This window comes from Antechinus flavipes, chromosome 4, assembly GCF_016432865.1.
Source record: "Antechinus flavipes isolate AdamAnt ecotype Samford, QLD, Australia chromosome 4, AdamAnt_v2, whole genome shotgun sequence".
Lineage (NCBI taxonomy): Eukaryota > Metazoa > Chordata > Mammalia > Dasyuromorphia > Dasyuridae > Antechinus > Antechinus flavipes.
Window position 1 is genome coordinate 80,980,764 of NC_067401.1, and position 243,793 is coordinate 81,224,556.

The following is a 243,793-nucleotide window of genomic DNA, read 5'->3' on the forward strand; positions in this document are numbered from 1 at the left end:
ACTTTGGACTTGCTGTACATCATTGATCAGAGAATTCAAAATACTTAGGAAAGGCTGTACTTATAACAGGGAACTAATACCATTTTATTGCGAAGTTCATGGAGTTACATAGAAATAAAGGCACGGATTAGTCCAAGATCACTGAACACATTATTGGGTGAAGAGGGAAGAGTTGAGGAAAACTGGGATTCCAGATTCTCAGCCCATCAAAAAGGGGAGCATTGAATAGCATTAAATGTGATCATGGAGACTCATTTCAGTGTTTACCTTTACTCTAGCAAATGAGCACTAAGCTCCTTCCTGTTTGTAGTAGGTGGGCTTTTGTAGGTTTGAGAGCCATTTCTAAAAAAGCATATGATAATCCTGCTGTTAAAGCTATTCTCTGGTTCTCTCAAGAGGAGAGGTCCCCTGGTGTGGGGTGGGTTGCTGTGTGGGTGTCCCTGCTGAGCATGGCCATTCATTTCAATCCCATTAGCTCATACATTATTATAAAGTAGCTGTGGTTATTTGGAACTGAGCTAGGGAAGAGTTTCTATGCATTGTACTTCTGTTAGGCCTGTTCTAGCTAATAAGAGCTATTAAAGTTTTGAGAAAGGTATGAGAGCATTTTAAAAGTTGATAGATGGCTATTTTTATTCCTCATTTTGTTAGTTTTTATGCCTGCAGAGAACTTTACAATAATAGTAAAATAATAATACCAAGAGCTTGCTTTTACTCTCAAAGCATTTTGACATCTCTTATCTCATATTAGTCTGCAGCATTGTCCCCTATACTTGATCTAGGACATTACTACTTGTTTCAGTTTCCAAAAGATTAAGGCTTTGGTGGGACAGAATTTGTCCCATAACACATAGAGGTAATTGGGATTAATTAAAATTAAAATTATTATCTTTAAATTGACTAAAGATCAAAGCAGTAGAGAGGCAAGAGAAGGCATCTGAAAGATATTAAATACATCAAAATCAATATACACTTTTCTATATTTTCAATGAAATCCTTCAATATAGAGGTGATTTTTTTTTTAAAATCTTCCTACCTATCTGACTGGTCCCTATCAATCTCCTTTGTTGTATGCTCATCCAGATTATACATAATGTATAAAGTGTGGCCACTGGACAAAATATAATCTGAGTAACTTTCTCCCTTTCCATATTTTAACCTTGTTCAAATTTTGGGAAGTGAGCTCAGCCAGCATATAGACAGACTGCAGATTAGTCCCATCGGATTAAGATCTGAGAACTAATTTTATATCCCAATGATGGTGCAATGCTAAGGAATTGAGATGATACTTATCTACCAATTGAAATTATCTTGCACTTATATTTAAGTTGTTTTACTACAATCTATAAAAACTGGTTGAAGCGTGGATTTGGTGACCGATCCCCATTTCTTGATGCCTTGGGATGCCAATGAACTTCTTTTGTCCTATTTCCTGAGTTTTCTTTTAATTAACCAGGGCAAAGCCTGAACCAGATTTTTTTCTTTTCTTTTTTTTTCCCCCCAGAATTTTTCTTTAAACAATTTTGGTGAACACAAAGGGACTTTTTGCTTGCATGCCTCTCTCACTGAGTGAGCCCACCAGTGGGCACATAGCTTTTTGTCTGATTGTGGGTCTGCATGGGCTCTCTCAGAGGTTATTTAGCCATGAAGTGACTGGAGGATTTAACTCCTCAAACTAAAGAAGGATAAGGAGAAATAGATCCCAAATCTAAAATTGATTCTTTCTCATTTGTGCATGAAGAAAAGGAAAGATATGAAGGAAGAAGGCAAAGGTGAGTAGCTCCTAGTCTTGCTTGATACCAGCTTACCAACAGAAAAACAAGGACTATTGGATGTTATTATGGGATTGGGGCAGAATAAGCATCTTGCTAACTTCTCATTAGATAAGCTGTTAAAAGCTGATCTACTATGAGGAATTTTCTTTAATTCTTCCCTAAGAATGAGACCTATTCCAGAATGTCCAAGAGAAGATATTTTACTACAGGGGACATCTGGGACTCATGATGAAATGTGCTGATTAAATGAACTGGAGTCAGTCCCTATATGAGAGGATGAGGTTCCTTTTAAAATAATCCCATCACCTGTGAAGGACTATTCCTACCTCCCAGTGATATTGTAAGGGGGAGGAGCTGAAATCATTAAAATTTCTATCAATTGGGATTAATTTCTTTACATATAAATTGCTCTATTTTTGCCTATAAAAGTATGTTGGAACTTGGATTTGGTGTCTAAGGCTCTACTCTAATTGCTTGATATTTTCTTCTTTTGTCTTATTTCCCGAGTTTGCCTTTAATTGACTAGTGTGAGACCAAAATCTAATAATAGTTGGGGTTCTACAAGGTTCTTTTCTCTGTCCTGTGTTCTCCTTTCATCTCCCTCTATACTATTTCACTTGGTCATCTCATTAGCGCTCATGGTTTCAATTATTATCCTTATACAGATGACTTTCAGATCTATTTGTCCAGCCTTATACCCTTTTCTGATCTCCAGGCTCACATTTCCAATTATTTTTTAGGTTTTGTATCTTCCATAGACATCTTAAATTCAACATGTCAAAAATAGAATTAATTATCTTTTTCAGACAATGAGGTGGCTCAGTGGATAGACTATCAGAGCTGGAGTCAGGAAATGTGGTCTCAGACACTTTCTAGTTGTGTGACCCTCAGTAAGGGACTTAACTTTGTTTGTCTCAGTTTCCTATCTGTGAAGTGAACTAGAGAAAGAAATGGCAAACCACTCCACTGTATTTGCCAAGAAAACCCCAAAAGAGATTATTAAGAGTTGGACATGACTGAAAAATGACTAAACAACAACAAAGCTTTCCCCCTAACTCTCCTCTCTTAACTTTCCTTTGGCTGTTGTGAGTACCATTATACTCCCAGTTGCCCAGGCTAACAAACTAGTTATCATCCTTGATTCTTAACTCTCTCTTTCTTTCATTCCTTCATATTGAACAATAGTCAAGGAGTCTCTTTGACTCCTCTCTTTCTCCATCACTCCATTCCTTCTACTCACATGTCCATCTGATTTTTCTAAAATGTAGATCTGATCCCTTCCTCATTATGTAAACTCCAGGATCAACGTGAATCCTCTATTTTCTATTCAAAGCCTTTCATAAACTTGCTCCCCTGTTATGCTTTCAGGTTTACATCTTACTCCCCACTATGTAATCTGCAATCCAATGACACTGTTCTCCTTGCTGTTCCTTAAACATAGCACTCCCATCTCTAATGGTTGTTTCCCATACCTGGAATACTCTCTCTCCTATACCTTCCTTTTGGCTTTTCTGGCTTTTTTCAAGTCTCAGATAAAGTCTCACCTTCTACAAGAAACTTTTTTCCATCCTCCTTAATCTTAGTACCTTTCCTCTAAGATTACACTCAATTTATTCAGTATTCATCTTTGTTTGAAGATTGTCCTCTCTTTGTTTTTCTTTGTATCCCTAGTGCTCAGCATAGTGTCTGGAATATAGTAAGCACTTGATAAATGCTCAGTGATTTACTGGTTATTCAGCCATTTCTGAATGTGAGAAATAGATGACCATTTTGGGTTTCCACAATTATGAAAATTAAATTAGAAAAATGAAACCCACAAGGACATCAAGGAATAATCAAGGGTAGAGGTTTATCTTCCTCCAAAAGAATGTAAGCTCCTTGGGGGCAGGGACTGACTTTTGTATTAAAGGATGGTCCACTGAGATTTGAAAAGCCATCTTTTATTCTTTATCTAACCCTCCAGGCAACAGGGACTGGCCATATAATGAGAGGTGGAAATTCATGTCATATAACTTCTGTAAGAGCCAATTAATGGGAAATCAGGGGAGGGATACTCCTTTTTTTTTTTTTTTTCTTTTTAATAACTTAATTTCCACATTCTTTTCTAACCCCTTAAATTTGGCTGATTTTTACATCTCACTTCATAAAAGTCTATTAACCTCTGCACAGATCTCCTTACACAGGATGGATAATCATTCCCTGAATTCTCTGCTAATTCTTCTGATAAGGCTGTATTAGGAATGAAACTGTCAATTATGACACATATTCTTCCTCTTCCTGCCAATAACCTTTCTAGAGTCATTCTAATTCCCCAAGCCATTCTGCTAGTGGCATCTAATTATTTTGCTATTCCCTTCATTTCTTCTCTGGTACAACTTATTCAATAATATTTACTCATCATTGTGGGAATGACTCAAATCCAGAACTAGATTTCTAGCCTTGAATTCATCAATTACTATCCTTGACATAATTCTTCCTGATTCAGTCTTTCCTACTTCATCAAATGCCAAGGTAAATGCCCACTCAGTTCCTGGGCAAAACAGGTTTGAGAGTGCTGTCTCCACAATACCCCCCAAGGTTGGGATATGCTCATCCCTGAGAAATTGCCAGAACTATCCTCATACATGCCATTATAGTCCCTAATTTTTGGAATCTTCCGCCCTGCCATAAGAGGCAAGCTCATTAATCTCTAGAGTAAAGGGGCTAGTATAGTCTGATTTATTCCCTTACAGAAGGGAAAAGTAGAACATAGCACTGAAATTCTCTCCAGGAATGTTATTTTGGGAACAGGAGGAATTCACTCTCATGTTTTTTCCATACTCAAAGGAGTAACCTATAGTACAGATATAGAAATTGCTTTTTATTCAGACTCTTTACAGAATACATTATGAATTCTACTCAAGTACTGGTGTCTATCACTTGCCTTAAGTCCTTAACTTGATTCCAAAGCTTTCTAAGAGCTCTATACCTATTACCAAATTACTCTTTGATCTGCATTTTCTAAATGCCCAGCCCTTGTAGCAAACCAAATATTATTCCAAATTGGACAGTTCCATAAATCCTCTTTTTCTCTATCTGGACACAAATATTTATTGTCCCTACTTATCTATGGCTAGTCAAGCCTCTATAATTCAACAAATCTCAAACTGAATTGTTTGGGGGGTATCTTTCTCAGTAATATTAACCCAAATCTTAATCTGATGTCTCCATCCTAAGGGCCAAATACTACTGCAGTAGGGGAGTAGCATTAATAACCTTCCCCCGTCACAGGATTGATGGACCCCTTACAAAGAACCCACTCAGACATTGGGTAATTTGGGGTCCATTCACCAACCAGTTCCAGTTCCTTCCCAAACAAATGGAGCTCAAAGTCCTTTGGGGTATGGGGCAATGATCTCATCTTCTGAAACTACTTCCTGCTGAGAAATGGGCATTGAGCTGGTTCATCCCACAGAGTCCCATTTGGAGGGGCTTGAGCTGACTGAAAATCTAGTGAGTTGAGTCAGATCTCTGAAGTTGGCAATATAGCATCTAGTGCTAGTCATTTGAAAGTGAATTGCTCAGAGCCTAGAGGAAAACAAACCTAGGAGTAACTAGAGAGAAAGAGCAAGTACAGAGAGCAGAACCCTCATCTTGAGAGGTATGCTTATACTTTCCCTGAAGATTCTGCAAATAGGTAGTTAAGCATCATCTTTTTTAATAGGGATTGCATTATAAACCAAAAGCAATTCTGAGAAAAGGGGGAATCCCTCAGAATAACAGAGATGTTCACAAAATCCTTCATTAATAGGTCTCATTTACCTATCAAAAGCAGGATATTAAGATAGAGAGATTAACCCAAACTTCTACAAGAGAATGTAGAAGGCATATGTGTAAAGCCAACTCTGCTTTTTATTTTTTTAAAAATAAAGATATTCCCCCTCTTTCCAAGATCTGTTGTTGGATGGACTGGGAAAGGCTAATAGATTGGCCTGTAGCTTTTCAATATAAATTATGCAAACCCCCCTCACTATACACACTATACAAACAGATGTATACATTACAAAAATATATATGTACATACAAATCCCACATTAGTAACAAACTTAAATGAAAGTGACTTTCCCATTGATATAACAAAATATTCTTTAAGTTGTATCCTTCTAAGAAAACTTGAGTACTCTAAAAACCTCTTTAAACCACAGAAAAGATATTTCAGCTTTAATTTCAATAATCAATAAAATAACAGGTCCATAGACCCTCTTTTAAGGACCTTATTTCATACAGACATATACATCTAGCAACAGATAGATGACGAAGCCAAATATTCATTTATCTAATTATAAGATATTTTCAGATCAAAAATAGCAAGATATTACATAGTTGAACTGTGCTTATGGCTTCTATTGACCACTTTCTCTAATGACAGAAATTTGCGATAAGAGGAAAAAGCAGGAGCCTGATTATTATAGCTAAAATTCCCACCTTATAGCCAACTCAGGAATGCATTTGTGTAATTTAATGCTATTTCTCTCAAATGGTGGGTTACCAACTTAATTCATATAATCATTCCCAAATTCAAAACTCAACATAGTATAATTCCAAGAGATTTCACCTCCATAGCAAGTTTCACTAATCAGAGATTTTAGATCCTAATTCTATGTGCCTGCAGATCACAGCCAAAACCAGACTGTCAGGTTGAAATTCTGTTCTATTATATTCATTAAACAATGAGACCATGATGCACTTAATAACTAAAATATATCAGACTCCTAAATATAGGAAATACAGGAAAGAACCAGGGTGAAAGGATCCTTCTTAGGATCAGAGAATTTGCAGTTAACCAGAAATCTTAAAAACTTCCTTAGAAGTTCTTTAACTTGCTAAGTGATAAATCTTTGATACATCACAAATGACTTTGCCTTAAAACAACCACAGTCTTGAAAAATAAAAACAAACATCCAATTATGAACACTGTGTAAATGTAAGCTATTCCTTTAAACAACAGAAGCAATTAATGTTAAAATAATTTCATTTACTTTAAACATTAATGTTTCCAATTCTTATTAGCCCTTCTTGCTCTGACTTTTTAAAAAATCTACTTCAAAGATCATTCCACTTGACCATGAAAATGAAACCTGCCTTCTTTCTTTCATTGGTCGTTGGTTTTCCTCATCTCATGTGCCTTCAGTAACATTCACATCTTTTCTCTCCATCTTCCCCCTGTCCCATTCCAATCCCACAGTGATTTTTAACTTCTTTACATGAGCTAACTGATTGTCTTGCACTACTTCCTCTCATCACTATTTGTTTATTGATAGTAAATCTATGGTAAGAGAAACAGGCCAGACATAGAAAGAAACTCTTCCAATTAGCACATGACTTTCTTCCCCAGAGAGATTTTTAAATTTTTGATATGAGTATTTACACCTTGGAAATCAACAAACTATAAATCAGGGCCTGTTTTACTGTCTTGGTGATTGTCTAGATTTAATAAAATGAGAAAAATGCAAATTAGACTTAAAAAGTTTGTCTTGTATTTGCATATCCAGTAAACATCCTGGATGAATTAGTATTTCAGGCTTTTTTTTTTTTTTTTTTCCCAGTGATGTCTAATTTTTTGTGATCTTATTTGGGACTTTTTTTTTTTTCTTTTAGCAAAGATACTGGAGTGTTTGTCATTTCCTTCCCCAGTTCATTTTACAGGTGAGGAAATTGAGGCAAATTGGGTTAAATGACTTGCCTAGAGTCATACAGCTACTAAAATGCCTGAGGTCAAATTTGAACCCAGGGAGATGAGTCTTCCTGACTCCAGGCCCAGCACTCTATGGACACTATGGCGGAATCTAGCTGCTCTAGGAACGTATTAGACTATAAGTCACTGTAATCAGCTGTAGCTACTTTAAAAAAGTTTTTCTTGATGCTCCTTTTTCTCTTTTGCATTAGTATAAATTGCCCTTACTCCCCAAGCCACAAAGAACTCTCTTTGTAATTAATAAACATAATTAAGCAAAACAAATCAACACGTTGGTCATTTCTAAAAATGTTTGCCTTATTCCATGTCTTCTAGTCCACCATCTTTCTGATGAAATGTATGAAAATGTCTCAGCATCTGTCTTCTGAAGTCCTAATTAGATATTCCATTAAACTGGGTTCTGAAGTTGTTCAGATTTGTTTTCCCTGGGCAAATTATTTAATATCACTGGGTCCTAATTTCATCACTTATAAAATATAGTTGGAGTAGATGGCCTCTGAAGTTTTTTCTAACTCTACTCGATGACTCCATGATCCCTAATGTAACTTCCACCTCTAAAAAGCTAATGATTCCATAATGATTTTAGGAAGCTAAGTGAAAGGAGGTGTGTCCATTTCTACCATCACTGTAACTATTCGTAGAAGTAAGAAAAAATACTGCTGGAAAAACAGAGATGACTCAATGCCCTTCAGTAAACTCTGGGGGGAAACAACAGAAAAGTCAGAGGAACAAGTTCAATTAAAAAGAGCTGAGAAAATCGATGAATAAAATGAGAAATTCTTTAAGTGCATTTCAGAACAGATAACTGTAGGCAGCCAGGGAGTCAAGTGAGTGGGAAGAAAGTGACAGGTTTAAATGAGGCTAATCTGAGTAATAGCGAAAATTCTTTCTTGAGGTTCACTAAAGAATCTGCCAGACATGTGGTGGGGACACATGCATGCATTTCCTGAGTGATAAGAAAGGACAGGAGCTAGAGGGAAAAAACAAAAATCACCTATTTACAATTGGAGCAGGAATAGGCAAATGTTACATAAATAATATGCAAATGACCCAGCTGTTTTCTTATATTTTACACATATTTGGCCTTGGGGAAAATCCTAGACAAGATTTATAGATCAGTGTGAGCACAGAACAGCACAGAAGGTTGAGAATGTATATGTGTAAGCAGCAGGTTTTTGTGGAAAATACTGGATGAAATATCAAAAGACAAGTTCAATATCAGTATCTTGAAAGAAGTAAAGGATTCTACAGGGCAGAGGGGAAGAGGGAGTTCATTCTAGTAGTGCAGAAGCTGGGAGAAAAGAGATGGAATGAGGAACAGAAAGGAAGCCAGCTGGACCATGGAGTTTAGGAAGTAATGCATAATATTCTGAACAAGTAACTTTTGAAAGGCTTTTTTTTTTTTCATAATCCCTTTCACTAGAGCCTAACATATACTGTAGATAAGATAGGCTCTTACTGTGTACATAGGTTTTATTTATTTTTGACTTTGGAATGTTTTATTTGCCTGTCACATCGTATTTAAGAATTATTTATCATTTGGTGACATAATGTGCAAAGCTTAAAGACTCATTAATAGGAATTGGCAACATCATCATCATCATTATCATCATCCATCATCATCAATCACCTTTGTAAAAGAAAGAGAGTCTTCTTTGAATCAGCAACTGTGTTCAAGTCTCACTTCTTTACATCTACTACTTATATTCCTCTGGTCCAGTCATTTAACCTCCTTTTGCCCATAATCAAGTCTTCTAATTCTGTAAGTTGCAGGATAGCTTCCAGTCTGTATGGTCAGAGAAAATTTCCTTATTTGAAATTCCCAATGCTAATGAAATAATAATAGAAACAATAACAACAGGGATAATAATAATAGCAGTTTGCATTTTAAAAAAATCAATATTTTCTTATTTTTCCAGCTACATGTAAAGATAGTTTTCAACATTCACTTGTGTAAGAGTTTGAGTTCCAAATTTTTTTTTTCTCTCTCTTTTTTATCTCTCCCCTCCCCAAGATAGCAAGCAATCTGATATAGGTTACACATATACAATCATTTAAAACATATTTCCATATCAGTCAGCACATGGACTTTAAAAAGCCTTTTCATACTCCCTTCCCTAGAGTCTAATATGTATATTGTGCACATAGTAGGCACTGATTATAGAAAGTATATTATGCACATAGTAGGCATTAATTGTAAATGATAGATTTTAAAGAGGAGAGCCTGAAGGCAGAGACACCAGTTTAAAAGTCTATTAAGATCATTCAGGTAAGAAACAATGAGTCCTTCGCTATTATGGTAGCAGTGGGAATAGAAATGAAGAATTTGAAAGATACTTAGGAGGTAGGATTGACAGGACACATCAACTGATTGGATTTGGAGGCCGAGGGAAAGGCAAGAGGCAATTACCAAATTGACTCTGAAATTTCCAGTCTGACAGTACCATAAGTGAGGAAGGACATTGAGAACAGACTGAAACAATTTCTGAAAGATTTCCTCACTTGTGCTTTTGACTCAATTTGCATTGTACTATATATTGATTTACACATATTTTATTTTATTGTTTTTGCTTTTCCTTGTAAAAAGGTCCTTCAATTGAAATATTGGTGGATATTCCTTCTCCCTCCTTCCTTTAACTAGTCTATAAACTCCTTCAGGGTAAACATTATTCCTTTCATTTCTTGTTTTCTCCAATGGGGACCACTTAATTGGATGCTGTGCAGGTAGAGAAGGCAGAGTGAACATGCCCATAGCAGCAATCTGTCTTGCTAAAATCTGAGGCTTATCTACTATGGTCAAAATATAGATAACTTGGAATGCTGAGACTTCTCTTTCCCATTCTTTCTTTCACACTCTCCAAATTATTAACTGGCCTAAAACCAAGCCTAAAATGGTTTGATAATTATGGGCTTTCCAGGGCTCTTCTCTCTGAATCCTAGTCCTATTATATTGCTCCAGGGGCAGAATATGATCCAGGTCATAAGAATCCTTGTAGCATGGAATGTGGAACTCCATTGAGGAATAGGATAGCCCTTCATAACCACTTTCCTGGTTTTCCAGTTTTTTAGACTATTCCTCTCTGTATCCTATTTGTTATTCTTCACACAGGATATTGTCTCTGGATGCTATGCTTTTTCACTGAATGTCCCCCATGATAGGAATGCTCTCTCTTTTTCTTCTCCTCCGCTTCTTGGCTTTTTGCAAGACATTGCTCAGATCTCACCTTCTGCAGGAAGCTTTTCTTGGTCCTCCATTGCTATAGCCTCCACCTTCAATTCTCACTCTATATATTTTTGAAATTTTTACAGTTTCATTAAACTATTTAAAACATTTTTGTTATCCATAGCATCTTCTTCAGAATTTCTTCAATATTGCATTTTTTGCTGATTAATTCATCAACTATATATGTATATATACATAAATACAGACACGTGTCTGTATTGATTTGTGTGTGTGAGAGAGATATCCACATATATAACCATGTGTATATATGTAAGTATGTATATGCCTACAAATATACTATTGTTTTCTTTGAGGTAAATCTTTAATTTTTAAAATTAATTAATTAATTTTAAAGCCCCCCTCCCCCCCAGTATTTTATTTTTTTTCCAATTACATGCAAAGTTAGGCTTAACATTCACTTTTATAAGATTTTAAATTCCAATTTTTCTACCCTCTCCCTTTTCTCCCCAAGACAGCAACCAATTTGATATAGGTTATACATAGACAATCCTATTAAATATATTTCCACATTACTTTGTTGTAAAAGAAGAATAAAAGGGAATAACCACATGAAGGAAAAAACAGCAGTCAAAAAGTAGAAAAGGTATGCTTTAATCTTATTTAAGACTCCATATTTCTTTCTCTGGATGTGGATATCATTTTGCATCATGAATTTTTTTTTTTAATTGTCTTAGATCACTGTATTGCTGAGAAGGGCTAAGTCTATGATAGCTGATTATCATACAATGTTACTATTACTGTCTATAATGTTCTCCTGGTTCTGCTCACTTTACTCAGTATCAGTTCAAGTAAGTCTTCCAGGTTTTTCTGAAATCTACCTGTTTACTATTTCTTATAGCACAAGAGTATTCCATTACAGTCATATACCAAATTTAGTAACCATTGCCCAATTGATAGACTTCCTCTCAATTTCCCTTTTTTTTTGCTGCCATAAAAAAAGAGCTGCTAAAAGTATTTTTGTACTTGTGGATTTTTTCTCCCATTGTATGATCTCTTTGAGATACAGACCCAGTGATGGTATTTCTGAATCAAAGAGTATGCACAGTTTTATAGCCTTTTGGGTATAGTTCCAAACTGTTCTCCAGAATGACTGGATCAATTTATAACTCCATCAACAATGTCTTAGTGTTCCAATTTTTCCACATTTTCCTTCAACATTTATAATTTTCTTTTCTGTCATATTAGCCAGTCTGATGGATGTGACCTTGTTTTAATTTGCATTTCTCTAATCAATCTATTGTGTCTCTCTCCTTCCTCCCTCTCTCCCTCCTTTCCTTCCTTCCATCCAGCTTTCTCTCCATCTATCTCTTCCTTCCTCCTTTTTCTTTTTCCTTCCTCATTCTAGATAATTTTCCAAAATGGTTGGCTTTACAGTTCCTTGCCAACCATTTTCAGTGACTAGGAAAATGGACATGTGAAGGTCCTTTGCTACTTGGGACCCTGAATAGCCAATTTCCAGCTAAAAGACTGTGGCCACTTGTGTCAGGTCCCCTTCCAGCTGCCTCATCAGCCTTGTGTTCTTCGGCATCTAAGCTGAGTCTCCAGACTATCTGTGGCACATCCTGAGAGAGTGGGAGGTGGGTTTATCAGTTCCTGTTATTCACTGTCTGATGGTTTTGAAGAAAGATCCAAAAGACACACACTTCTTGGGGGGCGGGGGAGAAAGCCAGCTATTTAATGCCATTCTGAGGTAATTTGAACTTCTCCAGGGAGTAACATGTCTAAAGGAGGATAAGAAAGTATGATGAGGGATCTCAAAACCGTATTCTAGGAGATTCTACTGAAGGAACTAGGAGTGCTTATCCTGAATAAAGGATTTGGTGAAATGGGATACGATATCCATTGTCAGAGATTTAAAGGGCAATCAAAGGGCAATAAGTAGTAGTATACTTATTCTGCTTGATGCAGAATTAAGAACTTATTTGTAATACAGAATAAGTACAGGAAAGGAGATTTTAATCCGAAATATGAGATAGATTCCTAATGATTACAGTTATCCCAAATGAAATGAACTTTACCATTGATGGGGATGAATTTCCTGTTCCCTTCCCCTTCCACTTTCTCTTCCCTTTTCTCTTCCCCTTCCCCTTCCTCTTTTCCTTTCCTTTCCCCTATCCCTTTCCCTTTTGCTATCATTTTCCCTTTTCCTTTTCCCTTCCCCTTTCTCCTATCTTCTTCCTCTTTTCCTTCCCCTTCCTCTGTCATTTTCCTCTTTTTCTTCCCCTTCCTCTTCTCCTTTTTGTTTCTTCCCCTTCTCCTGTTTCCCCATCTTCTTCCCCTTTCCCTATTCCTTCTCATTCTCCTATCATCTTCCCCTTTCTCTTCTCCTTTCCCTTCCCCTTTACCTTCTCATTCCCCTATCCTCTTCCCAGCAGAAGTCAGATGACCACTTTTCAGCACAGTACCTTTCTTGGACTATTATACCAGCCTGCTAATTGATCCCACTATCTCCAGTTTCTATCCTTTCCAATCCTTGCTCCACCTAACTGTCAAAATCATCTTCCTTGAGCACAGGTCTGAGCATGTCATCAATCTCTCAAGAACCTCCAGCAGTTTGCAATTGCCTCTCAGATGAAAAAACAACTCCTCTTTGCTACTGAAAGCTTTTCCAGTCTGACTCCAACCTATCTTTCTAGGCTTTAGATTATTAAAGAGCAGGAACCATTTCATTCTTTGTACTTTTATCTTCAGTACCTAAGATAGTGCCTTCTACATAGTAGGTTCTTAATAAATGCTTGTTGATTGTGAATTGCTTATTGTGCATTAACTCCTTCTAGTCAAAATGGCTCTCTCCATATGAAACTTTTAATCTCCATCTTCCTTATTCAGCTTGTTTTTTATGCCTGGAATGTATCATCTACCTTGGAGAGAATCCCAAGCTTTCTTCAAATTTCAGCTCAAAAGCCCCCTTTCAGCAGGAAGATTATGCTGAAGCCTCTAGTTTTTAGTACCCTCACACACTCCTGGAAGTGGCTTTATATTTCCTTTGTATAAATTGTGTTCTGGCTTGTCTGTTTATGTTATTCCCTCCTTGAGAGCAAGGACTAATTTGGTTTTCTTTTTATATCTCCAGTGCCTAGTATAGTGCTTAGAAACATAGTAGTAACCTAATAAATCTTTGTTGAATGAATGAAGGATGATGGGCTAATCACAATCTCTCTGTAGCTCTATTTCTTCATCTTTAAAATGAGATAATACTACCTTTAGTGAATTCTTCATAGGACAATTGCAAGGATCAATAAATATACATGCATATAGAATTTATATGTAATATATATTTATGCATATTTATATACATATAATTACGAATATCAAATGATATGCATGAATAATCTTTTAAGCACTATTTGGAAGTCAATTATTATTATTATTTATAGTAAACATAACAAATGGACCATAGAACTAAATGACTCAAGAAATTATGGATGATACATGGAAGACCCAGAGTAATGGAAACTAGAGTCAGGTAAAGTCAGGAAATTTAAAAGAGTAGAAAGAGCATCCAGATCTAAAAAACTAGTGCTGCTGTTGCTGATGATGGTGGGGTACATAGGGGACCCAGAAAAGGCATCTGTAAAAGTTTGCTTATCAAATAAGAAATTTATATAATCCTTCTAGTTTGTTAATAATGGGAAAAATAATTGGAGCAAGACCTAGTAGATTTGGGGTCCATCTTGGCTTTGTTACTAATTAGCCATGTGAGCTTGAGCATTCCTATAATCTCTCTGAGAAATATTTTTCCTCATATATCAAATGGACCTGCTTTGCTTACTTACCTCACATGCCTGCTATGATGCAGGCAGTATAATATAATGTATAAAGCATGATATAATGGATGTGGAGTCAGTGGTCCTGAGTTCAAATTCTGGCATTGTGTTTCTGAAGTCCCTAGAAGCTCAAAATGTATAACTCTAGATTTGATGAGATAATCAATATGAAGACCCTTAGAAAACTATAAAGTTTCATTAAAAAGGAAGGTATTATAATATAGGAATGTTTGCTTTAAGAAAATCCAGAATGTGAAAATCCCAAGTTAGAAAACTGATATATTAATTGCAGAGTATTTACATTATAAAGGAATTATTCACTTTACAAAAGATTTAATCAAAGGTCTCATTTGAATAATAAGCTCCACTAGTGCATGTAAAATATCATTTGTTTTATAAAAATTCAGTTTAGTCATAACTTTTCAATAGTATACCAGCTGATATGGTTAGGTGCCCAGGTTTGGGCCATTATGGTTATTGATATAATTTTTTATCTTTGTGTTCAGTCCAATATGATATTTATATCTTCCACATTTCAACTTTTCTCATAAAGTATATAATGAGTTGGCATAAGAAATTAAATGGGAATTTTGATGGAAGTTTTGTAGAAGCTTCAGACAACATGCAAAGGTCAGTAGATGACACAGAGTCTCTGACCAAGTACTTAACCCACATTTTACAGTAAGGTATTTTAAACACTCCATAAAAGAAAAAGACAAAATTCAGAATTCTTCTCAGAAAAATTTACCCATGCTTTCCAGATCATGTGGGCGTCAAGTCCTTTTACCTTCATAATGTGGAAGAGATAATTGTATATATAACCTTGATCTGATTTCCCTCACTGCAGAGGAAGTGGAGACCAGGATCAGAAAAAAAAAATGAAACAAGCTGGTTGTACAGAGGACATATGGCTAGCTACAAAACAAACCTTTAAGGAATAAGTGTGAGACAGATAGGACCAATGAGGGCCAAGGATCTGGCTATTTCAGCTCACAACCATAAGGATGTGGCACAGTGTGAGAGAGGATTTTTTTTTTTCTTATTCAATCTCATTTATAAATTCTACTCAAGCAGGCCATTAAATATCCCTGAGCACTAGGTACCTGGGGATTAGAGCATAAAGAAGAAAGGCAGATTACTGGCTTGATGTCAGGTATTTTTACTACTGGTGTGATTTGAGAAATTCCAGGAATGTTCATCAGTTAAATAAAATATATATATTCAATGGGACAATAAACACCCAGGATGAGTTATTGCTAGGGAATCCATACCCTGTCTAGAGCATTCTTATCTTGTCCAAGAGATGGTAGAAAGGAAGAGGGACATACCTGGCTCCTTTTGGTACATACCTGGGTGATATACTATATATACCTGGAAATTCATTTTTTTTCTTGAGGCAATTAAAGTGACTTGCCCAGGCTCACAAACTAGAATGTGTTAAGTATGGCTGGATTTGAATTCAGAAACTCCTGACTTTGGGGCCAGTGCTTTATCTGGCTTTAAAACAGCTAATATTCCTGAGAGGGCTGAGGCAAGATTCAGTGATATGTGACTGGAAAGGATCCTTAATTTCATTTTTATAGATGAGAACCTGAATCCCTGAAAGGAAAGAACTTGCTCAAAGTTCCATAACTATTAAAGCTCTCTGACTCTAAATAAAGTATTCTTTCCAGTGGATGGATCTGTGATCTCAGTGATTGATGTACTAGTATTGAAAATTAGGCTAACTCAGTGACCCTTTGTTCCCAAACCTGATTTTCATTCAGTGAAGGGAAAAGGTATCAGTCTGCAGCTTTGTATTACCAAATATTCCTCATGTAATAAGTCAGTTCCCTACTTGTTTGTACTTGGAAATTGTCACTTACTTCTACATTGAGGAGGAACTGAGATTCAACACCTTTTGCTGACATGGACTTATCTGAATTGTCTTTATCTCATTATGAAAGTTATCAATAAAAGCTCGTCCCATCTTGAAGCCATTGCTGATCCCCAGTGATCAGCCTATCAATGTGTTGCTACCTTGACATACTTTAGTAAATTCTTTTAAATCTCTTTGTCCTGTTCCATCTTCTTAATCAAAGTAAATGTCCAAACAAAGAATTTTCCTTTCAAATATTCTATAGTATATTGGAACGAGGACAGATATTAGAACTAGGGGAGCTGGATATGTAGGACAAATATATATATGTATATATATATATATATATATATATATTGACATATATATTGCAGTCACTGGAGAGACAAAGATGAAACTAGATTACAACTAGTAAATATGATATATCTAAGAGTTAACTGTCAGGGGAGTAATGCTAAACATCAAGTTCAAGGGTACAGAAAGAGGAAGAAAGAGATGGTTACCTAGATCATACCAGGTTCTCATTTTTTTCCTAGTTCAGATTAGATAAATTGAGTTTCATCCCTCATAAAAGGTCAACTGATCAATGAGGAAAAGGGCCAATGACTTTATAGGGAGGGATCAAATCTTTCTCAGGAACATCTGATTTATTTCCCATTTCTGCTGATGCAGGAAGGAAGAAGCCAAGAATTAGTACGTAATGGGTCAATGGTCTCTCTCAGTGACCAAAAACTTCGAGTAAGGACTGACAGCATCTTTTATCACAATAAGAAAGGTGACAGCGGGGCAGCTAAGTGGTGCAGTGAATAGAGCACCTGCCCTGAAGTCAGGAGGACCTGAGTTCAAATTTGGCTCAGACACTTAACATTTCCTAGCTGTGTGACCCTGGGCAAGTCACTTAACCCCAATTGCCTCAGCCAAAAACAAAATGACAGCAAAATCTTAAGCAACATAGAGTGGTGTCTTCTAATTGGCTATTGATGACATAGAACTGAGATTACATCATTTGAACCTCCCCTTCTAAATCCCCTTAACCACAGCGAGGACATTATGATTGGAGTCCCAGACAAAGGTTCCCAGGTCATGGATACAGTAATTTAAATTGATGAGATCTAATCTTTTTTTGGTTAATTAAATTTTTCTGGAAAGTAGATGTGGGTGAAGTTACAAAGGTGGAGGTAATTACAAGACAAAAGCTTTGTGGGTGATGGATGATGTTTATAAGGGGAAGAATCAGGAAAAGAAATATTAAATCAAGCTCAAGTTTTAGCAAAATAGAATTAAAATCAATTTTTAATTTTATATTATATAGTTTGTATATATATTATTGTTTCCCCCATTAGATTGTGAGCTTTTTTAGGACTGTGATTGTCTTTTGCCTTTCTTTATAGCTGTAGCACTTTAGCACAGGGCATGGCACATGTTCAGTCATTTCACTTGTGTTTGACTTTCTGTGATAATTTTTGGGGTTTACTAGGCAAAGATGCTGAATTTCCTTGTTTAGTCCATTTTTTAGATGAGAAATTGAGGATTTATTAACTTGCCCAGGATTACACAGCTAGTAAGTATCTGAGGTTGAATTTGAACTTAGGTCTTTCATAACTTCTAGCGCAGCACTCTATTGCAACACATAACTGCCTGGAACATAGTAGGTGTTTAAATATTTAATTGACTGACCCTTCATAGCTTGGTGATCCTATTTTTTCTTTTCTTTTCTTTTTTTAAATTATAACTTTTTGTTGACAGAACATATGCATGGGTAATTTTTTACATTATCCCTTGCACACACTTCTGTTCCGACTTTTCCCTTCCCTCCCTCCACTCCCTCCCCTAGATGGCAAGCAGTCTTATACATGTTAAATACGCCACAGTATATCCTAGATACCATATATGTGTGCAGAACTGAACAGTTCTCTTGTTGCACAGGGAGAATTGGATACAGAAGGTAAAAATAACCAGGGAAGAAAAACAGAAATGCAAGTAGTCCACACTCATTTCCCAGTGTTCTTTCTTTGGGTGTAGCTGCTTCTGAGCAATCCATCATTGCTCAATTGGAATTGAATTAGATCTTCTCTTTATCGGAGAGATCCACTTCCATCAGAATACATCTTCATACAGTATCGTTGTTGAGGTATATAATGATCTCTTGGTTCTGCTCATTTCACTTAGCATCAGTTCATGTAAGTCTCTCCAAACCTCTCTGTCTTCATTCTGCTGGTCATTTCTTATCGAACAATAATATTCCATAACATTCATATACTACAATTTACCCAACCATTCTCCAATTGATGGGCATCCATTCATTTTCCAGTTTCTAGCCACTACATACAGGGCTGCCACAAACATTTTGGCACATACAGGTCCCTTTCCCTTCTTTAAGATCTCTTTGGGATATAAGCCCAGTAGTAACACTGCTGGATCAATGCGTATGCATAACTTTTTGGGCATAATTCCAGATTGTTCTTCAGAATGGTTGGATGTATTCACAATTCCACCAACAATGTATCAGTGTCCCAGTTTTCCCGCATCCCCTCCAAGGATGAATGCATCATTATTTTTTCCTGTCATCTTAGCCAATCTGACAGGTATGTAGTGGTATTTCAGAGTTGTCTTAATTTGCATTTCTCTGATCAATAGTGATTTGAAACACTCTTTCATATGAGTAGAAATAGTTTCAATTTCATAATCTGAAAGTTGTCTGTTCTTATCCTTTGACCATTTATCAATTGGTCCTGTTTTTTTTTTTTTTTGCATAATATGGGTATAATAATAGTTGTTCTATTTACTGGTTTATTGTATTATGCATTAAATCACTATATAATTATGAGTTATCATTATTATTATTGATTTAGGTCTATTTCCTCCTCTACCATCATTACAAAAAAATCATTTTTCCTTTCAAATCAATTCTCATGACTAAGGATTTCCTTAGCCCTGACAAAAAACTAGAAATAGACACCTCTTTGTTTCTCCCTCTCTCTTTCTTCTTCTCCTTCGTCTTCTTCTTTTTCATCTTCCTCTTCTTCTTTTTCTTCTTTCCTTTATTTCTTTTCTTCTTTTTCATATTCTACTCTTCTACTTTTCTTCTACTCGTTCTTCTTTCTCTTTTTTCTTCTCTCATTTTCTTTTCTTTTTCTCTTTTCTCTCTGTCTCTCTGTCTCTGCCTCTTACTGTTTGTCTATCTTTCTCCCTCTCTCCAATTGTGAATTGTATGTATGTTTGTGATTTATGGTTCATTTTAACAGTGGAGTATCTCTAGAATATCATAGACATTGCATGATCCATTGTTCTTGGATAGGACTTAACTTGCTTTGGCCTTGGGTTGGTCACCACTTTCCTAGTTAAGCCTCAGATTTCTTATCAATTAAATAGAGGGATCAGAATAGGTACTCTGTTACAATTTTCACCTTTGTTGATGATAATAATCAGAATGATTAAAAAACAAAAATGAAAACAAAAGAAGCTCCTAGCTGACAGGGGATTAAAACAAGATGGCCATTTTAGAATTTGAATCTGAGAAATTCCATGCTGCCTCAGCAGTGGTTGGCCCAGTCTTAATTTTGAATAGTGAGAGTTTTAAAATAAATTTTAGTAGTTCAGTGACTCTGGGATCTCATTGATATATACATTCTTTTCATTATTCAGGTTGTAATTCATCCACAAGTACTTATCCTGTTTGGTTCCCTTTCTAGGTCCTCCCATAAATGCACAATAAGGGGAAACTATCTAATATACTATGGGCCTTTTTCATATGATCTTGAATTTTTTTGGACCAACAGCATATTGTTAAGCATAAAGAGTTAAGGATCTTGGGATGCATTTTAATAGTGTCTTTAACATTCCAGTACAGCTACTAGTGTGCTGGTAAGTATTTAACAACTGGTTCTCTCTCCTCCTCTCCCTCCCCCCCCAAAAAAAATATGCATATAAATTGGGACAGATTTGTTGTAAATTTTACTTATGTAAAAGATGTGTAGTACACAATTTACAAATAGTAATAAAATATATTATTGTCAATTCCATATAGCTGATTGATTTTCACAGAATGCTTTCATTCATTTTTGCTAAACTCTTGTATCTGTGGTCAATTTATGGTTATAATTCAATCATGAGTTCACAAATAGAGTTGTATTCCAATCTACTAACTCTTCTCAATGAATTTATTATCATTAAATTTGACATATGATCAACTTTTAAACTACATCTCATCTCTATATAAATTATATTCATCATACTGAAACTTTTTGCTTCAGCATTATAAATGGCAATATATTTTTAGTTTTCTGTATAATTTCAGGGAATAGAACATTGTCTGATTCTACATTATTATTTATAAGATCCTAAAAATTATTCAAATCAATTTCATGTTTTAAAATTTCATTTAAATGATATGATTTTTAAAAATCACCAATCATATTGTCATTTTTATAATGCCAAGAAATAATACAAACAAATCAAAATAAGGTAAAATACTTTCATTGTTACATCTGTCTAATAAAAGATGTAAAGTTCATATGTTGACTATTTTCTAGTAAGATATCCCAGGAAAAAGATTATATTTATTACTTTTATTAAATGAAATGTCTTCAAACTTATTTGATTTAATCAAATTTTCATCTTGAGCTTCATACTTTGCAGGACAAATCTTTAAATTTTCCAAAGCTCTTGTTGTGCTTTTGATTAATTTTTATGCTTTCTGAATGTTAGTAATGTTGACTGGAAGGCAGTTGAAAATAATAAATAATCTTCAAGAATGTTAATCATTAAAGCTATGCCTTGTAAGAAATAAATGCTAGCTGATTAATCTCTTTTCTAATCAGAACAAGAAGAATGAGGAAAATGCATCTATAATTCAGCATGTATATGCTTATACATCAGTTACAGTCACTACAAGCTGTTCTCCTCAGTCCCAGTACTTGACCAATTTTAATAATTTCAGTTTCAAGTTCTTTAGCTGTAATTTCTATCTCATTTTGGTTTTTATTAAATTGTATTAAGTAGAATACATTTTATCTAGAAATATTTTAAACTATTAACTTGTTTTATTTTATATTGAATTGTTTAGTAATTATTGCAAATTGATGATTTAAACAATGCCAAGTGATGATTTTAGGAAAATTTTCTAACAACCCTATCTACCCTAAATTTTCTTCACAGTATTATAATATCACCATCAGAATAATATTCAGGATAGAGTGTATTAAGGGATGTAAAATGGATAATTTAGATTACAATTAAATTTTTTTTTTGCATATACAAAACAAATGCAACCAAGATTAGGAGGAAAGTAAAAAACTGGGGGGAAATTTTTTGCAGCAAGCTTTTCTGATAAAGTCCTTATTTATCAAATATATGGAGAATCGAGTCAAATTTATAAGATTATGAGTCATTCCCCAATTGACAAATGGTCAAAGAATATGAATTGGCAATTTTCAGATGAAGAAATCAAAGCTATCTATAGTTACATGAAAAAATGCTCTAAATCACTACTGATTACAGAAATGCAAATTAAAACAACTTTGAGGTATCAGTTCACATCTATCAGATTGGCTAATAAGGTAGAAAAGGAAAATGACAAATGTTGGAGGGGATGTGGGAAAATTGAGACATAATTCACTGTTGATAGAGGTATGAACTGATCCAACTATTCTGGAGAACAATCTAGAACCATGCCCAAAGGGCTATAAAACTTTGTATTCCCTTTGACCCAGAAATACAACTATTATGTCTGTGTCCCAAAGAGATTTTTTGAAAAAGAGGAAATGCATACAAAAATATTCATAGCAGATATTTTTGTGGTATTCAAAATCAGAGATTAAAGGGATGTCCATCAATTGTGGAATGATTGAACAAGATGTGATATATAATTGCAACTGAATGTTATTGTGCTATAAGAAATAATGAGCAGGATGCTTTCATAAAAACCCAGAAAGATTTATAAGAAATGATGTAAAATGAAGTGAGCAGAACTGGACAACAGTAAGAACAATATTGTAATGATGATCAATTGTGAGTGACTTAACTATTTTCAACAATACCATGATACATGAAAATTCCGAAGGACTTATGGTGAAAAAATGCTAGACACCTCCAAAGAAAGAACTAATGAAGTCTGAAGGCAGATCAAAGCATACTTTAAGATTTTTTCTTTATTTTTTTTGTTCTGTGTTTTCTTTTACAACATGACTAATATGAAACTGTGTTTTGTGGCACATATATAACCTATGTAAAATTGCTTCTGAATGAGGTGGGGAAAGAGGGAGGGAGAGAATTTAGAATTCAAAATTTAGAAAAAAAGAAAGCTAAAAATTGTTTTTATATGTAATTGGAAAATAAATAAAATATTAAAAAGCATAAATTCACAATTATGTTCACTATCAAATATTCATTATTTAAGCCATGGTCATTTAAATTAGACAATAATGTATGAGAATACATTATTCTCTTAATGTATTGACATTATGACTGACACAAATTCCTTTAAAACAATAAATATCATTATTGGTGTAGAAGCTGACTCAATTGCTCAGTGGTTGTGTTTAACACCTAACTTGCAAAAATTCTTGAAAATTTAACAATCAGCTATTGTGAGTCTCTAATGAGCTGTTCTCAGCATACCACAACACTAAATAGCATGACTAGCACTTTCTTCTTGTTCTTGTTCTTGTTCTTGTTCTTCTCTTCCTCTTTCTCCTCCTCCTCCTCCTCTTCTTCCTCTTTCTCCTCCTCTTCCTCTTTCTCCTCCTCCTCCTCTTTCTCTTCCTTCTCTTCCTCTTTCTCTTCCTCCTCCTTTTCTTCTTCCTCTTCCTCCTCCTCCTCCTCTTCCTCCTTCTCCTCCTTCCTTTGATATCAGATTTGAACTCAGGAAGATGAGTATTCCTGGTATATATATATATATATATATTCAGAACATCCTGAGCTACCTAGCTGTCCAAATAGGTACTTAATAAGTGCTTATTATTTAATAATTAAGGTTCTAAGAACCTTATCACCTTATTGACAATGAGGTGATAGTAAGCTCCTTGAATTTTTGCTTCTTTCTGTATTCCCTGTACTTAGCACAGTATCTGATAAATAGTACATTTTTAATAAGTGTTAATTGATTGATTGATTTGGGGCTAATGGCACTTTTAGAAACCAGTCACTAAGTTATAAAATAGTTACAATAATATACAATAATAAAAACTTACATTTCTGTATCATTTTAAAGTGATTTTTATGTAGCAACTTGATAAGAATTATTGAAATCAATGAGATGTTATAAGGGAACCACTTTGTATATTTGAAAGCACTTTAGAAATGTTTAATATATTTGGAAGTGGATGAGGCTGGACAGGGCCACCTTCTCTCACCTTACTTTCTTTCAGTGCTGGAATCTGGTATGAAGGGAGACCTCATCCCTTGGTATATCCACTGAATTATAGCCAAAGAGAACATGTGTTCTTACCACTCAGTAGGAACACTTGAATGGCCATGATTGAGAGGAATCACAATATATTTGCATGAACCTGCTCTGAAACGTTGAGGGAATTGCCCCTTCATCACACAAGATGGAATTATCCTATACTTTTGAGTTTCTCTGGACTTTGTAGCCACTGAAGTGGCTGCCTTCCCATTCTGGAACATCCTTCCACCATGTCGTGACCCTTTCTCCCACTGATGAATTCCTTCTTGTATTTCCATTGGAGATGGACCCAGCTGGCCATTTCCCTCCTGGTTGTACTTCTGACTCTGGTCTTCTTCCTTCGAAGCTTTCTGCTTTCCTACTCCCTTTTTAGTTTATTTTACCTCAGCAACTTAAGACTTGGACTGTCTATTTTGTGTTTGTTTTGTATTTATATCTCCAAACTCACGTTAGAGTCAGTAATTTTATTTCTTTATTTCAGTAGTTAGGGTTAAATGACACACAGCTTAGTAAGTGTTTAAGATCTCATTTGAACTTGGGTCTTCATGACTCCAGAATCAGTGCACTATCCATTTTACGGCCTAGATGTCTCAACCTATAATTATTTTAGTATAAGGGAAAAAAAGTCAAAAATCATTAGTCAGTCAGTAAGCCAGTATTAAGTACCTACTACATGTCAGGTACTGTGCTAAATACTGGGACTACAAGAAAAAAAGATTAAAAAGAAAGATAGTTCCTGCCCTGGAGGAGCTTACAATATAAAGAGGGGAAAATAGCATTTAAAAGGAAGTTGAAAAGGGGAGAGGTGCTCATCTTGGGGATAGGAGGGAATGATATGATGGTAAAGTAGAAGTCCAGTGGTAGGTAGCCAGGTGGGAAATGAAGAGATAGCTGGCTTGGGTGAGCTATTTAAGCAGAGATTCTAAGTGGATCTTTCCATCCCTACTCTCTCCAAATAGAGATAAGGGTCTCAGGGGCCAGGGAGTACTGCTGAGGTGTGAGTTCCAGGACAGAAATGATTTTGCAAGCATTTTGATTGTAGGTATTGAAAAGGGTAGGGAGTATCAAAGAATAGGAAGGCATTCTGGTCTTGGGATTGTGAAAGAACTGTAACATTTTCAGCCAAAATTCCCAGGTAACTCTTCAACTATTCATCTCCGTGACAGCTGGTATTCTCTCTTGTGGAAAATCATAGAATTTCAATGGCAATCTAATCCAACCCATACCTGAAAAAACATTTGCCTCTTGAAATTTTGACCTTTTACTCTTGATTCTTCCCTCTCCAGATAAGCACAACAAATTCAATCAAAATTCTGTATGATAGCCTTCAAATTCTTGGAGACAACTATTATTTCCACCCTCAATCTTCTTCTTCTTCTTTTTTTACACAGGTTACATAAATAATTCTGTTACTTTCTTCTCTTGTGTATAACATTTTTCAACACGAAGTCCAGTTATTAAAATTGTACCCTGCTTATTTTAAAGGTGACACCATAATACCATCCATGTTCCTCTCCTTAAAGAAAAGGGGAAAAGACTCAATGGAGTTCACAGCAATTCAAGGTTTGCTCCCTAGGTTCCATTTCCCAAAGGTTGGATCTGGCTCATCGAGGAGTGCTGGGAAAATTTAGAAGCTAATTTCTGAATGAAGAAGAACTTTAATTCAAGTGGGATGAGAGGATGAAGGGGAAGGAGAGACGAAGGCGAGGAGAGCAGAGTTTCTCATCAAGCAGCCAAAACCATGGCAGAAAATCAGTTACAAACACCCCCTTGCAATCTGTTTCCTCCATCGCTCCTCTGACATGTTCTATTGATAGGCACTGGGCACGTGTTCCACCTCAAGAAGAAAAAAATCAGAACATCTCTGAAAAAACTCTTTAATGGTTGAGTATGCCTGTGACTTGAGGCATGAGTTCAGGGCTAGAAGATGATAGGAGTTATTTTATACTTACTATATTCTATAACAAGAAGCATATATACTAACATCAATGGCCAAATGACTCCTCTTCTGATCCACATGAATGCATGTACCTTTAGAGTATCTTGATCTTCTCTTTGCCTTCCTGTCTCTGTCATGAAAAATGCACTTCCCAAGTCTCAATAGTAGTCAGTTTAACAATTCATTTCAACAAATATTCAACAAATTCATCTAGATTGGCCAAGCTCTTTGTCAACCCTACATGGCCTGTTAATTCCCAAGACTTTTAATTTCAATTTCTATAATCTCTCATTCATATCCTTGTTGCTCCCAGCTTCCATGAATAGTAGTCAATTCAATTCATTTCAACAAATATTCAATAAACTCTTTGTCAAGCCTACATGTCCAGTTAGTTCCCGAGACTTTACTTCAATTTCTATAATCTGTCTTTTATCCACATCCTTGCCATTACTGCTGTGGTTGCTTGAGGTCAGCTCTTTATCTCTTGTTGTCTAGATTATTCTAATATAACATATTAGAATAATAGAATAGAATAGAAATTATAATTTTTAATTGATTTCTCATTCCCTCTCACCCCAATTGTCCTTTATATTGGTATCAAAGCCATCTTCCCAGCTCTGATCATACCATCCCTCTTCTTAAAACTTTCTCCACTGCCTTCTGAATAACGTATAAACTCCTGTTCCATTCTGGCTCCATTCTCTTTCTCCTGAATCCTAATGTTTTCCCCCTACACTTTATGTCAGGGGTTCTTTACTTCTTGTGTGCTGTGGATCCATTTAATAGTGTGGTGAAAGCCAAAGACATAAATGGGGGAAGGAATAAGCATTTATAAAGTGCCTACTATGTGCTGGGCACTTTACTAAGTGATTTACAGAAAGCTTCTTGGAATAATGTTTTTAAATAATTGAAAGAAAAGTTCAATTGAATTTGAGAGTTAATAAAAATAAAAATATAATTTTTTTCTCATTCTAATTCACAAATACCCTGAAATCTATCCAGATTTTTGGGGAGGAGGAAATCTGGGGACCCCAGGTTAAAAATCCTTCTTTATGTTGTAGCCAAAGAAGACAGCTCTTTTTCTTTGTCCTTATCGATAAAATTCCAATCAGTATGCATTTGAATACACAATCCACTATGAATGGAATGTACTCCCATAGGCCCAGTCTCCATTTATTAAAGTTCTTCTCTAGGCAGGTTTTATTTGACTCTATCTTCTATTTATCTAGGACAGCTAGCTAGTGGAGTGAATGGAGTACCCAGTTTGGAGTTATGAAAACTCATCTTACTGGACAAGTCAGTTAATCCTGTTTGCCTCAGCTCCTCTTTTGTAAAATAGGCTGGAGAAAGAAATGGCAAACCATTCCAGTATTTTTGCCAAGAAAATCCCAAATGAGGTCCTAAAGAGTCAATCTAAAGAGTAAAAAATCAATTTATCTGAAAGTGATCACTCCTTCAAACTTCTGTTCAATTCCTTCTCACTGTTTTCATTCTCCCTTGGACTGTAATTATTTTGTATACATTTTCCTAGACTATTATATAGTAAGTCCATTGCTAGTTAGCAACATTAGCAATAATTGTTAATAGCTAACATTTATATAGTGCTTACTATATACTTCTCACAAGAACTTTGGGCGATAGGAACTATTCTTATCCCCATTTCATAGATGAGGAAACAAACAGATTACGTGACTTGCTCAGGATTTCAGAGCTAGTAATTCCAGGCCCAGAACACTGTGTACTATGGTACTATCTAGTAGTCCATACAGATTAGCTTCAGGAGAAAATCTATGTTCTTAGTGCCTAGCTCAGGGCCTTTCATGTATGTAAACACATTTCCTGCTCCTACAGTGATTTAAGAGATTTTAAGGAGTCACCTGAGGTACATGTCACTCAAATAATCAGTAATTATTAAGTATAAATATAAATATGCTATTATTGGGAACACAAGTACAAAGAATGAAACAATTCCTACTCAAAATGAGCTCATATTCTAATGGCAGAGACGAGTGTATGTGTGTGTGTGTGTGTGTGTGTGATTCTCTATTCTCAGAGGATCAAAATGATATCACTATATTTAGAGTCAAATTATAATGGTCTGATTGTGGCTGATCAGACCAATACGAGCTTGGAATGCTCTGCTGCAAGTCGGACACAAATAATCCCTATGAGCATTTGAAGTGGACTCTCTAACTTTGCATAATTGCATTTCTTCTGAGCTATTTCAATTCTGCTTTGCTCATAGAGCACAGTACCTTTTCTTATGGGGGCTTGCCATCCTGGACAGTCCCATGCCAAGGTCTCCCATGTCATACAATCAATTCTAAAGTTCTTTAGAGAGACTTTGAGATTGTCCTTGTACCACTTTTTCTGACCGCCTTGTGAGAGCTTGCTTTGTGTGAGTTCTCCATAAAATAGGCTTTTTTTTTTTTTTTTGGCAAGTGTGCATTTGGCATTTGAACAATATGGCCAGCCCAGCAGAGTTACACTCTTTGCAGTAGAGTTTGAATGCGTTTAGTTCAAGAATTTCATATGGTTGGTGTGGTACTGGCTGATGGAGTACCTATGTTTTCTTGATGTTGTTAGGCTAAAATTAGCACAAGCAGCAGAGAATTGATCCATACTTTATTGCATCTTAGTATATGTGTATCTGTCTGTCTGTCTGTCTGTCTGTCTATCTATCTACATAGCTACCTATCTTTCTACCTTTCCATCTATCTATCTATCTATCAGTCTGTCTGTCTATCTATCTATCTATTTACATAGCTATCTATCTATTTATCTATCTATCCATCCATCTGTCTATCTATCTATATAGCTAACTATCTTTCCATCTATCCATCTGTCTATCTATCTATCTATCTATCTAACTATCTACCTATCTACCCACCAATCATCTATCTATCTACCTGTCTACCTACCTACCTATCTATCTACATAGCTATCTTATCTATCTATCTACCTACCTACCCATCTATCATCCATCTATCATCTCTCTCTTTCTTTCTCTACAGAGCTATCTATCTACATATCTACTTACCTATCTATCATCTATCTATATACCTATCTATCTGTCTGTCTATTTATCTATCTATCGCCTCTAACACTAACCCTAAAAGCACTTCTGAATCCAAGTCCAAGTCCAACCCTAAACCACATCATAAACGAAAAAAGAATAAATGCTAACTTTTACAAAGTAGTTAAATATAAGGTTATTTTGGGAAATAGGGAATTAGCATTTGGGGGGCAATAGGATAAGTTTTCATGTAGAAGATGATACTTCTGCACAGCGAAGTTTCATAGATTATCATTTAAATGGAGCCCCTACACTATATGGGTTGTTTTTAGAAAACCACATATTAAGTTATCTATGTTCTACTTTCCTTTTATTTATTTTGTTAAATATTTCCCAATTAATTTTAATCTAGTTTGAGCCCCATTTTTATTGTATAGCTAGCATGCCCCATTTTTGGTACTTCTGATATAGTAAACTTTTCAGTTAGTTCAAAGGCACTGGAATCTGAAATTATCATTTTTCAATAGAAATTTAATTTTGCCTTCAAGGATATTTCTTTCCTTTGCACCCATTTTCTTGAATTTTCTTTGCTTTCAGCTCTTTTCTCCCCTGATACTCATTTCCCACCCTATAATTGATAGTAAAAGCAACAAAGACAATTCAATTCAACAAACTTTATCTGTCAACATTCAGGTAGCACAAGGTTAGAGTGCTGACCTTGGGAAGATCTGAGTTAAAATCTGGCCTCAGAAACTTACTAGTTGTATGACTCCTTGGACACAATCTACGTCTATAAAATGAGTATAGAAAATTCAGTGTTCTTAGGACTAAATGGGATAATAAGGTGCTTAATAAATAAACCATTTAGATTGAAGGAATGTCCTCAGATTTAGCTGTAGAAGATGTCTCAGAAGGCCCAGCAGAACTAAGAAGACTTGAAATATATGGTCAGGTCTCTGATCCTTCTGGAGACAGTTATTCTCTATTGCCTGAAAGCGGAAGAGTGACCCAGGAGCCTCTGCAGTAGACTGGTAAAGAGATAAATGTTACCGTAGTGCCTCCCTCACAGGAGCTCAGACTCCATAATCAGACAGAGAAAAATGATAAGGTTTTATGCCATTCCCAGTGGCTTGTATTCTGCCAAGAACCTGCCGAAGTGATGCTGTCCAGGGTCTCCTCACCTTGTTCTCTGCAGCTGGAAACCACAGATTTGGATCCAGGGAGAGAAAAATGCTCTAAATTTTCCATTTCTACCCCTGCTCCATTTTCAGAGGGTTACTTCTGTTTCTCCCACAGCCCCCGACATTCTGGCCCCTAAAGCCCAGATTCCTAACTCTTTGTTCCCAGTCTTTCCTTCTGAGTTCCTGAACCTCCCATGAGCTGACCTTCCTGCAATTCATCCTGCGCCTGATTCATAGTTTTTGTCAACCCTCCTTCTGCTCTGCTGTAATTCTCATTTTCCTACCTCTGGCTCCCTAATCTCCTTCTCAGCCCACAATGTACTGTTGCCACCCACATCCCTCTGATACCAAGCCATCATACCAATCTCTGAACAGGCGAAAACCCACCATCCTTTTCAACAACCCCTTCTAGAAGAGGGAGTTGAATGGCGTCTGCTTTTACATTAGGGGTATGTTTCTGGCCCAGACGTTGCCAAAAATGGTGTGGAGGAGGAGGGACCCTTTGGGGGAAACATCCAGGAAGCTCTGATTTTACCTGTAGGTCAATGATGAATCATATTGGATACAATCACATAGTACTGGGGTTGGGAGAAGGTTTGGGAATCAAAAAAGAAAGGGAAACAGAGAAACAGAGATAGAGAGACAGAGGGACAGAGACAGTGATGACAGACAGAGAGATAGAGACAGAGAAGCAGAGAAATAGACAGAGACACACAGAGACAGGGATAGAGAAACTCTGAATCATCAGACTCTGTTGGGTAACTCAGAACATCCTGCAATTTGAGAATCAGATCCATTCTGTTATTTCCTTCGATTAAACTTCTGTTTTCTCTCAGCCCGCCGGAATCATCTATGGGTTATTTAATTCCAAATGTAATAAAAAATCCATTGAGTTGCACACTAATATAATATGAGGTCATGAAGCTGAATGGCTGCCTAGGGAACCTGTTTGGAATCTAGAGGACTTTATCATTTTTATGTCTGCTGGCTCCCTGATCATATTTTGACTTGGAGCACTGTGTTGGGAGAAACTCAGACTAAGTCAAGGATGCTTTCAGGAAAAAGAGGAGGCTGGAGAGGAAGAAAAATGCAGAATGGGCCAGTGCATTGTGAGGGTCTCAACCATGAAAACTTCATTTCTGACTTGATTCTTTCTATGCTTTATTTTCTTTTTTATGTTTATATTTCTTCATTATAGCTTTTTATTTATAAAACATATACATGGGTAATTTTTCAGCACTGACCCTTGCAAAACCTTCTGTTCCAAATTTTTCCCTCCTTCCTCTCACCCTCTATGGCAGGTATTCCAAAACATGTTAAAATATATGTTAATTCCAATATATGTATACACATACATATAGTTATCATGCTGCACAAGAAAAATCAGATCTAGAAAGGAAAAAAAAATCTGAGAAGGAAAACAAAAATGCAAACAACAACACAAACAGTGAAAATGCTATGTTGTGGTCCACACTCAGTTCCCACAGTCCTCTCCATGGGTGTAGATAGCGTTCTTCATTACGGAACAATTGGAACTAGTCTGAATCAATTCATTGTTGAAGAGAGCCACATTATGGATTTATTTTCATCTCCCAGATAGCCTTCCACAATGAACAGGGCAGTTCCACCCAGACTCCCTTTCTCTTCTGATTCTCGAGTCTCTAACCCTGATTACCATTTCTTTTTTTTTTTTCAATATTAATGTAAACTTTTTTTGTCCAATTGCCTCATTTTATTGTCTTTTATAAAAGTTTTAGATTTTTCAAAATACAAGTAAAGATAGTTTTTAATGTTCACTCTTACAAAATCCCGAGTTCCAAAATTTTGTTCCTTCATTTCCTCCTCCCTAGACAGCAAATAATCCAATATAGGTTAAGCATGTGCAATTCTTTTAAATATATTTCCATATTTGTTATATTGTGCAAGAAGAATCAGACCTGATTACCATTTCTTAAAGAACCCCCAATCATATGTTCATTTTCCAGGGACCATTTTAAGGTATAATCTTGTCCCTCTGGAATATAAACTTTTTGAGGGCAGGAATTATCTTCTTTATACTTGAATCATTAGGGTTTATCATTGTTCCTGGCATATAGTAAGTACTTAATAAGTAAGCACTCTCTTTGCCTCTGTCTTTTTCCTACCTTCTTCTCTAGAAACAGAATTCTTTTTTTTTTAATTTTTATTTAATAATTACTTTATATTGACACTCGTTTCTGTTCCAATTTTTTTTCCCTCCCTCCCTCCACCCCCTCCCCTAGATGGCAAGCAGTCCTTTATATGTTGGATATGTTGCAGTATATCCTAGATACAATATATGTTTGCAGAACCGAACAGTTCTCTTGTTGCATAGGGAGAATTGGATTCAGAAGGTATAAATAACCCGGGAAGAAAAACAAAAATGCAGATAGTTCACATTCGTTTCCCAGTGTTCTTTCTTTGGGTGTAGCTGCTTTTGTCTGTCATTTATCAATTGAAACTCAGGTCTCTTTGTCAAAGAAATCCACTTCCATCAAAATATGTCCTCATACAATATCGTTGTCGAAGTGTATAATGATCTCCTGGTTCTGCTCATTTCACTTAGCATCAGTTCATGTAAGTCTCGCCAGTCCTCTCTGTATTCATCCTGCTGGTCATTTCTTACAGAACAGTAATATTCCATAACATTCATATACCACAATTTACCGAGCCATTCTCCAATTGATGGGCATCCATTCATTTTCCAGTAGAAACAGAATTCTTAACAGAGTCTGCAAACTTATTTAAAAATATTTATATATTTTGAATGCTATTTCAATATGCTTAGTTCCCTTTGGAATCCTATATATTTTATTTTGTGCATTTAGGCACATTGCCAGACTACCAAAGGGGTTCATGGAAGGGTATGCAGAGTTTTCAGCAGGTGAAAAATTTACACATTGAGATAAGCAAATGTTAAAAGTTAGAGCTGGATTTATTATTTTGCTGATTATTTACACTTGAGAAAATGATGATGAAAATAGTAATATATACTAAACTGAAAGTGTTCATATGAATTTTTTTTCTTGGAGAGCCAGTTGATATAAACATTTACCAATAGCTTCTGGGTCTATGATTCCAAAAAATTTTAAGAACTCTGATCTACAATAACCCTACTGATTCAGTTAAAGGTGGAGTCTAACACTTTCTGCAGTTTCTCAGATCCACCTTTCAGAATTCTTAAATAGCATCTCATCCTTGCTGAAGAACCTCAGTCCTGGCTCTTTAACCTTTCATTAAAAGACAACTGCTTAAAAAAAAAAAGACAACTGCTTTTATGGTAAAAGAGGATACCAATAATGAGGAAAATGGAGTGATATCTATCCTTGCTAAATGAAATCCTATTAATTTTTCAGTGCTTACCTTTTGTCCCCTCAAATTCAAGCCCATAAACATTTACTATAATTCTATTATATACCAGAAAGTAAGCCAATTTCTCAAGATCCCAAAGCTTGATCTCACAGAGCAGTCCAGTGTGATGAGACTTATAGCCAAATAAAGTATAAAAGTGAGATAGATCTTGACCTCAAGGAACTTACATGCTAGTAAGGGACTATAGTATATATAGTGGAGCTATGGATAGAGAGTTGAGTCAGGAATATCTGAGTTCAAATCAGGCCTCAGACACTTATTTGCTATGTGATCCTGGGCAAGTCACTTAACATTTAACTGTTTGCCTCAGTTTCCACATCTGTAAAATGTGATTGAAGACTTGATTGAAAACAACAATAATAAGGCAGGGGAGGAAGTTTTGATCTAGGTAGTTACAGCTCTTGTAGCTTCCCTCACTCATTGTAGAATTTAGTGGGATAGTTGAGTTTGCACTCAAGAACTTCTTTTTTTCCCTTCCCCTAGTAGCAAAAATTAGAACTATACAATCTGAGAGTAGAGTGAAAAAGATGAGTGGATTAAGGTCCCAGGATTAGGCAGGACAGGTGAGAGGGTCCCTGTTCCTAGTATGGAGTAGTCTCAGGGCACCAAGTCCTTGGTAGCCAGATGGGCCATAGGGAAGGGCATTGATAAGAGAGGGCCTCTGCTGAATTTAAGTGGGCTTTTGTTAAATTTCTCATATTGACAGGATTATCTACTATATACAATCTGGAGCCCAAGTCATAGACGTCAACCTCTGGTTATTACTTTCTGAGGCAAGTATACCTTGCTTTGAGTCCTTTCTCATAAAATGTCCCACCTTCCCCCATTAACAATGGGGGAATTCTTTAGGAATTTTCCCTGCTTAGTAATTGTCACAATAAAGCTACTTCCCTTGAATGGAAGATGGATTTGAGTTTGTGAATTCATTACAGATGATTCTCATTTCTTGGGACCTCATCAAGGTGACAAAGATGTCTTTGTTCTGATGTCTGTAGATGAAGCATGGTTCGGGGCCAGCTACATATAGTGAAATAGATGAGTTTTAACTCACTCTTACTTTTGCGTATTTACTCACTTGCTCTCAGTATAATTTATCCCATCAATCAAGATAGTAGGGCTTATCTAACCCAGGCATATAGCATCTAAAAATATTATTTTGCAAAGGGATCCATTGGCTTTACCAAGCTACAGGTAGATGATGGCACATGAATGGAGCATAAGATTTAGAATCAAGAAGACTGGAATTCAAATCAGACATTCCCTACCTAGGGGGTCCTGGGCTAGTCATGTAACTTTTCTGTACTTCAATTTCTTTATCTATAAAAAAAATAGTAACAGTACCTCCCTGCCAGGGTTGTTTGTGAGGATTAAATGAATCAACAATGTAAAGCACTTTGCAAACCTTAAAGTGCCATAAAAATGTTAGCTATTATTATGATTACCTTCCTGGATATTTACTTCTTGCTCAAGAAACAATAATCAAATCAACTGACCATTGCTTCTGGGAAGGGTGTGACAGTCAATTGCCTTATGGTTCCTCTCTTTATTCTGGTTACTTCCTATACCAAAGTTCCTTTCCTAGTAGTGATTCTTATTTTCTCCCTGTTAGAATGTTTGTCCTTTGTCCTGAAGAAGACTAATGACATAGGGAAGGTACAGTCTTGACTTGCCAGTAAATTGAATTTAGATGAAGCTAGGTGGTATAAAGTCATCAACTTCATTCTTTCCTCCATACTCTACTGAGTCCAATGGCAAAGACAAAATTCAAGATGACTGGAGATGGCCCAGTATTTCCAGACTGGCTACAGTGCCTGGTACGTAGTAGACACGTAATAAATGTACGTTGAGTGAGTGATTGATTTGTACCCATATTTTCCTTTTTCCAGATCTAACATTCGCTTTTTTATATCCAGAACAAAAAACAACTTATGGGAAAATGAATAGTGATCCTCATGAGAAAGACAGGCAGCATAGAGAAGTAAATGAAGCTGGGGGCCACGAGATCTTGGTTTAAGTCTAAGGCTGTTTCTCCATCTATAAAACGGGGTGCAATACTTGTACTTCATCCTACACAATGCCCCAAAGCACAGGAGAGTGCTTTGCAGTCTTTAATGAACTGTCGAAATGTGAGTTATTCTCATTTTGCCTACTGTATGCTTATGTCTATGGATATATTTATGAATATCTATATATTGTGCATTGTGCAAAGAGAGAGAGACACACAGTGAGACAGACAGATGCTCACGAAGCCCATATGTTTCTTGCAGTAATTTAAAGAGGTGAAGGCTGTGCTTCCTATTTGACAAGCAGTAAAATTTAATTGGGCCAGAAATATTCCCTTGTTCCTGCTTTGGCAAGACAACTTTTGGCTGTCATACAGCATTTGTAACCCCTGGAAGGAATGAGCAGGGTTCTAAGGTATGGATGCTTTGATAAAGAGCAGAACATTTTTCTTCCTGCCAATTATGGATTGCCAAGATAGGGGGAGGCTCAGCTGTCTTGGTCTGAATCATTCTGTCTTTCCCATTGGTCTTGGGTGCTCATTCATTCACTAAACATTTATTGAGCTCCTGTTGTATATGTTATAATTTCTCTTAAGACCTGGCTTAGGGAACACATCTGGTATTGGGGAGTTCCCAGGGCGAGGAAACTCTTTCCAATGCAGTTGGTATTTTTTAGTCTTAGTTGCCTTTAGTCTTTAGAGTTGCCTAAAACTCTCAGAGATTTAACGATTTGCTGAGGAGTCACAAAGACAATTTATGCCAAATATATGTTTTCCAGAAAGACTGTTTTATAGAGAACTCACACAGGGCAAGATCTCATAAGTGGTCAGAAAAAGCATCACAAGGACATTCTCAAGAACTTTAGAATTGATTGTATGACATGGAAGATGCTGGCATAGAAATGCCCAGTATGGTGGGTTCTCATCAGAGAAAGTGGGCAAAACAAAACTGAATTAGCTCAGAAAAAATACGAGATGCAGGAGCAAAATAACTATATGGATATGTATATGTATATTGTATTTAACATACACTTTAACATATTAACATGTATTGATCTATCTGCCATCTAGGGGAGGTGGTGGGGGGGAAAGGAGGGGAAAAGTTGGAACAAAAAGTTTTGCAAGAATCAATGCTGAAAAATTACCCATGCATGTATCTTGCAAATAAAAAGCTATAATAATAAAAAACCAAAAAACCCCAAAAAAATCAAAAACCAACTCCAAAACAAAAACAAACAAACAAAAAAGAAATACGAGATGCACAAACTTAGAGCAGCTACTTCAAAAGTTCATAGGGATTATTTATGCTAAACTTGTGGCCAAGCATTCTGAGCCCATATTGATCTGATCAGCCATGTAGGACATATTTTACATTGACTATAACACAGTGATGTACTTTTAGTCTTTTTCAAGAGTGAAGGACAATAGCTAATCTATCAGCCTTAAACAGAACTTAAGTCTAATTCTGTTTAGCTTCAAGGATCGCCTCTATCTACTGTACTATGTTTCCTTGCTATGCATGATGTAGAGAGAAACTAGAGGCAATATATTGTTGTAGAAAGTAGAAAATTTGGAGTCAAAGGACCTTGCTCTCATACCTGACTAACCTGACTTTTGACCTTGGGAAAGTAACTGAGCTGTGCTGAGCTGAAGGATTTTGGTTAGATTCAATAATTCAATTCAGTTCAATAAATATTTATTAAGCACCTAGTATGTGCCAGCACTGGATCATCTCTAAGGTCATGGTAGATCCTAATATGATACAGTGCCTGTATTTAATGACTTCTAATGAATTTAATAGTCATTTAGGGATTTTTTTGTTTAGTTGGGATGAACAGTTACTTGACTTGTTCATGGTCACACAATTAGTCATCATTAGTCAGGAATTCAAATCTTATGACTCTTGATTCATATCCAGTGTTCATTTTCACAAATTGCTAGAGAAGTATATAGTTAGAGGAGTAGAAGTTCATTAGAACTTTTGTTATATGGTGAAAGGAGTTGAGATCTGATCTGATTAGCAATATGGATTTTGGAGAAGGGTAATATTTCTGAATGTCTGGGCTAATCAATCCATCATTATATTGATAAGAAATTATTAAATGCCTACCGTATGCCGGTTAATGTACTAGGTTCTGAGCTTCAAAGGCAAAAATGCAACAAACTCTGTTCTTAAGTTCACTGGAAGGAAAATAGATCCAGGAGTCAGAAGACTGTTTAAATTCCATCTCTGAGACTTACTATCTGTGTGACTTTGGGCATATCACTCCATTATGCCTCAGTTTCTTCATTTGTTACATGAAAGGGTTGGACGAGGTGGCCTTTGAGATCACTTCCAGCTTACCTGTCATTCAACAACTTCACTAGAGGGATTTCCCACCAAAAAATCTGTTTTGGACCTCTTCACACTAAGGTCTTCTGAAATGCCCTGGAGGTCATTCACCTCTCATTTCTGGGTCCTGCTTTCTGACGGGATTCTTCTAGACCATACCTCTCCCTACCTATACCTGCCTATTCTAACTGAGCTGGTCTTCAAAGGACTCACGAGAAAGTGTCATCCATCACTTGCCTCAAGGTTGTACTTTGAAATAAGCCTTCCCTCCCTCCTCAACAGATCTTTCTAGAACCACTGATACTCTGCCTAGATCCATTTCCTCACAATGTTATACTCTCCTCACTTCAGTGATTCTGGAACCATTGATATGCTAGCTGTTCACTGCCCTCATCATCTACTTCCTCTTTTCCATCCCTCTTGATCTTTCCCTTGAAATGTCAAACTCCAGATCTACCCAACTCCTTTTGTAGTGAGCTCTGTAATACCTGTTCCATAGCTATTTTAGTTTTCATATTTGATTTAATCTTCAAAATGTTACCAAAGATTCATTTTCAGACATAAATTACTGATAATATTCACAAATCAAGCAGCAAATTCACTTTAAAAACCAATCATCTATCTACATGTTGTTAATTTCTAGCAGAAATACACCCACTCTGATTCCTTATCAATTTTTAGGAGACATGTACTATATTGTAAAAGAAAGTCCAGAGGAAGACATATGTGAAGATTCCTCCTTTGAGGCCCCCAGGAAAAAGAGGCCTTCTATGTTGAAAATACTTAGTCTATAGTCTTCAGGTTTTGAGAAGAAGAAATAAGAGAATATAAACCAGAAAACAGACTAGAAAGCCACGGGGCTTTTGTGCTTTTCTGTATGAGCAAGAAAGTCCTTACAATTTCTCCTGAGAGTCCAACCATGGATATACTATAACCATCTAACATGGATATACTATAATTACAATGACTGCCTTTCCTCAGGCTTCACCAGTGAACTGAAGCCTAACTTGCTTAGCCTTCTACAGCCATTTCTCTCACTGGAGCTTATTTGGGGTTGCAATGTTGTCTCTGAGAGGCAGCCAAAATGAAGAAGATAGACTCTCTGAGTGGGCCATTTTGGCCCTGATGTAATAATAACATTGTAAAGACAACTTTGAAAGACTTAAGGACCCTGATCAACGCAATGACCAACCATGATCCCAGAAGATCAAAAATGAAACATTCTATCCAACTTATAACCCAGAGGGGAGGATCCCAGGATGACTGCAGGATGCAAAATGAAAAATATTTTTTGGACATGGACAATGAAGAAATTTGTTGCTTGAATATGCATATTTGTTTTTTTCTTTTTTTTTAAATTAAAGCTTTTTATTTACAAAACATATGCATGGGTAATTTTTCAACACTGACCCCTTTGCAAAGCCTTCTGTTCTAAATTTTCTCCTCCTTCCCTTCACCCCCTCTCCTAGATGGCAGGTAATCTAATAAATGTTAAATATGTTTAAATATATGTTAAATCCAACATATGTATACATATTTATACAGTTATCTTGCACAAGAAAAATTGGATCAAGGACTTAGAAAGAAAACAAAATTCAAGCAAAAAACAACAACAACAGAAAGAGTGAAAATGCTTTGTTGTGGTCTATACTCAATTCCCACAGTCCTCTTTTTGAATGTAGATGGCTCTCTTCCTCACAAGATTATTGGAACTTATCTGAATCATCTCATTGTTGAAAAGAGCCATGTACATCAGAATTGATCATCGTATAATATTGCAGTTGCTGTGTACAATGATCTCCTGGTTCTGCTCATTTCACTTAGCATCAGTTCAATGCATATTTATTACAAGAGTTCAGTACAGATGGAGAACATGAAAGGAGAAGAAAATAGATATTTTTAAAATTAAAAATATTAATTTCATTAAATAAAAACCTAAAAATCCCTTCCCCTCCAAATTTCTTGATGTTTCTGGCTTTTGGCTTTAATTGAAATCTGGGCTCTCTTGACAGTGAAACTCTGGCCATTCTTTCCAGTACCAAATGCATCTTCATTCATAACCATACCCTTACCTCCTCTCAATCACTGGATATGGTGGTAGAATTGGAATAATCATTGTTTCTCATGATCATTTCCAGACCCCCCTCATTTCTCCTTTCTTTCTTCCTTCCCTTCCTCTCTCATACAGTCTTTTTCTCCATCACAACTCCTGCCTTTATATTAGGGGACTTCAACATAAATATTGATATTCCCTCAAAATTCTCCAAGTCTTTAATTTTTCAGTTCCTGTGATCTACTTTTATGCTCCATCTCAGCTACACACAGAGATGGCCATACCCTTGATTGTTCCATCATTTACAAAGTTTATGAAATATGAAATTCCTTTAACTTGTCATAATCTTTCATGATCCCATCTTTTTCTCTACCTAACAACCCTATCTCTGGTCCTCATTTTTACTGTGACTTCCAATACCTTCATTTGTAAGGCTGTATGCATTACATTTGCTTCCCTTCCCTATCTTGATATCTTGGGGAAACATTTCTGTTCTAGTCCCTTACCACCTTGTGTTATCATGCCCTGCCAATCCCAGCCTTGGAACCATCTTCCACCTTTGCCAGTTCACATACTGATGAACAAAGTTGGAGAAGGTCATGAAATTGTACTGCCTGTTCCACTACAGATAATATTGGGTTATTACAGTAAGGCAATATTTTTTACACCTTTCTAATCAATATTATCTCCGTTTTCATTGCAGTCCTTCTAAGCTTGTGTTCTTCCTCAAGCTTCTAATGGAATATCCTACTCCCACCCTCTCAGCTGAAGAGCTGGTCTCATTCTTCATTGAAAAAATTGAGGCAATACAACAAGAGCTTTCTCTTCTTCCCACTTTCTCATCTGATACCACACAGACAAATTTCCCTATTAGTTCCTCCTTCATCCTTATCTCAAATGAAAAAATAGCCCTTCCTTGTCAAGGCAAACTCCTTTATGTGATCAAAACTCCCTCAATCTCAGACCCTCCCATGTTCTTTAGCAGATTGCCACCACTATCATCCTCATTCTCTCACTAATGTTCAGTCTTTATCTACTGGTTGCCTGATGATTAGAAACATACTCATGTCTTCTCCAATCTAAAAAAAATAAAACAAAACAAAATCGCACTTGATCTTACCATCCCCACTAGCTCCTTTCCTTTCTGGCTAAAGTCCTTCAAAAAGCCATCTTTCATTAATTCTTTTCATCCTTTTTAGCCCTTTGCAACCTGGTTCTGATCTCATCCATCTCTTCAAAGTTGCTAAAGACTTAATTGCCAATGAATTTTTCTTAATCTAATTAAGAATTAGACCTCTGCAATGTTTGATATGATTGATCACCTAGTTACTCTTGTCCTCTCTGGTTTATTGTGACACTTCTCTTTTCCACATATCCAATTTGTTGCCAAGTTTCATCTCTACTTCTATGGCGTTTCTTCTATGTTCCTCTTCATTCTTATATGGACACTGCCTCGGTACAGGCCCAAATCATTTTACACCTGGACTAATGCTATAAGCTTCTGACTGGTCTCCTTACTTTAAGTCTCTTCCCACTCTCAGTCTTTCCATTAAGCCTGGGGAACAAGATTAACATGGAAATTGGGATATATTTAACAAAATAAAAATACAATAAAATCTAGATCATATTGCATTTTTAAACTGAGTCAATATATAGTCTCCGAGCATCCTTATGTTCAGATTCGTGGTACCCATTTCTATTTGCCTTTGATATCACTGAGTACAGCATTCAGATCCAACTATCAACCACAGTTCGATAGAGTTCCTTGGGATATCAGAAGTCACCAGAGCTCAAAGGGAGACAGGGCTATTCTCCCCTCTCTTGTTTTTCTACTTAAACTCTCAATACTCATTAAACAGAAAAGAAAACAAAAGGTGTTCCCCAGGCATGGGGGAGTATTGCATGGAGCAAGCTGTGCGTCTGACAATTCTGCTGGGGGACAGAGGTATCATACAGGCCCCTCCAAAAATGTATTTGGGAAATATTTTACAAAATAAATAAAGAAAAACAACCTAGTAAATCATGGGAACAGGCAGCTAGATGGCACAGGGGTAGGGCTTAAGCCGGGAGAACCTGAATTCAAATCTGGCTTTAGATATTTAATAGCTGTTGTGACCATAGGCAAATCACTTAACCCTGCCAGCCTCAGTTTCCTCATTTGTAAAATGAACTAGAGAAGGAAATGGCAAACCACTTGAGTATCTCTTCAAAGAAAACACCAAATGGGATCACAAAGAGTTGGACATGACTAAAATGAATAACAAAACATAGATAATGTTACTATGTAGTCTTCTAAGGCAATATGCTGCTGCAAGGATCTTCACATAGGTATTTGAGTTTGACACTTCTCCTGTAGACAATTCTCAGATCCAGGTTAGCTTGGGGTTTGCTTCTGTTTATTAATCCGGTCCAGGAGGCATTTATTGAAGACTAGTTTAGGTAGAGAAAGGCTTGTGACTTCACAGGCACTAGGTTAAGGTAGATCTTCTGCTTTTTTTTTTTTTTTAACTGTCTCATTGGTACAATCTTTCAATCTATATGAAAGACACAAAAAGTGCTCCTTAGAGACTCGAATTAAACTCTAATTAATGCAAGACAGAAGCTCACACTGGAGATGGACTAAATCCAAATCTATCTGGGATCTAGAGTCTGAGTCTGTTTTTCTGCAAATTTACTGCAAATCACAATTGTCTTTTATCCTGCTCACTCAGAACAATTCTTTGTAAAAACTAAAGATTCCTTAGAGACTATTTTCCTTCACTTACTTTCTTTGGTTGGTTCTCTATATTCTTGCCCAAACTTACCTTAACTAACTTTATATTTTTCATTATTCACCTTCATAAACTTCATGGATTCCATTTAGGCTGGCCTATTTCCTATGCCCTCCAAAGTGTCTTGCTCACAGTAAATGCTTAATAAATGCTTATTGATAGATTTATTTTTAACTCTGAACCTTGCCCATAATGTATCTCCACTTCCTCTCTTTTGTTTATCAGAACACTAATCCTCAAAGTCCAGTTCAAGCCATGCTTTCTCCATGGAGCCTGCCCTGACAGAGCCATCTGTCTTCCATAACAATACTAGTTATTTATATTTATATTGTGCTTTAAAATTTCCAAAGAGCTTTATTTCATCCTCACAATAACCCTGATAGGTAGGTATGATTATTATCCATTTTATAGACAAGGAAACTGAGGTTGAGAAAGGTTAAAGGATGTGCTCAGGAACACACAGTGAGTGTCTAAGTCAGGATTTGAACTTCTGTTTTCCTGACTCCAAGTCTAGTGCTCCATCCCCTGTACTATGTTGCTGCTTTATAATTCATAAAACACATACTTTTGTCTCTTAAACATCTGCAGACTGACATTGGCCTGGATGCTTTGGTCTGCAGCCGTGGGTAGAGCTCTGGGTCTGGAGTCAGGAAGATGAGTTCAAATCCAGTCCCAGACACTTATTAGCCATGTGACTGTGAGCAAATCACTTAATGCTATTTGACTCAGTTTCCTCATTTGCCAAATGAACTGGAGAAGGAAATAATTAGCTGTTACAGTATCATGGCCAAGAAAATCCCACATGAGGTCACAATGAGTTGGATGTGAATGAAATGATTAAACAACAACAAAAGAGTAGAGGGGCCGTGTTGAGGAGTATGAGAGATAAAGATGGAGAACTTGATTGGGGGAGGGACAAGGTGGTCTGGAAAGTTACTTTAATAATCTGACATCAGGCTACCTTTCCTGGCTTATTTTATATGATTCCCCTTCTTGTAATCTCCATATTGGCCAAAACTGGCCTATTTGGCAAACTCAGCATTCCACCTCCCACAGTTGGGATTATGCAGAGGTTATCCATCATTTCTGAAATGCGTTTCCTCTTCACTTCTTAGAATACCTGAATTCACATGATATCTTCTAAAGGGAGTCTTTACCAATTCCCCTAATTGTTGGAGCATAGGCTCTCCTCCTCACCCCCACTTCCACTTCTCTCTCTCCCTTCCTCTCCTTCTCTCCCAAGCCCTTTCCTTCCCCATCCCTTTTCTTCTGTCTCTGGCTATCTATGTCTGTCTCTTTATGTCTGTTTCTCTTTCTTTCTCTCTGTGTTTCTGTCTCTGTGAGTCTGTCTCTCTCTCTTTCTCTCTCTCTCTCTTTCTCTCTCTCTCTCTCTCTCTCTCTCTCTCTCTCTGTTTCTCTCTCTTTGTCTTTCTCTTTGTGTCTCTCTGTCATTGTCTTTCCTGTTTCTATGTGTTTGTCTTTCTCTCTCTTTCTCTGTGTACTCTCTGTCTCTAACTCTTTTTCTGTGTGTGTCTGTCTCTCTTTCTCTCTCTGTCTCTGCCTCTTTTTTTCTGGCTATCTCTCTATTTCTGTTTCTTTCTCCGTGTCTTTCTTTGTCTATGTCTATGTCTGTCGCTCCCTTTCCCCTTTCTCTCCCTTCTCTCCACTCCCTTCCCTCAGATGATCACTTATAAATATTTATTCGTCTTATGCCTTATATCCCCTTCCCCATTTCAGCCTGGCCACAGTACAGTATAAATTCCCTAAAGGCAGGGATGGTTTTTATTTTTGTTTGTATATCCCTAGTACCTAGCACCAGTGTACCGATAGCCTTAGAAACCATCTTATAAATGATAGAGCCTTAGTAAATGCTTGTTGGATGGGATTTAATTGGAATACCTGAAGGGACTCAAAAACATTAAGAAGAGTTTAAATATACCCACAGAACTTTACAAATGACAAGGAGTTTTCATATATATTATTTCATTTGACCTCTGTACTAAGCTGATATCTTTATCTTCTGGTAAAACTAATGGAAATATTTCTAGTTCTAAAAATTTTTCAGCTGTAACTGATGTGCTGATTAGTACTCAAGAACATATTAGGAAAACTGTAGACAGGAAGTCAGCAAATCCAGACTGAAACCCAGTAGCTATTTATTTACTAGATATAGGGGTAATAACTAGGTGGTACAAAGGATAGTATCTTTGACCTGGAGTCAGGAAAACCTGAGATCAAAACTGGCCTCACACACTTATTGGGTGTCACTTACTCCTGCTTACCTCAGTTTTTTCATCTGTAAAATGAATTGGAAATGGCAAACCACTCCGATATCTTTGCTAAGAAAATCTTAAATGGGGTTATGAAGAGCTGAACTTGATTGAACAACTAAAAAAAAAAAGGAGAAGAAGATGGGACTTTTAAGAGGCAGTATAGGAGAAGGGAAAGAGTGAAAGAAAGACACACACAGACAGAGAAACACACAGAGAGACACACCCAGATACATTCGCGCGCACGCGTGTGCACACACACACACACACACACACACACACAAAGACAGAGACAGAGATAAAGACACAGAGAGAAAGAAGTCAGAGAGACATAAAGGGAGAGAGATAGAGGGAGAGAACAGAGAGAGACAGATAGAGACAGAGAGACATAGAGATACAGAGAGGGAGAGATACAGAGAGACAGAGAGAGACAGAGATAAAGATAGAGAAAAGAGAAAGGGAGACAGAGAGAGATAAAGAGAGGGAGAGAGACAGAGAGACAGAGAAAGGGAAGGAGGAGGGAGAAAGGGAGAGAGTATTTCTTATCCCAGTGAAACCACTGGACCAGTCCCTTTATCTGATCCCAAGACTTATATATTCTCTTGTTCTCTAGACAGTCAGGTAGGATGGTGTTCCCATAGCACCTCCCAGTCTCTAGTTACATTGAAAACCTCACCAAACCAACTAATTAGTGATATAAAGGGGATAATCAAGGGAACCCTATGATCTTCTGGCTTTGGGCACCATCCAAGGAGCTGGGCATTCATATATTAGCTCCCTGGGATGGTTCCTTGCTCTGGTCTTTTGCTAAAGGATATGCTAGGCTAATGAAAATAATTGGCTGAGACTCAAGGGGAGACATGCAAAAGAGAGGAAGTTATTTCTCTTCAATTGTTCTTATTAATTAATTATTAATTAATCATTGTCCATACAGTTATAGCCATAGGGACCCTTGAGGATCAACTAGCAGCTTCTGGTCATACACAACTTTTAGCAAGGCACAAAAACATGCATCTAACTTCACAGAATTGTTTCATGGATGTGCTGTAGTCCAGCAGATATAAGGGAACTTCTGATTACTCCAATCCAACCCACTCCAATAAACAACATTTACTATGTGCAAGGTACTGTGCTAAGTGCTGAAGATACATTATATATATGTATACACACACACACACACAATATATATATATATTAAAAGGACAATTCTTGCCCTCAAAGAGTTTACAATCTAATGGAGAGAGACAATACACAAAAGGAGGCAGGAAGACATTGGAGTGGGAAGGTGGAGTATGGGAACATTTTGTTTTGTGGAGTTGAAGCCAGGCAGAGCATTAGGTGCAGAGAAAAGTTATTGCTCTGTTACTCTATCAATGCTTCCTATAGAGGTGTCCTCTCTCAACTAATACTTTTAGATTGGGTCTCTTAGAGGAGGTACTGACATAGCCATAGCATGCAAAAATTCACTGGGGAAGAAGATAATAGATACAATATTCTCTATTTATCAGTTACCTTCCCTTGGAATGGCATGCTGGAGAAACCCAGAGATATGTTTATATAAGAGAAATTTCCTGGGAGATAAATATTATAATACATTTTTCTTTTTTTTTTATTAAAGTCTTTTATTTTCTTTTTCTTTTCTTTCTTTCTTTTTTTAATAACTTTTTATTATTAGAACCCATGTCAGGGTAATTTTTTACAGCATTATTCCTTGCACTCACTTCTGTCCTGATTTTTCCCCTCTCTCCCTCCACCCCCTTCCCCAGATGTCAAGCAGTCCTTTACATGTTGAATAGGTTACAGTATATCCTAGATAAATGTGTGTAGAACCAAACAGTTTTCTTGTTGCACAGGGAGAATTGAATTCAGAAGGCATAAATAACCCGGGAAGAAAAACAAAAATGCAAGCAGTTTATATTCATTTCCCAGTGTTCTTTCTTTGGGTGTAGCTGTAAAGCCTTTTATTTTCAAAACATATTCATAGATAATTTTTCAACATTGACCCTTGTAAAACCTTCTGTTTCAAAATTTTCCCTCTCCTCCCACCTTCTCCCCTAGATGGCAAATAATCCAATATATGTTAAACATGTTATATTTTCAATATATGTATACATATTTATACAATTATTGTGCTACACAAGAGAAATCAGATCAAAAAGGGAAAAAAAATGAGAAAGAAAATAAAATGCAAGCAAACAACAACAAAAAGAGTGAAAATGCTGTGTTGTGATCTAAGCTCAGTTCCCAAAGTCCTCTCTCTGGGTGTAGAAGATTCTCTTCATCACAAGATATTGGAACTGGCCTGGATCATCTCATTGTTAAAGAGAGTCACGTCATTCAGAATTGATCATAGTATAATCTTCTTCTTGTCATGTACAATGATCTTCTGGTTCTGTTCATTTCACTTAGCATTAGTGCATCTAAGTCTCTCCAGGCCTCTCTTAAATCATCCTGCTGATCATTTCTTACAGAACAATAATATCCTATAACATTCACATACCATAACTTGTCAGCTATTCTCCAACTTATGGGCATCCATCCAGTTTTCATTTTCTTTCCACTACAAAAAGGACGGCCACAAACATTTTTGCACATGTGGGTCCCTTTCCCTCCTTTATGATCTCTTTGGTATATAAACCCAGTAAGGGTATGCACAATTTTATACCCTTTGGACATAGTTCCAAATTGCTCTCCAGAATGGTTAGATCAGTTCACAACTCCACCAACAATATATCAGGTCCCAGTTTTTCCACATCCCCTCCAACATTTGTCATTATTCTTTCCTGTTGTGTTAGCCAATCTGAGAAGTGTGTGGTGGTTATAATACCCTATAATACTCCTCTTGAAGAGGAGAGGCTTGCTTGGATGCTCAAGCACTCTGGATTCAGTTGAATTCTTCCAGAATCAACAGGGTGGTATAAAGCCTTAATTCATCATCAGAATTCACCTTCTATCCTCCTTAGTCTAGACTAAGGGGCTCTCAAACTACAGCCAGCGGCCTGATATGGCAGCTGAGAACATTTATCCCCCTCACCTAGGGCTATGAAGTTTCTTTATTTAAAGTCCCACAAAACAAAGTTTTTGTTTTTACTATAGTCTGGTCCTCCAACAGTTTGAGGGACAGTGAACTGGCCCCCTATTTAGAAAGTTCAAGGACTCCTGGAATGCTGTCCTAAGATATCATGTCTACCAGGTAGAGAATTCCCTTGTATCCAGCTATCTGCCTTCCCCAGAAGCTAGTCAAAAGCCTTGACTGAAAGCAAGAGGCAGGTCCATTCCACATCACATTCAGAATTCCTCTGTTGGAGGCACAGAAGTCTCCTCTAGATGCACATTGCCACTTTCTGGGCAGCTAGGTGGTGGAGTGGATAGAATATTGGACAAGGATCCAGGAAGATTCATCTTCTAGAGTTCAAATCTAGCCTCAAACATTTATTAGTTTGTGACCCTGGGTAAGACACTTCACCCTGTTTGCCTCAGTTTCCTCATCTGTAAAATGAGCTGGAGAAGGAAATGGCAAACCTCTCCAGTATCTCTGCCAAGAGAAGTCCAAATAGGGTCACACGACTGAATAACTAAAAGTAATCAGTTGTAAATCATTTTAGGTTTTATTACTTTCATTGAATTCTAGCCCATTTACTAACTTTCTCTAGCTTCAAATAGGGTGGTTGCTAATTGTGTGTTAAGTTCCTGCTGGTTTTTATTTTTAGTGTTCTTTGTTAAGCTTGAGCTTTCTTCCATCTGTGGGACTGATGGATAATCTGATCTTCTTGCCTCCTCTTGGATGATCTCTGTGTGTATTTAAATTTGGTTGAGAGAAATATGATCATCAGTCAACAAGTACTACCTCCCATTGTACTAGCTATAATAAGTCTAGCTGTTGGACTTACTCTCCACAGTAGAAATCAGAGGCTTTGTTAATGCAAACTTAGCAGTAGACACATGAAACATTTACTAGGAAGGGGGTTGGAGGTGGGAGAAGGGAGTTCCATCAGGCAAGCATGTCCTAGATGGTCCTAAGGACTGGTTTCTTATTGACTAGTCTCTGTAACACATAAAACATCAATTCCTTGTAACCATTGTGCTTCTTATGATTAATAAATGCAAGAAGACTTTCTGTTATAAATTCTTCTTGTTAACAGTTATCCCTTTAATATAGGAGATTCTACTCTTTAGAGGGACATGTTCTAGAGATCTCTGAAAACAAAAATCCTTTGTTCTCAATGCAAACTACTTTATATAACTGCTTAAAGCTCTCATTTTTTCTTATTTAATGAGTCAGAAAGTCTCTATTATGTGCTATTACGTATTTAACATTGTATTTAACACATTAAACGCAGAACTTTTTTTTTTTTTGTTGTAAATGTCATGGATCCCTTTGACAATCTAGTAAAATCTGTCAATCCCTTATCAGAATATTTGTTATTTGCACTCATAATTGAAGGAAATATTAATTTTGAGTTATAGGTTAATGAAAATAAAGATGTAATTTTTTCTTCCATTTACAAGTTCATGGACCTGAATTCTCCCCAGATTCAGGTTAAGAATTCTTGGTTTGGGAACAGCTAGGTGGCAAAGTGGATAGAGCACTGTCCCTGGTGTCAGAAGGACCTGAATTCAAATTTGGTCTTAGATGTTTACTAGTTGTGTGACTCTGGACAAATCACTTAACCCTGATTGCTTAAAAAAAATCCCAAACAAATAAAAAATAATTCTTAGTTTTGAGTTTCTGATTTTTCCAGCCAAGGAAAGTTGTTAATCTTTCTGACCAATAGAAGGGTTTATTTAAAATTGAATTGTCTGTTGGCATCAGGAGCTAAGAATTGAGGTTGAAGCAGGAACCATGAAGCAGTTAAGTTCATGTTGGGTTGTTATATGACAATTCAGTATTTAAAATCACCAGTCTTGAACCACTGAATCTGAAAGAGTTTTCTGAAAGCTAATATATAGGGAGGTTGCAAGTGCAAATCTTTCAAGGCAGCTGGCTAATCCATGTGCAAGGAAAACCCACTTCAGGAGCAGCTTGGGTCTTTAATTAGGAACATTGGCACTAATTAAAGATCTGCTAGGAACTGGTAATGCCAATGTTTCTCTCTGAATTATTGTTAACAGATTGCCTCATGCTTCTTAAGAGGGTAGAGCTACCACGTTGGACCCTTCCCCCTCAGAACAGAGGATTGAAAATGGCAAATTAAGAGAGACAGAGAAAGACACACACACACACACACACACACACACACACACACACAGAGAGAAAGAGAGACAGAGAGACACACACACACAGAGACATACACACAGACACAGAGAGAGACAGAGACACAGAGAGAGACAGAGACAGTGAGAGAGAGCAAGCGAGAGCAAGGGAGAGCAAAAAAGAGGCAACAGGAATGAGTGAAAAATTCAGAATGTGGTGTCAGGGTGAGCTCTTACTATGAATTATAAGATTTATGGCTCCACTGGAAGGGAGAATGAATCCATATTTCTTTCTATTTCTGAGTAAAGGCATGTGCAAAATCATTATAACCCCAGGCTCTTAAGATTTTGGGCATTTGTGATACCAATTATATTCTGGATCATTGTGGCAAGTCTAGGTGGGAGTCTGGAAGACCAAAGTCCAAGGATTGCCTTTGACACATACTGCTTGTGTGACTATGAGCAAGTCACTTAACCTAAATTAATTCTCCAATACTTTTAGTAGTAGATAGAGTAATTTCCATAGCTGATTTATGTATATCAATAAAATCAAAGGGGAGCAGGTGAAGAAAGGGAGGAGAAGATAGAGGAAGAAAATAATTCCTAATTCCAGTGAAATCTATTAAAAGAAATGCTTTTAAAGAAAGCTGTTTCATCTGGGGTTCACCAGTGCACTATACCAATTTTAACAATTTCTTTTTAATAATACAATAACTTTTTATAGCCTTTAATGATCGTATGTCTAATCCTAAGGTTTTCATAGAAAATATTTGGATGTAATGACTTCTAGACAAGCTTTGGTCATTTTGCATGTGGCTGCATATAAGGAAGGACGTGTGACTTTGGAATGATGGAGAGAAGATTGAAAACAAGAATGAATTTCCTATCATCTTAAGGGATGAAATTGCAGAGTTTCTTGAAAAAGACTGGAGAAACTGCAGAATTTAGGGGAACCTGATTCTTCAACAAGTCTTGAATTTCTGGCTTGCTTTCCTAGAGATTCTGGAGAGAGAATTTTCCTTCCGATGAGATTGGGGACTCTTTCTTGGTGTGAGCTGTGATCTCATTTCACCCCCAGCTAAAGAACTCATTCACTCGTGCATTTTCTAGTATATTCTAATCTATAGAACCCCAGCTTCTCTTGCTTGGGTAAATAGGTTTAGTCTCTATTTGTTTTTTGAGATTGTCTTTTGTGTAACTGGTATTTGGTGGGAAGGAGCCAAAGTTGTGAGCTGAGAACTGCCTTCTTTATTTTTTTTTTAATTTTTATTTAATAATTACTTTATATTGACAGAATCCATGCCAGGGTAATTTTTTTTCAACATTATCCTTTGCCCTCATTTCTGTTCCAATTTTTTTCCCCTCCCTCCCTCCACCCCCTCCCCTAGATGGCAAGCAGTCCTTTATATGTTGGATATGTTACTGCCTTCTTCTTTAGAGGGAAGTGGCTTTGTCCTAAGCTTATTATGTCCCTAGACTAACAATATTGGAAGGAGAAAGATGGATAGAATTCTAGCTCAATACCCTTGGAGATAGGTGAATGAAGTAGCCAGACACGCCCCTTCTCCTGCTTTTTTCAAGGAAGAATCTGGTCTGAAACTGCAGAGGTCTAGAATTTTCCTGGAATCAAAGAATCAGAACTCTGATAGCCACACTTGAATGGCTTTTGTTGGTTCAGCACATATTAGCAGGCTGTGAATTTGGATTAAGATAGGAGTCGATTTATAAATTATGCTCCTTTGATTTTGAGGGTGGTTTGGACATGACTTCCAGGCTCCCCTTTACAATCTTTTCCCTACTATTGACTCTTTATATTGATTACTTATAAACTTAATATGCTATGGGTTTTTTTTTTTTGAAAAAAAAAAGCTTCTTTTTGAAGTAATCAGATGTAATTTTAACACACATATAAGCTCATATGTATATGTACACACACTCACCTACAAGCACTCATATACATAAACACATATATATGTATATATATACAAATGTGCTGCCTACAATGCTCTCATATTATACACATATACATACATGTCACCAATGTAATGCATACAAATACACTTATCACCTACAAATGCACATGTATGCACAGTCTACATAGTCCTATAAAGCAAATGCATACACGGTACATGTGTATATGGGTATTTTTATATGTGTATTTATGTAGGTACACAGGAATATAGTCTATACTATATATATGTATACATGTATATATGTACATATACTATATAACATTGCACACTATACATTTATATTATATGTGCTTGCAGGTACAAATGTGTAATGTAATATATAAATGTAATACATATGTGTATTATATAATGCAGTGCATTGTACACGTGTCCATATTTATTGTGCATATGAGTACTAAGCAGATTATCTGGATGTGTCTGTATATGCAGACATCTTATATATGTAATACAAAATATAAATGCATTATATATAATATGTAAACATATAAACATAGAGGTAGATGTAGACACAACCATATATGTATAACCATGCACATGTATGCAAACATGCACGAATATCAATGCACACAAATGGACAACATAAATTCACACACATATTATGTACATGTGTGTACCATGTTGATTGATTTATATACAGAGCCTCTATGGTATTTGTAGACCTAAATCACAAAGTCAGAAAAATCAAATAAAATGAAAGAAAGGAAAAGAAGTCAAAGAATATCAATCAACCCCCTGATTCAGGCTTGACAAACTATAGCCTACAGATCAAATCTGGCTCAGCATCTTATAGATGCTCTTGTAGAGTATGTGAGCTAAGAAAGCTGTTTGTGGGAGGAAGGCTGGGTTTGGCTTGTGGGCTATAATTTGCCAACTCTGGCCTAGTTTTTAAAACAGGCCAAGGTCAAGTGTGGCATAGGAAGCCCCCCAGAATCACTATCCCAGGTTCAGGGCACTCTATGTGTCCATATCTATTCTAAACAATAATTCATGAGGCCCTACTGAGATGTTTACTTTTTCTTTCTCAAGCCGGAGGACACAATCTGTTCAAAATAAAGCCATTTAATGAACTAGCAAAGAAAGGAAAGTTGCAATAAAGATGGCCTTTGTTCCTCCCAACCTCCCTTCCCCAAAGTGCACAGTCTCCCATAAATATACGCACATCAATGAAGCAGTGGGCACTCATAGGGACCATCTCTACTGGATATATTGTTTCTCCTGGTTGATATTCCCTATGACCAGCTTCTGGTTCCATTACATCAGGGACATTTTCTGTCTGTCTTCATTCCAATTTGCGAAGGTGCAGTAGCTGGAATTTTCCCTGATAAGGACAATTTGACAGTTTTCTTTTCAAAGCTTCCCTACCTCACTTACAAAAAGGCAGTCAAAATACCACTAGGTTAGAACCTAGTACTTTCTGTTAAGTGGAGGTTGGATCCCTCTGTTACTCCTGACTGGGGGACTGTACATTCCCAAGATGCTCTCTGACTTAATATGCAAATGAATTGGAACTGGAACAAAAGGTGAGGTAGGTAGGCAAGGTCATTGTTCTCCACCCACCTAGCATGTATTTCTACCTTTTTTTTTTATTATCTCAGTAAGCATTTGCTGCTTTGATGCTAAATTTTTGGCCCATAATACCTTCAAATTTCATTGTTTCTCTATGCAAACAACTATATATATAATGAACATATATTATATATGTATTATATAATAAACATATATATAATTATATACATGAATATAATATATAATGAAAATTATTTATAGTATATAATGATATAATGAAGATAAGCTACTGCCAGATTATTGTATGTTACCAGTAATCTAATTAATTCAATCCATTTGATCTGTTTATAATAACATCTGTTCATAAATACATATAAAGATGTTCTGCATCCTCAGGACAACCTAGAGTGAGTACTCTTATGATCCCTATTTTATAGGTGAGGAAATTGACTCTCAGAAGAACATTGAATTTCCCAAGATCACAGTATAATGGTATTCTCTAGACTTCAACTCTGTTTTTTGACCTTAAGTCAAGCTCCTGTTTTGAATTAGCACACTTATTATCTTCTTTTTCCTCAACATAATCATGAGAGGTAAGTGTTCTTATTTCTCCTACTTTATAGATGAAGAAATTGAGGCAGACAGACTAGGTCACATACCTAGGTAAGTGTCTGAGGCTGGTTTTGAACTCAGATTTTCCTCACTCCCGATGAGTGTTCTATCTACTGAACCACTTCCATGAACAGTAGCAGATTGCTTAAGGAGTAGCTCCACCAACATTATGCTATTTATTTCTGCTAAGAGGTAACATGGTACTGTGGACAGGAAATTGGATTAGACATGGACCTTAAACACTTATAGCTGTGCATTCCTGGTCAATCACTAAACCTTTTCAAGTTTCATTTCCTTACCTGTAAGATGAGGATAATAATTACCCCCTATTTATTAGTAAGGATCAATGAAATAATATACATAAAGTACTTTGCAAATCATAAGGTGTTTCAAAATGAGCAACTGTTATTTTTTAAAGACCAGTTGTTAACTAAAATAGTTTTTTAAAAGTTTTTTTTTTAATATTGTATCCTGCCTAGAAGAAATGGAGAAACAAACAAAGTAACCTTTTACTATAGAGTATTAGCATTTATGTCCATCAGTTTAAAAAAAAAATCAAAACGTTAACATTTTTAGAATCAACAAGCCTAGAGTTACAAAATAGCAAGGTCAAATGTAAATTCAGAATGGCAGACTTTCATGATGGGGCTGAATTAATGGGAAGTAACAGATGCAAAAAATCAAGAAAAGACCATCAATAACACACAAAAAAGCGCCGCTGAATAAATAACAAAGTGAGTTCAGAAATGTATACCAATGGGGAAACTTTGTTACAACCTTATTTAATTTAATATACAAAACAGAAGCTCACATCATATGTAGTATTTTTGTTCTTTGTGGCATATTGGAATATTTGGTATACTGATTGTTTAAATAAAAAAGAAAAACAAATGATTTTTTTGACATGATTCATGAATGTGTGTGTCTATGAGTAAAAAAGTTAGACATTGATGGTTTTTAAGTTCACTCCCCAGTTTTAAATCACAATTAAATTTAAATGGTGATGATGATGATGATGATGAAGCATATATGTTTGTGTGTATATGTGTAACTCCTTAAAAATTTGTAGTGGGAACCCTTAAGGAAATAATGCCTGGTCTCTACTAGTCAAAGTCAGATTGTCCTTATGAATATTCTTGTTACTAATACAGGAAGGAGGGAAATAATATTCAAGATACAAAAAGAGCTTTGGTATCAAGATGAAAGGTCATCTTATCAGTGGCCCATAATTCAACCTGCTATCTGTGCCTCAGAGGATGTGCAAATATCTGTAGTGATAGCCTGGACTTTTCAAGGAGGATTATGGGAAGGACATACAGGAGACTTGAATTGAGACTCTGGTTTTGGATCTTGAAGAACAGAAGCATGTTATAACATGTCTAACCTAACTTCAGAGTTTACTAGCCAGATAAACCACTCACCCAAAAGGACACAAGGAGACATGCATTTCTGTCTCACTGCCATTCTTGGCTTCCTTTGTGGTATGGCTCTGGGAAATTATATTGCACATATAAATTGTATTCTGGCAAATAAGCTCTTAGGGACTGTGTGATTCTATAGTGAAGCAAACAAAGCAAACTAAAACCTTTTTCAAAAGTATTAGAATGCAATATATTTTAAATGTATCTAGAATGACTTTTTTTTGGTTGTTGAAGCTTTTTAATTTTCAAAAGATATGTATGGATAATTTTTTTCACATTAATCCTTGTAAACCTTGTGTCCCAATTTTCCTCTTCTCCCCACTCCTTCCCTTAGATAGCAAATAATCTAATATATGTTAAACATAGTAAAATATGTTAAATCCAATATATGCATGTATATTTATACAATTATCTTGTAGAGTGACATCTTTGAAATCATCAATCATAAGTAGATCAGATAAAGGTAAACTTTGGGGTTGAGAGAATTCTTTTGTTATTAGGGGCTGCATTCACGAATTGATCAATTATTCTAGCTGTTTCTTCCTATATGAACTCAATCCATCTTTTGCTCTACCTCTATGACCACTATATATAACATTTCCAATCACTACAAACTCCATTCCCAGAAGTCTCACATTGCCCAGAAGATATTTGGAATGATCTTTGGACCCAGAAGGTCATTGAACCTAATATTCTAGGAGCTATGCAGCCTTCTGGGTTCATACCCAGGAGATGAACAAGTAGAAATGTTAAACATGGAAGACATTTCCTCATTAATACTTAAAGCAAGACCCAGGAAATGTACAAGTAGAAATATTAAAAATGGAGGACATTTCCTCATTAATGCTTAAAGCAAGATAATCCTTATGTCAAGAGAACCTTTCCTTTTGGACCCATTTAAGGCTTGGAGAAAAAAAGTTTTATGATAGAATAGAGTATTGCACTCTATTAGAGAATAATAACATGTTAAGTCCTGCAAGAAAGTCTAGAGGAAACCAGAAAATTTATTCTTTCTCTTTTAGCTTCAGGAATTTGTTCCCAGGAGACAAATAGCCCAGATTTCATTACGCCTGCAAAGGGATTCACTAGAAGGTAGAAAGTTATTCTTGTCCAAGAATGCTGAAAACTTCTTTGCTGCTATTCTAATTTTTTTTAATATTCCATCTACTTTTCTGAAAAAATTGTACCAAGAAGACTGCTTATGGGGGCTTGTGTATGGAAATCTGAGATCAGAAGGGGTAAGGAGAGAATCAAAGGAAAAGTAGAAGGGCATGGTGTCAGGGGAGGAAATGAAAAGATACAAATGGAGTCAGAAAAATGAAGAAAAGGAAGAAGAGGAGGAGATAGAAACAGACTAGAAGGTTCTGTACTGAATAGATTGTATCTATTTACTTCAAGGATGACCATCTATGATTTAAATATACCCATGGTCACAGAGTTCAGTTTTAGAAGCAGGATTTCATAAGAGTATAGATTCAGAGCTAAAAAGGACTTATTATAAGTTATTTAATTCAATTTCCTTATTTTACAAATGAGGAAATTGAGAGTTAGTCTCCAACCTTAAGACATAGGACTTCCTAACTCTAAGTATAGCAGTCTATTCACTCACCTAATGGATCACAAACTACTCTTGTCATAGGTGTGACAGCAGAGTAATTATCTTCTTAACTCCTTGAAATCTGATTATAATCAGCCAACACCCTTTTTTTTTTTTTTTTTTTTTTTTTTTTTTTTTGAGGCATTTGGGGTTAAGTGTCTTGCTCAGGGTTACTTAACTAATTAATGTATAGTGTGAGGGTAGATTTGAATTCAGATCCTTTTGACTCCAGGATCAGTGCTCTACTCACTGTACTATCTTGCTGCCCCATCAGCATATACTTTTTGAACATCAACTTTGTACAAGATAATATACAAAGTACCTGGGCTACAAAGGTGAATAAAATGATGAGCTTTGCCTTAGAGAAGCTTCTATTCTAGTTTTAAGGACAGAATAGTTGTATAAAAATATATTTTTTTAAGTTACAATATGCAAAGTGGCAAGTGAATACCTCTCCACTTTAGAACATTGCTTTCTGCACTAGGAAACAGCCCATGTGCTTTTCTTTTAAAATTTGATGTTTATTTTGAAAATATTTATTTTCCATAAGGCTTCTTTAGAGTTTGCACAATCATGAAAGAATAATTTCATTTTTAGGTATTTTCTTTGGAACTCTGAAGATACAGGTCATTTTATTCTCCATATGAAATTCCCTTTGACATTAAAAAGTAGATCATCTTTGATCTATTTTGGAAGAGTAAGGCTGTTTTATTTAGCAATGTCTGAAGAATAATAATAACAGCTAGATTCCATTTTGAACCACTAATTAATTGTTTTTTTGAACCTCTTCAGTCATGCTTTTTTTTTCTCTAAATAAAATCAATCTTTAGATATAGTTGGATTCTTATAGGAATAGTAGTAGCATTAATAAATGTTAACAAAAAGCTTCATGAAAAACCTTTAGGAATAAAGAGTTAAGCAGAATTGCAAGCTCTTTAACTTATGCTCTCCACCTAAGAAGCTTCACTTGTGGATTGTATAACAGTAGCCCTTATAAAGGGAAAGTCTTTCTGGTTGTCATGTTGTGATTGGAACAATATCAACCCTAAGGACTTCCTGAAGGTAGATAGTTCAAGTCCCATATGATCCTATAGCATTTGGCTCATTTGCTTTCATATGTGGACTCCTAGACAAACTAATTTAGGTTTGAGACATTCTGTGGATTAGCATCTGCTCAAAATTATAGTTTATGAACCCCCACTGATGTATTTACGTTTATTAGCCAGCAAAATACATTTAATCAATTAGCATAGAAACTAAAGTGATTAAAAAAAAACCTAACAGCACTATTCATCCCTCCACCATCCCACCTAATCACTGCTCATATATATTTCATGGATTACCACAACACCAGTAAAGGAACAAAACATATGCAGAGCAGAGTATACATGTAATCAGGGTATATATTTGGAGACCCACGTGTAAGGAGCAGGTATGGGTAAGAAATATGAATGAAAGGGTATATATCAGAAATCTATGTGATCAGAGCACATTCATGGAAGGCATATGTGTAGAGAACACATGTATAATATGAATAATGAAGCCAACTCTCTGCCTTTCCCTCCCAATTATTTTGGAATGATATACAAATGAAATTGGTCAAGAATGAAAGTTAAGGAAAGATGGCAAGGTCATTGACTGCTACCCTTCTGCTCCACATTTCTGCCTTTAGTATGTAACAAATAACAACAAAAAATCATTTGTTTTTTGTCCTGTATTTTGGACAGTGCAAAACTTTGCAATTTCTTGAAGCCCCAAGGGCAAGGAAGAAGAAAAGAAATAGGTTAATTGCAAACCTCCAATACTCTTTAAAGATTTTGTCACTCATTTTGCATGCTTTGTAAACTGCTGCTGATTAGGAGCAGAATATAGTCAGATCTATTTATCACTACTAAATGACCTTAAATGATTTGGAAAGCTGTTTCCTCCTTCCTATGGTTCATGGCCATTACAGGTAAATAAACTGAATATTCCCTCTACTTTATTTTTAAAGAGCTATGAATTATATACTTTATATGGACAACAACCGCTAAAGAGAACAATGTAAAGTTCTTGAGGGAAAGGACTATTGAGTTTCTAACCTTTATATTTTCAGTTCCTGGCTCAGTACATAGTAGGTGTTTAAGAGATTTAAGGTATTTAACATAGATGTAAATTAGCAATTTGATGTAGCAATTAAAATTTTTAGCAAAGCTAAGCTGATACATTTAATAATGTAAGTAATCATTTTTGACTTCATGAGTGTTAAACAGTTAATAGAAATGACTCTAACATAATGACTTCTAAATGGTTAAGCCAGGGATTTCTGGTGTAATCTTGGGTATTGGAGACGCCAGAGAGAACAGCTGAACAGCAGTAAATTATCTTGAAGCTTCTCTGAAAGCAAGAGAGATCTGGGACCATGGGCAATCAGGTAGTTGGACTTCTATGTTTTTCTGGCAGGAAATACCCAGGGCCTGGAGGGGCTGGTATCAGTGAATCACAAATTATTTCTCATGTCTACTACATTCTCTTAGCCTCTTCCTCTGCCAGAGAGAAAAATAAGCTATTGCTTATTTTTTTTTCTTACCAACTTTCTGTCTTGAGCCTGAAATCATTCTTTATCTCTTAAAAGGGGCAAATTCCACAGCAGGATAGGCTTAATTCCTGGGACCCCTTTGTTCATTCATCTATCACAGCTCCCAGTCACCTTCCTGTAACCTCTCCCACCTTAGTGGTAATAAAGTAATAAGATAATGGATAATAAGGCATTCCTCATTTTAACATTATGTTTTAGGGCACTGTACAGACATCAGCTCACTTAATCCTCAAAGTAATCCTAATGAGACAGATAATGTAAATATTTTCCTTCCTATTTTACAGATGAGAGGATTGAATCTTTGGAAGGAAAATTCCAGCTCTTCAGTTGGAAAGAATAATGGATCATCAGTGTTTCTCTTCCAACCCTTTCATTCTCTTGCATAGGAAACCCAAAGGATCTTAGTGTGGAAAGGACTTATGGGAAATCCATATTGCCTCTAACCTACATAATTCACTTTAAGTTTCTTAAGTACAACCTCTTGAATCGAAAAAACAAGATGTCAGTAATAGGTGGTGGTGGTGTTCAGTAGTTTTTCAGTCATATGTGATTCTTCTAGCATTTATAGAATGCCTTAAGTATTTCAAAGTGCTTTACAAATTGTAATGTTCTTTTGTTAGTTTTTTTGGGGGTCTCTGGGAGTATCCTTCATTTCAGTTCAGTAATAACCACACGAGTAGCCAGGGGTTAAAGTCCAAATCCTTTATTATCTCCTTCCTGGGGCTAGGCAGTTTTCTGGAGAGCCTTTCAGTCCAGCCTTGGTCTCAGTGGAAAAATGCAGGAGGAGAGCCTGCCACCAGGAGCCTGACTGAAGACCAAATGAATGTTTGTCCTTGGTTCGAAGAGCTTGACCTCCTGCCTGTCTTCTCTGTCCTCTGAAAGCTTCTCCTCTGTGGCTCTCAGTCCCTGCTTATATGCTCCACACTGAGTATAAACCAATCATTATATCACTAGGAAACCATTATTTGTTGTAAGATTAAATCAACTATACTGAACCATGCTAAATCAGATAACCATTGTCTCATCAATTCCACTTAGTACTTTGTAAGCATCCTTGTTTCAAGTTCAGAGTTCTGGCCCATAACAACAAATATTACCTATTTTTATTCTTATAACAAGCCTGGGAGATTGGTGTTCTCATTAACCTCATTTCACAACCAAAGAAACTGAGGCAGATAAAGATGAAGTACCTTGTCCAGGGCCACACATCTACTACTTGAGACAAGATTGTAATTCAGATCTTCTTGAATATAGGTCCACTGTTGCATTTAGCTGCCTACATAAAATTATTTGATGGGAATTATGATTGTTTAACCCCAAGTCAGGAAGAGGCATGGGATAAGAATGTGGATCCTGCTAGCAGGAGGAAGAATGTTCAAAGAGTAATTAAATATCTAAAGTTAAGATCCATCAGTTATTATCTATCACACTATTACCCTCTAGGATTGTTCAGTCTACTTAAATTCTTCTAAAGATCTCCTTCATGTGGTACTCTCTACAATGACACTGTAACTACAATGAGACTGTAACCTCTCCAAATCTTCTCATCCTATGTTTTTCTTCTTATTTTGCTGCAAATCTTACTACTGCAAGTCTATCCACTATGCTGTGTTGGAGATTTTCCTTGGATCCCTTGACTCCATGTGGATACCAATAGAGCCTTAAGGTTCATTATTTAGCTCTCATTCTTATCACATGACTTGCTCACCTTTTCTTTTTTTCTTTTTTTTTTTTAATTTAATTTTATTTAATAATAACTTTGTATTGACAGAATCCATGCCAGGATAATTTTTACACAGCATTATCCCTTGCAATCACTTATGTTTCGTTTTTTTTTCCCCTCCCTCCCTCCCCCCCCCCCAAGATGGCAAGCAGTCCTATATATGTTAAATATGTTGCAGTATATCCTAGATACAATACATATTTGCAGAACCGAACAGTTCTCCCGCTGCACAGGGAGAATTGGATTCAGAAGGTAAAAATAACTCGGGAAGAAAATCAAAAATCAAATAGTTCACATTCATTTCCCAGTATTCCTTCTTTGGGTGTAGCTGTTTCTGTCCATCATTTATCCAATGAAACTCAGTTAAGTCTCTTTGTCAGAGAAATCCACTTCCATCAGAATACATCCTCATACAATATTGTTGTCGAAGTGTATAATGATCTCCTGGTTCTGCTCATCTCACTTAGCATCAGTCCATGTAGGTCTCTCCAAGCCTCTCTGTATTCATCCTGCTGGTCATTCCTTACAGTTGCTCACCTTTTCTGGTCACACATTTAAGAATACCTTTTATGCCATTCATCCTATACATTTTTTTTGGTCAGTAAAAGTTATAGCTATCATGTATCTTTCCATTGCATATCCATTCCACAAAAACTATAGAAGCCATAGAGCAAGTCCGAAGAATGTTGATATTAAAGAGATGAGCTTTTGTGACTGTGAGATGCTTGTTGTTGGTCTGTAATTTCTTCTAAATATTAGTTTAGGAAAAATAAGACATTCTAGGGCGGATTTTAGGAGCCAGCACATGGGAAGAATTCTGAGCTATTTTATAACTGAGCAATCTCTGGGAAATAGGTTGACATACTTCTCTCATTACTTACTATGTTGTTGCCATTTGACATTTATTGAGCTACATGAGCACATACTGTCCTGAGATGGAATACAGACCACCTTCTGGGCTTTGCTTTGCTATTTAGACAATTATTCTCCACTCCAACTTCCTTCAAATCAATCTACTGCATTCTCTCTGTTTTGCATTTAGAAACTGTGGTACCATGACTGCATCTTTGGTTATGATAGGAATGGTCTATTATTATTAATTGTATATCCAAAGTATTTTTTTTCCTCTCTGAAATCTGAATTTAAGGAAACCAAACCCCAGAAGAAGGAATGTGCAAGAGATGTCATGTAACCTGTATGGTTAGTACAACACCTGGCATATTGCAAGTACTTAATAAATGTTTGTTGGTTGATTGATTCACTCACCAAGCTGAGCGCTGGGAAAATGACAATCCAGAAAATATATCAGTGGCTTATTGGAGCCAGATTTATGCTTGTTATCTCATTACTGCCAATGGGCTGGAAGAATCCTGAAAAGAGGAAATATGGTGAGAAAACAGTAGGGAGGGAGTGAAGGTTGAAAGGGGGAAAGAGGCTTGTTAAGGAAGAAGGTGGGGAAAGAAGATAGAGTGGTAGGAAAAAAAAAACTGGATTTGATAGCAAGGCATTTATATTCTAGGACTGGCTCTGTCACCAACCTGTTGTGTGACCCCAAGAAAATTATGTCACCTCTCTAAGCCTCAGTTTATTTATAAAATTCAGTTCAATTCATCAAACATTTATTTAACACTTACTATGCTCTGTACCTTGTTCCAACTACCACATTTGGCATTTTTTAATATTACACTTAAATTATTAGAAAAATAAGTGATAAACAAGATTTAGGCACTTGAAATATCTGGTTTGGCCTTTCTTTTTTCTTAATTTGTTCTACAAACCACTCTGAAAAATTTTCGTAATATCTTCCCAGGCCTCCTTTGGTCTTCTTAACGTTAATTAGGAGAATTGGAATTTGTTCCACAGCCAGTTATGACCAGAGTAGATACGATGTTCTGGTCTCTGCCGGCTTAAGGATATCTGGCTCTAAGCTTAGAAATCTGAGTGTTTCTTCTCTCAACTTCTAAGAAAAGAATGTTTGTACCTAAGAAAGGTTGATACACATACCAGTGGATTCTCTCTGGTCCAGAGTTAATAGAAAACCACTGAGAATGGTAATGGCTCATAGTAATATATGCTTTCTCCCACCCTGTGATAACGTTTTAATTATGTTTTAACATTACCTTATTATGGAAGAAAAGGTTTAAAGATTCTAACTTGGGTCCCAAATAAAGATTAGCCCATAGGGGGTGGGAAGGGGAGGGAGAGAAGGTACTAGCCAAAAGGGAATTATTGTGCTTAAAAGGAAGGGAATAACCTGACACTTTGAGTGGTACTTCTAACATAGTGAGGCTAGAGAAAAATTCTATTCAACTACTGCTACTACAACTAACTACCACCATTACCATCACCCACCACTAATGCTACTACTATGACTATTACTATACTACTACTATAAAGGTAAAGACTAAGTGTGGGTGTGAGGGGATAAAAAAAAAGAGGCAAAAGATAGTTCCTGTCCTCAAGGAGCTTACAATCTATGGGGAAGATAACATGCAAGTAAATATGTACAAACAAGTTACTTATAGGAGAAATAGGAAATAATTAAGAGAGGTAAGTGGGTTGAAGAGGCTTCCTGTGGGAAATGGTATTAGAGTAGATAATATCTACATTCTTTGTTCTATGGACCTGGGAATGAAATACCCGGACTATATAGAGACACAATTTTCAAGGATGAAGGTTATGGGTCACCAAGTCTGGCCAGGGTCTGTAGCTGTATTGTCCTGTGCAAATCATTTAATCTGTTTGCCTCAAATGTGAAGTTGGATAACGGCAGCATCTACCTCCTAGGATTCTTGTCTGGGTCAAATAAGTAATATTTGTAATTTAAAGTAAAGTAAAATTTGTAATTTGTAATGTGGCTGGCACATAGTAAGAGTCTTCCTTCCTCTCTCCTCATGATAGTGAATTTACAAAAGAGGCCAATATCTTTGTCTTCTGCCCTACCATTGCTCCCATGTGGCCCATGGTTCCAAGGTGACCTTCTACCTTGGTCCCTGCTGCTTTTTCCACTTCACCCAAGTAGATGAGGTGATCAAACATTGTTTTCAAAATGAATATTTCCAGGGTTGGAGGAAATCTTGTGAAGTGTTTTTGCATCATGAGTAGATAGATCGATTGATTGGCTGAGGTTCAGGCCAGTGATTTAGATGAGCTCAGCTCTTACTATCCGAAGAAACGGCCTCACAAACTTATCTCACAAATTTTTTTCTCCACACCTTTGGAGAGCACCAGCTACAACATTATCTCATTAAAGAATACTCTTCATTGTAGTTAAATCCTCAGTTATATCCTTGCTAGCAGAATCGCCTGGGCAATGTGGGGAAAGCTGTCAATGTGAAACTTGAGGCACTTAAATGGAAGAGTTAATAAAAGCAAGATTCTTGTTCATACCCTCTCCATAAGTACAGTTTAGTGGGAGTTTGACAATAGGTAGTTAATGGGCTCTTCATCTAAATCTACTTGGAGAGAGAAAGGCACTCTTTGGCAAGACCCTGAACACTTGCTATCATATATGATTAGGAGATGGAGAATGTTGTTTTAAATTGCAGCACTTACCCAGGTCTCTGTCTGCACTGGGGTTTTATAGATATTAATTCATTGTTCTTCCTGGTCTCCCCCTTGGCCTTGAGTTGCAGGCGAATGCTGTTTCTAATTCTGTTTTCTGAGCCAGAAGCATGTTTGGTGATTTTCTCAATCGGGTGTGGGAGGGGAGAAGGTCCTGCTGTGTGCAGGGTACTTGGCCTGACCCCTGGAAAGCAGCTCTTCTTAGGAGTGGTGGAGGGCGAAGTATAGCTGTGAAGGAGGTAGGAGAGAAGTGGAAGGAGAGCTAAAAAGGGAGAAAATGGGAAATAAAACAGCTGGGATTGCCCTCCCCAGTGCCTATAAGCCCTTATGCTCCCTAAAATGCATCAATGCATAAAATGGGCCAGATTAAGAACAAGCGGGGTCTTTATAATCAAGCAACTGCATTCAATTCAGGGTTTAAATCAGGAAGACTGAACTTCCTGAGTCCAAAAATAGTCTCAGACATTTATTAGCTGTAGGAATCTGGGCAAGTCATTTAACTCTACTTGCCTCAGTTTCTTCATCTGTAAAATGAGCTGGAGAAAGAAATGTCAAACCACTTCAGTGTCTTTGCCAAGAAAACCCTAATGGAAGTCCCAAAGAGTCATACACAATTGCACAATAGCAGTAGCCACAGAAAACCCCAATGGGAGTCCAAAGAGTCATACACAATTGCATAACAGTAGCAATAACAAGATTGACCAGTTATGGTGAAATGAGATTGAAAGATATTGCAATTCATTCTTAGAAGACCTTAATTTTTTATTATTATTAGTGATGAAAATTTGGTCCATTTATTGGAAGAAATTCCCAGGATAGAAACTCTTTCTCTTAGTGTAGATTAGCAAATGTCCAAGACTTAGATTTTAGAGAATTGTATAAGGGGGCACTGAGAAAAGTATCTTTTTCATGGTTCTTAACTAGCTCATATCAGCATCTGTATTAGGACCAGGTCTTCTCTCTGCAACTATATAGGGCTCTTTAGGATTGGCAAAGTGTTTTATATAGTAGAGTCATTATTATGAATTGATTAATTGACCCACTGGTCAGATGAGCTTAGTTCTCATTGTCCAGGGAAACAGCTCACATTTTTTTTTAATTTTATTTTTTTCTTATAGCTTTTTATTGACAAAACATATGGGTAATTTTTCAACATTGACCCTTGCAAAAACTTCTGTTCCAACTTTTCCCCTCCTTCCGCCACCCCCTTCCCTAGATGGCAGGGGGTTACATGTTAAATATGTTAAAGTATATGTTAAATACAATATATGTATACATATTTATACAGTTTTCTTGCTGCACAAGAAAAATCGTATTTAGAAAGAAGGTAAAAATAACCTGGGAAGAAAAACAAAAATGCCAGCAGACAATAACAGAAAGAGTGTAAATAACAGCTCACATTTTACAGATGAAGAAACTGGGTGCCAGAGAAGTTGTGACAATTACATTAAACTGCTAATTGTCAGATATAGAATTGAACCCAAATCTGCTCTGCCATTGCTATGATATCTTTCACATATACTGATCTTCTTTCTTCTGAGCAGGGTACAATAGTGCATCGGAAGGAGTCTTGAATTTGGAGTTTAGGAAGCAAGATTCAAATCCTGTCTCTTCAACTTAATATGCTTTTAACCTTAAACAATCTACTTAAAATTTTTGGATCTCAGTAAAATGAGGAAATTGGACTAGATAGTGTCAAAAGTCCCTTTCATGTCTAAATCTATGACAAATCAATCAAGGTTTATTAAGCATCTACTATATGCTAGACATTGTAGATACAAAGACAAAAAGGAAATAATCTCTACCCTTGGAGAACTTACATTCTTTCGAGGGAGACATAAAGTATCAGTATTTGCAAAATAAATAGTGGGGAAGGGAAATAATAGCTAGTGGGGTCCAAGAAAGGCTTTCTCTATGGAAGATGGGTTTTGGACTGAGTTTTGAAAGGAATGTAAGAAACTAAGATGGGAGTATATTCATGCGCTTCAATCAATGCAATGGCAAAAAGACATGAGAAAAAGTTTTGTGTATGACAAATAATTTGGGTACACTCTAGACTAGGGTTCTTTAAACTTTTTTCTCTTTGTAACTCCTTTTCACCCAAGAAATTTTTATGGGATTCCAGGTATCTACATATATAAAATAGGTATATAGATCAAGCATTTATTAATAACAAATCATAATTTCACAATCTCCAAATTCATTTATACAATGCCATAGGCTGCAGGGGTCCTCAAACTTTTCAAATAGGGGGCCAGTTCACTGTCCCTGAGATTGTTGGAGGGCCGGACTATAGTAAAAACAAAAACTTTGTTTTGTGGGCCTTTAAATAAAGAAACTTCATAGCCCCGGGTGAGGGGGGATAATCGTCCTCAGCTGCCGCATTTGGCCCCTCAGGCCGTAGTTTGAGGACCTCTGCGGGATTTGCCATAGAAAACAAACAAGATTATTTGTCTTGTCCAGGGTCCCACAGTTTAAAAAACTTAGTTTAAGAGTTTAAGAAACTTTGCTCCAGAGTATAGGAAAGGTGGTATAGTGAATGAAGCATTGGGCAGGAAGCCTTGAGTTAAAATCTAGTCTCACACTTAAGTACCTGTGTTACCCTAGGTAAGTCATTAAAAAAAAAAAAAAAAAAACAACATCCCAGTCTGTTTGTCTCTGTTTTCTTATCTGTAAAATGAGGATAATAATAATATTTCCTTTTCAGGGTTGTTGTGAAGATCAAATTAAATGAAGGACTTTGTAAATTTTAAAGCACTATATAAAAATTATTATTAGTAGCTGTCATATGGAGATAATATTTTATAAGGTTCTTGTGAGGAAAATATTTTGTAAATCTTAGAGGGCTGAGTAAATGTGAATTGTTATCTTGCGGAGGCCTAGGTCTGGGTCTTCTCATGAATCATCATCCCAAACACTCTAGATTTAATTCAGTTGTTGTTGTTCAGACCTGACTTTTCACGACCCCTTTTGGTTTTGTTTTTTTGGGATTTTTTTTTTTTTTTTTGGCAAAGAAACTGGAGTGGTTTGCCATTTCCTTCTCCAGTTAATTTTATTGTTGTTATCATTGTTGAGTCATTTCAGTTATGAATGACTCTTTGTGATCCCATTTGGCAAAGATTATGGAGTATTCTGTCATTTCTTTTTCCTTTTACAGATGAGGAAACTGAGGTAAACAGGGTTAAGTGACTTGCCTGGGTTCACACAGCCAATAAGTATCTGAGGTCAAATTTGAACTCAAGATGAGTATAGACTCAGCACGCTAACCACTAAGCAACCTAGCTGCCCTCCTAGAAATTAGGGATGAATTAATATAAGTACTTAAAATAAAAGTACTTTAAAAAGTTAAGGCAAGGATATCAGCAATATCTTGGATTCAAATCCTGATTCTATTTCTTACTAGCTGTGTGGGCCTCTTTGCACTATTAAAGGATTTGGCTGAGATCCTTTCAATTCTAAGTTCTATTGAATTTGTTTATAACATAGTTAATCTAGAGGAAGGGGATTCTTTTAGAAGTTTTGGCTTCAAAGAGTGTCTTAAGATTTAAAATTTATACTGTTAGAAAGATTATAAATCACAAGTATATTCCAATGGAAAAAATATGTCATCTAGAGTTTTGGAGGTAGAAATGACAACCCAGTTTTAGTCCTGGTTCTGACACCCAGACACTGGTTCTGACACATTTTTTCCCTCAGAAAGCAGATTGTTAAACGTACCCAATGTACCCCTGAGATAAAAGTTCTGTTGTTTAGAACAGAAATAGAAATAGAATAGAAAAGAAAAAAGTAATCTATTTATGACCTTTATCCTAAAAGGAGGCAGGGAACAGAGATTTTTCAGGGATTGAAAGGTGAGGAAGCGAACTAAGTTGAGCAAATTTTCTATTGGATACAAGAGAGACTATGTTTATGTCAGTCAATAGGCATTACCTGTGTACCAGGCACTGTGCTAATTGCTAGGAATATGAAAGAAGACTTTCCTTAAGAAGATCATAATCTTGTATTGTGGGCTTTATTTTTCATTAAAAAAAATTACTTAATGGGGAAGGGCATAGGTAGCTAGGGCAGTGGAAAGAATACTGGACTTGATGTTAGTAAATCTGAATTCAAATCCTGGCTCAGACACTTATAAGTTGTGTGACCCTGGACAAATAGTTTAACTGCTACCTGCCTCAGTTTCCTCAATTGTAAAAATAGAGATAATAAAAACACCTACCTTCTTGTGAGGATAAAATGAAATATTTGTAAAGCGATTTGCAAGCCTTAAAACATTATTCAAATGTTACTGGTATTATTGTTAATTATTATTAATAAAAGAAAAAAGATAAGTGATTGAAAAAGAATCACGACTAGCAATTTGAGAAATTTTGCACTAACAAAAGCCCATCCAAAACACTGATATTATTATGGTTATTTTTATAAGCTATAAATACATATACTCCATTATTTTTATTTTATGTTGAAGACTGGGTTATAAATTAATAAAATTGTTTCTTTTTAAAAGAGAGACAGATGGTAGACAGAAAGTAGGGATCTGAACCATACTGGTCATCACATATTGAGTTTTTTTCTGTCATGGAAGCAGGATACAGAGGGATGTGAAGAAAGATTATGAACACATTATTCAATTGGAATTGGCCAAATGAGATTAAAGTATGAGAGAGGACAGAATCAGAGAGAGAATTGGAGAGATTGAGTAAAGAGGGAGGGATATCTTGGCATTGAGAGCCACTGAATCCCACCATAGCCATTGATCCCTTTGTCTACTAAAGCTGTAAGAAATAGCCAAGGCCAGAGTGAGAGGGATATACAATTGGATGGGAATTCCCTCTCCCCCTACCAACTATTGATGTAGGCAACTAAGTGTCTCTGCTCTTTGCTCCATCTCTTTCTGTATGGAAAGGCAGATGTGTGTTCTTTTTCCATTTGCATTCATAGTTCCTGATATAACTAGCTTAATTCATATTAATATAGGTTCTATCATAAATACATTTTGTGTGTTTAATTACTTGTGAATTGGGACTTAGATACAAATGCAAGTTGGAATATATTGGTGATTGTGTTAACTGTTGAGAAAATTATTTTACTAGAAAAGTTTTTGGCTTTTCAGTCCTGATTTCCAAAGAATATTTCCCTAAAGTTTTTCCCACACATGATTTTGCAGGTGGATGAAGCTCAAATCAGGTAGGGCCTTAAGAGTACTTCTGGGGACAAAGGATATTGGGAAGAATTATCCTTTGGAAGCCTCACAATTGCTATTCATTCCATTTGGGAAGCAACTGAAAACATGGTTTTATTTGGTTGAGAAATGTGATCTAGGATAAGTCCTGTCTGATCTTTAGTTTCATGGCTTACAGGTAAAGCTGATCTGATTCACAAATGAATGTGAATTATCTTTTCAAAAAGGTTCATAAAGTATATGTGTTTATGTGTATGTGTGTGTATTTTTGTGTGATTCATATTCTTTGCTTATTTTTATATTGGGGGAGACATTTGGGGGAAAATAACATTTTCCTTAAGCAATGAACATCTTTGTACCTATTGTCTTTCTGACTCATTCTGAACCCTCTGAGTGGACTATATAGCAGAAGGGGTTTTCTGTCTGACTGCATTTCCTATATTGCCTTATTCAGGATGAAATCCCAGTTTGGAGTTTGGAAGAAGACTTGTACATTGGTCTGTGCTTTAAGCTTCCTGAGGTTTCAGGCATAAGATAAGCCAAAAGATTTGGCTGACAATGCTATATCACAAAGGCTGGTGACAACTGTGTCATCATCCAGACTTCTGAACTCTAAAATATTTTTTATGGGGAATTCAATCCAAAATAGTTTTCCTGGCTTTCAAGCCTCTCAACTTAGTACCACTCTTCTTTTTCATCATTATTTCTTGATAATCTCCTTAACATAAACTACATTCTAAGTATGTTGGGTGAATCTTTGTCCTTCCTTTTTTTCACATCTCTTTTTCTTTTCTCAGTTTTTTAATAGGCTGGAATGACCTCCCAGTTCATTTTTTCTTGCATATTAAACTCCTATTTATCCTTTACAGTCCAATTCAATTGTTATGTTTTTTTTTCCATTTTCAACTTTATTTCTTAATTGAAAGTTTTTCTGATCTTTCTCATTTAATAACAATATCCTCCTGAATTTAATATGTAGAATGAGACACATTTTTGGATATGACTAATATGGGAATTTGTTTTGCTTGATTGTGCTTATTCATTTCTATTTTCTTTGTATGGGGGAATGGAGAGAGATAAGAGAAAAAAATAAATGCTTCATAATTGAAAAAAATTATGTATTAGCACATTAAATTATTTAATTAAATTAGCAAGGCAGTAAAATGATCTTTTTAAACCTTGAGATTTTACATTATATTTTGTTTTATAACTCTTTAATGTACTTTAAAAATATTTTACTTTATAAAATAGTTATTGATATTAGCTTTTATCTTTCTACTAGACCATAACCTCCTTGAGGGCAAGTTACGATGATTTACCTAAATTTCCCCTCCCCTTTTCAGTATCCAGCACAGTTTTCTTCATTAAATTGTTTTCTTTTAAAAAAAAAAAAAGGTTCTTAAATTGGTTATAATACATACAGCTCCACAACTGCATTGTCTTGGGGTCAGCCTAAACACTACCCTAGAGAGTTCTCTGTTTTTATAAACAGCCTATATATAATATCAGAAAGGAAAAAAGAATGGTACCTTCATTAATACCATCAATGACAACTGATACTTTCTGCTCCCATGGATCATCTGCCCTGCCTTTCTGATTGTAGAAAATAAAAGAGCCTTTTAAAAAATTTATTTATTTATTTATTTTTACAAATACCCAGGTCCTCCAAAGTTTCTGAAAGAGTCCAGGGGAGGCCCCATCTGGTGATTCAACCTTCTGTATAGTTTAGATCTCCCATCTCCAGAAGATGAAAGGAGCTAAGCTTCAATATGCTGCTGTCCAAGAAGATAGAAGTAGAAGGCTTACTTTATTTCTTTATCCTTTAGCTCTATAGCAGGGCTTCCTGCAGACTCAAATAGTTCCCTAAACACTCAGCCTCATTAAGAGAGAGAGGCTTAAAAGAAAAGCAAAGAATAATAAAAAGGGAGTGGGGATAATAAAAAGGAAGTAGGGATGGTGTATAGAGGGCACGCTGCATTGATGGAATACAGGAAAAGGGGAGGGAGGAGAAGAAAAATTATTACAGTCTCTTTTCAGATTCTAAAAGCATGTTCCCAAAATGATATGGTCATTAAAGTGATATGGTCAGGCCTTACCTAAAAGCAAAATTAGAAAGTCCTCTTAGGGAAATAACCATATCCCAGTAATAAGAAATCTATCTTTATAATAATGCTAATAATAACTGGAATGTATGTGTACAATATTCTTCTTCCAAAAAATTAAGAGTGCCTTGCATCCTATATACTGTCTCCCAGGGTCTCCCAAAAGCTAATTCTCAGATTATTCAGATACTATATATCTGGTTTCTCTTTGTGGTTGATAATCAAGAATTTACAGGGTTGTGTGGGAAGAGGCTGATGTCTATCTCTTAGAAAATGTAGAACATAAGACAACATAACATTTTAGATATACAATTGTTTCAATTTTTAAAAGGGGGGAAAGTTAGATTCCAGAATCAACAGATTGATGAATTTCATATCAATCACTGATATCAACAGATTGATGAATCTCATATTAATTCCTGACATCAAGAGATTGGTAAATTTCATATCAATCACTGACATCAACAGACTGGTGAATTTCATATCAGTCACTGACATCAACAGATTCGTAAATTTCATATTAATCATTGATATCAACAGATCGATGAATCTCATATCAATTCCTGACATCAACAGATTGGTAAATTTCATATCAATCACTGACATCAACAGATTGGTGAATTTCATAAAATTTCTGACACAATTCAACAATGGAATAGTAAAGAGATATTCTGTGAATACAGTACGCAGAAAAGGAAATAGTGATGATTAGAAGCCAATCCTAGTTCATTAAAAATAAGTCATAACAACAATAACTATTATTTATATAGTGCTTTAAGATTTGCAAAGCCCTTGTCATATATTATCTCATTTCATTCACATCCTTAGGCTATGAGGTAGGTACTGTTATTATCCCCATTTTCAGATGAGGACACTGAGGTTGAATAAAGTTAAACAACTCATTTGGGGTCATATAGTTACTGTCTAAGGCAGGAGGATCCAGATTTAGTTCTTCCTAACTCTCTCATCACTATACTCCCTTGCTGCCTAAGTCATCACAAGCTAGTCTCATTTTCTTATTTACAAATGACTAGAAGAGTGGTTTGTGATATTTGCCATAGGACCTACCTAAGGAGGAGGGGGGAACATCTCAGTCAACATGTGCTAGCAAAAGCAACAGGCAACTGATTGTGATATTCTTAGGTCACAGGCAGATTTCTTTTTTATACTGGCTTCTTTGCATCTGCAGGCTTAGAAAGATAAGATTTGGAGCAAAAACTGATAGCCATTGTGCACAGGGATACAGATGTAAACCCATTGTCATCCATACCTTAGAGGCACAAAAAATACTCATAATAACTCCCTAAAACTTCCTAAAACACTGATATTTCAAGGCCTTGCTCAAGTGACTCTCCCTACATGAATTTTTTTCGAAATCACCCATTCATTTCTATTCTGTCCAGCCCCTCAAAATTACACACACACACACACACACACACACACACGTACATAGGGAGGACATACATATACCCATACATGCAAATGTATTATATATATACACACACATGTACACACACACATACATACACACATATATATATCCATACTGTGGTGACCTTGTAGAATGAAAACAGGAGATATTTAATCTTTAGCTTTGTTTGCTTAGAGCCAAACAAAGGACCTTGAATTTACTAGGCAATAAATGTTTATCTTATTGCATTGAACCATAGATACTTTCAAATTTCACAAGGAGGTTTTCCTCTAACTGCTTCTATTGTTCATTTTTCTATCATACACATACCCTTACTCCATCTTTCTTTCACTCAACTTTGCAGGGGTGGGATGAATGGCAGCCTTCAGCTCTGTTTACATTATGTATCTCATAAGCAGTCCCCTGCATTTTGCAGGTTTAGCTAACTGTGGATTTACCTTACTGCCTGTAAGTATAAACATGACTGTCAGGTGCTAGATACTGGTATGTAGCTCCTGCATTAAACCAAGTAGATACCCTATGGTTGAATGCATGGTTGAAAATAATTGGTAGATTAGGGAAAATCCATAGACAAAGTATATCTGGATTTCAGCAAGGTATTTAATAAAGATTCTTGTGATATCCTCACGAATAAGGTAAAGTTATGTGGGCTTTATGTTTATTCATTCAAAAACAATTATTAAATTAACTGTTTACTAAGTGAATAATACTAAATATTGGAAGAGATTCATACTTTAGATCTTGATTCATTGTAATCTAATGCAAAATTATCTCATTTGGTGCTTAATAAGTGCTATTTCATCTTCTATTTATTTATCAGAGAAGTCAATCAGCTGATAAGCATTTATTATGTGTCTGTTTTATGCCAGGCACTGCAATAAGTCCCAGGGACATAAAGAAATACATGAGAAAGCCCCTTCCCTGGAAGAGCTCAAAATCTAATGGTTGGAGGGAGACAATATGCAAAGAGCTCTATAGGGGTGGGAAATATTTTATTGGAAGATAATCCTTAAGGTGATATTTTATTCTATCAAATAAAGTACTTTAAAAAAAATAAAGAATAAACAAAATGGGATTCTTGTATTGTCTATATCTTCTAGTCAATTGTGTCCAGGGAACAATGTGGTCTATTGTATTCTTTACTAATAGCAAATAGAGATTGTCCTTGATATATGTATAAATTATTGTTATATAAATAGTACATAGCATATAGATAGAGAAGAATGATTATTTCTCCATCATATTAATAATAAATTATTGAATTAGGACCAGGATTTTTCTCAGACATCTGTAGGTTCTTCAGTTTCTAAAGAATATTGTTGCTAATGAGATTGAATTAACTATATTCTTAATTTTGTTTAGACTTTACTTAATCTAAGCTGAGGAAGCCTATTTTGCTCTACACAGGTGTGGGTGGGAATAAATTTTTTGATTAGGTTGCCAAAGCCTGGGTAAAATAGAAGTAAATGGCAAAATCAACTCCTCATTGGAATAGATCTGCTTCTTAATGTAATATTCTCACTAATTGTTAACCAATCAGAGTTGATTGACATACTCAGAAATTCCCATTCTTCCACGGAGCCACCACCATGATTTGTCTTTGACAGAATATCAGACTCATTTTACTAGTAATATGCTAGCAATGTTAATAAAATGATTAATTACCAGAACTATGTATCTCAGACTTTCTAAACCTCACAAAAAGGAAGCATATAGGTCAATATTATTGATGTTTTTTTCATGTATCTTTTTCAGTATTAAAAGTGGGGGGTGGGGGCGGGGAGGGGGCACATGACCCTCTAGAATAGTGTGAGGCAAAGGCCAAAATTTTTGGATATTTTTCCAATATAGTTGTTAGAGATAAATTCAAATAAAAATCCACAAAAGAGAGATTAACACAAAGAATTGTCTCCAAGTAACCTTAAATGCAATATAGCAATTATCTAAATTCAATTTATACAAAGTCAAACTACCGTTGTTGTCCATAAGAATCTTGAAACAGCATGATCTGCCCCCATCACTGCCAGTCAATGACAGAATTGAATCATGACACATATTAATTGTTATCACACTGCTTACTGTATTTTATGAGAAGTATGTAAACTCAAAGCTAAATAACTTTTGTGTGCAAGTTAAATGTTAAAGACAGCAAGTCAAAGCTATCATAATAGCTGTTATATTTCTTAATAGCTTTCATTTTGGTAAGTATAATATAATAAGCTAATTTTAAAAAATTCTTCAACTTAAAAAATGAAAATAACTTGAGAACATTTGTCATCTGAAATTTTGAACAATTACACTAAAGTTTAATTGTATTAAACTTTTTATTGTTTTTAAAAGTGTGTGGAGGAGTGATTTTTTTCTTGTAAAAAATATGAAGGTGTCATTATATAAAGTTTGAAAACCACAATAAAGAAGGAAGGAAGGAAGCATTTATTTAGCCCTGATATATGCTGGAAATTATACTATACACTTGATAAATATTATCTCTTACAACAACCCTGGGAAGTGGGTGATATTATTATCCCTATTTTATAGATGAAGAAATGGAAGAAAACAGATTAAGTGACTTGTCCAGCATCACACAACTAGCAAATGTGTGAAGGAAAAATTCAGTTCAGTCCTTCCTGACTCTATGCACTATGCCACCTGGCTGCCTCTATAATAAGACTTAAGATTTTTCCACGCGTCTCTGCTATCTTCATTTGTAAATCAGTCCCTCCGTGCCTTCACAATGGTGCTGCTTCTAGCAGATATCCTCTCAGTTTAAACTAGCTACTTTAAAAAAATTTAATTTTTAATCCCAACTTTTCTCCCTTCCATTTTCCTCTTCCCTACCCATTGAGAAAACCTTTCATAAAAAAGTACACATAAGCAAAATAAATTCTTAAATTAGTCATGGTAAGAAAGAAAAACATGCTTCAGAAATCTGCACTCTGAGTCTATCATGTCTCTATCTTAGGTAGTATGTTTCATCATTAGTCTTCTGGAATTGTGATTAGTCATGGTGCTGATCGACTTTCCTAAATCTTTCAAAATCATTTTTCTTTGTAATATTTTTGTCCTTGTATAAATTGTTCATCTGGTTCTGTTTACTTTGCTCTGCATCAATTCATATAGATCTTTCCAGGTTTTTCCTCAAACATCTCCATCATTTCTTCTAGCACAATATTATTTTATCACATCTTTATACTTGTTCAGTCATTCTCCACTTAACAGGGAATATTAATTTTCTAATTGATTTATCCCCTCAGTTGACAATTCTTTGCAACCACAAAAAAGAGCAAACTAGCTACTTTTCCCACTTTTTTTATTCTAATGATTTTTTTTTACCTCTTCTATAATCATATACAGAACTATGAAGTTACAGTTCAAGTATAATGACTCTACTGCCCTTAATAGTGAAAACAGTTTATAATAAAAATCTTTGAATGATCTTTTCTATTTTCCTTCTCTTTTTTGTTCTTTTCTCATTTTCATCCTTAAATGGACCACTGGGATGTTTTTTTCTAAGTTGCCTATCTCACAAAGCTTTCTTTAAATTGAATTGGTTTTACCCTGCATGGTTTCTCTCTGTCTTATGAGAAAATATTGCTTATAATCTTCAACCATAAATCTCCATAAGGTTTTGCAAAAGGGTTTATCTCTTAAAACCATTATTGATCTTAGCTGCTATCTCCTGTATTTCAACTAAGTCAAACACTAGCTGACTAAGATGCTTTTTAGAATATCTTGGCTTTATCTTGACAATTCATTTATATTGGATAGACTTTTGTATGGTAATGTAGTCTGAGTCTGGGTCTTTTTTCTGTCCATACTCAATTTTTCATTATCAATGATTTGTTTAAACAGGTCAGGGTAAAATAATTTTAATTGCATATTGAATTGCATATCCTTAAAAAATTATGTTTTCTTCTAGCTTTGTACTTACTCTTTTTGTTTTCTGTCCAAAAAGTTGGGTGTCTCTTCACAGGAAGCTGATTTAGGAATGAATTCCACATCACTAATTAGTTGTTTCCTGTCAAAATCAATTTCTATTTTTGTCAAGTTATTTTGGTACTTGCCATAACTATCAGTTCTTTATTCTTTAAGAAAGTTTTATTGATATACAAATATAAGGTTTCTATTTAGTATGCAAATCATTGACCTCTTGTAAAGAATGGAAAACTCTTAAGTTCATGCACTGAGGTCAAACAACTGAGCACTTAAGGCTAACTACCTACCAATTGGATAATACTCTATTAGCATATGCTTGGAAAATGGCCTGCCCCACTATTTTGTGCTGACTCTATCTGTTGGTGTATACAGAGAACTGGAGGAGGGATTAGAGGGTAGAGTAAGACAAGCCAGAATTACTTTTGGGCAGGAGAAGAAGTGCGGTGTGGAGATTCCTGTGTCCATTCCTCTCATTTTGACTAAGAGTAAAGACCAAGGACTTTTGCTTATCCTGACTCAGGCTGATTCTAAAGTATCCAGGGTGTTAACTCAGTCCTCACAACCTCTCTCATTTCTGATTTCTATATTTTAATATATTCCTTACCTATTTTTTCTTTCATATGGAAATTACTGAGTATTAGAATATATGCCGATTTAATTTGGAGAGTCATATAAAGTTTTCCATAGCCGTAGAGTCATAGAATGTCAGAGTTAGATGGGACCTTAGAGATAATTGAGGCTAGCTCCCAAAATTTACAGATGAGAAAATTAAGGTTCAAAAGAAGTTAAGAGACTCTATCCAATGATTGAATCCAGTTCTAAGTTTTCTGATATTGTCTAAAATTCTTTTTACATTTATAAATGGTTCCCATTTATAGTCAGAGAAAGAGAGAGAGTATAATTAGAAATAATGACACTGATTTTTTTTTTTTTTTTGGATTTACTCAGGTTGATGAAGCACATCTCAGAGAAGCCACCATTAGAGTTTTTTCACCACTGCCACAAACACTTGAACTCTCTCTTGTTCTTGAAAAGGGGTCAATACAAGCAATTATGGTCAACCCAAGCACAGGGAGCATCTCTAGGAATAACCAAACATTACTATGTTACCTTTCTGAGGCCATTTCACTACTTTTTGGAACTTCCAATGGAATGAGAGATGCTCAGAGAAAGGCAATAAAACTAAAGCTAAAATTGTTAATAATTATCATCTTTAGTTAAAAAAAAGGGGGGGGGATAAAAATAAGATTTGAGAACTATTTGAGAAGCTGAATTTTTTTGTGTTCTTATTTCCACTTCTTGTCTTTATATATTCTCTAATCCTTTCTAGCCTAGGGGTGGGCTATGCTTAAATAAATAGAGCTTATTCTTTAGCACTTCGGTCTTTGTTCATGTTCATATATATTTCACATGGGAATAAGGAAGAATCAGTGGTAGATAATATAGTATCCTAGGGTGATTGCTACAGAGTAGGTCAGGCAAATTCCCATGAATGCTAAGCAACATGCAGTTTCTAGGAAATAGAAGTTCATTGGGTGTGAATTTCTTAGGCTTTCTTTAAGCTACTATTCAGCCCACAATATAGCAAGCAGATTGGGGAATCATCTGCTATGTCTATGCAAAGACCTTGGCCCTGAATCAGATGTGTAGTAAATAGATTGAGCAAGTCATCCTAAAGATGATATTGTAAGGGACCTCTGGGTATACATGGAACATAGGCTATGGGAACCAAAGCAAACTGTCTGAATTAGTCCCTTGGGCACTCAGATTCCAGCCACATAATATTTCCATTAATGAAAAGCATGCATTCCAACAACATACTTTGTCGTCAGAAATTGTTACCATAAATAAAAACTACATGGGAGGCTTACAGATGCCTTCTAGGGCAACTGGAAAGGTGCATTATGATGCAGAAATAGAAATATCAACTAAAATAACAACAAATGTTCTGGAAAACAAACTATCTTGTTATGGAATTTAACTTTAAAAACTTGATACCAAATATTGTCTGTTGAATTAGGTAAAATACTATTATGTATGACTTTTATGCAGTTCTAATTTTCTGCATTGACCTATTAGTAATGAGTATGAAGGCAAAATAACTCAATTAGATCCACTCACTAGAGATCAGCATCAGAATTAATCTATCCATGTTTAATAGGAAAGGAGAATGTGTTTAAGGCAGATGAGCCTCGCTTTTAGTCCTAGTGTGTCCTGGTTAGATCTGCCAGTCAATTCAACTTGGCTGGCTCATGTTAAGAAACTTATTATGTGCAAAGTGTGGAGAAAACATTTTTTTTTAAATTTTTATTTAATAATTACTTTATATTGACAGAATCCATGATGCCAGGGTAATTTTTTTTTTTTTTACAACATTATCCCTTGCACTTGTTTCTGTTCTGATTTTTTTCCCCTCCCTCCCTCCACCCTCTCCCCTAGATGGCAAGCAGTCCTTTATATGTTGGATATGTTGCAGTATATCCTAGATACAATATATGTTTGCAGAACTGAACAGTTCTCTTGTTGCATAGGGAGAATTGGATTCAGAAGGTATAAATAACCCGGGAAGAAAAACAAAAATGCAGATAGTTCACATTCGTTTCCCAGTGTTCTTTCTTTGGGTGTAGCTGCTTTTGTCCGTCATTTATCAATTGAAACTCAGTTAGGTCTCTTTGTCAAAGAAATCCACTTCCATCAAAATATGTCCTCATATAATATCGTTGTTGAAGTGTATAATCTCCTGGTTCTGCTCATTTCACTTAGCATCAGTTCATGTAAGTTGGAGAAAACATAAAAGGAATAAGCAAGCAAAACAAAACAATTCCTGTCCTCATGGAATTTATATTCTATTGGAAAAAATATTCTTATTAAAAATAGATAAAAAGAAATTTGGGAAGGGAGAGGGCACTATCATGAGCAGGCTTTATGAAGAAGGAAGCACTTCTGAGTAAGATTTAAGGAATATAAATATTAAATATGGGAGGTGGTCTATGTGAATATATGTAAGTGGAAAATATCATGTTTTATAACTTGTGGTCCAGCACATGAAGCACAATTCTTACATGAATTGGGCTCAATCTTGAGGGGAAGTTTGAAAAATCATACATTTCTTTGTACGCTGTATGCTCTCTTCCAGAGTTTGCTATTCGAAAAATCTCCAAGTATAGTTAGCAAACAGCTTGTACTTAAGTTTCCAAAGATGGATGTAAAGGGGTATCTAGATCTCCTGTACACATATTGAAAGTAACAATGCAAATATTGGGTACAAGTTAGCCTTTGTTCCATCCTACAGAAAATGCAAGAACACTTAGAAGGAATTACTGAAATCCATAAACAACATAACTGTCCTCTTACTGGTGAGTTTTCCATTCTACATGGTCCTAAAATTCTCCTGATTCATAGGATTACCCAATGATTCTAGGTCCTATTGCTGGGAATTCTCAGTGACAGACAATACTCCAACATTCTGAGTTCAATTTTCATACCACAAAGACTTATATGAGCATCCAACCTTTGGTTTTACTCCTCTAGAAAGGAAAGATATCCGGAGTCTCTAGACTCAACCAATTCCACTTCTCATTGTACTCATGCCATCTGAATAAAAGGAAGTAATTACAAAGTGCAAAATTCAAGCTCCTTGGCTCCTCATATGGTGATGTCCATTGTATTCTTTCAGTTCTAGTGAAAATATATACAATTCTCCTCTCTTCAAAAGTGATTATAGGAGCAGCTAGAGATTGCAAAGTGAATGGAGCATTAACCTTGGGATCAGAAGGACCTGAATTCAAATACACTTATAAGCTCTGTGACCCTGGACAAATGACTTAACCCCATTGCCTTGCAATTTTTTTTTTTAAGCCTAGTTATACACTAGAAATATTCTTCTCTCAGCAGAAAGCCAAATTTCAGGATTCTTGAATTTATAAGGAACCTCTGAATCCTGTTTAGAAAAGTACTTTTTTCTGTCTTGGAGGCTTCCTTTTTTGCCGGCATAAGGTTAGATTCTGAAAACTTCTGCCTTGTTGCATTGAGGACCCATAAATTTGCAGTGGACTCAGTTGACACAGTTATATGACTTCCTCCAGGTTCATTCAGTAGCACACAATGAGGAGCAAAAGAAATGGAAAATGAGAGTAATCCGGAGCTGGGGTTTGGCAAAGTGTCTTCCATAAAACAAGAAGATTAGAGACCAAAAGGTAGCCAGTGTAGAGTAGAGCTGTTGAGCTTAGAAAGGAGCAAAATACAGATTAGGAATAATAGACTAAAGAATGAGGGGGTTAAATTCAGAAGGAATTTTAGAAAGCAGCATAGTTTTGAAAATGTTGTGTAGTATTTATAGTTTTTAAAGTAAATAGTATGAAATGTAAATTCATGGCTTTATATTGAATCCTTTTTGTATGCTGTGCTGTATACATGGAAATGTTCTTTTGTTTGTTTGTACATAGTTAAGTTCAAAATGAAGGAAAAAAAAAGAAGAATGAAAAGATTGTAGGTTGTGGTGAGAACAAATGGTTTAAAAGGGATTAGAAAGGCAGAGATGAAAAGATAGAAAATTGTGATCAGATAATGTACATTGTGAGCTTCTTGAGAACAGGGACTGCCTTTTGTCTTTCACTGAATCTCCTGCATTTGGTACAGTGCATAGTTGGCACTTAATAAATTAATTTCGACTGAGTGAATAATAAAAGACATTATAATAATGTAAAATAAAGCTACAAGAGTAGATTGGAGTCAGATTGTGGAGGACAAGGCCATAGGGATCAAAGTGAATTGTGAAAGTATTTATGCAGGAGAATAAAATGGTCAGTCTTGTGCTTTAGGTAGATTATTTTGGTATTTTTAGGAAGGATGGAGGGGAGACTTTTAGGAAATTATCACAATAATCTAGGAAAAATTAAAAAAAAAGCCTGGATTAGAGTGGTAAAAAGAAGGGACATCTAAGTGATCTAGTGGATAGTGCACTTGCTCTGGTGACAGAAAAATTTGATTTCAAAAACACTTTCAGCTGGGTGGTACAGTGGAGAGTTCCAGGGCTGAAGTCAGGAGGACTAGGCTTCCTGAATTTAAATCTGGTTTCAGACACTTCCAACCTGGGTGACACTCACTCTACCTTTGCCTCAGTTCCTTATTTATACAATGAACTGGAGAAGGAAATGGCAAATCACTCCTTTATCTTTGCCAAGAATACCCCAAATAGGTTGCAAAGAGTTCCAACATACCAAAAAAAAAAAAAAAAAAAAAGGAAGGACATTAATATTAAGAATACTGCAGAGATGGAATTAAGACTTGACAATTGATTGGCTATTAGAACAAAAGATAAAAATATTTGAGGATGGCAAGGTTACCAAGCCTAGTAATAATGAGGATTATTTTGCCCTCCACAGAAATAGGGAAATGTGAAGGAGGAGTAGGTTTGGTGGAACAGATGATTGGTTCTATTTTGGAAATGTTGAGCTCGAGAAACTCATGGCACTTGGAGCTGCAGGCCTGCATCTCAAAAAGAGTTTAGGGGAGGAATTATAGTGCACTGGGGCTGGGGGGAAGAGGGAGAGAGAGAGAGAGTGAAAGAGAGAGAGAAAGAGAAAGAGAGAGAGGGGGGGGCAGAGAGGCATCCTGTAGATTTAGCCTCTAGCTATACACATTGTTCTTTATGACAGAGCTCAATCCCTTGTCCCTGAAGATCACCTCATATAGAGTTGGTATTTTTGTGTCAGGGTTTAGAGGTACAAAGGACATGCTTGCAGTGGTAAAGAGTTAGAAAGTAACAACTAGATTTATCTCCAGCTTGACTGCTCTTCTCCCAGGCTCCCAGGTCTAAAAATAATAAAGATAATAGTAATAATATCTAACATTTACACGGTACTTGAACATTTACAAAACATTTTTTCCAGTTAATCTCTAATAATCCTCATAGCGATCCCGTGATATAATTATTATTAGACCCATTTAACAGATGTGCTTTGAATAGAATTGCTCAAGATTATTTTACAACTTGATTCTTGAAGGAAATCAAAAAAAGGCTAGTGGATTATCATGAGCAGATCTATTGCCCACATAACTTCAAATGATTTATGATTTGTTGTTTTTTAAATCCTACCAAGTTGATGCTTCCTTCCTAAAGGATACACACACACACACACACACACACACACACACACACACACACACAATGTCTCCCCTCCATCCTTCCTAAATGTATGTGATGTATATGTATATACATATATATATATTCTTTTTCTTTTTTCATAGTATTTTATCTTTCCAAATATATACAGATAGTTTTATTTTTTATTAAAGCTTTTTATTTTCAAAACATATGGATAGTTTTCAATATTCTTCTTTCAAATTTTTCTCTCTCTCTTCTCTGATTCCCCCCACCCAAGATAGAAAGCAAGAGGATTTATTTATTAAAGTATTACTATGTTTATATTAATGAATTTAGGTGAAATGATTTTTCTGGCTAATCAAAAAATCTTTTTTTAAAATTTAAAGTCAGCATTATTGAAAATCTTTACAGTGACATGAATTCATTTTACTACTTGAATAGGTATGATGTAGCTTACAAGCAGGTCGTGCTCCAGAAATTTACTTGTAAATCAATTTGTTGTCTAAGATGTATTATATTTCCCCACAGAAATCACATAAAATGGGGCTTATGGTTCCAGAGAAGCCTTTGATATGAAGAAAAACTTCCTGAGGATTAGAGCTATCCAAAGTTGGAACAGGGAGATGAATGAAAAGCCTGAGAGATAGACTTTCTGATAATTAATAATCAACTTACTAATTAGACTAGCTGATAATCCACAAATTGTTGGTTAGTGATTTCTCTCAATAATTAAAGACAAAACCATGGGGAGCTCTGAAAGCTTAAATATTTTTGGAAAATGAGGTGCCCTTGATGGATGAAAATTAACCCTGATTGGGGAACAGTTATTGAGGGGATTGACATTTTGATGAGGAGGTGGATTAACAGAATTCATCTGCTGAGAACATCACTTGATTATGAGACTCAGCCATTTTCATCAATTGAGACAAAGGAATCCATTTCTACCCTGATCACTCTGGTTGATTTTCTTCTTCATGAATTGTGTTCCCCTAGACTGCAATGGAGGGGTGCAAAGGCATGGTCTCAATGCTTTAGGACTATAATGCACCTAGATTAGACCATATTTAACAGAAATAAAGTCTTCTACTTGGGTGGGATCCTGCTGAAGATTACAGAGCATGTATTCAGAGAATTTGGGCAAGCCTTGTCCTTCAGAAACTGGCTAAGTAACCTACATGGACTGATAACTGAATGAGGAAATAGAAAGGAAAAATCTCAGTCCTAATTTAATAATTACTTATTAATATAATATAAAAATAATCACTTCCCTCAAAAGGCTGCTATGAGAAGTAGCGACTTATTCCTCATGGGTGGTCTTCTAGCTTTCTAGAAAAGGCTGGATGAACATTTTTCACCTTTGTTGTAGGAAGGATTTTTATTCAAGTATGAGTAGGGCTAGCTGGACTTTGGGTACCCTTCCACATCTTAGATTCTATTATTTAATAGGGAACAAATGAAGATTTTTGAATAGAGTAGTGATATGATCAGATTAATTAATTTTTTTTTCTGGCAAAGATAAAGTTGAAATGGAAGAGGAAGGGAATGGAAAAAGAAAGACTTCAAGCAAAATATCGTAACTGACCAGGGAAATAGTAACTAAGGCCTGAAGTAGAATGAAGTAGAATAGAGATGAGGAAGGAAATGAGAGAAATTGTAAATATAAAATCAATTGAATTTGGTAACTTATCAGATATGATATGATATGATTTCAGATATGATCAGATATGATATAATTTCAGAAGTGAAATAGAAGTATGAGTCAAAGATAACAAGACAACAAAAACAAAAAATCAAGGTGAATAATGTCATCACACAATCAGAAATAACTAAGTCAAAAGAAGGTGCTAGTTTAGGGAGAAATATAAACTTGGCTGAAGACAAGTTCAATTTGAGTCTCCAAAATGGAATTGTTTAATAGGCATTTAGAAATATGGGGTCAAAGCTCAGAAAAGATACCTGAAGTAGAGATAAAGTTTTGGGAATCATTTACATAGAGGTGATAGTTGAAATTGCAGAGTTAAATATGATGACCAAGAGAAAACATTTAGACACAGAAGAGAAGTTAACACTTTGGTGAACACCATTTTTTAAATGATGTGTGTCCATGTAAGGTAGATAGTTCCACATGAGTTATATAAGCCAGGGGTTGATAAATGGCCCGAAGGCCAACTTCCACCCAAGCTGTACAAATGGTTTTTTATATTTTTAAATAAAATTTTATCATATTTAAAAATGTAAAAACCATTTTTGGCTTATGGGCTATATACAAACAGATGGTAGGCCAGATCTGGTCAGTGAGCTATAGTTTTCCAGCCTCTGGTCTAAACATATACATGTATAGATTTTAGGGATGTATGGATAGAGATGATCAAAAGAGAATCAGCACAAGGGCTATGGGGGAAGGTTAGGCAAGTCCTGGAGCATCTTGAGGCTGGTCACTCAATCATACAGTTTTTGAGTGAAATACTAGCCCCATTCACAGATATTGCTTGTCTAAACATGAAACAATTTGGAATAAAATTATTTTCCTGATCACTATCCCTTAAAGGATGGTTGTAGGGGAATGTTACCTCAAACCTGAAGGCTTGGCCCCATCTTGCCAAATGTTTGTGACACAAAAAACCCCCATCACAAATAGTGAATAGTAAGTAAAGTAATTTATCCAAGTAAGAAATCAGAGAAAAGATTAGAATATACCAGAAAATACACAAGAGTAAATAGAAATGTTTGTGACATAAAAAATCCTCATCACAGATAGTGAATAGCAAGTAAAGTAATTTATCCAAACAAGAAATCAGAGAAAAGACTAAAATATACCAGAAAATACACAAGAGTGAATGGAAATGTATGTGACACAAAAAATCCCCATCACAAATAGTGAAAAGCAAGTAATTTATCCAAGCAAGAAATCAAAGAAAAGACTAGAATATACCAGAAAATACACAAGAGTATTTGCTGTATTTTTGATCTTCTGTCCTTTGTCCATTTTTGAGACAAAATTTTTGTCTCTTCTTTGCAAAACCTTGTGTTCCAAATTTTTCTTTTTGAAAGCCTCCTTTATCCACTTTTTTTTTTTGAGAGCAAACCAAAATCTCATCTCAATTAAGAGATCTCATCCAAGGAGAATTTCCCTGGTTTTTAGGGAGGGAAGCTAATTAGGCACACGAGGGAGTAGGTTACTCTGTTTGCCATTTCCAAAGTCTCTCTTTTTTCATGTGTGGCTCCTTGAAGACAGTATGGAATAAAATGTGAATATTGGGAATAAACAATGTCCTTCCTCTCCAAAGCTCTCACACCATTTCTGTCCTCAGGCAGTAACAAAGAGTCAGTATTCACCTCAGTACCTTAATATTCTCTCCATCAATTATAATCTGACATAGATTACACTGTCTTGAGGTACTTTGAAAAAGTGGCTAGAGAGGTACAGAGAAAATAAAGAATGAAAGTAAACAGTAGAATCTGGCTATCAGATGATCACTGGTGACCTTTGAGAGAGTGGTACAGGTAAAAGTTAGATTGCAAGGTGTGAAGAGGAAATGGGGACATTAGGTGTAGACAACTTTTTCAGAAATTTAGAAGTGAAGGAGAGGGATGAGACAGGAAAATGAGATAAGAGTGGGAAGGATCTGAGGAATGATTTTCTTTTTAGGTTTGGGGAGACCTAAGAATATATATAGCCAGATGGAAAAAAAGAATTGGTGGAGAAAGAGACTAAACATACATGAAGGAGAGGGGGTGACTGGTGGATGGAGGAGGTAAGCAAAGATGTTATCAAGGGCATAAGTAGAAGGCAAGAAGAAAGCCTTTGAAAGAGATGCTTGGAATTCAAAGTTAAATGTTACTTCTGGGCACCTTATCATTCATCACAGCAGGCAATAATTTGATGTACTGATGTCTCAGCATGTAGAAAGACTTTCAGTGGCATAGTGCCAGGAGGAGAATGTACTTTCTTATTTCAACCCAAGGAGAAAAGGAGAATCAAGACCTTTTAACTTGCCACCTTTGTCCCAGAGTGTTCTCCCCTCTCCCTTTGTTTTATCATTGTGTTTTTCAAGCCTGCCAAGCATTTTATTTTTAAAATATTTTGTTGATGCCATTTATGTTTTTTTAAAAATCACTTTAATTTCTCTTTCTGTTCTTCTACCTACTGTCTATCCTTTGCTTCAAAGATGCAAAAAAACGAAGGGAAGAGGGGAAAAAACAGTTTAGCAAAAACCAAGCACCATATTGAGCATGTCTGACAGAATGCCTAATATTCTATGCTGATATTCCTTTAACTCTGGAAAAAGGTGGAGGACTAAATTTTCTCAATTTCTCCAGCATCAAACTTGGTCATTATTAATACACATTTTAAAAAGTTGTTCATTACATTTGGTTGCCTTCTCATGTACTATATTGTATTACTGAGCCTTAATCACTGAACTGGTATTGCTTCCCTCAAACTGACACATGTTAAAAAAAAAAAAAAACTTAACTTAAAAGACCATCGTCTGCTGAGTGAAACGAGCAGGACCAGGAGATCATTATACACTTCAACAATGATACTGTATGAGGATGTATTCTGATGGAAATGGATTTCTTCAACAAAGAGAAGATCTAATTCAGTTCCAATTGATCAATGATGGACAGAATCAACTACACCCAGAGAAGGAACACTGGGAAATGAGTGTAAACTGTTTGCATTTTTGTTTTTCTTTTCAGGTTATTTTTACCTTCTGAACCCAATTCTTCCTGTGCAACAAGAGAACTGTTCAGTTCTGCGTACACATATTATATCTAAGATATACTATAACATATTTAACATGCATAAGACTGCCTGCCTTCTAGGGAAGGAGGTGGATTGCATTTTAGCATAACTCCTGGACTTCCCTGAGCCTGTTTCCTTATCATTAAAATGAGGGCATGGGGCTGATCAACAATTCTATGATCCTGTACTTTCCAGGAACCAAACTGAACTACAGTATATCAAGCTGAACTGTGAATGCTCTGTTAAGTCAATGATTATATTTTTCTGAATGACTTGGTGAATCAAAGACTCTTTACATTTTGAAATGGGGAAAGGATTACCATTGACAGCTAGACAGTGTAAGTGATTAGAGTACTGGATTTGGAAACATAAAAATGAGTTCAGGTCCATCCTTTGGCATGTACTTGGCAAGTCACTTATCTTTTATTTACCTCAGTTTCCCCAGATGTAAAACAAGAATAATAATAGCATTTATCTCTAGGGTTGTTGTGAGAGTCAAATGAAATAATTGTAAATCACTTGGTAAAGTCTTACAACATTCTATCTAAATGCTCATTATTTTATTATTAAAGATATTAACTTGCTGTTAAAGACCATCCACTTTGTAAATACTGTTAACACTTTATTTCCCATGGGTAGAAAATATGTCATTATGATGTAGTGGAAAGAGAAGTGATTAGTCCTGAAGTCAGAAGATCTAAGTTTTAAATCCATTTGTGATACTTACTAGTTTTGTTACTCTGGTCTTTGCTACCCAGGGCTTCTCTGGGTTTCAATTCTTTCATCTGCAAAATGGGACTAACTGTGGTGTTTTTCTTCTTTAAATAAATAAATATAATATGATTCTCTCTGGATGAATGCTGGTTTCTTGGGAAGGTTTTCTGGGGGCAGCCTTAGTTGCAGTTGAAAGTAATAATCACCTCAAAACACAGCCAGGTGATAAAAGTTCTCCAATATATCCCGGTTAGCTTAGAGACCTATCTGTCTGCTTAGTTCTAAGAGCTCTTGCAGCTTTGTCCTTTGCTTCTGCTTCTGCTTTCTTCAGCCTCCAGAGCCAGCACCAAGTTGGATCTGTCTTGCCTCTGAGAGAGGGCTTCTGGCTCTCAATCTCCCAGAGTACTCCTCTCCGACCCCAGTCAATGTTCCAAAGTAAAACTCCTCATTCAGAGAGGGCTTCTGGCTGAACTCACTTGACACTCTCCTCTCAATCTAATCAGCTGAACTCTCCACTAGCTTCTTCTGACTTGACGCTCCCCTCTCCATGTAATTCAGCTGAATTCTCTTAACTGGGCTTCTGCTTTCTTCTTATATATCAGAGAGAGGGATTATGGGTTTTCTCCTATAGTGCTCTCTGGCCCTAAGCGCTTCAAGGGAGGTATGAATTCGGATATCTCATACTAAACCCTGAAATCTCCCAAACGTGTGAACTCCAATGAGTAAAGGTGTGAACACAAGCATTGTATCAATTAGTTCTACTTAGTACCTTATTTCAGGTTCTGGCCCAAAACATCTTGTAAGATCAGATCAATAATCTATCAACTCTAATGAGTTAGCAGTTTGTAAAGATTCCAACAACTAACAATATACATATTAAATAATATTGTCATAATATTTTAACAGTTTCATAGGATTGTTATGAGAAAATTATTTTAAATATTTTCAAATTTTTAAAATTTAAAACATTAAGAAATTTAAAAATAAAGATTATTTTTGTTGTTGTTGTTACTATTTATCATTTTTGTATGTCCTTTGTGAGTTAGCAGAGTAATTATTATTTACATTTTATAGACATGACTGTAAATGGGATGAGACATTCTAAGCTCTCACTAAAAAGTCAGGACTAGAAATGGAACTTAGATGTCCTGGTGTTCCTTTTTAATCAAAATAAATTCAAACTAAAGCTCCAGAGCCACTGATAACCAACTTTCAGAATCTGAGAAATGAAAAGTGGAAAACAGGAATAGGATAGGGGAGGAAAGAAGGATAACCAAGCTCTTCATTTCCCTATTATAATTTCCCTCCTTTTTTTTTCTCTCCATGTTTTCTATTTATTTATATCATTTTCCACATGCCTATCTCAATACACTCACATTTTTATTTAAATTTTTTTTGACCTTGCAGCTTTTATTGACACACTCTCCCTGCTTCTCCTTCTCATCCATATTTCCTATCTCCTCCCCATAGTCCTTTGAGTGACCCCTGAGTAAGGCAGCTAATATTTAAAAGTGGTCATTATGGCACTGTACATTTGTACTTCCTTCCTGATTCTTTCCACTCTGACCCATTTTAAGCCTTTTCAGGAGGTATGGGTAGGATAAAGGAGGTGTGAAAGCATGATCATGGTCAAGACTACAATGCCATCTGGAATATTAGTGAGGAGAACTGAAATGAGGCAACCCATTTGGATATCACTGGTTGATGGCAGGAATGAATCCAGGATGGAAATGTACAAATTCACTCCAGAACACCACTATATGTAGCTCAGGAGTTGCATTGTACCTACATTAGGCATTTTTGTTTGTAAAGAAGCAATGATCACTGGAACTAGCATAGGTTCATTAAGAAAGAATGCCAAATTAATTAAATTATTGTTTTTGCTAGAGTTACTAAGCTGGAAGATAATATGATATATAGCACTTTAGAGTTACAAATACTTTTGTTTATATATTATCTCAATCAATTTCGACTTACATGTCTTTACTTATCTACAAATATCTTTTTTTATCTTTACAACAATCTTATGAAATAAAGTATTATTCCTTCTGTTTCACAGATGAGGAAATGGAAGCTGAAGTCAAATGACTTATTCTGGGTCACATAGCTAGCAGGAGATAGAACCAAGCTTTGGAGTCACAACTGACTCCAAAACTAATATACTTATCACTATGATGTTTGTTCCAGTCAGTGTCTTTTGTCAGAGGAATTCGACATATAGTAGTTCTGTTACAACAAGGCTAGAATCATGGAATGTTAGAGTTGGAAAGGATCTTAAGTTTTATTTAACATGATTACCTCATTTTACTTATCAGAAAATTGAAGCTTAGATAGAATAAGTGAGTGACTTGTCTAAAGTCACTCTGCATGCAAAAAGAGAACTATGAAGATTGACGGTAAATCAACACATGCTTTGTTCACTTTTTTTCCCTCTCTCGTGGTTTTTCCTTTTTGTTCTGATATTTTTCTTCCAACATGATTCATAAAGAAATGTATATTTAAAAATTATTATACATATATTGCCAGAAAAAATTAAAAATATGTGTAGGAAAATAAACAAAGATATAATAAAACAAAGATAATACTAATTTGTGTTTTTTTGAGTCAATATGTAGTCTGCACTGGATTGTGAAAGATGTTATGGGAAATATGTATGAACAAAAAAAGAAGAAACTCTAGTTGTGTGATGAGAGTAAGGGATTACTGCTGGAACAGCCTCCATTCATATCCTTCCTGTTGAGGGAAGTCTGGGAAAACCCCTAGTAAGCTGGATGAACTTGAGGGATGAGGTGGACATGTCAGCATGACAGGCATGGATGAGTGGTTATCTGCATTTATGGAGGGAATATCTGGCTTGTTGACATCATAACTGCATTTGATTATCTTAAGATTTCTTGAGTTTTCAAGGAACAAAAAGCAGGAAGGAAGGACAGATAAATAAGTTAAATAACAAGAATCAAGTTTTAAAAGATATCAAGGAGTTAAAACTAACAAGAAAAAGATTAATATGAATACATATAAACATCTGTATCTTGGTTCAAATCAATTGTAGAAGCAGAGGGTGGGGGAGACATGGCTAAGTGTATGTAATTTTTTTTTCCATGGGGGAAAAATACCTGGGACTTTTGGTGAACTGAAAACCAAATAGGAGTCAATATGGAATGTGGCTGCCAAAAAAAAAAAAGAATCCTAATGAAATCTGAAGTTTCATTAGAGAAGTGTAATGTTCAGTATAAGCAAGGCAATAATCCCACTATATGCTATTAATCAATAACATGAGTATTGACACATGTTATGTGTCAAGGACTATTCTGGGTGCTAGGGAATCAAAGACAAAAAGGAATCATCACCAGCCCACAAGGAACTTGTTGTTTGTCCTTTGTTTTTGAAGATGATCAAAACATCAAGGAGGTGACGCCATGCCATGTAAGTGAATTGGATTTAAGTGAGGGAGGGCTGGGCAAGGTCACCTGCCTCACTTTCCCCTCCAGAGCCCTCTGGGTCCAGTAGCCAGATATATATCAAGACAAATAGAGATGGCCCTGGATATGGGGGGATACCATCTTATTGAAGGTAGACAACATATCTATTGATTTGTGCAAAATAAATACACAAATACTTGATAATTGGAGGAGGTGCTTAGAGGGCACTGGTGGGTGAGAGGAATCTAGAAAGACTTCAGATAGAAGATAAACTTTGAAGGAAACTAAAGATTCTCAGAGGTGGAGATGAAGATGGAGTACCTTCCAGACTTATGGGATAGCTGGTAAAAAAGCATAGAAAGAGAAGATTATTTTGTGTGAGAGAAGCAAGACGGTTGCACTGATTAGACTATATCTAAAATCTCAGAGAATTGAGGACTATACAAGCAGAATTATAGAAGGAGAGACAAAGGTAGTGCACGGGTAAAAATGTGAGATTTGGTGTAAGAAGACACCCAGCACTTAGAAAAGTACCCAGAAGATAGTATAAGTGTTGGTAGAAGACCTAGTTTGTCTTTAACCTCCTTGGGCTACGTACCAAGTAATGGGATCTCTGGGTCTTCTCAAGAGAAATACACATTTTGGTCATTTTTTAGTCCAATTTCAAATTTTTTTTCAAAATAATTGGATCAATTCACAGTCCCCCTCAAAGTTGTATTAGCATACTTGGCTTTCTACAGTTCCTCTAAACATTAAAAATTCCTTCCACCCTTTTTGGGGTAATCTCTTCCATTTTTCCAAATGTGAACCTCTGAGTTCCTTAACTGGTATTTCTCTTGAAATGAGTGTTTTGAAGAGATCTTTTATGTGGTTGTGAATAGTTTGAAATTCTTTTTGACCACTTCTCCACTGGAGATGAAGCTCTTGCTTCCAACCCCCAACCCTGTTTTCAGCTCCCTTTTATGTGTTGTTTATCCTTATTAGAATTTAAGATCTTTGAAGGTAGGGAACATCTTTCCTTGCATTTCCAATGCTTGATACAGTACTTGGTACATAATAAATGCTCACTCACTCTTCTATCATCTATCTATCTATCTAGCTATCTGACTGTGTTAGTCTGTTTATCTTATCTATCTATCTATTTTACCTATGTCATATATTTGTGCTTATTACCCTAGCAAAGATATTTGATACAAATATTCTTAGGAAAGTCCTCTTTCAATCTATATAAAGTAGATTATTATTGTTAAAGAATGTTAAGGCTAGCAGGGATGTTAAAATCATTTCTTACACCTCTTACAACAGAGGAAATTAGGTCCAGAGGATGGAAGAGACTTTTTCAAGATCATTCCAATGGTGACAGTCAAAGTCATAGAAGAGAGTTCTCCTGAATCTCGTTATATCACTCTACCCCTCTCATATTTAGTCCTGACCTGTATTTTAAGTAGGGCATTAACAAGTTGAAGGCAATCAAAATATAGGAAGCAGTCAACTCTGAGTGACAGGAGGAAAAACAATAAATATAGGAGTATTTAGCTTAGAGAAGAAAAAACTTAGTGGAGGACATAAAATGTGAAATATTTCAGAAGTTGCTATGTAGGCACTTTCTGTGGGAGAGAACTAGAGTGAGTTAAGAGTCTAGTCCTGTTTTAATTAACTTTGCTTCTAAAGAGTTTGGAATAACTGCAAAGGGTTCTGGGTAACCTCATTAAAATTTAAGTTTCTTGAAAGTAGGGAACATCTTTTTTTTTTTTTTCTCCTTTTTGAATTTCTAGTGCTTAACACAGAGCCTGGTATATAGTAAGTTCTCTCTCTCTCTCTCTCTCTCTCTCTCTCTCTCTCTCTCTCTCTCTCTCTCCCCATCTTTCTATCTATCTTTCTACCTACCTATCTTTATGTATCTTTCCATCTATCTGTCACAATTGATCATTCTGTCTCACTGACCGACACTTTCATCATACTCCTATCTTTGGATCTCTAGTTCCTAATGTCTTATTCAAAGAAAACTGAGGCTCAAAGAGATTGTGACTGGCCCCTGGTTACCTAACAAGAAAGTGTCATTTGTATTTTGTTTTCCCTAAACAAGGGTAAGACACAAAGAGTAATAAAAAATTGGTCTCATAACTAGGAAGGCCTGGACTCAAACCCTGCCTATCACATGCTAACCCTTGGTCCAGGTGTAAATCATTGAACAGTATATTGCAGAAGTGTCAACCTGCATTGTTAGGGGGAGTTCCCTTATTCTATGATATTACAAATCTTCTTCCTACTTTGTAAAACCATAAAATCACCAATTGTTCTATACTTAGGAAAGAACAAGACTGAGACTTGCTTATGTGTCCACGACTTAATTCTTTCCTTGCAATAAAATTACTTAGTTAAATCAGGAAAATGCAGAGTATAGAATTAATTCTTTGAAAAGTGGGTGGAAGTAATTTACTTCCATATTTCACTGAATCTGTGATTTTGTAGGTATGGGTTCTCGCTTTAGCCAAACAGATCACAACTGATCCATATCCTCTTATCCTGGTTGTTTCACATTTCTGTTCCTTCATAAAAACTCCCTGGGGGAGGTTCCACTTTGAGAGTTAAGAAGGGGGCTCCTTAATTTTTCTTAATAGCAAGCAGGTGCCAGTAGATCATACTAGGTTAGCCCTATTTCTGGAAATGCAATCATTCCATAGATGTCTCTGGTGCCATCACCATAGTATTCCTGCAAGTATTGCAACCTACTGTCATTCACCATGTTGTTATGTAGTCATTTTTAGTTGTGTCTGATGTTTCACGACCTCATTTAGGGTTTTCTTGGCAAAGATATTAGAGTGGTTTGCAATTTTCTTTTCCAGGTCATTTTGTAGTTGAAAAAAAATGAGGTAAATAGGGTTAAGTGACTTTCTCAGAATCACATAGCTACTACATTTCTGAGATCAGATTTGAACTCAGAAAGATGAGTCTTCCTGACTCTAAGCCCAGTGTTCTGTGCATTATGGTGTCACCTAGTTGCCCTATGTTCACCACATACTTCTCCATTTCCTTTTGGTCCATATTCAACTTTAATCTCTTAGAGACAGTAATATTCCAGGACTCATAGTCAGAGAATCCCCAGATGAATATTATTGTTAAAAAATAAACCCTTGTTTCAGGGAAAAGATCATAGGCAAAGTCATTAGGAAGCAGAATCTGTCCCAGTACCAGGAAGAACCTTCTCATCGTATGAGAATGAAGTGGGCTGCCTTTTGAGTCAGTGAGCTCCCCATCACTAGGAGTGTTCCAGTAGGTTGCATAAGCACCTTCCCATGAATGAGGTAAAGGCGATTACTGCATTTGGTTGAGTGTTGGAATAAGTAGCCTCTAAGATCCTTTCCAACTTTGAGATGCTGTGATTCTATGAGTAAGATAATCAGTAAACGACTCCAGATGGCAAGAGATTCTAAAACCATATGTCAGGAGATTAAGTCATCGGAGAAAACAATTTTCCCTCTGTTTTGGTGCCCATCTTCTCCCCCATTCCTTCTCACGCTGAACTTTGATTTTCAACTCATAGATGCCCTTATGCAATATGATTGCTGTTTGTGTCTTAGTCCCTTAATAGCCAGCTGTCAGTTCCACTAGGGAAGGACAATGTCTTTTTTCCATTTTCTATTTCCACACAGGCATTATAGCCCAGTGGAGGGAGCATTGTTGTCCTTAGAGCCAGAAAGAAAATTCTTGCATAGGAATTCCACCTTAAAATAGACTAGCTGTGTAATTTAAGTTACTCACCCTGTTTAATACCTCAGTTTCCTCACCTGTAAAATGGGGGTAACAATAATAGCACCTATTTCACAGGATTCTCAAGAGAATAAAATAAGGTGTTTTATATATATATAGTGCTCTTCAAACCATAAAGCACTATGTAAATGTAAGTTACTACTATTATTTTTATATCTTCTCAGCATCTATTATAAAGCTCTGGACATCATAGATACTTAATGAAATGAATGAACACTAACCACCATTTGCTGGTTCCTGGTTTCTCGAAGATTGTAGCAGGACTGAGGCAGGAGAACATCTAGTTTCTTTTTCAAAGGTTTTTAAATAATTTCAAAACATGTTTAGAGGATGTTTTCTCAGTGGAAGAAAATGCATGAAAACTGCCCTACCCTTCTTCTTTGCTATAAGAAGGGAGCTATGGAAAGAAAACAATTCTCTGCTAAGCTGGAAATTTGGGATATTGGCCTCACCAGGGAATACAAATTCCCAAAGAGCAGGGACAAAGCTTTGTCACCAGTACAATGTCTGCCCTGCCTTCCGAGAATGACACTACAGTTGGTGAAAAAGCAGCAGCATTGGGCTAGCACTCTGAAGATTGAGTTAATTCCCAACTAGAAAGACCTAATTTTACAAATTAGGAAACTGAAACCTATTCTCATTGAACCCAAGGTAAGTGGTAGAACAAGGAACTGTGTGGTGCCACAGTGCACAGAGTGTCAGAAAGTTTCATCTGTAGATGTGTGACCCTGAGCAAATCATTTAATCCTGTTTGCCTCAGTTTCCTCATCTGTAAAATGAAGGAAATGGCAATGTATGTCAAGAAAAGCTCCAATAATCGAATATTAATGAAAACAACTGAACACTAGCACAAGGTGGTAGGAGTAGAAATGGAACCCACATTATTTCATTCAAGATTTCACTGTACCATGCCCCATGATTCCCCTCAAGTTCCGAGCTTCAGGATAATCATGATCGACATGGGGATACTGCTTTCTCCTTTCCTCATCTTGCCACCCCTGAAAGGAAATGAATAAGGATTCTAAGCACTTTGGAGTCATTTTTTTTCTTCAGATTTGTTTCAAGAAGAAAGCACTATGTATGGTGGAAAAATTAAGTTAGACTAAGTATGGTGAAGTTGGAAGATCTGGGATGAATATTGCCATTTGTGATCTATTTATTGGTCAATAAGAATATATTAAGCACCTCCTTTGTGCTAATCTCTGAAGATACAAAGAAAGGACCTCTCTCCACTGCTCTCCAAGAACCTCACAATCTAATATATACAATATATTAATTATTACATATTATTATTAATTAAATAAAACAATAAACAACTATGTACAAACAAGATAAGTCCAGAATAAATATGAAATCATCTCAGAAGAAAGCGCTAGCATTAAGGGGATCAGCTTTGTCCATGCTCTTTGGGTATAGCTTGATTTCTCGGAAGATGGATTTGAGTTGGATCTTGAAGGAAGTAAGAAAGTCAGGAAGCAGAGGTGTGTTCAAGGAGAGCATTTCAAGCATGAAAGATAGTAGGTAAAAATGGCAGGGGGGAGATGGAACGTCCTGTTTGAGGACCAGCAAAAAGGTCAGTGTTATTTGATTGCAAAGTACGTGGTAAGATTATTGTTGTTCGTCCTTCATTCTCGATGAGAACCATGGAATCAGAGAGGTGATGCTGTGATGTGCAAGTGAATTGGATTTAACTAAGGGAGGGCTGTGCAAGGTCACCCACCTCACTTTCCCCTTAGGAGCCCTCTGGGTCCAGTGTCCAGATATGGATCAGGACCACTAGAGATGCCCGTAGATGCAGTGGGAAACCTTGACCATTTCAAGTTAAAGATCTTTTTAACAGGTCCCAGCTTGACTGAAGCAAAGTTGAACCAAATGATCAAAGAAATGAGAGATGGTAAAGAGTAATGTATAAAAAGTTTAGAAAGGCAGAAGAGGACCAAGTTATTCAGGGAGGTAATAGGGAGACCCTAAAGTTTATTGAATAGGGAAGAGACATAGTTAGATATCATTAGGCAGGTGATTTCATCTCTTTGAGCCTCAGTTTCCTTAGCAGAAAAATGAGGAAGCTGGACCAGATGCTTGCTAAGACTGCTTCCCAGCTGCAGTTTTAGAATCTCAGTTACACCTACTGTGAATCTTTTCCTCACTGGGTTTTGGAACTTGGCCCAGCCTCTATTTGCTTCAAGAGTAGGAGTGGGGTAGAGGACAGATCTCATTTCATTTCATAGATTTTGAACTAAAAGGGATCTTTGTGAGTCATTTTTTGAGTCGTGTCTGACTTTTTGTGACCCATTTGGGGTTTTCTTGACAGAGATACTGCAGTAACTTGCCATTTCCTCTTCCAGATCATTTTACAGATGAGGAAACTGAGGCAAACATGGAAAAGTAACTTATCCAGGGTCACTTGTTTCAAGGATGTATCTGAGGTTAGATTTGAACTCAGGAAGATGAGTTTTCTTGATTTCAGGCCTGGCACTCTATGTACTATGGTGCCACATGGCTGTCCCAGAAGGGATCTTAAAGGCCATCTGAAACAATCCTAAACACAAATGTAAATTGGTACTGACAGAGACAGGATTTGAACTCAGGTCCCCAGCTTCAAATCCAATTTGCCTTCTACTTTACCATGCTAATTTGAAGTACTTTTAAGAGCTCCAGTTTCCACATCACAAATGCTATTTTTTTCTTTTTTTGAAACAGGGCTAAGTGACTTATCCAGGGTCACACAGCTGAAACTGAATTTGAACTCAGGTCCTCCTGACCTCAAGAGTTGGTGTTCTATCCACAGTACTACCTAGCAGAAGCTATTAATAAACTTATTTTACAAAGAGGGAAACTGAGACTTAGTGAGATTAAGAGCCACACAGATAGAAAGCATAAAAAGTAAGACCCTCACCTTTTTGACCTCCAATCCAGAGTTCTATCTATCCTATCATGCTCCTTTAATTAGGAATTAACTAAGGACAACAAGGGGGTAGACTTTTCTTGGAAATGGTAAATAGAGATGGAAGGTTCCTTTCCCATGATCCTCATGCAGCACTTTCTGAGCTGAGCAATCCTTTTCCCTTAACCTGCCACCCAATTTGCATTCATAGGTGGTCTGGTTTGGACATGAAGTCTGGGGAAAGATACATTGATTAAGAGAGTTCAAAGATCCCTGTGGGGGACTTAGCAAAGAAGATGTGGAAAATGAAATGAGGTTTGGAGTCTTAGCAGTTGATTATAAGCTCAGACAATGGATTTGTACTGAAAAAAATTCCTAGAGGCCATTTGGAGTCAATAGTTGGTGATGTGAGCTCTAGAAGGGTCACTCTATTTGGAATCAGAAGGTCTGAGATTGAATTATAAGGGCTGTCACCTTCTAGCCATATGACCATGGGCCAGTCTTTCTCCACATTTAAAATGAAAGGGTTGCACTCAATAATGTCTACAATCCCTTGAATTTCTAAATCCTCTGATAACTATGGCTGCTCTGGGGTCTCTTGAGAGATATTCTTGGGATTGGAAAGCATGGGAAGCTTAGAAATAGCATCATAGGGCAAATAACAAAGAATAAGGTGACCTTTCTGAAATGTTTGTTCCTGGTGCCGGTTTTAGCCTAGTTCCAGTGATGGAAAAGACAATAGAATACATGAGAGGCATGGAGCCACAGGGGGTTGGAGCCTCTTGTTCTAGACCTATGGGAAATCAAGCTCCCTGGGGAACTGCTGTGGAATGAAGGGATCAGTGAAGGATTCTGTCTGACCCTTCTTCAGGGACAAGGACAAAAGGTGCAGATGAGACAGAGGGAGAGAGGCGGGGAAGAGAGAGACAGAGGGGAAGAGAGAGAAGGATAGAGAGAGAAAGAGAAAGAGAGACAGAGAGAGGGAGGGAGGAAGGGAGGGAGACAGAGACAGAGAATGAGAGATGGAGAGACAGAGGGGGAGAAGGGGGAGGGAGGGAGGAAGGGAGGAGAGGGAGAGAGAGAGAAGGAGAGAAAGAGAGAGAGAGAGAGAAAGACAGAGAGAGGGAGAGACAGAGAGAGAGGAGAGAGAGTAAAGGATGGAGAAAGGGAGAGAAGGAGAGAGGGAGAAAACCTGTGCTTCAACAAATAGGGGGATTGGTAAAGACTTCCTATAGCAGGTATATAAATCTTATAGAAGGCTATATATCCCTATATGAGCTGAGGGATTCTGAGAAGAAGAGATGAAGAGGAAACACATTCCAGGAATGATGGATAACCTCTGCATAATCCCAACTGTGGGAGGGGGAATGCTGAGTTTGCCAAATAGGCCAGTTTTGGCCAATATGGAGATTACAAGAAGGGGAATCATATAAAATAAGCCAGGAAAGGTGGCCTGGTGTCAAATTATTAAAGTAACTTTCCAGAGCACCTTGTCCCTCCCCCAATCAAGTTCTCCATCTTTATCCCTCATACTCCCCAACATGGCTGCTCTGCTCTTTTGTTGTTGTTTAATCATTTCAGTCACATCCAACTCTTTGTGATGCCATTTGGGGTTTTCTTGGCCATGATACTGTAGTACTTGTTGTTCTTTGTCCTTCCTTCTTGAAGAGAACCGTTACATCAGAAAGGGGATGCTATGACACCCAAGTGAATTGGATTTAGAGAGGGAAGGCTGTGTAAGGTCATAGGCCTCATTTCTCCTCCTGCCCAGAGCCATCTGGGGGTGGAGGGAGGAAGGGAAAGAGAGAGAAAAAGAAAGAAGGAGACAGAGAAGGAGAAGGAGAGGGAGAACAATTTGTATGCTTCTTTGTTTTTCAATCAGGGTCAGGTTGAGCTAAAGAAGCTATCCATTTTCCTAAAAGAGAAATTCAGTTCTTTTCTGGAAGAGGCCTCCTGCATGTAGAAGGAGCCTCACACTGGGACCCAGATTGAGACTAATAGGAATAGCTTGAATTTATATTGTATAAAACTTACATTATACTTTACATATATTATCTCATTTACTCTTCACAAAAACCTTGGGAGATAGGCATTATTATTGTTCCCATTTTACAGATAGAGAAACTGAAGTGGACAGAGATTTAAGCCTTGAGTATTTGGGGCAGACTTAAGCCCATCCTTTCTGAATCCAGCGTGGGCACTCTATTCACAATGCCATGGAATAACATTCCCAATGTTACTTGCAAATAGTAGGTCCAATGGAAGAAAGCAGTTGAACAAGGGGTCCCTGTCCCATAAGTCCCAACCTCACTCTTCCCACAGTAGGAAATGTACTGTTTTCTCAGACCTCTCCTTATTCTTTCTTCAAAAGAGAAAGTGCTTTTTTTCTATCTTTTAATTTAACCAGGGAGGGCTTTTGGAGACAAATAAAAAGTTATAGAAACATGGGATTGAACTGTAGATGAAAAAAATTCAAAGCCAGTGGAGGGATGAGATTGCTTACGGAACTATGGCGAGTCCCATGCCCTCCAACTCCAGATAAATAGTTTTTCTTACCTCTCCCACTACTTCTTCAGTACGTCTCCCCAGAGGAAGGGCCATGTGCTGATCAGGAGAGACTTAGAGAAACCCACTGATGGCTCTGGGTCCCAGAATGAGGTTAGCTAAATAATTTCCCTCTGGGTTCTAGGGGATTCCCTGAGATTTAGGGGAGGATATTTTTTCCTAATGCTATTGACTCAAGCCCCCATTCTACTTTTGTTTCTCCTGCTGATCACCAGAGGGGATTGGTGCCCCAGTTCCCTTTAATAAATTAAAATCAATGAGCTTTTACAGAATGATATTTACTGAGAAGACATAAAGCAGAAATATAAATAATGCCTTAAGGCACACTCTCCCTGTACCACTTTAGTCCCCTTGAGTAGACTCAAACTTAACACAATTTCTATAAAGTATTCACTCTACCAAGTTCACTTCTAAATGTCACATAGCTGAAGGAAGAGTCCACATTTCTACTATTACTAGACTGGGTGGGATACTCAGGACCTCAGCTTCAGAGAGTCCAGCTTCTGGACCCTGGTAGCTAAGTGTCTTGATATTTTGAAGGTCATAATCACTTAGAGTTTACATTGACAAGGTCATAGCTATCTCTGAGGTTGTAGCCATTTATGATCTCCTTCTCCTAAAATAGGAAAAAACAAATGCAAAAAACAGAAGCCATCAGTCATGTGCCACATGTCAGCCTCTGTTGGGAAGGGCTCGCCATTCCAGCAAAAGGCTCAAAGTATGTCTGGAAATCAGCCAGAAAGGAAAAATCCAGACCAAGAGCCAGCCTCTAGATGATTAGTGTCTTTTAAATGCATATTGTTTCCACCTATGCAGACGATGCACAGTCCGTATCTTCTCCATCATGTGGTTAGTAGATTGAAACCAGTTATAGAATATTTGTGTAGGCTCCAGATCAAAGAGCAAAGCTGGACCCCTATTTCTATTATATATTATCATGCCTTTCTGGAAGCATACTCCCTTGCCTCATTGACGTGGGGCATTGCATCATTTCTCCCTTCCCCTTTACAAAAGTTAGTCTGTTGTGTCTTAGGACTTGAGATAGGGGAAAAAGGAACTGTAATGTTTTCCTCTAATCTGTAGCTTTGACAGCTCTCCTCTCCTTGTATCATGTGGCCATTCCTTCTGCATGTCTGGTGTTCTAAATTTAGCATTAAAAAAAAGGAGAAAGAAGGGCTTGAAAGGAAGGGGAGAAGAGAAGAAAGAGAGAGAAAGAGAGAGAGAGAGAGAGAGAGAGAGAGAGAGAGAGAGAGAGAGAGAGAGAGAGAGAGAGAGAGAGAGAGAGAGAGAGAGAGAGAGAGAGAGAGAGAGAGAGAGAGAGAGAGAGAGAGAGAGAGAAAGGGAGAGAGAGAGAGAGAGAGAGAGAGAGAGAGAGAGAAACTAGATCATGGCTCCCTACAAGGAATGGAATGGAGAAGGGAAAAAAAGGGAGGACACAAGAGAATAAAAACAAAACAAAAAAAAAAAAAACAGAAGATGAGAGAGAAAGAAATATACTGATTCCTTCCCCTCGTTGCATTCCAGTTTGGATTCAGCAATTCCTTTCTCTTCTTTCCATCATATTGTAGATAGAAGCTTAAGGACTCTAGGCATAATCCCAGAAGGCATTTGGGATGGCTCACCAAGGAGTGGTAAATCATCCCAAAAGAAGATCTGACATCCAGAGTGGAAAAGGGATAGGGCAGAGGCCAGGATTCCTGGATTCTCTTTGTTCACCACACTGTTTCCACTGTGACCTTTGGCAAACTTTTCTATGTGACCATCTGTCAAAATAGGAAAGAGCCAGCTTGTGATCTTGCTGGGACAATGAGTGAAGGAGGAGGAGGAAGACGAGAAGAAGGAAGAAATATTGGACTCATCAGATGTTTTGAAGAGTTTGAAGATCTTTGGTTGGAGGGAATGAGCAAATGCTACAGATATTGTTATTATATAAAGGAACTAGCCAAGATGTGGAGGGCGAGTCTGAAGGAGTCTTTCTGTCCAGACAGCTGGAGCTGGCTCACTCAAAATGCCTTTGCATCTTCTCATCCCAGAAAGCACATTATTACTGAAGCAATAGGGAGGGAGCAGAGAGAGTCTGAGGATGGAGATGAGCATTGACCTCAGATCCAGGGCCAGCTTGATGCTGGTTTAAAGCATTGTTTAAAGGGCTTCATACAAAGATTTCCCCCCTCTCCCCTAGATATCTCCGTACTGATGGCTGAAACTCTATCCCTAGAGATTCATTCACTTGCTTCCTATTTAAGCCTGTTATATTGGGATTTAGAATAATATGTTATTAAGCCATTATCTTCCATTATCATGGCTCACAATAAGAGCTCACATTTACTGAGTGTTTTAAAGTTTACAAGGAAGTGTTCTTTATAACTCAGTGAGGCAGGTTATTCAAGAGTTGTTATTTATGGAGAAAAATAACACTCAGATATTAAGTATGAGTGACAAGTATGCAGTGCCCAGTTTATCAGTCAGCACTTGAATTTACCTCTTCTGAAGCTAAAATAAGTACTCTTTCTAGTCCTCCAATAGGTTAGCAGGATAGGGATAGATTAGTATTGCAGAAGTTAGCAGAGAAGTTCCCTAGCAGATTTTAGAAGAAATGGGTCATGGAACAAGTAAGTTTTGATTGGGACGTGAAGAAAAAGAAGGAAAAACTCCAGTTAAGCCATTGCATAGATGAAATGTAACAATGGGAAACCCTGGTTGGTCAAGTAGCAGCCAAGAGCTGGTCTGAACTCAAGAGGACCAGGATTTTCATCCCATTATCAGACACTAATTAGATGTGTGATTTTGGGTAAGTCACTTAACCAATACCTGCCTTTGATTTCTCTTTTGTAAAATGGGGATTTTCCCAAGTCTGGAATTCTTTCCTTTCTCATCTCCATTTCCTGCCTTCCCTGGTTTCTCTGCAGTCTCAGTTAAAATCCTCTTTTAGAGGAGGCCTTTCCCTATTCCTCATAATTCTAGTGCTTCTCCTCTTAGACTACCCACTTCCTCCATTTATCTTGTATATAACCTGAATGCCCTAAACCACAGACTCAGTGACTCTCTTGCCCCATCCTTGGAAATGGAAATTTCGGGAGAGAGAAGGGGACAGAGCTATAAATAGGGCAGGAGTAATGGAGTGTTAACCCAAGGCACCAAAATTTAGAAGATACAACAGTACTTCTGGGCAGGTAGGTGGTGCAGTCAATAGAGCATTGGTCTGGAAACCACAGAGAATCAGCATTCTGAGTTCAAACCTCAGCTACTTATTATCTGTGTCTTTTAATCCTATTTGCCTTAGATTCCTTATCTGTAAAATGAGCTAGAGAAGGAAATGGCAAACTATTTTCAATATCTTTGCCAAGAAAACTCCAAAGGGAATCACAAAGGATAAGACAACTGAAAAATGACTGAACAACCATAAATTTCCAGTGTAGTTCCTAGCACATATTATATTCTTCTTAAAAATTTTTTTTTAATTGAGAATAAGAAATTAAATATTTATTAGAATGGAATGCCTTACAATTACCATCTCATTTGATTCTCTTTTTTTTCTTTTTTTTAAAATAACTTTTTATTGATAGAACTCATGCCAGGGTAATTTTTTACAGCATTATCCCTTGCATTCACTTCTGTTCCAATTTTTCCCCACCCTCCCTCCACCCCCTCCCCAAGATGGCAAGTAATCCTTTACATGTTGAATAGGTTACAGTATATCCTGGATACAATATAGTGTGCAGAACCGAACAGTTTTCTTGTTGCACAGGGAGAATTGAATTCAGAAGGTATAAATAATCCGGGAGGAAAAACAAAAATGCAAGCAGTTTATATTCATCTCCCAGTGTTCTTTCTTTGGGTGTAGCTGCTTCTGTCCATCTTTGATCAATTGAAACTGAATTAGCTCTCTTTATCGAAGAGATCCACTTCCATCAGAATACCTCCTCAAACAGTATCGTTGTTGAGGTATATAATGATCTCCTGGTTCTGCTCATTTCACTTAGCATCAATTCATGTAAGTCTCTCCAAGCCTCTCTGTATTCATCCTGCTGGTCATTCCTTACAGAACAATAATATTCCATAACATTCATATACCACAATTTACTCAACTATTCTCCAATTGATGGGCATCCATTCATTTTCCAGCTTCTAGCCACTACAAACAGGGCTGCCACAAACATTTTGGCACATACAGGTCCCTTTCTCTTCTTTAAGATCTCTGTGGGATATAAGCCCAGTAGTAACACTGCTGGATCAAAGGGTATGCACAGTTTGATAACTTTTTGAGCATAGTTCCAAATTGCTCTCCAGAATGGCTGGATGTGTTCACAATTCCACCAACAATGTATCAGTGTCCCTGTTCATTTGATTCACAACAATCCTGGGAGGTAGGCACTATTATTATTATTCCCATTTTATATTTGAGGAAATTGAGGCAATCAGTTGTTAAGTGACTCACCCAGAATCACACAGCTATTTAAGTGTCTGAGGTCATATTTGAACTCAGTTCCTCCCAACTACACACAATCCTGCTACCTAGTTTTGAGTATCAGTCTTCCCATATTAGATGATGTCCTGGAGTCAGGATGGGGTTCTTTCTCCATGTGACCTTCTGTCTAAAATCTCCAAATGAATTTGTCTTTTTTTCTGGTGAGGCAATCAGGGTTAAGCTACTTGCCCAAGGTCATATAGCTAGTAAGTGTCAAGAATTTGAGGCTGGATCTGAACTCAGGACCTTCTGACAGAACCTATCCTCTATCCACCTCTCTGCCCCATGAATTTGTCTTAGTAGGTTGACTGAAAAGCACCCTTCATGCTGTTTGTTTTTAGCTCATTTCATTGTGCTTATTCTAATACCAGTATTACCTCTTGTGGGTCTGGTGAATGAGTCCAAGTTTTTGGATGATGTGAATTAGGAAAACTTGTGATACAAGAAGGGATCTGGACACAAGGAGTTTGCTGGAGCCTGAGATGGGGAAGGTGAGACTGTTCAGAGAAGGGAAAGCACTAAAAACACAAGTTGGGTATGAAGAGTTGTGCTGGAGCTGGGTACCATGCTGGGTCTTCCCCTCAAAGGGGGTGTGCTCTCCCCATTGATCTTCTCTAGAATCTGGTATCCAAGGCAACCACCACTTCATCTCGTATGATTTCACACAGGACCATTTTGAGGGAAGGTTATTATTTTTTCCTACATTATTGTTCCCATAGTGAAACATAACAGTACCCTCTAGCTGTGTCTCACACCCTCCAATCAATTCCTACAAGTTAATGACAGCCTGGGTTCAAGAACACCAGCCTATAAAATGAAGCTACTCAAATAATTAATCATTGCCCAAACTAAAAATAAATTAGCCTGACCCTAACAGGCATTAAGCAGCAGGTAAAGAAATGTTGCAATGAACCAATGAACTGCCTGGTCTGAAACAGGATGACTGTCCTGGTTGCTAGGACAGGTGGAATGAGAGTCAGCCTATGTGCTTATGAATTAGTACCTATGCTTTTCACCTTCCCACCTCCAGATCAATAACCCTGCCCAGCAAGCACTATGGAATCCAAGAGGATCCTTGGGAGGTGTGGGGAGCCAGGGACAAGAGAAGAAGGTAGTCTTATATCAGAGGCACCTGTGGGAAAAGCTACCTGTGGGTAGCCAGCAAAATCAGTCAGCAAAAGCTGTTCTATCAAGCAGAGCTATGGGGCCATTCAGAGAAAGTGAAAACAGCTTTCTGAACATTCCCTATCCTATATCAGATCCATTATCTGCCACCAAACAGACCCTCCTTTACAAAATTTTCTACTTCTCTTTATGGTATCATCAACCTCTCAGTTGTTTTGGCTCAAAATTACTGCTTCCTTCACTTTCCATATCTAGTCACTGAATCCTATACATTTTTTTTCCTTTAAAATGTCTTTTTAGTAATACTTTAGCACTAAAAATGTTTGTGGCAACCCTTTTTGTAATGGCAAGAAACTTGAAAATGAATGGATGCCCATCAGTTGGAGAATAGCTGAATAAGTTATGGTATATGATGTTACAGGAGCCACCTCCTAGTGGCTGCTGGGGATCTAATTCTGACCAGAAGAATAGATCTTTTTATGTGAGAGGATGATAATGATACAAGGAGACCAAGAGGCAGTTGCATTCTCTGATCTTCCTCTTAGTCCCTCTGCCTCCAATTTATTTCATTTCCAATCCACAAGCAATATCTGTGTCAGTAAAAGCTGATTTGCATTCCTTTAGTGGTGTTGTAATTCACAGCTGTGGAGGCTTTCAGAGAATCGACCTGCCCCTTCACACTTAGGTGTGGTCCTTAACAAGATCAATGTTATGGAATATTATTATTATGTGAGAAACGACCAGCAGGATGATTTCAGAGAAACCTGGAGAGATTTACATGAACTGATGCTGACTGAAATGAGCAGAACCAGGAGATCATTATAGATGGCAACAAGAAGACTATATTATGATAAATTTTGATGGACATGGCTCTCTTCAACAATGAGATGATTCAGGCCAGTTCCAATTGCTCAGTGATGAAGAGAGCCATCTACACTCAGAGAGAACTGTGGGAACTGAATGTGGTTCACAACATTTTCACTCTTTTTGTTGATGTTTGCTTGCATTTTATTTTACTTCTCTTTTTTTTCCTGGTTTGATTTGATTCTTGTGTGACAAGATATTATATAAATATGCTTGCAAATATTGGATTGAACATATATTTCTACCATGTTTAACATATATTAAACAACTTGCCATCTAGGGGAAGGTGTGGGGGAAGGAAGGGAAATTGGAACACAAGGTTTTACAAGGGCTAATGCTGAAGAATTATCCATGCATATGTTTTGAAAAATAAAAAGCTTTAATAAAAAATAATACTTAACACATATAGTACTTTAAGGTTTCTGAAATGCCTTAAGAACATGATCTCATAATTTAAAAAAAAGGGAAAAGACCTATATCCACAAAAATATAGCAATCCTTTTTGTTGTGACAAAAGTTTGGAAATTGAGGGGATATCCATCAACTGGGGAGTAGCTGAACAAACTGTGTATATGAATGTAATGCTGGGTCTTCCCCTCAAAGGGGGTGTGCTCTCCCCATTGATCTTCTCTAGAATCTGGTATCCAAGGCAACCACCACTTCATCTCGTATGATTTCACACAGGACCATTTTGAGGGAAGGTTATTATTTTTTCCTACATTATTGTTCCCATAGTGAAACATAACAGTACCCTCTAGCTGTGTCTCACACCCTCCAATCAATTCCTACAAGTTAATGACAGCCTGGGTTCAAGAACACCAGCCTATAAAATGAAGCTACTCAAATAATTAATCATTGCCCAAACTAAAAATAAATTAGCCTGACCCTAACAGGCATTAAGCAGCAGGTAAAGAAATGTTGCAATGAACCAATGAACTGCCTGGTCTGAAACAGGATGACTGTCCTGGTTGCTAGGACAGGTGGAATGAGAGTCAGCCTATGTGCTTATGAATTAGTACCTATGCTTTTCACCTTCCCACCTCCAGATCAATAACCCTGCCCAGCAAGCACTATGGAATCCAAGAGGATCCTTGGGAGGTGTGGGGAGCCAGGGACAAGAGAAGAAGGTAGTCTTATATCAGAGGCACCTGTGGGAAAAGCTACCTGTGGGTAGCCAGCAAAATCAGTCAGCAAAAGCTGTTCTATCAAGCAGAGCTATGGGGCCATTCAGAGAAAGTGAAAACAGCTTTCTGAACATTCCCTATCCTATATCAGATCCATTATCTGCCACCAAACAGACCCTCCTTTACAAAATTTTCTACTTCTCTTTATGGTATCATCAACCTCTCAGTTGTTTTGGCTCAAAATTACTGCTTCCTTCACTTTCCATATCTAGTCACTGAATCCTATACATTTTTTTTCCTTTAAAATGTCTTTTTAGTAATACTTTAGCACTAAAAATGTTTGTGGCAACCCTTTTTGTAATGGCAAGAAACTTGAAAATGAATGGATGCCCATCAGTTGGAGAATAGCTGAATAAGTTATGGTATATGATGTTACAGGAGCCACCTCCTAGTGGCTGCTGGGGATCTAATTCTGACCAGAAGAATAGATCTTTTTATGTGAGAGGATGATAATGATACAAGGAGACCAAGAGGCAGTTGCATTCTCTGATCTTCCTCTTAGTCCCTCTGCCTCCAATTTATTTCATTTCCAATCCACAAGCAATATCTGTGTCAGTAAAAGCTGATTTGCAATTCCTTTAGTGGTGTTGTAATTCACAGCTGTGGAGGCTTTCAGAGAATCGACCTGCCCCTTCACACTTAGGTGTGGTCCTTAACAAGATCAATGTTATGGAATATTATTATTATGTGAGAAACGACCAGCAGGATGATTTCAGAGAAACCTGGAGAGATTTACATGAACTGATGCTGACTGAAATGAGCAGAACCAGGAGATCATTATAGATGGCAACAAGAAGACTATATTATGATAAATTTTGATGGACATGGCTCTCTTCAACAATGAGATGATTCAGGCCAGTTCCAATTGCTCAGTGATGAAGAGAGCCATCTACACTCAGAGAGAACTGTGGGAACTGAATGTGGTTCACAACATTTTCACTCTTTTTGTTGATGTTTGCTTGCATTTTATTTTACTTCTCTTTTTTTTCCTGGTTTGATTTGATTCTTGTGTGACAAGATATTATATAAATATGCTTGCAAATATTGGATTGAACATATATTTCTACCATGTTTAACATATATTAAACAACTTGCCATCTAGGGGAAGGTGTGGGGGAAGGAAGGGAAATTGGAACACAAGGTTTTACAAGGGCTAATGCTGAAGAATTATCCATGCATATGTTTTGAAAAATAAAAAGCTTTAATAAAAAATAATACTTAACACATATAGTACTTTAAGGTTTCTGAAATGCCTTAAGAACATGATCTCATAATTTAAAAAAAAGGGAAAAGACCTATATCCACAAAAATATAGCAATCCTTTTTGTTGTGACAAAAGTTTGGAAATTGAGGGGATATCCATCAACTGGGGAGTAGCTGAACAAACTGTGTATATGAATGTAATGGAATACTATTGTGCTTAATAAGAAATGATGAACAAACAGATTTCAGAAAAACTCAGAAAGATTTGTAGGAACTGATGCAAAGTAAAATGAGGAGAACCAAGAAAACATTGCACACAGTATTAGCAACATTGAGTGATGATCAACTAAGAATGACTCAGCTCTTTTCAGCAACACAACAATCCAAGAGAAATACAAAGGCTCATGAAGGAAAATGATATCCACATCCAGAGAAAGAATTGATGGACTCTGAATGCAAATCAAAGCATATTTCTTTACTTACTTTATTCTTTTTTTTTTAGTTTTTATTTTCGATCTATTTCTTCTTTCGCAGCTGTAACTGATATGGAAATATGTTTTATATGAGTGTATGTATAATCTATATCAAATTGCCTATTATTTTTGAAAGAGGGGAAGGAAATGGGAAACATTTGGAACTTAAAATCCTGTAAAAATGAATGTCATACATTATTTTGAAATGTCATTGGGGAAAAAAATTTGGGCAAAACAAAATGAAATATGATCTCATTTTATTCTCACAAAGACCTTGCCAGATAGATGCAATTACTATTTTAATTTTATAGACAAGGAAACTGAGGCAGGAAGAGGTTAAATGAGTTTCCCAGGATCATATTGCCAGTAGAGGTCTAAGGCTAGATTTAAACTCAAGTCTCCCTGACTCTATGTCCAGCACTGTATCCACTGTGACATCCAATTATCTGTATTTATACTTGATACTTTTTCTCTAGTCTCCTTGCTGTCACCTTATGCTAAGTCTTCGTCATTTTATATTTGAATTGCTGCAATGTCCCCTTGGTTGATCAGCTTTTGTTTACTGCCTCAATCTAATTTCTGAACATAAGCAATATGATATCCATATCTTCTCTGTTCAAGCCCCATCCTCAGCAAGAAGCTTTTCCCAGTTCTTCCTTCCCTCAGAATCTCTTCAATTTTCCCTTATATAGTTTGTATGTAGTGTTTGCAAGTTGTCTCTTTCTTCATTAGACTGTGAACTCTTTTTTTAAACTTTGAATCCCTAGCACTTAGTGAGTGCCTACCACACAGTAAGTGTTTAATAAATCCTTGTTGATTTGACTTGTAGCAAGAGCCCTGATTATAGAGATGAAAGATTTTTGACTTGAGATATAACTCTTAACTTTACATTCCAACTTTACAACTGTCATCCTTATCCAAGGATACTCTATCTGCCATGAATATGTAGCTTCTGCTCTGGTCTAATATGTACCTATTCCAATCCTTGGGGTTCCTCATCCCAAAGAGAGAATTAGGCTTTTCCTCACACTTTCTGACTAGTTATGTTTCCACTCTGTAATTCTGGGAGAAATCTCCCCAGAACTAAAAAACCCTTGATATGGGACTCTCTCCTGTTTGGTGGAGATCATTGCCATACCTTCTCTTTATGAAGGTAAGATGGAGTTAAAGAGAGGAGAATTTTTTCTGTCTTCTTCAGTTTTCCAAGAGTTGCTTGAATCCTGGGGAACAGCCTCTACATCTGTGACAGAATTCATGTTTTGGGTTCAAGTCTTTAGCATCTCTTAGGAACTGATGAAGTTTCTTTTAGAAAAATTAAATGACGAATGAAACAAATGTCAGGATGACTATTCATTTTCTCTACCTTAAAATAAATTCCTAGAAAACTCAGTGCATATAAATGAATATTTAAACACAAACAGTGACACATAATACTGATTTTACACTCCTAGTAGGTAAAGATAATTTTGTGAAACTTTGGAACAAGAATTATATTTGTACTCTTGGAGCAATTTGCAGTCCTAGCTCTTCTCACCAATCAGGAATGGCTTTTATTTCCGTGCTCATTGCTATTGGTTTACATGGAGAGATTTTCTGAGTACTATCTGTAATATTACCTGTGGAATATTGGATGTCATTCTTTTGGAAAGGGAGAGGTGAAGTCTGGGATTACCTGTCTTTGTTCTCTGGCATATTTAATCACTTTAGTTGTTCATCTTTCATTCTTGAAGAGGACCAATTACATCAAAAGAGATATATATTAACTTTCAAGTAAATTGGGTTTAAGGGAGAGCTGTGCAAAGTCATCAGCCTCAATCTCTTCTCCAAAGTCAATCAATCAGAGTCCAGGAGCAAGCCCAGGATGCAATGGGTGACCTTCATTTTTCCGAATTAAGATTTTTCCCAGGTCTCAGTTTGTCTGAGGTAATATCCATTCAATAACTAAGGATTAGATAAGAATTGAGCAAAAGATGGCTTAATTTACCATCACAAAAATATCAGTCTGGGAGGGGAAGACCCTCAAAGTACTTGGCTAACAGAAAATAATTGCTATTTATGCCACAGATATTTAGGCTAGGGACTATTCTTGGCATTTCAATGAAAATCAGAATGATTTGGGTTTAAAAGATAATCAAGTAGCTCCATTTGAAACAAAATAGGCTTTTAAAAAGTCTGTTTTTCATATATTGTATCTAGGATATACTGCAACATATCTAACATATATAGGACTGCTTGCCATCTAGGGGTGGGGGTGGAGGAAGGGAGGGGAAAAATCGGAACAGAAGCAAGTGCAAGGGATAATGTTGTAAAAAAATTACCCTGGCATGGATTCTGTCAATATAAAGTTATTATAAAATAAAATATAATATTTAAATAAAATAAAATAAAATAAAAAGTCTGTTTTTTCAGAGTTCTATTTCAAGAAATCATAAGTAAAACCTGCACAAGACAAAAAGTAAATTGTCCCCACTTTTTGAAAAAAGACCCCAAACAAATTAAAATTTAAAAATTAAAGTCTTCCAAATATGAGCAACCAAAATTACATTTCTATAATTATATATAAAGATAAATAATATTTTTATAATTATAGTTCCTAAAGTAGAAAAAGAACCACATGTAGTCAGAAAAAGAGGAGGAAGAGAAGGAGGAGGTAGAGGAGAAGAAGCAGGAGAAGTAGGAGAAGGAGCAGGAACAGGAGAAAAAGAAGCGGGGCGGGGGGAGAGGGGGGAGGGAAGGGAGGAGAGGGTGGAGGGTTGGGGGGGGAGGGAGGGAAGTGAAAGAGAAAAAGAAGAATGATGACGACGATACCATTTTCCACCTTCTGCAGGTTGAGTCCCCAGAGGACAGTTATTACTGCTCTGATGTTTCTAGAGAACTCTCAGAGAGCATGCTGCTTCTATTGTCCTGAGTGCCAAATACAGCAGAGCCCAATGAAAGTCATCCAAAAATCTCAATTAGTTATTTACCAAAGGTATTTGCCTGGTGCGCTCCTTCCAAGATATACATATAATGTCCATGAGAGGAGTAAGCTTAAACTTAGAGTCCCTTTAGTCCTACATTCTTTCAATGGGTCTGTTAATATTGCATGTTTTACTTTTTTTCCTGACCTCTCTCCCTCCTCATCCAGAGTTTTGCAGCAGGAAGAGAAAGCTTGAGTTTTTCTAGTGGAGCCTTTGGTATACAGTCTCATTCTGGCTTGATGATCAATTAAAAGGCTTTTTCTCATCACACGGTAAGCAAAGAGGAAGCAATTACAGATACTTATTCATGCTCTGCATCAGAGGCAAGGTTCCTTCACTATTCTACCTACCTCTAGAAGTTGGCTCACCAAACTTCCCATATGGGATGGCAGCAAAAAGAACCCTTTACACATGCTCTGAGGACTAGGTACCCATTGGCCAGTCCCCCCATTATGTATAAAACAGGGGGCATGAATAGTTCTATTACCTGTTTTCCATAATTGTTGTGAAGACCAAATTAAAAAATGTATTTAAAAGCCCTTTGTAATCTTAACCCACTACTTAACTATAAAATATTATGGGCATGTACATGTGTATATATATGGGCAGATATGGACAAATATAAAACACTATGTAGCATACTCACACAGGACTTTTTAAGCTTTTTTTCCACTCTTGACCCCTTTTTGTCTGAAAAATTTTTATTTGACCCCAGAATAAATATAAAATGGGTGTACAAAAAATTTACTGATAATAAATCATCATTTCATAACTCCCACATTGAATTACACAATCCCACATAGATTCACAAACTATAACTGAAGAAACTTTGTCATAGTAAATAATGCACTGGGTCTGAATTCAAATGTAGCCTCAGATATTTATTAGGTGTGTAACCCTGGAAAAGTCACTTAAACCTGTTTGCCTCAGTTTCCTCATCTATAATGAGTTGTAATGTCAAACCATTTCAGCATCTTTGTCAAGAAAACCCTAATTGGAGTCTTAAGAGTTGGAAATGACTGAACAACAACAATATTTTTAATTCCCTTCTCAAAGCCTTTGATTGCTCCCCATTTTCTCTCATATAAGTCTAAATTTTAAACTCCATCCAGAATTTAGATCTTTAAGATACAGCCCAGTTTCCACTCTGAAACCTCAGAGGTTTATAAGAAGTGTCCTGGTTACTCCATTTTCCCTTTCTCTCCTCTGAACTCCTACAGTACTTTGTATAATCATCTTAGAACTTAATTTTATATATATGTGTATATATACATAAATATTTCTCCTATTAGAATAATTTAATAGCTAATTATGAAAAATAATGCATTATATCCATAATATAAAATGTGTCATATACATAAACTATATAAAATCAATTTTATATTATATACATATAGATGTACATTGTGTGCATATATATATGTGTATATATATATAATTGTTTCAAGTCCCAAGTTTATGTATGGAAATCACTTTTTATTTCTTTTAAAGTGTGTGAACAGTAAAAAAAGAGGTACTGAGCATTCTATTCCTTTTCATAATGGAAATTACAGAAAATTGTTCAGGGAGGGGTGGGGCCCAGAATTTACCAGGTAAGTTTTCAAGACCAATTGCAGATGTGATTAATAGGTTGGAGAATCTTTGCTCTGTCATTTTATTTGAACATCTATGAGGAGAGGTTAGGTGAGATTAGTGTTTAGGAGGGCATTGCTATGCCTTCGGAAATAAGCTTCCTTGTTGACAGCTGGGGCAGAGGCCAAACATCTTGCATTGCAGTCAGGTTTCCTTCTCACTCTCAAGACAATTGTGAAATCTGTAGAGCTGCTTCTACTGTTTTTACAAGGTAGGAGCCAGAGGTAAGGCATTTTCTTTAGTCTAGAGGGATCATATCCTTGGAAACATCTGTCTTCTCTAGCTCTATAGAGGCCCTGTTTGCTGACCACCAGGGCACTGTGCAAACAGTTGCCATCCCCTAGTGGATCATTAAAATGTTGCTGTTTCTTTTGTTTCCATGGTTTTATAGTAATTAAAAGTCTAAAATCTTTGAATTTATTTGTGTTCTGAGACTACTTTATCATTGGAACCATCTCTTCTCTTTCCCTCTTTCCCTCCCTTCTCCCTCTCCCTCCTCTCTCCTCTCTCCCCTTCCATCCTTTCTCCTTTCTACTTCCCCTTTCCCCCTCCTCTCTCCCTCTTTCTCTCCTTTTTCTCTTCCTCTTTCTCTCCTTTTTCTCTTCCTTCTCTTTCTCTTCCCTTTTTTCTCACTCTCCTTCTCTCTCCTCCCTTCTCCTCTCCTTCTCTTGGACCAGGAGCATGTTCATCAGATGGAATATAAACTAATTGAGGGCAAGGAACATTTCCTTTCTGCCTTTGTATCCCCAGCACCTTTAATTATTTAGATCTGAGAGTCATCTTTGTAGAGATAATTAAACCCATGTGAACTGATGAAACCTCCCAATCTCAATCTTTCTCTTCCCATTCCTGCCTTTCTATGCCCCTTTCTTTCTCTCTTCTCCTGTGCTTGCTTTCTTCCTCCCCATGCAAAGTCATAGGTTGCAGCTAGAAAGGATCTCAGAGCTCATATTTCTCAATTCAATTACTGTACAGATGAAACAGAGGGTTTAAGAGAGTTCAGATGTCTTTCTTCTTCATTTCTCCAGTGTCTAAACCTAATCAGCACAGTAGCTAGATCTCAGTGGCTGCTGCCCAATGTAGACAGCAGGTTGGGCGTCTGGAAGTGCTGGTGACCAGAGTTAATTTTCCATTTCTAATAGGCCAGAAGTGACTCCCCCCTACCAGGCTACAGGCTGCAGTCCACTCATTCTCTCCCAATCTCTTCTAAAAATTCCAGAGGTACCAGTTACCCTGTGAATAATAGGCAAATGTATCACCCTGGATGGATACATAACAGAGAAAGGAGTTTGAGGCAATACACTAGGAGAGAGAATAAACCTCCCAGTTTGGTCCAACCTAGCTAGTCTCAGACATGGTTGCTGGGGATTCTGAGAGAGTAGGGCATCCAGTGCCCCAGCACATATTAGAGATGCCCATGTAAACTGCTCTGTCCTTCCTGAAAAAATGATCATGGATCATTTGTCCAAAAACAGAACCACTAGTCTATGTCTATCACCCGACTGCCTCATTTACTTAGAAAACAACTCTACTGGGAAGACTTTGGAGAGGGATAGTAAACTGTGCAATGCCTCATGTAAGTACAAATGAACCCCTTCTTCTTCTTCTTCTTCTTCTTCTTCTTCTTCTTCTTCTTCTTCTTCTTCTTCTTCTTCTTCTTCTTCTCTTTTTCTTCTTCTTCTTTTTCTTCTTCTTCTTCTTCTTCTTCTTCTTCTTCTTCTTCTTCTTCTTCTTCTTTTTCTTCTTCTTTTTCTTCTTCTTCTTCTTCTTCTTCTTCTTCTTCTTCTTCTTCTTCTTTTTCTTCTTCTTTTTCTTCTTCTTCTTTTCTTTTTCTTCTTCTTCTTCTTCTTCTCTTCTTTTTCTTCTTCTTCTTCTTCTTCTTCTTCTTCTTCTTCTTCTTTTTCTTCTTCTTTTTCTTCTTCTTCTTCTTCTTCTTCTTCTTCTTTTTTCTTCTTCTTTTTCTTCTTCTTCTTCTTCTTCTTCTTCTTCTTCTTCTTTTTCTTCTTTTCTTTTTCTTCTTCTTCTCTTCTTCTTCTTCTTCTTCTTCTTCTTCTTCTTCTTCTTCTTCTTCTTTTTCTTCTTCTTCCTCCTCCTCCTCTTCCTCCTCCTCTTCTTCCTCCTCCTCCTTTTCCTCCTCTTCTTCCTCCTCCTCCTTTTCTTCCTCCTCCTCCTCCTCTTCCTCCTTTTCCTCTTCTTCCTCCTTCTTTTCCTTTTCCTCCTCCTCCTCCTCCTCTTCCTCCTCTTTCTCCTCTTCCTCCTCCTCCTCCTCCTCCTAAGGCAATTGGGGTTAAGTGACTTGCCCAGGGTTACACAGATAGCAAGTTTTAAGTGTCTGAGGTCAAATTTGAATTCAGGTCTTCCTGACTTCTATCTACTGTGCCACCTAGCTGCCCCATGAACCCATTTTTCAAGGAAGGAAATAAGCATTTAATTGAGTGCCTACTATGTACCAGGTATTATGCTGAACACTATACAAATTTTATCTCATTTGATCCTCATGATAGTCCTATGAGGTAGGTACTATTATTATCCTTATTTTACAGTTGAGGAAAAGGGCCAATAGAAATTAAATAATTTGCTCAAAGTCAAGTGACTAATAAGTTTCTGAAGCTGGATTTGAACTCAAGTCTTTCTGTTTTCAGGCTCTATCCACTCTATATTCCAGTATGCATTAGCTTTCTTTTGTGTTGTCTTCCTCTATTAGATTGGAAGCTTCTTGGGGGCAGGGATCAATCTTTTTCTTATTTATATCTCCAGCACTTAGCCTAGTGCCTGGCATCTAGTAGGTACTTAATAAATGTTCATTGAATTAATTGAACTTGCTTATTTCATTGTTTCAAATGCTCCTCACTAGAAGGAGCTCCCCTCACCAGGAGCTACTCCTTTAATAAAGAACAATCCATTAAAAAAAAAAAACTTCTGGGCTTCAGTTTTCTTAGTGGTAAAATGAGGTGGTTTGACTAGGTGACCTCTTTAAGTTCCTTCTCAGCTCTGTCAATATGATCCTGTATTTCCCTAACATTGGGAGAATTCTTTGTAGTTAAATCATAACTACAGTTATAACTAACAGTTTCTAAGACTGGCACAAGCCAGAACAATGATTGCAAGGGCTCTTCTCTCTGTAAGTCAATCTAGAGTTAGGGAGGGCATACCAAGATCAGCACTTTGCCTGTGAGCTATTTCATGTCAGGATGTGCTGTTTTAATTGCAGAATCATAAGATCATTGTTATAGACCTGGAAGGGACAGCTAACTCACCTTACCCTTCTCCCCTCCAATTTGACATATAAGTAAACTAAGATTAGGAGAAAATATGACCTGCCCTGGTTGCAGAAAAAGTACTTAACAAAGCCAAGATTCAAATTCAGAAAGAGAGATTTGGCTTTAGGTTCTTAGGACCTCAATTTGAATCTCAGCTCTGTCACTGACTACCTGTGTGACATTGGCCAAATCACTTACTCTTTCTGGACCTCAGTTCCTTTTCTGAAAAATTAGCAGCTGGGCTAAGAACCTGTGATTAGTGATAGAGAATTATGCTCTGTGACTATGACTACATACCAGAAATCTTTCCATTGCTTCAAAATATTCAGTATTGGTTTTTTTCTTCTAAAATTTGTAAGCAATTACTCAAAATACAAGTGCCCAAGCCTTGCTTTGTTTGCTTTTTTTTTTTTTTTTTTTTTTTAAGAAAAAAGGAAAAATCCCTCTTGAAACTAATGGGGATGGTATGAGATTTGTACACTTGCTGCTTGGGAAAATGGCTGACATATTTAATGTGGCATTCAAATCTGTCTGGAGGGTGGTTTATAGAGTAATAAAATAAAAGGTAATTTATACATGGCAAGGAATTTGGACTGAACATAATTCCATTTTGTGCAGCAAGCCAAGTTGCTGTGCATAATTTACCCCCAAGCCAGGATTCTGTCTGATGAGCTCAAGTTACGGTACCCTTTCCCCCACCTTCCATCTCCCAACTGACTCCTCCAAACATAATTTTAAGAGACATGACTCCCAACATCCCTTGAAAAGACTTTTTTCTATGTCTGTGCCCAGACAAATTGACCTATTCTAAGTGGTCTAGTTGTCCTTCGTTCAAGAACATGTGATCTCAGAAATTCATTTCAGTGGAAGATCTAAAACTGGACTCTATAGAGACAAAAGGAGAGATCAGAGAGTGCCTTGACAAGGGATTACCTACATGCCCTTTATTTAAATCTAACCTTGAGAGAACTGTGCTACCTTTGTCTAGAGGAAGTGGGTGGCACAGTGATGATGGATCTGGAGTCAGGAAGACCCAAGTTCAAATCCAGCCTCAGAAACATACTAGCTATTTGACCTTAAGCAAATCATTTAACCTCCCAAAATGGCTCATTGTGAAAAGAAAATTAGATGATATTTGTGAAAGCCCTCCCTTCTGGAACCAATTTTCAAGTTATCCCCATACCCAAGTCGATGTTCTTAGGACCATGCTGGCACTCTAGAACCATCTTTCTCCCTTCACCCTTTATGGAAAAGCTATTATTATTTAATTTCTCTAGATCTCACTTTCCTTGTCTGTGAAATAAGAGGGTTGAACTAGTAGAGGTCAACAAACTATGATCTGAGAGCCAAAACTTGCTGCTGCTTATTTTTGTATGCTAAGAATGGTTTTTATATTTTTAAATACAATACATTTTGATTTTAAAATGTAAAATCATTCTTAACTCTCCAGCAGTACAAAAGCTGAACAAGGGCCATAGTTTACTGAACCCTGAAGTAGAACATCAGTAAGGTCTTTTACTAATCTAAATCCCCCTATTCTCTAATCTTGAAGCTTAGCTGTTTGGAAAGGCTGTGGTATTTTCAATATAAAAAGATTGGGAAGGGAATTTTAAGACCTGGACTCTCAATTTATATTTGCAATTTAATAGCTGTGTGTTTTGGGGTAAGTAACTTCTTTCTGGTCCTTCCACATCTTCTAAAAGAAGGACTGAGACCAAATGTCTTCTAGGGTTCCTTTTAGAGCTAACATTCTATGATGCTAATATACTCTTAAGATATCAGTGACCAACAATGTACTAATAATCCATCCTTCTTGTCATTTTGTATTTTAACAGAGGGCAATTCCTTTATTTTCATTTTTAATATTCATTTAAAATTTTTAGTTCCAAATTCTTTCCCATCCTCAGACCTTTCCCCATTTATTGAGAAGGCAGGCCATGTTGCAAAAACAAACAAACAAACAAAAACAACAATAAGAATCAAGAAAGTGAAAAAAAATGCTTCAATCTGCATTCAGAGTTTGTCAGTTCTTTCTCTGGAAGTGGATTGCATTTTGAGCCCTTTGGAATTGTTGTGGATCATTGTATTGCTCAATGTAACAAAGTTTTTCACAGTTGATTATCATTATAACACTGCTGTTACTATGTATAATGTTCTCCCGATTCTATTCACTTCACTTTGCATCAGCTCATGTAAATCTTTCTGTGTTCTGAATTCATTTCCCTTGTCATTTCCTATAACATAACAGTATTCCATTACAATCACATACGACAATTTGTTCAGTCAATTGATGGGCATTCCCTTCGTTTCCAATAATAGAGGCTACTTCCTCAACTTAAAAGAATGACTGGCTCTTGGTAAGAGTTTTAGGTATAGCCATTAGGAAAAGAGTTATTCAGGGAGACTTTAATGCCATTCCTTAAAAATCCCACCAACTCAGGGACCATCTAGTTTTTCCATGTTTAAGGCTATACTCAAAAGTCAATTGACTTTCTGGGCCATACTTTCAATTCAACAACAAATAGTTATTAAGGGCTTATATTATGTTGGGCTCTGCACCCAAGCTAAGAGGCGGCTAGGTGCTTCAGTGGATAGAGTACTGGTTCTAATGTCAGGAATACTTGAGTTCAAATGCAGCTTCAGACACTCACTAGATGTGTGACCATGGGCATCATTTAAGCCCTATTTATTCTTTGGAGAAGAAAATGGCAAATCATTCTAGTATCTTTGCCAAGAAAACTCTAAATGGGGTTAGAATGAGACTGAAATGACTTAATAGCAACAACTAAAAGGATACAGAGGCAATACCTGAATGAATCTTTGTCCTTAAGAAGCTTCCCTTCTATTGGAAAGGACACTTTTGTCCTTTTTCCCTGGATGAATGGATAGAAATAGCAAGATGCTTTCATACACCTTGTCCATGTTCATGTCTCCGGTCTGCTTTGTAGAAGTGAGACAGTCCCAAGTTTCTCAGTGGCTCTGGGTTGGTGTGAAGGTGTGCCTCTACCAACACTTTAGGGTGTATTGTCTGATGTAGGGTTGTTGTATCTCTAACAGGGAAGTGAGTAGTAGGAGATGCTCGCCTGATACTGGACAACTTGCTTCTGGAGAGGGTCTTTAGATGCATCTTATGGCCAGAGTTAAGAACTTAATAGGCATCAGTGGGGAGTGCAGTGATCAAGTAAATAAACCAACCTACGCCCAGGAACTAAATGTTGAGGGAGAGATGGGTCTGCAGAGCCTGCCAAAATCACAGTGCTTCATGTCCCAATGTGTCATCCTGGGAAACACGAGACAATGTGACTGGAAGGAAAAAAGCTCAGTGCTCCATGTGAGGAAGGAAAGAAGGAAATGAGGAACCATTGAGCAGGGGGGTGGGGTGGAAGGGGGTGCGATACATATGGCCCTTCAGATGCAAAGCTGAGGATTCAGAAGTAGATTGGAAAGTTAGGGCAGATGTCTGTGCCTGAGTTTTCTTCTACAGTCAGAGGATGAGTATGTCCTGGTACCAGTGCCTATGTTTTCTATCTGCTGGGTTTTATTTTTTCAGTTAAGCATTCAGTTAAAAAACCATTAAGGATTAGATGTATGCAGAATGGTAGTCTGCTAAGCAATTAACTATGAGTCAGGCACTAAGCTAAACAATGGGAATATAAAGAAAGGCAAAAATAATCCCTTCCCTCAAAAAGCTTACATTCTATCAGCTGAGATAACATACAAGTAGACTTAGAATAGATAGGTAATCTCAGAGAAGAAGGTATTATTAACTGAAGGTGGGGAAACCAAGAAAAACCTCTTGATAAAGAAAGTGGGATTTGAACTGCTGTTTGTCCTTCTTTGTGGAAAACCATGATATCAGGGTGATCTTGTTGTGATATGCTAGTGAATTGATGTGAGGGAAGGCTGTGCAAAGTCACCTGCCTCACTTTCTCCTTCAGAGCTATTTGGATCCAGTAACAAGATATAGATCAGGATGACTGGAGAGAGCCCTGAATGCAGTGGGAGATTTGAGTTAAATCTTGAAGGAAGCCAGGGAGGCGAAGGGCTGAGATGAGGAAGAGAGCATGGCAGACAGCTCCGTCTCCCACTTTTCCATGTCCCCCTCTTCACATCTCTCCCCTTCTTCTCTCCCTCTTTTTCCTTTCCTCTTTCTCTTCCCCTCTTTTCCATTTCCTCCCCCTTTTTTATCCTCTTTTCCTTCCTTCCTTCCTTCCTCCTCCTTCTCCTCCTCCTCCTCCTTCTCCTCTTTTTCCTCTTGCTCCTCCTCCTCTTCCTCCTCTTCCTCCTCCTCCTCTTCCTCTACTTCTTCTACTTCTTCCTCCTCTATTACCTCATCTTCCTCTACCACCAGCACCTCCCCCTTTTCTTCTTCCTCTTCCTTTCCCACTTCTTCCTCTTTCCCCTTCTCTTCCTCTTTTTCTTCTTTCTCCTGTTCCTTTCCCCCTTCCTCCTTTCCTCCTTTTCCTTCCTTCTGTGCCTACATAGATGTAGAGAACAGAAAAGTTCAGTTGCAAAAGATGTCAGAAGAGTTTTTTTTTTTTTTAATCAGAGATTAGGTTAGAGCTCTCAGTTGCTTGCCCCTTGTTCAAATTAAGATATGATGCTATTCTCCATGTGCATTAGGATCCTGAGCTCAGACAATGAATCTCTACCATCTATTACATGGTAGGCATTGGCACCATTTCATAAAGGCAGAGTGGAATATACATTTAGGAATTAGAGTAACAGTCTATGGTCAATAATGGAAAGGATAAGATAATCTATCAACAGACTTATTAAATGCCTACTTTGTGAAAGGCACTGCGCTAAACACTGAAAATACAAAGATAAAAATGAAATAGCCCCTGATTTCAAAGAGCTTAAATTCTAACCACTAGGAGAGGGGATTTGGTCAAGAAGGTAACCTTAGGACCTCCATCAGTCAACCTGATTTACTGTTTAGCTCTTCAACTGGAATTAGAATGAAACTACAAGCTCAATTCCCAGTAGGAGAACTGATTTGCAAATTCATTACTACCTAATAGATTTTTCAGAAACTGAATGAAATTGGCATTGAGTCAATGGTTATCTAGCAAGGGACAAAGAGAAGCACCAATTCAGAGATGGGAAAATAAGGAGCCATGTGAAGAGGAAGTAAAGGGCAGAGGGAGAAGGGAAAATAAAAGGGAGGGAGCAAGAAAGATAGGCAATCACTAAGGAGCTAAGTTAACAGTCCAGATAGCTGATGGATTTTGTAGATAAAACAGGGTATCTGAAATCAGGAAAATTTGAATTCAAATCCAGCCTTAAGTATTCAAACATATGATAAGGACAAAAGGGGAGACAGACAAAATTGTAGAAGAAAATATGAGAAGGGAGAAATTTGTGGGGAAAATCTGACAGATGGAACCTAGTCCCAGCCTTGAACAAGGAGAAAGGTTTTGATAGGTGGTAATGAAAAGAAAGAATACTTCTCAATAAAGAGTACACTTTGGACAAATGCCTAAATAGTACAAAGAAAAGCCAACAGTACAGTTTGGTTGTAGTGAGAATACCTGAAGGGGGATAGGATAATGTAAGATCAGGCTGAGAAAATAAATTGAATCCAAATTGTAGAGGATCTTGAATACCCAGCTAAATAAGAGAAAGAAAAAAGTTTCCAGAGATAATAATGACTCTTATTTTTCTCTCAACTCATCCCTAGATTTGGCTGATAGCCACAGTTACTCAGGGTGGTGGAGGAGTTCCTGGGTCCCTGGTTTTCTTTAGTCTGGACACCTGCTTGCCCTTAGGCGTCTGTGAGCCTCACAGGGCCTTCCGCTGAATTCCTGTATTCTCTTTTTAAACCACATTCCACATTTTATTTAGAATTTAGAATCTACAGCAGTGGTTGCTGCTGTACCAAATTCAAGAATATTTTTAAATTGTTTGTATAACAAGTAAGACTTTTCTTGGGGAAAGTTTGAGACCCAAGGTCTTTTAAAGACAAAGTATTTTAGTTTGCTCTAGCATTGCTGGAGGTGCTCTTTTGCTGAAGGCTTGTATTTTTAATTTTTTGGAGAGCATTGAAAAATGGCCCTCAAGAAAGGGACCCATATGTGCAAAAATGTTTGTGGCAGCCCTTTTTGTAATGGCAAAAAACTGGAAACTGAATGAATGCCCATCAGTTGAAGAATGGCTAAATAAGTTATGGTATATGAATGTTATGGAATATTACTGTTCTGTAAGAAATGACCAGCAAGATGATTTCAGAGAGGCCTGGAGAGACTTACAAGAACTGATGTTAAGTGAAATGAGCAGAACCAGGAGATTATTATACACAGCAACTACATTATATGATGATCAATTCTGTTGGACTTGACTCTTTTCAACAATGAGATGATTCAGACCAGTTTCAATGATCTTGTGATGAAGAGATCCTTTTGTACCCAGAGAGAAGACTGTAGGAACTGAGTGTGGATCACAACATAGCATTTTCACTCTTTTTGTTGTTGTTTACTTTCATTTTATTTTCTTTCTCATTGTTTTCCTTTTTGATCTGATTTTTCTTGTGCAGCAAGATAATTGTATAAATATGTATGTATATATTAGATTTAACATATATTTTTTATCATGTTTAACATATATTGGATTACTTGCCATCTAGAGGAGAGGGTGGGGGGAAAGAGGAGAAATTGGAACACAAGGTTTTGCAAGGGTCAATGTTGAAAAATGTCCTTGCATATGTTTTGAAAATAAAATGTTTTAATTTTTAAAAAAAGAAAGAAAAATGGCCCTCAAACCATTTACTTATTTATTTTAGCTCATTAATTCTTCCCTTGGACTGAATTTACCTGGAATTCCTAGTTCAACAGAGATGGACAGGAAACCAGGACAGACAAGGCTTAATTGGGACTGGGTGCAAGGGGACAGGCTTATTGATTGATCTTAGCTGATTCTTGCTCAATGCATCCATCAGATAATGGAAAATAAAGACTGCTTGATCTGCATTCAGTAAACCTGGATTCAAATCCTGACTCTCATCATTACTAACTGTGTGAAGTTACTCTAAGTTGCTATTTCCTATCAACAAAGGAGAAAAATTATACCTATCTTTCAGGGTGATTAGGAGTAAATAAGAAGTTCTTTAGACAGAAAGGATAACTATACACATATGAGATGGTTATTGTTATTATTTTATTATTTAACATCATTCTACATTGCAACTGATGATTTTCCTGAATGGCACATACTTACACCACAGATCTCCTTGCAAGCAATATTGGGATTAATTATAACACATTCAAAAAATATCCAGCCAACCCTATTAGTGTCCACAGTTTGATCTATTACAATGTAATCACAAGGCAGGCAATAAAAATGCTATAAATTCTTCCAGAGGGCAAAGCCCCCCTGATAACCTTAGATGCGCAAGACTGCAGGGAAACATCTCAGAATTAATTGCCAGATGGATACCAAAAATAATCATTCTTTTCACACCTATAATATCCTTCTATCTTCACAACCTGTGAGGTAAGTAGGACAGATGTACCCCTGTTACATGTAATTCCCTGGGCCCCTTTTACATGAGTGTTTCACAAAACTGTCCCAGGGTCAAAGCATGAGATAGAATAGCATTAACTCAAAATCATGGCTCACAAAATATCCCCTTCCCTCTGATTATTTTATTTTACCAGGCCAACCAGAGAATGCATTAATTTAAAGCAATAGACATATAATTAGACACCAGAGAAATATACGTGGTAAGAAAATGCCCCCCAACATAAAGGCACAGACTTTCCACAAGTTACTCATATCACCAGTAGGAGATATGGCCAGAGTAACAGACTCCATCATATCTGGAAAACCCCTTTACCTCCAACATCACTACTTGTTTTCTTGAAAACACGGTCATCCGGTGATGTCAGCAGGCTGAAAAATAGCATTACTTTTAAGACGAGGTATCTTTGGCAAGCTACTCTCTACTAAAATTTCTCTGTTGGGTTCAGTTTTCTGCTAGGAAATTCAGGTTTTTTGTATTATAGTTTTAAAATGAAATTTCAGCTTTTTTTACGAGTCTAGATCATCCAGATGCAGTCAGTCAGTTAGAGAAGATCTTGGTCATTTAAGTGTATCTTTTCTCTCCTGTTTCAGCTGTCATTTTGAGAATCCAATTTACTCTTTAACTTAAGAGTGAGAAAATTTCCTTCAATTACTTTTTGGTTTTTTGATGCCAATTATGGTCCATATAAATCAGAAATAAGACCTAAAGGGCTAGGTAGAGCTGATAGATCTGGTGGGCCCTGTTTTACTTTATATCAGAAAATAAATTGCTCTACTCCATTTATATATGCATGGAGAAATTTAGCACAGAGATTTACTAGTTTGTACAAATTCACATAGCAAGGATGTGGCAGAAGTGAGACTAGAAAACATATCTTTTAATTCTGAACTTAAGACTCAAATTTCAATTATGCTCTCTGTGTGTGTGTGTGTGTGTGTGTGTGTGTGTGTGTGTGTGTTAGAGACAGATAGACAAATGAGAAAATGAACATGTTCAAAATATAGGCTTATATTTAATGCTCAAATATGACTGTGAGCATGGGTGAAAACCTAGTGAGTATCCTAGCTTTAGTTCAATTCCATCCAGCTCAATAAACGTTTATCAAGTACTCATTATATAAAAAAGAATTGAGGAAGATCCAGATTTTAAAATGAATTTAAAAAAACTTTTCTTAAATAATTTAATTTGTAAAAAACCCCAAATCTAAAAATATAAGAAAGTTTTTTTTTAAGAACTAAGCAGAATTATAGATTGTAAATGACCAAGAACATCTATTATTTTGTCAACTGCTAAACCTAATACAAAAGCTTTAGATTTTGACTGTAAAAGAAATTGATTGTGTTTTGACATATTGGAAATGACTCATGGATATAACATTCATTTCTAAATTATCTATATATAATCAGACCAATGAAATGTTACAAGGGTAAAAATTAATTTGAAACTGAGAGAAAAATAAAAATGAGGAAAAAATATAATATGTAATAAAAACAATTGCAATCTGACCCATTTAAAAATTAAACAAAGAAAAATGGGAAGTGGATGGAATAAAAACATCAATAATAATTTTATATAGAAGTTTAACTCACATAAATCAATTTCCATAGTGAAGAGATCAAAAGATCCTCAAAATCATTTTAGCAAAACACCTAACTTATTTTTCAAGTAGAAAAAGATGGTAGTCAAGGGCAACACCCATTTAGAATATAAATTCATTTTGAAAATTTGTTAAGGAATAAAAGTAGAAAATTATGAATAATATTATCTTATAGTGAAAATAGTGAGAGGCAGTAAAAAGAAAAATCAACTTTAAAAAGGCCTTGTGAAATTCCCAGTTAAACAAAATCATTCCAAGAACTGAAAACTGGAAGGACAAAAATATGTGAAAGATAGAAAAAAATCTATAAAGATTTTTCTTTATAATAATTTCATTTCACCATCAAGACAATGGAGCCACCACATTTGGACTCTGACATCACGGTCCCATATGTGTTATATATGAAGTGGAATGTACTGAAGAAGAGAACAGAAGGGGAAAAGCAACTAAACTGAAACCAGTTTATGTGGAGGAGTTTCATGATGGAAAAAAGAATTTATTATTCTCAAAGTATTAAAAAAAAGACCCTAAAAATCTTATGCCATATTATTACCCTTAAAAAAGTGACCAAAAGCACCCCAAACTATCAATCTATATATCTACTTTTCCTATCTATATGCATTTTTATTAGAAAAATCTATGTAGGAGAATTTCTTTAAGAATACTAGAAAAGGCAGGCATTCAAATTATATCCACAATAAACTATATCATTACCATTATATAATTGACTGAAAGAAGTAGGTAATACAAACTTTTAGTTTGCATGTTGTTCAGTGATTTTAAAAATGGATTCACCAGACAAAGCATTTCTCCGGCAATGGAGAGGCATGGAGTGGGTGCAAGAAAACTGAAATATTTTACAAATAAGGTATTTTTAAGATGTACTGTATAGAATGGCATAAAAATATATATTCTTGAAAATGGTGAGTAGAGAAATGTAGCAAGAGGGAGAAATAATTATTGGCAAGGCCTATATTCTACTAGTATCCATTCAATGGTAAGAAACTTGAGAGAGTATTCCAGTATGCTGGACAGATTCCCTGTGGCAAATTTATTCAAAAACATGAATGAAAATTGAATAAGATGGAAAGGCATAGATGGATTATAATATCATTGGAGGGAATAATCACATCAGTAAGATCACACATCCTTAGAATATTGGATTGATCCCATTTCTTTTTTCTTTTTCTTTTTAGATTATATATTACATTCTTTTTTTTTCTTTTTTTTACATATTTTCATATGAGTTGTGTTGGGAGAGAAAAATCAGAACAAAAGGGAAAAATTGAAAAAAAAAATCAGAAAAAAAGGTGAAAACAGTATTCTCTGATCCACATTCAGTCTTCATAGTTCTATCTCTGACTGTGGATAGCATTTTCTATCCAAAGTTTATTGGAATTGCCTTAGATCACTAAATTGCTAAGAAGAGCTAAGTCTATCATAGTTTATCACACAATCTTGCTGTTACTGTGTATAATGTTTTCCTAGTTCTATTTGATTCACTCAGCATGAGTGCATGTTGTCTTTTCCTCCCTTTTTTTTCTTCTCTCTCTTCCTCATTCTTCCACCTCCTTTTCCCTTTCCTACTCTCCTCTTTTTCCTTTTCCTTCTCTCTCTCTCTCTCTCTCTCTCTCTCTCTCTCTCTCTCTCTCTCTCTCTCTCTCTCTCTCTCTCTCTCTCTCTCTCTCTCTCTCTCCCTTCCCTCCCTTCTCTTCCCCTCCCCTCCTTTCTCCTCCCCTCTCCCTCCCTCTCTCTCTCTCTCTCTCTCTCTCTCTCTCTCTTGTGCCCCTCCTTTGCCCCATCTTTCCTTCTCCTGTATGAAAGATAGAATATCCTACCTCTGCTCTCCCAGGACCATGCCCATTAGACCTTCCCCTCATGGTTTTCAGGTACCCTGAGCATGGTTGTTGGGGTGTCTTTTCTCTGTTGAGCCCTGACCAGTTTTAATTTCTTCCTTTGTTGGGGGCAGGGGGAGGTATTGGCTAGTACCATCACTTCCATTTAATCACTTACTTTTGGATGAGTTCATACAAAAAAAAAAGATCAATTATACAGCAAGACCAAACACAGAAATGGTTTTCCCAAATACCTTGGGGATACCCCATTCTACCTTAGACTCTGGGAGGGGAGCAGGCAGTTAGGATCAAAATTTAGTTCAGTTCCTACACAGCTTTGGTTCCACCAAGTTCAAGCTCAGATATACCACTTGCAGCAGATGAAGCTGCTTTTCAACTATTACTGGACTGAGTTTTCAAATGTCATTTTCTCAAGTCACTCCTTGTTCCTCTGGGCATTGAAACTGAACTAGCTGTGAAATAAAATTCTGGAATAACAGGCTATAGAAGAGCCCTCTTGACCTTTCAAATTCCCAAGGTCATGTGTTCCACTTCCTTTATTGGTTACCAATCTCGACACCAAGGCAAAGATGGATGACCACATCTAATTCAGGCTTTTTCAAAAATGCTAACAGTTGCAGCTATTCAGCCAATGGATTTGTGCCTAACATCCATTGTTTATTTGTGAACACATCATATTTCCCCAGGAGAAGATTTCTTGAGGACAGGAACTGTAGATTTTATTTCTCATGTTCCTCCTCTAATGATTTGCACATAGTACATACATGATAAATACTCACTCACTTTAAGCCAGTGAAGGGGCAATTATCTAGAAACTACAAATCTGTCTGCCCGAAGGACCTATCCAATTCTTTGTATGATTCAGAAGCTAACTTGGTATTATTTCCCTTTTTTTTTTTTAAAAGGGGGGCCTCCGGCAAAACCACTTTATTCAACTAATGACAGAACAAGGCCAAGAAATAGATCTCATTCTCATGACCCAGTGTCTGGCCTAGTTGTATTGTTTAGCTGATGTTATCAGATTTTGATGCTATCTATCACTCTTCTGCTGTTTGTTGCAAATTGATTATTATGTCTGGCGAATTATTTAAAGGTTGAGCTTTTCTTTAGAAGGATATGACTACCTGAAACAGTCTGCAAACTGTAATGTATAGAATAGAAATGCTGAGACAGCTCCATTCCATCCATAGTTTTCCTCTTCCTCTATCCCCACTTCCTTTCACCTCATACTTCAAGGTAGAGAAGTGGGACCTGAGAACTTTAAAAATTCATTGTAGAATGATAGCACTGGAAGAGAATTTATAGATCGTCTCAGCCAATTCTCTTTAAGGATGAAGAAATTGAGGTTTAGTGAATTTTAGTCAAGTTATACAAGCCAGTTAGTAGCAAGGTTGATACTACAATTGGGGTCTCTTGAGTTGAGACCAGAGGTCATTCTCCTCCACCGTTTTCAGGCTAGATAGTAGGGTCCTATTTGAAGACCCAATAGCAATTCCAGTTGTACCCAGTTCCCATAAAGATTTATCTGATGACTCCCCCCTTTTTCTCTTAAACAATCTTGTTAGCATAGGACCTTTTGTTGTTGCTGTTATTCAGTCACTTAATCATGTCTAACTGTTTGGTGACTCCATTTGAGGTTTTCTTGGGAAAAAATACTAGAGTGGTTTGCCATTTCCTTCTCCAGCTAAATTTACAGATGAAGAAATGGAGGCAAACAGAATGAATACAGGATCACACAGTTAGTAAGTGTCTGAGGTCAAATTTGAACTCCAGACACAGCATTCCATTCACTGTGCCCCCTAGTTCCTCACGTGGAAGTTCCTAACCCTTTGTACAGTTCCAAAACTCTGTGCAATTTAAAGTTTTGCTACCTTAAAGATTTATAAAGCACTTTACACTCATTATTTCATCTGATTTTCATACAGCCCATGTGGTAGGGGCTATTATTTTCTCCATTTTATAGATAAGGTCAGTGACTCATTCTGACTGAGTCAGAATTTAAACTCCAGTTTTCTAGACTCCAAGCCTAGCATTTTATTTGTTATGGAAAACTGCATCTAGGGTTTTAAGGATAGATAGATATCTTAGCAAGGGAGCAGCTAGGTGATACAGTGGATAGAGTGCTGGGTCTGGAATGTGGCATCAGACAGTAGCTGAATGACTCTGGGCAAGTCACTTAATGTTTGCTTCAGTTTTTTCATCTGTAAAATGAGCTGGAGAAATGGCAAGCTACTCCAGTATCTTTGCCAAGAAAACCCCAAATGAGACCACGAAGAGTTGAATGTAACTGCAGGAGAAGACAGCTCAAGTTATACTTGATTTCCCAGTAGCACACAATTTAGGGAGTGATTGCCTAGAGAAGCAATCAATATCACTGTTTCCTCCTGGTGGACAGTGTAAAAGGTGTCTTTGGCCATTGACCTAGAAAATAACAATTCCTATTCTTTAACAGTCTTGTCTAAAAAGACCAATAATGCTTTGTAGTGGGCATTTAAAAAAAACACACACGAAAATTTGGGAAAACCCAAGCTGTTATTTCTAGAGAAACAGAAGGAGATTACGGCAGTTACTTTTGTATCTATACAAACGTGAAAGGGTTGCACAATTATCTAGATAATTTGAGTCAGCTCAGAAAATTCAAGTCGTCTTTCATTAAAACATCCTTAATATAGTAGTCTAATTTGTTTTTGCTAGATTTCTTTGCTTATTTTGATGGGGGACCAGAAAGGGCGTTATTCAGTTATTTATTTAACTGATTTTTTTTCCTTCTGAAGGGGACATTGGAAGACAGAACTTGGCTACCCAACTGTTGAGCACTAACCACCAGACGGCGCTATCCCCTTCCTTACAAGTTTTGTATATATCACTGTTGAGGACTTTGAGGGGGGCTTCTCTTTCCCGGTCCCTACAGTATTCTTGGAAATAATTTCAGCAGAGACTGATTTCACCTCTTGTTCTTCAGGCGATCTTGATCTGCTGGATCCCGTTAAGATCTCTGCTTGTGACGCTCACAAAGAGGAGTCCCCACCCAAAATCCTGACCTCTACTGTAAGTTCCCTGGTTGATTTTTCTACGAGACCTGAAATAAATCACGCAACCACTCCCTGCCTTTGTTTCTCTATTTGTAAAATCTCTCTCTCTCTCTCTCTCTGATTAAGGACACAATCCACGGGCGACTTCCCATTTTAGGAATGTTGTAAGGACAAATTAGCTCAAGTATGTAAATACTTGTAAATATGTTACAGACGAATAAAGACAGAATGTGCTTCTATATATCCTTTCCTCTTGGAAATTTCATATAGTTTTCTTCAGGGAGGGAAAGTAATTTCTAATCCCCAGTACCAACAAGTCTCCTCCCTACCGGTTTCTCTTTGTTTAATATCAACCTCAAATTTCTCTTCCATCGTTCTCATTTTGAGAGTGGGGGTGAAAGATGGGGGGGCGGGGAAGAAGTCAGGCTGGGGGAGGGGCAATGAACGACTGTCACTGAAGTGTCACGCTGCCCTTTCCTTTCCTTCGCCTGTGTGTGAGTGTGTATATGTGTGTGTGTTGAAGCGTGTGTGCTCGAGAAAGAGAGTTCTCGGAGCATCTAGTCCCCGGACCGAGAGGCTGGGCTGCTGAGCGCTTTCTCCAAGAGCCGGGTCGAGGACGCAGCAGCAGCCACCCTGCCCCTCGGCTCTCACCACCTGTGAGCTAGGAGGACCCCCGGCAGCGTGGACTGGAGGGCGCGTACAGCCCATCACCTACCTCCCCAGCAGCCTCCCGTAAGCCCCTCTGCGTCCCAGGGAGCTCGTAGAAGCCATGGAGCATCCCCACAAAGAAGGGGAGACGGCGGCGGCGGCGGCGGCAGCCACAACGGCTGCAGCCGCGGACCCCCGGGGAGCATCCTCGTCCAGCGGGGTAGTGGTGCAAGTGCGGGAGAAGAAGGGTCCCCTGCGTGCAGCCATCCCCTACATGCCATTCCCCGTGGCAGTCATCTGCTTGTTCCTCAACACTTTCGTACCGGGACTGGGTAAGGAGAGGTGGGCGGGTGGGACTCCTTCCAAATGCGGGGTGACTACAAAGCGGCTGGCCAGGATTGGGGGGTGCGGAGGAAGGCACAGAAGGTGCGGTTCTGACCACGCTGAGGGTGTGCGAGTGCCTTCCCCGAGGGCGTCCCGGATGGGTGCTACGCTTGCCCAGCCCACCCCAGGAGCTGCGTCCCTTTGAGGCGGGGGCGCTGTCGGGTTGGAAAAACAATCTGTAGTGGGTAGAAGGAAGTGGGCGACATCCCGGGAGAGAAGGAGATGTGTAGAGGGGCCAGAATCTTTCCCTCGACGCCACCTCATTACTCTCACTCTCCGCTTCCCAGTTACCCGGGAACTGGAAACTTTTTGGGTAGAATTGGAGGCGCCAGATGAGGTGTAGCCGGGGGATGCTCCTCAGAACCTAAGTGCTACGATCTTCGGACAGCCCGCCCTACCCATGGGTCTGCTAGCTCCTTCCCTTCCCTCACGCCCTGACCATTCTTTCCTCTGCCTTTTGCGGGGTTGCAATTTAAGCTGGTTCCAATAGACCCACTTCTCCACTTCGTTCCCGTAAGGCATCTAGCCCTCCTTCCCTCCCTTTTTTTTTTCCTTTTAAATAGCCTCAAAAAAAAAGCAATCTGGAAAGAAAAATGCATTTTATGGGATAAAAGAGGGATAAGATGACCCAGGGCGGTGCCCTGGACCTGGCATAAAGCCCTAGAACTGATGGTGGCTTTTTTAGAGCTCTCCAGCCCTCAAAGTTGTCACACACACACAGAGAGGAACCCAAAGAAGAAGAAACAGGAGTGGGATGGGAGGAGATCTGGGCTGAGCTCATCATGCACCTTTGTCTATTGGCCAGCAGGAAAAGAATGATGGAAAAAGCCAGAAACTAAGGGCCCTGCCTTCCTATAATCCCCATCCTTCATACTCATTTTTAAAAAGCATCTCTGGTAGCTCAATGCAAAAGTCACTTGATTATTACCAAGTTTTTTTTTTTTTTCTTCTCTCCACCTGTCCCTCCCCCCTCTTTTCCTTTTTGACTTTTCAGAGGAACATAATAGTGAGCTGAGAACCAGTTCTTACTAAGTCCATTGCCAGTAAACCAGAACATTCATGTATACCCACTTGGGACTGGATAGGAGGGGACTCCTTCTCAAGGAGAGATCTGAGGCAAAATTCCATCTGGGGATACAAGGAGAAGGAGAATGAAGAAGGAAAAGTTTTGCTATCAATCTTACCTACAGTTTTAATGCCATCACCCCCCTCCCTATTTACCCCATTCTAGGTTCCCTTCTCCCACTCACTCCAGCCTTGGCACAGGCTGTACTTGACAATCTATGAAGCCCTCAGTTCAAACACATCCCTCCTCCCCTTCCCAACAATGTGAGTTTGCAGGCTCCTAGAACCGTTGGCAGAGACAGAATGCTGTGGGCCTGAGCTGGGAAAAGGCAATCCTTTCTGAATCTTCAAGAAAAGATTTGTTTCTGCACAGACTAGTAGTAAGTAACCCAGGCAAGGCCCCTGTTCCCAAACCTTTTGTGTCCAAGCAGAAGTTATTCTCCTCAGCTGTTTACTCTTTCTCATGGTCTTGATCTATCCTTCACTTAATACCCTACAGCAGATATCTTATTAATAATAACATAATAGTATTCATATTAGTATAGCATTAATATTATATTTACTGTATGCCAGGCACTGTGCTAAATACTGTAACAAATAATCATCTCATTTTATCCTCAAAGCAAGGTAGGAACAATTATCATTCCCATTTTACAGTTGAGGAAACTGAGGCAAATGAAGGTTAAATATTTTGTCCAAGATCACCCAGCTAGTAAGTCATTGAGTTTGAATTTAAATTCAAGTCTTCTTGACAGCAGGCCCAGTTTCTATCCACTAAGCTACACTTTTTAAGAATCTCATCTAGGGTGGGATTCAAATATATGAAAAACATGGAATTTGTTGGGGGATAGGAGAGGGAAATAAAATTCATTTGCATATGACTTACATAAAACCTCCATAAATCATGGTCTATCTTCAGAAGATTTTTGTGTTAAAATGCCAACATTTCTCTCTTTTGGTGATTTTTCTCCTTCCCCACTTATTTTTCCCAGACCAAGAATTTCCCCAGAAGTAGCAACAAAAGCAGAAGAAAAGGGGTCTGGTGTGGGGAGACAGTCACCAAGAAGCTCTTTTAAGTCACTACTGGCTCCTGAGATACAATTTCTAAATTACATTGACTTATTGAATGCTAGCTAGTTTAGTTTTAACCTCATGCTGAGGACCTAGGGAAGAGAGAATTTGTTCAAGCTTTGCCTTCAAGTACATATATAGACATGCATATTACACATTTGTGTTAGATATGTGTGAGATTCATCTTCCATTTGGAGTTTTTTGAGAGGCAGCACGTTGAATAATGTGAGGAAAGAGTTAATCTCAAAGCCAAGAAGGTTTGGGTTCAAGTCTCCTCTCTGATATATATTGTCTGGATAAGTCATTTTCACACTCGGTGCTTTGGACACCTCTAAGACTATAAGTCACAGAAATCTGCTTTGATCAGAGTGAGTTCCCCCTGCCATGAAATCACAGATCTGGATCTTATTCTCTGGGGCTTGGGAGATGCTCTATGTTGTATCATGAAAGCAGTCCATTCATTTAGGAAGGCAAGAGGATGCCCCTTTAGTCAGAAGCCCCACTTGCTGGAATAAAAACACACTGTCTTTCCATCTGTTTGGAGGATGTGTATAACATCATTGTTGATGTGCTTGGATTTCACTTTTTCCCCAAGTGGTGAAGTAAATGTCACCCTATGGTATTTTACAGCAAAAAATAAATCATGTTAGGATGGAAGTGACCTCCCCCTTCTGCTTTCCTCCTTTGGGTCCAGGTGGAGAGTCACTCTCTAGAATGGATTATAAATATTTGGATTACAGTAATAATATCTAACATCTATATTGTGCTTTCTGATTCATAGAATAGTTTCCATGAATGATCTCATTGGACTTCCTATTTTCACATATATGTACTCTTGTTTTAAATGTAATACACTAATCTTTTTAGGGACAAGGAGGCTCAGAAAAGACCATTATTGGCACTTTCATTCTTAGATACATAGGATAATTATACACACACACACATTCTTAGAGTTATTATTTTTCCCAAGGTATTGTGAGTTAGTAGGTAGAGTCAGAAGAACCAGAGGAAGGAAATCTTGACTCTTCATCTTACTAAATCTAAGATCTTAAACAGATGGCTTTACTTCTCTGGGCCTCAATGGCTACCTTTAGAAAATAGGGACAGAAAAGTTCATAGGTTATTATAGAATAGAACTGGAAGAGATTTCAAGGCCATGTAATCTACTCTTTTAATTTTATGGATGAAGAAACTGATTAAATAATGTTGACTAAATAACAACTTGCTCAAGATTATATGTCTAGTAGGTAAGCAGGTGCTGCAGTGGATAATGTTCCAGGTCTGGAGTAAAGAAGACATCTTCCTAAGTTCAAATCTGCCCTCAGACATTTACAAGTCACTTAACCCTACTTGCCTCAAGTTGCTCATCTGTAAAATGAGCTAGTGAAGAAAATAGTAGACCATTCCAATATCTTTGGCCAAGAAAACTCCAAATGAGATCATGTAACTCACAAACACTTGCAAGAGGTGAGATTAAATCAAATTAGCTGAACTGGCTAGCCCCAAGATCCTACTCAAATATCATATTTTATAAATATAGTGCACATCCACTAAACAGGGTATCACATCTTCAATTTTATGTTTATATCTTTTTTTGATTGACTCAGTAAAATAAGCTTCTCATTTAAAATAGAGAGAGGCACAATCCTATATTTTGGTTAGCATTGAAGATTGGCCCTTCAAGACAATATTAGACATTAGAATTGTTATTGAATGACATATATACACACAGATGTCTCTGATCCTTTAAAGCCTAACTTTTCTCCTGCATAAAGTGTTCCAAGATTATCTTAGCCCAGGTGATTTCTCTCTTTCCAGAACAGGTGATGCTACACTTGTCAATTGGCAATTTATTACAGCCTTGTGTCATCTCAAATTATTACTTTTATTTTCTAAAAATATGTTTTTCCAGTTAGATTAGAAATAATATTTAATATTCATTTTTTAAAATACAAAGTTCCAAATTCTCTCTCCTTTCTCCTCCTTGAGAAGGCAAGTAATATGATATAGTTTATACATGCATAGTCAGGTAAAACATTAAATTATTTTTCTCAATGTCATTTAATTCTTCTGTTTTAATTTATAGAAGTCTTGTGGTACAGTGGAGACTTGACCTTGAAACCAGGATGGCTTGAATTCAAAATATGTCTCTGATGCATACTATCTCTGTGACCTTAGGCAAGTTGCATGCCAGTTAATTAGTCAACAAGCATTTATCAAACACTTAACATATGCCAGGCACTTTGTTAAATGCTGGGGGATTCAAAGAAAGTTCCTGCTCTTAAAGGGCTTCCAGTCTAATGAAGGAGATAACAAGCAAAAAGATAGGTACAAACAAGCTACATACAGGATAAACAGGAAATAATTAACAAAGAAAAGGCACTAGAAATAAGAGAAATTGGAAAAAGACTACTGTTTTGGCAATCTAAGCAATTCTCTAAGGCTATATGTTGAAGAGACGCCAACCTATTGGTAGAGGGAAGTTCAGTCCTTTCAGAGTTCCTAAAACCAATGAAATTAGAGGTTCTGTTTCTATCCCAGTTGTTACTTAACTTTTTATGAGTTCATATCCCTTTATCCAGGTTTATTGTAAAAAATGAACTGTGTTTTAAATTTCTTTCTATCTCATATGATGTTATAAAGTCATAGGATTATAGGAAATAGAACTGGAATGCAGATTGTGTTGAAGGAAAGGGTGTGATTTAGAGATCACCTAATCTAAGCCCCTGATTTTGCATATGAAGAAACTGAGGTCCATTGAGGGAGACCGACCTGTGACAGGGTCATTCAGCCCACATAGTAAGTGGCTGATGAATATTTGTTAAAGTAGAATCATAGCATTAGAAAGAACCTTGAGAGTCATTACTCTTCTCCAATTCTCTTGTTTTGCAAGAGGTAATTTGTTTAAGATTACAAGGCTCATTTAGAGGGATAAATGGTATTAGAATTCAAGTCTCTTAAATCCCAATCCTGGGCTCATTTAGTTATACATGCTGGCTCTGGATATGTGCCAATCTGCATAAACAAAACAAAAAAAACTACTTGTGGGATTGGGATGGAAGGAGGAAGACAACTTGGAATTCAAAATGTAATAAAAAGTTATATATTTTTAAAATCTATGTTTGGGGCACTTAGATGGTTATAGTGGATAGTTCATTGGCCCTGGAATCAGGATTTGATTAGCTATGTGACCTTTGGCAAATAAATCACTTGATCTCAATTGCCTTGCCAAAAAAAAAAATGAATAAATCTATGTATGTATAATAATAAGCATTATTGTTATAAAGGAACCAATTGCTTTTGTTGAAGCCAAATATTAGTATTTGATTAGCATCTTACTTGGGAGAGAAATCCTATTGTGGGATTAGGTCGGAGTTTGGAGTTCTATGGGCAATTCAGTCCTCGTGAGTCTCCAGCTTCGATTGGGACACCTTGAAGGGATAAGCTAGATTCTATGATAAAAGGATCTACACAGTCAACAAATATTTACTTACTGACTTATTCATTTTGTAGATATTTATTACATGTCTGCTGCTGAGAAACATGATGGTAAATCAATGGTGTCAAACTCAAGCAGAAATGAATCCCTAGGAGCAGCATATTGACTTGGAAAATTGCAAATCAACATTATCAGTGTTGTTTTAAAATTCATTTTGTTAGTTATTTCCCAATTATATTTTATTTTGGTTCTGTCTGCCCTGAGGAGTTTTGTGGACTATGTTGGGAGTTTGACACCCCTGGATAATACTGGACTTGGAATTAGATCTGTTTTCAAATCTTGCCCCTGGTACATACCAACATGGTCCTGAGCTACTTAATCTCCATGGGCCTACATTTCTTCATCTGTAAAAATTTATTCATCTGATACTTGAACATAGAATTGTTGGGAAGAAAATAATTTGTGAATGTTAATTCACTTCATAAAATGCAAATAAATTTGGCTATGTTGAAAGCATGGTAATAGAGGGAAGGGGAAGATAGGGATGTACTGGTAAATGCTTAATAACTAGACCTGCTGGGGAAAAATATGCGTATACTTTTTAAATTTAATCAGAATTATTAACCATTTCTTAAGTCTAGAATTAATAACACAATAAATCAGATCTTCATTAGCAGTGATTTCTGAGGTATAAATGTTCACAAGGAAAATTTTCAAAGCAACTAGAGCTGGTTCCAGCACACCTCTCAAAATAAGGCATTGTCTCTAATTTCCTGAAGGTAAAAATCTAGTAGGAAAGATTGTGTGTGTGTGTGTGTGTGTGTGTGTGTGTGTGTGTGTGTGTGTGCATGCTTGTGTAATCTGTATCTCTATGTTTTTATTTATATATTTTTATATACATATTAATAAGCAATTGTTATTGTTGAGCCATTTCCAATTATGTCTGAGGGAAACAGAATTAAGTGACTTCACCAGGGTCATAGCTAGCAAGTATCTGAGGCTGAATTTGAACTCAGATTTTCCTGACTTCAGCCCCAGACCATCCGCTGAGTCAGCTAGATGCCTATATTCTATTTCATACTATAGTTATTAAGTAGTTTTTATGTGACGTGATGAATAGAGAGTCAGCTTCAGTGAAAGGAAGACCTGGATTGCTGCCTTTGACCCGCAAGATTATATGATTCTGACCAAGTCACTCAACCTCAGTTTCCCATGTAACTCTCTAAAACTATAAATTATAGCAGGGCTTCTTAAACTTTTTCCACTAATGACTTCTTTTCACCTAAGAAATTTTTACATGATGTTGGATTATGATTATGATACTAATAAATCATAATTTCACAATCTCCACATTTAGTTATGTGATCCCATATGGGATCAGTTTAAGAAGCTTTGGATTGTAGAGTGAATGTAAGCCTTCATTAGTAGGGGAAATTTACTCACTTGGAGATACCTAACCCTGTGAAATCACAGAGTTCTTTCTTCCATCCCCAACAATTATAAAATTGTTATAAATAAACTTGATTTATATTTATATATATTACAAATATATAAATATAAAATTGTATATAAATATTAAAATATTCATTTAAAAGCATTATCTATTAATGGGCAGCTACATGGTATAGTTCATAGAGCACCAGGTCTGGAGTCAGGAAAACTCCTGGGTAAATCCCTTAACCCTGTTTGTCTCAGTTCCTCCTCTGTAAAATGAGCTAGAGAAGAAAATGTCAAACCATTCCAGTGTCTTTGTCAAGAAAACCCCCAAAGGGGTCACAAAATGTTAGATATGACTGAAAAATTACTAAACAACAACAAAATAGAACATACCCCAAACTGAAAAGCTAGAAAATATGCAAGTTTGGAGGAAGGAAGAATATTTTCTCACTCGGAGATCAGCGGAAAGTCATCTGGGCTGAGGCTCGGAAAATGAGTAGGATTTCAGAACACAGAATGGTAAAACTGGAAAAGGCATTTAAAATATAGAGAACAAAGCATGTAAATATATAGAAATGTAAAATACTGGGTGTATATAAGAGGTGATAAAATAATTCCGTTTTACTGGAATACATAGTGGAGAATAGCATCTGATTTGGCTTCCAAGTCTGTTGTGAGATTGAATGAGACAATATTTGTAAAGCATTTTGGAAGTCTTGAAATGCTATGGAAATACTAATTGTTGTTGCTTGATGCTGCTGCTAACCTTAAATGCCAGGGCAAGGAATTCGGACTACATTTAATAGGTAAAAAATTGCTTTGGAATGGCTGTTAGCAAAGGAGTGATGCGATCAGATCGCTTTATAGTGAAGTTTAACCTCACAGTGACATGAGGGATGGATGAAGGAGGGAGGCTGATGCAGTATTCCAGGCAGGTGGTAATGAGGGAGCAGTGGGAATAGAAAAAAAGAGAATAGATTGAGAGAGATTGCAGATTCAGAATCCACAGGGCTTTGGAACCCAGTGTAATAATTGTCCTTTGAGCTAAAAGCAGGATGTGACCAATGAGGAGGTGAGATGAATTCTGAGTGACTGGAACAGAATATGGCCATCTACTGTGCTGAAGAGATCAGAAACAGTATGACATGGTCTAGGGAACATACAACTAAATAAAATTTCCTTTTATATTTTCAGCCTCAATTTAATTAAATTTTCCATCCTCATTCCCCCTCCTCTGAAAAGTAATTTTTGGGATGAATTCCCAGAATACGTCCTGAATGGTGTAGAGCTGAATTGTGACATTTTTTGTGAATTGTCCCAATTGTGATAATTGTGAATAACCAGCATCTTGGTGTTTTTCAGCATTGTGGTCACACGTGGTCCATGAGGCTGTGACCTAAGTTAATTTGACAGACTTGGGAAGGGTAAAAGGGAGTGTAAGTTATTTAATAGGTCATAGGAAAATAGAATCTGCCACAGAGACTTTTATGCCCCCTCCTCCCCAGCTATGTGGGAGGGAATATATCTTTGTGACAGACTTTATGGTTATGGTACTGAAACTTGGGAGAGGGGGTGGTGAAAATAATCATGCTAGAGATAAGATACTTATTTTTGTACATGTCTTATTGACTGACTGAACATCCTTTCTAGTGAATTGTGAAATATTTTTAAGGTAGGAACTGTGTGGTCTTTTGTCTTTGTGTCTCTTCCATGACTAACATAGAAATTGGAACATAGTAGGCACTTAATAAATGTTTATTAAATTGAATTGAATTATGTGTGTGTGTATGCATGTGTGTGCCAAAAGCCACCTACATAGCTTGTCACTAAGTACAGTATTTTGATGAGTTTCCATCACTGTGAGACCTGGATGTGCAATCAGAGATTTTAGTATAAGAATACCACCTGTGTGTGTATATCTATATTTCATTCTTGCAGGCAGGAACAAAATATTGAGTAGTTTGTCCAAAAAAGTCTCTAGAGCACATAGATTTCAATCAATCCAACAAAAACATTTATTTAAGAGTTTCCCATATGCCAGGCCTTGTGCTAGACAAAATAAAGCAGCCTTTGTTTTCGAGGGGCTTTTGTCCTGCTGGGGAAAAATAATATACATACAGATAAACATAACTTTATGTAAAGTAAATTCAAGTGTTATTTTGGTCCTAATGCCCATTGGAGTGAGACTCTCCTTTTTGGAGATGAATATCCTGCTCTGTATGAGGGATGGGGTGGAATCAGAAAGAGGGGAGAAAATTCCAGTTTTGTTTAGTTTCCCTTTGGGGATTCATCATTCAGGTGTACTGGTTTCCAGTTTCAAGAGAGAAAATGGAAGAGACTATTGGAAAAGGCAGTCTCTATCATGTTCCATTTCCCAACCTCTCCTGGGGTGAGATCCAGGGCCTTCTTGGATGAGCAGAGTAATCTTCAATAGGAGAACTCCTTCACTCTGTATTGTCTAGCATATATTATTCTTTGTATTCCTTCTCTGATTTTTGTTTTGCTACAATCTAGATAAATGGACTTCATCTGTAGGAGATCAATTTAATGTGTTGGGGACCTTCTTGTAAGTCCTTTGATATGATGTAGGTACCAATAAAGCTTATGAGCTTTCTATTATTCAGTCCAGTCCCTTGATACATGATTGGCCCACTTCCTTTTCTAGACCAATTACTGTTGGATAATATCTTTTATAGTGTTTTTGTGGTACAATTTTTTGAACTACAATATGTTATAACCCATTTAGCCACACAACATGTCCCTCAATTGCCATTTAGATGACTGACAATTTTGATTCTTTAGCGATTTCGTTTTTCCATAATTCATAGTTATATAGCTTCAGTGAAATAATATTCAATCAATCAATCAATCATTCAATCAGTAAACACTTGAATGCTTACTCTGTGCTAAGCACTAGGGATACAAAGGAAGGCAAAAAGCCCCTGCTCTCAGTTCAGTCTAATTGGTTTTAAATTAACTGATGAACTGATTTTTAAAGAGATCTACCTTTGTTTCAAGAAGAACCTTAGGTTCATTAAAAACACTGCACAAACATGTATAACTTATAACAAATTGTTTACTGTCTCAGGGAGGAAGAAAATCTGGAACCTAAAATTTTAAAAAATGAATGTTAAAAATTGTTTTTGCTTGTAATTGGGGGAAAAATATCATTTAAAAACCAAGAACAAAAACAAAAACAAAAAAATACGGCACAATTTCTCCCCAGGATGATTTTCCCTGCTTTTTCTCTTCAATTCAATTTTGAGCCCAGTTCATTTTCTAAATGCAGTGTCTGCCCTAGATATATATACTGATGAACTGTTTCCATGGGCTGTTCCTTTTAACTGCATGTCATAGAATGAATTAGAGGCATTCTTCATCCACACGGGGTGTGTGTGTATGTATAGTATAGTATAGTTAGGCTGAAATCTTTTAAATTATTATGGGACTCATTTAGTAGGTTCTTCAGTGTTCTGGGACTTAATGCAGTTGGCATTAAGTTTCCTTTTTCTTATATCACCATGGTATTGCCCATACTCCTTCCCTGCCCTTTTACTTAATTTTCAATTCTTAGCTATAGCAAAAAGTGCTGCTTTAAATATTTTGGATTTATATGGGGACTTTTTTCTTATCAATGGCTTCCTTGGGACATAAACCCAGAGACTACTACTGAGCTAAAATATAAATATATAAAAATAAATAAAATATAAAATTTATTATTTTTAAAATAGCTTTTTATTTACAAGTTATATGTATGGGTAATTTTACAGTATTGACAATTGCCAAACCTTTTGTTCCAAATTTTCCCCTCCTTCCCCCCACCCCCTCTCCTAGATGGCAGGATGACCAGTAGATGTTAAATATAAAATATAAAATTTAAATTCCAAATATTTATATAGGGACTTTTTTCTTATCAATGGCTTCCTTCGGGCATAAGCCTAGTAGTAGTCTCTGGTTCAAAAGGTATGGATATTTTGATCACTTTATTTGCACAATTCCAATTTATTTTCTAAAATGGTTGTAATCATTTCATAACTCCATCAATGCTATATTAGTGTATTTATCTTCCCACAATCCTTCCAACATTGACTATTGCATTTTTTGTCATTTTTGCCAAGTTACAGAGTATAAGGAAACCTTGGGATGTGTATTTCTCTTGTTTGTGATTTGGAGCAGTTTTTCATATAGTTGTGAATACTTTGCAGTTCTTTTTGTGATAAATTAGTTCATATACACTCACTATTTATCCATTGGGGAGAATTTAATAAATGTTTAACTAGAATCTCTATTTGGCAAGGAAATTGAGCATTTGCTGGCTGAAGTTTTTGGGCTTCCTTATTTTGATTCCTTATTATTATGATTATAATAATCACTATTGGTATATTAGAGCTCTATGATCTGTTTTGCCTCATTTGAATTCAGAGGAATCCTGTGAAATAGATACTAGGTATTTTTTTAAAACAGATGAGGAAACTGAGGCTTATGAGTGTTCATGATCACATAGCTAGTAAGTATCAGAGATAGGATTTAAACCCAGATTTTCTTGTCTTCAGGTTCAAAGCTATCTTTATGATAGGATGTAGCAATTGTGCCAATTCCTTTTTTTTCTTCATCAAAGAGATCCTGGGAGTCATTCTTCCAGTTGGCTGCATCTTCCTTATATATTTTGGGTTTGTTTATAAAAGGAAAAGAATGTAAATATTGAAATGACTCAGTTCTTCCATTAGTATGTTGATTCATTGGTCATTAAAGAAGAGCCCACATTTAGATGACCAAGAGTTAAGTTAATATTTAGAGATGGTTGGAAACTGATTCTTGGAACTCTATCTTTTCTGCCTCTCTCTACCATGATTTCAGAAATAGAATAAAGTTACACACGTCAAGGAGCCATTTGCATTTTTCTTTGGTTCATGGGTTTGGGACATGGCCAAAAATGATATTTAACAGATATAAATGTCAAAGCCTGTACTTCTTTTTAAAATGATCATTATACATAGAGGATGTAGAGACAAAGCTAGATGGTCACTCTCCTAAAAAAAAGCTTAGTAATTTGTAGATTTTACCACAAAATCAATGAGCTATTGAAGGTCTTCAGGCAGGGAAAAGATGATCATTTGGAGTTAGTGGGCTTGAGTTCAAATCTTGGATTTTCTTTTTATTATTTAGGGGCAGTTATTTAATCTCCTTTGGCCTCAATCTATAAAATGAGAAAGTTGGAACAGACTAGAAGTGTCAGTGCAAAATGACCAGAGATAAGAGAAAAGGAAATCAGATAAAAATGTAATTGGGAAATATTTAACAAAATAAATAAAAATAAAATAAAGTATATACATTTACACAAAATAAAATATGTACATTTAGAAATGAAGTCAATATGCAGCCCTCAGGGATGTTTATGTATGAGATATGGAACCATTTCCATTTAAGATTGACACCAATGGACTAGATGAACTCTGAATTCTATGGTCCTTTGTATCTTAAACAATTCACATTCTCTTAACCTATCTGTATTCTTTTCCTTGAGCAAGAGACCTCATGAAAACTTTCCTTTCTCAATCTATTGAATGGTAGGAAGAAGATTTTTTTTTTTTTTTTTTTTTTTTTTTTAGAAATCATGACATGGAATTCAGGAAGAGGACAAGAAAATTCACTTTCCCACTCTTCTTGGTTTAAATTGCAGCAATCATGCCTATTAGAATGCCATGTTTTCATGTTTTCCCAGGAGGGAGAAACATGACTTTGTCTTATGGCTACCTTTTGGGCCATGAGCTACTGGAACTGGGTTCCTCCCATATTTGATAGAGTGTCTATCAGGGCAGTTAAGTGAAGATGTTAACAATAGTGACATATGAGTTCTATGTTAGATTAGGACTTTGCATCATTCTGAAAAGTAATCTTAGCAATGAGATAGGAAATAGGAAAAAAGAATGAAAAAATTGAAATTTCCAATTTCTTCCTGATTCATCAATATTTGGGTGAAATGAATTCCAATCATCTCCATTACACCAATTCAGATGGAGGGGAAAAAAACATTTATTAAGTACCTACTACGTAAAAGATGGGCTCTGCTCTCTCCTGAGAGCTTACAATCCAAGGTGAGAATGCCAAAAGACAAATACAAAAACAATGATACTAAAGGAGTGAAATGAATGCAAAAAAGAGGTACTGGAAAGACAAATCCCAAAGTCTAAATATGAATGGGGAGAGGCTGCTATTTTAGATTATATGTATAATTATATCATGCTAGTGTGTTTAATTGAGAGTTGGTCATATTTAAAAAGTGGTTTGGTTTGCTGTCTATAAGCAATAATGAAGGATTTAGTGTTAGAGAAACTGGGGAAGATATGTATGAGCTAATGTAAAGTGAACCAAGAGAACAATTAATTATAACAATATTATAAAGACTTTAGAACTTTGATAAACCAACCTAATGACCAACCACAATTCCAGAAGACTTACAATGAAATATGCTACCCACATCCAGATGGAGAAGAAATAGACTCAGTACAGATCGAGACATATCTGTATATATGTATATATATATATATACATATATATGTATATACAGATACAATACACATGTACATCTACACACATATACATGATCAATGTGGGAATTTGTTTTGCTTAACTATGTATGTTTAGGGTGGCTAAGTGGCTTAGGGAATAGAATAGATTATAGTGACTACTTATAGTCATAAAGATATGAGTTCAAATCTTGCCTCAAGCACAAACCCATTCTGTCTCAGTTTCTTCATCTGTAAAATGAGCTAGAGAAGGAAATGGGAAATCACTCTAATATCTCTGCCAAGAAACACCTCCACCAAAAAAAAGGATCACAAAGAATCAGACACATTTAAAGCATTTAAACAGCATTCATTTGTAACAATTCATTGTAACAAAAAATGTAGTTTCCCAATAGGCTGGAGACTGTGTCTACAACTGGATTCTTTAGTAGTGAACAGTGTGTCTAAATGGAGAAGGTTGAAGTATTAACAACCTCCCATTGGGACCTATTGGGGTCTCACTGGCTGAGTCTTAAGAGCACCCCAGGGAGAACTGGAGCAGATTTTAATGTTACAGATATGCTTTGGAGGAAACTATTTTTGTTTAGTGAGGATTTTTCCCCCCTGGTTTTAGAAGCATGGAATCCAGGAAATGTTCTTAGACAGAAATAAAAAGTAGCACCAAACTATGACCAAGTAGGTACAAGACAACTGAGCTGCAGGGATTGGTTGGTCTGTGGGGTTCCATGGTTTTGAAAATATCAAATAGATTCCTTCTAGAAATTGGGCTAGGGATAGAATCCAAAGGAGAAATAAGACAAAAACTTAACATTTTAAAAATCTCAACTAAATAAAAATAAGTGGTTTTGTGTTTTGTTTTGTTTTGTTTTTTTGAGGAGGAGGAAAGGTGTATTAAGAGGGGTTAAAGGAGGAATTGCTCCAAATAGAGACTCTACTTTTAGGCCAGCCAGTTACCCTGAGTGTAAATGTCTACCTTAGTATTTCTCAGGTTTATGATTTCACATAAGCCATGCTCTGAGGCTGATGTGTACACTGTATAAAAGAGATTCTGAGTATTTTGGATCAGAATATGTTTAAAGGGAAAGCAAATACTATAAAAAAGTATTTTGGCAGAGGATTTGGCAGGATCCCTGATTCCCTCTGCTCATTCTCCAGGGAAAACATAGTCATGGTACCTTTTCCATCCTAGTCTCTGTCTATCTATTCCCAACTCAGCGTATCCTGGAAAAGGCTGCTATTTTGGATTATATGTACAATTATTATATTATGCTCATGTGGCTAATAAAAAGTTGATCAAATTTAAAACATGGTTTCCCTACAATTGTGTTAGAAGCAATAATGAAAGAGATGGTATCAGAGAAATTTAGAATGATATTATAAACCTAATATAAGGACATTATGTGTGGCACAGTGCAGGTACAGTTACTATTCAGTAAACCCTTTTTGGGGGTAGTTAGGTGACATAGTAGATAGGGTGCTGGGCTTGGAGTCAGGAAAACCTTAGTTTAAATTCAGCCTCATATACTTTACTAGTTGTGTGACCCTGGGCAAGTCACTTATTCCTGTTTGCCTCAGTTTCCTCATCTGTAAAATGGGCTAGAGAAGGAAACAGCAAACCACTCCAGTTGCCAAGAAAATTTCAAATGGGGTCAGACACAACTGAACAATAACAAAAGTCCCTTTTGACTGATGAAACTGCCATTCCAAACTTGATTCAAGAAAAAGAAATAGGTCTCCTCCATTCCTTGACAACGTACATGTGTCTAGCATAGTGCTGAGAGTATTACAAATGGTAAAAACCCCATTGTTTTATTGACTTGGAATTGGAAGAGAATAAATGTCTAGCCTTATTTTAAAGAGGGATTATGGAAATAAATTCAATTTTCAGTACAGAAATGGAAGATTTAGCATATGTTCCAGGACTGGATAACTCTGTGCAAATGTGTTACTCAGTAAATTTCTTGTTTGAACCTCAGTTTAATTCAGCAGATACCTATGAAGCACCAGCTCTTTGCTAAGCATTAGACAAAAGCAAAACAATTTCTACCCTCCAGAAGTTTACATTTTACCAGTGTTCTTAACTTTATCACAATTGTTTCATTTATTTCTAATTATCTGCATAGGACAATAATGATAATAGTGACCTTCATTTGCATAATACTTTATATTTTCAAAATTGTTTTTCCATCTATGACCTCATCTAAGCCACCCTGTGAAGCTGATAGGGCAGATATGATGAGAAGTTAAATAACTCCCCTAAAGTTACACATATAATGAGTAGCAAACCTGGGTCTAGAGGGCAGATCATCTGACTTTGGTTCATTGTACTTTCCATTAAACATTATGGGTTTAAACCCTAGCTATGTTAGGTGACCGACCTCAAGACCGACTGGAACTGCCCAGTCAGTAGACACAGAGGGAGAAAGGCTTCAGATGTCAAGGAAGGAGCACTGGTCTAAGGCACTGGTCAGTGGGTCTGGGAACCAGTTATGCTACCTGTCTGATCTTAGGGAAGTCACATAATCTCAATGAATCTCAGTTTTCTCATCTGAAAAATGATTTTTTTTTATATGGAGGTAAGTAACACATAATTGAGAAGATAAATTCACTTTAATAATACTTGTCAAAGCAATGCAATGAAGTGGCAGGGTGACTAGAATACAGAACTAGCAATCTGGAAGGCCTGAGTTCTAATTCTGCCTCAGATACTTACTAGCTGTGTCATTTAAACTGTCTAAAATGGGGACACTAGTAGTACCTATCCTATAAGGAAGAGCAAAGGAGTTAATCACTTGCTTACTCTGCAAGCTTAAAAGTTTTATATAAATAACATTATTATTATTATTAAGATTGCTATTGCTGCTACTGCTACTACTATTCTATAGTATATTATTATACTATTTCCATTTCTATTAATTTCCACAACTATTAATACTACTTTTATAGTGTATATATGTATGTTTAGTCATTTCTGACTCTTTATGAGAAGGCTTTTTATGACTCATTTGGGGCTTTGACAAAGATGCTGGTATGGTTTGTTATTTCCTTTTTCAGCTTGTTTTACAAATAAGGAAACTGAGGCAAACAGGGTTAAATAACTTGTTTAAAGTCACATAGCAAAGAAGTATCTGAGAACAGACTCGAATTCAGGAAGTTGAGTTTTTCTGTCTTTCACCTTGGAACTCTATCCACTGAGCCACCTCAGATGCTGTCAAGCATTGACATGGATCATAGTGCTTTTTGTTTAATGTTTGTAAGTAAGGTTTCTCCCTCTCCTTCCCCCATGGTGAATTCCTTGAGGGCAGGGGTTTTGCTCTATCCATATTTTGTATATCATGAAGAGCCTAACATAGTGAGGAGCATAAGGCAGATGTTCAATGAATGATTCTGACTGATGAATTATTCAGAATTGTAGAAAAAGCAGATTTAGGCTTGGATTAAGGAAAACATTTCCCAACAATTAGAGCTGCCCCAAAGTGAAATGGGCAGCCCCAGTATGCAATAGCTGTAGGACTTCTTGTCAACGTTGTTGAAGAGGGCATTACCATTTAGGTCTGGGCTGGATTAAATGTTGGCAGAGGTTCCTTCTTACTCTGAGATTCTGTGATTCTGTCTCTGTTGTTCCTAGTGGTGCACAGATTGGTCCATTCAATTCAGGGCATGGAGCCAACTGGCATGTAAGAGCTGAGTTCCTTCATTGCACATGTGAGCTGGTCAAAGACTGTTAAGCCAGCTGCTCTAGTCTGCTTTTCTGTACATCAGCCATCCACTCCATAAGTCCCATTTCCTAAGTGACTCTTAAAATCTGCTTATGCAGAAGTCTTTAACTTTTTTTTTCTTGGCTACTTACAGTCTTTTTGTCTTTGACCTGGTAGCTCTAGTATAACATTGTGGGAATTTTTCTCAGGAAATGAGCAGTGAATTCTCTATTTTTTTCACTTTACCCTCTTGTTCTATTAGAGCTGAGCAATTTTAATTAACATCTTCCTAATATATGATATCAAGCTTTTTTATTTGTTTACTTTTGCTTTTTTTGGGGGGGGTATGGTTTTTTTTTTTATAATTCTTAAACCATTTCTCCTTAATTTTTTTCAAGGTCAGTTGTTATTGATAGCTTAAATCTTATATTTTCTCCTATTTTATTCATTTTTTGATTTTATTCTAATATTTCTTTTCATCTCATGAAATCATTGAGTTTTGTAGGCTCTATTTTAATTTCCTTCTGCCCTCTCTCTCTCTCTTTTTTTGAGGCAATCAAGGTCACACAGCTAACAAGAGTCTAAGGCCATATTTGAACCCAGGTTCTTCTTACTTCAGGGCCAGTGTTCTATCCATTGCACCACCCTGCTGCTCCATTTTAATTTTCAGAGAATTTGTTTGGTAAGATTTCCTACCTTTTGTTTTAATCTAGTCATTCTCCTTCCAATTTTTCCTCCAAAATTCTTATTTCATTTTAATCCCTTGTTTTTTTTCTCCTCCAAGTACTCTTGTATATCTTGTGGCCATGTTTTACTTTAAGACTCTGCTTGTATTAATTATGGAGTTATTGTCTTCTTTTGGGTAGCCTTTTTGGGTATCGCTGGATCCATAAAATCTCTTTATAGTGTTTGGTGTTTTTGGTTTATTTATACCTCCAACCTCAGTTCTTGATTTGAAGCTTTTTGTCAGGGGCAAGTGTTGAGCCTGCACTCTTGAATGGGGGTGGTTCTGATCTCACTTATTTACCCCTCCACCTTTTTATACTGAATGGTGACAGGTTTCTGGCTCCTCTTGATCATGTGTGGTAAGACATATTTAATATGTATGGGACTACCTGCCATCTAGGGGAGGGGGTGGGGGGAAGGAGGAGAATAATTCGAACAGAGGTTTTTGCAAGGGTCAGTCTTGAAAAATTACCCATGCATATGTTTTGTATATAAAAAGCTATAATAAAAAATAAAATTAAAAAAAGAAAACTGCATTTAAAAAAAGATCATGTGTAGTTAGAGAGCTACAGTCTTTAGGAGACTTTGGAGTAGTTAGTGGTTGAGTATTGTAGATTTCATCTCCTACATGGTATCTCAGTCTGAGCACTGCTAGATTTCTTATCCATGCTCTCAAAGAGCAATTATGCTTGAAACATCCCCATCCAAGTCCATTCCCGAGAAACAGAGAATCAGGTTTTAGGTACATTTGAAGCATCTCTGGTCCAAGTACCAATAGATTTCTGGTTCATTTACCTGTACTTGCTCTGGTTTTTCTTGGGACTCCTTTCCCAGGACCCACAAGATTCTGGCATTATTTTTGTTCAATCTTCAACTAGCTGGAAAAAAAATTCTACTGTATCTCTTTGAATTTCCGGATCAATATTCGATTTGGTATCCTTTTTAGATCTTTGTTGGAGTGTATGTGAATCCTTTATCATCTATGTTGACATTATCTTAACTAAAAGTCTCTTAATGCTGATTCTGCCTACCCTACTCTGCAGCTAAGAGTAGCCCAGGGTGAAGTAATTAATGTTTCTTTTTACTGAGAGTCCTGACTTCCTCTGTGAGGATTGGAGGCTGTAAAGGTACAATCTGACCCATTGTCTCTTTTATTCACATGAGGTGAGGCACAAGGCTGATATTTCTATGTATGCAGTAAACATTTAATAACTGTTTGTTTTATAAATGCATGAATGAATGAATGGACTGATACTGCCCAAGAAAGGGCAATAAGTCTCTTGTGACATCCTCTCCCTTGTTCTGGCCAAAGTCATGAGAAGGCAAGGCTAACCAATCATTTGCAAACATGCCAACTATAAAAGCATGTTGGGAAAAAATTTACTGAAAACAAACAAACCTGAAAGATGAAAATTGTGATGGGAAAAATTCCCAAGACGAATGTCAGCTCTACTTTTGTTCCAGCTTTCTTGGGAGGCTCCTTAAGAGAAATTCTTGAGCTAACATTGTCACCAGAACATTTCTTTCACAAAATGCATTTTAGCCTGTGCTCTGTTTCATGGTTAGGACAGAGAGATGAGATCCAGCATTCCTGGGTTCTATTCATTACAACTTCACCCACTCTATGGCTAAAAATCACTCGATGTGCCTCTGTTACTTTATTTAGAAAATGGAGACTTTTTCTTTCCATCAGCCTTGCCTATATTAATGGTATTCCTACACCCACCTACTCTCCTGCTTCACTCACCTCCTAAACCAAGTAGAATGTAAACTTCTTGAAGACAGGGACTTTTTCATCTGTCTTTATACCATCTGCACCTTGGGCATAGCAGGCACTTAATAAAGGACTTTTGAATGGTCTAGGGACAGAAATTCTTCAGCCTAATACCCTTGTTCCTCAGATGAGGAAGCCCATGCTCTGAGAACTGAAAGGATCTGATCAAGGTCACATAAGTAGTAAGAATCAGAGCATCACATTCAAGCCCAGGTGCTCTGACTCCAAATTTAACATTCTTTCCATTACACCAGACTGATGCCTTGAGATGCTAGGTGCTTGTTAAGTAATGTGTCTGCAGTGTATACAGCTTCTGAATTGAAGATACAATTACTATCTTTAGTTAAATCCCTGTGTAAATTATGAAGATAAAGCAATTAGGGAGGCAGTATTGGAAAATGGAAAGAGTGAAGCATTTGGAATCAGAGCCCCAGGATCAAAACTACTTAACCTTCTGTGTGAGCTTGGACAAATTTTTTTCCCTCCCTCGGCCTCAGTTTCCCCATTGGAAAATAAGGTGATTGAACTAGATGGCTCTTAAGGTCCCTTCCAGCTCTACATCCAATATCCTAATTAGAGGAGGTTCTGGGTTTAGTTCCCCTTGCTTACTTGCTAATCTCAGCTCAAATCCCACTTTTTTCAGGAAGCTAGCCTTTGCTGATTTTGTCCCTCATTACCTAACTGAGATTACCTGGTATGTCATCCATAGACAGCATTCTGAGAGCAGGGGCTGAGTTTTGTTTATTTGTTTTATGCCATTTTTCTGAATCCACAGAGCTTAGCACAGTGTCTGTTATGTAGTAAGCACTTCATGAATCCTTTTTTGATTATTTTTAGTCTCTCAAGCTCCTCATAACACAGCAGGCTTAACCAGATATAGTTAAAAATTAAAAAAAAAAAAAAAAGAAATGCAATGTTTGAACTTACAAAGACCAGAAAGGAAAATAAGCTTTGGGGTAATCCAAAGCACTGGTTTCCTAGTTCTGACATGCCTGAGAATCCTGGCTGGCAGAAGCATATTCTTTGACTTGCAGTCTATCTTGCCCACCCCTACTCCCAGGTTTCGCCTCCATCGTTCTCCTCCCAACAAGTGCAACTTGGTTTCTTGCAGTCTTAAGTCTTGGAAGTTCTGGAACAGTGAGCCCTGGAAGCCAGCACTTCCTGCCATCTGAAAAGCGTGGGATTCCAGCTTCCAAATGGCACACGGCATCGTGAGAGATCAGCTTCTGAAATGGAGGGGCTGGAGGTGGGGGTGGGAGGTGGGGGGAAGGGAGAGATGAGAGGCTCCCATAAAGGTGCTGAGCTAGGCTCCCCAGATTAATGTTTTCAAGCTAAGAGTCCTCTCTCTCTCTCTCTCTCTCTCTCTCCTCTCTCTCTCTCGCTCGCTCTCTCTCTCTCTCTCTCTCTCTCTCTCTCTCTCTCTCTCTCTCTCTCTGTCTTTCTCCTTTTGTGTCTCTCTGACTCTTCCCTTGCCCCTCCTCCCTTCTCCAGGAGAGAATGTTATCACCCTGGCCTGTCCACCCAAACTCTACCTGCACAATCCCTTTCCATTTGCTTTCCCCTCCCTCTCTAACAATTCCTCTACCCCTTTCTGATCGACTAAATGCCTAAAACATTTTCTGCACCCCCACCCACCCTTCCCTCTTTCTCAGACTCCACATGCATCATTTCCCCTGATTACACTGACTTGTTTTTTGCTCGTTTATTCCACTGTAAGTATGTTGATCCGTATTCGGGGCAGTCAAGCCCATTAAATGTGGACACTGAGCTCACTAGTAACATTGAAGGATAAAAATCTCTGCCTTTGGGGAAGCTGACCACTTTTTGCTAAGTTTTGTTTTAACCTTTTTGATTCCATACCTAGCAGATATTCTTCATCTCCGTCCATCCCCTTCTCCACCATAAGTCTGTTCATTTTAAGTCACTTCAGTTGAACAAACATTTAGTAAATGCTTATTATATTCCAGATACTGTACAGGGATGTACACTGTGTGTATCCCTGAGGATACACACAGAAATGAAACAATCCCTGCCCTCAAGGAGCTTACAGTCTACTAAGGGAAATGTGCCTACAGAGATGTAAATACTAAATATATAAATTTATTTCAAGAGGAAGAAAGCATTCATAATTGGGGGAGAGAATCAGGAAAGGCAGCTTGTAGGAGGTGGTTTAATGAGTTGTGTTTTGATAAGGAGCTAAAGACACTGTGAATTGGTAAGGGAAAAGTGTATTGTTGACAGGACACTAAGGTCAGCATATTGCTGTTTCTGTTATTGTTTTATTTTCAAAGAAGATCGATGACATCATGGGATGAACATCAAGTAAAGAGAATAGTCACTTTGCCTGGAAAGAAGAGTATGTGAAGAGCAATAATATGAATTAAGCCTTGAAAGTTTGGGAACTGGATTGCACAAGACTTTGAACACCAAGCTAAGGATTTTGTTTTTTAGCCCAGAGGCAATAGGAAGATTTTTGAATAGGGAAATAGCATCTCTATGTTGGTCAGACTTCAGAAAAGACTGAGTTGTGGCTCTACCCTGGGACAAGACATCTAGTGCTGGACAGGAAATTAGATAGATGAGATATAATGCCACTTTTCAAATTTCCTAGCTGTATGACCCTGGATAAATCACTTAAAGAGCAACTAGGTGGCACCATAAGGTGCAGAGTCAGTAAGGTCTAAGTTCAAATGTGGCTGCAAACACTAGCTGTATGACCCCATAAGCTCTTTGAGGCAATGACTTTTCTCAGTTATATCATTTGTTAAATGAAAAGGCTTAGAGCACCTTTGAGATCTCTTTCAATTCTAAATCTATGATCTCATGATTTTTCTATCTCCAAGTCCTATTCTAGGCCCTTTCTCTACTAATTGTACTTTTAGGACTCCAAGTACCCCGGGTAAACTCAAAAGCTTTTTTGCTTTCCCACTTCCTTTTCTTTCTACTTTTTACTCAAAAGCAAACTTTTAGATGAAATTTATGTAGCCATCCTATTCAAAGTACCATAATAACTTCTAAAAGGATGTGGTTTTTCTTCCTTCTTTACTTCTCTGTAGCAGTTCTGCTTTGAAAAAATACATTGATCCTGTGTCTCTGATGAAATATGAATTCAGTATTTTATATGCTCATCATTCCAAGTCATTAACACTGACCAAAATTACATATATATCTATATCTATCTATCTATCTATATATATATATATATCTTCCTGACCCTATTTGGGATTTTCTTGGTAAAGACACTGGAGTGGCTTTCCGTTTCCCTCTTCAGCTCATTTTACAGATGAGAAAACAAGCGCTCAGGCTAAATGACTTGTCCAGAATCACAGAGCTAGTAAATGTCTAAGGCCATATTTGAACTCATGAAAATGAGTCTTCCTGTCTTGAGGTCTGGCACTCTATGCACTATGGTGTCAACTAGTTGCTCAAAACTCAGAGAGAAGGTGCTTGTTTAAAGTCACATAGATATCAGAGGGAAGATGGTGCCTTAGTCCTTTTTTAATCAATTGCTTCTCTTTTTTGCTTTCTCTCATATTGGACATTAAAATCAGGGTTCAGATTAAAGTGTCAGTTTCATGGTTTGCTTTTTCCCATGTTCTCTCAAAAAGTTTTTGGACTTAAAAAAAGACTGTTCTTTTATTGTCACATAAGTAATCATGACATTCCTACTGTACTTCTCAGACCCTATAAAAAGACATCAACACTTAAGTCCTTAGCCCCTTAAAGGTTGTTTTGCCTGATCATATCAATATATCCTGGAAGGGAAAAATAAAAAAGATCTCCTATTCTGAACATTAGAAATTGCTTTCCCTCTTACATGAATGTGAATGCTGACTTCTGGGAAGCTGGTTTTATAATAGAAATTCATCCAGGCTAAATCACAGTAGCAGAAGCTTATGCAACTGCTGAAAATCTATGAGTTAAAAATGGACCAGTCTTGCAGAGTGAGAAAGGTAATAATATCATTGATGTGAAAATAGAAAGTAAGAAGTTAGTATAACAGCAATTCAGCCTCTTACCTTTTCTTTGTGCACTAGACAAACCAGGTGCCATTCTCCCTATTAATCCAAATTGCAAGCTCTCATTGGAGAAATCAAGCTCTGCTTTTGTAAATTTAACCCTTTGCCCCAACCAATCTGGGGGTGAATCCTTTGGCAGAAACATTTCTTTATTGTGTCATGAAATATATTTTGTGTTTTTTGAAATCTGTATGTTCAGTGTGCTCATAAAAGAACAGATTTTGGATTTTATAAGTGGGTTTTGTTAATTTGCTATTTTTAAAATACTTGTGAGACCTTTGCTGTTGCCATGGTGATGTAATTTCCATAAACATGATTTTTGTGTGGCTTTTTTGCACATTGAATGCTGTAGTTGATATGCAGTGCTGGGGGGGGGGGAGTAGGTGGTGAATTTGGCAGCTACCCTATTGCTGCTCCCCTTAAATTCTGCAAATCCAATTCCAAGAAATGGAGTGATGGCAGAGATTTAGATTTCTAAAGAATGCAAATTACACAGGAGATCTCTGGAATCTTGGATTTGGGGAAGGTTGCTGAGCCTTCTCTCTTGGTGTCAGCCTGGTATAGGGAAGGTGGGTTTTGCACACGAGTTTCAGGGATGTGATCAGTGGGAGGATAGACCTGGTTTGCTATGTTACTTCCAAGCTAGAACCAACACTTCTCTGACAACTTTAAAAGCTTCCCTGGGTAGAACTTTTGAGGGCTGAGCCCCTGAAGGGGTGACTAATAGTCAGCAGAGCAACCATAGGTGCTCTTTTTATTGGACCAGTTTTATGTTCAGCACCATGTTGAACAGCACCTTATCTAACTGGGTGCTTAGGCTCTAATGAGAGGGTTTGAATCACCCAGAATTATGAATCATAAAGAATTATGAATTACTAGAAAACCACTGTGTTGACTGTTATTATTTATGCAGCGCTGGAAATGCAAACGGGGCCATCCAGGAGGAGGAATGTGCCAGACTTCCTGTCTACAAGAAATAGCCTCCATTTCTTAACTGAAAAAAACTTTAAATCTTTAGGATAGAAGGGGTGTGTGTGTGTGTGTGTGTGTGTGTGTGTGTAAATGCCCACTTACAATATAGGCACATCTGAGAATTTTAAAAAATTAAAAAAACACAATTGGTCCCCATGTTGGCTAAGTAAGGGCTGCTCTACATCTCACCACACATATACACAGGGGAAAGTATGCATATGTATCATTGACAGATGCTACTGTTACTGCTGACTTGTGTTTTTGTTAAGGGTGTTGTTCAAAACACACACACATAAACACATATACACATAAATACACATGTGATGAATGAGGAGAAAAGAGAAAAATAAGGTCTTTTGTCACTGTCAAGTGTTGTATAACTGGAGGCAAGGCTTCTTCAGAATGTGACCTGGAGCCTGCAGCCCTGGTTCTTGTAAAGGAAGGGGGTATCCCCCGCTGGCTTCAAGGAGGTTGTCCAAACCTCACTCAGCTAAATGAGACTTGTTTAGAAGCTCAGGCCTGATGAAAACTTATAGCGATGCCTTTAGAACATCCACAGCAGAGCAGGAGGGGAAAAGAAAAGTACGTTTACAATTTAACAATTGTCAAAAAAAGAACCCACCACCCCCAAATTTCAAAATATTAGGCAAAATCTTCAAAGTCCTAATCTTTAACAAGTCAGAACTAGAACCCAAGCAATTAATAAGCAATCAAATAAAGAAGATTTTTTTTTCTGTTTCAAGGTATATTTTGAAGTACTTCATTCTTTAGTTTTATTTTCTCCTCCCTCCCTCCTTTTCTCCCTCCTCCCTCCCTTTCCTTCCTTCCCTTCCTCCCTCCCTTTCCTTCCTTCTTTCCTCCCTCCCTCTCCTTTCTCTTCCTTCCTTCCTTCCTTCCTTCCTTCCTTCCTTCCTTCCTTGAGCACCTCATAAAGCCTTTCTTGATCACATATATCAATCAGTGATATTTCTGTCTTTCAGACACTTATAGCACTTATTTTAAAATGTAAGATTCTTGAGGTCAGGGATCATTAAAAAAATCCCCAGCACTTAATACAGTGCCTAAATCACAGTAGGTACTTAATAAATGCTGTATGGATTGAGCTTCTTTATATATTTTCTTTGTTTTCCTTTTACACAATAAATATAGTTGTGGCCAATATGTATATAATTGTCATTTTGTTGATTTCACTCTGGGTATTTCCAAGAATGACATCCTTACTCCAGGAAAAACCTAAAGGTAGCACCAGATGGAATAATGATCAAGAATTCCCGTTAGCATAGCACCCCAGAAGTGCACAAGACAGCCAGAAGTTTGGAACAATAGATCAGGGGACCCACCAGAAAAGCCAATGATTACAGTAGCTTCTTAGTATAGCAGAAACTGGCTAGAGGTAGGAGTAGTTTGCAAAGGTCTGGTCACAAGTAGAAGTTATGCAAAGCTTTGTTTCTAGAGGCAGCAAGATTAGATGATAGAGCCAGATTCTAGTACAGATTCAATTCCAGAAGTAAAGTTAGAAAGATGAATAAAGAAGAGCAATATTGCACTGTAAAGATTTATTGTCTAAAGATCCTTCCCAAATCCACTATAGACAATAAGCATTAAATCTCTAATAAGAGACCTAAAAGGGAAAAAAAATTTTCTATATGGGGTACATGAATACCTAGCAGAAATGAAGCAAGAGGTAAAACAAAAAGCTTTTAAGGAAAAATTGGAAGGAGGATAGCTTAGGACAGAAAGGAGATAAACCTTACCTAAGGAATAAAGTCCTTGAAATGTAGACTAAATTCAAGGGAAATCAATGATTCCAAAACAAATAAAAGCAAAACAAAAAACAACTTTGAAAAGGCTTAAGAACACTGATCAAAACAGTGACTAAATATGTCTTCAGAGATGATAAAGAACTTTATTTACCTCCTGACAGCCCTGATAGACTCAAAGTGTAGAGAGAGACTTGGTCTTCCTTTGGAGACATAGTCAAGGCATGGGTTAATTTTGCTCGGCTATGCATATTTGTTATTAGGATTTTTTCTTTTTTTTTAATTGGATGAGAGGTAGCATGTCAATAGTAATGCCAAAAAATCACAGAAAAGAACACAAGGAAGTTCAGAAGAAAGCAGAGGAAGACAGGAAGGCTTTGAAAGTAACATGTTGGAACAAATGTCTAATTGCTACTACTGGGATGGCCAAGATCAGTGAATCAATACTTAAATTTGGGAATTTTGAGCTGCAGTAAGTCTAAAGACAGTTTGATATCTATACTAAGTGCGGCACTAATGAAGTGAGTCCTAGAAGCAGCTTAAGGCTGTCTAAGACTGCCTAAGGAAGACAGAACTGGTCTAGATTGGAAACAGAATCAGTCAAAGCTTCTGTGCAGATCAGTAGTGGATATCTTCTATACTTCTAATCTTCATGACTTAGGAAAACGTGGTAGAAAGAAAGGAAGAAAGAATGAAAGAAATAAAGAAAGAAGAGAGAAAAAGAAAGAAGAAAAGGGAGAAAAGGAGAGAGGAAAGGAAGGCAGAAAGGAAGAAATAGAAAAAGGAAGGAAGAAAAGAAGGGAGAGGAAAGGATGAAGGAAATAGAGGGGAAAGGATGGAAGAAGGGAGAAAAAAAGGAGGGAGAGAGAGAGGGAAGAAAGGAGGAAAATAAAGAAAAAAGAGAAGAAAATCTATACATTGGATTTACTATGTACTATTAAAAAGAACAAGATTTCTGATTTAATAAACAGTCTATGCATTTTGCTGTGTTTATAGAAAGTTCAAGTTCAAAATTTTTAATGACTGAAAAAGAGATTTCATTTTGCATTGCTCTCACGTCACATCACTTCATAGAGTTTTTTTCATATTTCCTCATATGCTTCATATTTGTATTATTTTTATAGTACTACAGCATTGATATTAATATGCCATCATGTACTTAGCTACGGTAAGGCATTTTATCATGTCAACATATCTTCAATTTGAACTACATTTGTCCCTAAAAAAACCTTGGGAAGGGAGCTGTTAGCCTAAGATAGTCTTACTCATTATCTGGCAAGAGAAACTGAAAGACAGGTGACATATAATGTGAATTAGCATCACATCTGCTCTGAGGCTTCTCGAGGAGGCACATGAGTTTAGCATCAGTAGTAGATTGTATGGGAAAAGAGGGAAGAGAGACAAGGAGGAGAGCAATACAATAGAAAAAGAAAATGATTTTTAAAGTCAGAGGGCTTGAGTTCAGATACCACTTCTGACATTTAATGAATCACTTAACTCCTCGGACCTCAGTTTCTTCATCTGTAAAATAAAAAGATAGTACTAGATGACTTTTCAACTCTAGATCTAAGATCTTATAAGCTATATCCAAATGCTGGTTCTGGTTTGTATTAGTTGTCCAATTTGTATAAAATGAGGTTAGACTAAATAAACTCTGAAGGCTCTCAAAGTTTTTTTGTTATTAAATTTAGCTATTTAAATGTCACAGAATAAAAATGTTATACAATAGATGTACCTTCATCTCTTAAAATTTTTTTTATTTAAATTTTGAGTTCCAAATTCTAGCTCTTGCTCCTTCCTCCTTTCCTCCACCCTGAAATGGTTGGCAATCAGATGTAGTTTTATTTACTCATTGCCTTTTCTAATTCCTTCACTTTGCTTTTTTTCTCTTATTGCTATAGCTATTTTTCTAAAACAATATTAAATAGTAGAGGTAATAATGAAATTTGTTATTATTTTTCTAGCTCTATAAAATAATTTTTTGATAGTTTATTGGTATGGCTCAGAATAAATAGATTAATTTAGGTAGAATTGTCATTTTTATTACATTGGCTTGGGTTACCCATGGGTAATTCAGTTATGTATAACATTTTCATATTAGTCATTTTGTACAAGAAAACTTGAAAAAGTGAAAAGTAGCATGCTTCAGTTTGTATTCAATCAATATTAGTTCTTTCTCTAGAAGTGGATAGTATGCTTTATCATTAGTCTGTTAGGATTGTCTTGGATCATTGAATTGTTGAGAATAGCTAAATTATTCATAGTTTTTATTGAACAGTATTGCTGTTATTTTGTACAATATTCACCTGGTTCTGTTCATTTCACTTACTATCAGTTCATATAAGTCTTTCCAGTTTTTTATAATATCATCCTGCTTGTCATGTTTTAAAACACAATAATATACTATTATAATCACATACCACAATTTGTTGAACCATTGCTGATTTGTAGTCATCCTTTCAATTTATAGCTTCTAGTCACCACAAAAAGAGCTACTATAAATATTTTTGGACAAATAGGTTTTTTCCCCCTTTGAGAGGATGTTTTTAGGATATAGATACAGTGATGGTATTGCTGGATCAAAGGGTATGCAAAGTTTTATAGTTCTTTGGGCATAGTTCCAGACTGCTCTCCAGAATGGTTGGATCAGTTCACACTCTCCACCTTCCACTGATGTGTCCAAGTTATTACTGTCCAAATTTTTTTCACATTCCCCTCTAACATCTAACATTTCCCTTTTTTGGTCATATTAATCTAATCTGATAGGTGTGAGGTAGTACCTCTGAGTTGTTTTAATTTGCATTTCTCTAATCAATAGTAATTTAGAGTATTTATTCATATCTTTGATTATTTATTATTGGGAATGACATGTATGTTTATAAATTTGATTCAGTTGTCTATATCCTTGAGAAATGAGGCCTTTAACAGAGATATTTGTTACAAATCTCCCCACCCCTAATTTTCTGCTTTCCTTATAATTTTGGTTGCATTAGTTTTGTTTGTACAAAACCTTTTTAGTTTTATAAAATCAAAGTTATCTACATTAAATTTTATAATGCTCTCCATATCATCTTTGGCCCTAAATTCTTTTTCTATAAGTATGATAAATAAACTATTCCATGCTCTTTAATTTGCTTATGATATCATCATTTATGCGCAAATCTTGTACTCATTTTGACCTTATCTTAGTGTATGGTATGAGATGATGATCTATACCTAGTTTCTTCCATACTGTTTTTCAGTTTTCTCAACAATTTTTGTCAAAAAAATGAATTTTTGTTTCAAAAGCCTGGATCTTTGGGTTTATCATAGGCTAAATTACAGTGGTCATGTATTGTAATGTAATTTATATGTAATCTATTCCACTCATCTACCACTCTTTATTTCTTAGCAAGTTCTATATTGTTTTGATAATAACCACTTTGTAATATAGTTTGAGATCTGTTGTGGTTAGACCTTTTTTATTTTTGGCATTTTTCATTTATTCTCTTGAGTTTTTGTTCTTCCAAATGAAGTTTGTTATTATTTTTTCTAGCTCTATAAAATATTTTTTTGATAGTTTATTGATATGGCTCAGAATAAATAGATTAATTTAGGTAGAATTGTCATTTTTATTATATTGGCTTGGTTTACCCATGGGTAATTAATATTTTCCCTATTGTTTAGATTGTTTAGAAAGTGTTTTCAATTAGCTCTTGGGTTTGTTCAATTAGTTTCTGAGTTTGTCTTGGCAGGTAGAATTCCCAGCTATTTTTTTTTGTCTACAATTATTTTAAATGGAATTTCTCTTTCTATTTCTTGCTACTGGACTTTGTTGGTAATATATAGAAATGCTGATGATTTATATGGGTTTATTTTGTATTCCGCAACTTTCCTAAAGTTGTTGATAATTTCAAGTAGTTTTTAATTAATTCTCTAGAATTTTCTAAGTATGGCATTATATCATCTGCAAAGAATGATAGTTTTATTTACTCATTGCCTTTTCTAATTCCTTCACTTTGCTTTTCTTCTCTTATTGCTATAGCTATTTTTCTAAAACAATATTAAATAGTAGAGGTGAAGATAATGGACATACTTTCTTCACTCCTGTTTGTACTGGGAAAGCTTCCCAATTCCCAGGCTTATTCCTGTTACAGATATTGTATGCAGATAGTTTTAGATAAATATTATTTATCATTTTAAGATAAGCTCCATTTATTCCTATGCTCTGTAGTGTTTTTACTAGGAGTGGGTTCTACATTTTTCCCAAAGGCTTTTTCTGCATTTCTTGAGATAATATGATTTCTGTTGGTTTTGTTATTGATGTGGTCAATTATGCTAATTAGGTTTTCTAATACTAGATTATCTACTACTGAGCCAACCCTGAATTCTGGCTACAAATACCAACTGTCATAGTGTATAATTCCTGTGATATGTTGCTATAATCTTTTAGCTAGTATTTTATTTAAAATTTTTGCATCAATATTCATTAGGCAAATTTGTTTATGATTTTCTTTCTCTATTTTTGCTCTTCCTGGTTTAAGTATCAGCACCATATTCTTTGCCTATTTTTTCTAAATAGTTTATATAGTATTGAAATTAATTTTCTTTAAATATTTGGTAGAATTCACTTGTGAATCCATCTGGTTCTGGGGATTTTTTTTTTAGGAATTACATTAATGTAATTTCTTTTTCTATTTCTTTTTCTAAGACAGGGTTATTTATATATTTTATTTCTTCTGTTAATCTGGGTATTTTCTATTTTTGTAAATATCCATTTCATTTAGATTGTCAAATCTATCAGCATACACTTGGACAAAATATCTCCTAACAACTGTCTTAATTTCCTCTTCATTAGTGGTCAATTCACTCTTTTTGTTTTGATATTGATAATTTGGTTTTCTTTCTTTTTAAAAACAAATTAACCAATTTTTTTTCTATTTTACTGAGTGTTCTCCTCTCTCCCCATAAAATCAACTTCTAATTTTATTTATTAGCTCAATGGTTTTCTTACTTTTAATTTTATTAATCTTTCCTTTGATGTCAGGATTTCCAATTTGGTGTTTAATTGGGAATTTTTAATGTGTTCTTTTTCTAGTTTTTTTCTTAAGTTGTGTGCCCAATTCATTGATCTGCTTTTCCCCCCTATTTTATTAATATAAGCAATTAGAGATATAAATTTCTTCTAAGTACTACTTTGCATCCCAAAAATTTTGGTATGTTGTCATTTGTCATTGCTTTCATTTTCTTAAATGAAATTAGCAAATGTTTTTGTGATTTTTTAGGGTTAGATTATTTAATTTCTAGTTAATTTTTAATCTCTCAATTTTTCATTATTAAATGTAATTTTTATTGCATTATGACATGAAATGGATGCACTTACTATTTCTACTTTTCTGCATTTGGCTGTGACATTTTTATATACTAATACATGGCAAGTTTTAATATAGATATCACTTAACTGTTGAGAAGAAGGTATATTCCTCTCTATTTTCATTCAGTTTTCCATAGAGATCTCTCTTACTTAACTTTTCCAGAATTTTATTCACTTCCTTAACTTCCTTCCTGTTTATTTTGTGGTTAGATTTAGCTGGTTCTGAGAGGAGAAAGTTGGGGTTCTATTTTTTTATTTCCTCGTGTAACTCATTCAACTTTTCCTTTAAAAATTTAGATGCTATATCATTTGGTGCCTATATATTTAGTATTGATATAATTCATTGGCTATGGTATCTTTTAGCAGATCTAGTTTCTAGAACTAGAAAATCTAGTTTCCTTCTTTATCTTTAGATTTATTTTTGCTTTTGCTTTATTGAAGATCATAATTGATACTCCTGCTTTTTTGCTATAGCTAAAGCATAATAAAATTTGCTCCAACCCCTTATGTTTACCCTGTGTGTATCTTTCTGCTTCAAGTGTGTTTCTTGTAAACAACATATTGTAGGATTCTGATTTTTAATCCATTCTGCTATCTGTTTTTGTTTAACGGATGAATTCATCCCATTTATATTTATACTTATGGTAACTGTATAGTTCATTCCATGCAATTTTCCCTTGTTTATGCTCCTCTTTTTCTTACCCTTACCCTTTCCCTCTTCACAAGTGTTTTACCTCTGATCAATGTATTCCCCAATCTATTCTCTCTTTTATCAATCCTCCCTCTCCCTTCCCTCATCTCTTTTTACTTCCTTATAGTATAAAATAAATTTCTATATCCAACTAATTGTGTATGTTATTCCCTCTTTGGTCCAATTTTGATGAGAGTAGGTTTAACTTTTACTTACTATACCCACCATCTTTCCCTTCATTATAATAGCTCTTTTGTGCCTCTTTTATGTGGAATAATTTAACCCATTCAATATCCCCCTTCCTTCTTCTAGTGCAATTTTCTTTCTCACCTTTTTTTTTGGGGGGGGGGAGTTAACATCCCAGCAAAGTTACCTTATATCCATACCCTCTGTCTAAATATACTCCTTCTAATTGCTTTTATAGTAATAAAGTTCTTAAGAATTACAAATATTAGGGGTAGCTAGGTGGAGCAGTGGATAGAGCACCAGTCCTGAAATCAGGAGGACCTGAGTTCAAATCTGTTCTCAGACACTTAACACTTCCTAGCTGTATGACCCTGGGCAAGTCACTTAACCCCAATTGCCTCAGCCAAAAAGAAATTACAAATATTATCTTCCATATAGAAATATGAACAGTTAACCTTATTGAATTTCTTATGTTTTCTTTTTTTTTTTAACTTTTAATATTTCCCTTGAGTCTTGTATTTGAAGGTCAAATTTTATTATTCAGCTCTAGTCTCTTAATTAGGAATGCTTGAAAGTCCTCTATTTCATTAAATATCCATTCTCCCCATGAAAGATTATATTCAGTTTTGCTGGGTAGGTGATTCTTGGTTGTAATTCTAACTCCTTTGCCTTCAGATATATCATATTCCTAGCTCTTTGATTCTTTAAGGTGGAAACTTCTAAATCCGGTGTAACTTTAACTGTAGCTCCATGTTATTTGAATTGTTTTCTTTTTCCCTGCTTGCAGTCTTTCTCCTTGACCTATGAACCTAAGAGTTTGGCTTTGATGTTCCTGATAGTTTTCATTTTGAGATCTCTTTCAGGTAGTGATGAATGAGTTCTTTCAATTTCTATTTTGCCCTCTTGTTCTAATATATCAGAACAATTTTCTTTGATAATTTCTTGAAAGATGTTTTCCAGACTTTTATTTTTGTTTTAATTTTTTTGGTCATATTTTCTAGGGTAGTTCAATAATTCTTTTTTCCCAATAGTAGTTTATTTTTCCAAAGATAGTTTTCAGCATTCATTTTTCTAAAACTTTATGTTTCAATTTTTTCTCCCTCCATTCTTTATCTCCCTCCTCTTTAAGACAACAAAGAATCCTATCTAGGTTAAATAAGTGCAATTCTTTTAAATATATTTCTACATTTGTCATGTTGTGCAAGAAAAAGCAGACCAAAAAGGAAAAAAAACATAAAAACAAACAAACAGACAAACAAAAAGATGAAAATGCATCAGTCCACATTTAGTCTCCATAGTTTTCTCTCTGGATGCTGATGGTATTTTCTAACCCAAGTTTATAATCAAATAATTCTTCTATCATCTCTTCCAAATCTATTTTCTAGGTCAGTTATTTTTCCAATGAGAAATTTCACATTTTCTTCTATTTTTTTAACTTCTTTTGATTTTGTTTTATCAGATCTTAAGGTCTTAATAAAGTCATCAACTTGTACTTTTTCAATTCTAATTTTTAAGCAATATTTTATTCAATGAACTTTTGTACTTTCTCTTCCATTTAGGTAATTTCATTTTTTAGAGTAAATTCTGTATATCTTTCCCCATGCTATTGATTCTTTTTTCATGATCTTTTCATGATGCAGAAAAGTGCATTATCTTCATTTATTTCCCAATTTTTCTTCTACTTCTCTAATTTGTTTTTCACAATCCTTTTTAAGCTCTTCTAGGAATTATTTTTGGGCCTGAAACCAAATTTTATTTTTCTTTGAGGTGTTGCATATAGCCATTTAAAATTTTTTTTAGTTTTTTTCTTTTTCTTTTCTTCTTTTATATATAGCCATTTCAACACTATTGTTCTCTTCTAAATTTATAGTTTGATAATCTCTACCATTTTCCATAGTAATTTTTTATGCTGGGGCTCAGGATCCTAGTTTTTACTCAGGTCCACAGCTTTTACTGCACTTCAGGGCTTAACTGGAGGGACCCCTCTTCTGGCTTATACTGGGGAATAGGGCCCCTGAGCATGGGGTTTAGCTTCTGGCTTTCCCCAGGGGGATTTCTGCTAGGTTGCTTTGGAAATAGAATCTCTTTGCTGGTGGAGAAATGGAATAGTGGTGATGAGTGCTGAGTGGAGTGTCCCACTTGGCCAGATCTGGGAAGGTACTTTGTTACTGGTCAGCAATGGAGTCAAGATCTTGGTGACTTGTGCCTTGCTGTGCTGCACAGACTGCTCATTTTCCTAGGAGTCTGTTTGTTTGTAAGGACATGGATTCACTAGTAGATTGTATCAGCCATGGAGCCCCTGCTATGAGACTGGGTTGCAATTGCTGCTTATTATTCTTAAACTTCACTTTTCTCCTTCCCCAGTGAGACATACCTTTTTTGCCATGCTGGTGAGCTGCTTCCCTTCCCTGCTCCTAGACCAATTTTGAGTTGATTTTGTAATTGTCTGGAGGGGAATTTGGGAGGACTTCAGAGAGGTCCTTTCTCACTCCAACATCTTGGCCCTGGAAGTTCTTCTAGTTTTAAAGAAAACATCTATTCAGTTTACAAAGCCCCAGTATCTAGTATCTGAAAATTTTCATGGTCACCTAGGTATGTTCTCAAAACATTTCCTCTCTCTAACTTTAGAGCTTTTTCCTCCCTTCCCCCTTTTCACAATCTCCTTTCTACTCCCAATCCTCCAACCAAGAATAAGAGCAATCATCTCAATATATCTGAGTGCTGCTTTGAGCACCGTTAGTGAATAATGGGAAGTATGGCTCTTTGCAACAATAAGTGCTATCTCCCTCTGAAGTGCATCACTGGAGCATCACTGGAAAAAAGGGAAGCCACATTTGGGTTGCTTGTTTTCTTTATGGCTGCTAAAGACATTGCTTTCTTGCAATGAAAAAAAATGAGCCCTCAATAAAGAACATTGCCTGGCTGCTGTATACTGCAGACAAGAGCTTAGAAGGAACTGTATACTGGTGAACAAAGGGAATGTTTGTTATTATTGGGTCAGAGGTTTTCAAATTTCTCAAAATACAGATGCTGCCTGGGAGAAATAAAAACTGGAATTCCCCCTCCCTCTGCAGATGGATGATTTTGTGATTCCCAAACTTTGTAATTTGAATCTGATGCTCTCTCAGCCTAGCTGGTACAGAAGCAGCTAGGTGGAGCAGTGGATAGAGTTCTGGGCCCAGAGTCGCAAAAACAATTGAAATTCTCAGCCTCAGACATCTCCTAGTGATGGGACTTTGAGCAAATGACTCTCTTAACTACTATATGTCCCTCAGTTTCCTTAATTGTAAAGTGAGTATAATAATATCACTTCCAGGGTTGAAGATTAAATGAGATTATATTCATAAAGTCTAGTACTTGGTATATAGTAGATGCTTAATAAAAGTTTATTTCCTTCATTCACTTTAATGAAGTGGATCTGGCTATTTCTGTGGGTACATTATGAATTTTGTGTTCTAAATATAAGCAAAAGGATTCACTTTGGCTGTCCTAGATGTTACCCTGGTTCACTGGCAGCTGATTTTCTATTGGGGAAGAACAAATCACTGCTATTAGTATGTCCTCTACCATTTCTCTCAATTTCTTCCAGTTGCACATAGTGAAAGGACAATTTAATAAATTGAATTAATTGTAATTAGAGGGTAAATGATAGGTAGATGTGTACCAGGAATAATGTTCCCAATCTTCTAAAATATAAAGACTGCTTTTAACATTAACATTAAAAATGATCAAAAACATATGGTGTCATAGAGACACAATCTTGGTAACTTTGATACATAAGATGATAGTAATGATTTAAACTATAATATATAATTTATATAATGATATAAACTGGCATTTATATAACACTTTAAGTTTTGCAAAACATTTTGCAAGTATTATCTCATTTATCCTCACAACAACCCTGGCAGGTAGGTGCCATTATTATTCCCATTTTACTGATGAGAAAACTGAGGCAGATGTTGCCCTTTTATATATTTGATTGAATTTATATTTTATTAAAGCAGAATTTACATACCTTTCAAAAATAGGTACATATAGATTATATGTGTATGTATTCACTCTACAAAAGGTGTGTTTTCTCATTTGTAGAAATGCATATAGAATATAAATCACTTGTATTAATTCAGGGTCTCCTGGGGGCCCCGGACTCATAGTTAGAAACCATTGCATTAGAATAGTTAAATAACAGGAATGGTTATAATACAAGATTCAACTGGTCTTAAAGCCCATCTAATGAGAGTGGATGGGAGGGTGGCTATTCTTGAAAGAACAGAAGGACTTTTTAATAATACCTATAGTGTATAACGCTTAGCACACTAATTTATGAATAGCAGGTACTTATATTTGATGAATAGATGAACAAATTAATACCCCTGAGAGCCGAAAGACAGGATAACCACAAAATTACACTGGTACTAAGTCACATCTAGAGGATTATGCTTCACTGGCATTTGGCAAACAGGACCATTATTCTCCTACTGCCTCAGTTTCTCTCTGAAAAACTCACAGCAAAGTTTAATTAATTAACTTTTTTTTGGCCACACAAAGGTTCAAAGTTTAAACCAATCTGTTACATCCAGGACTGAAAGCAAAAAATACCCCATCTTCATTGTTCAAGTCTTCAGGATATGGTCCTGAAAAGGTTTCAGTCTGTTTGTGCAATTGGGCAATTAATTGGATTATACTGAGAGCTCAGATGTGGCCTCTGGAAGACCAGCCTTCCATCTGAGCTGAGTTCCAAAAGAAAACACACAATAGAATTTAGTAAAGAGGAATTCACTGTATGGGGCCATGTGTTTAAAGATACATCTAGGACTTGTTTCTAAGCAACAGGGCTCATCTAAAGCATGCTGGCTTTATCAGAACATCAAAAGATGCCCATAATAAAAAAAAAAAAAATCCAAGAGACTGAGGCTGTTTGAGACTGGTTCCCAGTGCAAGTAGGAATATACTTTTCATATATGGAGACAGCTGACATGTTTGGGTTTTTTATTTTGTTTTTTGTGTTTTTATACATTGGCACGTAAAATTCTTTCCAAACCTCAAGAAGAAGCTATTTTCCTATTACTGGCTCTCATTGGATTGCAGGAACTAAAATCTAAAGGGTAACATTTTATTACTTGTTCTAACCACCAGGTGGCATTGCTAGGCACTACCCTGATCCTATTTAGCAAAAAAAAAAGGGTCTTCCTCAATTAAATCTGCCTATCACTCTTATTCCATAAGAGTGTTCCACCTTGCTGACAAAATGTCACATTCTCTATTGTTTTCAGAGAGTCAGAAACTTTTTATTCCCGATCTCTACCTCTTTTGGGTGTCTAGGTCATTTTGATAGTCTAAAGGATGTGACTGATAGATTTATTCAATCAAAATAGCTCTGAGCCCCTTACTCCTCCATGAATTTCTCCTATAAGATTTTCATTGATTCCTAATACTGGGACCTTAGCATCATGGAGTTGATCCTGCAAACAATCAAATAGACATGGATATCACAGATAGCATTTTATTCTTTTCATATAATGAATAAAAGGAAAAAGCAAAACATAATAGAAATTCTGCTGTATAGTTACATTTCCAAAACTTTTTCTGGACCTAAACTTCTCCCAGACAATATATAGGTTGTTCCCAAAGCAGGCGTTCTAGAAAAAATATAATTCAGGTTATATAATTCTTCTTGTATTTTAGGAAACTGATTTTCAATTGATATCCTAAAGGACTAATCGTTAGATAAAAGAATTTTGGGACTTCAAATCACAATGGGAGGTATGGATTTGGAAAAGGACAAAAATTCCTACAGGTGAATTCTTACAGCATTTTGTCACTGGCAAGGATCTCTGACTATTCCTTTCTGCTATTCATTAGTGAAACAGGGGAAGAATAGGCAAGGGGAAGCCACATGATAAGTCTCTGCCACATCTACTATCTTGTTTCTTCTGTTTTCCTATTAAAAGGATGTTATTCCTTTGATTCAAGTTTCCAGTGGTCAAGAAAGGTCATGTCCCTTCCATTCATGGTCATTATTGGGCTTTTTGGCCTAATGAGTATGTTCATTCTGAGACATAGAGCTTTCATCATTTGAAGATCATAGCTATTTAATCCCTCTGTTACATAGAGAAAATGGAAATCAAGAGAGATGGCATGAATGTAAGAAAGTTCAGTGAAGTCATATCTCCAAAAAAACCAATTAGCAAAAAGTTTTTTCATGTTTACTAGTTATAGAACCAGTTATCCTCAGATGGTTTTCTCTCTATTTTCTCTGGTTTTTTCCCCTATTAACAACTCAGGATTTTGTTGTTGTTGTTATTGTTGTTGTTTTGTTTTTATTGGACATTTCATGTTCTCAATTCCCAAGGAGGAAACTTTTTCTACTAGTGCTATTCAGCACTATTCTGCAGTTTTTAGTCTGTGAAGCTTCCTGTGTTTCATTGAGATGAGAATATGTTGTCTTGCTTCTTTCCCCAGGATCATACAGCCAGGATTTAGGGATTTGAACTCAAATATTTTTCACTTTTTGGCTTTCTATTCACAATGACACACTGCATCTTTACTCCTAGTTATAGAGTGCTTTTTGATTTGCAAAAAAATAAAACAATCAAACAAATCAAAGTTATGATTGTTGTTTAGTCGTGTCCAACTCTTTGTGACCCCATTTCGGGTTTTCTTGGCAAATACACTAAAGTGGTTTTGCCATTTCCTTCTCCGGCTCATTTTATAGATGAAGAAATTGAGGTAGAGTCAAATGATTTGCTCAGGGTCACACAGTTTATAAATATCTGAGGCAGAATTTGAATTCAGGTCCTTCTAAGTATAGGACTAGTACTCTTTCCACATCACCCAGCTGCCCCAATTCAAGGCAAGTACTATTCTCAAAACCTTGAAAGTAGGCAGTGTAAAATATTGTTATTCCTTTTATAGAGGGCTCAGAAAACTTAAAGGATATCGAGTTAAGTAAATAGCAGAGCCAGAGTTTGAACCTAGATTCTCTTGCCCTAAATTCAATAGTTTTTCCTGTATACCACCATAATGAAACTTCCTGAGCAATGGGAATAGCTCTTTTCACCACACAGCACCATTTCCCAGGTCTCTGAAATAAAGGACAAAGCCATCTTCCTAGGATGGCATTTGAGTCTATACTGCCATTAGTGAAGGGCAGTAGTTAAGAGTCATAGAGGGCATGCTTCCTCTCATCTCCCCCAAAAGTGCAACCATATCACAAAACTTGGTCTCTTCTTATCTTAGTCCCTGTTTCCTTGTCATGTTCTATTGCCTTCCCCAGGTTTTGGATTTGGTTATTCCACAAACTCTGGATTGACCTAGTTCTATATTGTTTACTTTTCTGAATCAAAGCAATTGAATGAAGAATAGAGGCTGAAACAGCATCAATTGACACAGTGCATTTTTTAAAAATCCATGATGAAAACAGAGATAATAGGATGAAAAATTTTATTTCAAAGTATAGCATGACTTCCCCCTCCTATGGTGACTTTCTCTCTCAGACCCTGTTAGTTGTCCTTTAGTCAAACAGCCATCTAGTTATAAACAAAACTCCCAAGCAATACTATATGTAGCTATTGCCACAGACCAAAGCACTGGATTAGGTCTGGAAAGGACCTTAGAGACTATCGTCTGACTTTTTCATTGTACAAAGGATGAAACAAAAGATCCAAGAGAGAATGTGGCAAAGCCAGCATTTGAATGCAGGTGCTTTGACTTCCGAGTCCAGATTTCTTTCCACTAAACAATGTGCCTCAAAAGGCCATGTGGTCTGGGTACTTGCCTCCAGGGAGCCGAGTCAGATTTCTGAGTATCTGCTATGTTGGGCATTGGAGATAGAAAGTTTAAAAAAACTGAGAGTTCCTCCCCATAAGGAACTTATATTCTATAGGGGAAGACAATATGCATGTATATAAAAGATATATACCAAATAAATAGGGGGTAATTTTAGAAAATGGAAGCACTAGAAACTGCAAGGAGGATCAGAAAGAGCACCTAGAACTGAGTTTTGATGGAGAGCAAGGATTCCAAATCCTGGATGTGGAAAAAAGAAGGAAAAGGAAGAGAAAAAAGTATTTCTATAGCACCTAGTATGTATTCCAGGAAACTATGTTAAGGCTTTATAAATATTTCTTTTGATCCTTGCAACAATTTTGCAAGGTGCTGCTATTATCCCTATTTTATAGTTAAGGAAACTGAAGCAAATGAAAGTTAAGTGACTTGCCTAGGGACACACAGCTATTAAGTATCTGAAGCCAGATTGGAACTCCAATTTTCCTGACTCCAGACTTGGCATCCTATCCATTATATCACCAGTTTGAGTACATTCCAGGCACAGAGAACAGCTTATGGAATATCTTACATGAAGAATAGCCCAGAAGGCTAATTTGGCTGAACAATAAAGTACAAATTTATTGTAGCTCATTGACCCCATTTCCCCTGGGCAGATATTCTCAACCATTTCTATGTCACAGACATCTTTGAAAGTCTAATAAAGTCTATGAACTCTTTTGCAGAATATTTTTAAATGTATAAAATAAAATACATAAGTTTATCAAAGAAACCATTTTTATTAAAATGCAATTACCGAAGATCTATATCTTTTTATATATGTACGAACACAGTACAGGTATGCACACACACACATACACATGTGTATATACATGTAAATACATGTAAATATGCATGCAGGCAATGGCTCCATACAGTGCATGTATATACACATTTACTATATATATAATATATATATGTATACAAACATGTATGTACTATATATACATATATATATATGTAGTTTATATTCCCCCAGGTTAAGAATTTCTTTCCTAGGGGACAGAAATCTGACTCTTAATGGCAGTCTTCAGCAACCTGGAAGCAAGTGCCCAAACAAACCACATGGCCTTTTGAATCAGCACTGTATGGTGGAAAGAAAACTGGACTAGGGAGTCAGAGCATTTGCATTCAAATCCTGGCTTTGCCACTGAGACCTTTGTTTCCTTGTTTGTAGAATGAAAAGATCAGACTAGATAGTCTCTAAGGTCCTTTCCAGATGTAATCCAGTGCCTTGGTCCTTGGCAATAGTAACACACATTATTGTTGGGGAGTTTTGTTTATAAATATCCTGCCTCTTGCTTTCCTTTTCACAAAGTTGACTATGTCTGGGATCGTTATATATTTGGGGTCAGCTCCTGTCTTTCCCATCATCCATCCCTACTACCAGTTAACCAGTCAACAAGCATTTAAGGGTTTATAATAGATCAGACATTTTCTTAAGCACAAGAGACAGAAAGACAAATAATGCATGATCCTTATCTTATTATCTACAGTATAAATGGAAAATAATGTCAGAGAGGAAGGCATTTGCAATGAGTGGGGGAAAGGATGGGAGTTGAATGGGCTTCTTCAGAAGGTAGGTAGGATTTGAATAAATCTTAAAGGAAGCCAGGAAGCACAGGTCAGGAGAGACAGTAAGCTCTCACCAACTCTGTCCTTCAAGAGGCCAGGATCATACAAAACCAAAGTGGAGAGAGTATCTGGGAGAAGAGAGTGAGCAACAATATAAATAGCTGCAAGAAGGACCACCTCCTGGCCATAGCCCCTGTCCTCAACACTGTTTTTGCCTTAGAAGAGAAATTTCCTGTCTAGCATGTTCCGGTATATATCACTCCTCTTGCATCTTGAGGACTAGGAACTCTATGTTCACATCTTGTTTCCTGTGACCCCTGGCAGTCTGAGGCAGAGGTTACCTAAGTGGTGGTGCTGGGAATCTTGCAGATATAGCATAAAATGGTTCTTATCCCCACACACAGTCAGGACCCTCTGCTAAGACCTTCTGTAGCTTCCCCAGCAACTCTGTGACCTTGGCTTCCTTGTCCCAGAAGTCTTCATTATTCTGCTCCATTTTTTTTGAGGTTTGAGGGGGGCCTGCTGCCAATGAGTATTTCCCAGGGTGACCAGTGAGATCATTTCTGAGGGAAGTGGTGGGAGGAGCTCTGTCAAACTGTCAAACTCCAGAATTAATACAAGTACCAGGCTGATGTCTGCACTAGCAATAGGGCCAAAATCAGTGAATTCTGAAGCCCCAAAACAAATTACAGGCCTACTGGTGACCTTGGGCTTTGAGCTCTTAGGAAATAGGTTTGTGGAAAAGAATGGATGCTAGCAGATAACCTTGAATAGGTGAATGTGAAACTGAACGAGACGGTTATGATAATATTGTTCTGAGAGCACCTTGAAATGGAATCTTCTTGACAACCCTGTTCCTTTACACACACACACACACACACACACACACACACACACACACACACACAATTACTCAGGATTGGTGAATAGAGATTTTGCTAAATTTTGCCTCAATCCCAATTTCCAGTTTTAGCTTTAGGTTCTAGCCCTATTGTCAGGACTAACAGAAAAATGGATAGTGGTACCTAGGACAGCAGCTAGCTGAGGAGTAATCATCAAGGCAAGGTCTGAGAAGTAGGTCATATAGCAAGCTGGACAGATAATAGGTAGATAGTCCAAGTGTTCCTATGGTATTAATGAAAATCTTAGAGGAAGAACTTTGGCATCGTGGGTAATTTTTTATGAAGTACTTGTGGAAGGACATAGATTCTTTTCCCCCAAAGCCAAACTGTTGTTCAATCATTTTTCAGTTGTTCCCAACTCCCATAACTCCATTAGTCTTTTCTAAGTAGAGATGTTGGAGTGGCTTGCCATTTCTTTCTCTAGCTGATTTTACAGATGAGGAACTGAGGCAAGCAAAATTAAGTGATCTGCCTCGGGTCATACTTAGTAAGTGTCTGAGGCTGGCTTTAAACTCATGAAGATGAGTCTTCCTGATTCCCGGGCTGGCGCTCTATCCACTACACCACCTCCCTACCCATGTATAAATAATAAAACTATTCCCAGCTGTATTACAGATAGTTTTCACAAACAATTATGGTCATTCAGACAGTACATGGACTACAATTATCAATAGTATACAACAACTTTCAAATGGATTACCAAAGCCATAGAGTCACTATAAAACCCAATGAAGAGTCTTTATTTTTTACTTTAAACAGGGAAAGTTTAGAGTGAGGATAGACACTTTCACATTGAACATATGTTGTTTAACAACTTTTCGCGAGCCTGCCCTGACTTTGAGGAAATGAAATGAAAGCTGTAGAATTCTTAATTGGAAAGGAGCCCCAATATGAAAGGAGCTGTAGTTCTTTTGGGGAGGCCACCTCAGGGCCATAATTCTAGTCCAGATTGTCTGAAAGATGAACCACAGTGACAACTACTTCTCCTGGAAGAGCTCTATTCACCAATCCTGAGTTTTTTCTACAGACATTCATGGAGGGTGTCCCAAAAGTCTTAGTGCAGCTTAAGTTTTAGTGGCTCTTCTAAATACCCAATACAGTGCTATAATGCTTGGGAAATGCTTTACCTACATTATCTCATTTGACTCAGTTACCCTGTGGAGGAGGGTAGTATGAGGAAGAGAGAAAAAGGAAGGGAAAGAGAATAAGTATTTATTTAGTACTTACTACGTGCCAGACACTGTGCTGAGTGCTTTTTTTTTTTTTAAACAAATGTCATCTCATCTTATCCTCACAGAAACCCTGGAAAATAAATACTCTCATCATCCCCATTTTATAGTTAAGGAAATTGAGGCAGACAGAAATTAAGTGCACTCAGTTCTTCCTGACTCCAGACTACCGTATCTATCTACTGTACTTAGCTGCTTCATAATATGAGAATTATGATTCTGATTTTATAGAAGAGGAAACTGAGACTCAATGGATGGATTAGGAACAACACGGGTAGAGAGAAGAACCATATTAATGAGGATATGACTCTATCATAAGTATCGATGAGAAGTTTCTCAGGGAAAATAGATTCACGCTCTCCCCTCCCCCTAGTCAGGAACCACTCCTCCTGAAGATATTAAAACTGAATTATAGTTTCTTCCCCCAGGTTGAATGTTCTAGGTCACCCCAATCCTGCAGGAACTCAGTTTGCTGGTTGGGAAACAACTTCCATATCTAGGGCAGGCACTTAATCATTGGCTTGTGGGAAGCTGAGAGTGGGCACAAAGACAGGAAGAGAAACTTGTAGGATGGATCCAGTGAGAGGGCAGGAGAGTGGAAACATTGGTGTCCTTCAGTATTGTGATGAGCTGACAGGTCCTACCATACATGGAAACCAGAACATTAATATTGTCTCTCCACATTACAGGACAAGTCCCTCAATTCAATTTAATTCAATTAGTATTTATTAAAGACCCATTATATTCCCAGCACTATGTTAGACACTAAGAATATAAAAACAAAGTGAAGTTGTCTTGTGGAGTGGGGTCTGTGGTGCTTTTCATCTTTGTACCTCTAGCATCTGGCAGATAGTAGGTATTGAATTGGCGTGAACCGAATGTAACATTAGGTATAGGAGTTTTCAGTCTGGGGAGTGTGAACTTGCTATTTTGTTATTTTTTAAATATATTTTAAAATTTTTATTTAATATTTTGTCACCTCTATTTCAATATGGTTGGTTTCTCTTATAGTCTTTTGTTATTTTAGTTAGTTAATTTAAATACATTATTCTGAGAAGGAGTGGGTCCATAGGTTTCAACAGATTTTCTAATGGGTCCAAGACACCAGAAAGGATAAGATTATGTAGAAAGTACAGCATTATATGGGGGCCATCCAATGGCACACTCCCAAATGTTCCAAAATGGTGGCTGGGGACATCCGTGGTAAAAAGTGATATTGTTAAAATAATATTTGGTACCTATTCAGCTTACCCCCTTGGTCAAAATGTATTTTTTAAAAGTTTCTTTGACCTAGCAACAAAAAAAAGAAAAACCAGAAACTCCTCTCCAGTATTCTTTCTCAGTTCTTAACTATTTCTTATTTAAGGCTAGTTGGTATCAAGAGCAGCTAGTTATATTTCCCAAAACATTAAAGAGAGAGTTATTATTAAAAAATGTATTGCGCGCACACACACACACACACACACACACACACACACACTCCAACCTTTAACATTCTTCAAGTTTTCCTGGCCCTAACAGGAAATGCCTGGCTTGGAGCTTAGCATTAAAATCTGCTCTTGTTCTAGCCTAGGGTCTGTGTCCTGGGTTCTCCCTAAAGTTTACTAATAGCATTGCTGTCATTCTCTTTCCTTTAAGCTGTTGAAAAGAGAGCATACCTGGCAAGTCTCAGGTTGCATGAGCTCCCAAAAGTCTCTTTTCATTCAATAAGTAATGCTCTGAAAAACCCTTCATCCCCAGAAGCTCTGCTCGGACGTATAATCCTCTTACTGGCTCAATAAATCAGATACAACTCATCAGAAAAGAACAGAATTGCCTCCCCTCTCTCCTTCCTCCCACTCCCCGGATACAGCAGTATCGATTGTCTGCCTTGCCCTGGGTTTCACTAGCTCCTCATTAAAGGTTTCCAGATGCCATCTCCTGGGAACCAGTGGTCCAGGCTATTACCTGCAGGATATAGATGAAACCTGTAGGAGTTAAGAAGCAGTATTCTCTGGCCAGGGAAGGGTTAGAAGTTATTGCTATAAACAGAGTAGAAGACTGGAAGTGTGTGCCATTTGTGTAAATTCCAGAATAGGGACCCCCCCACCTCACCAAGAAAATACAGCTCCATGAGCTTGGGACTCAGGCAGATCACTTCACGGATGGTTCTACCATCTAATTCAGAAGGGGCTCATAGAAATAGCTCTGGGCTGGGATTATTAGCTGTGAGATTGTGAGGGAGTCTACATATTAGAAATAATATTTGTAATCATATTATGTTTAAATATAGTAATATTTACAATAATAATGTTAGCAATAATATTGGTTGCTAATATAGGGTTGCTAAGTAGCAGGTACTTTGTAAACTTTAAATTGTTATGTAAGTATAAGAAGTTATTGTTCAGAGGGGAGGAAAGAGAAGGGAAAGGAACAGGGGTCATATTCTGTAAATGGCAATGAAACAGTGACATGAAACATAGTATCCAGAGCCTCACTCTGTGATATTCTGGCATGTGTATGTGTCCCAGCTCAAGATCAAACCATGTCTAATGTTTGACAAGTAAATTTGAAGAATGTGTCAAATGTGTCAAAGAGGGCACTAAAAAACCCAGTAATTGTCTTTGGGAATGAAATGGAGAACTCTATCTTAGAACTAGAACTAGAACTAGAAATATTATAGTCCAATACATTCATTTTACAGTTTGGGAAATTGAGGCTCCAAAAGGAGAAGAGACTTTGTAAAAGCTAAAAAATCTAGCGGGCATAGTGAGAGAGTATATGCAGTACAGGAGGAAAATCTGAGTTCCAGTCATCTAGGATACTTATTAGCTACGTGACCCTGGACAAGTCACTCAATTCTGTCAAGTTAACTTAACTAACAACTCAATTTCCTTATCTGTAAAACAAGGATAATAATAGTACCTACCTGGCCAGGGTTTTTTGAGGATAACTTGAGAGATATTTGTGTTTAAAATGTCTCCAGAACAACCAATTTGAAATGTCTAGTAAGTTATTGGTAATATGAGACTGAGTTCATTAGGATCTATACAAGTTCAAAATTGTCATTCAGTTTAATGATTATTAGGAAACTTAGTTTTATCCCCTCACATGAGGATAAGGAACCCCCCGGAAGGGAGTTCTTAGCCTTCTTTTGTATCATGAACCCCCTTTCACAGTGTAGTGAAAGCCCAAAAACCTCTTCTTCAAAACATGGCTTTAAATGATTGAAGAAAATATTAAACTTAAATTGTTCAGGTTTTTTTTAAATCATGTCTGACTCTCTCTGATCCCATTTTAGGATTTTCTTGGCAGAGATTTTAGAGTGGTTTGCTATTTCCTTCTCCAGACCATTTTATAGATGAGGAAATTGAGGCAAAGAGGATTAAGTGACTTGTCCAGGATCATACATCTAACAACTATCTGAGGCAGGATTTGAATTCAGGTCATCCTGACTTCAGACTTGGAACTCTTATCTAGTATGTTCTATCCATTTTATGTCAATTAGAGAAGAATGAAAATAAAGATATAATTTTTTCTCATTCAAGTTCAACAGAACCCCTGAAATCTATCCATGGATACCTTTCCAGTGGATCCATGGACCTCAGCTTAAGTACTCCTGGACACTCTAGGGAACTGATTCCCAATATCCAAAATCCTAAGTAATTGATTTGTAAACTAGGATGCTCATTTATTTGTAATTGAATATAAATCTGTCAAAATAACCAGCCTTAGTCATTTGTTCAAGGCATCGAATAAGGGTGAGTAGACTAGCTCAGGAGAACAAATTATATGGCTCAAACAAGAAATGAGCTTGTTAAGTGCTAACTTAGAACAGAGTTAGATGTTCTCAAGGGACATTATAGAGCAACGGTAGCTTGACGGAATGCCCTCCTCCACTGTAAGGGTATTTGTTTAGATAAATGATACTGATGATGGCTTGTGTATCTGTTAGCCAAGTATTAGACTAAGTTCACAGATGTCTTACCATTTCTTCTTATCTTGAACATCTGATCCCTGCTAACCATCCTAGTTCATTGCAAAGATTATTCTCCTTAAGAAACAAAACTGAAACAAAATGTGAGTTGAATAGTCCAGGATTCTTACTCTTATTCATTTTCATCATCCCATTCAAACTTAGCAGTGATAGTTGTTGTGGTCTCAATCTTTCTTTTATTCATTGTCTCTCCTTGCCTCCTCCTCTTTTTTTTTTTCTCTCTCTCCTCCATGCTCAACTCTTTACCTTTCTTTCTCTCTGACTCTGTCTATCTGTCTCTATTTCTCTGTCTGTCATCTCTTTCTCTCTCCTCCTTCTTTCTTTCTGTCTCTATCTGTGTCCTTTCTCTTTTTCTTTGTGTGACAGGAATATTAGATCTATATAATCAGTCCCAGTCTCTTCTTTGAGATTCAGTCTCATATTACCAATAACCTACTAGACATTTCAAATTGGTTGTTCTGGAGACATTTTAAACACAATTTCTCTAAGACTAGGCTCATTATCTTTCTCCCTAATTTCTGTCCTCTTCTAAACTTCCCTTTTTTTGGTAGCACTATCCTTCTAGTGTCTCGGATTAGTAATTTTAACATTTTCCTTGGATCTTCATTTTCTCTCATGTACCGATCCAAACACTTGCCAATCTTGACCTTCCTGCCCTTAATGTCTTACATTTTAACTTTGCTCACACAGCTACTCCTTTAATCCACCCTCTCATCACCTCTCATCCATAATATTTCAATAGCTTTCATTTTGGTCTTCATGCCCCAAATTTCTTTGTACTCTTGTCTAATCTATCTACTCCTGCCAAAGTAATTTTCCACAAGCAAAGATCTGACCATGTGAATCCCTACCTCAATTAATACTAGTAAAAATTGCCTCCAGAAAAAAAAGCAACTTTTTCTTCTCTGTGTAGCTTTTAAAGCCCTATCCAATTTGGTCCCAAGTTCCATTTCCAGCCTCATTAGGTATTACTTCTCCATCTGCACTTTTTGATTTAGCAAAACTATGCTTCTCTTTGTTCCTTACTCACTCATCACACTCCATCTCTCATCTCCATGTTTTTAAACTGTCCAATCTTCATAGCTAGATTGTACTCCTTCCTCACTCCTTCAGAAATCTCTTCTTTCAAGATGTAGCCCAGATTCCATTTTCTGCATGAAGACTTTTCTGAAACCTTAATTGTTAGTGCTCTCCTATCCAAATCACCTTGTATCTAACTACTTTGTTAGTTAACTTACCAGCACACCATTGCATACATTATATTCACTCGTATACTAGTAAGTATTTAACAACCAGTTCTCCTAGAACTCACAATATATTTTAAGTTGATCTTCTTTATTAATATTTTCCCTATCATTTTCTTAAGTCTAGATGAATAACAAAACAAGAAATCAAGCCCTAGTAACATTTGCCAATTTCCAAGGTATAAACATTTACACAGAAAATTTAACAATCAGCTCTTATGAACCATTCAAGCTGGTTTCAGGCAATCCTATATAGAGGTATTTATTAACTTTATATTTATTTATTCTGTATATATGTTTACATATACTGCTTGTCTCTCCTATTAGACTATAAACTCAATGCATGTAGAGATTCCTTCCTTCTTTGCAATTATATATCCCTAGGGTCTAGCACTGTGTTTGGCTCTCAATAAATACTTCTTGATGGATTGATTACTCATCATATCACAATACCTCTTTAGTGTCTACCACCAGTCCCAGCTTTGTCTGCCAAGGAAGATGTTGCTAGATGAGGCTTCATCCCCACTAGTGCTCTTTACATTTGTAAAACAGATGGTAGCTCTCTGTATTTGAAGTGGTAAAGGCACTTCTCTAAATCAGGAACTTGAGTATTCTGAATGAATGAAAATTTTTTTCTCTATGCCTCAGTTTCTTTGTTTGTCAAATGGGAAAATTAATGCTTGATCTACCTTTGAGGATTAAGTTGAGACATAGAAACTTTTCCATTTTAGAAGTTAGAAGTACTCTATAGATGTTAATCTTTGCCAAATCCAAAGATCACTTAGTTCCTAACTGTCCTCTGGAGCATATTGCCTTAGATTTAGCCTTGCCATTGTAGTTTTCTTGTCTACTTCCCTGCCATCCCCATACTCTTCTGTCCTGTCTTCTTGGGTGGAACTATCTTCCTCCTGTGAGTATACCTTTCTCAATGATGCTTGGTGAGCTAAAACAGCCATTTCCCCAAATCTCCTTATTTAAGACCTTTAGAAGTCACATTCCCAAGAGAATTTCCATGGCAAGGCAAAATAATACAAGGATGATCTCCCATAAAACTTCACCTAGTCATTGCTCTTTCTTCTGATACTCACATGAAGTAGTTCCATCCTCCAAAAAAAGAACAAAACATTAGTCAAAACTGAAATACTGAACTAATCTAGGTAAAAGGGAAAAGAAGGGAAATAGATGAGTGGAGATGGGCATAGGGATGGCACTAGCCAAGTGTTGCCCCAGGCTGCCTCCAATTAGCTCAAGGAATATTACAACCCTCTTCTCTTTCCATGATCAAAATCAATTTTATCTAAGCAAGGATTATCTAGTACTTTTAGGAGAACGGCTAGTGGGTAATTACTGTCTTAAGAAGCCCCTTGATAAGGAAAATACTGAGAACTCCCACTGGAAGCCATTTCAGCCCTATAGACAATTTATCTTCATCTTTATTAACAGCAGCTGGAATACAGCAGGAGGTCAGCAATCAATACTAACACACAATTTCCAGCTAAGGGACAGAGAATCAATTGGTTTCTGTGCCACTAATCCTGGTCTGATTTATGGAGTTGCCCCCTGGTTTGGCTTTGAGAAATCCCTCCACTGTCACCACCACCACCCTGTGACCTGGAGATAGATGAGAGTGCTCTGAATTGGCAATTAAATGTGTCCATGGTGTTCAGTTCTGTGTTATATGTGACCTGGGATGTAGAGGAGGAATGGCCTGCGAGGCTGACTAGTGAATATGTGAGGGGGATGGAGGAAGTGGCTTTAACAGCAAGTACTTATTAGGAAAAGTCCTTAGAAAAGGCCAATCAATGCCTTTCTTCCCCAAGGCAAAGCAGGTAGAATTGTACCTTTGCCCTTGTCCATATTTCTCAGGCTTTGATGATTTCTTTTCTTCAATGTCATTCTTGATAATTCATTTTGGTTGCTATTGCCTGAGTAAACTCATTAAGTATAGGGTGATTTGTAGCATCAAAGGTTTTACAGCTAGATGGAACAATCTAATCCAAATTCTTCATTTTATGAGGAGGAAGTCAAACCCTAGAGAGGAGAAATTGCTTGCCCAAGGTCATAGCTGAGATTTGAATCCAGGTTCTGAACTCCAACTAGTTTTATAAATGTCCCTAGAGCAAAAGAGATAAACTAAGTAAAAAAGCAGATAGACCTGCCTTTCCTATAGATTTCCTTTAGGATTTGGAATTTCCTAATTACTCTTGTATCTTTCATAGGTGGATTAGAGTTTGAGTTTTCTGTTTTGAGTCACAGTGAGGAATTCTGGTTTCAACAACAAATCCAATTGAAAGAGAGGAGGCAGATCAGCAGCAGATCAAGCCTGAGTCTGGGCAAAGTGGGGCAGTTGTATGAAAAGACCCCTGCAAGAAGGAAGAATTTTTACCCCTCCCCACCTCCCCAGCCCACCCCCAAAGCTAACACAAAGCCTCGATGCCTTTTCCTTTGTTGTTGTTATTGTTGAGTTGTTTTAGTCCGGTATAAATGTTTTGGGATTCATTTGAGGTTTTCTTGACAACTGAAGTTTGCTATTTCCTTCTCCAGCTCATTTTACAGATGAGGAAACTGAGGCAAACAGGCTTAAGTGACTTACTCAGGATTACAAAGATAGAAAGTGTCTGAGACTGAGTTTAAAGTCAAGAAGATGAGATTTGCTGAGACAGTCCCTTCTGGGGTAACAAGGTAGCAAAGTGGATAGAATGCCAAGTTTGAAGTCCGGGAGACATTTCCTGTGTGCAAATATGGGCCTCAGACACTTATGAGCTGGCTGAATCTGGGCAAGCTACTTCACTCTGTTTATCTCAGTTTCTTCATCTGTAAAAGGGACTAGAGAAGGAAATGAGAAATCATTTCAGAATCTCTGCCAAGAAAACTCAAATGAGGTCACAAAGACTCAGACATAACAGAAGTGACTGAACAACAGCAGTAAAGATCCCTTCTAATTACATCACTGATCTGAGGACGCTAGGCAAAAAAAGTAAGCTCTCATAAAAACTTTTTTTAAAAAAAGCAATTAACGAAATAACTACAATAAATGCAAAAGAAGAATAGCATTGTAAAATGGCAGAATTCTGATCAGTTCAATGACTAATTGTGCTTTTGCTGAACTGTTGGTAAAGTACCTCTGTCTCTTGGTAGATAAGTGGTGGACTATGAATTTGGATCAAGCCTGTCTTGTCCCATGGAGCCAATATGTTGATTCACTTCCCAAAATTCTACTTCTTTATTGTGAGGGAGAATTATATTTGAGTTGGAAAGTCATTGGTAAAGGTCAGAGATGTTTTAAAAACATCCAAAAACATTTAATTTCTTTAAAAATTAAAAATGGGGACTATGAGGTTATTGAAAAGCAGATGGCCAATGAAGAGGGAAACAGTGAAGTATCAGAAGTTAATCATTGTAGCAAGGGCTCATGGGACAAACACAAATAAACTCCAGCGAGGTCTAAAGGAGACTTTGGACATAAAAAGGGGATGCAAGTATAGGGACCTGGGAGTTTATAATGTTGAGGGTACTCATGCTGCTATAGAAGGGTCACAGTATCATCTAGGATAATAACAGTTGCAAGTCGCCAGTGTATTATGTGACTCCTTGCCTCAGCAATTGAGTGTTTTCTAGGTTTTGACAGAAACCAGCACCTTCATCTCTTACTGCACCCACTACTACCCCTGTATTAACTTTGCATTCTTGTGCTCAGTTGTTACTTCTCACTTCTCTTTTTCCTTCCTCCTTCTCCCCACCCTCTTATCCTAGTATCCCTGAAGCCAGAGTATTCTCTAAAGACATTCTTAGATTTCTTTGAGAAGCTTCCATAGATATGCTTCCAATGTGGTACAAGTCACAGATCTGATTTGGGGATGGAAGATATGGATTCAAATCTCACTTCTTCTTTTTATTATTAACTCTCTCCAGGTCCCCATTTCCTCACCTGTAAAAAATAATACTATTTGCCAAATGACCTCTGAGGTGTCTCTCAACTCTATGATCTTATACTGAGAAGGTACCAGCACTAATACTGCTTTCTTCTTTGATTGGCATAAAAGTAAAATCTGGAGCTCTTTTAAGTCACTCTTTGGCTTTGGCTAAGTCACTTCCCTGGGTTACATCTGCTAAACAAAAGGGTCATTTTAGATAAAATCTCCAAGTCTTTCTCTGTGTTCCACTATTTTTTTTTAGGGTTCAAATGGTAATGATTCTTTTTTTTATTCTTTAAATAACTTTTTATTGACAGAATCCATGCCAGGGTAATTTTTTTTACAGCATTATCCCTTGCACTCACTTCAGTTCCGATTTTTCCCCTCCCTCCCTCCCTCCACCCCCTCCCCCAGATGGCAAGCAGTCCTTTACATGTTGAATAGGTTACAGTATATCCTAGATACAATATATGTGTGTTCCACTTATTTTTAAAGTAAATTAAGATCTACGAGTTCTGGGAGAGATGGACCCACCAAGATAGTTTGTTCTTGTCCTTAATTCTCTCCAGAAATCCATGATATAAACTGAATTTTGAGCCCAAGTTCCTGTCGAAAAAAACAGGTGATTTATCAAATTCTTTTGCCAGCCCTGACTTGTAGAAAACAGCCATTTATCCTAGAATGTCACCCATGGGTATAATACAGAAGGAACAGATAACAACAGCTCTGCCTCTTGATGGTTGAAACTAGTTGTGCCCATTCCCAAAGCAGTCAAACCCCCTTTTCAATCACAATCCTCTGCGACGCTCCATCTCCCCATTGTCTCATTACTAGTTCAGTGTTGGGCCATAGATAGAAAAAATCAATCCAAACTACCTCATTTTACAAATTAGGAAACTGAGACCAAGGCCACATTGCTAATAAGTGTATATATATATATATATATATATTACTTCATAGAATCATTAAGTCCATCCTTCTACCTGGTATGGAAATTTCTTCTACCATATCCTTAGCCAGTAATCAGCCAATGTTGGCTTTAACATTCTCAGTACCAAAGTGCCTCATAAGGCAAATGAGGGATACATTTGGGAATAGATTAAATTGTTGGAAGTTCTTTATCCTAAGCAGAAACCTGTGTTCTTATAACTTCTGCATATTATTCCTAGGCAATGATGGACTGGCAAATGTTTAACAAGAGTCTCTCTAAGCAAAGGATACAGTTTGAAGTTTAATTTGTATTATTAACATTTTCTCTATACTTTCTGGGGTCTAGACAATCAACAATACAATAAATCAAACCCTGGTTTGTAGGGCATGGTGTAAATGTTCACAATGAAAATTTAACTATAAGCTCTTTGTGAGTTCATTCCAGCACATCACTATACCTAGGTACATTTCCTGGAGTCAAGTAGAACTAAACCTATTCTGTTTTTAACATGGCAATTTTTGAAAATAGTTATAATGTCCCTCTTAAGACTTCTTTCTTCTCCAAAGACCCCTTCTTTAGCTGAACTCGCACTTCTGGAAGAAATGGCAACACTGAATCCAAAGCTTCCTAGTATTCTGCTATTGAAGAGTTATTGTTTTTTTTCTCCAATGAATAACAAGTTTCCTCACCTTTACTTTTATGAGCAACAAGATCTTATGGGAGCCATTATTAGCAATGATCAATACATCTTATAGAAGAATTAAGGGGTTTTGTAGTTTTTCTTATTACTTTTTGTCAGGTTACATTCAGCACATTGTTCAAGTCTGTCACCATCTTTTTTGGAGACCAATTATATTAAAATCTGACCTAAGACACTTATTAGTTAGTCACTTAACATCTTTTTGCCTCTATTTTCTAATCTGTAAAATGGGGATAACAATAATACCTGTTTCTTGGTTTATTGTGAGAATCAAATGAGATTCTATTTATAAAGCACTTAGCACAATGCCTGGCAGGTAGTAGATGCTATGTAAATGTTAGTTATTGTTAATATTTTTATCTAATATATTTATTCTGTCAGTGTTTTTCTATCTATACATTTGATAAACATGCCTTCATTCAAGTCCTTGATAAAAATGTTTACTAGGACAAGACTGAAGGCAGTATACCTTTTGAGTTGACATCAGTCTATTAAATGAAAACTTTGTCTCACAATGTAAAATGCTATCCACATCAAAGAAAGAACAATGGAGTCTGAATGCAGATTTAAGTATGCTATTTCACTTTTTTGTTTTTTTTCTCCTTCTTCATGGTTTTCCCCTTTGTTCTGATTTTTCTTTCATAATATGATTAATGTAGAAATCTGTTTAATGTGATTGTACATGTATAATCTATTTTATACTGCCATTTTGACTGCCATTTTGGGAAGGAAGGAAAAAATGGAAATCAAATATAAAAATAAATGTTGAAAACCAATAAATAAATTTATAAATAAACATATTCTTTGGATATAGCTACTCCACCAGCTAGATTTAACTAATTCTATTATCCAATAAACCTCTCCTAATTTTATCCACAAAGATGTCAGCAGAGACTTTGCTAAATGTCTTGCTGAAATCCAGCTATGTGGTGTTTACAGCATTCCCTGTCATGAAAAGATAGAGCTTAACTTGGCACAGTTTGTTTTGATGAAAATAAGATTTACAATAGGAAGGGACCTTAGAAATCATCTTGTCCAACTGATTATTTTTCTAACTGACAAAATTGAAGCTTAGAAAAGGAAAGTGACTTTACCAACATCCCAAATAGTAAGTAGCAGAAGTGGATTTTGAACTTGATCCTAAATTCAACATTTTATGTCTTCTCCTCTCCTGAAATACTGATACAGTAGACTTTGAAAACTACCTTGCATCTTGGTATTTATAGCTCAGAGGGACAAACATTCTTTTTTAGACCCAAGAGGAATTTGGGACCGTCAAGTTCTTTAAACCAAAAGGTCAGATGGATTCGAATCATGCCTTATAGACATGCACAACCTTTAAGACATTGAGAGGAAGGAGCTAGAAGCTTCAAGAACTGAACAGCAGCAATGGAGAGGTAGCATCCCCATGACATATCCAACACTGCCAGGGACTAAATGAGTTGAGCCAAAAAGAATTGGTGACACAGAGGTAACAGATGAAAGGATGAATGGGCTAAGGGAGCTGTTTGACCTCACAGATATGTTGGAGCAGATGACTTGGGCTGAAGCTACTTATATCCAATTCTTCAAAGACTTGAGGGAAATTCTCCCCAAAGATCTGTTCTTTGCCTAACTTCCCTGTGCCTGTCCAGTTATAGACATTATTGTATATTCTGCTTGTTCCTTTTGCCTAAAAATTTCCTGTATCCTGATTTTTGCCTCAAATATTAAGTGGCTGGGGGTTACTTAGAGATAAACAAAAATTTAAATTAGAACAGAGAGTCAAACTTCCGTCTGAATATTAGGAATTTTCCTAAGTGGGGGCTCTGGGTGATTATAATTGTATCAATAACATTTTGTCTGATATATATTTCACAAAACAGAAAAAGGAACAATGTGGATAAAGGCTATTATATTGCCCCTCAGCTTAAAAAGCAAGTTAATTACTATAACAGAGTGTGTGATGTATTAAATCTCCAGAGAAAAAGGGTGTAGGGAGGAGAAAGCAGTGACTAAAGAAAAGCTCATATCCTAACCTCCCCCTCCTTATCTCCAACCTCTCTCTTCAAGAAGGAGATGGGGAAAGCTTTGTATCTATTCAGCTGGGAAGAGAGCAAAGAATAAAGTGCTGACTGGCCAATTCTGTCCTCCAGATGTTATCGACTGGTGTTGCACAGGGAAACACGAAGTCATACAAAAAATGGTACCTAAGAACATTAGATTCCCAGAACCATATTCTCTGCCACCAAGAGCTCTTACTAGTTCTCTTTTCTTCATTTTAAGACGGTCACTGTTGTCATACTTTATCTTGTATAACTAGAATACAAACTCCTTAAGGATAGAGATTATATAACATTTTACTTTTTTAAAAAATTACATTTAGCAAATGTTTATTGAATTAAATTGAGAATACCAATTCTCAGCTCATTGTGCTAACCAACAGCACAATGAGAAAGTTAAGTTTTAGTTATGATTTTTATCATCATCTGCTAAAATAACACTATTTGACTCAAATGGAGGGGGGCAACTCTTTCTGTGTTCTTTTTATCTTGTTTTGAATATACATTTAAGTATCTTTCTTATTGTCCTTCTTTTTTTGGTAATCCTTATCTCATTTCAGCCTTTAGCCTTTCCGACACAATGCTTAAAGCTCTGTGCATCTTTTTTTGAATTCTTCTTTGCCCACATTCTACTACTTCCATCTTTTGTACATGTTCTTTTGAATATATGTCCATGACAGTCAAAGATTTCTGGACCACCACATAAATTGATTTCCCTTTTCCCTCCCTTTTCCTATTCCCTTTTCCCTCCTTTCTTTGTCAACTGATCATTTTCAACTCCGTTGCTGGCATTCCATTATTTGTGAATTTCCCATCTCTTTGGAGATATCTTCTTTTTAAGTGTCCTAGACCATGGACATGGTCATTCCCATTTCCATGTTTTTATTAAACTGTTTTGAAATGTAAAGTCTAAAAAGTGTACTTGCTCAAATCTCTTTTTTTGGCCGTCATCAGTTCCAAAATGATATCATCCTTTTGTTTCAAAGTTTCTATAGCTTCCACATCTAATTCCTATGTGTTAGTCAGCATCAAATGCAGACTTGCAATTCACACCATCACTTTCTCTACCTTTTAAAATATAAAGTTGCTCATAATGCAAGCAAAGATTTCTCAGAGCCTCTGCTTTTTTATAGAATGAGACTTCCAGATGCTTAGAGCATTCAAGCGCCGGATCACTGCCATTCATTTTGTTGTTGTGGAGTTATTTCATTCATGTCCAACTTTTCGTGACCCCTATGGGGTTTTCTTAGCAGAGAATTGAAGTGGTTTGCCATATACAGATGAGGAAATGACTTGTCCAGGATCACACAGCTAGTAAGTGTCTGAGGCTCCATTTGGATTCAGAAATATGATCCTTCTCGAAATCAGGCCCTACTCTCTTATCCACTGTACCATATAGCTGCCTGCTATTCATTTAGCAAACATGAATTCAGTATCCATGTGTAATAAGCTCTATGACAGATGTTAAGGGAGTTTGAAAGATCCTCCCAACATGGATCTTGCCCAGGTAGATAGTGTATTTTAAGATGAATACAAATAGGCAACATGGAAATTAGACCACAAAAAGCACATATTAGGTACAAAGTGCTTCAATGTCATATGAGGAGAGATCAGTTCTCTCTAAAGAGTGGTCAAAGAAGACCCCAATTATTTGAACTTTAGACCTAATTCACATTTATATAGTTCTTTAAAGATTACAAAGAACATTTTTCAAAACATCCCCATAAAATAGGCTAAGGATTCTTAAACTTTTTCCAGTTGTGACCTGTTTTTACCCAAGAAATTTTTATGGGACCCTGGGCATATGGGCATATAAAATAGAGATATAAATCAACCACTTACTTATAATAAATAATAATTTCCATGACTCCCACTTCAGTTATTAGATTCTATATAGGGATATGAACCACAGTTTAAGAAGCTGGAAAATGGGCAGTACATTTACCATTATCCTCATTTTTTAGAGGAAAAAAGTGATGTTCAGAGATATTCAGGGATTTTCCTGGGTCACACAGACTTAGAATTCAAATTTAGGTCTTGATGAATTTAACATTAGTATTCTTTCCACCACGTTAGATGTCTAATCAAGATGGGAAGAGAAGAAACATTTTAGACAAAGGAAACAGCAGAGAAGTAGAAAGACTTGAACTGTGTTTGGAATATGTAGATCTGGGATTCATCTTCATAGAGATGACTGTTGAAGTCATAGAACAAGATAAGATTCCCAAGGAGGAGGGTATATAACAACAATAATAGCTAGCCATTATATAGCATTTTAAGTTTTGCAAGGCACTACAAATATTATTTTATTTCAGCCTCACAACCACCCTGGGAAGTAGGTGTTATTTTTAACACCTTGGTCAAAGGTCAAAGGCTCTGGGCCATCTAGCTGCACTAGAGTACAAATATTTGAAACTATTAGTATTGCCTTCCACTTCTCACTGATTTTCTATTGTGAATTTCTGGGCATCTTCTTCACTGATGTTTTTTCTCTTTCCTGCCTACTGTCCATTTTAGTAACTAATTTAGCAATTTTATTAGGGTGTTTTCTTTTTCTACCTCCATTTGCAGTTTAAAGGTTTGATAAGATGGACAAATTTTTAGTCAAACATGAACTTCCCAATTTTCATGAGATGTACTTAGTCACTCTGTCCCTAGCCAGGAACCTATCATTTAAAATCTATGGCCCAGAAAAATAAATCTCATCCTCTGACACCATCTACATATCCAGCTGTTCATTTACATTACATTTCTTTTCCAAAGTCTTGACTTTCAATGGGAAAAAGAGATGAAAATACCACCTGAATATTCTTCTCACTCCCCAAATCCTTCAGTTTCCTTCCCAGGATTTGATACTCCTATAGATTCTTTCCAAATTTCACCTGACTTTATCCATATATGAAGGTCTAGAAATTAATTGCTCTTGGTGGGTCTGAAATTCCTACAAGATGTCCATCATTTCTGGATACATATTCTGGGAAGATAGCACGCATCTTGAAAAGCTAACCACATATCTGTACCCTTCAGCAAGGAGTCACTGGCTATCATAATATATAATTTCCTCTGTGGGATAATAAAACCTCCTTGCATTTCCTTGCCTTAGCAACCACAGGATTGGTGAATGGTGACATGATTAATAGGGCAGATAGAAGGTACAGTAGATAGAGTGGGTAGAACGTTGGACCTGGAGTGAGGAAGACTCATCTTTCTGAATTCAAATCAGGTCTTAGACACTTACTAGCTGTGTGACTCTGGGCAAATTAATCAGTTCTGTTTGTCTCAGTTTTTCCATCTGTAAAATGAACTGGAGAATGAAATGGCAAATTACTACTGCATATTTCCTTAAAAAATCCCAAATGGAGTCACAAAGACAATGTTTAACAACATGGTTAATATCTTTGTTCTCCTTAGGTTTCTTTTTTCCTTCTGCCTAGGGCCAATAGAATGATTTCTACTAGGAATTCAAAGTTGGGTACCTACAAATTGCTAGAAAGGAGTAAATAACAAAATCCCCAAATTTTGGCTTACCACTAGCACCTCCTTTTGCATCATACACACGTCTAATCACGTCTAATCAGTGAATTTCATTATTTTTGCAACAGTTGGGCCATCTCCATATTGACTGTGTAATATGCTCTCCCTCCTAGTTTCTAAAAGGCCACTAAAAAACATCAGAATTTTGACCAAGGCAATGTCCAAATTAGATTTCAAGGAAGTAACAGTGAGATAGTGAAATATACCTCCCCTTTCTTGGCAGAGGTAGTGACCTGAAGGTCTACAATGAGGCATACTTTATGAGATGTAGACAATTTTTGGTGTATTTTACTTAGTATATTTCTTATTATAAGAAAGGACTTTACTTGGGGTGGAGGCATTAGGTAATAATGGAAATATTTTTTAAAAATTAAAATAAAATTTTTATCTTAAATATGAGACAATTTGTAATAAATGATAGCCTCAAAGTCCAACAAAACTAATAAAAAGTGTTAAATGGGGATGTAGAGAAAGTAACATGAGGAGGTGCTGAAATAAAACTCTCTTAAGTTCTGTTCCTGCTGAGCCCAGGTGGAAAGCTGCCATTGGTATTGGGAACACAGATACAGGGCCTCCCTGATGGGGATCATGCCAGGAAGGAGCAGGTATGTCTGCCAGCCCTATGGGGAGGCCATCTGCCAGACGGGGAGCACCTGGGCACCCTGCCTCAACATAGTGTTTGACTCAATCTCTCCACTCCTCCCCAGTGGCAAGATTCCAATCCTGAGGGAAGCTGGGTCACGGGCTTATCTTAGGTTGCTTCCTTCCTTCTCTTTTTGTTGCATAAACATCTAAGTGAATTTCGTACTGACTCCAAAAATTCCCGGGAATTAGAGTCCCTGGCTTCTGAACAAGAAGGAACAGCTTTCTCCTTTCCATCTTCCTTTAAAAGCCCATACAAATCATCCCCTTCAATTTGCAATCCCCATCTGGTCAAAGCTAGGATGAGTGGGATATAGTATGGCTATAGTCACTTCTGGCCACCAGAGACCCCAATAGGACTGTAAATAACTTGTTAATGTCAGGAATCATTTCCTTATTTCATGTAACTGTTCATTGTTTACTTGTTTATGTGATGCCAGAGAGACCTGGACCCAATAATAGAGGATCCCCATCAGCTCTTTCCCTAGCATACCATCCAATTTTAAAGATAGCTACCATTTAAATAACACTTTATATAACATTTTTATAAACTTTAGGTTTACAAAATCTCTATAAACATTATCTCATCTTAACTTCACAACAACCCTGGGAGGGAGGTGCTACTTTTGCCTCATTTAGCAGATGAGGAGACTGAGGCAGCTAGTTTCAATGACTCACTCAGTGGAGAAGCAAATCACTCCAGTATATCTTCGTCAAAAAGAAATCCCAAATGGGGCCACAAAGACAATATTTAACAACATTTTTACTCTCCTTAGTTTTTTTTCCCTTCTGAATTAACCACTAGTTTGGGCCAATAGAATTATTTCTGCTAGGAATTCAAGTCAAATACCTACAAATTGTTAGAATAGGAAAAAATGATAGTCTCCAAATTTTGGCCAATAAGTGATTGAGGACATTTTAGAACTTAGAACTTCTTGACTGGGTCTGGTACTCCGTCTATTGTATCATCTGTGCATATTATAAAGTGTCATGTATGGGAAAATATAATGACCCCCATATTTATAATTAGAAGATTGGGATTCAAAGCCTACTCTTGCTATTTACCTATTCATATGACATTGAGCAAATCATTAAACATTCAAGCCTTAATTTTCTTAATTAAGAAAATGTAAAGTAATGTAAAATGAGAGGGGACTCTACTATCCTTTCAGCTCTAAAACTCATAGTCCTATAATACTTTTCTTTCTTTCTTTTTTTTCACTTTCTTTTTTTTTACGTGTGAGGCAATTAGATTAAGTTACTTGCCCAGGGTCACACAGTTAGTAAATGTTAAATGTCTAAGGCTGGATTTGAACCTTAGAGTCTCCTGACTTCAGAGCCTATACTCTATTCACTGAGCCAGCTAGCTGCCCCTACCAATTTCACTTTCAAAGAAGCTAGCCCACTGCACTGCTGCTTGGATTTCTGCTATCACTGCTTCCCCTACTTTTCCTGGGTCTCTTCCCACCCAGGACTCTTGTAGGAATAGGACCAACAAAAGTTCTTCCCATCCTTCTCCCCTTCCCTCTGTATTCTAATGATAGGACAACAAATTAATAGGTAGTTTAATGGGGGATTTGATTTACTACAAAGCAATAGAAGTAAACTAAAAATAAATGAAGAGGGGAGAGAAAGATCAGTGGCACAAGCTTTTATAATTTAATTCTGATCCTTAGGACCAATTAGAGTATATACATTTGACATATTCTTCAGCTATTACTCTACCTCCTACCTGGTCTTAGTGTTTATATTTACTCAATTCAATTTGACTCCTATTGCTTTAGAGTGAATAAGAATGGTAATTTCAGTCAGAAATCCTGAAGGTCTTTCCTTTCTAGATTGATTTTTTTAATAGGTGAAAAAGGCTATTCTCTGGCTCATTTTTTACCTGGCCTTAATTACTTTAGGGCTTTGCCTCAATCAGATTGAGACCTGTTAAAGACCTTATTAGCTTAAAAAGGCCAAGATCTCCCAGTGCATCCAGGGCCATCTCCAGTTGTTTTGATCTATATCTTCCCATTGGAGGAGATGACTCCAAATGACTGGAAGAGAAAGTGGGGCAGGTGCACAGCTCTCCCTCACTTAAATCAAATTCACTTGTTAGTCATGGTATCTCCTCCTTGATGTCACAATCATCTTCCAGATAAAGGGCAAACAACAACAAACTTTCTCATTAGGGCTTCTAGATGGTAGATAGAACACTGGACTTAGACTCAAGAAGATTTAACCTCATGAGTTCAAATCTGACCTCATTCACTTACTAGTTGTGTGACCTTCACCTGCCTCAGTTTCCTCATCTGTAAAATGCACTAGAAAAGGAAATAACAGACCATTCCAGTATGTTTGCAAAAAAAAAAAAAAAAACCAGGTCATGAAGAGTCAGTCTGAACAACAAATCTCACTGTGGAATTGGCTTCCTAGACTACTATATCTGAAATATCTTCTAGCCATCATTTTGGAATGGAATATAGAGCTCTCCCATTTCAATCAATCTATCAAGAATACCTCACCCTTACCCACCAGCCATGACTGAGGAAGGTGTTATCCATCAAAAAAAGAGTCCTTTCAACAGGTTTTCTGGGAATGTACTGGCACTGTGCTGGTAAATGTTTAACTGGCTCTCCGAAAAAAAAATATGCTGACATGCCCCTTTACATTTACATTATCAACACTTACTCAGTCGTTTTCCTTAGTTTAGACAATCAGTAAAACAATAAATCAAACCCGGATTTGTAGGATTTGTTGATTTCTGAGGTGTAAATCCTCACATGGAAAATTTGATCATTAGCTCTCTCAAAGCTGCGCCTACACACTCCTATTTCCAAGTACATATAGGCTCTTGGAATCAGAGGTAGAATTTAAATCCAAGTCTTTTGACTTGGTCCTCTTTCAACACTGTACACATTCAAAATTGTTCTGCCTACCAGGTTATCTAGTCTACTCCTTCTCCTCCTGCACTTTTACAGATGAGGCTAGAGATACCTGACAAGATTGTGACTTAGTGAAAGTCTCACAGGGATGATAAACTCAAATATCATAGGATTAGAGGATCCATCTAGGACTGAACTTTAGAACTCCTCTAGTTAAAAGTTTTCATTTTATTAGTGAGGAAACTTAGGCTTATAGTTTCTGTTATTGGTTCAAGATCACCTAGATAGTAAATAGTAGGGGCAAAAAGGAAAGAAATTCAGTGTTCTTTCTGCTCCATTCTACTCTCTGAGCCTGTTTGCATTTCCCTTCCAATAGAATAATAGGGCTTTATTTAATTATTTTCAATTACACAACCCTGTTAGCTTCAACAGCAGGATTCAGGTCAGTGTCATTTCTCCCCGCCGCCCAGGTGGGCAGTAATGACGCCATCCAGCAGCGCTCTGCTGAGAGGTGGGTGAGGAAATTAATCCCCCAGAACCTCCCTGAGGGTCTCTAGGTCTATCTGCCAGCACTAACTAGTCCCCTGGTGCTCTTTCACAGAGATAGTTGGCTGTGAAATATTATATTTCTTCTTGCAACATCTTGGGCAGAGTTAGATGGGATGGCCCTTGGGACAGAAATGCTTACCAGCCACTTAGGGAGGGCTTAAGATACAGTTAGTTGTACCAATGGTCCAGAATCAAAAAGAATCCATTTTATACCTGCTTGGAGTAAGAGGTAGGATTTGTAAGAGGAGAAGTTGATGTGGTTTGAAGAATAGAAGGTTCTAATCCCTTAACAACCACTCAAAGAATAAATGTTAATTGATTAGTTGATTGGTTGGTTGGCTTTACCAGAAACTCCTAATGTCCAGCCCAGAGCTCTTTATGCTCAAATATTCATTTTGAGAGATGGGATCATTTTCCAGATATTGGGAGGGTATATATAGAATAGTAATGAGAACAGACTCCTAGCTCCAAGCTAAGTCACTTACCCACTCTGAGTTTATCTCCTCATCTGTAAAGGGCATCACCTATCTCCTGAGGTATTGGGAGAAAAGAGCTTTAGAGCATCATATTGATGGCAGTTGTTATAATGATGACATAAAACTTGCATTATTGAATAGATTGTGAAGTCCTTCCTGACTTTGCTACTGGCACCTATTAAAATGGCATTATTATGTATTTGTGGTGTATGTATGTATGTATATATACACATATATACATGTATCTGTGTGTGTGTGTGTGTGTGTGTGTGTGTGTGTGCTTACAGTGGCAGGATTGACCAATGAGGGCCTAGTCTTCAGAATGTGCACTAGGTATTCAGAGACTATTTCCTACCTGTTTCCTGAAGGGTGAAGGGGGCACCTTTTGATTAACTACCACCATGGACTGAGAATACTTGTGAAATATCTCCAAGAGAGAAACTCTTTCCTTCCTGCTGGCCCTTGTGGTATAAATATAATTCTCTGGGCTCCTGAGGGCTAGTAGGACTACTATTTACTATTTTCTACTATCCACTATCTACTACCTACCATCAGTGAACATAAATATGGCCTCCTAGGCCAGCCAGTTTCTAGGATAGGGCTTTTCCCATTGGTGTTTCCTTTCCTTTGATTCCTCTGAATTTTGGAGATTTCACAATACCAAAGGAGAGAAAATATCAATAGCTGGCAGCCCCATCCCAGACCCAAGCTTGTCCAGGATTACATGTGCTCACCAACCAGCCTAGTGACAGAAAGGACACTGTTCCCCCTTTTCTCCAGCCCCCAGAGCTCAGGAAGTGTCTTATGGCCAGCAGTGAGTGAGCAGAGTTTCTCCATCATAGCTTTTTGTATGTATTCCATTCCATCTACGCAGCCAACCAAAATGCCTGTTTACTACATATTAAATAGAGAGCTATTAGTCACAGAATACCCACACATGCTCAAATGGGCTCTTATTGAACATTTCCCCTCTGCCTTCTCACTTACTGATATATCTATTCATTGTTTCTTTGAAGACAAAGACAATTTCATTTTAATCTTTGTACTCTCAGTGTCTACTATGTATGTGGTGCATAGTAAGCACTTGGTAGATGATTGTTGATTGGTTGAACGATTGATTGGATAGCTAATACTGGGGTTCACAGTCACCTCAAGAGCTTTCTTATTCACCTGGGATCTCAGTAGTGTTCCAACAAAGCAAGATCCATCTTTGAGTACCCATCCCTTGAGTATTTAATTCAGGTCTACACATTAATGGAATATGAATCAGGTACTTGTTTCTCCTACTTATAAATCCTCTCTGAGGAATTTCTTAAGGTTTTCTGACACTCTTGGAAATCCACAGGAACAAAAGCTGACTTTTTCCAAGAAGGAGAAAATAACCACTTGCTGTCTCTGTCTGTCTAACTACCTGTTTCTACCTCGAGAAAAAGGTCATATTGGTGGGAAGACTTCTCTGAATAAAAGCAGAATGAATAGAAGCACATTGATTAGGGGAATAGGAGCAGGCATTTATTAAATACCTATTATGTGTCAGGCATTGTATTATACACTTTTCAAACATTTGATTCTCTCAATAACCCTGGGAAGTAGATGCTATTATGATTCTCATTTTATATTTGAGAAAACTGAGACAAACAGAAATTCAGTTTCTTGATTAGGATTGTACAACTAGTCATGTAACCTGTTTGAGGCAGGATTTGAACTCAGATCTGATGCATTAGCCTCTTTGCTACTTAGCTGTTTCTATGTTAGTGACTATAATTATATAAGTGAAAATTCTGATATATTACAATGACCAACTTTGGTCCTGATGACCTGATAAAGAAACATGTTATTTTCTACTTTTCCCTTTGGGAGTGAAATGGATCATAGGGATGAAATGCTGAATTAAATAGTAGATTGTATTTTATTTGTTCCAGAAAGGGTTCAATGGAGTGGGGATGGAGCAATTCATCAGTTAAAAGACCAGGGTGTTTTTAAAAAAGGCCAACAAAGCTATTATTAAATGCCATATTGAATAGGAAATCCAAACCAGACAATCTGGTCTTAGCTAGTGTCTTTGGGGTTCCCTAGAAGAAGCATTCAACCCCATCTCTGTCATGCTAAGGGAACCTATACTCTTTAATAGTTAAATCTGTCACTTGGCTTATTACATCCTCAGATCAAAAAAACTGGGAGAAGGAAAGTCTCACATTTTTACTATTCTATTCAGGCTTAAAATCCAGAGTTCCTCCAAACTTTTCCCATCCTATCTTTCTTGTTTCTGAGCAAAAAAAAAAGGCTTTTCGGAGCTTTTCATTGAGTTCTTTTGATGAAACCAAGATCTTGGTACCTAAGAATATAGAATTATAGAATACATGAGCTGGAAGCAATCTTGAAGACAGTGTCAGATTTTGAGCTAGAAGACCAGTGTTTGAATCCCAGCCCTGCTTTTTGCCATCTGTTTGACCATGGACTAGTCAGTTAATCCTTATGGATTATACTTTCCCTCTCTGTAAAATAAAAGACTGGAATTGATGATTCCTAAGGCTCTTTCCAACTTCAAATCTATAATCTCATCCAACTTTCTGGTCTTTGTTGTTGTTCAGTCATTTCAATTGTATCCAATTCTTTGTGACGTCATTTGGAGTTTTCTTGGCAATGATAAGGGAAAAGTTTGCTATTTCCTTTTCTAGCTCATTTTACATTTTCTTTTCTAGCTTATTTTACAGATGAGGAAACTGAGGCAGAGTTATGTGACTAGCACAGGATCACACAGCTAGTGAGTGTCTGAGCCACATTTGAACTCAGGAAGATGAATCTTTCTGACTCCCAGCTCAGCTCTCTACCCACTGTACCACTTAGCTGCCCATACCACCCTTTATCCCTCCATTTTTGTTTCATGTTCTGTTTTTCTCTTTAAATTTAAAGGTCACTAAGAGTAAGGGTGCCCTGCATAATTAATGCTGGTCTTCCAAAAAGCCTTCATAAATGATTCTTAAATGAGAAAATAAATGACATTCCTATATGGACCCTCTTCCCTAGAGATTAAATTCAATTTATTTATTACATTGACTTCATTATATTTATTTACTTTTATTAATGCTCTACTATGAGTCAGGTACATTATAAAGACAAACATGGACACAGTCTTCATTTCTTTATCTCCATCAGACTTGTACATTGTGTATGTGTGTTCAGGTTTAGGATTTCATCCATAGAGGGTGCAGTAGAAAGAGAATTGGACTTAGAATTCAAACCCTGGCTCTGCTGCTTTCCATCTGTATCACGTTGGACAAATCACTTTCTGGGTACTCATTTGAACTCAAGTCTTCCTGACTCTGGCACTCTATCCATTGTATCTCATAGTAGGACTTATTAATGCCAACAGCAAGCAGTATCCAGAGTCCTGGATTTGAAGTCAAGACTATCTCAGCTCAAATGATACCTGATACCTGGTCATAGGTAGATTATTTCACCTGTCAGCCTCAGTTGTCTCCTTTGTAAAAATTGAATTAATAATCTCTACCTGCCATGGATGTTGTGAAGAAAGATCTTTGTAAATTTTAAAGTGCCAAAGAAACATGTACCATTTTTAATATAATAGTAATATTAATAGCACATAAAAGTCTTTGGCATCTTTCTTATTCTAGGTAATCAAGCCTTGATAATTCAGCACTAATTAAGTGATGAGAGAAACCATCAGAATTTGTGAAAAGTCAGAGTTCTTTTAGAAGAAATACAGTTTTATTAATGTCAAGTACAGTGTCATCATTATTGAACTATTAACAACCAGAAGTCAGGATGTATCTGCTTTAACAAATAGCTAAGGCATTTAAAATTAGAAGCGTTTCATGAAAGGAAACAATTAATGTGCTAAAATCTTTCAACTTGTGGTGTCACTTTGTAGGTTAAAGTAATTACTAATGTTATTAATTTGCTTAATAAACCCATTCTCCATAAATAATGCAATGCCAAACTTCAACCTGAGCAAAATGATAACAATCAGCAAACATTTTAAATACCAATGACTATGCCTGTGTAATGTGCCTGAGAGGCAGTAGTGACTAGATAGCAGGTTGTGGACTCTGGAAGCCTGGGGTTCAAATTCTGCCTCATTGATCTTCAGTTCCTCACCTGTAAAATGGACTAAATAGAGTCCCCTTTCAGCTCTAAATCTACGATCTTTTGCTGTTTTTTAATATGTCTCCCCAATAAGATTCTAAGCTCCTTAAGGGTATGAACATCCTAATTTATATCTACATAGCTCCTACAAAACTTTGTCTCCAATTCATCTTTTCTTTTTTGTCAGTAAGGTAAAGGTCAATTTCTTTATTTTTTACATATTATTTTTTTCCCCAGTTACTTGTCAAGAAACCTTTTAGCATTCATTTTTACAGGATTTTGAGTTCTAAGGTTTTGTCCCTTCTTTCCTTTCCCTCTCCTTTTCCAAAGATGATTTATAGGCAGTTTGATATAGTTTATACATGTAAAACATATTGCCATGTAAGTCACAGTTGTGAAAGAAGAAACAGATAAAAAGGAAAAAAAACCCACAAGAAAGAACAAAGTAAGTGGAAAAATGCTTCAATATGCATTCAGAGTCCACCAGTTCTTTATCTGGTTATGGATAGCATTTTACTTCATGAGTCCTTTATAAATGTCTTGGGTAATTATGTTGCTGAGAAGAGTTGAGTCAATCATAATTGATCATCACACAATGTTGCTGTTACAATGTTTTCATGGTTCTGCGCATTTCACTTTGCATCAGTTCATAAAAATCTTCCCAGATGTTTTTGAAATCTGCCTGTTCATCATTTCTTATAGCACAATAATATTCCATTACACGAATAGACCACAGCTTGTTCAGCTGTTCCTGAATTAATGGACAGCCCTTCAGTTTCCAGTATTTTGCCACCATGAAAAGGACTGATATAAATAATTTTGTACATATAAGTTCTCCCTTGCTTTTTTATGATTTCTTTGGGATATATAGTTAGTATTTGTACTGGATCAAAGAATATGCACAATTGGGTTGTCATTTAAGCATAGTTCCAAATTGTTCCCTCTAATGGCTGGATCAGTTTACAACTCCACCAACAGAACATTAGGGTCCTAATTTTCTCACATCTTCACCAACATTTATCAGGGTTTTGTTTTTTTTGGTCATATTGGCAGATGTGATAGGAGCAACATGGTATCTCAGGGTTATTTTAATTTGCATTTCTCTAATCAAAATTGATTTGCAACATATGCAAATCATATGCCTCTAGATAATTTTGATTTCTTCATCTGAAAACTGTCTGTTCTTATGCTTTAAGTATTTATCAATTGGGAAATCCAGTTTATCTTGTATGTAGCTTGTTTAAACACAGTTTTTTTTTTTAATGTGTTGTCTCCCCTACTAGTTTGTGAGCTCCTTGAGAAAAGAGGCTATCTCTTGTCTTTTTTTTTTTTTTAATTCTCCACACTTAGCACAGTGCCTGGCAGTACAGTATAAAGTTAAGAAATGTTTTTTTGTTTGGGTTTTACTTTTTTTTTTAAGTTAAGGATTTTGCTTAGGGTAGCTAGTAAGTGTCTGAGGCAAAATTTGAACTTAAGTCCTATTGATTTCAGGATCGGCATTCTATCCACTCTACTTGCTCCAATAAATATTTGCTGATTGACTGACTACCATAGTTGCCTATCCTTTGTGATACTTGTATATGTTTTCCTATCAATTTGCTACATACAGTAACAAATTACTTATCCAACATGCTAGCATCCTTTTGACATCCTTTCCTGCTTTCAGCATAGATAATATGTAACAGAGCACACAGGCTTTCTACCTATTGTCCCTTCCTCTTGCCCAATGTCAAGCCCATCATCTTTTTTTCTCTCAAACACTTTTTTTATGATATCCTTTATTTCAAGTCTCTTGTCTTGTTCGGCAGTTTTTGCAGCCTATTCACACCCATCCTTTGTCCATACTCCAGTGCCCTCTGGATGAATTCTTTGGAGACTGAAGTAGAGTGATAATCAGGTGTATGTTGGTAAATGCTTAACAGTCAGCTCTCCAGGGAAAAAACGTACACATGATGCATTTTAAAATTTAATTTGTTTTATTAACATTTTCTCTGTCCCTTTCTTAAATTCAAGCAATCAACAAAATAATAAATCAAGCCCCGATTTGTAGCATTTATCATTTTCAGACATACAAATGCTCAGTGGTAGCAGAGTAGTTCAGTGTATAGAGCATGGGACCTGAACATCTGAGTTCAAACCCAGTCTTAGACACTTACTAGCTGTGTGACCCTGGGTAAGTGACAACCTCTATTTGCCTCAATTCCTCATCTGTAAAATGGGTCCACATTGGAAAAAGAAATGGCAAATCACTCCAATATCTGCAAAAAACAAAAACAAAAAACCACTGAAAACCTATGGACTTATGGGATATGACTCAACAAAAACAGAATGCTCATATTAAAATTTAATAATCAGGTCAGGAGCTGATATGAGCTGATTTCAGCATGTCCATGCCACAATAGATGAATATTGATATGAAAAGTATGGGACTTTTTTCAGGAAGAACTTTGGGACCATTAAAAGAACTTTTCAACTTCCCAGTGGTAATGTAGATGGCTTTTCCCCTCTTATTTAACACTAGGCCTCTCTATCTGCAGTCAGTATCAGTCCAAAATATGTGTGTGTATGTATGTATATGTATAAACATATACACATATTTTCCAAATCATGCTTGTATTATTTTCTTATTCTCTAACTTTTCACATAATTATGTTATATTTGTATAATGTTTTATATACATATATCATACATTATGTATAATATTACATATATTATGAATGTGTATATGTATGTAGGTAATCTATATAAGTTTTCTGTCTAATTACACAAGAGTCTGGACAATAGCCATTCTGCATCCACTTGATTTTTCCTGTATGGATAGTTAGACCAAACTCTTTTGAATGATTATAAATCTAATGTAAGAGGCTCTACAGTATTCCAGGATCTGAGACAAACAGCACAATTTCATTTGCAAACAGGAGCAGATGAAGACCTTTCATCTCCTCCAACCTTTTCTTTCTCTTCCCCCATTAGAATATAAACTCACTGGGGTCAGGGACTATGTTTCTTTTTATTTATGCACAGTATCTTGCAGATAATAAATGCCTAATAAATATTCATTTCCTTCCTTCCTTTTTCTCTTTTCCTATAGTATTCAGAATGGTCATGTGGCTTTTTCTTTATATCCAGTGTTCTGCAGATTCTTGCACAGCCTGATAATTTATACATATATTTTTGGTAGCTGAATAAAAGTACTTAAGGTGTACACTCATCCTCTGTAGAAAAAGCAGGCAGACATCCTTGGCATAATTTTAGGAGCAGACAGACAACAACAGAGATGATATACACCTTGTTCGATTTTCCCACGATTTTGATCTTTTCGAACAAGTCACTATATTTTCAAAGCTCTTCATTCTACGTAGTTTGAATAAAATGAGTCTCTGAGATGGTGACTCTATTTAAAATGCTGTTCTTCAGTTTTTATGAGTCAATGTTAAGTTCGGGAAATTGCAAGCAACAGTTCAGTCTGTGATCATGGTGAGGTTCCAGGACAGCTTATTTTGTGGAGTTCTGCATGATATTTTGAGGTCTCTATTTGTAGTGTGAGAATTTGTCATCTGTCGCTACATGAAAGAGAGAGAACTTCTGATACAGCATTCTAGCCTTGAAGTCATGTCTTGCTAGGTATTCAGTAGGTGCTAAGTTTATGCAACACACCAACTTAATTTATTCCTAAAAAGGGGATGAACAATTATGGCCCTACATACAGGGGAAGGGGAATTTAAGGAACTCGGAAAAAGAGAATTTCTTTTATTAATGCAGATCTGTATCTTCTCTGTACATATTCACTTAAAATACTGAAAGGGCAACTGGGGCCATAGTAGATAGATTGTTAAGCCTGGAGTTCAGATACAGCTTCAGACACTAGCTGTGTATCTCTTGCAAATCATTTAACTTTCTTTGCCTCAGTTGTCTCATCTGCAAAATGAGCTAGAGATGGAGATGGCAAAATTACTCTAGTATCTTTGCCCCAGAACCCCCCAAATGGATTGGGATATGACTGAAAAATGGCAGAACAACAACAGTAAAATACCGAAAAGGTAATTAATAGGGTGATACAGCCCATATATGTATAAGGTAGAGCTTGAACCTACATATTCCTGACTACATTGCCCTAGGCCTCCCAAAAAGTCTTATAGAAATTACTTTTGATTGAAGAATTCTCATTTTTGCTTTTATAAAATGGACACAGAATTTGGAGGAAAAGGGGTGTGTGTGTGTGTGTGTGTGTGTGTGTGTGTGTGTGTGTGTACCAGAGCACATTGGTGAAGAGCCTCATCAAAGTGTCATAGTCCTGTGCCATTCTTAAGTTCCTAGGTCACTGGTCAAGGCAAGTCAGGTCAAAAAACATTTCATAAGTACTTTCTTAAGTACTTATTCCATTGTGATAGACAATGTACTAAGCATTGGGGATACAAGCAAAAAGAACGTTTTTATCCTCAAAGAGCTTACATCATAATGGGGGATAGACAAGACATAAAGGGAAGATGGAAAGGGGACGTGGTCCTTGTTCTGGATCATGATGGACAAAATCCAGGGTTAGAACAGTCTGTGTCTGGTCTCTGCTAGAAGCACATCAGTCTCCAGCAAGAATGTTTATGAGGAAGAAGCATAAAGAAGACAGATTTAGATTTTAGACCTCTCCAGCCAATTCATTATTTCTATTCATTCTCTATAAGTGGCCCAGGGAATGTTGCCTTCAGGCTCAGAGGGGTGAGGGTCTTAAGCAGGGTAATACAGCTAATAAAAGGCAGAACAGGAATCTTGACTCCAAACCTACTTCTTTTTCTACTATGTCCTGCAACCTCTTAATAGACAGATAAAAAAGTAAAAGTTTTACCTTCAAGTGGGCTAAAACCATCTTTGGGATAGTGGAGAAGATATTGGTAATGGTGTCAGAAGACACGGACTCAAGGTCCAGCTCTGCCTTGAACAAGTAAAATTTACCTCTGACCCTTAATTTTTTCTTCTACAAATGAAGGGATTGGATTAGATCATCTCAAATCTTCTTTCTGACTTTCTGTTCATGTCAAATTTTTTTTATTAGAAATAAGAAATGTATTTAAAGAGCATGCTAAACAAAAAAAGGTTTTAAAAATCCCTTAAAAGTGCTCAAAATGAGCAAAATTAAAGCCAAACATGTCATGATGCAGATAAAAATAAAAAGAAAAACAATAAGTAAAACTCTTTAGTGAGAGCTAAAATGATCCAATCACATGTGATAATTTGTTAATAATGGCATATATAAAGTGCTTTACATAGATTATATCATTTGATCCTCACAATAACCCAATGAGATATGTGCAATAATTATCCTCATTTTACAGATGAACAATGTAAGGCTTAGAGAAATTAAATAACTTGCCTATGTTCACATGTTAAGTGTCTGAAGCAGGATTTGAAGTTGGACTTTCTTGGCTCCAAGGTTGGAACACTAGCATTTGTACACAGCTTTTAAGGTTTGCAAAGCAATTTAGAAATATTCATTTGAGTCTCATAACAATCCAAGGAAGCAGGTGCTATTGTTATTCTCATTTTACAAATGAAGAAACTGAGACAAACAGCAGGTAAGTGATTTTTCCAGGATCACATGGCTAGTAAGAGTCTGAACACATCTCCCTAACTCTAGACCCAGAGTTCTATCCACTGCATCAAATGTCTTTATTAGTGTGACTACTCTCTATTTATGTGGAATGATTGTCCATATTCACATAGGAAATGTACTACAGAAATTCCATCCAACATACTGAGAACTTTTTTCTAGATTATTTGCCATTTTGTAGATATCATTGGTATACATGGGTTGTCCATTGATCATCCCTCACTCCTCTTGTTTTGACTGGCTCACATTTTCCAGTAATATATTTCTTGAATGATAGAGTTTTTTGCTGTTTTTCCTATTCTTCATTATCATTACTAATATACAATAGCCAATACATACCCACCATCAGTTTCTCCATCAGTCTTTGAATGACATGCAACTTTACCCCTTCATATTGTACTATTCTATGTTGCACAGGTATATTGATATTTTAAAAATATGGCTGCTTGTTTTAGGTAGGTTTAGGGTCATTAAAAGACTAGCCAATTTCTCAAATGTAATCCAGCCTGCTCTCATCTTCCCATTTGCCATACCTGAAATGCTAGAAATTGGATAAGACTTTATAATTGAAATACAAATTTTGATGACTAATATGTTACTAGATGAACTGGTCTTTAGACTAACTAACTTAAAGGAATTAACCTAGACTTAGCTGGCAATGACTTTGGGAAAAAAATTCCACCCTAAATATAGACAGTTCTTGTTTTATATAAGTGAACCCTTCGGACCTCTGATATAAAGTAATTTTTTTGTAATGAGAATTTACCCTTACCCACCCACTTCACTTAGCCCATATAAGAAAAGTATATCCAAAATGATACCTTTATACAAGCCATGAAAAGTACTAAAATGCAAGACACACTCAATACTATCCCATGATAATAAACATAATTTGAAATGAAAGGTAAAGTTAATGATAAAGTACATACAGTACTATACGGTAAAGTTAACAGATGTGCTGTATTTTGCTCCTTCCCCACCCACTGCAACCAGCCTTAATCACTGATGGTTGGCTGTGCAACTTATTTAGGAAACTACACAGAGATATTTGGACAGTGGCTCTCTCTTTTCTCTTTGTATATTTGACAATGTCAAGCAATGTTATCCTCAACTAATCTTTGAACTTTTAAAAATGTTGAATTATTTGGATCCATCTTTTCAATACAAGGAAAAAAGGTCATTCAAATGATGGAATGTTTCTGCCAACTGTTTTTGTTGTGTATCTTTTTGTTTCAATCTCAGGTTCCAAAGCTTCTTTTTCTGCAATTTTTGTGGCTAGCAGCTCAACCAGATTCTTATTCAGACCAGTTCTTTCTTCTTCATGAGGCTCAGTCAGCTCCTCCATGTCATTCTCATCATCTACTTCTAACTCTAATTGTGCTGATTTTATATCTTGTTACTTAATTGTGGGTACACTTTTCTCCCCACTTTCTGTATGTTTCTGTTACACCTTCCCATTATTGCCTTAGAAATATTCCAGATTGCATGGCAAATATTAGAGGACTTCCAAAAGCCTCTCTACCTTAAGTCCTTATCTGTGTCCAAAGATGCAATTTCTGGGCAAATGTAGTATATAAATAATATGCCTTGAAATTTGCAATTGCTCCCTGATCTATAGATTGTAATAATGAGGTGATGTTGGAAGGAAAATGGACCACTTTTACATTTTCATTAAAATCATCCATAGGGGAGGGTGATGAACAAAAGAATTATCCAAAATAAGTAAAATCTTGAAAGGGATATCATTATCATTACAAAAGTTCTCTAGATGTCAGGAATGAAACAGTATATAAATTATTGTTTAAAAAATGCTAAGGGTTATCCTTGCCTTGAGGTTAGCAGAAATAATGCACATGTTGCTTTGCTGATTCTTTTTAATGTTCTGGGATTTTCTGAGTGATGCACAAGAACAGGTTTTAATTTGCAAGTCCCAGATGTATTCCCTTCAAGTAGAAGAGTAACTCTATTTTTTGAAGCTTTATGCCCTGGTATAGTTTTTCTCTCCACTGAAATCTAGGTTCAAGATGCCATTTTTTAATAAAATAGGCCAGTTTCATCTATATTAAAATTTTGCTTTGGCAAGTAGGGACTTTCCTCTATTATTTTTTCATCTATTTATTATTATTTTGCAAGGAAGCTTCAATGTCTACACTATTAGCCTCTCTTGACATTTACACAATTTTTAAATCAGAATGGAATGTGAATTTCTTTCAGAATTCTTTATAAAAACCTAGATTTATGTCATGGAGATTCATGTAAAGTGAGAACTCTCTGTACTATAAATGGATTGCTCACCGTCTCTTTTTCTCCCAGGTACCTTTGTCTCTGCCTTCACTGTGCTGTGTGGAGCCCGGACTGACCTCCCCGACAGGCACATATGCTGTGTCTTCTGGTTGAATATCGCCGCAGCACTCATTCAGATTCTGACAGCTATTGTGATGGTGGGCTGGATCATGAGTATATTCTGGGGAATGGATATGGTCATTCTCGCCAGTGAGTATCTTACAAATGTCTCCTCACTTCTCTTTCAAATCTCTTAGCATAAGGGTCCAGCCAAGAAGACAAGGTGGGGAGAACAAGGACCAGACAAATCTGGGCAATTTGGCCAGATTTGAAATCATGAAACAGCCCAGAATTCCCTTGAGGCTTTGGTGTTCTTCTCAGGCAATTATTTGTCTTACTTCAATGTAATACTCATGTAAGATTAGGACACTGTACTGGGCTTCCCATGAAATACTTTGTGGTGATGGATTTCTCCCCATTTTCTCTGAGGCTAGAATAGAACAGATCTCAGCCAGTGTTTTCCTTCTTTACCAATCTCTTCTTAGCCATTATAGAAAGTCTTTTTCCCACTTAGTAAGAAGGATCAATGTGCTAGCACTAATTCAAGCAGAAAGATGCTGAAATGGAAAAATATGATAATTTGGTTTTAGATAATCCCTTCCCTGAGGACATCTGAGTTGATGGGAAAAATCGGGTCTCATCTAGGATGTACAGATTACTGCTGTCAACCTTAGTCAGTGGGAGTGAAAAGAAGTGTGTTAATCACCTGTACAGCTCAAGAGGTGTCAGCCCTACTTCTTACCTTATACAAATGAAATGGGAGCTTAGAGAGGAAGTGATCATGGTGGGTTGACAGGAAAAGAACTTTGGAATGAAGATCATACTGTATTAGTGAGTCACAAAAATGATCATCACAGAGATGGACTGAATGTCTGGGAAGAAACGATTTGAGAACCATATTCTGTACAATATGCCTGTACAAGAGCCAGTACATAGATTCTAACGGAAAATAAAAAGGAGAGGAAACATGAACTTACTTAAAGAAATAGAGCTAACAATAAATACCAGCTAAATGAACATGATTAATACTGAATGAGAAAGAAATACTCTGCATAGTCGGAAAGTATAAGGCACAGGCTTGAGATAGGAAAATCTGGGCAAAGTAGAAATAAATTCACAGGAAGGGAAGGAAATCAGAAGTCATTTACTCCCATGCCCATGGAAAAATATTCTCTATAAAATCCTTAATAGTCCATAATTTGAAGACTTTCAGTGACTAGGAACTCACTACCTCTAAAAGCAGCCTATTCAGCATTTTAGTGGCTACTCTTTATATATTTTACTCATTGTTTCTTGTCATGCCCTTTAGACAAAGATGTGTTGGTAAATGTTTAACAACCAGCTTTCCAAAGCAGGACACATTTTAAACTTTATTTATTATTATTAACATTAAGTTTAAATATTGATATTAAGTTTATTGTGCATTAACATTTTCTCCATCAGTTTCTTATGTCTAGATAATGAATAATAAATCAAGCCCTGATTTGTGGCATTTTCCAAGATGTAAATGCTCACATTAAAAATTTAACAAATGGTAGATGCTATGAGTTGGTTTAAACACATGCCTGCCTTTAGGGACAAGCAAAACAAGCCTAATGTTTCTTCCACATAATGGCCTTTCAAATGCCTGAAGAACTATCATATGCTCCTTAGGCTTGCTGTTTTGAAGGCCAAATATTGAATTTCCTTCAATTGAATTTTATTTGGTATGGTTTCCAGTTCAGTCTTCATCAGGAGCACCCTCTTTTGGGCTCACTCCAATTTGTCAGCATTCTTCCTATTATTCTAGACCTCAGAATTAAAAATGATATTCCAGTTGTGTCCTGACCAGGACAGAATACAGAAATGCAACATTCACTTCATTCTGGATACTGTGGCTCTCTCAATGCAGTCTAATTCACATTCATTTTTAAAAATTTTGGCTGCCACATCTCATCCCTGAGCTTACCATCTACTAACCTCAATTTTTTTTATAGGTACCATTTAGTCACTTCTCCATCCTACACTTGTGCAATTTATTTTTTTTAACCCAAATATAGAGCTTTTACTTTATCTATATTAAATGGAGATAAATAGAATAGGCTTTCCAAGTCCTGGGAATTGGAGAACCTTTCAGCAGAAAACAAAGGAGAAATAGGAACCTACATCCAAAGACTCCTTTTAACATTTAAAACTCTAGTTTAAAAAAAAAAAAACTTGTTCAGTTTCTGAATCTCTTTATAGGACAACTTTTCTTCAAGTTCTTCCATTAATACACACACACACACACACACACACACACACACACACACACATTTTATCAGCATGAATGGAAAGATTGACAGATCTCAGTAAAAGGAATTACTTTTGATGTAATACCAATGAAATGATGTCTTTTTCTTACTTGAATAATGTAAATGAATGGTTAATTCAGGCCAGAAACAGAAGCACAGACTTGTATTGTAAATATTAGTATTAACAGATAATATTTGTCAAATGATCTGGAAGACTTTTGTGAACTATTGTAAATCTCCTGCTATCCTTTAGGATGTACTGATTTAGAGATTTCCTTCAAAACAGTTATCAGAGAGCACAGTAGATTATAAATCCACTTTTTCATTATGATGATGATGATGACATTTTCTGTGACAGTCTGTTGTTTTGCTATCACTTTATAGGTTCAAATTTTCAAAACCAACATTCAACATAATCTCTCTCCTCCTAGGTACTTTGCATGTAATTAGATGATTATATCACTAGATGAATTATAGGTTTTTTATGATGATTTAATTGACTGAACAGTCAGACTTTTTGTTGTCCTGCTTAATAGAGAGAAGGAAATTAAATGTATTTTCCACTGAATTGCAGTTTTGAGTATGGGGAATTTTTTTTTATTTTTATAGAAATATAATTCTTGAAAACAGCTAAATATAAATATTAGTCAATATCGCTTATCACTAATGTTTTTAATTCAAATTTTTTTTAGAAGGAAAGAGATATAATTAGGTACCTTCCTAATTAATCCTTAACTATTTTCAATTACCATCTCAATATGGCTTCTCCCTAGGCTTGAATAAACACTCTTAAAAAAAAACTGGTCAAAATCTTTTCTTTGATCAATTAACCAATCAACATTTATTAATGCCTACTATGTGTCAGGCATTATCCTGAGTGAAAAGTCCTTCCTAGATCTATTCAGGTTCTCTGATATTTTAGTAGCTTAATGCTATGATAAAAATCTTTGTCTAATTTCTGCCATGAAAGAATTTTTTGACTGTTGCTGGCTCTTTAGGGTTAAAGTCTCATTACTTAATTTGTCCAAGTGTTCTTTATCTCCTGGTATAAAGAAGAAACAAACAGGGCTAGATTTCTGGTTCCCTACTCCTACTTTTTTTTCTTCTTTTTCTGATACTCTGTTCAAACAACTACCAAAAAAGAGGGAATAAAACCCTCTCTTTCCCCTTTCTCCTCCTATTTCTTTTTCCCCTCCTCCTCCTCTCTCTCTCCCTCTCTTATTTTCTAGCATGAAATTCTCTCTTTGCCTTTTTTTCCAACCAGAAGGCAGTAATTTCTCTCTCCCTTAAACTTAGCTTTTTGCCCTTTGAAGCTAGAGCATTGTTATTTATAATTGGCAACAAATGGGCCCATAGCAACCATCATATAAACAAGATTAGATATAAACTTGGTTTGGATAGAAAAAATGTTTTCTGAAATTGAGAAACCAAGCTTATCAGACCATATAACAACTTCTTTGCTTTCACTGATATGGAATTTTCTTCTCAGTCAGACAGATCTTGACTCACTTATAACTCAAAGTCTTAGAGAGTTGCTTAACTGTCAGAGAATAAAGTAATAATTGTTCATGGTCAGTGTTAGAGGTAGAATTTATACCTTTGTCTTTCTGAATTCAAATGCAACACTCTAGTATATTCAAACTGCCTCTCATTAATTGCTCAGTAAACATTTATTAAGCACTGATTCTGTGCCAAGGTCAGCAAGGTGGCACAATGGATAGAGTACCAGTTCTAGAGTCAGAGGGCTCAACTTCTTGAGTTCAAATCCAACCTCAGACACTTATTATTAGCTGGTGTGACCCTCGGCAAGTTGTTTAACTGTTTACTTCAGTTTCTTCATCTGTAAAAAAAAAAAAAATAGCTGGAGAAGGAAATGGCAAACCACTCCAGGATCTCTGCATATGAAAATTCCAATTGGGGTCATGAGTCAGATAAGACTGAAAAATAACTCAACAATTCTGTGTCAGGCTCTGCACTAAGCACTGGGAATACAAAGAAAAGCAAAAGATGCTTTTCTCTAGAAAGCTTACAATCTAACAGGGAGACAACATGCAAATAACTAAGTGCAAACAAACTATAAATAAGATAAATTGGAAATAATCAATAGAGAGAAGGCACTGGCATTAAGAAGTAATAGTCCCCATTACTATAATATAACTTTTCAAAAAAACATTTAAATGTAAGGGTCAAAACCTGGAAGATTTTCCTAATATCTCTTCATTCTAGCGACTTCTTTCTGTTATTTCCTATTTATCCCATATCTCACTTATTTGTACATAATTATTTGCATGTTGTTTTCCCCTTAAATTATGAGCTCATTGAGGACAGGACTGTCCTTTGCCTAATTCTGTATCCTCAGCACTTAGTTCAGTGTCTGGCACATAGTAGGTACTTAATGAATGTTTATTGAGCTACTCATTAGAGTATGCATCAGAATGGTTATTCTAGCAGCAAAAAAAAGTGATTAGAGCAGGGGAAATGGAGTCAAGAAAATCAATTAGGAGGCTGTCACCCTAGTACAGGTACACTGTAAGGAAAAGGGTCCAGAGGAGGGCAGTCGCAATAAGAAATAAAATAGAAGAGACATATGGAGAGATGTTGCCAAGGTAGAATTATCAGGCTTGGTAACCAGTTTGATGTCTGTAGGGAGTCCAAGATAATCCAGAGTTTATGAACATTCGAATCAGGGTGAATGATGGTGCTACAAACAGAAATAGCACAAAACAAGCATTTTTGGACCGCTGTGCCCAGTGCATGACCCTGCTATTAGTCTGCACAGATATTATCCTGGCAGGAACATTTTCCCTCTTTGTTTCTACATCCCCCAACTCTGGGCAATCTTCTCCCACTAGCCCCCATCAGCTTCAATCATTCTGATCAGCATGGGCTGATTTTCACTGCTACAGTTAAGCCTGGTTCCACTCATAAGGCTGTAAACTCTACTGGGGCAGTGTCCCTGTCTAAAATAGGCACTTTCTGAATATTCCTACCCCAGTCTTCCATGCCTGATACTGGGCTTCATACAAGTCTCAGCACTTGGTAAATAGGGCTGTCAGCATTGGAATCAGGAGAGGCTGAGGAATCATGGATGTGAGATTAGAGCTGGGGGATGAGGGATAAGAAGGGTAGAGGGGAGGGGAGGGAGTGGGGGAGGGAATAAAGGAAATGCTGGGAGAAAAGGTCAAATGTAAGACTGGAGAAGTTAGAAAAAATCTCATGGTGCAGCATTTGTCTTAGAGCCTGCTCCCAACAGGTGATCTGGTGGGATTCAGATCTGGGTGGGTGGGTTATGCTGGAACAGACTGAGAGTAAAGGAAGTAGGACCAGTGTTATGGATGGAGGAGGGTTGTCAAATTAAATTAGCCAGCAGGTTAAAAAAGATCAGGTTAGCGGTTCCAAAAACTAGAGCAAGATTTAGGTGTGGAAATGATCCAATAGGCAGTCACAAGGCCCATGGACTTTACAGGCACCAGAGTGAATTCAAAGAAATAAAACACTAGCCAGTCATTTATAAGCCAGAAAGTGTTCCAGGGTAAGAGGGCAGATCAAACTTCATCTTATCAAACTACAGATATTATAGGGCAGGGTCAGGCAACATTCTCTTACCCCCTAGACAGACAGATAGACAGACAGACACACACACACACACACACACACACACACACACACACAATTGCCCTACTTCTGTTAGGAATACCACTAATAAAACAAAATTATATTTTTATAAAATGTGATAAAAATAGTATTTCCAACAGTCCTGTCACCAGAACTATCTTCAGCTTTCTGTGCCTGGACTTTTTGGCATCCTCATTTTTTTCAGAATTGTTTCTCTCCTTACCAGCATTAAGCTTTCCCTTCTAAAAAGTTATCCAGATTCACATCCTTGAGGCATCCTGTGTTCTTCACTTTCCCTCAGCCTTTACAATCAATTATATGTTCACATGTCTCATATCCATCCCCTTCTCTTTACTCATATGGCCAGTGATCTGGTCGTCTCTCTCCTGGACAATGGAAATAGTCTCCTTATGGATCTCACTAACCCACAATCTCTTCCCTCTCTAATCCCTTCTCCATGTAGCTGCCAAACTGATATTCTTTTTTTTTTTAATAACTTTTTATTGACAGAACCCATGCCAGGGTAATTTTTTTTTTACAGCATTATCCCTTGCATTCACTTCTGTTCTGATTTTCCCCCCACCTCTCTCCACCGCCTCCCCTAGATGGCAAGCAGTCCTTTATATGTTGAATAGGTTACAGTATATCCTAGATACAATATGTGTGTGCAAAACTGAACAGTTTTCTTGTTGCACAGGGAGAATTGAATTCAGAAGGTAGAAATAACCCGGGAAGAAAAACAAAAATGCAAGCAGTTTATATTCATTTCCCAGTGTTCTTTCTTTGGGTGTAGCTGCTTCTGTCCATCTTTGATCTGAATTAACGCTCTTTATCGAAGAGATCCACTTCCATCAGAATACATCCTCATACAGTATCATTGTTGAGGTATATAATGATCTCCTGGTTCTGCTCATTTCACTTAGCATCAGTTCATGTAAGTCTCTCCAAGCCTCTCTGTATTCATCCTGCTGGTCATTCCTTACAGAACAATAATATTCCATAACATTCATATATCACAATTTACTCAACCATTCTCCAATTGATGGGCATCCTTTCATTTTCCAGCTTCTAGCCACTATGGACAGGGCTGCCACAAACATTTTGGCACATACAGGTCCCTTTCCTTTCTTTAGTATCTCTTTGGGGTATAAGCCCAGTAGAAACACTGCTGGATCAAAGTGTATGCACACAAACTGATATTCTTACAACAAAGGTCTTTATGATGTTACTTTTCTACTCAAGAAGTTTCCATAGTTTCCTATTACTATTGAGGTTGGGAAGAGGATCCCAAAAATTTGGCGTCAGGTATCTCAAAAGAATTGGCAGGCTTGAACCCATATCCAAGTCAAGAGGCAAAGTTTTTGTAATTGTAATGCCATTACAAAGCAGGCCGAATTTCCAAAAGAAATAAGCAGTGAAACAAAAGCAAGGAGACACATTTATCCATCTTTGAGCCATTGACATGCTATTTCTGTGGCCCATTGGTAGGAGGAATTTGGTTCTCGTTCACCAGATTACTGGTCAGATTATCAGTCAGCAATGAAATGAGAAGTGATCTATTCATTATTGTCTCAGGAGTTTGATCTGTGGGACTATCCTGAGCTATCTAATTGAATCGGACAGATTGTTATTCTTAGATTGGAAGTGTGAGGAGTCCCTGAGGCAGACTCCAAAACCAAAAGATTTAGACTTATTGTTGGAACAGAAGCTCCCCACTAAAATCAGGGGACCACAAAATCATATTACACCATCACCTCTAGTATCAAATACAAATTCCTTTGTTTGACATTTAAAGCCCATTATATCTCTCTAATGTATCTTTCCAAATTTGGTTCTCATTACTTCTTCCCATATACCTACATTTCAGTCAAACTGCCTTATTTGCTATTTCCCACCTAAGAGTTCATCCCCTGGGTCTTGTCTTTGCATATGCTGCAATCTATGACTTGAATATTCATTCCTAACTTTTAGAATTTCTATCTTCTATTAAGGAAACTCAAGAACCACTTCTCCACTCCATATATACAAGGCTTTTCCTGATCTCCCCAGTTACGTTGACCTCACTCAAAAATCGTTTTGTATTTACTTTAAATTGTTAACATGTTGTTCTCTGCCCTCCCTCCTCTACCCATTCCAGTGTAAACTCATGATGGATAGAGATTAGTTTTATCTTAGTCTTTGTGTTCACAGTGTCTAGGTGCCAAATTAATGCTTATTGGCTGAATGAATGAATGAAGAAATTCCAAGGATCCAAAAGATAGAGAGAGTCAAAGATCGGGAATCCAGACAGGTAGAAAAGGCAGTAGGCAGTGCATAATAGCAGCAAGGAAAAACATTTTGCCATAGTCAAGGAATCTTCTAGGCTCTCCCTTGGAATAGGCACTGTACTAATGCATATCACTTGCTTAGGGGTTATACATGGAAATTCATGAGGGGTGGGTGTGGAACCAGGCCCTGGGAATGGAGATGTAGCTGCTTGTGATGGTAAACTGGCAGGAATAGAGTGTTGTGCCCTGACCAGTGTTGACTGACTGGAAGCCCAAGGCCCAAATGAAACTTTTTAGGCATTTATAGTAACCACTAAAATTGGAAACAGAAAAGTCAGGCATAGATCCAAAGGGAAGAAAAATATTTAATTCTCAAAAGAACTTTCTTGGACTTTAGCAGCCTTTTCATCTTCAGGACTGATTCCCTAGAGTATGGCTTCTTGAGTTCCTCTGCATCCACCCATTCATCCCAAGAGGTCCTTGGATAAATTTCAGGGGGCCTGTGAATTTGGAGAAAAGACATTTCTATTTTTACTAACCACTAACTAAAATTTAGCATTTTCTTTAATTATGAATATAGGCAAAAACATATTCTAAAAACAAATAATAGCAGAATGGTCTGTGACAAAAAAAATTAAGAACTCTTGCCTTCGAGGAGATTGGACATTTGTCTAATGACTTGAGGATAGCCTAAACTTTTACATGGAGCAGAAAGAAGAGTGAACATTTACTAAACTCCTAATCCTACTTTCCAGTAGTATAGGAGCAGACAGAGCATTAATTTTCAATTCTCTTGTGTTCTGAAACTATGAGGATTTGCTCCGTCAGCCAGTGAGTGTTTAATAAGAGCCTGCTGTATACTAACTGTTCTAAGCATTGGGATTACAAAGAAAAGCAAAGACAGTCTCTATTCTCAAACTCACAGTCTAATGGGGGAGAAATCATAGAAAACCACTATATCCAAATGAAATATAGGCAGGACAGACTGGAGGTAATTGACAGAGGGAAGGAACTGGCATTAAGGAGGGCTTCTTATAGAAGCCAGGAGGAGGTGGAAATAACGAGAGAGAAAATTCCAGGAATGAGGGACAGCCAGTGGAAATGCCCAGATCTTTATGGATCATTCGCAGATAACAGGCTATCTTTGTTCATCACCTCCTTTATTGGTCTCTTTCCCTACCTCTATTCTATTCCTTCATATCTTGGTCAAATAGGGTTTCTGCTTAGGAATTCTTGTGCTAGAATTTATTAAGCATCCATCATAGTCCCTAGAGCTCACCCTTTCCAGGCTTTCTAAAATAGAGCATCTGACATCAGTGCCTCCCAAAATTCCAGCAACTCAGTTCTCAAGTGTTCATGGAATCCCAGAATGCAGGAGAAATATGCATGGAGAGCATGGAGAGCAACTCTCTCATTTGACAGTTGAGTAAACTGAGGGATGAAAGTCTCATCTAAGATACTACAGTCAGTGAAAGGGAGAGGAAAATCAGGCTCTTTTTTCCTCCACCCTTCTAGATTTGATTGTATTCACTTTAGGGAGAAGGGGAAGAAAGCTCCACTTTCTGCTACCATATAACACAATTTATATCCCTTCAACATGAACATTTCCTACACAAAGTACTTTATACCCAAGATCTCATTTAACCCTTTCAACCTGGAGCAAGGGTGCCCAGGAGCCGGCTCTAAGGGGAAAGCTAATCAAGAAATGCTACATATGAGGGCTTGATTTATTGTTTTGTTGGTTGCCTAGATTTAAGAAAGAATGCAAAAATGTTAATAAGGCAAATTGAACTTTAAAATGTGTCAGGGTCTTTAGGGAAACAGTTGTTAAACAATTACCAACATGTTCCTGCCTGTGATACAGGTAGCCAAATATGAATCTCAATTTTTGCAGATCAGAATAGAATGTTACAGAAGAATTTTAATAGCATTTAGTCCAATCTTTCTTATTATACAGATGGGGAAACTGACTTGACAACAGTCATGTCACTAGTGAGTGGCAGGGCCAGGACTAGGACCAAGTTCTGCTGCACTACTCAGCCCAAGGTGCTTTTTACAGCACATGTCACATTGTTCTCAAGCCCTCCATGAAAAAAAGCAAGCTCATGGTCATAGAATATGAATGGAGTAAGAATGGATAGAAAAAGCTTTCCAACCTGGGGTTCCTTCTCAGTTACCCTGCTTCACTCATTTAAATCAACTGTGTCCCTCCTTTGTCAAACAAATTGGAAATAAAGTGATAAACTTGGATAAAAATTGCTAAAAATTGGAAATAAAGTGATAAACAGTAAAGAAGGGAGAGGAATTACATCTGGCTTTGAACTAACTAGGGATAGTAATCACAAGAAAAATCATACAAGATGGGTTCATTTCAGTCTAAAAACACTGGCTTCCTGGCTGTTTCCTTTCTCTTGGTATTTACTCTGGCTGTTCCCCCTGAATGACATGCTGTATAAACACTGCTTTAAATACTGACCTCTCTGGCTTCAAGTAGTCACCTTTTCTAGGGAGCTTTCCTCAGTCCCTCTTAATTCCAAAGTTTTCCCTTTTTCAAGGAATTCCTGTTTATTCTGTTTGTAGCTTGTTTTGTATATATTTATTTGCATTAGATTGCAAGCTCCCTGAAGGCAAGAACTGACTTTTTGTCTTTTTTTTTTTAACCTCCAGTTTTTAGCACAGTGCCTGACACATAATTGGTGCTTAAATGTTTACTGATTGTTTGATTCCTGCCCATCTGCACATATCTTATTAGGAGTTTCATGTTTCCTTGAGCGATCAAGGCCAGGAGCTCCCATCTTGGTAGGCTTATGTTGCCTTTCAAACCTTGGGAGGCTGTATTTATTCCAATAATGTCATTTATGCAGAACCAGATTAGAATTCTTCTTTGGGAATTTGCTTCCAGACCTGGTTTACCAATTATGCACAAAATAATCAGACTCAGCACTTTATGATCACTCCCCACATTTGGCCAAAAAATGATATTATTTAGAGTAATCATCTACTCCCACACCAGTCCTGGCTACAAATCGCTTTTAGCCATTTCTAAAAATTAAATCTGCTTTCCAAGGAAGATTTGCCATCACTTTATAGAGTCAAAAGAAATACTTGCAATAGGATCCAAAAGCAGTTTTTTTTTAGAAAGCACTCCCAAAATATTTTGAGGATGGTAGGCTCATTCATAATACTCTGGAGATTTTTAAGTTCTGGTCTTTTTACATAAAAGCTCAGATTTGTTCATTTGGGTCACACTTCTAGTATCAAGGGCTAGCCTACTCATCTCATGGGAGTTTCAGAAGAGAAAAAAGAATTCAGTGATGTTTCTAATTAATTTTGGGAGGAGGAGAAGGTTTAGATTTATACTATTATGGAAGAAATCTTCCAGGTTTGGAAACTCAGTTCACTAATTGAGCTCAGCAGCTCATCTGTACGCATTGCCTTAAGTCCCTGGGACATGAAGAAAATAAATCCTTGCTCTGGGCCACCCACTTCATAAGGATCAAGGGCAGGACTCAAAACCAACTCTTCCCAACTCTAAGACCAGGCTTTGAATTTCCCTCATCAACAACCAGATAGGCACATGCTCATTAAAGTATTGGAGATTGGAGGAAGGAGGCAGAAGGGTAACAATTTACCAAGAAAATTTCTAAAGAAAATGTGATATGCAGAAGAGCATTAAATTTGCAAACTTAAGAACATTGCTCTTCTCTATTTCCATTATTAAATAGTTAATACTAGTGTTAAAGAGAAAAACTGTTTGAACCCCAACATCCTGGATCACAGTGTGTAGCATTATAAATTTAGTGTTGAACGAGATCTCCAAAGTCATTTAGTTCACTCTCATTTTGTGCTGGAGGAAACTGATTTCTAGATAATTAGTAGACAAAGATGGAATCTAAACTTGTCTTCATATTCCAAAGTCAGTGTTTTTTCTCCTGCAGCATTTTGCACAGAATGCCAGCTGTTGGATATGGTTCCTATCTAGTGAATGGTAGCCCACCCTGAACCATGTGTATATATAATTCACAGGCAGGAAGTTGCCCCTATTGGATATTTCACCCTCTTCAAAACGGTTACAAATTATTGATAGGTCACTTATGACACACAGACACAACCTGAATCCATCAAAATCTGAGCATAAGAAAAGATGATAGTCATGGAAAGAATGAGGGAAAAGACAGAGAGAGGATGGAAAGGAGCAATATCACCTAAGTATTTCAGTCAGTCAGTCAATAATCATTTATTAAGAACCAATTATGTCTGTGTCATTTTTTGCCCCAGACCTATGACCTTTTCTTAAAGATTTGCTGAGAAATTAGAAATGACTTTCTTGCATGCATAAAGCATGACATCTACCAGTCAGAGGAAACAGACCATCTTTCACTAGATTTTACTTTTAAATTTTTATTTTTTAAAGCATAGAACTTTGTCTTTTTAGCAAATATCCCTTAGCTGGGGAGACTGATCCATGGTGGTCGATTGCTTAAAATGAATGTGGGACAACTTAGAGCTCCTGTGCCTGTGAATTTTGCTTTTGTGAAATTGGCAATCTTGTTTTATGCTCAGTTCCCCAGGTCTATCCCTCCTCCCTTTGAATATTTCAAATGTTCTTATGGTCTTCCTTTTCACACAGTGTTTTTTCTTTCTCTCTTTTTCCCCTTCCCTCTCATGCCTGCTTCACATCTTCGTGCTTGCTACCAGTTTCCCAAGGTGAGTCTAGAGATCACCCCTTGTCTGATGGGGTCACACAGGAAAAAATCTATCTTCCAGCCTCCTTCCCTTCCCCCAGTTAATCATCACTGGCATTTCCCCAGACTATGGGCATCCAGTTTACAGAGATTACAATTTACAGATGATAACTACTTTGGGAGTTTTATAGGCTTTATCCAGTGTGGGGATGCCAGACTCCCAGCTGGTAGCCCATTCCCCTCTTCTCCTCCCCTCATTTACCTAGAGTATTCAGGAATACCCACTGTTACTTTGGCTTATCCTTTTGCATCCTGAGACTGTTGACCAGGGCAACATTTTTTTTTTTTTGGTGTGTGGAATCAATGCCCTGTAGGGTCAATCATCATTGTCCTGTGTTCCTTGACATTGGCAGTCCCTGCTATCAATCATCAGTGGCCAGAGCAATTAATTAAAACTCTAAGTACCTTAAGAGCAAAGATTGCTTTTGCCCCCCATCTAGCTTTGCACTTAGTACAATAGTAGATGAGCCAATGCTTACTTAGTGGATTAAATTGAAGTGAATTGAATTCTTTGGCTGACCTAATGTTGATTGGCAGCTTAATGGAAATAAGGGGGAGATTTCAGTCTCTTCTCCCTATGATAAATAATAATAATAATAACTGATTATATCTCACTATGAGATAGATAGATAAATCACTTACTATATGTCAGGCACTATTCTAAATGCTTTACATTTATTTTCTTACTTGATCACAACCTTGAGAAGGTACTGTTATTATCCTCATTTTACAGATGAGGATACTGAAGCAACCAGAATTGGGAGGCGAAAAATTATCAAATGTCAGAGGCCAAGTATGAACTCTTCTTGACTCTAAGCCTGGTGCTCTATCAATTTATCACCTGACGTCGTTCAAGCTCTAGGAATATTCTTGTGTATCTCTGCAATTAAAGTCCCTATTAGTAAAAAAAATCTTCTTGTACACTTCTCTATGTATGCAAAATAATGCACAGTCTATTACATTACTATCCCCATCTGTAAAATGGGTGTAATAATCATAGTCCCCACTTTATAAACAATTCAAAAAATTATTCTTGACCCCTTCCCCAAATCCTTTAGCTGAATTGGCTATCGGAGTCAACACAAGAAATGTAATGTGATTTTTAGTCTCCAGACCCACATCCTTCCCATTTTCCCCACCTGTTAGCCTGTCTGGAATTCTACGATTACAGCTTTTGTCTCCTGTTAAAATGTAAGCATCCCCAGAGAGAAGAAGTAGGTTAAACTATGCTAGTCACTGATAGCACAGTGTTTATGAATTTATCCAGACTTTTTTCCAGAGCAGATTTTGATAAGAGGAAAGGTGGAGAGAATTGGATGCTAGTTCCCTGAGGAAAGAGGGAATGAGGGGGACTAAGGGAAAAGACCCAGAAAGAGGAGGTGAAAGATGAAGAAAAATGAATTTCACCAGCTTCACGATTTTACCAGGCAATCTTAGAAGGAGGGATACCTTGTGATAGATCTATTGCCATGGGCGAAGCACCTGAGTGAATTCTTGGGAGACCAATGGTTCATTAGTGAGCATCCTCTCTCCCACAGCTCTTCAGAGGGCTTTGAAGGCTATACATGTTAATTTCTCCTTTTAATCCCTGTAGCCCTTACCTCAGAGAGCTGTTGTGAGGCTTAAATGAATATAACATTTGCCTAGCCTTTCCCAAACTTACAAGTGCTATGCAAATGCCTGCTGTTGTTGCTATTATAACATGGAGGCAGCTAGTTGTCTCAGTGGGTAAAGTGCTGGGTCTGTTGTTAAATAGACCCGAGTTCAAATTCCATCTTAGACCCTTACTAGTTATGTGAACCTGGGCAAGTCATTTAACCCTATTTGCCTTAGTCTCCTCATCTGTAAAATGAGCTGAAAAAGGAAATGGCAAACCATTCCAAAATCATTACCAAGAAAACTTCATGGATGGTTATTGGGGTACTATGGGCCACAGGGTCATGAATAATTGGACATGACTGAGCAACAACAGCATGGTTTATTCTGGTCCCATTGTTCAGAATCAGGTCTATTATATTTTCCTCCCTTAGCATTATCTGGTACTTTGAAGTGACTGAGGAGTCCCCTCTCCTACTGACTCAAGCCTCCATTGCCTATGTTCCTCCTTTTTTCTGGGGCCCCACCTCTTCCCTAATAGCAGATAAATTTTTACAGAGGAATATTTATTTCAAAGTCATAGCAAGAACAAACATTTCCCTTAATATCTTAGGAGCATAATTCCACTTATATCATTTCAGTTTCTGGGAAGAGAAGGGAGATTAAATTCAAAGTTTAGTTTGGGTCTTTTATCTCATATTACATACTAAGTTCATGTCCAAAATCCTGCTGAGCATGCATCCCCAAATCCTTGTTATTCAGGGATTTGCTGCTGAGCTGACAGCAACATCTAAGTGCGAATTTCTGGACTTCCACATCCCTGAGAACACAGAGGCTAATGGAATTTGGAGGTGGGGAAGGAGGTGGTCTCCTCAGGCCCTCCTCACTTCTTCACTCTCAGATAGAAATATAACCCCCCAAAAACCCTCATTCACCCCCTATGCCATCAGTAAGATTTAAAGATTTAGTTCTGCATATACCACCAGTAGAAAAATACTACTTCCACCTCCCTGGTAGGCTAATATAGACTCTCCATATATAAGCCAGTTTTTCAGGCTCCCAGGTGCATCTTCTATGTGGATGATGCCTTCTTAGGTGGTCAAGGGATGCACAATACCCATATGATACTAGTTACAACATTTGCACAATTTTTCACATCTGCAAAATGTTTTATGTCCATTTACTCTTTTGCTAACTCTTTTAGGCAGGTAAAGAGAACAAATATTCTGGCTCCTATTTTATTAGAAACCTAATGGCTAACAGCTGATCTTTATATAGCACCTTTTAAGATATGCAAAGCCTTTTACATATATTACTTTAGTTGATCCTCACAACAACCCTGCTAGGTAGATAACTGTTATTATTCCCATTTTACAGATGAGGAAACGAGAGGCTGAGAGAACAACTTGTCTAGAGTCACCCAATGAAGTGCCCAAGACAGGGTCTTCCAAGTCCAGAGCTCTACAGATGAAGCTAAGGCTGGGGGAGGGTGGGGAGAAAAGGGGTTGTAGACTTCTTGATGGAAGATGCTTAGAGGTCACCTAGCCCATCCCTCTCATTTCACAGCTTCAGGTAGTTCTGTTCAAGGTCACGTCAATTTATAAGCCAAAGGGCAGGGACTCTAAATCAAATCAGCTGATTCTAAATCCAGCCCACTTCTTTCTATAGAACCAGGGTGTCTAGATCAGTGTTTGGGACGATGAGGAATATTTTGTAATACACAGAGAAGTGGCCTTGTTCAGGGTTGAGGACAGGACCCCATGCTCCAAATCTGTATGAACTAAACAGTAAGTCTAACCTCATTTTCCCTGCTTCTTCCTCACAGGCTACAAGGAACAGGGAATCCCACAGCAGCTGTGAGCCTCAGAGCCACCAGCAGGGAGTCCAGAAGAGACTGTGTTAAGCATCTTTGGGCCAAAGACCTTGGTGTTTTCTCTTCTGGTTTTTCATGGGTTTGGTGTGGGATGTTTTTCTTTTGGTGAGGGTTTGGGGAGGGATTTTTTAAAAAAAAATTATTTATTTTGAAAAACATCTGTTTTTCTCAGCAGGCACTGGGGGTTGCTTCTCTCTTGTTGAATCTTGAGAGAGCTGAAGACAAAGGCATTGTGGGAATGAGTAAGGGACTCTGAGATATGAAGAAGGGGGCTCTGACAGCATACCCCAGAAAGCCCCCTGGGCTTTGGTAAAAGACCTATCTCTGTGGAGGATTTAGATTAGTAATTATTGTAGGAATAAAAAGCTATTTCTCTTTCCTATTGATAGCAACAGAGCTGCAGAAACAGGTCAAGAAATAGACATATATTCATTGTAAGTTAAGGCTTATAGGAAATTTTTATGCTGGCTATCTTGCAAATGTTCCTGGCCTCCCAAAGAACCCCAATTTGTACATAGATTCAAACTCTTTTGATGGTGATCAGAGGGCTTTCATTTTCACCAGCACTAGAGGTGGGAAGGGTCTGTGACTTAATTCAAAAGTCCCACTAGTGGGGCAGCCCTCATCTTTGTCAAATACCAGTCACAGGTGAGCCTCAGAACACAGTTTAATGTTGAAGAATGGCCAGGTGGGTGTTGTTTTGGGAGTTTTAACTCCTCCTCTCAGAGATTCAGACATGACTGAAATACAGCTGAACAGTTCCCAGTCCCCCGTCTTCCTCACCATACTCCCAACTATACCATAGAAAAGTGTATAGTATTGTGATTTCACTTTTCCTAGTTATCATGGGCACAATCCTAATCTGATTAAGCCAAGAGACAATGCTCAGCTCCCTGCGGCCGTCGTCAGGGTGAGAGGACCTATTCTCAGGGGATCATGGGAGAACCAAGTCCCTTCCTCAGTACTTTAAATTAAAAATCTTTATACTCCAGCCTTAATGGCAGCAAAGGAGGAGTCAATGTTAGATTCCATTTGGCCTTTAACCAAGATCCAAACTATAGGGCAGTGTGAAGAGAGCAGGGCATACTAAAGCGGGGAGCATTCTAGTCCATCTACCTATCCACTAGGCCAATTTTATTCTCACTAGGGAAAGTAGAATTTGGACTTTACCAGACCAAGTGTCTTCTTGGTACTTTTAGATAGAACAATTCAATACAGTCATCACCACCATTTTTAACTTCAAGCCTTGACTTGTCATTGGATTTCCTTTTTTTTTTTTTTTTTCATTTTTCATTTTCAAAGACAGCCCCTGGATTCTCTCTTTTCCTCCACCTGCCCCCCTTTCTCCCTCTAGTTTTCTGAAGGCGCCCTTTCTCTTTCATTTCAGGAAGGAGTTGACCTGGGATTGATTGGTTGGGTTGGGCTAAACTGTTGTGGCTTTTGGTAATCCTTGATGGTTTTCTTCTCACCAAATCAATCTCCCTAACTTTGGGGTTCCAATCTTAAGTCTTGTTTGGATTCAACCACCTGCCTGAATTTCTTTGTGCTGAAAAAATTCTGCTTCATCCAAGAAGTGGTCTACAGCCATTAGTTCCATGAAGAGCATCCTCCAAGCTGATGCTCAGAGTGGGCTGGTTGCTCTCTAGGAAGCTGAGTCAAGGAGAGAGGCCTCCCCCGTAATCAGATAAAACAGCTTCAGCTAAGGAAAATAATGGATTGGTGCCGCCCACTCCCACCCTCCAGCCCACTCCCCTTCCACCTCAGACTGCTCTCGAGGAGGCTGACTGACAGTCCGGGTGGAGAGAGAGAAAGACCTCAGATGGGGGCTGGCTGCCTCCACAGACAAGAGAGGAGGCTGGGAAAACTCTGCTTCCTTGGCCTTGGACAGGGGTAAGGGCTGAGGGGGTGGAGAGGAGACAGCAAATCTTGTAATCTATGAAGGAAAATTGAGCAATCCAGCAAACAAGTAGGGTTTCACTGAGTGACAGGTATCATCAGGAGCCTGAGTGGGATGAATTAGCGCAGGCACTCAGTGAGCCTTAGTGCAATTACCCATTTGGCAGCCCCTGAAGACAGGCAGGTCTTTTTCCCAGGAGGGCTCCTTTTTGAATCAGAGAAGTTAACCCTGCAATAGAAAAATGTCCATGTAATTGATGACAAGGTAGTCCAGCACTGATGCAGAAACTGTGAAAATGTCTGCTACTGAAATCCTCCTTATTAGGGGGATGTTACCGAAAGTAATTCACTGAAGTCAGGTCATCATCCCAGGTCATGATCTCCATTAGACAAACAATTATGAATATTTATGTCAATTGGAATCTGAGCCAGCCAGGCAGCCTGCAAGAGGACCAGTCCATTATCAGATATGTGAGCTGATTCAAAATCAGATTACTTCTAAGAGAATATATATACCTAGTGAGTAAAAATACCCAGCTATGATTAAGCCAGGTTTTGATGGTGCCATAGCAAAGAACATTCAGTTGTCTAGGATTCTGATCAAACATTTTAGATTGGTCCAGTCATCAAGTCAGAATCTAACAGAATAGGAGACATGACTGATGGGGCATCTCCTAGGCTTGGAGCCCTTTGCATATGAGATATCAGATAAGTAAATCTCAGGCTCAGCAAGGTAGGTGTTTGAGATCGAGACAATCATTTTTAGGTTCTTAAAGGTCCCCTACTATACACTGGCAAAAGAATATATCAGGGAAAAGAGTATTGACCTGCACAATTCCTTATGTTCCCTTTGGTGTAGAAACTCGATTTTATATTACGATACAGTATGGAGCTGGTATCTTCGTTTTATGGATAGGGAATTAAGTCATCTAAGGTCACATGGAGAACAATCAGCATAATGGACAGACACCTTGACTTTCTTCTATGTCATCATGACTGTCTTTGGAATGCTTTTATTAAATATTCACATGCAAGTGATACAATGCTAAATGTTCAAAGAATTTACCAAGACAAAGCAAATGACTGCCTTTCCAGACTATGCTACCTCAGGGTCATTAGTATTGCAATTCTAGTTCTATGCCCCTATAAGGAAACTTCTCTCACTTCTCAAGGAAGATTGTCCCGCTATATGATGCTTTGTGATTTAAAAAAAAAAATCTAACTCAACAGTGACCAAAAATTGTGACTGTTTCTTTATTTCATACAGACTATGGTAGATATTACATCCCCTATCCAAGTCCCATTTAGGCTGCAGAGACAGGTCATGTCTGAGAAAGCTAGATGTCAGCCACACTTAAAGGGGTCATGAAAGATGTAATGAAAATTGTTTCTTTCCTGCTAATGCCCTACCACAGAAATGCATAGAAGAAATGAGAAGGGGATAGGAGAGAAGAAGAAAATAATGAGGACTCAGATTTCTGTAGGAAAAGGAATGTGAAAGATATTTTCTGGAATGATTCTTACCCAATCAGAAGGGGAAAAAATGGAATGAAATGAAATCTTACCCAATAAGAATCAGAGTAATATTCAACTCATTTCTTTCTCATATCAAGGACTAACTCTCTGCAACCTTCACTCAGAAATCCCATGTCAACATTCAGTTTTCAGGACACAAGACATAAAATAATTTTTCCCTCTATTAACCAAATTCTTAAAGATGAATTCTTGTCCTTTATCCAAAAGTGGAAAATATTGACTTGAAATTGGGAATGGATGGCAATCAATCATCTGCCGCCTTATATTCTGCTTCCCAAACTCTCTGTGTCAAAGTCATAGAAAGGATGAGTTCATTAATAACTTTTAAAGCACTCTGTAGATGAAAAACACTATGAAGTTTGCGAATCACAATCTGGAAGAAAAGGAACAGCATACTGACAGGAAACAGAATTATCCCCCCCATCCCCAATATCTACACAATTAACATTTCTGCCAGGAGGGAACAAAGCATGGAAGGCATAAAAGCTTTCAGCCTAGCTAGAGATCTGATTTTCCTAGAGATGGAAATATTTGTTTGATGACAGGGTGCAGAGCTATAATTTAAGAAGGCATCGAATGCAGGAGATCCAGTAAGAAATTCTTCAAACTCCTGAGGTTTGAAGAGGAGGGAAAAACTTATTGGATGAAATTGGCTTGTCTGGAGATGGCTCAACCTTCAATGTATATGTATATAGATATATAGATATCTACCTGTAGATATCTATATATATCTACATATGTAGATCTCTATAGAGATAACTATATGGATATATAGATTGTGAGCTATATAGATAACTAGGTATAGATATATAGAAATCTATAGATATGTACATAGACACATCTTTCTTTTCATTGGGACATTTTTCCTCAATAGTATTTTTGTCTCTAGCACTTCCTGTCTGGTCAGGGTAAATTTTGGGGACTTCACTCTGCTCTCGAGAGATAATGTTCTCCATCTTTGCAGCCCCCTTTCTCTCTTTTAGGGGCATTTGGCAAGATGAATTGTCATGGTGGTGAGTGAGGGACTTCAGTGCACACCACCATGTTTTACTAACATTGTGGTGAATGAGGGGCTCCAGTGCACACCACCATGTTTTACTAACATTGTTTTTATTATATTATTGATGTGAGCAAAGAAAGACTCTTGCTTTGTATAAACTGCTACAGGATGTATAATTTAAATTCAAATTCCTGAGTTGGTGTGGAAGCTTTGTTTACTGTTATTATTATTCCTCCTCTAAATGTTTCTTTTCTTTTCTTTTTTTTTTTAACATGCCTCTGCCACAGCTAAGGCACCATTTAAACAGCCAGGCTTGATACCCTGAGGGTGGAGACAATTTGTGGAAGATTCAAAAAGAGGTTCCTTGTCAGTTATCTAGATAGACTCAGTTCTTAGTTATTGGGGTGACTGATGGATTCAGCTGAAGATCATAGAGGTCTAGACCCAAAGCTGATTGTATATTTGGTCTCCTCACTGCCCCCAGAGATTAATTCCATCTTAACAAGCCTTATTTATAATGTCTAGTTGTAGACACAATTCACTGCGCTCCATTTCTGCCCAACTGAAATAAAACAGTATAATTTTTCTTTCCCCTCTTGAGTTGGTTCTTGGAATTAGAGAGCATTTGTCCTAAGGAGAAACTTAACTCGGTGCCCAAGAAACTTTTTGGGTGGAAGAATCAGACACAAGATGGCGACCCCATCCAAGATCCTGTGAACAATTGCTGTTTGACTCAGACCAAAAATCTGCAAAGGATTCTTCTCATTATCCTCCCCTGGGTCTAAGCACATGTTCTAGGATAGACTGATTTGATTCTGAAATGAAGTCAGGGCTATTAGCAAGCCACACAGACATTCTGACGCGGAAGTCTTTTCTCTGCTCAACCCTACCCACTTAGCTACCTACATTTTATGTATAGCCTGAATATGACTGAGGCACTATTAGTATCAAATTCTGGCATTTAGGTCTCACTGCCTATAGGCTGTTTAAAGATTATTCTGAGAGCTAAACCCTTGTAATACAAGTTATTCAGTTCTGTTCTTCTCCTTAAGTCTTAGAGCTTCCTTGAGAAGAACGACTTAAAGGATAACACTGTTGAAAGTTGAAGACCACAGATAAATTTACCAATCCAACCCAAAGTGAAAGAAACACAACCATTGAAAATCCCACTTACTTAGAGGGAAATTCCTAATAGATAGAATCAGATAAGAAGCAAAGTAATCTCAGAAATGTGAATTGCATAGGAAGATGTAATGCTTGGCATTCAACAGATACTTAAAGGATATGTTTGTCAAAGTGGAAATTGGGAGATCTGGGTTCCCAAACTAGTTCTGCTTCTACTGGGTAAGCCATGGGATACTTTGGTACAATGGTACTTTGCTTTCCTGAAAGTTCCACTAAGCATTATTTACCCATGCTTAAAGAGACTAGAGGAGCAATCACTTTGCCATCACCAAAGCCATTTTCTTAGTCTCGTTCCAATTCTTTTGCCCTGGACCCCTCAGGTCAAGTTTCTCTTGAAGGATGTTTTAGGGGAAAGTAATTGGGATCAACTTGAATTCTACAGAAACAGTTTTCCTAGCCCTTTTCCCCCCACTTCCTACCTGAGACTCTTTGATTTGATGATATTATGTCTCTGTTCATAGATGGAGATGCTTATTTACCTATTGATGTCTTTGGTGGCCTAGGAAGCTGATCTTCAGCTATGTAGCCCAGGCCAGGCTAGCTTAGCTCAGCCTGGTCTAGAGAAGCAATACAGTGGAAATAGAACTTACTGGTCCTAGAGTCTCAGGATCTTGATTCACTTCCTAGCTATTTTCCTTAACACCTGGTTTTACCTTTGACAATATACATCTCTCCGGGCCTCACTAGTTTGCAGCAAATAAACTTCTAATAAAAACCTTCCAGAATGGCTCATCTCTAATCCAGATCAGAAATAAAAGCCAAATGGTCCCAGAACCCTCCTGATGTGTATGTTGGGTGGGGAGGGGGAAAGGGGTGGTGAATAACATGACAATGACATAGGACAGGACAGACAGTCCTGAGCTTCATTCTTCTTTCTTGCATGAATTATTCATGTTGTGATTTTTGTCCTGAATTACCAGGGGCAGAACAAATGGATAGATTTCTCCTTCCAGTTGTCCATCATTGATGGAATGCGAGTCCCAAGTATATCACTACTATTCATTTTTACATGTTCTTTACTTCCTTGTTCACTCTTCTTCTCTACCCAAACAGGTGTTTTTGTTGTTCAGTCTGATCTGATTCTTCAAAAACTCTATTTGGGCTTTTCTTGGCCTAGATACTGGAGTGATTTGTCATTTCCTTCTCTAGCTCATTTTACAGATGAGAAGGTGTCTTGCCCAGGATCACCCAGCTAGTAAGTGTCTGAGATCAGATTTGAACTCAGGAAGATGAGTTTTCCTTCAGGCCCACTGTTCTGTGCACTATGATACCACCTTGTAGTCCAAACAAACATGAACGTTGCTCTACTGTGTTACTGTTACATAAATATTTCCAGATGTATCCAGATGTGTCCAGCCTCTAGACAGCTCCAAAAAGAGTGTCTTTTGCAGCTTGCTAAGTCTCTCTCCAGCATTTACTAAGGATGTTAGCATCTCAAATACCTTCCAGTTGTGTTTCCATGCTGTACTTCTTTTCTCTTGTAGCTCCACAGTCTGTGGGAACTTCCTCCAGCTTCCTTGTGATTTAAATGTAGTCTTGACCCTTTTCAGATCTCCACTGATCTCTTTGCCCAGGCTCTGCCTTCTCTAGAACTTCTCAGTGGGTGGTCCCAACCAAGAGATCCCCTTTCAAGCATGATACTCTCAAAGTGGGTGCTAAGAAGAATATGGATTCTATTTTTTTTCCTGCTGCAAAGGCAGTCATCTCCCTCCTGAAACTCTTTTTCATCCTGGTATCCATTAAAGCTGCATAGTGCAAGAAACAAGAATTCTCCCTAGCTTTGCAATAACCTAGGAACAGTAACCTAGAACAGGAGGGCAGGAGAAGTAGATTCTGTTCCACTGCTTCCCAGCTGGCTACAGCTTGCTACACCTCTGAGAGCTTCTACCATTGTCTTTAGGGGCAGTCTTCTAAGAAAACCAGAGGACAGCAGTTCTCATTCTTTTTTGTACCATGAACCCCTTTGGTGATCTGGTGAAGATTATGGACTCATTCTCAGGGTAATGTTTTTAAATGAATAAAATAAGATACATGGAATTATAAAGGAAAACAACTAAAATGAAATGCAATTATCAAATTTTTTCTAAACACAAATTCACAGACTCCAGATTAAGAATCCCTGCCCTAGATAAATGGTCATTATCAGTCTTAAGACTCTTTTCATATGCAGAAATCCTACACTCAGCCAACAAAAATTTATTAAGTGCTTACTGTGTGCTTACAATGTTGTACCCAGTGCCAAAATGTTTTGTTTTGTTTTTTAATTCACAGGGGTGTGTGGGTGGGAAGAGGGGGAAAAAAAAAGCAACACAAAAGATATTGTATGCATCATACTGTATTTAAATGGATAAGTATTTTTGTTGTGACTTAGAATGTTTCAGTACTGTGGTTGATTTCATTTTGTGATTCTCTCTTCCCCACTCTCACTTTTTTCTGTTGGACCAATTGCTCCATATTTACATTGTCCTCAAATGAGACTTGTTCTTTGACCCATTGGGACTTATCTCAACTGTCTGGACCCAATGAGAATTCCTCAACAGATGTACACCTTCTCCCCATCTCCACTTCCCCCACAGTTTTCCCAGACATATTTGTTGAATTTCAATCATAGCCAACTAGTGAGTGCCAATGGATTGCCCTGATCCTGAGTTCAAGGGGAAGAAGAAGATATCCACATGTTTGCTTAGGGTGCCTTTGAGAAGTTTCCCCTTCCTCAGTCCCAGATCTTGCTAACTACAGGAGCCAGACTCCTAGATTGAAATTCATTTTGCTTTTACCTCCACATGGGTTAGAGTTGGAATTAGGACCCAAATCTGGCATCTGCTGTCACTCGCCAGCTATGTGACTTTAGACAAGTTAACCTCTATGGACCTCGATTCCTCCTCTGTTGGATGAAGAGGTTGCATGAAATGACCTCTCAGGTCTTCCTCCATCTCTGAATCAATGATTCTATAATCCTTGATTGCTTCATGCGCCTACAAGCCCGGGTGCCAGACTTCACCCCAGTGCCCAAGTCCAGTCTATTTGGTGGTACCACCAGGAACAAGAAAGAAAGTTCTTCTGGACCAGCTGCTATCCAGGCCTCTCCACAGCTCCTTCTAGACCTATCATGATCAGACCCCCTCATCCTGGCAGCTTCCCATTTTTGGAAGGATTCAATATGTTTTAGGTTTCTGATTCAAACACCAATTTCAGGAACTGTAATGGGAAATATTTTGCAGTACAGATTCCAAATATCTTGCATATATCTCCATGTACATATAAATAATCATACCCACATATACATACATATATACATATGTTGCATTATATATATGTATATACATGTAAAGCATGATATTTCTTTGTGCAATTCAAGTTTTTTAAGGTCTAGAAGACATTGCTTTTGGAAACTTTTTCTTCCTTTCCCTCTTTTCTATGTAATAAACATTCATGTGACCTTTCTGGAAGTGTCTTAAATTTCTATGTCTTACGTGTCTGAAATCTGAACAGGTTTCCAATGGCTCCTAAATGTCACTTCTTCCTTCTCCCTGTCTGTAGTGTTGGTTATTCCTATCAGTTTGCCCACAGAGAACAGCTGATCACTGTGGAGGGTGGGAACTTAGCAACACTACCTCGGGGTCTAATTTGTTCTACTGGAGGCCTTTTCCTCTTTGGACACTTTTAGAAACTCCTCTTTTACCTGGTAGGCTTGTCTAAGTCATTCTCCAAGCTACCAGGCTTTCAGGAGGCTAGGAGGTTGGGAAGTAGTTAGAGAGCTGTGCCTGCAGTCAAGAAGACTTGAATTCAAATGAGATAGTAGCTGGACAACCCTGTGCAACTCACTTTCTACCTCAGTTTTCTCAACTGCAGAATGAGGTTAATAACAACGTCTACTCTACTTGGTTATAGTGAGGAACAAATGAGAGAATAAACAAAGTGCTTAGCACAGTGATTGGTATGTAGTAGGTGCCAGATAAATGCTTATTCTCTTTACCTCTACAAACAAGTTTATTTTCTTAAGCAAGAGGCATGGGTCCAATGTTAGCCAAAATAAACACTGTACCCCTGGGCAGCAAAAGACAGGGTTCTTCTCTGGAGCCACCTTACTGGACACTCTTCATGAAGAATCCCTTTGGTCAAGCCCTCCTGACTCTCTGTATGTGAGAAGAGGAGGCTCTCCATTTAAGAGAGAGAGGTCAATCCTTATAACAAGCATCACCATTTCACAGAATATCACATTGGGAGGAGACCTCAAAGTCCACTGAGTTCAAAGTTTTGCTGATTGGGGGCATCTTCTCCCTGTTCTCCAATATTTCTGACTAGTAGTCATCCAGCGTGTGTTTGAAGATCTCAGAACAGCCTGGGTAGCCAAGGGCACAAAACATGACATTGGGGTATAGAGAGAGAAAAGGAAACTTAATCATATTGATTTAGCAACAATCCCAAGAAGAAAACTCTGAGACCTGATTCCTAGAACCACAGAATCTCAGCTTTGGAAGGGATCACAGAGGGTATCTGGTCAATTTTAGGCTGCCACTTCTACCAGTCTCCTTTGAAAATCCCCACATTTCTTCAATAACATAATCTCAATTCTCATGTCTTAAAGAACTAAGCAGTTTCTAGACAGGACTCTTTGGCCAGACTTTCAGGCTTGTTAGCATTAACTCTGGGATGCTGTTGATCAATGGTTCTCAAAGCACAGTTTGAGGGATCTACAAGCTCTTTCCAGGGGATCAATAAGGTCAAAATTATTTTTATAATAATATTCAAATATGTTAGTTCTAATAAGGTAAATATTAATAGATAAAACCCACATAAACAAAAATTCTTTGGAGGTCCTCCATAATTTGTAAAAGTATAAAAGGGGTGCTGAGGTCAAAAGGCTTGCTGCTATAGACAGTAATATCCCACCATGATAACTTGTCTTCAGGGTCATTCTGCAGTAATCTAAACTGAAATAATAAAAAAATTCAGGTCAAGAGAATACTATCTACAGAAGTCATCTGGATAGCAATGAATAAGACATCTTGATTTAATCAATCAGCAAGCATTTATTAGGCAACAAGACACTCATGGTACAAAGACAAAATGAAATAGCCCCTAAGGATTTTACAATCGATTGAGGAAAATTGATCTCTCTCTCACACATACACATATTATACATGCACAAACATACAACAAACTGTGTGTACAACTACAGAGATGCACATATATACATATACACATATAGCCATGCAAACATGCACAGATATATACATATATAAATATATATACACCAAAAACCTATATAGAATACACATACATACACACACACATCCATATATGTACACAGACTGATGTATATAAATGGGGATGAAGTAAGAAGACTCATTTTCTGCAATTCAAATCTGGGTTTAGAGAATCCTAGCTGTGTGACCCTGGGCAAGTCACTCAATCCTGTTTGCCTCAGTTTCCTCATCTGTAAAATGAGCTGGAGAAGGAAATGGAGAACCACTCCAGTAATTTTGGCAAGAAAACTCAAATTGGGTCATGAAGAATAGGACTCATGTTTCATGACTGAAACAACCAAACAATAACATATATATGCATAGACTGTATAATACATACACAATACATATACACATGTACATATTTATACATACTATACTATGTATACATATATTTATGAACATAGTACACATGTTCAAAGGGTACAATACACTTTTGTGTGGGTATGTGAGCATTTGTATATGCTGTGTATATGTATGAGTATGTTGTATGTACATGTAGTGTGCATATAGTGTTATGTACAGGTACATGTATGTATATGTGTGTCTAGGCATAAAATAGATACATATTAAACATAGTAATTGATTGTGATCATCTTCCAATATCACTTAGAGTGTTTTATATGTAATATTTGGGTGGAGAGGGGGAATGAGGCAAAAGTTTAAGTGACTTGTCCAAGGTCATATAGCTAGTAAGCATTCTGTGTCTGAGGCTGAATTTGAACTTAAATTCTCTTGAATCCAGGGGTGGTGCTTTATCCACTGTGCCATCTAGCTGCCCTGAGTGTTTTATGTTTCATGAGAAATTGTGACATGTTTTCTGGGACTCTACTAACTCATTTGCAAATAGATTGGCTCAAATGGAAGGAAAGCAGAAAACAAGCCCTTATTAAACACCTGCTATGTGGGAGGCATTATGCGAAGCACTTTACAAGTATTATTTCATTTAACCCTCACAACTTTGGAAGGTAGATGCAATTATTTACATTCCCATTTAACAGTTGAAGAAACTGAGGTAGACAGAAGTTATTTGACTTGCCCAGAGTCACAAAGCTACTAAGTGTTTGAAGAAAGTATTCAAACCTTTCCGATTCCAATTCTAACCATAGCACCAATTAAATCAGTATCATCCTTCTAGCCCTTCCAGAAGGAAGGAATGAAGGAAACAAGCATTTATTAAGTACCTACTATGTGCCTGATACTGTGCTAAATGCTGTACAAATATGATCTCATCTAATCCTCACAATAACCAGGGAAGTAGGTGTTATTATTTTCTCCATTTTACATTTGGAGAAACAAACGCAGGCAGAGGCTTTTGTGATTTACCCAGAGTCACACAGCTAGAACCGAGCAGGATTTGAACTCAGGTTTTCCTGATTCTAACCCAGCACTCTATCCACATTACCATCCAGCTGCTTCTAGGTCAACAATGACTGTCTAACTGTGCTATGAGCTCCAGAAGAAAAGGAGCCACATTTGGAGCCTGAATACCTGTCACTCCCCTCCTCCTTTCTTCCCCCTGTCCTTCCCATTCCACTCCACCCACACCTTAAAAAAATGAATGAAATAGAGCTCTCCATCATCTTTGCTTTCAGAAGGAAGGGGGACAGTTCCCGGCTAAGGCAACTTTTCTTAAAAGACAGACACTGGGGCATTGAGAACATCAGAAAACCTCCTCTTCCTCCCACAGTCTTTTATTGTTTGAGTCAGATTGTTTGCTGAATGGAGCCAGACTTTGGTGACTGTTTAGCTAAACGGATGAGCCAAGCCTGCAAGAGGGAGGGGATAAGGCATCATCGAGGAAGGGCCCCATAAAATGCATGGCTGGGAGTAGTGGGGCATCAGATTGAGCTGCACTAACTGGGAAGGCCATGGTTAGCCTCGGGAATCCTTTGCTGCAATTATAAGAAAGTGTGAGGGTGATAGGGGAGGGAAGGAAACGAGAAAGAAAAATATGAAAATGAAATCTGTCAAATGGAATCAAAGCGGCTTAGAGCTGGAAGGGAGCTTAGAAGATACCTAGTGGAACCCCGTACCTGAAATGGGAATCCCTTCTCTAAGCCAGGGCCACCTGGTAAAGAAATGTATCCCAGGTGTCTGGGACAAAAAGAGGACAGAAAGTCCTATGGCACTTTCAGTTAAGGTATCGGGTATCAAGGATTTATTAAATGCCTACTATGTGCCAAACAGATACTAGGGCCTGGAAGTACACATATAAAGGTGAAACAGTCTCAGGGGAAGGAATGAGAGGATACTATCAAACCATTTTTTTTTACCAGCTCATGTTTTACTAAATAATAATATGGCAGAGTATCACAGTCCAAGGATTGGGGAAAGAGGGAGGTAGGGAGGGAGGGAGAAAGAGCGAGACAGAGACAGACAGACAGAGAGACACAGACAGAGACAGAGAGACAGAGGGAGACAGACACAGAGAGAGAGAAAAAGACAGAGACAAAGAGACATAGAGAAAGACACAGAGAGAAACAGAGAGATAGAGCTAGAAAGAGACAGTGAAACAGAGACAGAAACAGAGGCAGAGAAAGATAAAGATATAAAGAGACAGAGATAGAGACAGAGAGAGATGCAGAGAGTGACAGAGAAAGACAGAGACAGAAAGAGAGAAACACATACACAGAAACAGAGACAGAGATACAGAGAGAGATAGAGACAGAGACACAGAGAGACACACATAGAAAGACAGAGGCACATAAAAAGAGAAAGACAGAGGCAGAGAAACAAAGACAGAGAGATAGAGTGACATAGCAAGACAAAGACACGGAGAGACAGAGACAGAAAGAGATGCAAAGAGACAGAGATACAGAGAGAGATGCAGAGACAGACAGAGAAAGAAACAAAGAAACAGAGAGATAGAGAGACACACTCACATACAGACAGAAACATAGACACAGAGAGACAGAAAAAGAGAGGCACAGAAAGAGACAGAGACACAAAAACACAGAAACAGAGAGACAGCAAAAAGAGAGACAGAAACAGAGACAATGTGTGTGAGAGAGAAAGACATAGACAGACAGACAGCACACACACACATACACACACACACACACACACACACACACACACGGGGGGGGGGGGGAGTTGTATGGCTAGTTAAGGTTTATTTAATACTTCCCTTGAGGACAACAAACCAATGAGGATGATAACCATTATTTATGGTCACATTGTGCTTGGAGATCTACAAAGTACTATATATTGGTGTTACATGTTTGTAGAATAGATATGTATAATATGTGTGTGTGTGTGTGTGTGTGTGTGTGTGTGTGTGTGTGTGCAAACTTGAGTCATATTTGGAGGTAGATTTATTCCACAGTGATCCTGCACTTATTAGAATGAGTATGAAATGGTTGGTGCTCACAGCTACAGTTTAACAGAACAGAAATCAAATAATGGATTGGAGGCGACACTCCCAAATATGACCTAAGAAAGGGCTTTCTCTCCTGCATCCTCATGTGGCAATCAAGGGACACCCAGCAACATAAGGACAAAGTGAACCACGGGGTTTGAGAAAAATAATATAAAATTCAATAAATGTATCCTTTAACAGAATAAATATAAGAAGACACAAGGGAAGTTGAGGCAGGGGTAGGGTAAGGCTGGATCATTGTTCCTCTCAGATCAGCCTCATTTCTGTTACACCTAGGAAAAGGAGTATTCAAAATAAAATACACAGGCAAAAAAAAAAAAAAAAAAAAGCAAACGACTGGTCTTGGAGCCAGGAAGATTCCTCTTCCTGAGTTCGAATCTAGCTCAGACACTTACTATGTGACTCTGAGCAAGTCACTTAACCCTGTTTGCCTCAGAGAGGCCTGGAGAGACTTACATGAACTGATGCTGAGTGAAATGAGCAGAACCAGGGGATCATTATATACTTCAACAACAATACTATATGAGGATATATTCTGATGGACATGGATTTTTTCGACAAAAAGAAGATCTAATTCAGTTCCAATTGATTAATGATAGACAGAATCAGCTACACCCAGAGAAGGAACTCTGGGAAATGAATGTAGACTACTTGCATTGGGAAGTTTTTCTTCCCAGGTTATTTTTACCTTCTGAATCCAATTTTTCTTGTGCAACAAGAGAACTGTATGAATCTGTACACATATATTGTATCTAAGATATACTTTAACATGTTTAACATGTATAAGACTGCCTGCCATCTGGGGGCAGGGGTGGAGGAAGGGAAAAGTTGGAACAGAAGTGAGTGCAAGGGACAATGTTGCAAAAATTACCCATGCGTATGTTCTGTCAATAAAAAGCTATAATTTAAAAAAAAATTACACAATCTTCCATTAGTTCCCTTTCCTATTCAAGGCCTGATCTTAAGTTAATTTCTTCTCCTTAAACTGGCAAGAGATCCCAAGGGAGTTTTATGGTCAGCCCTTTGCATAGGGTTGTTACATTTTACATACACACGCATGCATACAACAAAGGGTGTCCTGAAGGTCTTAGTGCAGTCTTTAGATTGGATAAGTTTAATATTATCTACATATGTATAGATCCTAGAATTTTTGTATATTTACACATATAATATTAGTATGTGTGTGTACATCTCCTTGCAACACTTTGTGAAATAAATAGGACAATTTTGCAGGTTTATGAAGCTTATGTGACTTGACCAGTGTTACATGGTTATAAATAACAAAGCTAGGATTTCGAATCAGATCTTTCTACTCATTCGGTAAGCATTTAGAAAGTGCTTACTTATTATGTACCACATACTTAGCATATGAAGAAAAAGCAAAAATAGTCCCTGCCCTCAAGAGGCTTACATTTTATTGGGGAAAGCACACATATATAAATTAGTATTTATAAAAAAAATACAGAGTGATGGAAGGTAGTCTTAGCTCTTAAAACCTGGTGTGCCTTCCACCATACTATACTAGTTGATCTGTTATGTATTTTCCACCAGAGGTCCTTGTGGCTGACTTTGAGTATGGCTTTTTCTAAAAGTTTTTACTCTCCCTTCTTTTCTCTTTTCAGTGTATGAAGAAAAACCCAAATACCCTTCTGTTAAGGAAACTGTGGGCCTGGAGATAATAAGACAGATTCCTAAAGAAAGCCAAGAAAAACACCCACAAACAAAAAAGTCTTTAAAATACGAACTACAATAAATTCATAAAATGGTCTTGAACCCTCAGGTTATCAGTTGATTGCCACGCTGAAAGGGTAATCTCCCAGCCACTTAAATTTAGCTCATCCAATTATCTACAAGTTTCCCTTCTCTCCCATACACTCTCTATAGCAGTTTTAAACTTTTTGTGTCATGGGCCCCCATGGTAGACTAGTGAAGCCTATTAATTCCTTTTCAGAATAATGTTTTAAAATACATAGGATTACAAAGGAGACCAAAGTTAATGGAAATAAAGATCTGATTTTTTTTTCC

The 243,793-nt window shown here is 37.0% G+C and overlaps 2 protein-coding genes across 2 annotated transcripts; one reads left to right on the top strand and one right to left on the bottom strand.

The window, feature by feature from the left end:
• Positions 1–117,355: 117,355 nt before the first annotated feature.
• LOC127561273 (cilia- and flagella-associated protein 251-like) lies at positions 117,356–133,646 on the bottom strand (the record flags this gene model as incomplete). The annotated part of the gene is given in 5 exon segments (XM_051996561.1): positions 117,356–117,474; positions 117,512–117,698; positions 117,701–117,945; positions 123,150–123,270; positions 133,509–133,646. Coding segments are annotated over 5 exon segments (810 nt in total), but the record flags the coding sequence as incomplete, so codon positions are not given.
• On the top strand, positions 133,357–236,580 carry STUM (stum, mechanosensory transduction mediator homolog). The gene is made up of 3 exons (XM_051993419.1): positions 133,357–133,918; positions 211,122–211,301; positions 227,473–236,580. The coding sequence occupies exons 1-3, from the start codon at positions 133,708–133,710 to the stop codon at positions 227,505–227,507; spliced, it is 426 nt and encodes a 141-aa protein (XP_051849379.1). The 5' UTR covers positions 133,357–133,707; the 3' UTR covers positions 227,508–236,580.
• The last annotated feature ends 7,213 nt before the right edge of the window (positions 236,581–243,793 follow it).

What these genes read in the sequence shown, in the direction of transcription:
- STUM (XM_051993419.1), top strand. Translation starts at nt 133,708, where the DNA reads ATGGAGCATCCCCACAAAGAAGGGGAGACGGCGGCGGCGGCGGCGGCA. An exon ending in CACTTTCGTACCGGGACTGG is followed by an intron (nt 133,919 to 211,121) that starts GTAAGGAGAGGT and finishes TTTTTCTCCCAG; the next exon opens with GTACCTTTGTCTCTGCCTTC. An exon ending in GGATATGGTCATTCTCGCCA is followed by an intron (nt 211,302 to 227,472) that starts GTGAGTATCTTA and finishes TCTTCCTCACAG; the next exon opens with GCTACAAGGAACAGGGAATC.